This window comes from Rhinolophus ferrumequinum, chromosome 10 (assembly GCF_004115265.2).
Source record: "Rhinolophus ferrumequinum isolate MPI-CBG mRhiFer1 chromosome 10, mRhiFer1_v1.p, whole genome shotgun sequence".
In the NCBI taxonomy this organism is placed as follows: Eukaryota; Metazoa; Chordata; class Mammalia; order Chiroptera; family Rhinolophidae; genus Rhinolophus; species Rhinolophus ferrumequinum.
The window spans coordinates 51,444,940-51,702,709 of NC_046293.1; the positions used below are offsets into that span (position 1 = coordinate 51,444,940).

At 41.7% G+C, this 257,770-nt stretch overlaps 10 protein-coding genes and 3 pseudogenes across 36 annotated transcripts; 7 read left to right on the top strand and 6 right to left on the bottom strand.

The window, feature by feature from the left end:
- Window positions 1-563: 563 nt before the first annotated feature.
- TMPRSS12 (transmembrane serine protease 12) lies at window positions 564-18,120 on the top strand. Its single transcript, XM_033117672.1, has 5 exons — window positions 564-681; window positions 1,467-1,662; window positions 7,157-7,425; window positions 15,546-15,688; window positions 17,869-18,120. The coding sequence occupies exons 1-5, from the start codon at window positions 564-566 to the stop codon at window positions 18,118-18,120; spliced, it is 978 nt and encodes a 325-aa protein (XP_032973563.1).
- LOC117029409 (transmembrane protein 126A-like) lies at window positions 12,522-13,093 on the top strand (annotated as a pseudogene).
- A 9,204-nt stretch (window positions 18,121-27,324) lies between the features above and the next one.
- LOC117028243 (HIG1 domain family member 1C) lies at window positions 27,325-71,651 on the top strand. Of its 4 annotated transcripts, none has more exons than XM_033116592.1 (4): window positions 27,325-28,125; window positions 55,954-56,083; window positions 60,867-61,001; window positions 67,427-71,651. In XM_033116592.1, exons 1-4 carry the CDS (start codon window positions 27,628-27,630, stop codon window positions 67,489-67,491), a joined length of 828 nt encoding a protein of 275 aa, XP_032972483.1. In that variant the 5' UTR covers window positions 27,325-27,627; the 3' UTR covers window positions 67,492-71,651. The 4 variants fall into 4 exon arrangements, with proteins under 4 accessions (XP_032972483.1, XP_032972485.1, XP_032972484.1 ...); XM_033116595.1 differs by lacking the exon at window positions 27,325-28,125 and adding an exon at window positions 54,882-55,240; XM_033116594.1 differs by lacking the exon at window positions 60,867-61,001 and having other exon boundaries at window positions 27,340-28,125.
- On the top strand, window positions 43,187-43,452 carry LOC117028244 (40S ribosomal protein S27-like). Its single transcript, XM_033116596.1, has one exon. The coding sequence runs from the start codon at window positions 43,198-43,200 to the stop codon at window positions 43,450-43,452; it is 255 nt and encodes an 84-aa protein (XP_032972487.1). The 5' UTR covers window positions 43,187-43,197.
- A 39-nt stretch (window positions 71,652-71,690) lies between the features above and the next one.
- On the bottom strand, window positions 71,691-101,706 carry SLC11A2 (solute carrier family 11 member 2). Of its 5 annotated transcripts, none has more exons than XM_033116587.1 (17): window positions 101,469-101,706; window positions 90,282-90,335; window positions 88,722-88,870; window positions 88,044-88,169; window positions 87,485-87,604; window positions 85,964-86,070; window positions 85,350-85,420; window positions 85,174-85,241; window positions 83,798-83,953; window positions 82,972-83,130; window positions 82,108-82,194; window positions 81,270-81,389; window positions 80,968-81,117; window positions 80,346-80,419; window positions 79,404-79,557; window positions 77,713-77,766; window positions 71,691-72,140 (listed from the first exon to the last, which is right to left on the bottom strand). In XM_033116587.1, exons 1-17 carry the CDS (start codon window positions 101,512-101,514, stop codon window positions 72,063-72,065), a joined length of 1,773 nt encoding a protein of 590 aa, XP_032972478.1. In that variant the 5' UTR covers window positions 101,515-101,706; the 3' UTR covers window positions 71,691-72,062. The 5 variants fall into 5 exon arrangements, with proteins under 5 accessions (XP_032972478.1, XP_032972480.1, XP_032972481.1 ...); XM_033116589.1 differs by lacking the exon at window positions 101,469-101,706 and adding an exon at window positions 100,141-100,309; XM_033116590.1 differs by lacking the exon at window positions 101,469-101,706 and adding an exon at window positions 99,550-99,962.
- Window positions 101,707-119,832: 18,126 nt separating this feature from the next.
- On the top strand, window positions 119,833-128,036 carry LETMD1 (LETM1 domain containing 1). 8 transcript variants are annotated; one of them, XM_033116139.1, is made up of 10 exons: window positions 119,861-120,052; window positions 120,180-120,181; window positions 120,558-120,728; window positions 122,285-122,400; window positions 123,021-123,103; window positions 124,913-125,099; window positions 125,224-125,325; window positions 125,425-125,577; window positions 126,002-126,098; window positions 127,036-128,036. In XM_033116139.1, the coding sequence occupies exons 1-10, from the start codon at window positions 119,931-119,933 to the stop codon at window positions 127,104-127,106; spliced, it is 1,104 nt and encodes a 367-aa protein (XP_032972030.1). In that variant the 5' UTR covers window positions 119,861-119,930; the 3' UTR covers window positions 127,107-128,036. The 8 variants fall into 8 exon arrangements, with proteins under 8 accessions (XP_032972026.1, XP_032972031.1, XP_032972028.1 ...); XM_033116140.1 differs by lacking the exon at window positions 126,002-126,098 and having other exon boundaries at window positions 119,855-120,052; XM_033116133.1 differs by lacking the exon at window positions 120,180-120,181.
- A 153-nt stretch (window positions 128,037-128,189) lies between these two features.
- CSRNP2 (cysteine and serine rich nuclear protein 2) lies at window positions 128,190-143,955 on the bottom strand. Of its 3 annotated transcripts, none has more exons than XM_033116132.1 (5): window positions 143,592-143,955; window positions 138,816-139,051; window positions 137,459-137,718; window positions 134,176-134,472; window positions 128,190-132,119 (listed from the first exon to the last, which is right to left on the bottom strand). In XM_033116132.1, the coding sequence occupies exons 2-5, from the start codon at window positions 138,964-138,966 to the stop codon at window positions 131,196-131,198; spliced, it is 1,632 nt and encodes a 543-aa protein (XP_032972023.1). In that variant the 5' UTR covers window positions 138,967-139,051; window positions 143,592-143,955; the 3' UTR covers window positions 128,190-131,195. The 3 variants fall into 3 exon arrangements, with proteins under 3 accessions (XP_032972023.1, XP_032972022.1, XP_032972021.1); XM_033116131.1 differs by lacking the exon at window positions 143,592-143,955 and adding an exon at window positions 139,146-143,472; XM_033116130.1 differs by having other exon boundaries at window positions 130,519-132,119; window positions 143,700-143,851.
- A 3,342-nt stretch (window positions 143,956-147,297) lies between these two features.
- On the bottom strand, window positions 147,298-188,341 carry TFCP2 (transcription factor CP2). 5 transcript variants are annotated; one of them, XM_033118140.1, is made up of 16 exons: window positions 188,269-188,341; window positions 187,536-187,717; window positions 168,132-168,283; window positions 166,318-166,394; window positions 165,334-165,439; window positions 162,342-162,448; window positions 161,192-161,344; window positions 160,309-160,419; window positions 159,897-159,985; window positions 158,218-158,266; window positions 157,712-157,805; window positions 156,416-156,506; window positions 154,391-154,515; window positions 153,824-153,966; window positions 152,268-152,319; window positions 147,301-151,867 (listed from the first exon to the last, which is right to left on the bottom strand). In XM_033118140.1, exons 2-16 carry the CDS (start codon window positions 187,655-187,657, stop codon window positions 151,830-151,832), a joined length of 1,509 nt encoding a protein of 502 aa, XP_032974031.1. In that variant the 5' UTR covers window positions 187,658-187,717; window positions 188,269-188,341; the 3' UTR covers window positions 147,301-151,829. The 5 variants fall into 5 exon arrangements, with proteins under 5 accessions (XP_032974034.1, XP_032974031.1, XP_032974032.1 ...); XM_033118141.1 differs by lacking the exon at window positions 188,269-188,341 and adding an exon at window positions 188,056-188,244; XM_033118142.1 differs by lacking the exon at window positions 188,269-188,341 and adding an exon at window positions 187,910-188,047.
- Window positions 188,342-192,520: 4,179 nt separating this feature from the next.
- LOC117028807 (glutathione S-transferase P-like) lies at window positions 192,521-193,586 on the bottom strand (annotated as a pseudogene).
- A 2,867-nt stretch (window positions 193,587-196,453) lies between these two features.
- POU6F1 (POU class 6 homeobox 1) lies at window positions 196,454-220,503 on the bottom strand. Of its 5 annotated transcripts, none has more exons than XM_033117486.1 (11): window positions 220,057-220,503; window positions 212,463-212,556; window positions 210,807-211,002; window positions 207,504-207,625; window positions 206,377-206,602; window positions 205,595-205,848; window positions 204,788-204,916; window positions 203,915-204,118; window positions 201,520-201,661; window positions 200,810-200,978; window positions 196,454-199,719 (listed from the first exon to the last, which is right to left on the bottom strand). In XM_033117486.1, exons 2-11 carry the CDS (start codon window positions 212,508-212,510, stop codon window positions 199,374-199,376), a joined length of 1,836 nt encoding a protein of 611 aa, XP_032973377.1. In that variant the 5' UTR covers window positions 212,511-212,556; window positions 220,057-220,503; the 3' UTR covers window positions 196,454-199,373. The 5 variants fall into 5 exon arrangements, with proteins under 5 accessions (XP_032973377.1, XP_032973376.1, XP_032973375.1 ...); XM_033117485.1 differs by having other exon boundaries at window positions 200,810-200,984; window positions 205,595-205,845; window positions 220,057-220,331; XM_033117484.1 differs by having other exon boundaries at window positions 200,810-200,984; window positions 220,057-220,330.
- Window positions 213,940-214,668, top strand: LOC117028644 (swi5-dependent recombination DNA repair protein 1 homolog; annotated as a pseudogene).
- A 12,641-nt stretch (window positions 220,504-233,144) lies between the features above and the next one.
- Window positions 233,145-237,432, top strand: DAZAP2 (DAZ associated protein 2). Of its 2 annotated transcripts, none has more exons than XM_033117417.1 (4): window positions 233,145-233,296; window positions 234,331-234,449; window positions 234,840-235,085; window positions 235,987-237,432. In XM_033117417.1, the coding sequence occupies exons 1-4, from the start codon at window positions 233,284-233,286 to the stop codon at window positions 236,113-236,115; spliced, it is 507 nt and encodes a 168-aa protein (XP_032973308.1). In that variant the 5' UTR covers window positions 233,145-233,283; the 3' UTR covers window positions 236,116-237,432. The 2 variants fall into 2 exon arrangements, with proteins under 2 accessions (XP_032973308.1, XP_032973309.1); XM_033117418.1 differs by having other exon boundaries at window positions 234,840-235,008.
- Window positions 237,433-238,382: 950 nt separating this feature from the next.
- SMAGP (small cell adhesion glycoprotein) lies at window positions 238,383-254,247 on the bottom strand. Of its 2 annotated transcripts, XM_033117419.1 has the most exons (5): window positions 253,984-254,245; window positions 253,772-253,908; window positions 252,955-253,026; window positions 239,849-239,926; window positions 238,383-239,135 (listed from the first exon to the last, which is right to left on the bottom strand). In XM_033117419.1, exons 3-5 carry the CDS (start codon window positions 252,986-252,988, stop codon window positions 238,957-238,959), a joined length of 291 nt encoding a protein of 96 aa, XP_032973310.1. In that variant the 5' UTR covers window positions 252,989-253,026; window positions 253,772-253,908; window positions 253,984-254,245; the 3' UTR covers window positions 238,383-238,956. The 2 variants fall into 2 exon arrangements, with proteins under 2 accessions (XP_032973310.1, XP_032973311.1); XM_033117420.1 differs by lacking the exon at window positions 253,772-253,908 and having other exon boundaries at window positions 253,979-254,247.
- Between the last annotated feature and the right edge of the window lie 3,523 nt (window positions 254,248-257,770).

The following is a 257,770-nucleotide window of genomic DNA, read 5'->3' on the forward strand; positions in this document are numbered from 1 at the left end:
ACTGAAGGCAAGTACTACACATTTAACAATGAGATCAATCTGTATTACAGAAATTGGGTTCTCCCAGTGGCTATACTATCTCGACTGCCCAACCTCTCTACATTTGATTTGCCCTCAGTTTGGCCTCTCCCTTCCCAGCTTACCGCCTTACTTCTGGAAGCTTTCCCGGCCCTGAAAGTCTGAGCTAGTAGCACCCGACTGGTTCCAGCACCTCCCCTGCCGCCCCAACAGCCCTACTGTACCGTACGGGCGCGCGGATCAGGCCTAGGAAGGTCTCGCCTACTGACGAACCCCCAGATCCCGGCTGAGGGCAGGACACCCCACGAACCCCTGTCCAGTAGGTGGCCGCCGACTAGAACAGCTCTGGGGAGCCAGACTCACTGGGGCAACTCCGCCAGCCTCGCGGGCCGCTGGCCCCCTCCCGCACCTCGCCCACTTTGCGTGCCCGGTCCTCCCCGCCCACACTACGCGCCTCTGCCACCTCACACACCTCGTGGCCCAGCCACGCGCCCTCGCGGCGGGGAGAACTGCCCGCCGCCATCTTGCCCAACTGGAGTTCCAAAATGGGGCGCGGGCTCCTGAGCGCTGCGCTGTTGTTTGTAGGGAGCTTGGTCTTCTACTCAGAACACTACTCGGTCTCAGAAAGGAGCAGGCGCGGCCCCTCTGAGGGACAGGCCAGTGGTCCGGGGTGGCCTGAGGCCACGCATGGGAGGCTCAGGCAGCAGGAGGGGCTCCAGGCCCAGAAACAGGAAGGGTGGGCCGCAGAGGGCAGTATCTGTTCATTCCTTGCTTTGGACCGTCTTCCTGCCTTTTCCCTACTTCTGTAGTGTTTGATCTTGAGTCTCTCCTTTTCCATTGTTCCAATTGCCTATAACTCACAGACCTAAGCAGTCCAATTATAATGATGAGAGAAATAGCAGTAGTAGTAGTAGTAATACATACGCCATACATTTGTGTAGGGTGTCTATATGTACTCCTCAAAACATCCTGGGATCTGTCATTCCTATTTTACAGATTAATAATTCATTGGAATTCAGAGTTGAAAGGGCGAGTAGGTGACCTTCTCATACTACAGTTGAGAAAAATTAACCCAACAAGTTAAATGTTAAGTATTAGAACTTGTAGCTCTTGATTCACCAGTTCCAGGCTCTTTAATTGCCATTTCACACAGGGAAGAATATGATACCTGGCCAGCGAAACATCACATTTTCATACTTTTGGGAAATAGAGTTATAAAATTAATGAACCGTGTTTATTTAATGTCTTTCTATTTGTACGTAATCAGTTAGGGCATGTTTATCTTAATCCTTTTTCCCCTCGAAATATGGGCATGCTTTAGGTATCTAGCTTGCATTATTAGTTTTTAAAATAGGAATTTAAAAGATTATATTAATGTGTTAAGATTAGGAATTAATATATACATTATTAGATGTGCACTTCAAGTAGTACATCATTTTTATTTTTAGATTGTGGAATAGCACCGCTTGCAGATGTGTTCAAAGGGTCTCGCGTTATAGGGGGCAAGGATGCTCAAGTTGGTACATGGCCTTGGATAGTTAGCCTGCAGATCCAATACGGCAGAATTCTTGCTCATATATGTGGAGGAAGCTTAGTGAAAGAAAGTTGGGTCCTTACAGCTGCCCACTGCACTAAGGATTCTAGGTATGTATTCAGAACACATCTCCTATTATATTCTCTTAGGGGATATTTTAAAGTGGTGGAGGACCATCAGAATGCAGTCATGTTCAGTTAAGCTGTATGTTTGCAAGTACCCACAATGCCATATATGTACTACACTGAAGAGCTGTTGACATTAATCCTTTAAATTAGAAGTCAACATTTGTTGTAAAGACAGTAAGTATTTTAGGCTTCGCAGGCCATACAGTCTGTGTCACAACTATTCAACTCTGCCACTGAAGAACCAAAGTGACCAGTGACCAATTGCCTATAACTGAAAATTCACAGACCTACGCAGTCCAATTATAATGATGAGAGAAATAGCAGTAGTAGTAGTAGTAATACATACGCCATACATTTGTGTAGGGTGTCTATATGTACTCCTCAAAACATCCTGGGATCTATCATTCCTATTTTACAGAATGGATTAATACACAATTAAATGAATGTGCTTTATTTATGAACACTGAAATTTGAACAAAATATTATGTTGTTATTTTGGTTTTCTTCCCAGCCGTTTACAGGTGTAAAAAACATTCTTTGTTCATTAGGTGTATAAAAATACTCTTATTTTTATACAGGCCAGATTTGACTTGTGGGATGGAGTTTGTCGGACCTTGTTTTATTATATTTTTTTAATCGCTATAAGAGTTTATTTAAGCCAAATTGAATCATATGCTCTTGTCAGACCTTGCTTCAGATAATGAAACTCTTCTTTTAGCGTTTAAAATTAATATATTGTAACCATGTATTTGTCTTTTTCACCATTAGATCATGAGTTATTTGAAGGCAAGGACTACATGTTTTATTTTGTATTCCTGGTACTAATATAGGACTTGGCGTACTTTATAGAGGACATAATAAATGTTTATTCACTCTATGGATGATGTCAATCTTGGAGAAATGGGATTTACCACAGTTAGAATAGAACTTTATGACCCTCCTAACCATTTACTATGAAGCTCTAAGACAAATCCTTTGGGAAACCATAGTATCTGTTATACAGTCTCCCTTTAGTCTTTCATTTTTAAGAGAACAGCTGTCTTGGAGAAGAATGAAAAGTCTTTAAGAGGAACTAACAACTTTGAAATTCAATTAAGGGCACCTGACCTGTTTGGTAGGTTTTAATATGTATGTTATATTTTTTAAACATGGATTTCAGTTCCATAAAATTGGTTTTTTAATGAATAGAGGTTGTTTTTTTTTAATGGGAAGATACTAAGGTATAAACCAAGGGTATAGAAACAGATGTAGGAAAAAAGCTTCAGAGTTAGGAATCAATTCTGTTCTTTCAGGTGTGGGTATGTTAACAATTGTTTTCTAACATGCTATCATTAAAACTGCTTTTCTACAGCTTTCAAATGTTAAACCATGGAAGGGAAGGCCTGCTTGGCATGGTGTGAAAATTATTGGGAAATCTCTTCTTGCCTACTAAGTCCTAACACTGTGCCTTTACTGGTCTGTTCCTTTGGCTTGATGGAGAACAAAGAGTTCAGACTGGGGAGACCGTATCCTAGTATCCCTGACACTTTGTGCTGCAGTGGCTTTAAGTACATTTCCAAAACCTACTACTGTGTTTCTCCAAAAATAAGACCTAGCCAGACAATCAGCTCTAATGCGTCTTTTGGAGCAAAAATTAATATAAGACCCGGTCTTATTTTACTATAAGACCAGGTATTTGCTCCAAAAGACGCATTAGAGCAGATTGTATGGCTAGGTCTTATTTTCGGGGAAACACGGAAGATGTATGACCATGATCAAATGATGCAGCTTTGTTATACTGTCAGAGAATCTTAGAGTTCAAAGAGGCATTTTAAATGTCTAGTTCAATCGTCTGTCCTGTATACGAATCCTTCTAACAATATTGAAGTAAAGGGTTCTCTAGTCTGAAATAATTACTGCTTCAATGTATTGAGCCAGGCATTTTTTTCATGCATAATTTCCACTAATCTTTACAACTCTTTGCTGCAGGGAGACCCTGAGACTTGAGCATTCTTAAGTACCTTGCTCATGATTCCATGGCTGAAAAACAACAAAATCAGGAATCAAATACAGCTTTGTCAGAATGAAAGCCCACACACATAACCATAGCTATACCATATGGCTGTCTACTTGAAACACCTCTCGTGGTGATGAACTGCTACCTTGAGAGACTCTTGTTTCAATTTCAGACAGCTTTACTTCTTAGAAAGCTTTTCCTTACGTAGAACTAAGTGTCTTGGTTTTTATTCTCCCTTCTGAAGCCGTATATATTAAACCTAATTCCTCTTCCAAGCATTTGAAGATAAAGTTCATATTCCACTTAACAGTTCCCAAGACTAAATCTTATTGATTTTACCCCTTTACTGAACAGATATTTACTGAATATATGTTATATACTAGGGACCGGGCTAGGTGCTAAGGAAGTAGACATTACTGAGGCATAGTCTCTATTTTTCCTCCTCAAAGGACTAACTCTGCCACGTTCTATTCCTGTCCCCCTCTCATTTCCTAAACCTTGCCAGTTTAGGAAATTATTCTGTATTCCTTCTTATAACAACCACTTAAAATCAAAGACCTGCTGTGAGATTAGGTACTGTTCAAGGATGTTATATATAATTGTGTATTTAAAAAGCCCTCCCAGTAACCCTCAGAGATAGCTATCATTATCTCCACTTTACTCTTACATTTAGGTCATTCTCTAGTTTGAGTTAATTTTTGCTTATGGTATAAGGTAAGGATCCAGGTTCATTCTTTTGCACGTAGATGTCCAGTTTTCCCCGCACAATTTGTTGAAAAGCCTGTCCATTCCCCATTGACTTGCCTTGACACTCTTGTTGTAAATCAATTGAGGGGCAGCTGGTTGGCTCAGTTGGTTAGAGAGCAGTGCTCGTAACACCAAGGTCGCAGGTTGGATTCCCACATGGGCCAGTGAGCTGCGCCCTCCACAACTAGATTGAAGACAACGACTTGACTTGGAGCTGATGGGTCCTGGAAAAACACACTGTTCCCCAATATTCCCCAATAAAAAATTTTTAAAAAGAAAATCAATTGACCACATATGCAAAGATGTATTTCTGCTCTCTATTCTTTTCCATTGGTGTATACAGCTGTCCTTATGCTAGTACCACACTTTAGATTACTGTAGCTTTGCAGTAAGTTTTGAAATCAGGAATGTGTGTCCTCCAACTTAATTCTTTTTCAAGATTATTTTGGCTATTTGGGGGCTCCTTGATATTTCATATGAATTTTAGGATGGGTTTTTCTACTTCTGCAAAAAACATCATTGGGATTTTATAGGGATTGCATTGAATCAATAACTTGCTTAGGGGGTAGTATTGTCATTTTAGCAAAAGTAAGTCTTCCAGTCCATGAATGTGAGGTATCTTTCCATTTATTTATGTTGTCTTTAATTTCTTTCAGCAATGTTTTGTAGTTTGGGGTGTATACAACCTGTTTTTTAAACTGATGGTCTGAATATACATTGAAATAAATAAGTAATATAAATTGAGTAAATTTGGAAAAGAAAAGAAACATCATTATTTCAAAGTAGCTTAAAGCAGTGATTTTTTTTTTTAAATCAAAGTAGAACTAGGACTTTAAAATTTTTTTACAAACTTTTTAGAGTTTGCCTAGTCCACTTTTAAGAGAGCTGAATATCTCCTATTTCCTTGGGATAAATTATAGGAAATAGAACTGCAGAGTCAACTACAATGCAACTTTTTTTTTTAAATAAATTTTTTTATTGGAAAACAGTGTGTTTCTCCAGGGCCCACCAGCTCCCAAGACTAAATCTTACTGATGATTTTACCCCTTTATTCAACAGACATTTACTGAATATATGTTACATACTAGGGACTGGTCGTTGTCCTTCAATCTAGTTGTGGAGGGCGCAGCTCAGCTCCATGTTCAGTCGCCGTTTTTAATCTTTAGTTGCAGGGGGCGCAGCCCACCATCCCATGTGGGAATTGAACCGGCAACCTTGTTGTTGAGAGCTCAAGTGCTAACCAATGTGCCATCCGGCCGACCCCTCTGGAAGCTCAGCAGCAGCCCGTTGTCTTCAATCTAGTTGTGGAGGGCGCAGCTCACTGACCCATGTGGGAATCAAACCAGCAACCCTGTTTTCAGAGCTCCTGCTCTAAACAACTGAGCCATCCAGCCGCCCACAATGCAACTTTTATAGGCTACTGATACATGCTGCCAAAGTACCCGTCTATTTTCCACAATGAATAAGAGTACGTTTGTTCCTCTGACTCTTGTCTGTAATGCGCATTATCATCAAACATGCACACTCGTGTGCCCGCACATGCACACACACACAATCTCATACATAAACTTTGCCAATTTGAAGGGTGAAAAGGAATTTTAGTAGTTGTACCGCGTTTCCCCAAAAATAAGACCTATCCGGACCTTCAGCTCTAATGCATCTTTTGGAGCAAAAATTAACATAAGACCCGGTATTATATTGTTATATTATATTATTATATTATATTAAAGACCGGGTCCTATATTATAGTAAAATAAGACTGGGTCTTATATTAATTTTTGCTCCAAAAGACGTATTAGAGCTTACAGTCTGGCTAGGTCTTATTTTCGGGGAAACACGGTAAACAACTGTTTAAAAACTGAAAGTTCTTTCTTCCCAATCAAATTACAGATGTAACAACTATTGTATGCTTGGGTTTTGGCCTACAGAAGATTTTTTTTGTTTCTTTGGTTTGGTTTTTCTGCTTGTTTTTTGTTTTTTTAAGACTGTCAAGAGCCATTAGTTGCTTCTTGTTTTTATATTTAGTGTCATGCTTTATAAAGTCCTATCTTATGTCATTGTTATATATTCATCGATATTTTCTTTCTGGTTTAATTTTTATAATTCTCATGCTAATTTAATACCCAAATATTTCAATCTAAAATTTCAAAAATGTACACAAATAGAGCATAGTTTAGTGAACTCCCATATACCTATCACCCAACTTCAAGTTATTAACTCATGCCTGATCCTGTTTCATCTTTATCCTTACCAACTCCCCACTCCAATTATTTTGAAGCAAATCTCAGACATACCACTTTATGTATCTTTAAAAGATAGGAAGTTTTATTTAAAAGATTTGTGTGTTTGAAATGTAATCCATTTTGAATTCATTTTAGTATTTTTTGGGGATTTAGTTTTATTTCACTTTTCAGACTAGTTATTTAGTTAGTTGTCCCAATATCATGTATTGAATAATTCATGCTCTGTCCACTAGTAAGAAGTGCTACCTTGATCATATAAATTCTCAGGGACTTGAATCTGTGTTTGGACTTTCTGTCCCACATATTTTTTTCTCCTTTTCTACATCATGGTATTTAGGTTTTTATTTGATGTGATTTTATGTCACATGAATGTAGGATTAAATTTTTTTGTTATTAATCTAACATAAGAAAAATAAAACTAGTGGGAGATTAAGAATATTTACTTAGTTAAATGAACATGTTTATAATAAGAACATTAACTTTTTTTCAGAGATCCTTTAATGTGGAGAGCTGTGCTTGGAACTAATAATATATATGAGCGTCATCCATACACCAAGATTATAAAAGTTAAAGCAATCATCATACATCCAGACTTCGATGTGGAATCTTATGTAAATGATGTTGCGCTTTTTCATTTAAAAAAAGCAGTGAGGTATAATGACTATATTCAGCCTATTTGTCTACCTTTTGATGTTTTCCAAAATCTGGACGGAAACACAAAGTGTTTTATAGGTGGCTGGGGAAGAACAAAAGAAGAAGGTAATTATAGTCTGAATTTTATTGATACAAATTCTTCTGATTATTAGAGACGGTGAATCCTTTCATATATTTCTTTATCTCTTTATAGCTTGAGTTTCAACAATAGGTCTTCATTTACCAGTGAAAAAGAAATGTCTCTTTTTCTTGTATTGTTTCTTGCTTGTGGGAGAGAACAAATTATCTTCCACAGCAGAAATAGAGGTTTTCTCTGGTTATACATGCCAAGATGCTTGAACCTTTAAACATTCTCAGAGAAAATGATGGTTCTGAGTGTTTCTTGTAGTTTCTAAGACTCATCAGTGATAGAGCCAGCTCTGTGACAGCATTGCTTGTATTAAATAGTAAGCTTCTCTATGTAAAGAATCGACTTAGCGTTCTTTCTATTTAATGCCTTGTTTAGTATCAAACAGGTTAATTGCCATGTTTTTTTTTTTTTTTAAGTACACGAAGGGGTACAGATTGATGATTGGCTGAACTCATGGTAGGAAGTGAAAAAAAAAAAAGAAGTGGAAGTCACTCTCTGCCTTTGGCAATAACAACAGCCCCCATTCGGGAGCGTTTTCCATGCTTCAGGCCCTGTTCTAAATACATTATTTTATGTTATCCTCCCAATATTCCTAGTAGGGGGTTAATGCTATTATTACCATTTAAAAGATCAGGAATTGTGAATATTAGAATTTGAGAAGCTGGGTCTCAAATCTAGGTCTTTTTTATTCTAAACCCTGAATATTTAAGTACAGCAGTAAGTATAAACTGCTCTTGATGGAATGAAACTCTAGTTAGCAACATATGAGATCAAGTGCAGAGACTCTTTTTTTTTTCTATCCCCCACAAAACCTAGCCATTTAAATATTTGTGGATAAGTTAGACAGGATAAAGATAAATGTATGAAAGATGTGTGAATTATTTTTCTTTTTTTTCCCTGTGAATAATTTCTAAGGAAGACAAGGAAAGCAACATGGTGCCATTTAGGGAAAAGAGCATGGGCTTTAGACTCACGGACCTAACTCTGAATCTTAGCCCTGCCATGTTCCCCGAAAATAAGACCTAGCTGTACCATTACCTCTAATGCGTCTTTTGGAGCAACAATTAATATAAGAGCCTGTCTTGTACTATAGTAAAATAAGACCAAGTCTTGTATCAATTTTTGCTCCAAAAACGCATTAGAGCTGATGATCCAGCTAAGTCTTATTTTCGGGGAAACACGGTACTAGCTAAATGACCATTGGCAACTATTGAATCTGTAACAATTAGAACAATGAAAGGAGCAGCTACCATTTATTCAGGATTAGGTACTTAATAAAATGCTAAGCATTGTAATCCACTTCTCATTTAACACCCCCAACAATACTACAAGAAATACGATAATATGCATGAATAAACCGAGGTTTAAAGAGGTAAATGTAATAAGTTGCGCAAAGTTACACAGCTAAATGAGGAGTCAAAATTCAAGCCCAGGTCAGCCTGCCTCAAATTTCATGAGTTTCCACTATTTTAGGTAATATCTCACAATGTCATACATTTTCATGATCTGTAAGACGAGAGTAACACCTATCAGAAAGGTGTTTCAAGGATTACGTTGGCTTTCCATCAGTGTGGTTGATTACATGCACACACCAACCTTTCCACTGAAAACTGTTACAAAGGGAAAATACGTAAGTCAGTCAAGGACTGAGTATGAAGAAAGAAACTTAGATAACTGGAGCACCAAAGTTGGCTTTCATCTTCAGAGTCTTTGCCAAATTAGTAACATTGATTATGAGATTTCTGTGGTTTCATGGGACTTGAGAGGTTTGAAGAACAAAGCCTGTGCAAGTGGATGTGGAGAAACTCCCATAAAGCTGAAGCCCCAGGGCTATACTGTCAGAATGAGTCAGACTCATGGTTTAGCATACAGTTTATATATACATAGTTCATTTCAAATATGATAGAGGTAAGTTGAAAGCAAAAGGATGGAGAAAGATATACCAAGGAAACATTAATCAAAAGAAAGCTGCAATGAACTTCCAGTCAAGATGGCAGAATAAGTAAATGCTGTGCTCACCTTCTCCCACGACCACATCAAAATTAGAACTAAATTATAAAACAACTACCTTTGAGAACCATCTGAAGATTATCAGCTCAATAGAACTCCTATAATAAACGATATAAAGAAGGAGACGCATCAAGACTGATACGAGGGGCGGAGACAAGGAACGGGCAGGTCCCACACCCACATGTGGCGGTTAAGAATCAGGAGGGATATCTCAGCAGCAGAGGTTCCCTCTGAGAAGCACCCCACACTAGGTGCCCAGCCCAGACCACCAGTGCCAGGAAGAGGAGTCCCCACAACAGCTGGCTGTGAAAATCAGCAGGGACTCAGTCCGGGAGAGATGATGGCTGCTGGAGACCCAGGCATCCTCTTAAAGGGCCGGTGCACGGACTTATTCACTGACAGACAGACTCACTCTGAGCTCCAGCACTGAGGCAGCAGCTGGAAAAGTGTCAGGGACATACAGGGAAGAAGTCAATTGTCTGGCTTTAAGGTGTGGGCTGGCGGGGCAACTCTCACCAGGACAGAAGCACTGGCAGCAGCCATTGTTCCTTTTTTGAGCCCTTCCCCGACCTAGCCTGCAGTTACAGGCGACACAGTTCAGGCACAGGCCCGAACCTCTTTCAGTGGCTGTTCTTCACAAGCATCTGGCTTCAGCCTGAGTGGTAGATTTCCCTAAAAACTCTGAAAAGTCCACAACCCCCCAACAAGCAGTTTGGGCTGGCCTCAGTGTGTCCTGCACCTTTTGCTAAGTGGCCCCAAGCCCAGCACTAGTGACCTTGGTCCACAGCATAACTAGCTGGACTTGGTCCACAGCATAACCACTCCCAGGTGCCTCCAAGCCCAGCATAGGCAGCTACCAACCAAAGTTCACTTTGTAGCTCCTACCAGGTGGCCCCGGGCGAGGCATAGGGAGTGGCTGACCTGGGCCTGCACTGGAGCCCCTCTCAAGACGCCCCAGAACCAACACACCTGGTTGCTAGCTTCAGACTACAACTAGCACCACCGAATTCGCTCCACAAACAACACACCCAAAGGATGGATTTGGCAGGCACCGGAGCCCTGCTCTGTGGGGTCAGACCCTGCACAATAGCCTGTCCACCGTAGTCATGGCCAGTCCACACAGCCAGTCTGCCTAAGGGTAAATACTACCCACTGACATGCTACCAGCGATCAAGGCTCAACTAAAACAGGAGAGCATGCATACCTCTGGAGCCCCAGCCCCAGTGACCACAGAGACTGCACCACTGGACCGTATAGGACACCTACTACATAAGGCTACCTGCCAAGACTGGGAGACATAGCAGATCTACCTAATACATAGAAACAAACAGAGGGAGGCAGCCAAAATGAGAAGACAAAGCAACATATCCCAAATGAAAGAACAGGACAAAACTCCAGAAAAAAAAACAAAATGGAGACAAGCAATCTATCAGATACAGAGTTCAAAACATTGGTTATAAGGATGATCCAGCAATCACATGCCTGAGCATTTAGCACAGAGAAATGAAAACATATGTCCACACAAAAACCTGTTCATAAATGGTCACAAATTCTTTTATTTGTAATATCCCCAAACTGGAAAAAACCTAATTGTCCTTCAATAGGTGTATGATTAAACAAAAGGTAGTATATCCTTCACATGGAATACTATGTTAAGCAGTTAAAAGGAGTTAAGTATTGATACATGCAAGTACTATAATGGTTCACAAGGGAATTATGCTGAGTGAAAATATGAAAGTAAAGATGAGAAGGCTAAAATAAGAAAGTCAAATACACACCTAATAAGAATGCTAGAGAGAACAAATGAAGAGAATAGAGGTGAGGCAATAGTCAATGGATTTGGGTTGAAATTTTTCTATAACTGATGAAAGACATGAATTCAGATGTAGTAAGAACAATATGAGCCAAAACAAAATGCAGTCCCTTTTTTATACATTGTAATGAGGTTGTAGAACAAAGAACAAAGAGAAAACCTGAATACAGCTAGAGACAAAAGGTAAGCCAACAACAAACCTTATAAAATAATTATAAACTGGCTTTCAGAAAATTTCTCAATAGCCATAATGACAGTCAAAATACAATGAAATATCGTGATCAAAGTACTGAGAGAAAATAACTATAAACCTACAACTCCGTATCCAACAAAACTGTCATTCAAGAATAAGAGTGAACAAAAGCTGAATTCACTGCCAATGATCTTTCACCAAAGGAAATAAGAAATATACCAGAAAGAAATGAAATGATGTCAAAATGGTGGTATGAGATACAAGAAGTGAGCAAAGAAATAGGTAAATATAAATAAACATTGTGTGCATACAACAGTGGTTTTCAACTGGGGGCAATTTTGCCCCCAGGGGACATTTGGTAACGTCTGAAGACCATCTGGTTACCATTGGATGGGGGGTAAGTATGCTATTGGCATCTTACTGGGTAGAAGCCAGGGACGGGGCTCATCATCCTTCAGTGCACAGGACAGTTCTCCCACCTCCACAATGAAGAACTACCTGACCCAAAATGTCAATAGTGCCAAGATTAAGAAACCTTGGAACACAATAAAAATAACGTGCAATTTATAGAATTTTTTAAAAAGACATTTAAATACTGGGGGGAAGCATGTATTTCAGAATGGGTGATGAGATTTAAAGTGGTCCCAGGTCCTGTATTATTTGAGGAGAAATGTTAAGATACTGGTTAACATTAACTTTAAGCATGAATGGTCAAATTTCGATTAACAGAAAGAGAGGATATAACTTGTAAACCAATAGAAAGAAATAAATGGAGTGAGAAAATATAGACAAAATCTGAATAAAAATAATCAAGAAAGGAGAAATAAGACGCATAGGAAAAGTTAGAAAAATAGAAAGTACAAAACAAGACAGTAGAAATGAACCCACATACACTCATAATCACAATAAATGTTAATGGACACAATCACTAGTTAAAAGACAGATAATTGGGTGTCAGCCAAAGATGGCAAGTTGTGCAAAGTTGCAGTGAGGCTTAGCGGCTGAGGAAGACCAGAGGAAGCGCCGGCTGCTGGGAGGAGAGCTTAAGGCTCAAGATGGAAAATCATGAATTGGATGATACCGTCAAGAAAAACCAAATTTTTGATATCATAACCCGAAAAATGAACCAACTTCCAGAAGCAGAAAGGGACCTACTGAACATGGATCGACACATGTTGGTCTTCATGCTGCTCTCTGTGGCTAGTAACAAAACAGTCTTTTTCCAGCTCGTATAGCTGCAGGATTACCAATGGCAGTGATCCCATTTTTGACAGCGAATGTATCTTACATGGGTTTTGTAAGTTTCAATGTTGAATACAGGTGATTTGAATTGTGAAACCTGTACCATAAACACGGGGTGGATTAGTTGGTCTTGTTTTTGGTGGTCTGTACCCTGCTTTCTTGCTATCCCTGTGAATGCCGGTCCAGCAGCCAGGCATGCCTCAGCCCTGCTACCAGAGAAAAGAAACATCTTAATCCTTGGATCAGAGTTTCTAAGCCCGTCTTTAGGAAGACGTTATTTCCCATTTTGTTCCAGACTGGGTTTGCAGCCTACCTTGGTTCTAGACAATATAAACTATCTTTAAAGGCTCTTCAGTTGCCTGAACCCACCCTAGAAATGCAGTGATTGTTAAGCAAATCTGCACACAAAAATAAAACTGTAAAAAGAAAAAAGAAAAGAGAGAGAATTGGATCAAGAAGCAGGAAATCCAGCTTAGTTTAGCAGCAGATACCTAAAATATAAGGATATGGAAGGACTGAAGTAAAAAAAAGAATAGGAAAGAAATACATCAAGTAAATTATAATGAAAAGAAAGCTGGTATCACTATGCAAACAGCAGACAAAATAGATGTTAAGATAAAAGAATTATTGAGGATGAAGAAGGTAGAACCTTCTTTTAGAAAAGTTTCAACTCACCAGGAAGATAGAACAATTCTAAACTTGTGAGCCTAATAAATAGGACCAAGACAATAGTAAGGTAAAACAGGTAGAATTGTATCGCGAACATTTTAACTCCCCTATGATAGTAGGAAATTTTAATACAATTCTTTTGATTATTGGCCTACCAAGCATATGGAAAATTAGTAAAGATTTAGAATGTTTGAACATAAATAGCAAGCTTGATTTAATAGCCAAATCAGAGAATTCTGTACCCAAAAACCAGAGAATTTCATCTTTTCAAGTACAGATGGAATTTTTATAAAAATTGACCACTTACTAGGCCATAAAGCAAATCTCAAAATTCAAAGAACAGGTAGTGTATACACTTTTATATACTCTGAGTACAATTAATTTAGAAACAAGAAGAAGGATGGGAATTGTGGCTGTAGTGGCATGAGGAGGCTGGCAAATCCTCTTCCCCTAAATAAGTCTAAACTACACAATTGTCAGAAGCAACCATTTCAGAGCCCTGGAAATCAACCAAAGTACACAACAAGTTGATAACTATTCCCTATAAACAGCTGGAAATTTGGATAAAAAGAATTTGCACTTTTCTTGCTTGTGGCTGCTTCCAACTCTCCTCTCAGATCAGTCAGTGCAATAGTTTTACCAGGGCTGTGAAGGATAAGGATCTTGCTGCCAGCGGAGGACAACTGGATTGGGAGCAGCGGTTGAAAATCTAGGCCAAGACCATTGTCAATAAAAATAGTGGACTCAGCAAGAGAGGACAAGAGACAAATGGGGAAAATCCACAGCTCTGCCAGCCTGGGACTATGCTCCTAGATGCAGCCAGCAGCGGAACAGTCTGGCATTTGACAGGAAGATCCTAAACATGAGAGCTATAGAATGGCTGGATAAACTCTCCAAACATCCTTGGCTTACTGAGAAACTGAACGTGTGTGGGGAAAATCTGAGAGAGCTCAGCATAGAGTGGAAGCCGAGGTAGAGCTAAAAACTGACTGAACTTGCACTTCCCAACCCACACAGATCCATCAGCAAAGGATGAAAGCCCAAATCACTGACTGACCACTAAACTATGCAGACACATGGGCAAGCCCTATGAAGCCAGGCTAAAAGGTAAAAATCAAAGTTAAAAAAGTGAGCAGAGACAACAGTCAGGCAAAGTGAGGAGATGGATTCCACAACTAAAGTCCAGGCAAATTATTTTTAAAATGACAACAACATTGTTGAGGATAAAATCAGAAGCCAGAGTTGTTGCAATACACAAAGTTTGGACAATTAAGTTTGTGAACTCATCCTAGAAAAAGTGCTACATACCTCATTGCTGAATATCACTAAGGTCACCTTCGAAGTACTCCCCTTGGGAAGCTATGCACTGACACCAGCGCCTAGTCCACCCTTCAAAGCAATTTTGGAACTCTTCTTCTGGAACGGCCATCAGAGGTGTCGTCGTATTATCCTTGATGTCCTGAATGTCATCAAAATGTCTTTCCTTTATCTTCAGGTAAAGAAAGAAGTCATGAGGGGCCAGATCAGGTGAGTAGGGAGGGTGTTCCAATAAAGTTATTTGTTTACTGGCTAAAAACTCCCTCACAGACAGTGCTGTGTGAGCTGGTGCATTGTTGTGATGCAAGAGCCATGAATTGTTGGCAAAAAGTTCAAGTCGTCTAACTTTTTCATGCAACCTTTTCAGCACTTCCAAATAGTAAACTTGGTTAACTGTTTGTCCAGTTGTTAACAAATGCATAATGAATAATCTCTCTGATACCAAAAAAGATTAGCAACATCATTGCAACAAATTCGCAAACTTAATTGTCAGACCTCATATTATTTAAAGCATCTAATTTCAACAATATACTCAGGGAAAAAACTAGTCAATAGAAACTGACTCTGACTAGGCTCAGATGTTGAATTTAGCAGACAAAAACTTCAAAGAAACTCTTTAAATACGCTCAATAAGTTAAAAGAAACTATTGCTCAAAGAATTAAAAGAAAATGTGATAACAATGACAAAATAAGGAATGTCTATGGAGAAATACAAGGTATGACAGTTTTACATTAATTGTTGAATCCGTCACTTTTGAAAGAAAATTTATTCAACATGAACATTGTACATCACTGTCAATGTTCTAAATTATACCTAAATAACTTTGTGGTATTTTTTTTTTTGTTAATAGGTAATCTTACAAATATGTTACAGGAAGCAGAAGTACATTATATTTCTCGAAAAATTTGTAATTCTGAAACAAGTTATGGGAATATAATTCCTCAAACTTCATTTTGTGCAGGTGATGAAGATGGAATTTTTGATACTTGCAGGGTAAGACCAAATAATTTTCCTTAGAAATATTTTCTAAAGCCAGAGGGAACTTAAACAAACCCTTGGATCACTTCTGATGAAGTCTTCATTACCAAGTCGAAAAGCACGAAACTCATTTTTTCTTTTTAACTATGCCAACAATCCAAATTCTCTTGCTTTCCTGTTTCCTTGGTTTCTACAATCATGGTCAACCTTAGGCAAAATTTGCACTGAGTCTTTCTTCTTTTTTATTCGTCACCACTTCTGAGATACAATTTATGTATATACAACTCACCCGTTTAAAGTGTGCAGCTCAGTGGGTTTTTAGTATATTTATACAGTCATGCAACTATCACTGTAATCTAATTTTAGAACACTTTTGTCACCCCAAAACCTCCATCCGTTATGAGTCACTCCCCATTCTCCTCCCACCCGCCTCCAGCCTTCGGCAACCACTAATCGCTATAGATCTGCCTATTTTGGAAATTTCATATGAATGGTACCATTCAATATGTGTGTGGTCTTTTGTACTGGCTTCTTTCACTTAGCATAGTGTATTTAAGGCTCATCTATATTGTGTCATGTATTAATACTTTATTAATTTTATTGCCAAATAATATACCATTGTATGCACAGGCCACATTTTATTTATCCATTGATTAGTTGATGAACATTGAATTATTTCCACATTTTGGCTATTAAAATGTTACTATAAACGTGTGTATGTTTTTATGTGTAGGTATGTATTTATTTCTCTTGAAAATTTCACCTAGGGGTGAAATTGATAAGTCAACGTTTAACATTTTGAAGAACTGCCAAACTGTATTCCAAAGTGGCTGCACTGTTTTACATTCTCACCAGTGATATATGAGGGTTCCACTTTCTCCACATCCTTGTCTGCACTTGTTATTGTCTGTCTTTTTTATTACGGCCATCCTTGTGAGTGTGAAGTGGTACCTCATTGTAGTTTTACTTTGCATTACCCTAATGACTAATAATGTTGAGTATTTTTGCATACGTTTATTAGCCATTTATGTATCTTTTTGGAGAAATGTCTATTCAGACCCTTTGCCCATTTTTAAATTAAGGTATTTATCTTTTTATTATTGAGTCATAAGCATTCTTTCTATATTCTGGATACAAGTCCTTTACCATGTATATGGTTAGCAAATATTTTCTCCCATTCTGTGGATGTCTTTTCACCTTCCTAATGAAGCACAAAAGTTGACTGTTTTATAGAGTCCAATTTATCTACTTTTTGTTTTAAATCTTTCTTTATTCCTCTTTTATTTACTACTTCTAAATCCATATGCACTTCACTTCCAAGCAATACCCATGCTCTGACCTTTTCCTACTCATTCTGATTTCTGCAATCCAGCGTTTATCTTTCCTGTGTCCTTTTCCTTAAAAATCTTGCTGAGTAAAATAGTAAAGAATCCAATCTAATTGAATTGCATTCATAATAAAAATATATATATATATATTCAATACCTTCCTTATAGAGAATTTGAGAACATCTTAGAAGCATAGTCTTTAACCTTTAGGCACTGTCACAGTTAGCTCAGTATCCTTGTGGTTTTGAGTGATTAACAATCCTTAGTAATAGTGTTTCAGTTGCTACATTGACAGTCTTGTATAAACTATGAGGGAAATTTGTAATACTATCTAGAGGCTTAGCCGTTTATTCTTGATATCCCATGTCAACCCTTAAAAAGATTTCCATTTCTTACAAGATGTCAGTTTACTCCTCTCGTCTAGCTAGGAAACCACACACACACCTAAAAGATTCATTCACACATCTTCAAGTTATACCTTCCACAAACAGCATTAAGCAGTAGAAGTATTCTAAGAGACAGCATTTACAATATTTTGCACACATCTTACATTATATTTCTCCTGAATAATTGAACTAAAAAACTCCAAACAATTGGATTTATAGTATTCTGGTTCAAAACTAGGCCGATGGTAAGTTTATCCACCAGCTATGTTACCTCTAAATACCAGCCCAGACTGAATATACCCGAATTCCTGTTTGAGTCAGAATATAAAACTGAAAATCTATTGATCTTAAATAATTTAGAGGTATATTGAAAATGTATATTTATATAAATGTATGTTTAATGTGATTAATTTATTCCAGCTTTACTGTTATATAAAGACTACTAGAAATAACTAACACTATTTTGGGACTTTTTTAATAGGGTGATAGTGGTGGACCATTAATGTGCTACTTACCAGAACATGAACGATTTTTTGTAATGGGAATTACCAGTTACGGATATGGCTGTGGTCGGAAAAATTTTCCTGGTGTCTATAGTGGGCCATCCTTCTACAAAAAGTGGCTGACACATCACCTCTACCACAAAAGCAATAAAGGCATATTTAATATATATATTCTACTTGGACAGGTCCTCGTAGCTTTGGGTTCTGTTATATTACTAACAACTCCATAAAGAAATTCTAAAGAATCTTTATTTTTCATCATGTCCCTTTCCATGTTCTATATAATGAAAATCATTTATTCTTTGGGCAAGTCATTGCCTACTTTAGAGTTCTTATGTGGACATTTTTTTGAAAAAAAGATTGTGACATAGTAGATATGTGATTGTAAATTTGGCACTGAATCACATGCGTCCTTGATGTATGTTGATTGTTTTACTTTATAATCATAATTTTTCATTTGGAATACTTTCCTAGAGTTTGTATAAAATATTCAGTTTAAATATATACTTTATGTATGTAAATGCCAAATAATAAAGAGTTTATAACTAAAATGGAAGTGTTCTTTTGGTAATCAAAACTCTTTCCTATTAAGTTAGATTTTATTTTATTGGGACACATTTGTATGCTATATATATCTTTTTGAATTATCATCTTGTTTCTGGTTCTCAAAGGATATTTGGAAAAATAAGTATTTTCCTATTATTTACATTCGAATTAAAACTATTTAATATGAATACTTCCTTTCCTATACCAAGAGAGAACTGTGGTGCAGACACCCCAAAATAATTTACTTTTTATTTAGAAATGTATAAAATGACTTTTCTTTGCAGCATTATAATCTACTTCCTAAACCTTATTTTCTTGAAGCCCATGCTAAAAGTTTGCATTCCTTGGGCCCTCTGAGTTAACTGTGAGGAGAGCTGACTGAAAAGCAATCTGGGTAAAAAAGGGAAGCCAACCTGGGATAAACTTCATGATGACTAATCTATAAAATGAATTATCAAAACAAAAGGAAAAGTTCACTGAATTAGTATCTACTGCTAATCAACTGACCTCTCCCTTGAACTTTGGAGAACTCATGTAGTAAAGGAGAAATAGTTATTTTCTCATCCTTTTCTATCTACCACCAGCTAAAACCAAGTGTTTTGTTGTTTTGTTTTGTTTTGCTTTGCTTTAACCTAATTTTGGGATTTAATTGAAAGTAAGCATGAGTTTTCCACCTATTCATTCCATTAGGGATCATTACTGGTTTAACACTCAAGGGGTAGAAGACTGATTTTTATGGACTTGTGAGCAACATTGAGAGGACTTTTGTTCTTCCTTGAAAGAGGTCTAGATAATCCATTGACAAGGTCTTATCCAGAATTCGTTGGTAATGTACGTGTAGCAATCAACGTGATGCATTAAGTCTACTGCCTAAGGGTCATTCAGATTCACTTGACAGCCCCAACTATTAATACAGGTGCTCCTCAACTTAAGATGGGGTTACCTCCTGATAAACCCGTTGTAAGCCGAGGAGTATTTGTCATTGCTTTCCTCGTCTTCTCACCAGAAGCAGATGGGCATTTTGTAGATGTTATGGGATTCAAAAATACAATATCCAAAAACACTCTGGCACCACAGGATACAACACAGAACCTCGTGACCGCGTGACGACTGGGAGCTGTGATCGCTGTTGCTGCCCAGCCTCACGAGAAAAGTGTTGTACCACACATCACTAGCCCACGAAAAGATCAATATTCAAAGTACAGTTTCTACTGAATGCATGCTGCTTTCACACCATTGTAAAGTCCGAAAACCGTAAGTTGAATCATCACAAGTTGGGGACCATCTCTACTAAGAAACTCTTCTACAATGTACTGACAGAATTCAAGGGTACGCTCTTTCTTTCTACTTCAAAGGTATGTCCTAATTGCTCTTTAGGTCTGAATTTCTAATCAGGCAGGAGCTACTACCAGCCCCTTCTTATCTTTTTGCTCGGTTTAGTTCACTTACTTCAGTCATATAACATTTCTCTCCACCACAAGAGACTTAAGAGTATGGACATTATAATCTAAGACAGACTATATTTCAAATTTCATTCTGTTACTTAGTAGCTACAAGAATTTGAACAATTATCAACACTTACTTACAGCATTGCTGTAATTGTTAAATAATTTGATTATATGAAGTTCTTAATATATTGAAGGTGCTCGGTAACTGGTCACTGCTATTATTACCCCATCCATGTCATATGACCCTTTTCATTATATAAATCACTACGCTATTGGACAAATATCTCATTATTTTCATCTGAAAAACTTACTGGAACAAAAGACTCTTTTTTACTTATAAAGTCAAATTTAAAACTACACTATTTAAAAAATAAATTTATTTTTCTAATTCCCAAAGTATTGCAGCCTCATTTTTAAAAATTGAGAAAGTACAGAAAATAAGTAGAAAGAAACTCATCCACAGCCCTGAAGCAGGGCCCAGTTGGCACCCCCATAGTAGAGGCCTCTCCGTGTCCCCATCCTCACCTTTCCTTGACCTACTTATAGCTTACCAATAGATTATCCCGCTACGGCTTAAACTCAGAATGCCCCTGTCCCACCCAGTTCCCTGTTTTAGAAAATTACCCTCGAAACTCATGATTAATACCCTTAGGCTTACTGATCACAACCTACCAGGCGACTCCTCCCATCACTGTTACTGGGTTGCTGACTCCACCACAGAATCACTTGGCCACAGGGAAGCTCCATGCAGACCTCCAGAACCGTCCAGTAACCCCTGTAGAAATGCCCAGATTTTCCCTTAAAAACCCCAAATTGGTCTGAGAATGTTAAGGCAGTTTCTGGAGGTGTTAACCCACTGTCTTCTCCGACCACCGGTGCTCTGATAATAAACGCTTATTCTATGACCCAACTCCATTGTCTGTCTATTGGCTGAGCGGTGCAGGCAGCACAAACCCTGGACTCGTCTGGCCTCGGGTTTCAACCTTACTGTGCAAAGAAAGCTACCATGAATCCTGATAGTTCACTTATTATAATGAGTATTTTTACAAACTCTTGTGAAGCATTATTTTACCCCAGCTATTTTGAAAAATGTCAGTCCTATAAAAAGTCGAAATACAGTACTGTGATTGCCCACCTTTATTCTCCAAATAGTAACACCTTGCCCTGTTTGCACGCTTTCCTTCTCTCTCTACACACACACAAACATCCCTACTGTTTTTATTTTTGGTTGAACAATTTGCAAGTAAGTTGCTAATGTCATGTTACTTCATCCCCAATACTTCAGCATCTATCTCCTAAGAATGAAAACATAATCACAACACCATTATCACACCAAAGAAATTTAACATTGATTTAATAATAATATCTAATATAGGTTCTATATTCAAATGTTTTTGATAGCCCCCCCCGCAACACACTTACTCCAGAATCTAATCTGGATTCTGCACGTTGCATCTGTTTTTCATGTCTCTGCAATGTCCTTTAATTTATTATAAAACAGTCTCCTTGTCCCTATTTTTTTTCATGAGTGATAGAGAATCCAAGTCAGTTGTCTTACAGAATTCTCTACATTCTGAATCTATCAGAATTCTTCATGATTAGTCAGATTAAAGGTTTCTGACAATGATACAACATAGATAACAAACATACTTGCTACTGCATTCCATGAAAGGTGCATACAAAGTCAGTTTGTCCCATCATATGTAATGCTGTTTGATCACTTTGACAAAGTGATATCTATCATATTTCTCTATTGTAAAGATACCTTTTTTCCTTCATAATTAACTAAAAACTTGAGACCATCTGAATATTCTGTTCCTCAACAAATTTACACCCAATGGTTTTAACATCCATTAATCATCCTTGCTGAAGTCAATTATTACACTAACGGTTTCAAAATGCTGGTTTCCTAATTTTTCATTTTTTCTACATTTAGTAGATGGTATTTTTCTGCAAAAAAAAAAAAAAAAAAAAGAGCTTTCTTCCTGACTCTTCTTTTTTCCCCAGCATCACGATGGATTCACAGGCTCCTTTTTAAAATTAGTGTGTAATCCAAATGCCATCATTATTATTCTTGGTGCTCAAATTGTCCCAAATTTGACCAGTGGAAGTCCATTCAAGGTGGCTTCTATGTTCTTTTGACATTCTCCATTATCCTTCAAGTATACCTTTCTAGCACAACAAGGTGTTCCAAGCTAAACTCTTCCTGACCCATATCTAAAATCACTCATCTCTCCAAGGAGTCCTGATTTATTCTAGTAGGGAATGGTTTTAGGAACTAAGTATAAGGTATAGTCATTGCTACTAAGTTGTCATTAAATCTAGGTTGCTTAAATAAACAGGACTAAGAAATGTATTTTTTAAAGCATGATTTTGGGACAGGTTAGTTAGCTCTTGTTAGGTAGATAGGGAGGTCCCTGGTGAAATAAGCAAAAGACAACCATATCTAGAAATTCCAGATTCTGAAGTAGCCCTGAGGTTAATAAGTTATCTCATAAATTCCTTTTGGCCGTAAAAACGGAGCAGATCTGATAAACAGGAATGGGTTATTTCCTTAATCCCTTCAGGATGGGCAAACAGGACAAACCTGATAAATGAATTCCATTAGAAGGCACCACCCCCTTCCCCAAGCAGGCAGGGGAGGTATAAAAGAACTTTGGTTTATTCACGAAAGCCCCTCCCGCTTGGGAGCTGTAACCCTTTACTTTTAATAAACTATCCTCTTTTGCAATTCTCTGCCTCTTCTTGGGCCATGTTTCCATTCTTCGGTTTCACAAGACAGGATCCCGGCACTCACTCACAGAAATTCCCCACATCGTTTGGAGACTCACAGAAAAATCTCCTACATCAGTTATATGATAAGTGTATGTTTAACTTTAGTAGAAGTAGCCTATTTTCCAATGTTATTGTACCATTTTATATGCCACTGGTAACTTGAAAGTTCCAGTTGTTCTGTATTCACATTAACATTTGGTATTGTCCCTGTTTTAAATTTTAGCCATTCAGTTCATGGCTGTAGCATCTATTTATAGCTTTAATTTGCATTTACCTGATGACGATAATGCTGAGGATTATTGTAGGATTATTATTATTATTGAGGATTATTATTATAGTCTTTAATTTCCCTCAGCAATGTTTTATATTTTATTGTATAGGTCTTACTCATTTTTGTTAAATTTACCTCCAAATGTTTTATGATTTCGATTCTATTTAAATGGCATTTATTTAAATGGCATTTATTTAAATTTCTATCTCCAATTGTTCCAATCAATGCCATTGGTTTTATCTGTTGACCTTGTAGCCCATAACCTTGCTAATAAATTAATATCATCTTTTCTGTAGATTCCTTAGGATTTTCTCCATACATAATCTGCAAATAATGACTCCTTTGCTTTTTTTCTACATGCCTTTTATTTGTTTTTCTTGTCTTATTGTACTGTTTAGAACTTTCAGTACAATGCTGAATAGAAGAGGTGAGAATGGGGAGGTTAGCCCTATCTCCTCTTAGAACCACATACAACTATCCAGCAGCAGCAGAAGGAGGAGGAGGAGGAAAAAGAAGCAGAAAAGTTTTTCTTAAGCTATGGAGAAATTGGAACCCTTGTGCACCATTGGTGAGAATGTAAAATGGTGCAGCTGCTATAGAACACAGTATGGGTGGTTCCCAAAATATTAAAAATAGAATTACCATATGATTCAACAATTCTACTTCTGGGTATATAACCAAAAGAATTGAAAGCAGCTTCTGGAAGAGATATTTGCACATGCATATTCATGGCAGCATTATTCACAATAGCCAAAAGGTAAAATCAATCCAAGTGTCCATTGACAGATGAATGTATAAACAAAATGTGGCATATACATAATGTACAATGGGATGTTAGTCAGCCTTAAAAGGGAAGCATATTGTAACACATGCTACAGCATGGGTGAACCTTGAGGAAATTATGCTGAGTGAAATAAGCCAGTCACAAAAGGATAAATACTGTATGATTCCCATTATATGAAGTACCTAGAGTAGTCAAATTCATAGACACAGAAAGAATGGTGCTTGCCTGGTGCTGAAGAAAGGGGAGAATGAAGAGTTATTGTTTAATGGGTATAGAGTTTCAGTTTTGCAAAATGAAAAGAATCCTTTGAATGGACGGTAGCAATGGTAGCACAATGTGAATGTACTTAATGCCACTGAATTGTGTACTTAAAAATGGTTCAGATGGTAAATTATATGTTAGGTGTATTTTACCACAATTTAAAATATAAAAAAATTAAGGTAGTTATTATTAGACTAGGTAAAAAAGCAAGAACCAACTGCATGATGTCTACAAGATGTGCTTTAAATATAAAGATAAAAATAGGTTGAAATTTAAAAGTTGGAAAGAATAACTATAAAGTATAAGGAGTTTTTAAATGCATATCAGACAAAATAAACTTCAGGACAAAAAGAAATTAAAAACAAAGAGGGACACTTTGTAATGTTAAAAAGACAAATATATCAGGCAGCTGTAACTATTATAAATATATATATATTTGTGCCTAATAATGGAGCCTTAAAATTCATTTCTCTAAAGAGGACATTCAGATTGTTGCGGAAAAATGACAAGGACTGAGAGACTCAAGTGGCACGCAGAGATCAGGGAGAACACAGCTTTATTACGCTAGTGGGCTCAACGGGATTGTTCCCAAACACTGAGCACTTACTGGGGTCGGGCGCTTTGTTTTATAGGATTAGCCCTCCGGGTTAGGGGGAAATCTAGCCGGGGTGCCGGGGAGGTCCATCCCTAGCAGCTGTGATCGCTCAACATTGTTTTGACAGGGAGGCCTCTAACTATGGTGCCCACGGGAGACAGCTCCGATAAGGGGATGGAGCTCTTAGTGGGGGCCTACAGGAAAAAAACCGTCCCGACAAGATGGCCAACAGACAGATGAAAAGATGTTCAACATCACTAATCATCAGAGAAATGCAAATTAAAACCACAGTGAGCTATCACCTCATCCTTGTCAGAATAGCTATCAATATATCAACAAACAAGTGTTGGCGAGGATATGGAGAAAAGGGAACCCTTGTGTGCTGTTGGTGGGATTGCAAATTGGTGCAGCCACTATGGATAACAGTATAAAGATTCCTCAAAAAATTAAAAATTAAGCTGCCATATCACCAACAATTCCACTTCTGGGTATTTACCCAAAGAAAACAAAAACACTAATTTGAAAAGATATATGCACCCCTATTTTCATTGCAGCATTACTTACAATAGCCAAGATATGGAAGCTGCCTAAGAGTCCATCCACAGATGAGTGGATAAAGAAGATACGGTGTGTGTGTATGTACTGGTGGTGCCAAAAAATGTACACACGTGACTTGTATTCATCTTTTGTTATCAGTATATATCGAGTATTAGAATTTTAATAGTTTTTTCCTTTCTTAAAATGTGTATACATTTTTTTGGCACCCTCTGTATATACACATATATATACACACACACACATATATATATATGTATATGTATACACACACAATGGAATGTTGCTCAGCAATAAAAAGTAAAACTTGCCATTTTAAGACAACATGGATGGACCTTGAGGGCATTATTCTAAGTGAAATAAGTCAGTCAGAGAAAAACAAAAACCATATGATCTCACTGTTATGTGGAATCTAAAGAAAAAAAGGAACTCATAGATAGAGAACAGGTTGGTAGTGGCCAGAGGTAATGAAGGTGGGGTAGGCAAAATGGGTGACACTGTTAAGAGAATAAAAAGACAGACAAATCACCGACTAGGAAAAAAAATTGCAAATCACATATTTGATAAATGTCTTAGAATACACAAAGAATTCTTGATACTAAATAAGAAAACAACCCAGTTTCAAAATGGGCAAAAGACATGAACAGACACTTTACCAAATAAGATACACAGATGGGAAATAAGCCCATTAAAAGCCCACATCATTAATCATCAGGGAATAAGCCCATTAAAAGCTCAACATCATTAATCACCAGGGAAACACAAATTAAAACTACAATGAGGGACCACTATGCACGTTCAGAACGGCTAACATTAAAAAGTCAGCCATGCCAACTGTTGGTGAGGAGGTTGGGCAAATAAACCTCTTATACACTGCTAGTGGGAGTATAAAATAATACAACTGCTTTGGAGAACAGTTTGGCAGTTTCTTAAAAAGTTAAACACCTACATTCTACTCATAGGAATTTATCCAGCAGAAATGAAAGCATATGTCAATACAAAGACTTGTATACTAACTTTCACAGTAGCTTAATTTGTAACAGCCCAAAACTAGAAACATCTCAAATATCCATCGGTAGATAAATGGATAAACAAACTGTTATACATCCATACAGTGGAATACACTCAGCAATAAAATCAATAGATACCACTTGGATGACTCTCAAAATAAATAAGCAGAGTGAAAGAAGCCAGACAAAGAGTACATATTGTATGATTCCATTTACATAAAATTTTAGGAAATGCAAACAAATCTCTAGAGACGAAAAAACAGCTCAGTGGTTGCCTTGGGATGAGGAGGGCAGTGGGGAGGGTTCACAAAAGGACAAGAGGAAACTTGGGGGTGATGATGAATATGTTCTTATCTTCATTGAAGTGATGGTTTCAAGGGTGTGTATATATGTCAAAATTTATTAAACTGTACACTTTAGGTACAGTTTATTGTATGTCAGTTCCAACTCAAAAAAAGCTGTTAAATTGGAAGAGATATAATATTTATCAAATATGTGTAGGGCATAACAAATAAGGAAACAACAGAACATCCATCACCCAGTTTAAAAAAGTAAATGTAATTTGTGGGGGATGTAAATGTCTATTACATTGTTTCGTACACCTGACACTAATAAAAAAATAAAAAGTAAAACTTCTTTATATAACCATTATTTTTGAAATTTTCCTTGACCACCTTAAAGCTCAGGCTTTCTTGTTAAAAACAGATGGATGTTTGAAACTATTTTCTGAATACTTGAGGCTCCCAAAGGTGAATATTCTATTTTTATCTAAATTAGCTGAATAATGTAGTAGTAGTTGTGCACAATTTGAAGTTGAAACTTGCCCTTTAAAAACGGGCAGCCCAAAACAGTGACTTAAAAATAATTCTGCTGAGTAATGAAAGTTGAGCGTCTCAGCCCAGAATGCAAAAGTGGGGGGGGGGGGTATTAATTGTGGCAAAGTAGGCACGTCCTTTCACTTTCCTTTTTAAAAAGTGGGGGGGGCGGGGGAGTGGGGGGACGAAAGGGGAATGGGAGGAATGGACATTGTAATAAAGGGGACTTGGCAGCTCCTAGTCCAGTATAGTTTAAAGCAGGCTCCACCCACAGATTGATTTCTTTGTGGAGGTCATTGGAGGACCCCATACAGTGTAAGTGCTTGTAAAACTGCAGCTGGAAACTAGCAGTAGTCTCCAAACCCAGAGTCAGAGGAGCAGAAATAGATTTAGAATAAAGGGATTGTAATCACCTTTCCTTCTAAGAAAAAGCTGGGAACCTTCTAATTTTGTTTCATGAAAACTAAACTATGAGTCAATGTTTGCCAGAAGTCTGTTAATGGGGTGAAAGGGCCTTCTTGCCCAGGACAGAGCTCAGTGGCAGCTTTCTACTCCAGTACACCCAGTTCTCTGAAGCTGATTGGCCCTGGAGTGTGGCCAGAAGCCTGCCTCCTGCATCATTTAAAGGAAGGAGTCCGGTCTCCAGACTGATCTGGTTTTTTTTTGTTTTCTGGGTAATGGCGCTTACCATTTTTATCCTCCGGCTTGTGGTGTACATCCTGGCATTTCCCATGTACCTGCTGAACTTTCTGGGCTTGTGGGGATGGATATGTAAAAAATGTTTCCCCTACTTCTTGGTGAGATTCAGTGAGACGTACAATAAACAGATGGCAAGCCAGAAGCGGGAGCTCTTCAGCAACCTGCAGGAGTTCCAGGGCCCCTCCGGAAAGCTCTCCCTGCTGGAGGTGGGCTGTGGCACCGGGACCAACTTCAAGTTCTATCCTCCTGGATGCAGGGTGACCTGTATTGACCCCAACCCCAACTTTGAGAGGTTCTTGATCAAGAGCCTTGCGGAGAACCGACACCTGCAGTTTGAGGGCTTCTTGGTGGCTGCCGGGGAGAATATGTGCCCAGTGGCCAGTGGCTCCATGGATGTGGTGGTCTGCACGCTAGTGCTGTGCTCCGTGGAGAGCCAGGAGCGGATCCTGCGGGAGGTGTGCAGAGTGCTGAGGCCGGTGAGTGATGTGCGTGAGGAGGACTGGTTAGTATGTTGCAACTCCTATGACCAAGGGCAGTCCTCGCACTTTCAGGTGGATCAAACACTCTAACGTAAAAAGTAAAACTACTAGAGAAGACACTGTTGAATTTTTTAAAATCTCAGAGTGGGAAAGAAGCTAGAAAGGGAAAAGTTGATAAATCTGAATTCATAAAATCTAAAAACTGCAGAGAAAAAAAGTACTATAAACGAAGTTCAAGTACAAGAACAAACTTGGAAAAAGTATTTTCCAGGGATAATAGACAAAGGGTTAACTTCCTTCATATTAAAAGACATTACAAGTAAAAAAAAATCTTATTGATTTTTTAAATCAATAAGAAAAACAGAAATACAGGCAAAGAGCAGGAACAGAAATGTAAATAAAAATAGCCAATTACCTGATAAAAATGATCAGCCTTACAATTAAACAACAAATTAAAGCAAGATACCATTTTTACCTATTAGACTTTTAAAGTCAATATGGTTTTGGGGTGGGTTTAGGAGACTGGATACCCTCAGACACACTGGAGGACGTGCCCTCTTTGGAGGGCAATTTCATAATATTACAATTTAAGGTGCACGTATTCTTTCATCCAGTATGAATTTATCTGATAGCTATACTGCACAAATGTGCAAAAAGGGCCGGCCTGGTGGCTCAGGCAGTTGGAGCTCTGTGCTCCTAACGCCGAAGGCTACAGGTTCGATTCCCACATGGGCCAGTGCCAGATGGCTCAGTTGGTTGGAGTGCATCCTCTCAACCACAAGGTTGCCGGTTTGACTCCCCCAAGGGATGGTGGGCTGTGCTGCCTGCAACTAACAACGGCAACTGGACCTGGAGCTGAGCTGCGCCCTCCACAACTAAGATTGAAAGGACAACTTGATTTGGAAAAAGTCCTGGAAGTACACAAAGTACACACTGTTCCCCAATAAAGTCCTGTTCCCCTTCCCCAAATAAAAACAAACAAACAAAAACAACAAATGTGCAAAAAGTCATCCATATGCAAAGATACTCATTACAGTATTTGTAATGACACAAACTGGAAAAGTCCATCAATAGGAGGCCATTCAAGTAAATTGTTACAGAGTATAAAGGAATTCATATGGATTTCTGTTAATGGGAATAACAGACAAACTATTAGCAGTGGTTGCCTCTTGGGAATGGAACTGGATGTGGGGGAAGAATTACTTTTCATTTTATACCTTTCTGCATAGTTTGAAATTCTTAATACCTATATGTAATTTTCACATACTATCTTTATTATTTAAAAAAAACTAGTTTAAAATAGTTTTGTTCTAAATATAGTTGAACATAAATAAAGTATGGGTGCATTAACATTTGAATTTACTATTCAAGGAGAAAAGGATGTTCTGTAAATGCCCAGTTTTATTTTCTAATAGAGGAAGTTCCTCAGAAAGAAAAGGGCATGGAGTTAGGGTTTAGAGGCAATGATATAATTTTATCGTTGGCTCCAGGGTAGGTCGACATTAAAGTAATAAATGAAAAAGGTCTGGTTCTTATGCCCAAATTCTGGCTTCTTGTGTCCTAAGCCTGGGCACTAACTAAGCATGGTTAGTAGATGTTTTTGCTTACAGTGTTATTAATCTCTTTTTACACTGTTCTGTATTTTCTAAATATTCTAAAATAAACATATTGCTAAGGCAGTGTTGCCAGCCTCTGGAGCCTAACCACTGAGTTCAAGATCTGATTCTGACATTTACAAGCTGTGTAACCTTAGGCAAGTTGCTTATTTCTATGTGCTTATTTTCATAGTTCCCTCATCGGTAAAAATAGGAATGATAATAATACCAAATCAAAGTATTGTGAGGATTAAGTGAGCTACCATGTGATAGGCGTTAAGGATATAGGATGTGGCATGCAGTAACTGCTTTAAGTTTTAGCTATTAGCTATTACTATGTGTTATTTTTATGATCAGAAAATAAAAGTGTTCATGATGGCTTTAGATTGGCAGCTCTGAATAAAAATTTGACAGAAGATGAAACTATGGACCAAAACGATGTTTTAGTTAGTTTTAACTTATCCATGTCTTCTCATGAAGTTGGCCTCTGGGGCCACTAAACTCTGAAGCTTCAATCACCTTATAAATATGTTTTCCCAAAACTAAAATCCTTGAAATGTGGGGTTTTTGTGTTGTTGTTTTTTTTTCTCTTTCTCAGGGAGGAGCTTTTTATTTCATGGAGCATGTCTCAGCTGAGCCTTCAACCTGGAATTACTTCTGGCAGCAGGTCCTGGAACCTATTTGGTACCTTCTGTTTGATGGGTGCAACCTGACCAGGGAGAGCTGGAAGCCGCTAGAGCGGGCCAACTTCTCTCAGCTGAAACTGAAGCACATGCATGCTCCGCTGTCCTGGGCGCTCGTGCGTCCGCACATCTACGGATACGCCGTGAAATAGCGCGCGTGGGAAGTAGAGCTGAGTGAATGGCTCAGATAATTCAAGGCTTCAGCTTACACTTAAAATACTAATTGGGAGAAGAGAAACCCTTTTTTAGGTAAAGTGCAATTTCACCCCTAATAATGTACATTATACCCTACTTAACCATTTTCTGCTGTCTCCCAGAGAATCAAAAACAAAACAAAACAGCTTTGAACTCTCCTTTAAAAGGAAATGGTGAGCTTTCATAATTGAAGTCTACCATTATTCCCAAACCTTAGTTTATTCAGTAACTTCAAAATGTTTCTGTCTTACTTAAATTGCTACCTAACAGATTTGAATTTCACCCCCTCATTGAGGGCTTGGTGGAATAAGCAGTTAAATCACTCAAAAGAAGACTTTGAAAAGGGAGAAGTGAAAAGATCTTAGTAATTCACAGACTGAATAAAGAAATACAACTGGCTGAAAATCCAAATTGCACAGATTTTTTTAAAAAAGAAAACTGAATCTGTTTGTTGTTCTTAGTGTCACTGGGCTGGCATTCAAAAGTAATATACTGGGATGCCACATCTGGTTCTGTCACCTGTCATGTCTTTTATTCCAGTATTCCACCAAAGTTTTTTTTCTGGGTCAGTCCAAAAGCAGCCCCAATATGTTATGTATATGAATTTTTTTTTTCTTCAAAGTTTGTTTTTCTGCGTTCCAGTCTTCATAAGATGAAGATTGCACTTGACAATTTAGTATATCCATGAAACTATCTGGGGCAGTTAAGGTTCTTGGGTTCATTTTCCCTGTTATCAGCATATACTTTGCTGAATGTAGTAAGTTGTAGGCAAGGAGAAGACCCGCTGTGATTAGGAAAACCTTATATAATTCGGTGCATTTTGTATGAGCCTTCAGAAACAAGGCAACCCAGTTTATACGATGGAAAGACATTTTATTATTTTTCTAAAGGAACTCTTTGGAGACCCTTGAATAATATTTCTATATAGAAAATGACTGCTAACACTATTTATATGTCACCAATTTGAGCTTCACATTCTTAATTCTGGTGACATTAATAGTTACCTTTCCACTTCAGCAACTTGGGGATTGGGTTTAGTATGTTCATTCAACAGAGAAAATTCTGAAACCAGTGTGTAATTTTTCACTGAAAAGGTGAATCCAAATAAAATGAATAAAAATGACCAGCAGAAAGATTCCTACCCTGGAAAATTACTTTGACACAAGCCCAAATACAATCTATGTTCATAATTTCTAAAGAAAGTGGAGTTTGAAAATATCCTACTTTATTAAAAGTAATCTTTTCATATCCTTCACATTTTCATTGTATTGCACCGGCGACAACTATATCCTGGCTCCTTTTTGGACAAAACTCTTATAATTAATATTACTTTTTATAATTGATATATAATTGATATTATTGTTTTTGAAACATTAAAATTCTATCTATTCATCCATCAAAAAAAAAAAAAAAGAACAAGGCAACCTGTGAATCTGTAAAGAAGGGGACAAGTATTTTCTTGGATTATTCTGATCAAATTTACATTCCTGTCCCAAGATGATTTCTTTTTTCCTTTTAACCATGTAAACATCTATAAATCATCACAAATGTTTTGAAAACAATTGTTGGGTTGATTAGTCAGAGGGTTTAAGAATAGGATTTTTCATAGTTTTTTCATAGATTTTTAATAGTTTGCATGTATTTTAATAAATTTAGTATATTTTCTGAGATGATTTTGTAAAGGGACTATTTTAAATATTAAATCAATCACATTCACACACATGCTAGAAACAAATAAATGATTTATATATTTACTGGCTTGGTTTCATTTTCTTTAATGTCTCAGAGGGCTTTCCTTCACCGTGGAAAGTTAAGGTTTTAGGGTGGTGCAAAAGTAATTGCATTTTTTGCAATTTTTTAACCTTTTAAACCGCAATTACTTTTGCACTAACTTAATTGAACACACAGATTGTTCTTTCTACAGCCAGGTAACTATAAACACAGGTAGCAGATTTTAGGAAAAGCAATTTTGGAAGCATCAGCATGGGTTTTGAAAAGTTCAAGTCCAAAGACTGCATTTGTGAAATTCATAGAACAGAAGGAAAGAAAGCTATTCTAACTCTCCTGAACTTGAGAATAGTTATTGTCACCCTGAGGTTAGGACACTTATCTAAGGCCTCGTGAGCTATGGAACATGAATCTCCTTCCTCTACAGTCTCCCCATTGGCACATTCTACCAATTCCCTCTTATCTGAGTGGTGTGGGAAATATTCTCCTCACTTTCTATAGACAACACTGAGGTGTAGAGAAATAAACGAAGTTCTTACATTCCAGAAGTTAAGGAGTAAATTTTACAAGCCCTAATTCCCCAAACCACAAAATCTGGTTTGACCATAATTGCCAAATTACCTTCTCACCGCTTTCCTCCTCAGGCCCAGAAAACATTTATGATCAGTCCAAGAAGCCGAGAAAGTGACTCATGCCCATGCAAAATGTAAAGAGAAAACAGGCAAAAACATGTCCAATGTCTTTTGGGTCCTGTGTTGGTTAAGATTCCTTTGATTGTAAGTGACAGAACTCCTAATGCAAAAAAGACCTAAGCAGGAAAAGGACTTTACTGACTCAAATTATTGAAAAGCATAGGGACAGAAAGCCTCAGGCAGAACTTGAGCAGGACAGGAGCCAGACAGTGCCTAGGGCTACGTCTGCCTTCCTCTCTGCCTTGTCAGGTGGTGAAGCTGTGGAAGTGGGGGCAGATTTCATGCTCCCGGGGCCCAACACAAGTTGGAAAGATCAAGTTCACTTTTGCCAAAACTCCAACCACAGTTCTGAATTGCGTCTCAATTGGCTTTGATTGACGTGGCTGGATCACAAGCTCATCCCTGAAGCAATCATGTTTAGACAGGATGGATTATGCTGATTGGCTCATAGATGACCGTGTCCCCTCCCTGGGCCCAGCGCACACAGACCAGTTCGCTGATACAGATGTAGATCAGCCATATGAAAACAGGAATGTGCGAATGATGCCAGGAAGTCATACCACAAATGCCCAGTGTAAGTTCATCAGTGTTTTTGATCAGACCTCTGTCTGCTTTGCTGTGGTAGATTACACAGAACCTTGCTTAGAACACGGGCTTTTCCGTAGGATTAACTACATGCAATGAGGGAAATAAAAAACAAAAGGCCACTGGCTTTGGCATCAAAGTGACCAGAGGTCCAAGTTCTCTGTCATTCATTGACTGTGTGACCCTGGGCAAGTGACTTCTCTAGTCTCGCTCGCCTGTTAACAGGGATACCTACCTGAAGGGTTATTGTGAGGAGTTGAAGGGACGCACTTGGTGTTTAATAAATGTTGAACTTCATTCAACAAATATTTATGTTTTTATTTTTTACTGGGGAACAGTGTGCTTCTCCAGGGCCCATCAGCTCTAAGTCTCAACAAATATTAGAGTCCTGAATAAGCTAGAGCTGGTCCCTGGTCTCACGGAGTTACCATCATGATAAATGCTATCTATGAGGGACAAGCGGGCGCCAGGAGAATGGAATCTGACCTAGCCAGAAGGAAGAGGATCAGGGACTTCCTTGAGGAAATGACATCTGAGCTGAATTCCAGAAAGGGAATTTAGAGTATTTCAGCCTAATGGAACAGCTTGTGCCACAGACAAATGAAAGGAGGAAATACAGCATGTTCAAGGAACTGAAAGAAAGCAGGCAGGACTGGGCACCAAAGCCTGAAGGGAGGCTGCTATTGAGACAAGAGAGTTAGCATGTCCCTAGGTAGACAGGGAGGTCCCTGGTGGAATAAACAAAGACAGCATATCCTAAAACTCCAGGTTTTGAAATCACTCCTTTACTCCAGGCCATAAGTAACAAGGCCTTGAGGTTAATCATAAAATTCCTTTTGGCCTGACAAACAGAGCAGATTTGATAGATAAGAGTGGGTTAGTTTGCTAATTCCTTTAGGAAGGGCAAGCAGAACAAACCTGGTAGACGAATTTCATTAGAAGGCGCCAGTTCCCTTCTTCAAACAGCTCTCCTTCCCCAAACAGCTCTCCTTCCCCAAGCAGGCAAGGGAAGGCATAAAAGTAAGAGCTTTTGCCTCAGTCACAAGGCCACCCCCATTCAGGACCCCCTCCTGCTCGGGAGCTCTGACTCTTTGCTTTCAATAAACTATCCTCTTTTTAAAACTCTTTGCCTCTCCTGGGTCCGTGTTTCCATTCTTCGGTCTCATGAGACACAATCCCGGCCTACAGCCAGGAACTGCGGGCAGATCCAACGTCACCTACATCATTTGGGGACTGACAGGAAAATATTCCTCCATTACTATCTCCATCAGCTTCTTCCTAGCTTTGTTAAGACTCTAGGCCCACGAGCCCAACACTTTTTTTTTTTAATTTTTACTGGGGAACATTGGGGAACAGTGTGTTGTTCCAGGACCCATCAGCTCCATGTCAAGTTGTTGTTTTCTATCTAATTGTGGAGGGTGCAGCTCATTGGTCCCTGTGGGGATCGAACCGGCGACCTTGGTGTTATGAGCACTGTGCTCTAACCACTGAGCAAACCAGTCCTCCCACACTTATTATAATGACTAATTAAAAAAAACATTAAAATTTCTTGTATTTGTATTATAAAACATTCTGTTTCAAGTGTTCTATTTCTTCTGAATTCCTACATATTTCACACTTGAATAGAAACAAGCAAGCATTGCATAATAGTTCCTTTTGTACTGTCGAGCCTTTGGTCTTTCCCTTTGGTATTGCCTTGGAAAACACAGAACTAATAAACATAACTGAAATTCAATTCTTGCTTATCTGTTAAGACAACTGAGAGTATTAATGAATCACGGTGGCAGACAATGTCAACAAAAGCAAAAAAGAAAACTGTTCAGTAAGTGTCACTTTATCTTAATATTTAAAACCAAAAACATTCAGGCCACATTAAAGAAAAAGCAGAATTCCCTAAGCCATGGACCCACCAGAGAATCGGGGCAGAGGTCATGTTGACTGAGGACACAAGAAGTGAATGTGGATTAAGGGAGGGACAGCAGTCTGTGACAGGGAGTCCACTGTTTTCCCTTAGTGCTGGCATTTTGGAATAAACCTGCTTTTTTTTCCGAAAAAGAAAGAAGGAAAAGAAAGGGAGAAAGAGAGAGGGAGGGAGGGAGGGAGAAAGAGAAAGAGGACTCGCTAATATTCTCGATTTATAGTTAAAAACACAGCAATTTTTTTTAATATCTTGCACATCAAGCAAGGTATTATTTTGTTTCTAAAGGAAACTATTTGGGAACCTATAGAGAATTACACGGAAACAAGGAAAATTACCGTTAAGACGGGATTGTAATGGTGGCTGAATCTTCTATTTTAAGATTTGGATTTCTGGTCTTTTTGAAAGCTTTCTCTTTCTTCGCTCCTTACTGATTCTGCTTCCTACACGTTTACTCTGCAGACCAGTTGCAATGTTTCTATTTACTTTGGCCCAGTGCTGGCCCTGTGACTTGGGAGAGGTTTTGCGTTTGTTTGGGATCCACTCCTGACTCCAACTTAACTCTGCATAACAAGTGCAAAGGTTTCGATAACCAGTTTAACTGTACCGTCCCCCACCCCAACGGACAAAGCTCAGTAGAAAATTCCACTACAGGCCGAAGAGATTTACATCCTGGTTAGAAAATACACAGTTAGGCCAAGAGCAGAAACCGCCTTAGGCCCAGAGAAACCACCCGAATGCGCTGAATAGAAACCATTGTATCTTGGACGCCATCGGGCCCTGCTCCCTGCTCGCTTGTGATGCATTGAAGAGGAACAGCCTCTTTACCTCCCCCTGTAAAACTCCATACCCCTCTTACTCAGGGAGGTTATGGTCTTTTCTAACCTGATCTCCCGCAGCTCAAACCTGCCAAATAAATTCAAATAGACTACTTTTGGTCTCCCCGCGACTCAGTCCTCTGGAAGTACCTAACAATTTTGTGGCCTGTACGGGCAGCCGCCTTCGTCTACCCTTCTGTGGACGACTTAGGTAAGCCTTCCCTCTTTCACCCTCCAACTCGGTCAGATTTGCAGTCCAAGACTGAGCGCTAGGCCTGACCATGTCCCGGGCCAGGCCCCTGGGTCAGCCATCGTTGGGCAGGACACCTGGCCTGCTCTGCACCCTTCCCCGCTGCTGAACCTGAGGAAACCGACAGCCGGACGCCCTGCCGCTTTCGCTTGTTCTCCAGGTGATTACGAGGGTCTAGACTTTACCTCCTTTCTTCCCTCTGTTCCCCTCCTTCATTACTACCGGCTCCCGCTCCTCCTCTTACCCCAGGGACTCCCATCTGGTGATTTTTTTTTGGAACCACAGTAACAGCGGAGTTTACCCCGATTTAAAGGCTAAACGCCTTATTTCCTTTTCAACTGTGGCCTGGCCACAATACAAGCTTGATAATGACGAATCCTGGCCGCCCACCAGAACTCTTGACCTTGATACTCTGCAGGATTTTGACAACCTCCTCTGCCGGCAGGGTAAATGGAGCGAGGTCCCCCACCTCCTGGCTTTCTACGAGCTGCGTGGGGACTTGTCCCATTTCCCACCTAAGGGCGGACCATGCCTCTTGGGTTTAGCTTTAGCCTTTTCTGTTCCCCCTGCTCCGGAGTCCTCACCCCCTAATTCGGATCCGGATCCTTTTGACCCCCCCTGATTTTTCTTGTCCTCCTCGACCTCCGTTAGTTCAAAACACCCCACCCTATCAACCCGCTGCCTCCGAGTCTCCAGCGGCTACTTCTTCCTCTTCAACATCTGATACTCCCTCTTCCTCCTCTGCTGCCCCGCTGGCTCCCGACCTTTCTTCCCCTTCTCACGCCTGATCTGGACAGCCTCATGTGCCCCCAGCCACCCAGATGCCTCTCAGGGAAGTGGCAGGAGCTGAAGGTCCTGTTAGGGTCCATGTCCCTTTCTTATTGACGGACCTGAGTCAGATCGAATCTAAACTAGGCTCCTTTTCTTCTGATCCCACTTGCTTTACTGAAGAATTTGAATACCTCACCCTTAGCTATGACCTTACTTGGCGGGACATCTATATTATTCTCTCCGCGTGTACTAACACTGATGAAAAGGATCGTATCATTCAAAAAGGTAGGAAAATAGCAGACTCTATGCATCGCCAACATAATAACACCCATCCCCCTGGGGAGACGGCTGTTCCTACCCAGGATCCTAACTGGAATTACGAGACTCACCCCCCGCCCAATCCCGACCGCCTAAAGAGAGACCACCTGGTTAATTGTCTCCTTCAGGGCATGAAGGCAGCCATTCAGAAAGCTGTCAATTATGAAAAAGTTAGGGAACTCTACCAGGACCACCATGAGAACCCAGCAGTTTTTCTCTCCCGCCTTTCAGAGGCCCTGCAAACCTACACTAACATTAACCCTGAGTCCCAGATGGCAGAGCCGTCTTAGCCACGCATTCCATCTCCCAGTCGGCCCCTGATAGCCGCAGGAAGCCTCAGAAACTGGAGAAGCGTCCTCACACAAGCAGATATTTTAGAACTGGCCTTTAAGGTCTTCAATAATCTAGACGAGGAGAGTAGACAGGCCCATACCCAGGCCTTACAGATGGTTGCCGCAGCAGTTTCCCAGGCTGTTAGGCTGGGCCGGCTCCAAAGGAAAGAATCGGGACCCCAATCCTGTGCGCAGCCTAATCAACCAGGTGCCTGCTTTAAATGTGGCCTCCTTGGGACACTGGAGACGCTCTTGCCCTAACCCAAGGCCTCCTACTAAGCCTTGCCCCCTATGTGGCCGTGGTGGCCACTGGAAATCTGATTGTCCTCTAGCCCCTCAAGGCTCAGGAATATCCACTTCCTGGCCCCAGCCAAACATCACGCCTGCCACGGTACCAGCAGATCAGAATAATCTTTCCCTCTTGGGCATCCTCGGCACCCATGAAGATTGAAGGAGTCTAGTCCCGTCACAGGCCTCCACCTCCACCATATGCATGGCGGAACCGCAGGTAACTCCTAGTTGCTGGTAAGGCCATCTCTTTCCTTCTGGACACGGGGGCCACTTACTCGGCACTCCCTGAATCTCCAGGCAAGCTCTCTCCCTCTCTAGTCTCCATTGCGGGTTTCGATGGGATACCTTCTCACCCCATGGCTACCCACCCCTTATATGTTCCCTAGAGGGACATCCTTTTACTCGTTCCTTCCTAGTCCTCCCCCTGTATCCCACTGCTATTTTAGGGAGGGACATCCTCTCCAAATTTCATTCCACTGTTACTCTATATACCCGTTCTTTGGCTATCATTTTTCTTGGTTTACTAGTAGAATCACCCCCAGAACCCACCCTTCCTTCCCCTTCTAACCCACCTGACATTGATCCCTCACTATGGGATACCTCTCAACACATTACTGCCACTCACCACCCACCTCTTACCCAGAGATCCCATCCCACTCACTTTCCCGCTAAAGCTCAATATCCTATTCCTGATAAGGCCTCCTTGGACTCAAACCTCTCATCTCTAAGTTCCTCCAGGCGAAGATTCTCCATCTCACTTCTTCCCCTTACAATACTCCTGTTCTCCCAGTCAAGAAGCTGGATGGGACATACTGCTTCGTTCAAGACCTTCGAATTATCAACGAGGCGGTTATTCCCCTCCATCCTGTAGTTCCCAATCCATATGCCCTTTTATCCCTCATACCTCCTGACACTCAATATTTTACTGTCCTTGCCTTAAGGATGCTTTCTTTTCTATTCCTTTACATCCGATTCCCAGGGCCTGTTTGCCTTTACCTGGACTGACCCTGATACCAACTTTTCTCAACAATTAACCTGGACAGTCCTTCCTCAGGGCTGTAGGGATAGCCCCCATCTTTTTAGCCAGGACTTAGCTCAAGACCTAACCTCCCTTTCCCTTCCTGGCTCTACGATTCTCCAGTATGGTGATGATCTCCTCCTTTGTAGCCTTACATACTATCTCTACTTTCCATACACACCTGCTCTTTAATTACCTAGATTCCCTCAGTTATCGTGCCTCCTGCCATAAGGCCCAACTCTCCACCCAGACTGTCACCTACCTAGGGTTCTGCCTTTCCCCAGGTCGCCAGGAAACCATTACACAACGCAAAAACCTTATTCGCTCTTTCCCCTTCCCCTCCACTAAACAGGATCTTCTCTTTCCTTGGCTTGGTCGGATACTTTCGCATCCAGATCCCCAACTTTGGCCTCATTGCCAAACCCCTGATGGCCATCTCCGGCCACCTCCAAACTCCCCTATCTCCTTCAGAGATCACCTCTGCTTTCTCTCAACTCCAGATAGCTCTCATTTCCGGCCCCGCCCTTGCTTTACCTGACCTAACTAAGCCTTTCTTCCTATACACTCATGAATCTCGGGGGCTCGCTCTAGGCCTCTGGGGTCAGAAATCGGGCCCCAATCTCAAAGCTGTCACTTACCTATCCAAACAACTAGGCCCCCCTGCCTCCGTGCCCTCGCTGCCTCTGCCTCCTCACTTTAGAGGCTTCCAAATGTACTCCAAACCTATCAATGTTTTCTCGCCCCATTCAGTCCTTAATCTTCTTAATAAGGCCCCTTCCTTTCTTGGCTCTTCTTGCCTCACCCATTATCAACTTCTTCTCATCTCTCCCCACATTACTACTCTTCTCCAGCTCCCTGCCCTCAATCCCTCCACACTTCTTCCTCCTTCCACGTCTGTGTCTCATTCCTGCATTGAGGAATTCATATCTTCCCGACTTCTTCATCCTGACCTTTCTGACAACCCCCTTCCTGATCCCGACTACACCTAGTTTGTTGACGGGTCCAGTTACATTTGTAACAGAGAACACTATTCAGGCTATGCTGTTACCTCTGCCCATGAAATCATACACTCTTCCGCTCTCTCTTCCAATACTTCTGCTCAGAAGGCCAAACTTACTGCCCTTAACCCGTGCCCTAACCCTAGCCAAAGGATGCTCTGTCAACATTTATACCAACTCTACATATGCCTTTCATATTATCCATTCCCTTGCTGCAATCTGGGCAGAACACGGCTTCCCTACCTCCCAAGTTTCCCTGCAGCCCATGGCCCCTTAATCCTCAAGCTTTTTGAGGCTCTCCAACTCCTACTCGTGTTTCCGTTATACACTGCAGGGGCCACCAAAGGGTCTCTGGCCTTGTTGCCATTGGTAACAATCAGGCCGACAGAAGGCACGCCAGGCCGCCCTCCTCAGCTCTCGAGAGCCTGTTACCCATCTCCTTGCCATCCCTGAACTTCAGCCCACCTAGAGTCCCAATGAAATTACTTCCCTTACCAGTCAGGGAGCATTTGGGAGAGCCCCTGACTTAACCTCTGCTGGCAAACTAATCCTGCCCAATCGCCAGGCTTTAAACATCTTTATGGCTTTCCACAACTCTCTTCACATTGGACATAGACCCCTACTCACTTTCTTACGTCCCTTTATCACTCACCTGCATCTTTCTTCCCTTTTAGCCCACTCACTCAGGCTTGCTCCATTTGCCGCCTCTTCAACCCCCAGGGGGCCACTCGGCCTCCCCCATCCTTCCCCGCCCATCAGGCCGCAGCCACATGTCTGGCCAAGATTGGCAAATTGATTTCACTCATCTGCTCGTATTCACCGACACTGCTGTCTCCTCACCTTCCTGGTACTTTCCCCCGATGGCTAGAAGCTTTCCCCACATCTGAAAACCACTCCATGGTCACCCATACTCTTCTCCACCACATTATTCCCCGTTTCGGTCTCTCTTCAACCATCCAGAATGACAGTGGTTCTAGTTTTAGTTCCCAGATCATCCAACAAGTTGCCACCTCTTTTGGTATTCAGTGGTGATTGCACATCCCGTGTCATCCCCAATCTTCTGGAAAGGCAGAAAGGGCTCACCTTACCCTCAAAACTCAGCTAACCAAGCTGTCCTTAGAGCTCCATCGGGACTGGATTTCCCTCCTCCCTATTGCGCTTTCCCACCTCCACGCTGCCCCCCGCGCTCCAACTTTCCTCAGCCCGTTTGAACTCACGTATGGTTGCCCTTTCCTCCTTGGCAACATACCCCCTTCTTCTTCACCTGTCCTGGGTGATTACCTCCCTACCCTTTCTCTCACCCGGCACCTTCTCCACTACCATGCTGATACCTTCCTCCCCAAACCTCTGGCTGGAACTGAAATTCCAGCAACTCCTCTAGAACAGAGAGATCGGGTCCTCTGGGAGGCTCTCCCAGACAAAGTCCACCCCCTCCATCCCAGATGGGAAGCAGCCTATCAGGTCATCCTAACAACCCCCACAGAAGGTAACTGTTAGGGATACCTTCTTGGGTTTATCCAGGCTCAAAAGTGTCCCAGAGCCAGCAACCCTGGACTTAGATCAACAGAAACAATGGAAGCTGGACCAACCAGAGTGACCCCAGCCAAATACCTGGCCAGATATTTATACCTGCACTTGGACGGGGAATACAAATGTGACAACACGTAAGCAACAGACCACATGAATGACAAGACTTCACAGGTACCGGCTGGGCAAGTCTATGATATCATCTGAGAGGATCTCAGAACTAGTCTGGGAACTGGCCTTTGGCAAACTGACGGGGGGGATTTTTTTGTGCTATACATCAACTGAGATTAAGAACTACTTGGAACTCCCTCCATAATCCCCAAATCCTTTTATCCTGGCCTGTCAAAATGCACCATTGCCCTCCCTTATCCTCCCCAGCTTTACTCCCCCTTTGTCTCCCCCTTTTCTACTGTCTCCCCTCCCCCAGACACACTGGGAAGACAATGTTTTAATAATTGCCTCTCGCACTTTTCCCGCAGGGGAAAATTTAACTAGACGCTGGATCTGTGCCATACCAAGCCCGAAACACCTTGTAGATACAATATTCATATCAAGGTTTATCCCATTACTAACCACTCTCTGATCCAAGCACTAAACTCCTCCCAGAATGAGAGGCTCCCCTTCTCCTGGAGAGTTCCATGGGAGCGTAACCCTCCCGTCTGCTTCTGACTAACTCCTTTACACATAGGACTTTTAACTTCTCCAAAACCTCTCTCACCTGCCCCTGGGGCCACCCACAGGATGCCGAGGTGTCCACCTCCAATGCGTGATAAATCCCCCACTCTGGTTCAAGCCGTTGTTTCTCAGTCTAGTTGTGTAGGACACAGCTCCCTGGCCCATGCTGGTGTTATGAGCCTTGGGCTCCCCCGGGCTGGTCATTCGGTGGCTGCTCACAGCAGCTCTCACCCAGCTCCAGGGAGCGCCCTTGTCCACCATCTTAGCTGTAGAGGGCACAGCTCGCTGGCCCATGTGGGAATCGAACCGGCAACCTCGGCATTAGGAGCATGGAGCTCCAACCACCTGAGCCACCGGGCTGGCCCAATAAATATATCTTGTATTATATTACAAAAGCCTATGCTTTTGAAGGTTGCACAGTATGTTCCTGGATTTGCTAGTGAAGTGCTAGTTGCTTGCTTTTGTTTGTCAGTAAAAATTAAGGTTCTGAAGGTTATGGCTTTTCTAACCTGAGCTCCCGCCACTCAAACATGCTAAATAAATTCTAATAGAACAATTTTGGTCTCCCACAACTCATTCCTCCGGACGTGCCTAACAATCACCATTCACGGTTTACCATTTGTAAAAGTAAAAATCTCGGAGATCTGTTGAGGCTGGTCTTGCCATAAGATCAACATGCCTTTGCCTAGAGCTTTACTACATCCATCCTTGGAAGAGGAAAGGAAGAGACATAAAAAGAAACGGCTGGTTCAAAGTCCAAATTCTTATTTTATGGATGTGAAATGTCCAGGTTGCTACAAGATTACCACGGTTTTCAGCCATGCTGAGACAGTGGTTCTTTGTGTATGTTGTTCACCAGTGCTGTGCCAGCCGACAGGAGGCAAGGCCAGACTCACAAAAGGGTGTTCTTTTAGAAGAAAGCAACACTAATGATGCACGCAACTTCCTGAATTTCTTATATCACAGAAAGCCTTATGGTTCAGTAATTCTAGTTAATCTAATAAGACAATGTAATTACATTTAATTTTGTAAGTATACAACAGTGATCTCTCCTATTTTGGTGTCAGTTTTTCAATAAAGTTTTAGTCATGGGCAAAAAAAAAAAAAAAGTGAAAATCTCTCATGTTGCATAGTCCTAACTCACATTGCGTCCTTTTCAGTCTTTAAAATGTATCTGACCCTGATGTCAACCTTCTCCTTGGAATGACTCTTTTATTCCATAACTCTAATAGCTAATAATAAAAATTTCTGTTTTACTATGTGCCTTCTTTATGCCAGGCACCAACTTTTTACACAATTATTTTATATAGTACTCATAATTCTACAAGGCAGGTATAATTATCTACATCTGACAAAGGACAAAGCCGACCAGTGGATGTTCCGTGACTTACTCAAGGTCACACAGTGGGCTTCGCATGTAGTTTACCTGCCTTGGAAGCCCAGGCCTACCCCAACACCAAACTGCTTCTCCAGGTCTTCAGCATCAAAGTTCCTGTAATTCTGTCTCCACCTTTCTCCACCATTTCACTGTGAATGACTCATTCGTTCTGTGTTTAAACCCTTCAGCCTTTCTAATACTTCCAGACTGTGAACCGTCACCTATGTGAAAAAGATTCCTAAACCTCACACGTTGGCCATTCCTGTGATATTTAAAATTTAACATGTCAAAAACAGAATTCACTGAGTCCTTCCCTAACTAAGCAACACTTTCCAACTTCCTCCATATCTATGATTATTTTCCAAGCACCATATAAAGTGATGCCCTTCTAGAGAGCATTCACTGGCTGTTTCAAGAAGCTTCCTCTTTGAGAAATCTCTTAGCACTCACTAAGGCCTACTGGTGTGATTTCACACCACCAATCTCTTCTTCCTTTCTTCTACATGCCAAACATTGCAGGTGCTCAGTGTTTACTGATTAATTCATCATCAAGCCCTGCCTCTGCTTCTATATAGCTCTCAGTTGGAGACTTCTGCTGCATTTGCACGGCCACCATCTTAGTCTGAGAACTAACACCTGGATGATCACATCTATAGATTAAATGGGGGTGGCTGCAATGACAAGCCATTTATGTGGAAACTTGTCAGTGACTGCATGGCTCAAGGATATGACAGCAAAGTAGCTCTAAAGTGAGGGAGAGATAGTACATCTGAATATATGTAAGGAATAGAATATATGAAGGTCTGCCTGGGAACATTTGGGGATGTAAACTCTCACAGTGGCTGGGGTACGTGCTTGGCCTTGGAAGGATTGGCTACCCTCCCAAGGACCAAGAAAATATTTACAGGATGTGGAGCCTGGCCTTCGCCTTGGCACAGGTGGGCCGAGCTCCGATACATCTAATCTCGTACCAAGGACTGGCCCCGGCTCCTAGCCAGATCCGAGACCAGTTCCTCGTGTTGCTAACACGTATGCTTATTGGCTCCTTGCCGCTGTTGTTAGTGAAGTCCTCAAAACCCCAGAAAGCCGAGGCAGGCACAGCAGTAGGCGTTGTTCCCTGGCTGCCTCGGCTGCTGCAAGATATTCCGCCCGTGCTGATGACTTTACTTGACTGGGATTTTGCCCACGCTGATGAAGGGCCGGTGCTGTTTCTACGAGTCTAATTGACTGGGCCCTGGTGGTATGATGAATTGCCTCCTTGCTTGTTAGTGATATGATGATATATCCCCTAATCTCTGTCTTGTCTTACTTACTTCCACTTTGTAATAAAACTCTTTAACCCCTTCATCCCGGCTTGTGGTGGTGTGTCTTGCCTATCAGGCCTTAAAAATAAGTCTGTGCACAGCAATCAATAATACTTATCGATACAATATAATAATAGAAAACCACTCCTTTTGCAACTTAGTCTTCTTTGTTCTTTCACTCAGTTCACCCCCACTAGCATAACATGCAAAAATAGAAGCTCAGCAAACAACTCTCCTGGGGTACAAAGAAGTGGCTTCCTAGGCAGGCACCAGTATCTGATCCAAATCATAACTCTCGTGCCAGAAAATGCTTCACACTGGCCTCCCTCACCCCTGTCTTCGTGCTCATAATTTCCCGAACTATTTAATCTGGTCATTCCCCCAATTCAAAATCATGAAGGCATCTACTAAGCATAATATTGAATTGAAGTCACTCAACTCTGCATTTAGGGCCATCTGTCAACTGATTCATCAACACTTTTCCCAGCTTTGTGGTCCTGTGGGAAAAGCATGGGGTTTGCAGTCAGAATATTTGAATCCAAATGTCGTCGTTGCATCTCACTGATATTTTATTCACTTAGTGTACCAGGATAACACCACCGCCGTCTCCGAGCATCCTGCGAGGATGCAATGAGATAAATGCAAAAGGTGCTTTGCAACCTGTGTACTTGTTTGTCATAAGCAGTGGAGCTTCTTCCCACAGCCCCTCACTCTGGTCAGCGCTCCATCTCCGTAAGCGTGTGTGAGAACAGAATGAAGTTTACTTTTCTATCAGAAAAGATATTTTACATCTATAAATGTGGTCCTGGAATTCCAATCAAATGGTTGTTATACACTGTAGTGTTTTCTGGAGATTCAGTATATTTTTTAAAGAAATCTCCCATGAAAAAATTAGTCGGCGAAGCTCTCATTTTTGCGGGTAGGCCGGGTGGCTCAGTTGGTTAGAGCGCGAGCTCTTAACAAGTTGCTGGTTTAATTCCCGCATGGGATGGTGGGCTGCGCCCCCTGCAACTAAAGATTGAAAATGGCGACTGGACTTGGAGCTGAGCTGCGCCCTCCACAACTAGACTGAAGGACAACGACTTGACTTGGAGCTGATGGGCTCTGGAAAAACACTGTTCCCCAATATTTCCCAATTGAAAAAAAAAAAAAAGCTCTAATTTTTGCACCTAACAATAAAAAGTTTGGCCCTGACATGAGATGCACCTGCTTCAGCTGCTGCAAATGACTTCTAAATGGAGTGCTGTGGGTGTAGACATACTTTTCTGAGTCCCTCAAATCCACACTATGCTGTACACCTGAAACTAATATAAAATAACATTGAATGTCAACTCTAACATAAAAATTTAAAAGGGGAAAAGATCAGTAATGTGACAGTGTGGTACAATGTCAGATGTTGTTGGACTTAGTATGGTGATCACTTCTTTAGCATAGGGAATATAATCAATAATGCAACATAAGACACGGGACTGTAATAGTGGCATAATATATTCTATTTTGAGATTTGGACCTCTGATATTATTCAATTTAACAAGCGTATTTTAGCTTGGCACTTTTTGAAAGTTTGCTTTCTTTTCTTTGCCTTCCTCCCCTCATGCCAAACCTTAATGACTCTACTTGACATTCACTATGCAGACCAGTTTCAATGGTTCTGTTTACTTCAGCCCAGGGCTGGCCCTATGACCTGGAAGAGGTTTTGCATTTGTAGGGGATCCAGTCGGGCTCCAACTTAAATTTATATCCATATGCAAAGGTTGCATAACCAGTTTAACCATACCTGCCCCCATCCCGGTGAACAAAGCGATGAACAAAGCGGAACTCAACAGAAGATTCATTACAGGACGAAGCAATTTACATCCTGGTTAGAAAATACTATAAAACTTCAGATGAAACAAAGACTCGAGGCAGTACTTTCCAGCAGACTTCCCAGCTAAGCCTCCTTGCACTTTAATTAATCTTCCTTCTGTATTTCTGCCTCTCTCATGAATTCTTTCACAACCCACAAGTGAGCAGCCACAACAGTAATAACTGCATAGTGCTAGATGGTACTTTTGAATAATTATGATGTACACCTGTACCTAATATATGTTAGATATAGTTTTTTTAACTTTTTTCTTTAATTTTTAATGGGGAGTATTGGGGAATAGTGTGTTTTTCCAGGACCCATCAGCTCCAAGTCAAGTAGTTTCAATCTAGTTGTGGAGGGCGCAGCTCACAGTGGCCTATGTGGGGATCAGACCGGCAACCTTTCTGTTAAGAGCACTGCGCTCGGTTTAACCAACTGAGCTAACCGGCTGCCCCCTAATAAAAATCTTTAACAAAATAAAAATAAATCCTTCAAATCTTGGCTCCCTTTTTAGCTGTCAAGTTAAGCAGGTAGTATTAAGACTGTAATAGAAGCAGCACTCGGGTCATATTTATCTCACCTCTCAGGTTATGGGAACTGATTATTAACTCTGATGCCAGAGGAAGAGTTTTTTCAATGTTATTGTCCAGCAAAGCTTAGGAACAAAGAAATCTAAAAACCTTTTTTAAAAAAGCAAAGGCTGCAATGTTAAAATATATGAGGTTTGACAATTAAGTTCGCGAACTTGTTGCAACGATGTTGCTAACTTTTTTGATATCAGAGGGATTATTCATTATGAATTTGTACCAACTGGACAAATAGTTCACCAAGTTTACTATTTGGAAGTGCTGAAAAGGCTGCGTGAAAAAGTTAGACGACCTGAACTTTTCACCAAAAATTCATGGCTCTTGCATCACGACAATGCACCAGTTCACACGGCACTGCCTGTGAGGGAGTTTTTAGCCAGTAAACAAATAACTGTATTGGAACACCCTCCCTACTCACCTGATCTGGCTCCCAATGACTTCTTTTTATACCCAAAGATAAAGGAAATACTGAAAGGAAAACATTTTGATGACATATTATATTATTATAGTATACCCGGTCTTATGTTAAAATAAGACCAGGTCTTATATTAATTTTTGTTCCAAAAGACGCATTAGAGCTGATGGTCTGGCTAGGTCTTATTTTCGGGAAAACACAGTATGCCTTCCTTTTTCCTCCATTACTTCTGTACACATGCCTCCTTACTTGCATTAACTGGCCCCAATAGAGCCCCATTCCCTCCAATTCCCTCTATGCTGCTCCCAGAGCCTAAATGAAAAACCACTTACTGCCTGAAATCCTCTGATAGCTTCTCATGGCTTTCAGATTAAAGTTCAAAATCTTTAGCTTAAAATACAAGGCTCTGGTCGTCTGGCCCCGGTGGCCTGGCAGCTGGATCCTCTTCAAGCCACTCCCATTCCGGCTTCTCTACATTGTGCTGTTTGGGTCGTTGGCCTTTGTGCCTTTCCACAAGCTGTGCTCTCTGCCTGAAATACTCCTCTCTCTTCACCTAAAATTTACTAGTTCTCTAAAACATCCCATTCTTCCAAAAAGAACTTTAATTCTTCAGTTTGATTTGTAGGTCCTTTATCTATGCTCGTACAGGCCCATGCCTCTTCCTCCTCCTTTCTCAATGTACACTCATTGTTGCTTTATTCATTTGTCTCCCCCTACTTGACTCAAAGCTTCTTAAGGACAGGGTACGTGTCCTAACTCATCTTTGTATCTGCAGCACTCAACCTTTGTTAAGTTACTAGCCATTTGCTTCCTCTGTCACCACCCTCAAGAGAAAGTGCAAAACCCATGAGACTTTCAGTGCTGCTCAGAAATCTTGTCATTTACCCTCAGCTGCCACAAAGGCCAAACCTTTATCAAACTCATTTCCATTCTCTTCTCAGCAGGTGACATCACTACTCGTTCCACATGGGAGAAAGAAAAAAACTTGACTGAGAGCCATTCCCTGGGAACAGAAATTGAAGAACCTCACAGGTCCCCGCTCCTGACCTAAGGCTGTGGTCCCCTCCCAGGGTCTGTGAGATGAGCCCTCTCTCAGGTCTTGCTCCTGCCGAGTCACATTCCTTTTGCACCTTCACTCTCCCCGTCTAACAATTCCTTCCCCCGTGTTTAAACACCCTCCTCCAGTAAAAATCCACTACACCCTCCCCCAGTAAAAACAAAACAACACCCAATAATCTTAGCTTTGCTTTCCCCTAAAATTACTACCTTCTTTCCCTCTCGCCATTGAGCTGCTTCTTAAATATGAACGCTTCAGCCTGTGGAGGAGCTGTGTAATGTCTACTTCTGGTCTTTCTTCTTGAGATCTTCTTCCACCTCCACGCCTTTTGGGCATCTTTTTCTCGTGAGTCTTCCTTTTATTTTTTTTAATTTTTATATTTTTTTAATATTTTGGGGACTGGATAGGGTTCCTAACATTTTTTTTATATCATTTATTTTTTTAAATTTTTATTGGAGAACAGTGTGTTTTTCCAGGACCCATCAGCTCCATGTCAAGTCGTTTTCAATCTAGTTGTGGAGGGTGCAGCTCGCTGGCCCATGTGGGAATCGAACCGGTGACCTTGGTGTTATGAGCACTGCGCTCTAACCACCTGAGCCAACAGGCCGTCCCCTCTCATGAGTTTTCTCAACTCTCTCTAGCTACTCCATCTCAGCCTCCTTTGCTGCCTTCTACTGCCACAGGATTCCATCCTTAGTCCTCTTCATTCCTACAGACTTCCCTTAGTGGGATTTCAACAGAGTTATTATCCCCAATTTTACCTCTCTGCCCTCTTATATCCTTTGGGGCAGACTGGCTGTATGGGAGAATGTTGGGCACGTCAGCCATATTAGTTTCCTAGTACTACTCTAACAAATTACCACAAATTTAGTGGCATAAAACAACACAAATGTCGTATCTTACAGTTCTGGAGGACAGAAGTCCAACATGGGTTTCACTGGGCTATAACCAAGGTGTCAGCAAGGCTGTTTCCTCTGCAGGCCCTCGGGACAATCTGTTTCCTTGCTTTTTCCACCTTCTGGAGGACACCTTGATTCCTTATCACATGATCCCTTCATCCATCTTCAAATCTCTCTCTGAATCTGACCTGACTCTCTTGCCTCCCCCCCTTTCACTTATGAGGACCCTTGGGATGGCACTGGCTCCATCCAGATAATCCAAGACAATCTCCCATCTCAAGGCCAGCTGGTCAGCAACCTTCAATCTATCTGCAAACTTAATTTCCCTTTGCCGTGTAATGTAACACATTCGACAGGTTTGGGGGATTGGGATGTGGACATCTCTGGGAGTGGGAGAGGAGGCCTTATTTTGCCCACTACATCAGCTAGACTGGAAAAGGAACAAAAGGCTAAAGGAAACATGTAGATGATGATGGGACCATCAGTGAGGCACCAAACTGGTCTAACATAGAGGTAAGATGAGAACAGTGTGGAATGGCAGAATAGCTGCGGAAAGAATTGAATGAGGGATACAAAGGGACAAAATGCTGTCTCTTACATTCTAGGTTTCAAAAGGAAAAGTAGGCTGCATTTTATAGGATAATTCACATGTGTCTCTAACAAATCTCCCCATGTCAAAATTATAATTTCTATTTCTGGAGCCTTGCCATATGATCCCTTGACTCAGAATCCTTTGATGAGTCTGAGGCTATTTTTCCAACCCTCCCCAAAATCATCACAACTTTAAAATTACGAAACCTAACACAAAATGTTTTTAAAATATGCAATAAACATATGAAAATATGTTCAATTTCACTCACAATGCAAGAAATGCTGATTAAAACTGTGAGATACTATTCCTCACATATCAGGTCAGCATAGACTTCAAAATCCCAACAACACATTTGGTGGGCAGGCTTGCAGAAACAGACACTTCTATAGGAATGCAAACTCTTGCAGAATTTGGCAGTATCTAGCAAAACTGTGCCTGCATTTACCTTTTGACCAACAATCCCAATTCTAGGAATTTACCCTGAAGATACACTTCCAACAATATGAAAATATGCACAAAGTTACTCACTGTAGCCTTGTTTGCTGTTTCCAGCTCAAGGCTCATACAAACGAGGACTTGAATAAACTAGTAATTTTGCACAGTGAAGCACTATGCAGCTATAAAGCTGAATGAGGAAGCAAGCGCTCTATGAAGAGATATGATCTAATATCAAAGACATTAAGTAAACAAAAGCTATGTTAGCTAAAACTATAGTGCAGTACCTTCTCTGTAAAAAAGAAGGCTAAATAAGAAAATACATATCTATCTGTTTATTTTTGCAAAAAGACACTTAGGAAGAATAAACCAGGAACTAGTGGGATTGGTTATCAATACTGAGTGGGTGGGAGGACAGTAGAAGTAAAGGGAGAGAGAAGGGACACATTACCCTCTGAATAGTTTTGATTTTTGGAACCATGTTTATGTTTTATACAAAATATGGAAAAGAATGTCTTACATAAAATTAAGAATGGGGGGGACCCTAAAATAGAAAAATAAAAAACACCTGTTTGCCAAATGAATACTAACCACATTGACGCAGGGGGAAAAAAATCAATCCAAGTAGTAGCTTTTTTCCAAACAGCTTTATTGAGATATAACTCACATGTCATACAATTTACCTAAAATATACAATTCAGTAGTTGGCAATACATTCAGAGTTGTGCAACCATCATCACAATCTATTTTTAATGCATTTTTCATCAACCCCCCACCCTTCTTAAGAGAGTCCGTAACCGGTAGGAGTCACTTCCTATCTTTCCCCACTGCCTTGCAGAACTAGGGGAACCACTCATCTACTTTCAACCACTCATCCACTCAACCACTCATCTACTTTCTGTCTCTATAAATTTGCCTATTCTGGACATTTCCTATAAATGGAATCACACAATTTGTGGTCTTTCGTGACGGGTTTCTTTCACTCAGCATATTTTCAACATTCATCTATTATGCAGCATATATCGGTACTTCATTTCTTTTTATGGTCAAATAATATTCCATTGTATGGACATATCACATTTTATATATCACAATATGCTGTTTGTTTCCATTTATTGGCTATTGTGAATAATGATGCTGCAAACATTTGTGTGGACATGTTTTTGTGTGGACATGTTTTCACTCCAAATGATCTGAAGACACTATTTCGATTGTATTCCTTCTGACAAAAAAAAACTATAAAAATATTTAATAGACTTATTTTTCACAGAGATATTGGTTAGAAATTCTGAAATTACTTTTGTATATTCTACAGTTAAGCAAACATAGTCATGCACCGCTTAACAAAGGGGATACGTTCTGAGAAATGCCTCATTAGGTGATTTCATCATTGTACAAACATCGGAGTACTCTTACACAAACCTAGATGTTACAGCCTACTACACACCTAGGCTCTATGGTACAGCTTATTGCTCCTGGGCTACAAGCCTGTACAGTGTCTTACTGGACAAAACAACATGAGATTAAATCAAGCACAAGAGAAAACTATACAATGAAGAGACGCAAGGTAAGTACAAGATGTATGAAGCTGGCTACCTATGTAAGGCAGCATATTGTTTTACAGCAAACTTTTGTTTTAGAAGTAGAAAAGAGTACACTCTAAAATAATAAAAAGTATAGTATAGTACAGTAAATACATAAACCAGTAGCATAGTTGTTTATTTATCATTATCAAGTATTATATAAAGAGCTATGCTTTTATATGACTGGCAGCTCAATAGGTTTTTTTACACCAGCGTCACCACAAACACGTGATTAATCCATTGCACTAGGTTAGGACAGCTATGACATCATTAGGCAATAGGAATATTTCAGCTCCATTATAATCTTATGGGACCACCGTCATATACGAGTATGACATTCTGTCATTGGCCAAAACGTCATTATGCAGCACATGACTAAATAAATATATTAAGCATAGTGGGAGTCAGGCCTCTCTCAGAGAAAGGAATCACAAATATGAAAAGGGGAAGACTAGAATGAACCCTGTGGAGTTGGACTGAAATTGGAGATACTACTATGAACTGATGGTTCTAACATAGATAGATATTTAGAAATAGAAATACAGGCATAGATATAAATCCTAACTCTGTTTGCTGAGAGGGCCTAGAAGTAATGATACTCCAGTAACAATAAGCATCTCCAGTGCCCTGAATTTGGTTTCTAAATACAATTCTCCAATAAAATGAAATCAGGACTCCTGGAAGAAATGGCTGATTTCAGGGCTGCCGGAAAAAGAGAACAAGCTCAGCCTAGAACAGCACATTATGCCAGGATATAAAGAACTGTTCGAAAATGATGGAGTCATGTCAACAGGACGTAAGAGCCAGCTCACAGGGTCCAAATCTGGGACAATCCGACCATCAAAATAAATAATTATAGTAATGGATTATAAGCTACTGAATAAAATATAAATTCATGAGTCCAAACTGATGCAAATGAATAGTTAAATAGGAAAGAAAACAATTCCTTATAGTAGAATGCCAACTGAAAAATATGAAAGAAATGATGGGTTTAGAAAATTACCATTTGGCAAACACAACAGTAATTGATTCAGGCAACAATCATCATGGATGCTGAAGTTAATGGATAAAAGTCCAATAAATAACAGGATATTTGTATAACATTAAAGTTACACCTCACAAAATACTAACTATAAAGGTAAAAATAGTAACTTCACTTAAAATTTACAGACATCACCTTAATCCAACCAATGGACCAAAGCAGTGTGTGCGAGACCCGACACACCTACTCAGAAGAGGCACACCTCTTCCCAATTTTGTGTTCACTGATGATATGACAGTAGCTTGAAACTGACCATGGAGGGAGTGTTTGCACCATGGAACTCAGCAAGTGATACAAATCAAAGCTTTCTTCCCCCTGGAGACCAGTTTAGACATTTATCAGCATAATACTGGGTCTACCCAGTTTCTACCACCAGACAAGCTGAGTCTATGTACCTCCTGATATTACACAGAAAGAAGGACACAACATCACTGATGGTATTCTGCCCAAAATGCATAACCTCAATCTAACATTGAGAAAGCATCAGAAAAAAACCAAATTGAGAGACACTCTACAAAATAACTGGAAGGAAGGAAGGAAGGAATCATCTCTAGAGAAAAATGATAAAGCAAATGTGGCTAAATGTTCACAAAGGAGAATCTGAGTACCAGACATCGTTCTTTGTGCCATTCAAGAAATTTTTCTGTAAGGCTGAAATTATTTGAAAATGAACAGTTATAAGGAAAAAACCACATATGCTACCTAGTCTTCCGCCCTCATCCTGCAGTCTTTGCAGCTGAAATTGGACGGAGGCAGTAGGCCAGGACTTCGAAGCCTCAGGGTGCTCAAAGGCGCCCAGTCACAACAGAAGCGAAGTAGCAACCACCAAACCACTGTCATGCGGGGTCTCTGGTCCCACTCCCCACATAAGAACGCAGGATATGGTGAAGCCAAAAAGGAACACCCACAGAGCCATACATAGGGGAGTCATTCCACGATAGTCTCACTGGAGGCTGGATCCACACGACCAGCAACCTGCTGTCCACTTCTCTGCCTGCCAACCAACCAACCAACCAACGCAGCCGCGGCAGTTATATCAGCGGCCAACTGGCCAACCGGCTACAGCTGACAGCCATCTACTACCCAAGTCAGCACCCTTCCATGTGAGGCCGAGAGCCCGGAAACTGCTCTCTGGGACTCTGTCCCCACAGCGGGGAAATATTGGGGAACAGTGTGTTTTTCCAGGGCCCATTAGCTCCAAGTCAAGTCATTGTCCTTCAATCTAGTTGTGGAGGGCGCAGCTCACTGGCCCATGTGGGAATCGAACCAGCAACCCTGTTGTTCAGAGCTCCTGCTCTAAACAACTGAGCCATCTGGCCGCCCCCCTTTAATGTTGCCTTTAAAAGACTAATGTTTGTGGTCCAGGTGCTGCTGTTTCCAGCAGGGGCTGTGGAAACCTTGGCCAATACCAGCCGGCCACTCCTCCTGGAGGAGGGGTGTTTCCGGGCTCTTCCATTATCTATCAATTAGCTGGAAATTGAGTGTAAATGTGTCTCAGCTTTACAAAGCCTGTTCTGATCTGCTGCTGCCTGCTCAAGGAACACCAGGAGACAGACATCAGGTGGTGGGGTACGCCAAAGGTACTGTGCTTCTGCCGCTTACCGGGTAACGTTTTCTGATGAAAGCTGATACGTAGGATGAAGCCATTGTATTTGAAATTTGAGGTGAAAATAGTGAGTTGCACGGATAACAGACTGAGGTGCTGCTTAACATGTTGATTGTGATTATAGCTGCTCCTGCAAGTTTCCTCATTCATCCTGCGTAGACAAGGAAGATTATTTCCATTGTCTCGTATAGCACCTGGCGCATGGTAGGTGCTTGGTAAAGATCAATGACTTTATAACGCCCTGCACATTCTGCAGAAATGGAGTGATCATTCTCCCCTTACTTGTAAACCTGGATGTATTTTTGCCTATGTTGGCAGAGCCATTGTTCTTTAAAATGATATTCTGTAAAAGAAACTCTGTGTTCTTACTGTTTGTGGAAGAAATTCTGAAGTTCCCAATGATCTCAAATGCTAAGCAGTGAAGAGACTGAAAAACACAATTATGATCTGTGTTTTCACTCTGTATTCATGGACTCTGATTATCATTACCTCTCTTTATGTTATTTTTCTTTTACCTCCCCTCACCCCTCCAAAAAAAAAATGAATGAAAAGATCCCATAAAGAAAAGGGTGAAGGAAAGATGACTGTTTATTTCAATTGAGCAGACACAGGTAAATGAAGACAGAAGAACACAAAATTAAGGGTACATGGGGAGAGGGTAAATGGATTCTTTTTAACGATTCACAGAAACCACATTATCCCCTACTGTTACCAGTGGAAAAAATGTCTTCAGATAATCAGTGGTCAGCAGATGAGGACGAAGGCCAACTATCCCGACTGATCAGGAAATCTAGAGACTCCCCCTTTGTTCCCGTAGGTGAGTACACGCCTTGACCGGATACAGGAAAACTGCTTGTAATAATAACACATTAACGTTTTCTTTACCCACTATCTTTGAGAGTTGAAACGTTTTATGTAATTTTTTTTCAGATCATTGAAGCTCACCCCCTCGAAGCATGAGTAACACTTTCAGAACAGTTTCTAGTATGTGGTAAATCCCCAATAACTGTTAGCTATTCTTATTACGAAGCATGAGATTTTATGCTATTTCACCAATCTTCATTCGAGATCTACCTAAGATTACTGGTTCCCAGCCCACGTAAATGGAATTGATGGAATGGACTTAACTTTTCTGTGATGACTCAGGACCAGCAGCAGCAGCCTGGAGGTCTATTAGGGACCATGGAGACGTAGTTGTCTCTTTGTCCTCAGTAACTCCAACCATTAAGTTCTTGTGTCTGAGATTTATAGATTTTTCTGTCTTCCATTATTGTCGGGTACCATCAACCACTTCTGCTTCTGATGTTCTCTAGCCCTAGAAGCTAGATACCCACGCTTAAAAAGACTGATTCAATTCAGAGTAAGAAGCTCTGAGTGACAGGGGCCTGCCTGTACCCTTGAGAGCATGAACTTTGTGGCATTCATGTTCAGTGGCCCTTTTCCTGGCTTCCTGATGTGTTCCAGATGTTGAGGTTGATGGTTAAATAATCTCTAGATTAAAGAAGTGGTATTATAATTAGACCTGGAGTTCTATAATTAGACCTTAGTCTCTTTTTTTCCCAACACATATTTTCAACAAATGCTACATGTATGTGGGCTTTTTAAAAAACCCACAAAATCTGAGCACCAATATTAAGTTTTTAAAATCTAAGCTTTCTCTTTCTTCTCTGTTGGATGCTTCAGCTGCCCCAAGCATTATTGTTGTAGATTACAGCCATGCCTCTTTCCCTGTATTAATTTTGTCTGGAAACTTTTAAAATAACTTATGTAAATCAGACTTATATAAGTTTGTGATTAATTTTATAAAAACCTTCTAAATAAGTATAACTCATGTTTCCACTAAGGGTCACTGCAAATCTAGCAACTTCTAAGTGTCATTATTCACATATCAACAAGAATCAAAATTTTACTTTATAGTAATAGTCTGTTTGGAAGTTTCATTTAATTTGATTAAGACTTATAATGGCACCCACAAGAAATGAAAACATATAATTTTAGAGTTATTTATTCACCTTCCTTAGCATTTTTAACTAGAAAACAATTCAAGAACTCAATGCCGCTTGAAAAGATCACAATAATGAACACAGATTAATCACTGTGCCTGTTGTAAATTACATTGTTTTTCCAGAGACATTTAGGGTGATTAAAGTAGAAAGATAAAAGTGTTTCCAGCTAAATTCAATTATATACAAACTACAGAGACACTGTATGGAAAACAGTATAAAGGTTCTGACTTTAATCTCTAAAAAAAGCAAAACCAATTTAAGTAAGAACAGAACCTTGATTTGATAAGGGAAGAGAGCCGAGTTTTTGCTAGAAAAATAATGATAAATTTTGAGTATATATTATTGAACAGTTTGTTAGGCTATTGTTGTTATAATAATATCTGTATTTCTTGCTATAGAATGGAGTGTCCTGTGCAGATAATTTACAAGACATTTTTATTTGTTATCTTTAACAACTTCCATCATTATAATCTATTTATTTTAAAATCGTCTTATGATCACTGTTAAGGTCTGTGTATATATTATATGTTTTTAAACTGTGTTGGTAGATTGTTTTTTCTTCTTTCATTTAACATTTCTTATGTACATTTCTGTGTATTAGTCCTTCCTATAATTTTAATATTTTTATAGCTATGGCAGTTTTTCCTCTATTTGGGCCATTTGGGTTGTTTTTAGTTTTTGTGTCAACTTCATCACTTTTCTTTTGCTTATTTCCTTGGAGTATGTAGAATTTCCAGGTCAAGAAGCACAGTCAGTTTAATATCACTTATAGATTTCTGGAGTTCTTTCCATAAAGATTTAGCTAAACTTACAAAGCTTTCAGCATTGTACCTGTTTCTCAAATGTGCCTACCATCATCATTTGTTGTTTTTGCTGTTTTTATATATTTGTCAGTTTTATTTTCATTTCATTTATTGCTAATCAGCCTATAAACCATATATATGTATGTTATTATTTACTGATTCTTATTTCCACTTAGTACATGGAGCCTAAAAGAATAAATAGAACCTCACTCACCTATAGAGACATACATGTGCCACATGGTTAATCAAACTTGCTACCCTATATAAATATCAATTGCATTTATATATACTAACAAACACATGGAAACTGAAATTAAAAACATAATACCATTTACAATTACTCCAAAGAAAAGTAAATGCTTAGGTATAAGCTTAAGAAAATATGGACAGAATCTGTATGTTGAAAATTATAAAATGTTAATTAAAGAAATCAAAGACCTAAATAAATGTACAGATTGTGTGTTCACAGATTGGAAGACTCAGTATATAGTAAAGATGTCAATTCTCCCCAAATTGATCTATAGGTTTAGGGTAATTCTTATCAAAATCTCTACAAGGATTTTTGTAGACACAGAAAAGCTTATTCTAAAATTTATACGGAAAGGCACAACTCCTAGAATGTTAAAAAGGTTTTTTAAAAAAAGCAGGGGATAAAGTGGAAGAATCACCCTACCTGATATTAAGGCTTAATGTACAGCTACAGTAATTGAGACAGTGTAGGGAGGGAAAGAAGCATAGATCAATAGGATAAAGGAGAGAACCCAAAATACAGACCTATACTTTTATTATGCAAACGTTTTCTTTATTCCTATGTCAAAATATAGCATTTGTCCTTGTCATTTTAAGTCTACCCCACCCCTTTTTTTAATAATTTATTTTTCAATTGCAGTTGACATACAACATTATATTAGTTTCAGGTGTACAACATAGTGGTTAGACATTTATATGATTTAGGAAGTGATCACCCCAATAAATCTAGTACCCATCTGACACCATAGGTAATTATTACATGATTGACTATATTCCCTCTGCTGTACTTTACATCCCTGTGACTATTTTGTAACCGCCAATTTGTCCTTCTTAATCCCTTCCCCTTTTTTACCCATCCCCCTAACCCCCCTCACATCTGGCAACCATCAAAATGTTCTCTGCATCTCTGAGTTTGTTTTGTTTGTTCATTTATTTTGTATTTTATTTGTCTTTGTCTGACCTACTCCACTTAGCACAATACCCTCTAGGTTCATCAATGCTGTTGCAGATGGCAAGATTTCATTCTCTTTTATGGCTGAGTAATTTTCCATTGTATTATGTACTACCTTCTCTTTATCCATTCATCCACTGACGGACACCCAGGTTGCTTCCATATCTTGGCTATAGTAAATAATATTGCAGTGAACATATGGATAAATATGTCTTTTTCAAATTAGTGTTTTGGGTTTCTTTAGACAAATACCCAGAAGTGGGATTACTGGGTCCTTCTTTTTCTCATTATAGCCTTTGTTTTAAAGTCTATTTTGTCTGATGTAAATATTGCTACCCCAGCTTTTTTTTGTTTCCATTTTTATGAAATATATTTTTCCATCCCTTTACTTTTAGTCTGTGTGTCTTTTAATCTCAGGTGAGTCTCTTGTAGGCAGTGTATGAAAATAAGGCAGGGTCTTATTTTCTTATCCATCCAGCCACCCTATCTTTTGATTGGAGAACTTAATCCACTTACATTTAAAGTAATTGTTGATAGATATGTAGTTATTGCTACTTTATTATTCTTATTTTTGATCTTTGTTTTCTTCTCCTTCTCCAAGAAGTCCTTTTAACATTTCTTGTAATAATTGAGGTGATGAACTCCTTCAGCTTTTTCTTGTCTGGGATACCTTATTATTTTTTAGATGTTATAAATATGCTATTCTATTTTCTTCTCATTTTTGTTGTTGATTTTTTTCCCCACATTTAATTCTAACCCATCCAGAAGTTTTTTGTAGGATCTGATGTGAGATACAAATCCAAGTTAGTTCTCTAATAACCAATAAATTGTACTAATGATATTTATTTAATAATTATTCCTTTATTTGTTATTTGGTTATTTTGATTTGTCACGGATTGAGTTCTCACAGTATTTTAAATTTCTTTACAGAACCTTTCCTATTCAGTTGATCAGTTTTCTGTTTCAGAGCCAATGGCATAGACTTTTGATTGTCACAGCAGTATATTCACCCTTAACATCTGTAGGGAATAAAGAAATATTTGTATGGGCTTCTGGAGTCTTCTAGAATCACAGTTCTTCCCGGAGTCACATACCTCTTGTGCAAATATTTATACCTTTTCATCTCTCATTAAAGTTTAGTATCTCATGTTTTACAGAAGATTCAAGTTTTTATCACTTTACTAGATTTAATCCTTATTTGATAACCAATAGAGAGGAGTAAAGGCAAACACTCAAAAGCTATAGATGCTGGGCTGTTTGGTTCGTTCACTCAGTAAGTGACTTGCCCCAAATAAAAGCCTTGAAGCATGCACATTCGAAATTAGAAATGACTAGACAAATTACACTGTATGGTTCAGGTTTTTCTTTTTGGGAGTAGACAAAACTGCAAATATTGAATCCATGAATAGTATGGGTCCATTTTTAAGTCTCGTGGATCAAATCTGGCATGGTTCTTTTTAAAGTATGCGTTAGTATCTTGCCTGCTTATCTTCAAAGTACTGATGCTTTGGACAGTCTTTTATTCAATTGTCTAAGCTCATGGAAATTCTAGCCTGCTTCTTATGTAACCGCTCCTTTTTTGATTCACAGGGATAGCAGGCTTTATGACTGTGGTGTCTTACGGTCTTTACAAGTTAAAGTACAGAAAAGACCAGAAAATATCCATTCATCTTATTCATATGAGAGTTGCTGCCCAAGGATTTGTTGTGGGAGCTGTGACTCTAGGTAACCTACTTAATTTGTATCTTGTGTTCAGCTGTCTTTGAGAGTATTTGTATTTACTTTATCCATTCATATTAGAAGATGAATATCGGGTCAAGACGATACAATGGAGGAGGAATGGTAAGAAAAACAATGATCTTTAGGTTGCTGCCCAATTACAGGCTTACTTTCTTAATATTTTCAGCACTGAAAAAAACCCCAACAGATAAAAGGTACAAGCTTCCAGTTATAAAATAAGTTATGGCATGTAATGTATAGCATGGTGATATAGTTAATAATACTGTATTGCATATTTGAAAATTGCTAAGAGAATAGATCTTAAAAGTTCTCATCACAAGACAAAGAAATTCTGTAACTATGTATGGTGACAGATGTTAACTAGACTTATTGTGGTGATCATGTCACAATATATATAAATATCCAATTATTATGTTGTACACCTGAAAGTAATATGATGTTATTTGTCAATTACACCTCAATTTAAAAAAAAAAAAAAAAGTAGAGAACTAGGTTATGCGTTCTGTTATCCTCAATAATAAAAGGAGGAGTGAATAGTCCGTACCCTACATAACTCAGCTAAAAGCAGTAGCTATAGACCCCAGCCTTTATTGCTTAGCTAAGAGCAATATAGCTCCCAGCCTATTTGAACAGCCAATATCACTGTTAAAGTAGTTTAACTGGGAAGAAAACATTTTTAGAGCTCACACGTCTAATAGCCTTGTTCTCCTTTTATTCCAAGTTTTAGCAACAGGCAAATTTTTATTTTTATTAGTCTATAAAGTAAGCACTCTTTACATGTGACATGCGAGTCTAGAAAAAAATACAAGAAACTTTACTACAAAGTTACAGCCCTCACTTTCATCATTCAGCAACCATTTATTGAGCATTTGCTACTTGCAAGGCACTGAGCTGGTCTAGACATATAGACATAAGACTTAGTCCCTACCCTCAAAGAGTTTAGTCTCCTTAGGAGAGAGACCCAGCACAGAAGACAATAGAAAGTCATAGGTACTATGACAGAGATAGCACAGGTTGCTGTGTAAGGCCAGCACCAAGGAGGGGCATTTAACTAGGGCTGAGAGTCCAGGGGAGGCTTCTCTAAAGATGGAAACTGTGGGCAGCCGGTTGGCTCAGTTGGTTAGAGCACAGTGCTCATAACACCAAGGTCACTGGTTCAATTCCCATGTGGGCTAGTGAGCTGTGCCCTCCACAACTAGATTGAAAACAACAACTTGACTTGGAGCTGAGCTGCGCCCTCCACAACTAGATTGAAGGACAATGACTTGACTTGGAGCTGATGGGTCCTGGAAAAAAACACTGTCCCCCAATATTCCCAAATTAAAAAAAAGAGATATAAACTGTACTATGAGCCAAGTATGTGGAGGAATTAAGTAGGCAGAGAAGAAGATCAGCATTCTAGGCACAGGAAATAACAAAGGCACAGAAGCATGGCATATTAGTGGAACTCTACAGTTTGGTATAGTAGGTGAATCAGTTTGCTGAGAGAAGCAGAACTACTATCGCTTTTCCCCAGAAATAAAACCTAGTCGGACAATCAATTAGCCAATGCCAAGATCTTGGTGGCTTAGACTATTCTGATTACTGCTTTGACTGCTGCTCAGGACAGTAATCATGCTTTCCTTGTCCTTGTCAAGTAAATGCTGCTGCATGACATCTACCATCACAGGACTTCATCATCCCCACTGAATTCAGGGAGCCCAGCAGTTCCCATTGTCATTTCTGGCTTACAGAAAATAGTCACCATAAAACTCTGCAGGGACACCAGGGCTCCCTTCACAATGTATTTATCAGCCTTGGTGAAGGGAGTAGATATTTAGGGGGTGAGTGAGCAGGATAAATCTACTCTAACATTCCAATCTCCCTAAGCCTTTGGATACCTTCCTCTACGGCAAGGTTTCTCAATCTCAGCACCATTGACATTTTAGACTGGATTATTCTTTGTTGTGGGGCTGTCCTTGCATTACAGGATGTTTCGCAGCATCCCTGGCCTCTGCCCACTAGATGCCAACAGCCCCCACCCCTGCTGCCCCCAGTGTGACAGAAGTATACCAAGGAAGTTCTGGCGTTTCAACTCCATTTAGTGGAGATTTTCTTTTGGTCCAAGTTTCAGTCATTCTCAGACACGGATGGAAGGACCGTTGCTACTGGCAAAGGAGGCTCAGTAAAAATAGGGGTTCAAGGACCCAGTGTCACTGAAATCTGCTCATACGTCCCCAACACTGTTGTCAGTGCCCCACTCCTTCCAAAGCAATGCCCTTGTTTTAACATAAGAGACTTGGTGAGGTTGGGAGTTTGTGTTGTGATTAGCCACTCAGATTAGTTCCTGTGTGTGTTTTTCAAACACAGCTGCCTCAGGACTACAAGAGTTAAGAGTTTGTTTTTGGAAAATCGTAAGCTTTCAGGTCCCTCAGAGGACCTGGAGCTAGGAATTAAAAGCCCTGAGCCTCTCATTTTGTTTTCCCAAGTTCTCCTGCACACTTAGAAATAACCCAGCTTATGATGCTCCTTATTTCCACTACATATTCTATGGAAGTAAATACTTGATCACCCAAAGCCTGGCTTTCTATAGGCACCCGATTAAAGGAATCTACAGGCGGTAATTTAAACAAATGTTTTGCTATTGCATGCCATGAAATGCTAGTGACATCGTCACCACTGGGGGGAAATAGCCATTTTTAAAAATCTAATTAGACCCGAAAACCAATTCCAGATAATCCAGAACCAATTCAAAGGGCCTATCCTCATGGTTATGTTCCTCTAGAAGCTGCCAATACCAAACGCTGTATCAGTCAGGGTTCAATCAGAGAAGCCAAACTACTCGAGATGATATATACAAAGGGACTTATTATAGAAATAGGATCTTAAGCAATTTTGGGAGCTGGTTAAACTGTCCATGTTAGGCCTGTTGCTTATGTTTCTCATGCTGGGGCCTGAAGTTAGCAAGGAAGCAGTTGGGAAGGAGAAATAAACCGGAATCTGCAAGGATGCATAGAAACCCACAAAGACAGACAGGAATTTGAGTCAGTCTCTTACTGACTCCAACTTTGATTATGCTGTGACCTGTAGAAGCCGCACCCTCTATCGTGTAGCTAATCCACACCTGGCCTAGGAGCTAGAGAAGATAAGGGAGGAGATGCAGAAGGAGCCAGAGGATCTGTGACCCTGAATGCTGCTGCCCAGCAACAGCAAGATGTGCCCACAGATAAACCACCACATGGACAGCTGGAGTAGGGCCGTGTGCCCTGCACCAAGCCTTCCACATGTAAAAAGGATATGGCAGCTGCTGCTTCCACATTCACCTTCGAGTTTCAAGCAAAGGGTCTCATGAGCCAAACTAACCCAGAACTATGCAGGGAAGGGAATGCTGGAAAACAGCTAAAGCGTAGCTAAACTGATATAAAACAAATCTCCAAATGATTTTCATGGTTGTGATCTGAGGAGTAACAAGTGGGCCAGTGAAGGGTTTAAAAGGAAGTAACATAGAAAGGCAGTTTAGAAAGATGCCTGCTTTATAGAAAGATCAGAAATAGGCAATGTGGAACTGTTTAGGGAAGTTGAACAGATTGTCACACTAAAACAACGAGGAAGAAAAACCTATCAGAAAACTCGGAACAGTGGTTACCTATGGAAAAGAAGGGGATGTGGTCAGAAAGGAAACCGGGAGCCTTCTAGGACGCCTGCAATATTCTATTTCTTGAACCATTATTACAGGTGTTCACTCTACAACTACTTGTTAATCTGGTCATTTAAGTTTTATGTACTATTTTCCAGGCATATTATATTTCATCATGAAAAAAAACGTTAAGAGGAAAAGGAAAATGATTAGAGATGATTTGCAAAGGAGGGGAGCAAAAAAGACAGAAAAGTTAGATGATGAACTGGATCTGAATTAAGGCAGTGGAAATGAGAGGAGATGGATTCTAGAAATAATGAGGACTCGGCAACTAAGTGATTGGGAAAAGGAAGGAGGAATCAAGGCTGATTCCTAGGTTTGTGGTTTGGGCAACCAGATGGAAAGGTCCGCCTTTCTCTAATATAAAGAAAAACAGGTTTGGTAGGAGGAGAGCATATTGCACAAACAATAAGAGCTAACACTGAAGGAGTACTTATGACGTGCAAGCCACTCTAAGTGCTGTTATGTATCATCATCTCATTTCATCCTCATACCTATTTTGACACCAACTATGTACTCCCATACAATCCAACACTCATGCTAACCACCAGAAGCTCACGTCAGATGCCACAGGTTTAAGAACACAGTTCCCAGAAAGACTGCCCTCACTTCAGACCCCAACCTTTGGGAGTCCCCAGGCCACCTGCACTTCTGACCAACTGGCTACAAACTCAAGGGTTCCCCAGACTCCCTCAGGTTTACTTCATGCGAACAACTTACACAACTCAGGAAAGCGGTATACTTACAATTACAGTTTTATTACAAAGGATACAAGGATACAAATCAGGACCAGCCAAATAAAAGAGACACATAGGGTAAGGCCTGCGAGGGTCGCAAGCTCAAAGCTTCTATGCCCTCTCCCTATGGAATCAGGGATGTCACCCTCCCAGCATATCAACGTGTTTACCCACCAAGAAACTCCACTGAGCTTCAGTGTCCAGAGCATTTATTGGGGCTTCGTTTTGTAGCCACGGTTGATTGAATCACTGACCACGTGACTGAATTCAATCTCCAGACCTACTCCCCTACCGGGAGGTCTAAGAACCCTCTGGCCACCTGGTTGGTCTTTCTGGCTGACTAGCCACATCTTGAAGCTACCTAAGAGCCCACCTAATGAGTCATCTGATTAGCATAAATTCAGGTATGATCCAAAGGGCTCCTGAAGAAAGACACTCCAATTACTTGGGAAATTCCAAGCATTTTAGATCTATACCAGGAACTCTGCACAAAGACCAAAGTCTTTATTAAACAACAATACTCTGTGAGGTAGGTACTGTTATTATCTCATTTTACAGATAAGGAGACTGAGGCTCAGAGAGGCTAAGTTAGTTGTTTGCAGTCACACAGGCAATCCACTCTAGAGCCTGAACTCTTACATTATACTGACTGAGATGCCTATGGCAGATGTCTCCAAATTAGAGTACATCTCCTAGGAGATGTATAGGAGATCCATGGGAATGTGAAAAGAAAAATTTTTATCGTAACTACAAAAAAGCTTTACTAATATATAGACTGACCATGGTACATTTATACTGTTTATAAATAAATGCACATCTTGAGGGGCGTGCTCAATATATTTACTTGTGCACCATTTAAAAGTTTGGAGACCACCGCCCTATGGGATGTGGAAATATTACATATGGTACAATGAACATATATGGGTCTCACACTCAGAAGAGAGACCTAACTTAGAGATCTAACTTGCTTATCAGTGAAGCAACATGTGTGAATGAGGTGAGAAAAGAGTTGAGATCAGAACTCCAGAGAAGACCAACATTTAAGAGGTAGGCGAGAAGAATTATCTGTATCTAAGAAGTACAAGGAAATGAGTCCTGTAATTCTCTCTGAATCTGAGAATGTTATTTCCACAAATACCACAATTGTTCAAGTTTAAATCTTTTTTTGTCTTGAATTTTATGCATCTGTGATAGTTACCACATTATTTCTTTAGAAAATTTTGCAGACACCTGCCTCCCTTTGCTACCACGTTGAGGTGAGAACTTGCTTTATCCGCCATGCACTCTTTGAAGATATTAACAAGCAGTGTCAGAAAGGGAGGGAAACTGAAGTAAATGAAGGATTTAGTTTAGACAATCTACTAGATAGCTGATGCCTTGATAACTGAGATGGATGGGAGGCGGGATGAGTTGTAGTTTAATTCTGACTCCTTTGGGTGCAAACATTTACTGACATCCCTGGAATTCACTGAAGCAGCCCCTCTGTTCCTCAGGCTACTTCCGCCTTTCTCCATGGCCCTAGGAGACCTCACCTTGGGGAAGAAATACATCTGTTTGCTAAACTCATAGCGATTTCACCCACTAGATTGTAAATCCCTAGAAGCAGGGACTGGATCCATTAGTTTCTGTTTTCCTCAGGATACTACTGAGTACAAGTAGACACTGAACAGATAGATGTTTCCTAAATTGAGGTGCCTATTATTTTTATCTTAATCTCTAGCTATTTTCCTTTTTCACCAATGTTTCAAAATTCAAACTTTAGGGTGGCATAATAACATCATAAGCTCAGATTTACACTGATCTTAAACGGCTCTTAGTTTTTAAATTTTTTTTTTCTGAAACCATTTGTATGGTCCAAGTCAAAAATTAATAAGATGGAAGGTATTTTGTTTGTTTTTAAATTGTGGGCTAGTTTTGGGGAAAGGAAATGCAAGTAGAAGAAATTCAGTGTTTGTTTCCCATGGATACTCTATTGATATAGATCTTTTTGTTTCTAGGTGTTCTCTATTCTATGTATAAGGATTACATCAGACCTCGATTCTTCAATGTGTCCAAAAAATGAAGCTACATACAAAAAAGACAAGAAGCCTTCTGAAAACTATTATGAAGAACCAGTTTTCAATATATAGCAAATTATACTGCAGAAGTCTTAGACAGAATTCTCATAGCCTTGTATAGTAAGTTTTGATGTTTTAAGAAGTTGATTTCCAAACCAACAATCATAGTCAACTCAAAAATATCTTTGTTGATGTCTTTCAGAACTTATGACATGATTTTTTTTAACTTTTAACATTTTTATTTTGTAGTTAGTAGCAGAAAATAATCTATATTATGTCAAATCAATCTGAAAATTAGGAATTAGTTATATAGTGGCTACAGAAAAATTTTCTTTATCCATATTAAATACGACAGTCTATTTGTTGCTTGATTCCCTTCAAATAGGGCAAGGTAATTAAGGCTTTCATAAACTCCTTTTTAGAATGGGTAATAATTACAGTAGGAGAATGGTCATGTTATTTAAATTTGGTTCACCACTGTGCACCTTATTCTTATATAGAAACTTGACTATTTTACCACAAACATAAATGTTTAACGTTTAAATATCTGTGTATTCATTTGTACATTTCTTGTAAGTACAAAGGTAAATTGCTAAAAATAAAAAAAAAATCCCTTTTCTCCCAGATGGCAATATTGTGGGGGTGAGAAGATTTAGTCCAGATGTGCTATTGCTAATCTAGTATGCCACTGTAGAAAACACAAGAAACCAAAGTAGACATAAAATGTTAAGTGTGCCTGTGGCTTCAAATTCCTCTGTACCTGCCCTAGGGTTCTAAAAAAAAGTAGACTTTGTTGAAGTCATAAATGTCCTGACTCAGATGTGCTCCCTTAGCATCCAAGCCTTGGAAAGAAAAAAAAAGATTCACTAAAATAAAACTGAAAATGCACTGTACGATGATCCCTGGTACTTATTTCCCTTTCCTTAATGTTTACTGTAGTGAAGGGTTATTCTGAAAGCAAGGTGAAGTCTAGTATTTGAGGAAGGGAAAAGAGGTCGGAATATCTGAAAATATGTCTGCATTCTAGATCTTAACCCACTGTTCTGTGTATTATATATACTTTTCTCCACTGACGCAGAATTATTTTAAAAGTTGTCATTTGTACCTATAATGAGGTTCTTCTGGTGCCACCAACAAGTACACATAGTTTGGTCAACTCTCTCCTCTTTGGAAAACAGGCAAGGAAAGAATCCAACTACTTCATCCCACTAAAGTATACATTCCAGCAGCTGGACCTAATATGCCCTATGAAGATCAGGAAAATCGACAACAGCTGGCACAGAATGTCACCTGACAGACACTTTGAAAAAGAGATATCATCCTTCACGTTGATTATACAACGAAAATATTTCTAATCAGGCTACTGGAAAGACTACACTCTCTCATTATATACTCAGCATTAAAAATAGATTAACTGAAGTGTTTAATTAGAAATGGCTTTTCTCACAAAACCCAATAGTTTCCAGAATTTTCTAACCTTACTCTGAGAGAACTCAAGTAATGTATTTATTGCTTGAAAAAAGCAATGCAAAGTATTTATTAAGAGTAGCTACACATGAGAACTCACAAATTGTATTTAAATTAAAATGTAAAGTCAGATGGTTGCTGGACTTATGCTGATCACTTCTTTAGGTATATAAATGTTGAATAACTATGATGTATACCTGAAAGTAATATAATATTGTATGCTAGCTATGTTTTAATAAAAATCTTAAAAATATAAAATGTAAAATCATATATAGGTTAAAAAAGCAGGATGTTCATTCACTCACATTAGCTTGGATAAAGAGGGAGGGTTATTGCAGGAAGACCCTACGAATAGGTGATGTACAGTACCTGAACTGGCACGATACTTGTGGGGCAAAGCTTTGGTGGCTTAATTTCATAATGTTTAAAATTAAGAAGGCATTGGCTACTGCAACCCCTAATGCTTCATTTGCTAGTTAAACTATTTCTTGTGCCTGGATGTGCTCTGACTGCCTTTTACATTAGGTGATACACAATTACGTAGCAGCAGCTGCTCAGTAACAATTATTTAATTGTATTTTTCTGACATTCTGGGTATACAATGTCAGAGCATCCTTTTACAAATTGACCCATAGTGTTAAACTCCAGAAACTGAGTGTACACATCCAGGTTACTCTTAAAATTGAATATATTAATATCTATATAGGCACATGATATAAAAATCCAGATCTTTAAATCATAAATTAGAGAATGAGCAAATGTTCTTAACTTACCAAAAAAGTTTAGCCAAGACTCACTCTTTAGACATCGAACTCTTCTACTGGTTTTGGTATAAATTAGTTTGCTTTATTATCGAATTTTCTGATTATAGGAGTTGTATGACCTGAGGGGTATACTTAAAAATTTTTGTAAACTTTCGTCTGTTCCTAATAACATACAGTTAAAAATGGAGAAGAGCTATAGAAATCCCCTAAATATATAATCTCTATTTAACCAACCACTTCATCTTTTATGAGTAGCAAAACAATTTTTTTTTTTCTTTTCCCAAACATTCTCTGGGAATGAATGAAATTGCCCAGGGAGGAAGGAAAATCCAACAAATTGATTCATCTAGAGTTGCTATCTGTGTATAAAGAAACCGAAACACTGAAATTCATTTTCAAAGTCTTTTTCAAGTGAAAGCTGCTAGTTTATGTTACTTCAGTTTCATTTTTAAAATCAGAAGGACTCTAACCTAGGTTACAAGGCTGCTGGTCTTATCAGAAGTTTCAAGGGCCCCTGACGTAGTAATGAGGGAATTTTAAAGTACAGTCTTAGAAAAATCCCTGCCTCTTATCCGGCCAAGTCATTATAAGTGAAGATAGAAAATGTCTGGATTTTTTTTTTTAAGTCTTATTGAAAGGTACTAAGTTTTAAAATAAGGCAGAGAGGTCAGATATCTAACTTTCATGTGAAAAGACGGAAATATGCTCAAAGTCACAAAAGGCTGCAGGATTTACAAACTCTATGCTTTTGGGGCTGGAATGAAATGAGTGAAGGAGTATATGCCCCCCCTAGAGCATATCCTATTAAAAGTGGAGAGCTGCCATTCAGTTCCAGTCAACTGCATTTCCATGCAGGAATGTGAAGCCAGTGTTGAAAATCTTCTGCCTTTTCAATCAGATAATTATGCAAAAACTTTCTGTTAAATATTAAATTTTTATTATAAAAATTTTAAGGAAAAACAATCCTGGTTTGGAAGAGGGGGTTAAAAAAAAAAAATCTGTAACCCATAAATAGGCAGGCAGTTTGTGTCACGTAATCTTCCATGTCCCAGTGTAATTTAATCTCATACTACTACTTGGTATAAATACCTTAAAACATTTTTAATCTCCTTAGCATTCCCTAGGAGATTCAAAATTAGAAATATAAGCTACTCCTGGAAATAAGCTTTGGACCTAGAAATGGTAATGGACTATTAGCAGGGAAAGTGGGAAGAAAAGACATGGTAGGACTATACAAATATTAGGGAAAAAAACTAATACCTCCATTGTGTTCTGTTGGAACTTACAAAGTTCAGTGTTAGAAGTTTCTTCTTTTTATACCTAAAACTTGAATGCTAGAATGGGCTGAGTTACAAGGCATCATGGAAAACTGATCTTTGGTTAAAGTATGGTTTCTGGATCTTGTCACTAGGTATTAAGCTCTTTGGAACATACCGTCGTTATCTCTGAAAAAATTTCAGGAAAAGCGACAATAAAGACAGTAATAATTATAAAGCACACCGGTATCCAGGATTAAATATGACTGCCAAATATAATAAATGTTTTCTTTAGAAATGATGTGCTAGTATCAGTAGTTACTAAGGGTCTAATTGCTTAAAATCGAAGTGAAATTTAATTGGCCATAGTCAAGCACCACTTTAAAAGGCAAGTCAATTTGACCAGTTCATTCTGAAAAAGAGCATTACTCCCTTTCTTTTCTCACTTGCGGTCCAGACAAACAAATATGATTTATCTGAATAATGTTTTAAAAAAACACAAAAGATCAATTTTTATAACCTTAAAACTCTACCCAAACTGATATGTTCAGGTTTACATAAATATATACACATACCATGTTTCCCTGAAAATAAGACCTACCTGGACACTCAGCTCTAATGCATCTTTTGGAGCAAAAATTAATGTAAGACCCAGTCTTATTTTACTTATTTTATTTATTTTACCCTTATTTTGCATGAAGGGTGCACATATATAAGACAGGGTCTTATATTAATTTTTGCTCCGAAAGACGCATTAGAGCTGATTGTCCAGCTAGGCCTTATTTTCAGGGAAACAGGGTACATATTTTTAAAAATTCCAGAAGTTAAGACACAAGCCCATAGGGGTGTGTGGCCATCATAGGCCAATCAATTAACTCTGGCTGTTGTAGGACTATTGTGAGTTGGGTGGGTCTTTGACCTACATTTAAAGCTGTCAGCTTTTAACACCCTTCCCATGAGGAAATCTTTGCCTTTTGTTCAAAACATTTGAACAAAACTCACCTCTGAATTAACAGAGCTATGTGAACAGGACATTGGCACAAAAGGACTAAAACAAAGTGGTTCTTATACAGTCCGTCAGGCTGTCAGTCATCTAGACACAAGTGAATCAGCATCCATGGAGTTCAGAAGGTAGAGTTCAGGCTGAGCTGTCAATCCCAGATGATACTAAGGACAAAAAGATAGAAAAGGGTTAGATTGATTTGCAAGTATTTAAATATTGAAATTGACATTTAAGTACCTATAAATAGCATATTAATATAGGCCTTCTTTCAGTACTGCTACATTGATTTTGAGATCCGCAAAGAAATGGCTTACAGATACATGGTTTATGGTATATAAAATAATAGCTAGGAGCTGGAATAGTTAAGGATTTAGATAGAGCCAGATGCCTTCAGCCCAATCAGCACTTTGACATTCTTGTGACACACTTTGCCTCAGGGAAGGTGCGTCTGATCAGGATATTAAGGGCAAATGCACTGAGTCACTGAGTGCTTTTGTATGTGGTATGTTAGAAATCACATTTCAGATGGTCTAAATCCTGAGCCTGTTACTCTTTGGCACCTGAGCCATTTTTCGTTAAAAACAAACAAACAAACAAAACTGGCATGTCCCCAGAGGGAGATGACCTATGGGTCCCCAATGTTTGTCCGACTAAATCAGAATCACTTCAGCTGCTTTGAAAACACATTGCAAACCCTACTGCTGGAGATCTGAATCCAGATGGTTTGTGTTGGGACCTATGAAGCTGTATTTAACTTTTTCTCTCCTCTGCATACTCTGTGGAACAATCACTGAGTCTCATTTTAGCCCTACTGTTATTACTTAGGGCTTTAGAAATGTTCCTCCTCATTGGCACAACAACCTGTGAGTGAATGCAGAATGCAGACTATAAATCCACAGGAAAAAAATATTTCTATTGTATAGTGGAAAAGGCACTGGAGTTGGATTCAAGCTCCGTCTCTGCCATTTCCTGTGACCTTGAGCAAGTCATGTGTCCTTTTGAGCCTTATCCTACTTATTTGTAAATGGGAATAAATGCTATCTTTGCAAATTCCAAGTACAGTAATGTACTATCTCATGTTAGTGTTCAATAAATATATTACAAATTGCCCTCAATACTTCTCAGGCTTATGACTGTAAAGATGAGTTCAAATGGAGCCCAAGATAAGACTATTCTCAACTAATGGGCTAGGAAATTACTGAGTCACACTGGCCTTAGTGCAGAAAAACAGCTCTTCAAAGACTTCAGCTTCCTTATCCACTTTAGGGTTTTACATATCAGGTTTAGTAATCAAGGGCAACTGTCAGATACACTGACAATTCAGTGTAGCCTTTTCTCTAGTGAGCTAAGGTGATGGACTTCCTCATTATGTCGTAACAAGCGTTGCATTATTAGTCCCAGATTCCCAGAGTATGTCACCTACGGAACTCCTTCATTGGAGAAGTTTGTCATATTACTGAGACATTGAGAAATGAGGCTAAATGGTACAGGAATAGGCTAGAGGTAATGCAAATGAGTAAACTTAACTAGTTCCAAATTATTGCTGGGATAGGATCACAGAGGGCCCTCCCCATTTTCTACGCCTGCCAGAAAGCATTGTTTGTTTTTAATTTGGCACAGGCCATACAAAACTAGTCAACCAGTTGGCAACTTCTGAGCTAAAACATAGTCTACCACTAATCAGAGTATCAAATGCTTTGATGTGCTGATGTGTCTGGTGCTGCTAAACACCAAAGCTTGGTCTTAAATTTGCACGAAGGGTGCACTATAGATTATATAGGATGGCTTGATAACAATAATGTAGGCCCTGGAGTTAAGCTATTCGAGTTCAAATGCCAACTGCTAACAATGTAAAATTCAGCGAAACTATTTTTTTGGCTTGTCAGTTGTCTTAACTATAAAGGTTGATCTTCTTGTTATAAGAATTAAGTGAAATCATGAGTGCTCAGACCAGGACTACCCATAATAGTGTTAGCCATTTTATAGCTAAGGTGTCAAGAGAAGCTGACACATTTCGATTCGTTGGTCCTAACCAATGATGGGAGCAGAAAGCGTACCAGAGGGCAGAGCTAAAGGGAATGTTTCAAATCGGGGCCTTCAAATTGTTATGCATTCTATTTTAGTTTTAAAACTAAGCCCAAATTAAGAAGGGAGAGCTGTATGAGGAAGGACAACATGGAGAACAAAATTGCCAGATTACTTCCATGGTGTTACCTAAGTATTCAGCTTCTGTAAGACAGGGAAAACTTGCAATGAAGTTCTAGTGACAAATTAAGTTCTGACTTCCTAGGACAAATTAAGTGCTGACTTCAATTTTCCTGTCATGTGTCTAGTGACAGAGCTAGTTCACTGTGACTGAATTTTATTTTTATTAAATGGTGCCAATACTTTCATTTATATCAGGTCTGCCAAAATGCTCATTCATTTTCAAGCTAAACAATTTTGGTTTTTCTTTCCAAATACTCCTACTTTTTATTGGAAGTATATACAGAATATACGAGGTATAATCAATATGGTGAATGTTTAAATTTTAAAAAATTATTATAGTAAAAGACACACTGCCATTAATCCCCCTCAAAAAACTCCCCCTCACTTCAAACACATTTATCCCATTGTTCTTGCCACTTTCTGAAGTAGTTCTGGAAGTCCTCTTTCGTGGGTGTCTTTAGTTGAGCTGTCATGGCTGCCTCGATGTCCTGAATCCATTCAAAACATTTACCTTTCATGGTCATTTTGACTTTGGGGACAAGTCAGAAGTCACATGATGACAGATCTGGTGAATAAGGTGGATGAGGACACACTATAATGTTTTTATTTGACAGAAATTGCCATATATCAGAAGTGATGTGTGACACGGAGTGTTGTCCTGATGAAGGATGAAGTACGACACTCATGAAACAGGACTTCCAGAACTGCTTCAGAAAGTGGCAAGAACGATGGGATAAATGTACTCGAAGCGAGGGGTAGTATTTTAGGGGTATTAATGGCAATGTGTCTTTGACAGTAATACTTATTTTTTTTAATTTAAACATTCACCATATTTTGTGATCACACCTCATAAAAGCCTATTTCAATGGTGAAACAAGACTACAGATAGAAAAATGTTCAGTTTAGAGCAGAGAAAGGCAGAATTACAATTTTTATCAAGTTTAAATATGGCCATGATGTGACTTTGAGGAATAACAAAACTATATGACTAAGTGGGTAAACAGAAATTAATGTTTGGAGTCTGCAATTCATCAAGTCTTCTAAGAACTAAACCTATTTATCTTGCTATCGGGGATACTAACAGTGTGGGCTTAATATGTCATTCCAGGTGGTAGTTCTGTTTCGGTATTTCAAAGATGTTGAGACCCCCATTAATAAAGTATTTTCAAGGTAAAAAAAATACCCAGGAAACCAAATTGGAAAAAGAAAAATGTTTTTAATTACAAACCAAGTTCACATATTGTTAAATGGTCACCAAAAGCTCAGTTGTAACCACTCCTAAAACCACTAGCAGGACCTCAAGGAGCCAAACTGCAGCTCTTCCCATCCTTGTTAATTCCTCGTATGCTGTAGCAGCACAATTATTTCATGTCATATTTATGGAGAACAAGGACCAATTTACATCAAGTACAACTGTATATCCTTAGACATTCCACACAAGGATACTGCCAAAACACACTGCACATGCGGGCACTGGAAAACTTAAACGTTCTAAACATTGTTGACAAGTACAGACTGAGTACAGACTGAAGTCCACTATCTGAGAGGATCAAATGGAAAACCGTATGGGAGTTTTTAACACTGTGAAAAACTACACACATAGTGTTAGAAAATGCCTTTAATTGGGAAGAAATTTTCCATCATTGCAAGACATAAATATAACTTCTAAAAGGAGACTAGCAGTTTTCACTTGGACTTCTAAATATCTGTGACTCTGAGATTTGACTGGGTCCACTCAGACTCCGGGCAAAGGTAAATGTTACTATATTGTCTTTACAAAGAGTTTTTTGGTCAACCTGGCCTTTACCTACCGTAGCCAGACCTACTGCAGCTTTAGATGTCAGTCCCCATATCTTCGCGGGGAATGATGGTAGGGGAAAGGGGTGCATATGAGGAAGACCAGTTAGGGAAATTTGTCTTTCATGATGCTGTGCTCTATTACTTGAGGGGCTGAGATAAAGGTATTGTCAGTGAAACAGTAGTTTACCCCTAATGCTTTACAGAAGACGATCTATCCAGTCTGCACTTTTAACTGCGTGCAAAATGTCAGCCGTAATGCCTTTAGGTGCTCAGACGAACAGAGAACACCAATCCACTAGGACTCAGAAGGAAAGCCCCCAAAATGAGAAGTCCTTCAGTGCTACTGCCATTACTGTTCTCACCAAGTCAACAGCTATAAAAGACTTGATTATTTATCTCCACCAGATAAATGTGATTTGATTTGAGATAACCACATAGTCTCAGGTTCCACGTGTAAAAATGTCGCCAGTGGCTGAAGAGCAGCAGCTTCACGCTGAAGGGACCCATTTCCTCTGACTCCAGAGCTCCACCATCTGGTCTCCAAGTTTTTCCCTCTGAGGGAATGGCTGGAGAGAGGCAGCCCAGTGCAACCTTGCTGAGAGACAACTTTGCAAGCATAGTGGCACCTACTGGCTTGCTGAGAGAGCTTTGTATGGGTTAGGTCCACAGCTCCTGAGACTGCCTTGCAAGTCGTCTTGGGCATACTTCAGAAAAACATGATGCTTCTGGTAGGAGGTGGCTTTTAGGAATACAACAGATGGCTCTTCTTCTCTTTCAAGTCTTTTCCCTTCACCCAAAGTCCCATGAGAACATCAGTTTATAAATGCTACCAGCTTTTCTATCACCACCCTCCTGGAGGGAGATTTTACAGCTCTATGTGCTTGACAGCAAATATGAGGAAAGCTCTGTGTATTAACGTGAAAGTAACAAAAATCAGGACTCCCAAGAAAATCCTGGTAAGCTTTCAATCTCTGAGGAAAATCTTCTAAGTGATTTTTGAGGTGATTAGTAATCACCACCCACAGGTTGAGTTTTGCTCTTTGTCCTTATCCATTTATCACCTTCTTTATGCTTTCTCACCCCTCTTAACATTCACTAAGAAATTTAAAGTCAAAATAACTTTAAAAACCTGATAGAGGTAGATGTCTCATAATTTTATATTTAATCTGGTTGAGATTTTTTTAATAATTAAAATAATTGAAAGGGTATGTTTAAGTATTTCAGCCTTTGAAAATCCATGCTCTTTTAATAAACAAATGTGCAAACCCATTCTGTCCTTTTATTATGAAAAATTTATTGCATTTTCCCACTATTTCTTTATTTTCTTTTAACATCTAGCCTGGTTAAGAACCATGCACAGAGATTTCTCTCTCAAACGGCTAAAACAAGCTGGCCCTTGGGCAGCTCCTGAAGAGTGTAGTGTTTGTTGGAATGATAGCAGCAAACTGTCAGCTTTTCAAAGATCCTACCTAATCCAGTTCCCAGGTTAGGAGGTCAGGAAGAAAAAAAAATTCCGTCTTTCAAACAGATATAAAACAAAGTATTCCCCACCCAACAGCTGAGTCCTACATGCAGTCTGTGCAACGGCACATACTTTTGGCTATGTTCACACAGTAAACCATAGAAACACACTGGCTCTCATGGCTACCTGGACCAAACAGACTGATCCAATGTTCACTTAGCATAGTCACTGGTGGTTTCTTCGGTCAGGACTTTAGAGATGCTTACCGTGCGCCCACAATCCAGGAAGGACATGCCCAATGCAATCAAACATTGCCAGAGCTGAAAGACAAAACGTAGTCATCATTCAGCAACCTCTATGAAGAGCCCTCTTGCTCACCGTGACTGCTCACACTGCACTGCTCAGCTGCAAACCTCTTTTCCTTGAACGTCCAGCTTTGCCTATCTTCTGTCACGATCACAAGGTTGCACAAGTCATTCTCCCAGCCCACAACCCCTTCAAAACATCCCGGAATCTGCCTTCCTCGGTGAAGTTTTTCCATACTAGCTTCAATACTAAGTTCCCTCTGCTCCTACCGTTTTGTGTTTGTAGCATATTTCTCGTACCGGACTGGGAGTTATCTGAAGACTTTTCTTCAGTCCTCCCCCATTCCTCACGATGAGTGGAATGACTGACAGACTAATACAACTGAACAGTCTCCTGAGCTGCTCTAGAAGAACATGTTTTGGAGCTAAACAGCAGTAACCCACTGTAGCATCAGCCCTCGGCCTTAAAAATGGGTCTTCAGCAATCTCAATCGTCTCAGGCTGACTGAGGACAACTTGGCAGCTTCATAACCAATTTACATGAAGGAAAAATTCCCTTAACGTGTACAGTGAATTTTTAAAACAATTCCTGTCAAGGACATATTCAGTTACTTGGGTTTCCTTGGAGTAACTCCCTAGATAATAGAGCCAGCAACGATTTTAGTATGCCCAATGTTTACTGCCGAGGAAAAGAAAAGGGATGTTTCAATCAGGACACAGTTTTTCAATATTCACTAATGTGATTTTTTCAGTCAAGTACCTAAATGGTGGCACACAATGGCATGGGGACCAGGTAAGTATTATAAAGATCCGCAGTGGGTTTCCAGCCTCCATCCTTAACCATTCTTAGTAGCGACATGGTATAAATTCTGTCCCTAATCCTTAAATAAACCCTTGTGTTTTTCAGAGAAACCTGCATAGAACAGGGAGGTAGATCTGTTACTGTCGCTATAGCCATTTTTTATTAATATAAGTAATGTTACAGAAGATCTGGAAAATAGAGAAAAGAATATATCCATAATCCCACCATGCTAAGATAACTACTATTACCATTTTTACATAATTTATTCTAGACTTTCGACAAATTCTTGATTACCTGGGTATACATAATTCTGCATTCCTTTTTTTTGTAGTTAATGGTTTTGTAACTATCATTTTTAAACAACTCCAGCATGATGCAGTGCGAGAACATCACTTTTTACTTATTTCCTTTATTAGACAGCTATGAAGTGGCAGAGCTGAGCAGCGCTATGAACCCACATGTCCCAACCCAAAGCTCCAAAATCACACGGCACAGCCCCCTGCTCCAGCCCCATCCTGTACCACTCTTTACTTTCCATCCTGATGCTCTTCTTTCAGTTCCTACACTCTCTTGTAAGGAATTAAGAATGGAAACTAGACATAAGTGACAGAAACAGAAAAATGACAGCCCTTAGGAACCACATGTTATGGTTAAAAATATTTTAACCAAAAAAAAAAAAAAAGTATATACAGTTTAACCATAGGTGATTTTACAATTTCATGTAAATTACCTCAGTAACCTGGAGAGAGTGTTGTGTGCTCTTGTGGTCACTTTCATTTCTGCATGTTAGGCAGCCCCACCTCTGCCATCCCTGATACCTAGGCCCCTGCCCCCTCCCTAATGGACTTACCAAGTAGAACACAAAGCTCAGATAAGCCACACTGACCACAGCAGCCACCACATACAATATCATGTGCCCTAGTTCCTGGACATAAACCACGACAAAGTACATGTTGATGGAGCAGACGATAAGGACCAAGATCCCGCCTGCGATCTTCCAGCCTCTGTAAAAGAATCAGCATAGTCACTGGGGAACAGCCCACCTGCCCACAAACAGGAAATGACACTGCATCTTACGGGGTTGGCAGGACAGCAGTAAGAAGCATTTCAACATGAACTGAAAAATGGTTCTTAATATGCCCCTGATTTGGTTCAATGAGCCAAAGTTAGACACTGATAGGGAGAATGAGGGGAAAAATACTACCAAATAACGCTTATTTAAGTCTCTAGAAATGCACCAAGTCATGAGAATCCCTAGAGATGAACCAAGTCATTTCAAAACTCCCCACATTCTTTAAAGATGTACATAAAATGTACTACCGTGCTTCCCCGAAAATAACACTGGGTCTTGTATTAATTTTTGTTCCAAAACACCCATTAGGGCTTATGTTCAGGGGATGTCATCCTGAAAAATCATGCTAGGGCTTATTTTCCGGTGAGATCTTATTTTCGGGGAAACACGGTAGTGTGTGCCTTTATCATTCAGATCATTTAACATGGAATTAAAGTGCTTTAAACTTCAGTGGCTAAAGGTGAAGGGTTAAAGCCCTAAAAGCTGAAGTTTCTTCCCCACAAAAGAAAAATGTGCTTGCCCTCCTTTACTACATTCAGCCTCCATTTTCTAAGCCAAAGATTGAGGGGGCAGCTCTAGCAACCCCCTCTCATACCCCTATGACTGACTTTCTGACTGGCCTATTTGATGAAGGTATCCTCCCCCCACGCGCGCGTGCGCGCGCACACACACACACACACACACACACAAATCTTTGGGGAACTGAGAGGAATAACTCACATTCCATTGGCAAAATCACTCATTACTGGCCGCAAGCTCGTAAATGTGAGGATGGGTATGAGCGCAAAGGGAAGCTGGAAAAGAAAGAACTAAGATCAGATGGGGCAATGGGGGTGGGGTATCCTTGTATCACCCCCGAGAGCAGCACTGTCAGTGAAAGGGAAACACAGACCCTACCTCACCTACTCCGTGAAAAATTATTCCTATCATCCCAAATGCTCAGGCATTATGTTGAAATCTACAGAGCTGTCATTAACCTAGCATCAATTATGATCATTAAATGTCTACAAATATTTGTATCTGCCTTCTGTCTTCTTAACCTCCATAGGACCTAGAGTAGTGTCCTATATGTTATTCAGTATTTGCTTGGATTAATGAACAAAAATTTTGTGTTCTACATGTAATTATAGTTTATAATTCCCATTCAATAGGCTTTTAAAAAAAGTCACTTCTGAAAGCCTTTTAGATGCCAGGGATTTCATATACATTTACTGCAGACCAAGACCACACCCTTTTCTTCCTCTAAATTTCCCCAGCACCCAGCACTAGGCTTAGTCCCTAAGGGTAATACATAAGACTACCTGACCAAATGGGACGTGAGCTTTCCCAGCTCCCTCCTCACCTGTAAGCTCTGCAGAACATTGAGGAAGTCATTCATCCCCGTTAGATGCTCCACATCTTGGAAGACGGCAACAAGCAGGGTGGGGATGATGGCGATAGAGCGGGTCAGAATCACTCGGGCGAAGCGTGACCACCTCAGGTTCAGAAATCCCTGGAAGAAAACACGGAAGCAGGATGAATGTCTGGAACAGGAAACAGAAGGGTTTGGAGAGGTTCAGGAAAACCTTAGAAGCATGGGATTAAGAAGTAACAAAAGGGCGACTTCCTTCTCCTCTAGTCTGTACCACTCCAAACAGCACATACCTCCATGACGAACTGGCCGGAGTAGGTTCCTGTCATGGTGGAGCTCTGTCCTGCAGCCAGGATCCCCACTGCCCAGATGTAGAGTGTGGCAGGCCCAAAATAACACCCCAGAACAACACCCTGGGAGAGGCAAGGGAGAAAGATACGCTGCGTTGGGGAACTGCTCAGACAGCATCCCAAACAGCATTGCTCTCTCTTCTCTGCTATGCACCCATGCTACGCGGGCCACGTCCCAGAAGCTGGAGTCAGGTCCTAACCTCATTCTAAAAGCTTTTAACCTAAATTTTGCTGCACGGTCTTTTATTCCTCAGCCTAGTCCTTTCTCTTCTCTAAGCTCCTAAAGCCTTCACCCTCAATCTATAACTTAAGTATATATATATAAAAAAAAGTGTACACGGTATTTCCCAAATTATACTACTTAACACACTATTCTGGAAGATAATAGGAGTGAAAAGAAAGGTTAAATAAATTTGGAGAATACTACATACCTACCTATTTTGCTCTTGGAGGTTCACAATGTAACCAGCATAAAAGGAACGGAGGCCCCAGTTAAGAACACTTTTACTAGGGACACTCTTTAATCACCTCAATTAACATCCTAGAGAACAATATACTTTCAACAAAAGTTTGGGAACTGCTGATACCATTCTTTATTTTTAAAGCTGATCCTCTGTTCCTTCCTACGTAGTCTGAAATGCTGTCTAGCCTCTGGACCTCTGAAATAAGTGACACTCTAAAGAAGATATGCTTAGCTCTGAAGTGAACCCACACAAAAGAGCAGATACTATGTCAAGAACATTGAGTCAGGGGCAAAGAACACAAATCTGAATAGGTTTACCCCTTTGTAGATGTCCACAGCCAGTGTTGAGTTGTCATCAGGAAAAAGGCCAGCATGGGGACTGCTGCTATTTCTACAGACTTCAATCTGGAACACAAAGCAGTTTAGGAGCAACTCTTATTTCCAAGGCAAGGACCAGATAAGAAGAGCTTCCTACAGATCACGCACAAGTCATCTGAGACATGGCCTGGAGGTAAGACACTGGATACAGGTTGTGACAGGAACAGACTGGCAGCAATGATCACTCGTACTCTTCCTTCATAGTCTTTTTACACCCCCAGGACATTGAAAATATTTATTGAGTTAGAGTGTGCACTGTTGGATCATTTTGAATAATGACAGGAAGAGATGGCCCTTAAAAAGGCTTCAAAAATGAGAGGACACCCAGAATAGAGTCCTCAGTCAAAGCAGAGCCAGGAGTCTGAGATCCTATGATGGTGATCAGAACTAGACAGGCAATCAGGAATTGAGAAGACAGAGAATTCAAAATGACCTAAAAGTCTCTCCTAGCAATAGTTTCTGTTCTGTTTGTCGACTCCTCCCAGTCTGTCCTTATCACCAAACGGCAGAACTGGCAAACAGGCTGGCAGGTGATAAACAGGAAACAAAAGGGCCCCAAAGTGTAAAGCTACTAACAAAAGAGCATGAGGTCATCTTTAGCCTAAGGCAACCTCCCTTGTCAGCCACAAGCTGGGGAAAAAAGGGTCTAGGCTTGGTCAGCCGCCAGCCAGACTGCACCCTGACTAGTACAGTCATTTAGGGGGCAGCACTGAGATCTATTTCCCCTGAGCTCCAGGTCACTGTCACATCCAGCCTTCACTTTACCCTCACATTCACCACCACTCGTGACGCTGGCTTACTTACCACCTGCTGGTTGGTTTTCCCAAAAAATGCTTCGGCAAAGACAGAGACTACAAAGACATTGATGATGAAGGAAACGAAGAGAGCAATGCAGGATTCAATGAAAAAGTACTTATTTGCTTCTCGAACTTCCTGCTTCTTGGCTCGGTTTACCTGTCTGGACTGGGGAGACAAAAGCAGCAGTCATTTTTTTGACTATTTGGAACAAGTTTCCTCGTAATATTTCAGAGGTTTGGAGACAGTTGGAAGATTTAGAGGGCAATCGACTGACCAGATGAAATGTGAGGGAACTCGCTTTCATCCTCATTCATTAAGTGAGTAAGGACTTCATGACTCTTTGATGACATTGCACATTCCCCAAATAGGAAATAGTGACTAAGCGACTACTGAAGTCTCAGGTATTGTGGCTGGAAAAACCGCTGGCCTCCAAAACAAGCTGATTTCAGTCCAAAGGGGCAGACAGCCTTAATGACAAAGGTCTCTGAAATCTCCCAGCAAACTGTCCTTAGACTGGCTGGTAAAGGTTGCTTGGGCTCTTCGCTCCCGATCTCCTCAAGGCCCCCCGGGGTCTTGAGATTAAAACACAAAAGACTTGACGCACTTTCAGACCTTTTACCAAGAACTTTAGTCCCAGTTTCTCTGTGGGGTCAGTTATCTCTGGTCATAAAACAGAGTCCAAGTGTGTAGAGTTTATAAACGTCCAACCATGCAAAAGTACCTTGCTCCTTCAGGGCTCTAACAGTTATAAACTAAGTATGTGTCCCTTGCAACTACAAGAGAAGATCCCAGGAGCTATCCAAGAGGCCACTGAGATAAGGGCCTTGCTCACCTTGACTAAGGCAGAATGCAGGTACATGTTGTGTGGCATGATGACAGCTCCCACGATGCCCACGGCCTGCTGGATCTGTGGGGTGCCACAGCCTGAACAGGATGGCAGGAACATACCCTTGAGTACCTCGCTCTGGCTGGGTCTCACTGTAACATACTGCATACCAACATAACAACGATTAGCCTTTCCTGGAATCTGAGACCGAGAGAGTAACATAGTACTCAGAAACACTCATCCTTTATTCCCTTCCTTATGACTCCTTCAACAACTACCTAGGATAAAGAGGAACACAGAACCATCAAAAACCAAGCAGCATAAGGGGCTTGCTGCTGCCAGAGGTCAGAGAACTCAGGACTGGGTATCTGGATATTTTATATCATGTTTTAGATACACAAAATAGATGTGTAGAAAGTTCTAAAGAAATGGCTGCTAAGGGCCTTATTGGTATTAGCTTCAGAATAACTCCTATGAGACGGACCCAAGAATATAGAGTCAATTCTTAACTACCCACACTTATGCTTCTGTTCACCTAAGTTCATCTAAAAATCATTGTTTGGCACTAGCATAAGCTGACTCATTCATAGACACTTTTCATACATAGCTTTTCCAGGTTCAGCATTTCCCTTGGAAGCCTTAGAGCAAGCTGTACAATCTACTCATAGATTAGATATGTTTTTAAAAGTCTAGCCAGGCCAATAAACAGAAATCAGTTTATAACAACTGGACCTGGAAAGGTGCTATTATTGCATATAATGGTACTGATTTCTAGGAATGTCTGGGCTGAGGCACAAACCAGGAAACATCCACTATATTCCCCATAGTTCATTAACTACTGCAATACAGAGAAAGTTCAAGCTGCAGTCGGTATAAACCAGAATGAGCAAAAACAGAACCCCTCTAAGTTAATAGCCAAGAATCACCTGACAAACCCCCCAACCCTCTCCAAAGCTGTTCTGTTGTCAGGATGGCCAATTTGGAACCAGGGAGTCTAGTCCGGAAAGTTCTAGGAAGTCTAGTCATGTTTGACATGAGACCCTGTAGGCCTTCCTGGAGATCAGTCTTTGCTATAATCTTCCTTCAAAATTGGCCCAGGCTTAATTGGCTTTTTCTTAACACATGCAATACAATTAAATCATCCCAGCATTATATTGTCTTTCATAATAAAAGACCCAAAAAAATTGTCTTAAAAGCTCCTGATACCCAAGGGTAGCAGGGGAGTGGCAGAAGAGGGAAAAGGGGTCAAATACATGGTGATGAATTATAGAAAAGTACTCTTGAAACCTGTGTAACTTTACTAACCAATGTCAATCCAATAAATTTAATGAATAAAAGAAATAAATTTTTTTAAAAGCTCATTAACAACCTGTAACACTTGCCTCATATCCAAATGTGAGGGCCATAACAGTGATGAGAAAGCCAAAAAATGCCTCTAGCTTCCGCAAGCCTAAAGGGGAAAATGCAGCAGTGAGCTCACAGAAGGCAGACTTTCCCGTCAGCCACATGATGGAAAGGTACTTTCTTTGACTGACCCCTCCATTCTCACTCTACTTACCATATTTGTCCAAAAAGAGAAATACAAAGGTGTCTGCAATGGTGATAAGAACTCCAGCCCACAGAGGAACCCTAGGTCAGAGATAAGAAATGGAGATTAAAGGAAAGAAAGGAAACCTTGAGAAGCACTTTCTTCCCAATAGCTCCCTATATATACAACATCTGGAGAAGGACTTGGGGGACAGGGGACAGTGGCAGAAAGCCAGGCCTTGGGCAGTTTAGGATAACACACCAACCGGATTACAGTCATTCAAACTTCTATTGTCTACTATGTCAGACCTTTAGGACACAAAGCTGAAAAGTATGGGTCTTACCCCTCAAGGGGCTCACTGTCTAGTGAGATAAACTGACATACAAGTAATTGTAATATACAATAACACACAAATAAAATACATACTGTATAACAGAGATATGTATAACCCAACATTAGAACATGGAAGATACAGAGCCTACATCTGCCAGGAGAGAAGAAGGTGGTTCCAGAAAGGTTCCACAGAAAATATAATCAACTTGTGTTGAATCTTGAAAACTGAAAATGAGTTAGGTTTTTGTTTTTACATTTGCTTTTAAATCTAGCGAAACACTGATTACTTTCTAGAGGAAAAACCCCCTCACCTTCCTACAGACAGGAGATTGATAGCAATGGCTGAGCCAATAACTTCCTGCATATCTGAGCCAATGATAGCCAACTCCACCATCAGCCAGAGGATAATTCGTGGGACCTAAACACCAAAGAAAGAGATGGTTTTAATTAATCGTCTCTGAGAACTTCCCCCATAGTTTGGAATTCACATGTTGGAATTGACTCATAAACAGGCCTTTACAAGCCTTCGTCTAGAATGAAGTACCAGAACTTGCTTCCACTTGACCCATCATTGCACTGTGGCTTCTAGCCGAAAAAACCCAGGGTGCTTCTATGCGACAGAGCCTATGAGCCAAGTTCACAGCTGATCCTAGTTTTTTCTCTTTCCCTTCCATTCAAGAGAGGAATGGAATTTCTACTCATTAATTTCCACTTAATTCCCAGCCTAAAAACAATCCTAAGTCTTAGGGGAAAATGAGGATGCTAATTTGGTCAAAAATACTGTCCAGGAAAGAAAATGACTGCAGAAGAAAATGTCTATCCTGACTATAGCTGAAGAGATAAACCACACGTGAAAAAACTGAGGTCATCCTTAATAATAGAGAAGCAAGTGAAAAAGGACAGATCTCAAAGGGACTCAGGGCAAAGTGGTTGGAATTGGGTGGTGTATTATGACAGGACACTAATCTGGTCACATAATACAGGTGAAAGACAAATTTAGTTAATGCTGGTTCACTGAGGCCAGAAAAAAAAACACCTCCAACTACCCACTACCCAAAACTCTGTCACAAAAAAAACAACATACATAAAGAGAAGCTAAAAGAAATGATAAATTACCAAGGCTTTTTTTGAAAAGCATTAAAAAAAAAAAAAAGGTAAGGATACTTTCTCACAGCCAGGAAGGAGATTAAACATTTAGGACAAACCAGAGGTAGCTCAGCAATATCTTATCTAAAGATGAAGCTAGCTTAAAGCTGTCTTCCAGGAAGCCTCCATTCCTGTCTTAGTTGGCAGTAAGAAAGGCCCAAAATGTTCAGAAGGAAGCTGTAGAGGACAGGGCAAGTTGAAAAAGGATTATTAGCAAATCTAGAGATCCTGCCACATATAGTTTGTAGTAAAAGGAAAAGGGAGGAAAAAAAACTTTTTTCAAATTGGTGGCAAAGTCAAACAAAAAAGGAACTACGTATAATGCAAAGTGATGGAGTAACACGGATGTATGAATGAAAGTGCTTAGAGAGCACCCTGCACCTATTCACGGGCTGGGCAATACTAGATGCCAGAAGGCAGAGTGAGTGGTAAACATTTATTCAAACAGCATTTTGCGACGGAAACTTTCTGGGGAAAAGTGAATCTCAACTTTAATTTTGAAGAAGCGCAGAAACATGGCTTGGCAGCAAGACGGGGCTAGAGAATTTCCTCTGGGACCCCCAGTCCTCAGGACCACCGACCCCAAGTCCTCCACTGTTCCAGTGTACAGCAGCAGGCCCAGCACACATTACCAGGCACAAGGATTCCTCTGATTTGAGTGACAAACAGGACAGACCATTGCTCACCTTGGGATACTGACGGTGGCATACTTCAGCAAGATGCAGCCCAGTGACCACTCCCAGTCTAGCTGCAAGGCGCTGGAGCAAGAGCCCCACGATGGTGGCCAACAGAAGAACCCAGAGCAGCTAGAGAAGAACAAAATCCCATCATTAACACTCATTAGACAACTGATTTTTTTTGTTTTTGTTTGGTTGCTTGGCAGTGTGGATGGGAAACACTACATTCAGGAAAGAGCCCGTGTCAGGAATCAAATGACCTGAGTTCTGTATCAGGTTCTGCACATAACCTGGTAGGACTCTTTTACCCCTCTGAGCCTTAGTTTATCATATCTGCAGTTTCTCCTTTGTTCAAGGAAACTGTGTGGATGAAATAAAATAAAAACCCAACTATGTAGATAAAATAAAATAAAAAACCAGATGGGAAAGTACTTTTCACCTAAGTGTCAATGCCAATGACATATCTGCACATAGGCCAAGAGGCTGATCACCAACAGGCCGAGAAGAAAAGGATATTGAGGGTGTGTTGTGTATATTTAAACGGGATGGGGTAGGATGAGACCTTTACCTTAAACCCAGCCACTGCTCCAGATTGCAAATCAGATTCGATGTTTCCTGGATCCAGGTAGGCAATGCTCATAAGAAAGCCTGGTCCCGTGAAAGCCCAGAGTTTCCGAAAGCTAAAACAAGAGTACTATACAAGAGGAAAAGAGACCAAACTGATTATCACCTCCAAACTACTGATCTAATTGATCTACTATTTTATCACATAGAAAGCAATAATATCAGCTTCAGCAGAACAAAGGATTTAAGATGTTGGACATTGGGTGTGTCCCAGTTTTACTTCCATCTTACCCCCTTCATGTCAATAAGGTGGCCACTTCTTTGTCCAAATAAGAGCCCTTCCCTAACCTGCTCTTTTCCATCAGCCTCTCATTCTAAAACTGGAGTAACAGTATCAGCAGCACTTGTGCCCAATCGCTACACAAATGGGAAAAAAAAACATTGTAAAAAAAGGAACATAAAATTCCCACTTTCTTGATTGAAAATTGCTTACTAGTACAACTTGACAACTGTGCCGAAGGCCCATTTTCCTTAACAGCTTCTCTTTTTCTGATTACACAAATTCAGTCTTCAGAAACTGCTTGACAAAAGATCTGAGGCTGCTGATTGTGAGTTGCCCAGCAGACTTTTCACTCACACGTTTTCCCTACATCATGCTTTCCTCTGAGAACCTGTCACTAACCTCCTCTTCCGGAATGGCGATCTTCTCATCAAAGTAGGTGGTGAAGGGCTCGTCTGAGTGGCCGGAGGACTGTGGAAGGGAGGTGTGACTGTAGGCGGGGTTGATGGCACCAAGACCGGCAAAGTCCCCATGGCCTTCAGAAGAATCATCTGAATGAACAGATTTGAGAAGAAATGTTTTTTAAATAAACAAAATACACTAACAATTCATCCTTAGTAAGACTGAAATGAAATCTTTTTAATACCTTAATTGCACAAGACCAACCTGACTATATCTCAATTTAATTATTTCTAATATTTCACTTTTGTTTACGTTTTTAATAAATTAGTTTTTGAATAGGCAATACATTCATGTGGTTGAAAACTCAAGAAATGCACAAAAGAGGGTAAAAAAGCTCCTTCTCACCCTCTTCCCCAGTAACTCAGCTCTAGAGCAATTTTAACACTAATCTCATAATGGTTTTCCTACTTTCATATTTCTATTCCCACCTGGCAATTATCAGAACCATTTCATTTTCTTCTAAAAACACTGATGTCTAGAGCTCAAAATATAACATAGTTATCAACTAGCCCCATTGATAACCTAAAATTCTAACTTTTAGAAAAAAGAAACTAGGTCTAGTGGGACACAAAACACCCACACCACACCACCCAGTATTTGGTAGGACTGACTCAAAGATTCATTCCTGGACCTTATACTTCCGTCAGGCTTCTCAAAAAATGTGGAAGTTGCAAAATCCTGCCCCAGTCCAGGCTAAAGTCTGAAGCCGCAGGGCAACCACCAAACCGGAACCCTTTGCCTTCTAACTAAGGCCTGCGGTGAAGAGCTCGTGACAGGAGAGCTTGTCTCAGAAGGATTGTATCAGTGTTTCCCTGAGTCTGGCATTCTGCAGTTAGTCTTCAATACGGGGGACAGAAGAAAAGGGCTAATCTACCAAAAAGATACAAAACCCAGCTTGCTGCAGCCCTTAAATGTGTTTCCAAGAAATTCTTACAGCCTCCAATTACAAAAACAAAAGCTTTCTTTCTACAGGGAGCTGACACACTTTGCCTCAAGTGGTCCTAAACTGATGAGAAATTTTATAAAAAAGGAATGGAAATTCTAAAGGGGAAATTTCGAGTTAGGAAAGATTAGTCAAAGTAATCAAAAAGCTCTAATCAAATACACAGTCTAAGGTACTCATTCAGTATTTTACTGCTCTATACATATCTGAAATGCCATCGCAGCCAAAGCACCCTAGAGGTTTTTATGACAGGTCAGTGAATAACACTGCCCTTGCAAGCATTACTTGTAGCTATTCTTGGCTCATCTCAGAACTGGAAACAAGATATCAGGCAGGTCCCTGCAGTTATAAATCCATTTTCATTTATGGCCTAAGTCACCAGATGGAGACTTCTGAATGGAGCAGTTCTCCATGATGACATTGTTGGCTGGGGGAGAGGAGACGGGGACAATTTTTGTTGACATCGACAACAAGAAGGAAAATGGGGTGAATTTCTGTTACTGACTTAAGCCTAATTCCAAATAAAAATTAGACAATCACACAAAACTGTAAATTACCATCTGGCATCTTCTGTTCAGGACCCAACACCATGGTGTTCTTTGAACAAGATTCTGGAAAATAGAAAAGGAAAAGAGAGGAATTAGCCAGAACAAACTTACAAGTTCAGAAGCAGCATTTTGTGCTCTGTATGACCAAACCCTTACTATATAAAAAGAATAATTCTTCTACTGAATTAGATAACCTTGAAAAGAATTAGTTTTCATAATATGATTAAGAGATATTTAATAAAAAATGTAAGTTTTAGTCACGTTTTTGCTGGCAAGACTTTAAAACAAAATTGAAGCAAAAGGTATCTCAGGGAAGTAGGCAAACGCTTTTTAATAAGCATCCAGAGAGGCTGGTAGGCAATCACCCACTCTCCGCCTCTAACTCCAGGTAACCCAAATATTTAAAACCAGACTGATTTCTCCCCAGTTTTATGAGTTTTTAAGGACAGAGACCTATAACTGTCTTTGACTTAACTAACAATTTAAGCTTGAGGAATAGAGTGAAGGAATAAAAAGAGTCACTGTGGTCAAGCTGCTAAATTATTAACTTCAAGTAGGCTGAATAATTGAAAACAATTATTCTTGTTTTAACTGACTCTGGGAACTTAAGCTTTTGAACTTTCCAGTCCTGTGTCAATACCTGGATGCGTATTAGTGTTTGTACATTTAATGCCTGGGCATACATTTAACCTCCAGTTACCCACTGGAATCACCCCAGAAAGAAAATGTTCCATTGTCTAAAACACTGGCCATCTTGGACCAACTGGGAGCTAAGAATCCAGGATTGATACTTCTCAAGAATATACTTTGAACTATAAATCTCTCAGACTTTTCTTTCTCTTTGGGAACACTCTGGGTATCACCTAATAGTGCGCTTCTGCGTTGCAAACCCAAAGACCCTTGAATAAATCTGTCCTTTATTTCTAGTCAAAGCCTCCTGACTCTACGAGCTTGGTCAATAAGCTCATGCAAGCTCCAATTTTCTGAAAATGGGAGGGAGTGGGGAAACACCTCACCAGCATACTGGTAGTGGAGCGCCACCGTTTTCTCCTATTTCCCTGAGGAGAGACTTCAGTTGTAATGTTTCAGGTCTCTTTCCCCAACCCTTCAACTCTTCATTGGAAGAAACTAACGACCATAGCCTTCCCCTCCTGGGCTGTCCCGGAGAGCTGAGGCACCAGGAAGACCGACTAGTCACGGTCTGCAGGATGCCAGCACTTCTCTTGGTCCTGCAATAAGCAACCTGCGGGGGCTGGGGGTGAGGGGTGTCTTGGATGTCCAGCATTCTGTTAGGTTAAGTTTAACTGACCACAAATCTATGGTGTATTCTCCAGCCAACCACACCAGTAACGCTGATTTTTAAAAATTTTCATCTACTGATTAAGGAATCTACTTCTCAGTCAATCCCAAATTTAGAAGTGAAAAGATGAGGTAATATTTATTGTTACCACCCCCACTTAAATTCCAATAATAACTACCTATTGAAAAAGTTATGAAGCCTCCCCTTAGCTATCTTTTACTGTTTAAATAGGCTTTTCGTACTCTTGTCCCTTTGTTGCTCCTATCTGAACAGTCCTCTACTTTCTTTAGAAAGGGTATCTACCAACATATTCTGTACCTATCTTATAGAATGATAGAATTCAGACCTAAAGGGGGTTTTAAGCATCTATCTATAATCTTCTGGGATATAACACATACCACCACTTGCTAATTTGGAAAACAATTTTTCATCTCTAGTCATCAATATCAAGTATTTTGTTCTAACGAACAACTAGCCATGTTTCTCCTATCAGGTTTTGAGCCTCCACATGGCTAAACACCAGCCAACAGATCCCAATAATACTAACTAAAATCCAACCCCTTTCAGCCAGTTACAATAGCACCTCACCTAAATGGGATTTACACATCTGACCATGCACAGTAGCAGTGGCCCCTTGGATTCCAATCACAGCACAGCCCCTTGGCACCACACAGAGCCTTTTTACTTTTATTTTACATATAATTCTAAGAAGCCAGGTTATCAGGTTATCCTAACCCACAATAAATTAGAAACCACAAATCAGATCTTGGACTATGGCTCTTACAGGAAAAGGTATTGGGCCACTTGATATGAAGCAAAGAGCCCTTCCTTATATTTCGATCAGCTCTAAGAACATTACTATTATTAAGAATATTATTATTTTATTAATCACATAATTAACATTATAATTAAGAATAACTCAAGTTTCTTAAGTGTGGCCTACTCAAGAACTGATTAAATCAGATCATTTTTATAGTGCTGAATGACATCCTATTTAAGGAGAAACAAAAGTGTTTAACAAATTTGTGAAAGACTCCTATCCAGAATAGGCTTCTTACGTTGTATTTAAAAAGAAAACAATTGAGACAGTAGTGTGTTTTTCCCCACGCCTATAGTATGCAAAGGTGATATGATATTTCAATAATAACTTTGGACAGAAATATGTATTTTATGATAAAATTTTAAATAATTATTAGTATTCTAATTGATTATTCCCATACTAATTACATACAGAGCCAATAACATATGAGTCTGATCTTCTCACTGAAATCTCAGGTATGTGTTATTCCCAGGGAGAAAATGGATTCTTGATTCCAACTTTCTTATCAAAACTCTTATCAACAAACTACAAGCTACATCATTTGCAATATATACAGAACATAACTAGGGAACAGAGAGGGTTGGTTATGGTTGGCACGCTGCAAGTATTTAAGTCTCTGTGAAAACTTAAAACCCATATGGAAGTATTAAGTTAATATTAAGAGTTTTTCTCTCTAGGACCGTACCACCAGGCCATTTCAAACATTTAATTACATTTAGGAAAAGATCAATTGAGATACAAGCAACCAGAATCAACTCAGCAATACTTGGACAATTATGATTAATACTGCTTTGCTATTCTAGCTCGCCCCCAACCATAAAGTATCGCCTTCTCTTATGGCCAGTAAGTTTCCTTCTATCAAACAGCAACCAACAACAGAAAAAATGGCACTCGTGATTAAATGTAATATAACTATTTTATCCCATTCCTTATCAAAAGTTGTTAAGACTATTTTACAGGATAACAAAGCTAATAAAATTATACTTTCTGTCTAAGATGTCAAAAGTCTACATATCCTTTGACCCAGCAATTCCACTTCTAAGAATGCATCCTAAAGAAACACTCAAATAAGGAAGTATGTGCAAGGATTTTCCAGGACGGTCAGATGGCTTAGTTGATTAGAGCGTGAGCTCTGAGCAAGAGTTGCCGGTTCGATTTCTGCATGGGATGGGGGGCTGCGCCCTCTGCAACTAAGATTGAAAACGGCGACTGGACTTGGAGCTGAGCTGCGCTCTCCACAACTAAGACTGACAGACGACGACTTGACTTGGAACTGATGGGTCCTGGGAAAAACACACTGTTACCCAATAAAGTCCTGGAAATACACACTGTTCTGCAATAAAGTCCCGGAAATACACACTGTTCCCCTTCCCCAATAAAATATTTAAAAAAAAAAAAGGATATTTAACAAAGCATTGTTTGTAGTATCAAAAAAACAGATAATATAATAATAGGGGACTGTAATTAAATGATGTACATCCATAGGATGGACTACCACACAGCTATTATAAATAAGGTAGATCTATAGGTATTGATAGAAAACCATCCCCAAGATATGTCGTCAAGCAAAAAACCCAATTTATAGAACAGTGTGCTATCATTTATGTAGCAAAAAACAAAACAAAACAAAACCAAAAAACCACGCATGTACAGACCATCTCCACAGGACAACACACCAAAAACGGGTAATGCTACCCCCAAAGCAAAGAAGTGGGGGAGCACAAATGACGTCAGGTAAAAGGAAGACCTCTCACTGAATATGCATCCTATACCTTTTCGTACTCAAAAAAATTTTTTTGCCATGTGCATGTATTATTGATTTTTTTAAAACGTAAAGGCGATACAGATCTGTATCCCTGGGCACACTTCAGGGATGCCCAGCTGAACTCACTCTGATAGGTTGTGTAATGGATAATCAGAGATTTCCAGTTATCCACTTGGCAGGCATATATTGCTTTAAGCTTAACTTACTACCTGGGTTTAGTGCCCAAATAGTCATGCATTGAAATTATGACTTGGGAGTTTCACCTGAATGCAAAGAATTAAAAGCCACCTCCTCAAGAAAGCATTTCCTGATTTCCCAATTTGGGTCAAATGGGGCTCCTCCATGTTCTCCCCAAGGCACCTGGGGCTTACCATTGTCATTACTTGTATCACTTTATCTTGAAATCATTTATTCCCTGATAATATTCTAGAAACTTTTCTATCAGTTTGAAATTACATCAAAATAGTTACGCCCCAAAACACATACTAGATATAATAAATACTGAACATCTACTTATCAACAGTTCTGTGTGTTTCTTAGCATTTCCAAGAACTCTGGAAGAAAATTTGAATAGGCCAAACCTGTTTTTAAAACTGCTCCAAGAAATGAGTATTAAAATACATATAACTTAGACTTTTTTCCCCTATGGTTAAAAAAAAGCTTGAATTAGAAATATTTTTTTTCTTGCAAGATTCCCCTGTACAGAGCAAAGGCATTCAAAACAATTTCACTGATTTTAGAACCGTGTTCAATGTTGCAAAGGTCTCCCTAAAATTGTGAGGTTTAGAGAGGAATGTTTTTGAACAGTCCTCTATTTCTTCCCTCCTTTTTCCCTCCCTTCCTCTATATAAAGTCAAAGACAGCATTAAGTAGGAAAAGAACTTTCACAGAGGCAAACAGAAAAGTGTCTGCATGGAAGCAATTGATGAGATAAACGAACAGGAATGTTTAAAGTGAACTCCCTCCTGATGCTTCCCTCAGACAATGTTCAGTGCTAGCAACACGCTGGTGACAAAGTGGAAACTGCCAGATGCACAAATCAAGGCTTTAACGAGTTGTGATGTTTTTAAAAATTGCATTTGTCCTGGAAAAAACGTTAAGATTTCCAGATCCTTCTAAATCCCCTCTTCCCTAAAGGTCTACTTTAAGGCTAAAGTACCTGATATTCCTACTAAACCATTATTATTATTCTAACACCTATGTTAGAATAATAATAATGAAGGTGAGCTCCTACCCCTGGATGACTGGAAGTCAACAAAACCCTGAAATATTCAAGTGGTTCAAACAGAGCTCAGCGTTTTCTGAACCCTATGTATTTTAATAAGGTAAATTACTAGCCACTTTTTTAAAAAATGAGAAATTACTACTTCCTCTATTTTTCCATTCCAGGTTAATGAAGATGCACCATATTCTGAGTCTTCCCATCAAGGACATCCATCTAATTATAATTAGCTCCAAAACTCTGTGTGTCCCCATTGAGGGTGAGGGGAAACAGCTTAGAAAAGCTATGTGGATTTCTAAATTATTCTTCAGGATGTGAAGTTTGGAATTATTTTCTAATTTGGGTAAGTGTGTCCTATTTTTCTCTTATGAAAATGAATTTGACGTAAAATGATAAAATGAAAAAAAGACAGGTTGAAGACAGATTATAATCTACTTCCTCACAGACAGAACAAAGAGAAAAGCCCCGCTGGTGTTAAAGAAAAAGGCTTAGAAACTCTATTCCTCTCTACCTAAGTGGGTAATATCAGAACGTCTTCAACCGAAAGCCACCCAAGCACGCCCAGTTCATAAAGCACAAACAGTGCTGCTATTGTACAAAGGGTTTAACATGAACCGAGTCCTCTATGTGTGTCAGTCTCGTCCCCCCCCCACAATGGCCACTGAAATACCAGCTTCGATTGTCCCTCATTTTTCTGACTTTGTGTGCCATAGGAATAATCTTGCTTAGTCTACCAGAGAACAATTTCAACTCAACTTGAAGTATGCTGTTTCTCACCTGAGTTGGACTTTTGAGAATCTGTTTTAGAGTTGAAAGAACAACCTGACATTGAGAACATCTTAATGATAAAGAAAGACGAGAAAATTAAGCAGCAAAAAGAGGAGAGAGGGAGTTAAGACATGGGGAGAAAGAGCACAGTTGATAATGAAACCAGCTGCCTGGGTGTGAAAGACGATAAGTTAGGAGAAATGTGGGCAGACTGTCAAAAAAAGTACTGATCTTTTAGACAAAAGTATCACTCATCAACCAGACTTCAGAATTAGAAGGGCCTGATGCTCGCACTAAATAGAACTCTTCACTTTCTCTGCTCAGTGCTCAGGCTTAACCAGCTTTCAAACCTCCTTTACTGCTCACCTGTCAGGGTCACTAAAGTCCTTCTAGAGAATTCGTTTGGTCTTTGTTCCTCTCAACTCTCTCAGGAGGAGCTTCTTCTGATTTTCCTAAACAGAAGTTTATAGCAGTGTGTCTTCCTTTGGGGAACCTCATGGCCTGACACATCTATCCTGGAACACAACTCCAACCTCTGCCCACCATTTCAAAGACCCCTTTATACTAAAGTAAGAAAGTCTATTACATCAGTATATACCTACTTCTGGCCTCAGGAAAAAAGTTTTGCCTTCATACTTAGCTTAAGCAGTTTTTTCCTCTGGCAAATGTAAAAAATGATTATTAGATTACTTTCACCTCATTTATTCCAAGGACAGATATTGGCCCCCGCCTAATGTAGACTGGCCTTACTTTTAAGTACATATTTTCCTCGGCATTTCTTAAAGCAAAGAAAAATTATGTGTAAAGAGACAACACATACAAGATTCTCCAGCTTCATACATGCCTCCTTCCGCTCTTTGGAAACTTAAAATTTTAACTTGTAATCTTCTCCTTTCATCACCTAGGAGTTTTAACACACTTGATTATCAGCAATAAATGGAACCAAAACAAAAAGAACACGTACATGATGACCTACTATCGTGTTCCCCAAAACTAAGACCTAGCCGGACAATCAGCTCTAATGCATTTTTTGGAGCAAAAATTAATATTATATAATATAATAAATACCAGGTCTTATATTAATTTTTGCTCCAAAAGACGCATTAGAGCTGATTGTCTGGTTAGGTCTTATTTCCGGGGAAACACGGTAGCAATAAGCACAAAGGCTGTGAACTCTAATTTCCCACTTTAAATCTTTACTGGAAACTTTGGTCCTTACACTAAAAAAATGTAAGTTACTCTGACCTTAAATTAAAAGCAGAAATTAGACAAATATACTATTATCCTTCCTGGCCAACTCTTTTATATTCCACCCTGATTTTATTAAAATATAGCCATATATATATGTTGTTTTATCCATGATATTCCTGATAATACCTGGAGGGCTCTTCAGGGTCAATTAATGTTAACTGTTCAATATATGTGTTAAATTATCAAAAGAATAAATGGCATCTGGCTGAGACAAGGATCTCGGTCTTCTAACTCCTTCTATTCTGCACATTCAAATGCTGCCTGACTTTTCCAAAATATTTTATTCAAACCAGACTCAGATGATAAGGATGACAGTCATATCAGGGCAAAAGGCTTCTCCTTCTGTCTCAACCACCCAACTCTTTAAAAATGTCACTACTTTTCCTCCTTATTCAACGACAAATAGAGGGGTTTCACAAAGACACTGTCTTCCACTCTCACCAAGCCAACATGCAACCCTCCGTAAGACTATCTTATTCCAAAGCTAAATAACTAAACTTATACCATCTGTACTTCAGTCAAATTGGGCCAGCATACTGCTAGAACAAGCAATATTCTCTTTTGTAAATTAAAAGTTTCTCACTTTGTGATTAGTTCCCAATAAAACTACATGTATAAACAGCAGCTTCCTTGAAAGAGAATTGGAAGACTAGACAGTCTTCCATTAGAGCCTTCCAGATAGCACCAAGAGAACTTGAGAGGGCTTTTTAAGCTCAGAGAAAGGGCATACATCTGTCAACAGACATTTGTATTTATGTACATCACGAGGAAGCAGGAAATAAAGATGTCTTTGATTCCACAGCACCCACCCAAGCTCTGAGCATGAAAAGTCAAACAGAAAAGCTATTACTTTGTGAATACCATTCTCTAACCTCTAACCTTCACTTCAGAGTCAAAAACTGAACCAAGGCTGCTTAGCAGCTCTGTAGAGTAATCCAAAGAACACCGTGGATTTCCTAACAGTAGAATAAGATTAGAGCCATACCAAGCTTCCCTATTCATTAACAAGAAGTGCTGCCAGGCTGCCTAGAAATTCCCCTTCCCCGTCCCAACTTGGCCATTCCGGAAACATGAGAAGTATGCTGCAATCATGGCCTTTTTGGTATTGGGTCCAAAATAAACTGTGCCCAGATCCCAAGACTGTAATTGCATAACTATTATCCAATGAAAAAGTAAACAGCCAAAGAAGTTCTCAGGTTTCATTTACCCAACACAGCTATCACAAACAGACCTAGCATAGTGATAGTTTCCAACCTCATTTAATGAGAAACATCCAGCAGAAAACCTCTAGTCATGCCTAATTTATACTATTCACTCAAATCAATATTAATGACGGGTGGTAAACAATGAACCTAAGGGTTCATTGGCAATAAGCTCACAGGATTCTGACCATAGGGTAAGGAATAAGGTCAGAATTGTTTAGTTGTTTTTGTTCTGTTTTAAGGAGGGCGCAGCTCATAGTGGCCCAGGTGGGGATCGAACTGGCAACCTTGGTGCTACCAGCACCACGAGCTAACCCGCCACCCCACGGTTTGTAATTTTTAAGGGGGAAGTAATAACAAAATTCCCACATGTCAAGTACAGTTCTAAGCACTTTGTGCGTATTAACTCATTTAATGCTCACCAACAACTCTATAAAATTGATATTATTATCAATCTCCATTTTAAGTATGTGGAAACGAACAAAGGGGCTAAGCAACTGCTCAAAGGTTTACAACCAAACCGGTCAGGCCTCAGATTCCACGGGAGTCAAGGTAAACAGTGTCCCCTGGTTTCACCAATACTCACTAAAATTATGGCCAGCAAAAGTTTCTGGAAGCCTATTTCCCCTTGCCTCTCCTTGCATATAATTTTTGCTTTTGCTTTCCACTTTAAAGAGATGTCACATTCCTTTAACTTCATAACACTCCTTTGAAAGCAGTGGGCAACATAAGAATACCTTCATTTTACACACAGGAAACTCAAGCCCAGGTTTCTTAACTTCTCCCCTAATGGTGCTCTTTGAAACAGTCTGATAATATGAGGTAGGGAATTTGGGAAAACCAAAAGTGGAAAGGAATCCAAACGCAAAATAACAAACATAAGCGACAGCTTTAAAAGTAGGTACATATGAAACCGAACAGTTGGAGAGCCTCCATCCCGCTTACATACCATTTGCAGCAGTGGTCCCTACAAAAGTGCCTGGATCCTGGAAGCTGCACAAACAGGCCTAAAACCAGTCTACACAAAAGTACGCAGCGCCTGCCCAGACCCTTCACACAAAGACGCTCCGTATTTGTCAGCTGCACAAAAATGAACTTTTTGCTGATGTGGGAAGCCCAGGAAGCGGAGAAGGCGGCCTCAAGGACCTTGCCCTGTGCCCGTCGGCCAGTTCAGCGCAGAAGCGGGTCAGCGCACCCTGGATCACGGGTAGCGGCGCGGCGCCAGGTCCGGCCAAGAATTCAGCCATTGCTCTTAGGCCTGACCGGGAAGCGGCGAGGCCCCGCAAACTCTGGTGTTCGCACCCCGCCCACTCCTCCCTACCCCCGGCGCCTTCTTCTTTGAATAATGCGGCTCCATCAGCACACCGCGCCAGCGCCCCAGGCCCTCCCTGCCCGCACCACCCTCGCAACCCCGCACGGCGCCCCGCGTGCCCCTCACTGGCCCGATCGCCCTCTCCCAGGCCGTCCTTCGACCCGCCCAGCGCCATCCCCGCCCGCGGGGACGAATCCGAGCGCCCCTGTGACCCCTGACCTCGCCTACCTTTAGCCTCACCAGCGCCGCAACCACCTGACAAGCGGCCCCCGCGCCGCCGGCTCCATATCCCGGGATCCAGCGCCAATCCACCCAACCCCTACACGCCCCGCCATTGGCCGACAGGACAGCAGCTGCACATTCCTATTGGCTGGATTCTTCGTATTCCCCGTAGCGGCCCGCGCGCGTGGCAACCCGACTGAGAGTTCCGAAGCTCCGCCCACCCCAAGGTCGTGATGTGGGCGGGGCCACGGCGGCCCGGGCGGGGCTGCATCCCACGAAGCCGGTGCTTGCGCTGGTCCAACCCACAGCGTGTGGATTTGAGGGTTCCCACACCTCCTGCCTCCTGCGGGGCTCCCACGCCGCAGATAGGTAAGCTTCCAGCCATAGTTCGTAGCGGCCCCACGTTAGGGCAATCAAGCCGCTTTCTTTTGGAGACGTGGTTCTGTCATGTACAGCTCCACCCTATGAAGTAGAGCCTCCTGGCAGGACCATTTCCTTTCGCCCTCGGATATATCTGTGCCCCACCAAAAGCACCCCACACATGGGAGGAACCTCGAAACATCAGCTAGTACAGCCAGTTCGACCGCATCAGATGCTGTACTCCCAAACCTTGGTGATGAATTGCTTTCCTCCATCCTACTCAGGTGCCTCAGTTCTTCCCCTAAGCTTTATCTTCACCTACTCAAGAGGAATCCCAGCCTCAACCTCACACCCCAGAATCTTTCTCTGAAAATGACTATCAGATTGTCAGATGAAGTAGTTCTTTAGAGGGGAGAAAACAAATGGTCTGACAAACCACCCTAATATCCTACAATGTCACTTAGAGCGACTACAAACATTCTTAGACGGCTCCCCTCCGCTTACATGAAAGATAACCAAGCTTATCTAACCAAGTTGTAGGCCTAGAGAGGAAAAGCATAAACCCCTGCAACTTCTGTCCTGGTAAAAACTGCTAGGAGAAAATTCTACTAGTTGGTAAGAGTCCAAGACAGAGAAAAGGAGAGTGAATTGCAAAAAGAAAAATCCAAGTAAAGTACAAAGTAAAAACAAACTCAGGGACCAAAAAAACAGTCGAGCATCGTCAGTTATCTGGTACAGGCTGGTTTGCATACAGAATTTCTCCTGGAGAGAAAAGAAAATGCACAAATTAGTTCTCAGAATCTCTCTATAACACATCTGGGGAGTTCCAGAAAGTCCCTCCAGACGAGAACCTTTCCTTTGAGAACCTCTGCTGCAATTAGAAAATAAAATAGCTGGAGCCATTCTTGTCACTCTTCCAGGTCTGCTCAGCTGGGCAGCTTCCCTGGGCTGTTGCATACTTGCCGGTTACTTACTTAGCTCACACTGTGGTGCTGCCTCCATCTTACGCTGCTTCTTCATTGTGCAGAGAACGAGTTTGACTTCTCCCAGTGCTGGCTCCTGCCTCTCTGTAGGCAGACAAGTGCGCCTCCCTTGGTTAAATAGGAGCACTTTAGGCTGCTCTGAGCAACAGAACTCTGATAAAGATGTGGCAGAGAATTTCAAGAAGCAAACCACACCCTTCAAAGACTAATCAAATTTCACCTTTGACCTGCCATGAAAGGGAAGCATCATATACCTGCCACTCTTGGATATTAATGAACAATTAATTGAGTCGGAAAACTAGGAACCTAAGATTTCATCTTTTCCATTCGGCAGGAGCTGGAGACGGGCCTGTGAGTGCCAGTGTATGAAGGAGGTGGAGCAAAAGGAATTGCTTTCCTTCAGGACGTCACTCCTCTTGTAGTGAAGCTGGTTCGGGCACTTGTACCAGGCCTGTTTTAGGACTCTGCTCCCCTAAGATGTAAGCTGAAACCAATTAACCCCAAGCCTGGCAGTCCACAGGTATTTTCCACATAAGTACGTGAGCACTGATGCAATTATGAGGAGTCACAGAGTGTAGGTGAAAATGCCACCCGGCCTATCCCTTGGGATCTTAAGGACCTGCTGCCATTAACCTAGTCAATCAGTGATCCACAGGCGACAACAAAGCCACACAAACCCAGGGCTCGGAGCCCAATGAAAAAAAAAACAATACAAAACGAAACAAAAAACCGTCTGAGACAAAAAAAAAGTCTTGGGCAAGCCCAGAATTTCTCAGTCTGAGAGCAGAGGAACTGAAAGAATGAGGAAAATTTGCCTCAGGCAAATAAATAGCTTAATAGGCCAGCTGGAAGCTGGAAGGGAGAGGCCTCGAGTGTGTGAGGAGAATGGGGTGGGATATTAGAAGGAAGGAGTTGCTGCCTTCAGAAAGTTTTCTGGTAGCTTTAAAGAAAATCTGCTCAGGACCATAAGAATATATGCAAATAGATTTGATAGAAACAAATATCTTAGAATGGAAAAGCAAAGCAATGATTAATTTGTATTAGGCAAGCTAGGCTTCCAGCAAGTGGCTCTGTTTCCTACACAAAACTACCATAGAGTTGGTAGAAGGAGCTAAGGATTTTCTCCCAGCAACCCAAATTGAGACCTCTTTACTCCAGGGGTCCCTCAAGCTCTATGAGTCCTATCGTTACAAGTTCCCTAAGGCAAAACTGGGTTGGCCCCCTTCATGGGGTAAGAAGTACATATGAAATCTTCCAACTAAAGTGTTGGAGGAAAAAGCTTTATTTTAGTTTAGGAGTTCCAAAACTTGGAATGGATTTTACAATGAGACTCCAGCGTAGCCCCACTGTTTCCTTTACTCAGCAGTTTCTCCCAACATTCACTCTCTACTTTTGCCTGTTAAGTCCGCAATTCTCATGTAGTAACAGACAATATGAATTGAATTCTTATTATATGTTGAAGAGGAGCAGAGTTTGCCCCGAAATATGCCTTTTTGGGATATTGATAATTTTAGGCTGGTTAATTTAACTTAGTTTGTTTAATTTTAGAGTTTATTAAACATTCAAATATGAACACTAGGCATTAATAGTGGTAGGGTTTCAGGTCACGTTTATCTTTGTTACAGTGTTATATATAGTTCAAATTATTTATAAAGTAATATATAATCAGAATGAAAAACATGACAATGTCATTTGACCTTTATATATCCAAAGGTACTTTGTTCTAGTTATGTACTAGTAGGTAGCAAATAAAAATTGACTTATTCACAACCTTGCCTGAAAAGAAAAATAAATTTGATCTGTTTGCTCCTGTGTGATGAATAAACACAAATAAAATATGTTATTTTTTGCTTTAAAGGATAATTGATATAATGGCATATTGGTGTGGATGCTCAGGTGTTGCTTCTAATTACAAGTATTCATAATTCATGTTATGTTTTTTGAATGTGTTGATTTGACATAAAACAATTTGTGTTCATAAGGCCAAAATTCTAGACTGGTTAATTTTAAGAAACAGCAGACTTGGGAGCTCTGAAAACCTAGTAGAAGTTACCCTTTGTAAAAGGACATTTACATTTGTGGATGGCCAATGATGAGCTCTTAGCTAATGAGAAACGAGAAAGTAATTTCCCGAGTGGATCATAAAGGGTAGAAAAATAAATGAGTGTTAAGGAAGTACAGTGAACTGGAGAAGGGTAGGATTTGTGGACGGAAAAGGGGCCACATATTAAACCTGACAAGCTTAGGAGACTGAAAATAACCACACAAAATGGCATGAGTATGAAAAATTTCATAACTAAGTGGGCCATGGCGAGAAGTCACATCTTTAGCTTCCTTCATAAAGTTAATCTGTGCCTTTAAGTGGGCCTGTTGTCTTTTTGCACCTAAGATAACATCTTTGGAATGTCAGTAATCCTTTTTCTGGACCAGAGCTGGAAACTGCAAAATTCCTCATTATTATGCTTGTCTCCTGATGCCATCTCTATGTGCTGTAAAAAGGGAACTGTTAACTATCCTGCACCCACCTATGAAAAAGAAGTACCTGTCTCTCCAACTTACTTTTATCCAATCCCAGAGATTTCCCCCCCACCCCCGCTTGCTTTCTCCCACCCCCTTAATCTATCGCCAGTGGATTTCATATAACCTTCCTCCTTTGATTTTATGTATAAAATAAGCTGGAAACCACCATTTCGCAGAGTATTTTCTCAATCCATTGAGATTTTGCTTCCCAGCAGTTGTTGTCAGTTTGGTTCAAATAAACTCTTATAAACTTTCTCTTAAACTGGATGTTTTTCCGTAGACAGATTTAAATCCGCATAACAATCTTACCTTTGTTTGCTCTTTTCCTGGTAATCTCCTGTAACTGACTCGCCACCCCCAGCATCTTCTGTCTTTAGCTGAAAGTGGTATCTAAGGTGATGGCTCCCCCCATCTGGGGGAGTTACTCAGTGTTCCTGGGTCTCTACCATGTCTACAAGAGGTACATATGTTATTAAACTTTAATTTGTCTTTCTCCTACTAATCTGTCGCATGTTAATTTGATTATTAGTTCAGCCAGAAAAACCTTGAAGAGTAAAGGATAATTTGCCCTTCCCGATAGTATTTAACGTAGTGCAAACATGAATTAATCCTCACAATAAATTTGTGAGGCAGGGACTATAATCTTCCTTTTGCAAATTAGAAACCTGAGTCTTAGGGAGGTTAAATAACGAAACTAAGGACACACTGCTAGTTAGTGGTAGAGCCAGGCTTCCGTGGGGAAGGAAAAATCTTTCATCTACCGCTCAAGGTTCTTTTGGATGGTCTAATAAACATGAGACAGATTAGCAAGAGAAAATAACCAAATTTAATACATACATATGTATGGGAACCCCGCATACTGGAGAGAGTCAGAGATCCCACATGCATAAGAGGTTTAGAGACTGAAAGGGAAATTGAGGTATATATGACCTTCTGAGCTAGGGATGAGGTCATGCGCCTTGGGGCTTCAGGTCATTGCAGGGAGACCACGTGTTCAATTATTGTTAGTTTGCCCTGCCATATCGGTAGGTCAAAATCATTTCTGGTTTTAACTCTTATCATGGGCCAGGTTCCTAATTTAAATTGTAGGTTGTTAAGGGGTGAGTGGGTAGAGTAGAAGCATCTCTTGAGCCTGCAGGGTCTCGGTTGCCTTTAGCTCAAAATAATCTGTGTACCACTAACGCACACCTGAGGTGGCTTGGTCTGAACCCCTATACTTTGAACACAAATCTGTTAGACCCAAGAACCAGCATTCAACCTACCACATCATACTACCTACATCTTCTACACCTAAAACAATTCCCTTCCATTCAAATCGAGCTAAAAATTTCTCCCTTCATAAAATCCTATTAATGCAAATTCACTGAACGTTCCTCATTATCACAATAACCAACTCATTTCTGTATAGATGTTAATATATATCTGCATCATGTGTGCCCTTTATTTAAATAGGAGACTTCTCCTACCATGTTTACCTTCCACCACTCTCAAAGTATTCTTTTTTTACTATTTATTTATTTTTCCCCCCTTCTTCCGCCTCCCATCCCCACTGCGGTTCACGCCGTTGTTTCTCAGTCTAGTTGTGTAGGACACAGCTCCCTGGCCCATGCTGGTGTTAGGAGCCTTGCGCTCCCCCGCACCGGCTGAGGCAGTCGGTTGCCCGTCTTGGGCCACTCTGACCTCCTCAGCATTAGGAACATAGCGCTCCAAACCACCTGAGCGACCAGGCCGGCCCCTCCAAGTATTCTTTTTCATGCTTCTGTTTTCCCTGAAACAACTGCTTGGCGCTAACTCCTACCACCCCTCCCCTACCTGGGCAACTCCTCTGTGATGCAGTCCCTGACTCCTCCAGGCAGCATTTGCCCTACATTCTGTTACCCAACCACTTCTTACTCTCCTCCAGCACTAACTCGTTCTGTGTATATTTGAGAATCTACTAGGCACAGGCTGGGTGGTAGAGATAGACAAATAAGATAAGCACAGCCCCTTACAGAGTTGTCGTTTTTTCTGCCTTCTTCTCCCACTAAATTGTTAGCTTCTCTATGGAGGAGATTATCTTATCTTCAAACACTTGGTGCTAACAAAGACCAGGTATACAGGAGGTGTTCCATAAGTATTATCCCATTTTGTAATATGTTATGGCTGTCAGGCTACACAGAATAATAATTAGGACATGTCTGTTTATATTTATGTATCTATTTCCAAAATTGAGTCTTATCTATCCTAAAAACATTCCTCCTTTGACTCTGCTAGCCTTATAAGCTATTCCTATGATAAAGGCTGCAATGCACAGGCAGGATCCCCTTTGGGATGAAGGACTAATCACCCCAGCCGTCTGCGGTGGGAAGGCTGCTTGCTGGCCGATGGCCTCAGCTGTCATGTCATGCCCCTTTCTCAGGCAGTCCACATTGAAGGACTGATCTACATGGGCGTGGAAAGATTCATCCCTCTCGCCCCTACCAGGGGACAGCTTGAAGGTTGGCTGAGCCTTTGTCCTGCATCTCAGTTTAACTCCTGCGCAAACTTGCTTCTTTCCCTTCCCTTAGTGTTGATCCCAAGGTCACTTCCTGATAAACCTACTGTTTCCATCTCAGAGTCCACTTCCCTTTTTACTTATTTCCATAACCCGAAATCAGTGTTTCTGAAAAAGTGTTCTGCACTCACTCTACTTCCTTTAATACTCACTTATTTTTCTACCCTTTGTGATCCACCCTGGAAATCTCGTTAGTTAAATTATCATCATTGGCTGTCTACAGCGAGAACCCGCTAACGCTTTGCCTTTCTCCACATTCGAAATGTTTATTGTACCACTCCTCTTCCAACGGTCTTTCTTTGGCTTCCATCACACTGTGCTCTCTGGGCAGTTCTCCCAGTTCAATTGCTGTCTCTATTTGCTTCAGTTGCTACTTTTCTTCTTCCTACTCCTTAAATGTAGACATTCTCTAGGTTCAATCCTTAGTCCTCTTCTAATTACATACAATCTCCCTGCAATTTCAATGTAATAATACTGGGGACCCACCCAGCAGTAGAGACATTCATGGGACAGGTTGGAGTAACAGAAAGAACAACCTCTTAAGGGTAAAACAGACCTGGATTCCAGGTCTAGCCAGCTGGGAAACCATGGGTAACCTATTAAATCTTTGTGTTTCATTTTTTTATCTGAAGTAGGTATGATAGCAACCTCATAAGGATGCTCCCTACGTTTGTTCCCCAAATGCACCAATGTTCTCTCTTGCCTCTCTGAATGTTCACATGTTGTGCCTATGCCGGAACATTCTTTCTCTGCCCAGTCTTCACCTAGCTAACTCCTATTCATCACTGATGTCTCACTTTAGATGTTCCTTCCTCCAAAAAGCTTTCTGTGATTCCAATATCTGAATGAGGTATATATTCTATATCGTCCTGTGACATCCTATCCTATATTCTTGCCTTTTCCTTAGCACTATCCCATTCAATTGCTTTTGCTGTTTATTTGTATCCCTCCTTGAGGGCCAGGACTTTGTCCTGTTCACCCCCGTATCCTCAAGAAGGACTGAGGCTGGCAACATCCCTTCACAGCCATTGCACCTTCTTGACGATGACTCTCAAAGTCCACCCTCTGGAGCCTCTTTCCCTGAGCTCAAACTGCCTCTTGGACTTGCTCCCTGAGTGTCCAGCTAGGAAGTCAACATTACCACATCCCAAACTATCCTCCTCTCTACTCAAACCAGCATATTTTTTTTAATTTTTTTTTTTTACAATTTCCCTGTGTCCCCCGTTTCTGGAACTTAAAAACTGAAACTCATCATGGATTCCTCATCCTCCCTCACATCAAATAATGCCAATTACTAAGCCTACCTGCACAAGGTCCCCTTTTTTCTATTTCAACTGCCATCTTCCTGCTTAGGCCTCCACCACTCTAACAACCTCAACCTCCCCCTGATCAACCTGATCATTTATTTCTCTAGAAACTTCCACTGGCTCCCGATTGCCTGTAAAGGAGAAGAGGAAGGAAGCTCACTTAACTGAATGCCTACTTCATGCCGTGTGGAGGCTGCTTTACATTGTCACTTTTTTTTTTTTAACATTATCACATTTAAATACAGAGTAGACTCTTCATCTGACATTCAAAGTTCCCCACACCACGGTTCTAGCTTTCTCCCACCTCTCCACCATGTAAACCCTTCATTCTGGTTGAATTTCGTATTTTCTCTTTCCTGAACACACCCTGTGCTTTGGCTCCTGCTGTAACCTCCACCCACACTTCTAGTGTTGAAATCCTGTCCATTTTTAAGACCTAATTCAAATGCCATCTGCTCCTTAAAGCCTTTCCTAATTCTCACAGGATATAACCTCTCTGCTCCCGAATCTTAGTGCTTCTTTTGGGCTCAGATTTTTCCTTTCATTAATTATTTTATTCTCTCATTTCTGTCACTAGATTGTGGGCTTCATAAAGATAGCTAGCTATACATTACCGTGTTTCCCTGAACATAAGACCTAGTCAGACCATCAGCTCTAATGCGTCTTTTGGAGCAAAAGTAATATAAGAACCGGTCCTATATTATATTATATTATACATAAGACCCGGTCCTATATTATATTAAGACTGGGTCTTATATTAATTTTTGCTCCAAAAGATGCATTAGAGCTGATGGTCTGGCTAGATCTTATTTTTGGGGAAACAGGGTATTTTTATATCATTCACTGCACCTAGCAATATACTTAGCACATCATTAGCACTCAATAAACATTTCTGATGTTGAACTGTAGCTTGGATTTGACTTTACATTTATGTGACCTGTAACAGTGCTTTTCAAACTGGGTCTCAACGCATTATTGGATTATAAAATCAATTTAGTGGGTCACAATCAGAATTTAAAAAATGGAATAGGAAATATCAGGGCATCTTACAAGTACTAAGGCAGGTATTATTTTGTGAAACTTTATTTTAATAGTGTGTGTGTGTGTTCTGGGTTGATGTAAAATAAATTTCCTACTATAGCAGTCAAATGGGAAAAACACCACTGTAACACGTATTCGTTATTTCAGTCAGCTGATTACAAGCCCCTTGATGAGAGAAAGTAGATTTGGCAAAACTGGAACCTTCAAAGCAGTGAGCGCCAGACCTCTACTCTGAGCCCCTCATTCTAGGCAGCTGCCCTGGGAATTAAAAGAGAGACTCAAGGCAAACAGCAAGGTCCTATCTTTAAATGAGCTTCTCTTCTATTAAGAGAGAAAAAAAGTAAATACATTCATGAAGAAACTCTACAAATACTTAAGAAAGCAGCTGAAGAGCCACAAAGGCCTTGGATTTAGAATCAGAAGATTTACATTAGAGTTTTTCCTTTGCTATTTATTAGCTGTGTGATGTTGGATAAATTGCTTGATTTCTCTGAGCTTGTTTAACCAACTAAAAGAATAGCATATACCCTACCTCACATAATTGTGTTAAAATTAAGTGATACAGGCAAGGTTATTTCATAAATTATAAAAATGTTGAAAGTTTTAGGTAAAAACCTGCATGTGTCACTCTGTCAACAAGTGAAAATTGAAGTAGTACAAATTACACAGCTAAATGTGCATCAGGCATGATTTTTGTTTTGTTCTTTTTGATTGCCAGTGATAGAAACCCAATTCAGACTGATTATGCTCAAAGGGAAGCCAATCACTTACATACTGGGGAGCCCAGTGGTACAGGCAGCTTTGGGCAGGGCTGGATCTGGGGACTCAGGTAATATCACCAAGTGGCTGTCCACCTGTCTTTCTTTCTAACCATCTCTCCCTCTGGGCTCTGCTTCAGTCCCAGGGTGGTTTTATCCTCAGACAATTTCTTCCTGCGTGGTGGAATGGTGGCCACCATTCGCTCTGGGCTGACGTGATCCCCACAGCTGGCAGCAGGTAGAGTATCTCTTTCCCTGTAGTTCTAGCAAAAGTCTTAGGGAGGGCTCTGACTGTTACCTAGCTTGGGTCATGAGCTAAGTCCCAAACCAAAAACAGTGGTCATGGGTGCTGACCCTTGGAGCTAGGGGATTCGGTCAGCCCTACCTGAGTCACCTGGACTGAAAAAGAGGTTAGTGAGGAGTCTTCTCAAGGGTTGGGGTCATAGATTCAGAATAACCCTGGTTTCTAAAGCTGAATAGGATTAGTTTAGAAAGACATCTTGATCTCTTCTATTTAACTTCATCATGCAACATTAGAGTAAGGACACACAAACACATGTTTATTCCATTTCATTTCATTCATTTAATAAATATAGCATTGAGGATCTACTATGTGCCAGGTACTGTTCTCGGCACTGGGATATAGCAGTGATCAAAGCCATATAAAGTTCCTGCTTTCCTACATTCTGTGGGAGAGACAAATAATAAACAAGTCAATAAGTATGTCAGGAAGTGACAATTCTATTAAAAATATAAATTTAAAAAGCAAGGTAAGAGATACAAATAAATAGACATAATACCATGTTAGTGGGTAGGAAGAATTAATATAGTTAAAATGTCAATACTACCTAAGGCAATATATAGATTCAATGCAATTCCTATCAAACAACCAATGACATTTTCTCAGAAAAGAACATATAATCCTAATTATTTATATAGAACTATAAAAGACCCCAAATAGCCACAGCAATCTTGAGAAATAAGAAAGTGGGAGGTGTCACACTACCCGTCATCAAATCATACTACAAGGCTATAGTAATCAAAACAGTATAGTACTGGCATAAAAACAGACACATAGATCAATGGAACAAAATAGAGAGCCAGAAATAAATCCATTTATATATGGTCATTTAATCTATGACATGGAAGCAAGAATTTACAGTGGGGTAAAGACAGTCTATTTAATAAATGGTGCTGGGAAAACTGGACTGACACATGCAAAAAAATGAAATTGGACCACCTCCTTACGCCATATATGAGAACAAATTCAAAATGGATTAAAGATTTAAATGTAAGACCCGAAACCGTAAAATTTCTAGAAGAAAACACAGGGAGTAAATTTGCAGACATTAGTTTGAGTAATATTGTTACTGATATATCCCCTTGGGCAAGGGAAGTAAAAAGAAAAAATAAACATGGGATTACATCAAACTTAAAAGTTTTTTCACAGTAAAGGAAACCATCAATAAAACAAAAAGGCAGCCTACTGAATGTGAGAAGATAATTGTCAATGACACATCCGATAAGGGGTTAGTATCCAAAATTTATAAAACACTCATTCAGCTCAACACCAAAAACACAACCCAATTAAAAAATGGGCAGAGGACATGAGACATTTCTCTAAGGAGGACATTCAGATGGCCAACAGGCCTATGAAAAAATGCTCAATCTTACTCATCGTTAGAGAAATGCAAATAAAAACCACAGTGAGATACCACTTCACCCCAGTCAAAGTGGCTATCATCGATAAATCAACCAACAACAAGTGCTGGTGCGGATGTGGAGAAAAGGGAACCCTCATGGACTGTTGGTGGGATTGCAGGTTGGTGCAGCCACTATGGAAATTAGTATGGCGGTATCTCAAAAAACTGGAAATGGAACTACCTTATGATCCAGTAGTTCTACTCTTAGGTATCTGGAGAAATCCAAGACACTAATTCGAAAAAATACATGCACCCCTCTGATTATTGCAGCGCTATTTACAATAGCCAAAACTTGGAAACTTACCAAAATGACCATCTGTAGACGACTGGATTAAGAAACTGTGGTACATTTATACAATGGAGTATTACTCGGCCATAAAGAAGAATGAAATCTTAAAATTTGCAACAATATGGACGGACCTAGAGAACATTATGCTAAGTGAAATAAATCAGTCAGAGAAAGACAAATACCATATGATCTCACTTACATGTGGAATCTAAAGATCTGAATAAATGAGCAAAGGAATCAGATAGTCTCAGAGATATAGAGGAAAAACTGATGGTTGCTAGAGGGGAGAGGGGTGGGGATGAGGACGAAGGGGAAGGGATTAGCATAAATTGGTAACTAAAATATTGCCACAGGGATATGAAAGACAGTTTGGGAAATATAATTAATAATGTTGTAAAGATTTTGTGGGGTGTCAGATGGGCACATGTCTTATTAGGGAGGCCACTTCATGGGCAATGTAGATGCCTGACCACTGCACTGTACACCTGAAGCTGAAGTTGAATAATACTGTATGTCAACTATAAATTTATATATATATATATGGTAATGGAATATGGAGTACAGCATAGGGAATAGAGTCAATGGAATTGTAATAGACATATACGATATCAGAGGAGCAATAGATTGGGGGAGGGGTGAAATGTCTAACTATTGCATTGTTTTGTACACCTGAAACTAAAAAAAAAAAAAGGCAAAGTAAGGAGTAGCAAGAGCCAGGGATGAGAGATAAAGACTATTTCAGAGGGGATCATTAGGGAAGACCTCTCTTGGTGACTCTGAAGCATAAATCTGACCGAAGTGAGAGAGCAAGTCACGTGAATAGTATCTGGGAAGAACTTACAGGCAGAGGGAAAAGCAAGTGCAAAGACTCTGAGACAGGCCCAATAACATATATATTTGCATGTGTATGTGAACATTTTAATCCTTTATTTTCCTACATTAATACATGATAATGATATTATGACAGTAATAGCAAATTGCAAAATCCTTGAAGTCTTTCTAATATTGATTCAGCTAGGTAAGAGATTTCTGAATCTTGCTGAATATGCAAATGTGCCTAGAAGCTCAGTAAAAGGTGCTGGTTGAATCATGAGCCACGCACCAACCACAGTGAATATCAAGACTTATGGTAGAGATCCTGGGTGACCCTGCCAAAGCTGGGTGGGGAAACTTTTTCTCCAGGAGTTCCCTTACCTCTGTCCTTTTGCTCTAATTGCTGTGGACGTGCCAGGCAGCACAAAGCGGCTCCTTAGGGTGTTCCTGCTGATGCTGGGTAAAGGTCCCCTTGTGCAGAGCCAAAGACTAACATAAATTAAAAACTCCTCTGATCTTAAGCCTTAGCAAGGGTTATGTTGCCTGGAAGAGGAAAGCTTGGGGTGTGGCATGTATATTGAGGGTGGAAAGGAGCGGGGAAAATCAGAAGGCAGGAGACCCGCCCTCTCTAATTGATCCGTGCCATTTCCCTGAACTTGGAACCCCTATAACCAACCCCTGTTAGGCCCTGCTCTGCACCCAGTGATGTCCTTGTCTTTGAATTGCACTGACTTCTAATGTGTTTTATGTTAATTCTTTACCGTCCACAGTAGCTAGATTGGTCTACCATTTTTTAAATTGTCATATGGATATGTGCTTTGCTTATCTGTTTATATTAATTTTCATAGAATGTTAACTCTTACATCATGTTTGTGAATAATACATTCTAAATTTAGTTCAGCGTCTACCTTGATTGCTCATTGCAGGCAGGCACTGATAAAAGCTTTTTGATGATGATTATGACTACATTAGGAATCAAATGATTAATTAGAAATCAAAAGCTATTTCTTGTCATTTGGAATACTGCTGCTTTGAAAATGCAAACCTCTCTTATAGGCCTTCTCTCACAAATTGGTTTCAGCTGGACTCATCTGAACCTTTCAGTTTGATGGTGAGGATGGGTTCTAGTCTTAGATTCACTAACAACTTCTGTGTAACTCTACTATATGCCTCAATCTTCACAATCTTCTAGAAGTTTCACAATCTTCTAGTGCAAGACAGAAAAAGCTCACAGGGCTCACAGGTAGGGCAGAGAGGTAAAATAGGAAAGTAGATGTGGAAGGGCTTTAAAAGGAAGACATAAGGATGCTGTCCGAACTCTACACCTCCTTCTTTTCAGGGCCAGCCCTCTGAGACACTCTTTTTCTCCCCCATCGATAACTCTTCTTCCTCAGGTTCTGAGTGTGAAGGATGAGGAGGATGAAGCACCACCCTTGCATATCATCTTCTGCAGAGATTCCTCTTAATGACCCCCTTTACCTCATCTTTGCCACTTGTTTCTTCTTTACAGGCTTTCAAAGACCTACTTTTCTAAGCCTGGGCCTTATTTATATTCCCATTCTGTTATTTCTAAGAAAAAGATCCAGCAGGAGGAGGTCAGATGCCTAGAATGCTCAAGATAATCAGTAGAGGGAGAAATGTGCTGAAGACTCAAATGGTAAGTCCAGAAATTTAGAAGACAGAAAAGGAAGAGGCAAAAATAAACTCCAGGTGAATCAAAGACCTAAATTTATAAAACAAAACAAAAACTTCAAAATTATCTGAAAAAATATTATAGAATATCTTTATGATCTTAAGAATTTCTTAAATCAAATTATGCAAAAGCAGAAGTCATAATGAACAATTTTGATAAAATTGACTATAACAAATATTAAAAACCCCTACATAAAGGACATCGTAAACAAGGTTAAAATACAGTGACAGACAGGTAAACAGGGAGTAGATACCTGCAAACATGCGTATCAGAAAAAAAATGGGTATCTAGCATCTGTAAAGGACTCCTACAGAGCAATAATACTAAGATAAACAACCCAATAGAAAATGGACAAAAGATATAACCAGAAGAAATTCAAATAACCAATAGTACATATAAAAATCGACTCTCTTTAGTAATGAGAAAAATACAAAGTAAACTGACAATGAGATTCATTTTCACATCTATTGGATTAGTTATAAAGTCTGACCATTTTAAGTGTGGGGGATGTCGACACAAGATACCTCCAAACCTGAGTTTATTTGAGCCAAACTAACCACCATTACCAGGAAGCAAAATCTCAAGTGCTCCAGAGAATGACAGTTGGCGGTTTCTTATGTGCATTTGGAATTGAGGGACCTTAAGGAAGGTGAAAGAAAGCCAGGTATAGGATAGTTAACAAGATTTTGTGCTCCCTTGAAGGTGTTTATGTTTGGGAGGGCTCTTGAACAGAGGATTACTTCTGGCATTTCAAAGGTGTGTTTACCCTAGATGCACAAGAACAATGGATAAGGCTTAAAACCTTTTAATGAAATGGTAGAGCCTGGGGCATGACTACGCTCAACGACCTGCCCAGTTAGGAATGTGTGAGCAGATCACCCTGCCAGGTTACTGTCAGTTAGATTTATTACAGCGCCCCTTTTCTTCCACAGTGAGGATGTGCTAGGACTTTAATATCCTGTAAAATTGACACAATTGCTTTGGAGAGCAACCTGATGATATTCACTCAAGTTGAAAAAAGCACATATCCTTTGATCCAGAAAGTCTACTGCCTTAGAGCAGTGTTTTTCAGTCCATTAGTGGGTCATGTCCAGTATTTTACAAACATGAAATTGAATGAAAAAATATATGAACTGGGTTTTGAAATAAAATGTATTTCTTACTATGAGTTATGGTTAAAAAAACAATCTGAATACACTGCTTGTTTCATAAGAGAAACTCATAAATAAGAACAAGGAGACATCTTCGAGGATGTAGTGTTTGTAATAATGAAACATTGAAAGCAATGTAAATGTCTATCGGTAGCAAATTGATAAACAAATTGGAGTGTATTCATGTGATGGAATACCACAAAGCAGGTAAAATTAGCGAACTTGGTCTACATCATCACATGGATGAATTGTGCAAACAAATTTGAGGGAAACAAAACACAAAAGTGCCACATGAAAGCAAACATTAATTTTTAAAATATTAAAGAATACCATACAGGGTGGCCAGTTTGCTCAGTGGTTAGAGCACAGTGCTCATAACACTAAGGTCACCGGTTCAATTCCCACATGGGCCAGTGAGCTGTACCCCCCCATACACAAATTAGATTGAAAACAACGGCTTGACATGGAGCTGATGGGTCCTGGAAAAACGCACTGTTCCCCAATATTCCCCAATTTAAAAAAAAACATACACTATTTGTTTATTTACATAAATAGTTTTATATATATTCAAAGTATTAAAAGTGGACAGATATAAAGAAAGGGGTTACCCAAAGGAAAAAAAGGGAATGGAACTTGGGAGAAAATAGGTATGACATTATTTATTGATTTGGGGTGGTAGATAGGTGAATGTTATAGTATTCTTTGTTCTTGTCATTTTAAAACATTTTTAACACATAAGGAAAAAGAAATGCAATTAAGAAGTTGTGTGGCCGGCCCAGTGGCTCAGGCGGTTGGAGCTCCATGCTCCTAATTCTGAAGGCTGCCGGTTCGACTCCCACATGGGCCAGTGGGCTCTCTACCACAAGGTTGCCAGTTCAATTCCTCGAGTCCCGCAAGGGATGGTGGGCTGTGCCCCCTGCAACTAGCAACGGCAACTGGACCTGGAGCTGAGCTGCGCCCTCCACAACTAAGACTGAAAGGACAACAACTTGACTTGGAAAAAAGTCCTGGAAGTACACACTGTTCCCCAATAAAAGTCCTGTACCCCTTCCCCAATAAAAAATAAAAAATAAAATAAAATAAAGAAGTTGTAATCTTGCTCAGAATTCTAAAAGAGTATCATAATACAAACCATTGGTTACTAAAATCTTTCATCCTGTATTTTTTTTTCAGTGGCTTGGGAAGAATAACCTGCCCCAAACCAGTCTGTCAAACTCAATGAATTAAAATGTATCTAACGGTGGCAAATCACTGCAGTTATTATCTCTACTAGCAAGAGATTTATCTTTCTCTGAAGAGTCTAGTCTTTTTTTTTTCTCTCCCTCCTTCCCTTCCTCCCTCCTTGAGTCTAGTCTTTCATCTTTGCACATGCTGTTCCTTTTTCCCAGAAGCCCTTCCTTGCAGTACTTGTCTGCCAGTCAGTCTCCAATTTATCCTCCGTGATCTAGTTCAAACCTGATTTCTCTTCATCTGGATGTACCACCACCAGAATTTATCAATTTACTACTCCTTCCATTAACTCTCACTGTACTTTGGACATTTTTCTGTTACAACACCTATCACACGATAGCACAATTATTTTTGAATGTCAATCTTTTCTACTAAACCTCTGAGTTTTTTGAGGGAAAGGCCTGACCCTTATTTGCCTTTATTTTCCTGGAACCCAGCAGAATGGCTACAGAGCAGGCCCTCAAATGTTTGCCAAATGAACAGTAAATGCTGATGACAAGCTAAATTTTGGGGAGCTCAAATCTGGTTCCCATTTATTGCACAAATCTGGGACCACTTAAAGATAGCCATCATTTTGGGGAAGTCTGGTGGTTCCTCACTATTTCTTGTCCAGGTCCTTATAAAATAACCTTATTGATGTCCTTAAGCTCCAGTCTCTTTCTACTGGAATCCATCCTAACTCCAGACTGATTTTTACAAAACACCAACTTTATCTTGTCATTCCCTTGGGCAAAATGCATTATTTCTCACTACCTTTGAAATCAAATCCAAATCTCTAATCTTCACACCTGAAGCCCCCAAGCAAATCTAATCTCCACATGAGACCCCCAAGATTCCCGCCTCACTTTAGTATTCCAAACAATCTCTCAATCATTTTATAATGTAAACTATACTAGGCAGGGATGGAATCTTTCTCTGTCTAACCTCTGATTTATCCCAAGCAACGAGAACAAAGCCTGGTCTGGGGGAGAGGTCCAATAATTGTGGAATTAGTGAATAAAAGAACACAAAATATAAAGCAACTTCCTTTCTGAGAAATTATTTTGAGAGGAAAAATATTATATTCAACTATATAAAATATTTATTCACTTAATACGTAATAGGTACCTCTTGTGCCTGGGGCCGTGCTAGGGATTAGAAATACAGTGAACTTAGAATCAAATGGGGAAGAGTCATTAAAGGTATAATGCCACAGTTAATGAATGATCATTTTAAGTACTAAGAAGGGTAAGTACAGCTAGCTGCAAGATGAGTGACAGAGGAACCTAATGAAGTTAAGGGAGGATTAAATGACTTGCTACACATAAAACACTAAAAACAATGATGGCACATAGTACCTGTTCAATAAATGTTAGTTATTATTACCATTTCAGCTAGAACCTGAAAGACAAGCTAGGAGGAAGGGAAAGAGGGAAGAAGCTCCAAGCAAAGAGCAATATGTGCAAAAGTCTAGGGACAGAAAGTTGCTTGGCCTATAAGTAGAACTGAAAGGCCAATATTTCTTAGCACAGAAAACTAAGGGGAAAGAGACACCATGAGATATGAGATGAGTCTGGGAAGGTAGGCCAAGTAAGGGAGTCTGAACTTGATCCTAGGAGTCAGAGAAAAGTTGAAAGCTTTTATAAAGGGGAGTGACAAGCTTAGAGTTGCAATTTTAAAAGCTTTCACAGCATGGAGAACTGGTTGGAGAAAGGCCAAAACAGATGACAGGGAATCCAGTAAGGAAGCTGCTCCAGTAGTTTCGATCAGAGGCTTGTAGCTTAGACGAGGGTAAAGGCACAGAAAAGAGAAGGAAACTGGATGATTGAAGAAATAGAAGGCAGAACCAACAAGACTTTGTTTCTATCAGGGCAAGGGGCACTAAACAATTAATAAATATTGAGTTCCTGTGTTCCTGCCATATTGTTTTACTGCATGAAATGTCTCTCCTCTATTTTATCCTTCCAGGCACAGTTCCTTCTCATCTCCTCCGCAAAACTCTGAATGACCTTGTCCTTTCTTTCCCAATGTTCTAGAATTTTAGAACTGAACATTCTTGAGAAATACACAGTAGTTGAAATTGCCTTAGAAATTGCCTGAAGACAGAGCTCATTTTTTAGTTAACTTTGTATCCCACCCACCCCATCTACCTAACACTCATGGAGAGCCACCCACTTACAGAACTTTTCCTGACTACATGAGTGGTACAATTATAAACAGCCTATGCTAATATAAAACGCTGTGACCCATAAAGTGTTACAGAGATGGGAGAGCTTTCACAACCATTTTCTTCTTGGAGCTTCACAAAACTCATAAAATCGGTACTAGTATAAAGGAAATAAAGCTCAAGAGCTAAAGTGACACGTCCAAAATCACACATACATTAAAGGAAGCGGCAGTGCTAAGATCTCCTAGCTCCAAATGAGGTGCTCTCTCTACTACCCTCCGTGGAAGGTAAATATTCATGTGTCCTCAAGAACACTTAACTCTTGGAGTAAGCTAAATGCCACTTCTGGGAATCCTTCCCAATTTGCTAATTAATTTGTTCACAACGTTTTTGGGGCACCTACTACGTCCCAGGCATGGCACCTAGCGTTGGGAGTAGGGTACTGCAGTGAACAAGGCAAGACGCCTGCCCTCAGTCTAGCTCATGGAACCGGCCAGACAAGAAAATAAATGTATAAACGATGTAAGTTTTAAGTGCTCTAAAAAAAATACCCAGGGTGATAGGAGAAAATGGGTGTCCTTCGGTCAGAGAAAGTCTCTCAGAAAACTGACAGTAGAGACCCGAGCTTGGTCTTGAGGAGGCGCTGAACGAAAGAGATTTTCCCACAAACCTAGTTTGGGAAACGCCGACAAAAGTAAAAAGCGGACTTAGTTCGCACAGGGGCAGCTCCTAAGCCGCCAACTTTCGCCGCCCGACGGTGACCGGCAATGGACAGTTGCCGGGCTAGTCAGGCCGTCACCACTAGAGGGCGCCGCGGGTCTTCCCAGTCCCCAGCCGCGGGAGGAGGAGGAGCCGCGGCCCCAGGCGCTGCCAAATGTGCGTCTGGCACCTACCGCGTTAAGGACCCGAAGCCCCGGGTACGGACAGAGGGCAAGGGGGCCTCTAGGGAATCGCGAGGGGTCACTAGGCCCTCGAAAAGAGGACGTCCTCAATATCACAAACCGTACCACTGGCACAAGCCCTCCCTCCCTCGGGGACAGCTCGCTTCCGGCACTTTTACACCAGGAAGTACTGACTGCGTCCAATCCTAGTCCTTCTTCCGCACTTAGTCTTTAGCGCTCGTTCCGCGCGGGGTTAGCGCGGGGCAGGCTGTCTATGGTTACCAATCAGCTCTCAGGGAAGGCGCATGCGTCGTCGAAAGAACGCGACTACGGGGAATGTTGACCTGAAAAGGATCCCTTCTCATTTCCCCCCTCCCTCGCTGAGAAGATGGCGCTCTCCAGGGTGTGCTGGGCTCGGACTGCTCTGTGGGGCTCGGCGGCCACCCCTGGACCTTATGTCACCCGAAGGCTGCAGCTTGTTCGTTCTGGACTCGACTGGGGGGGCCCTCGGTGAGGGACCTGGAGAGAGAAAAGCATTTTTGACGTTCAGGCCCTTCCAGTGTTCCATCCTTGTTTGCGTGCTGTCTCTTGTCAGGGTTCCACGCTTTGGCCTTGGGATTTTTATTTTTCTGCTCAGAAGTCGCACCCCGATCCCCGCTAGTGACCTGGCTTCCTCTGAGTGCTCCATATAGTCTGAATTCCCCTCGTGTCCTGAGTTCATCTTTCAGCCTCCTTTTTCGTCTCAGGTTTTACCTCTACTTACCTCGATCCCACCTGTAGCTTTATTCGGACGCTCTAGCCTCAGGCTCCAGAGTCCATACCGCTCCTCGTCATCCCTGCCTGCCTGGCCTCTCATCTGTCTGATTTGTTTTTCTCTGATGCTTATCTCTTCTTGATCCCAAGATCTTCCTTGGATTTCCAAGGTTTCAGATCTTAGCCTACATTCTCTGAAGCCTGTCTGTTTACAGTAGGGACACCAGATGTGAAGGGCCTTCTAGGACTGATTCCCAGATAGTCTCTGATCTTCCTTGTAGGTCTTCAAAGCTTCACCTTTCTCCAAAGGCAGATGTGAAGAGCTTAATCTCTTACGTGGTGACCAAGACAAAAGTGATTAATGGGAAATATCATCGTTTTTTGGGTCGTAATTTCCCCCGCTTCTATATCCTGTACACAACCTTCATGAAAGGTAAAAACAAAACTGAAATTGAAATCACTAGAATCAGCTCTTGGGCAATGTCAGAGAGTTAGAATAAGTAAGATAATTTGTAGCTTTTGCTATGGGAGTGTGAGCTGGGATGTCATGTTTCATAAATGTTTCTTATCTTATAATTTAGCATTTCTTGAGGATATTCCTAGAAAGGTATGAGAAACAACTTCTCATAACACCCAGTGTGAATATAGGTATTTTTGCAATTTTCTGAACCATACACCTGACTATGGTAGAAATTCTTGGTGGTGCACAGACCTGCCCTGTGATTTATCAGTTGCCTTAGCCCATAAGAAAATGTTTAATGCTTGACACAAATCCTAGGTAGCATGTTGTAGAAATAGTACTACAATACTTGGTTTCTGATTGTTTCAAGTTAAATCAGAGCTCTGCTAGTTAGTAGGGAATGATATAGTGTATGGTATAGTGTCAGGTGTCCACTCTGGAGCCAGACTGCCTTGGTTTAAATTCCAACTTGTCATTGGCTGTGTGATTAGACTATTTAACCTCTCTGTCCCTTGGTTTTCTTATCTAAATTGGGGATAATGATGGAACCTACCTGTTCACGACATGGTTGTGAAGATTAAATAAATCAGTACATTTAAAGTATGTAAGGCCTGATTGGTAGTGAGTGCTCAGTAAATGTAGCCATAACTATTATTATACTCTATATTTTTATCATAACACCAATTACAGTAAACTACCACATTGTCAGCTTTGAATATTATCGTAATTATTACTAGCTTCATGGACTTGCAAAATTGCTTATTCTTATTTGTAAAGTGGATATAAGAATGCCAGCTTTGTCTACTCCCAGGTTTATAACTAGGATCAAATGAGAAAAGGGTTTGCAAGCATTTTGGTTGGTTTTTAAGCCTTTTATTATGGAAAAATGTAAAGCTATACAAAACTAGAGAAAATCATATAATGAACTTCCGTGTACTCAACCTCACTTCAGCATTTAACTCATGGCCTTCAATCTCATTTCATTTATATAAATGCCTTCTGTATTATTTTGAAGACAACATAGACATATCATTTCATTCATAATTAGCAAAGCATTTTTAGAAGCTAAAGTTCTAGATAAATGTAAGAATTATCATAGAATGAAGAGGAAAATGCAATCATAGAAATATGTTGAATTACCGTAATTATAAAAGTGTTCTAGAAAGGAGGTAAGTTGCTATCTGGTTGGAGAATACATAGAGTTAATTGAACAAGACTTCCTGAGGTTAGGGATCTTTGTATTTTTATTTTAAAAAGGGAATGAGTAATGGACCAGAAGAGGGAGACTACTTCACAGTAGATCACAGAAGGCCCACTTGGCTAGAAGAGAAGTGATGTGCTGGGGAAAAAAAAAGATGAGAAAAGAGATACAGGTTGGCCTCACAAGGGTTTCAGATGACCTAGTTTGAAGCTTTGAGTGGTGTCGGGAGGGACAAGTATGTGTGTTGTGGGTGAACATGGAGTAGGAAGCTGTGGTAAGATTCAAACTGGGGTAACATCACACTCTGTCCTCTACTTTAATGAGGCAGGATTGCAGATGTTATGGGCTGATGCCAAAAAGGCTAGAAGAATAAAGGCAAATATGTGGAATCACAATATAAAGTTTCATCAACTTTCATACCGGGAGATGGAGCATTTGAGACAGGTATGGGCCGGGGGCAGATATCCAGAAGTTCATGGTGAGGTGATTAATGTTAACCAGAATCTCAACTTTTTTTCTTTCCTATCCTGTTCACCACCAATCAAGCTTTTGCCCTTTGCCATGAGATCAAAGAGTTAAACTAACTGAGAACATCAGATTATTGACCAGAATTGGGTTCTTTCAGAGTTGTAGCCCTCCATAACAGAATTCCATAGAGTTTGTGGCACGCTTTCTGAATAAAATTTGTAAACACTAAAATCTAATTTGTTTCTGAATATAAGAAAACCTGCAAGTATCTAAAAGGCAGCAGGAAAGCAGTATTTGGTGGTGACTTGACAGATAGTTTTGAAACAGTAAGAATCTAGGACCCACTCTACAGATCAGGAAGAGTTCACCGAGGGATTTAGTATAATGTCAGGCCCTGTACTAGACATTATATGGTTTACAAAAGTGAACAAATCAGGGCTTCAGGCCTCAAGGAACTTACCAACTAGAGGTAGATAGAAATAACCTTGATCTTTTGCTGGGCTGTAATAGAAGTTTACTGTACAGTGGGGTGGAGGGATTGTCCATTGTATTAAGAACTTGAATTACAACTACATCTGTGTTTTTTTCCTGCTTAGTTCCGTCGAGACATCACCAAGTGTTTTTTCCTAGGTATTGTTTCCATTCCACCCTTTGCCAACTACCTGGTCTTCTTGCTAATGTGAGTATAGACTTCTGTCTCCCCAGCATATTGAAGATATATAGATGGTTTTTTTCAATTACAGATTATTTTAAGGAGAATTTTGTATTTAAGAAGCTAGGCAGATGTTACCAAATCTCTTCCAATTTTTTCATTAGCCCAAGGTTCAAAAAAGCCACTCAGTAACACCTGAGTTACTGGGACAACTGTAGGTATAGGTGACCTAGACTCTCCCTATCTCTGAGCTGCCCCTTCATGATGTGAAATGAGATAATGACCTTTTCCATCATCCCTGGAGGCAGCAATCACTCCCTGAGAAGCATAGCAATTTGGGACAAATATTTTTCTTCAGGAGAGAAACGCATTTTATTTTCCGATAACGTAAATCTTTATTACTTTACTTTATATCCAAAATGACACTTTTAAACTATGACCTTGTGTGTTCCAGTTATCTGTTGCTGTATAACAAGCAACCTCAAAGCTTAATAGCTTAAAACAAGCATCATTTTCATGATTTGTGGGTCAGGAATTTGGGCAGGCCACAGTGCGTGACGGATGCTTCTCCTCCATGTGGTGTTGACAGAGGTCCTTCGGTGATACTGTGTTTCCCCAAAAATAAGACCTAGCTGGACAATCAGCTCTAATGCGTCTTTTGGAGCAAAAATAAATACAAATAAATACAATACCCGGTATTATAATATATCATATCATATCATATCGTATCATAGATCCAAGTCTTATTTTAATTTTGTTCCAAAAGACGCATTAGAGTTGATTGTCCAGTTAGGTCTTATTTTTGGGGAAACACGGTAGTTAGCTGGTAAATGGACTAGTCTGGATGGTTTGAGGTCACTCTTATGTCTGGTGCCTTAGCAGGGATGGCTGCAAGATTGGGACTGTCAACCAGAGTGCCCACATGTGGCCTCTTTAATATGGTGGCCTCAGGCTAGTGGGACTTGTCACATGGCAGCTCAGGGCTCCAAGAGTGAGTGTGTGAGCAAGTAAGAATCTGCATGACCTTTTGGAGGTCACAAAGACTCACTTTGGCTCTTTCCTATTGATTGAGTTAATCACCCAGATTTTCTTTTCTTTTTTTTAAAGTTTTTATTGGGGAGCAATGTGTTTTCCCAGGACCCATCAGCTCTAAGTCAAGTCATTGTGTTGTTTTTTTCAATCTAGTTGTGGAGGGTGCAGCTCAGCCCCAAGTCAAGTTGTTATTTTCAGTCTAGTTGTGGAGGGCGCAGCTCACTGGCCCATGTGGGAATCGAAGCTGTGACCTGTGTGTTATGAGCACTGCACCAACTGAGCCAACCGGCCGCCTCCTCTACCCCCTACCCCCAATTTTAAAAAGGTACATAGACCTCACTTCTCAATAAAGAGGAGTGCCAGAGAATTTGGAGCCATGTTTTCAAACCACCACACATGTAAAAAAATGAATTAAAAGCAAATTTGCCTTTTCCATTTTTTATACACGTGAGGACTGTGCTAATGTTTGAGGTTGTCAACATCATATACAGTGTGAGCTCTGTAACTCTGTCCAAAATATGTTCTTAACGTGCTTTAGTTCCATAGGAGTCATTTTATCCAATTGCTGAGTGTGAGGCTCTTCCACAACTGCTTTCTGTCTCATACCTCAGCAATGTTGCTTGAAACTGTGCTTCAGTGTATCTTTAAACCTTGGTCTGAGATTCATTTGCAAAAACAGAACAGTGAGGTAGGGAAACAGTGTCTCCAACTGTTACTAGTATTCATGTTTGCCAAATGATTTCTTCGCTCACTTTGAAAGATGCCAGTTTCAGCAAGTGACTTTGTGATTCCTTTTCCTCTCAGGTACCTGTTTCCTAGGCAACTACTGATCAAACATTTCTGGACCCCAAAGCAACAAACTGATTTCTTAGATATCTATCATGCCCTCCGGAAGCAGTCCCACCCAGAAATCCTTTGTTACTTAGAAAAAATTATCCCTCTCATTTCTGATGTAGGACTCCAGTGGCATATGACAGAGCTGTGCACCAAGGTATTCCTACAAATTAACCCTTCCTACAAACTAGGAATCTTGTTAGATCCAATTTACACTAAAACTAGGTAAGAGGGCTCGTCAGGACCTTGCTAACCTCTACCAATCTCTTAACCTCTCCCAGATACAGCGTGGTACCCACCCAGCAATACATGACATCCTGGCTCTGAGAGAGTGTTTCTCGAACCATCCTCTGGGCATGAACCAACTCCCTGCTTTTCAAATGGTGAGCTCTTTGAGGCTTTCCCTTTTGCATAGCCTTACCTTGCTTCTGGTCTCGGCTTTCGGTAATACTGTGTTGACTTTCTGTTTTGTTGTGTCACAGAAAGCCTTGAGTCGAGCTATGCTTCTCACACCTTACCTGCCTTCTCTCTTGTTGAGACACCGTTTAAAGGCTCATACCACCGTAATTCACCAGCTGGACAAGGCTTTAACAAGGCTAGGGATTGCCCAGCTGACTGCTCAGGAAGTGAAATCGGTAAGAGCTTGATTGCAATATCAACCCTCAATCCTTGGTGGGCTTTTGAGTTCATGGAGCTGGGAGCTTACAGAGAGCTCCTTGTCTTGCTTGTTATAGCAAAACCCAAGTTCTTTATTCTCTCACCTCATTTCTAGGTCTTTGTTCCTTAGTGAACCTTAGTAGTGGGGAAGAATTGTTCACAGTAATTTTGATTTATGTTTCTTATAGCCCTTCAAAAATCAAGGACATTACGCTTTGGACGTATGTTCTAGATTATATAGACCTTTTTGCTTGTCGTCATGTACATCATAGCGCAAATGGCCATGATGGAAGATTTCTTGGGATGCGGTTGTAACTTACTTAAACTTATCTGTGGTTTTATACTTCTTTGGCCTATTGGCTGTGTAATCATTAAGGACCATTTCTCTTCTGTGTGTTACAGGCTTGTTATCTTCGTGGCCTGAATTCAACCCATATTGCTGAAGAGAGGTGTCGAACTTGGCTGGGAGAATGGCTGCAGATTTCCTGCAGCCTGAAAGGTAAGACAAATCTCTATGGTCATGCCACAAAAAGCCAAGTCATTTTTGTATTTTATTCTAAGATTATTTTGGAGTTAATTATCAAGTACTGTGAGACCCTTGTCTAACATATATGTCTAAGTGAAAGGGCACAGAGTCGCGTGCCTAAGAGGCTAAGCAGGTCATGAGGTAGACTGCAACACAAGAGGGAGTAGTGGGGACCGCGGGGGCACAAGAGTGCGTGCGTGCGTGCTTGTCCGAAGCAGTTTCTTCACCTCAGCACTAGTGGTGCTCTGTTGAGAGGGCTGCCCTGTGCCTGACAGTGTGTTTAGTGATGTCCCTGGCCTCTGCCCACTAGGTACCAGTCGTAACCCCCATCCCAGTATTGACAGCCAAGAATGTTTCCAAGCATCGCCCAATATCCAGGTGGGAGGGGAGCGCAAAACTGTCCCAGTTGAGGAGGACTGGATAAAAGGCATTCAAATGCCAAACAAAAACATTCAATTGGCTCAATAAAAAGTCTCTAAGGGTGGGTATTAGGTCCGTGGGTCTCCTGTTTGGAACCTTTGACCAGACTTTGATGTTTCCTAAGTCTGTGAATATCAGGGTAGGCCCACTAGTCTCCTGGGAGCTGAGAAATGTCCCCAGAGCACCAGCTCCTACCAGAGGAATCTCGAGGGTGACAGTGGTGTTTAGTACCATTACTGTCTGAATTTTCTACTGCTGTCCCACAAGAGCCAAGAACTGAGGATGAGTAGGTAGGACTATATGGTGGAAGGAAAGGACATTATATACATGCAGGGGCTGGAACAGAGCAGGGCAACTGAGAACAATAATCTTTTAAAGTCACACCTCCCTGCCCTTGGTTTCCCACCTCTGGTTTCAAGTCCTGGACACCAAGGCAGTTAGAAGGCAAACCGTTCCCTGGCCAAACCGTTAACATTGATGGTCTTTTCAGAAGCTGAGCTGTCCCTCTTGCTACACAACGTGGTCCTGCTTTCCACCAACTACATTGGGACAAGGCGCTGAGTGAACATGGAGTGGATGGCATTGTCCTGAAGTCACACAGTGCAGCAGAATGGGACCAAACAGCACTTGTCAGCAGCCTGTGTGCACTGTTAGATGTGAGAGCAGAGGAGCAGGAGCCACAGGCTTCAGTGTGGTACCCGTGTGGAAGCTGCAACTGAAACAAACCCCCTTACCACAGGTGGCCCGTGGGACGTGTCATCCTTGGAATTAACTGGAGTTGCCAGAAGCCGGTGTTCTGGGCTCGTACCGTGATCCGTTAGGTTCAGATCCCAGCAAATGAGCTTTTGCCCCAGGTAGGAATCTTCATTTGGCCTAGGACTTACCCACTGCTGTACTTTTTCAGCTGTGTTTTTGTTAAAGGCAGTTTCTGGCCGGTCAGGGGAGCAGCACTACTTAAATTGGAGCATTTACATGCATGTACATCTGTGCTCCCCTCAACCCTTCCTGATGACCAAAATGGGGAATTTTTTTGGGTCCCCGTCACTGGGCTAACCACTCCATTTCCTTTTCAAATCCTTTGACTCCTTTTTTTTTATTTTTTAGTGAATGACTTATGGGAACATTCTAATGGAAAAGATAAAAGGAAATACACAAGTGCTTGTTGGCCCCTTCCCCACGGTTTTACAGCCTTCACACCCCTTGTCTTAATTTCTGGGCTGTGCTACAACCCCTGTGAGTCTTAAACTCTTTGCTACCTCCACCGTGGGGCAGCCATCCAACTGTAACTAACAATGGCTGCCTTCTCTGGGCCACGGATCAAACCTGTCAGGCACTCATTACTGCCCCGCCGGGGTAACCAGGAGAGCCCTGCATCACGATAGTAAGTTGGGCTTAGCTTCTATGTATGTACATCCGTGACCTGTAGTTAACTTACTGTGTAAATGCATGAAGCACTGTTTTTAAACCCAAGTAAAGACCGCCTGAAATCAATCGCTGGAAATTACTTACACATCCTCTAATCGTTTTGCTAAGGCTCCTTCACAAGACTGACATAACCTAACTAATGGGGACAGCATTGGTGGGAGTACAACTTTCTGATGGAATGCAAGTTATGAATTGATTTGAAGTTGATCCTCTTGATGGATTTTAAATGGTAACTAGGAATGGAGAATTTCATACATAATGTTTGTGTGTATACATGTGTATATACACACAGAGGGTGCCAAAACAATGTATACACATTTTAAGAAAGGAAAAAAACTGTATTAAAATTCTAATACTCTCTACCAATAACAAAAGATGAATACAAGTCATGTGTATACATTTTTTTAGGACCCCTGGATGTGTGTGTGTGTGTATATAGTATGGAATTAGAAAATGGGCCCCAAGAGAAGGGACTGCAGACAGGGAAAAGCTCCATCGAGGCAGGATCAAGGCCTGCATCAGCTGAAAGGGGCATAAGGGCATATGATGCAAGTCAAGCTCTTGATGCTCCAGAGAAGGTTCTCTTTTTCCACCATGAAACATTTCTATTGTTAACATTAATCCCTTAACTGACCTAGTTTTATATACAATGTTGGAGAAGCATCCTTTTTCAAACAAGTAACTGAATTGTGGCCTGCCAAGATAAAGAATAACACATAATTCTTTTGAATATTTCTTTAATATTACATTTAAATATTCTCTTTAAATACAGCATTATCACAATGTAAAGGCCCTAAAAGGCAAAAAAAAAAAAAAAGTTTTCAGAGGACCAGACAAGCTTTGGATTCACATTGAAAATACCACCTGTGTACAGTATATGAGAAAGGAAATTGGAAAAGAATAAGAGTTGCAGTAAGAAGTCATTTATTTTATCTACGACTGGACTGAACCATATTGAAACTATCTGCTTCTGGAATCAGAGGCCTAGCTTTTCTAGCAACCATGAGCTATAATTCTGCCCAACTCAGGTAGCACCAGAAATGAAACGGACTAGGTTGTAGAAAAGGCCCTTTACTTGACAAGACAGTTAATGCTAAATGTTAGTATTTAGCATTTAAAAGCTTGGGATCAGTGTGAGTCAGAATTGTAGTTGATGAAGGAATGGACTTAGATTAATATGCTAGTTTCTTCAGAAAAATCATTATCTTGGGGGTTGGCAATGAGTTTAATAATTAGATTCAAATTCTTGGTTTGATCCCAAAGGCTAATGTGTTTCTTACTGAGCGGCTGGAATCCACTTCTAGATTAGGAATCCTTCCAAAGGAGGCAATGTAGAGAGCTCACCCTCCCCTTCCAACATAGACTTTCAGATTCTTCTCCACAGAGTCAAATTCCCAATTAAGCTTCAATCTAAGATGGGGGAGTGCAGCTCAGTTTGGGATAGCATCCAGATCTCAGGTACTTAAGACTCTCAACTCTGTTTTGTGAGGCTAGAGGACAGAGAATAAAGACCTATGTACTTAATTAAGGATTCCTCCAAATGTAAAAACCAGCAAAACAGGAATGAACAGGAGAGGCAGAATGGGTTAAAAGATGTATCTGTTAAGTACACAGACTTTCAGGCTCAGTTTAGAGATTTTATAGGTGAAATGCTGCTGTGACATACATGAAGTTTGCTTTAAGACACCAGGGCCTTAGTATCTTCATGCGCAAGGTAAGTAGGAACAGTTGTGACCCCACCAAAAGTTTTTCACTTTGTTCTTTCCTGGTTCATAAATCATACCAGAAGCGAAGCATGGCATAAAGGATGCTAGAGAAGAGTATTTTGTTCCCTACTGCCTCCATTTGAAAACAGAGGCAAAGATAACTTTGCTAATAAAAAGAATTCAGTGGTGTTCAGTGGAGCACATCCAGGAACATAAGCTGGACATAAAAGGAACAGGAACCATATCCTCCTGATGGAGGTAAGAACTACTTTTGGGTCCCACTCTATAGACCTCAAAGGCTACCATCAGAACTGGAATTCTCTGGAACCTGGAATTTGTATGTAGCATTTAAGAATTGGTTTGGCTTCCAATTTTTATCAACATGGAGGAGTCCAATAAGTATGTGCAATTCTTGGGGGTGAACTGGAATAGTATAAGAACTTTCTAACCCTGTATATCCAAGAAGGACCACAAGAGTAGACATAGGAAAAACAAAAACAACAAAAACTAGTTGGTGACCTTAGACTGCCACATCCTATATTCCTTTTAAAGCTCAAATCTCCCAAAATGGGAAAAAACCTGGGTGAAAGCAAGCATGGCACAAATTAAATCATCTTTCCAGACAGCAGCCTGTTCCTACTGCCTCCTTTGGACACAGTTAACGCTCCATATATGCCTCCCATGGGCCAGGTGCGCCCAGCCGAGAGCTGCCTGACAGAGCTAGATAGACCCACACAGAAGACTCAGGCTCTTTATACCGCATCCCCAGCCAATCTAGCTCTTCTTTAAAGGAAAAAGGACGGAAGGGAAGGAAAAAAAAAAGACAAATAGACAAATTAAACTCTAGTACCTAAGAACATGAGAAAGAAACAATTCAAGTTATAGACCAGGAATCCCCACTGTGGGGAACAGGTCAGAGAACACCAAACATGTCAAATATTAACTTATTTTCCAAATAGGGGTCCGGAAAAGCAGGTTAAATGTTTATAAGTCCTGGAGGTTTTGTACAGAAGCAGAGACCTTTCTACCCACTCCTCTAGATTTAACGAGGTGACATTTCCAACTGTATTATTATGACACACCAAAATGGGGTATCAGAGTAACCCAGGAAAAGGAGCTTACACCTCACCTGGAGTCGAAGAGAGGAGAAGGGGCTTTCCCATGCTGTTCAAATTGTGTGTTCTGGTCCCTACATAAAAAATAGCTGCGTGAATCACCTGGTTCCTCCTGTGAGATCCTAGTTCTCTGTTCCGATGGCCCAGAAAGCTCAGTACTCGGCTCTACGCAGCCTCTGCCCAAGACTGTCCCCAGATCAACCTGGGGCTGGTCTCCTTGGTTCTGTTTATCCTTTAAAAATACTTGTACAGACAATCCTTTCCCACCCGTTCCCCAGAGACCCCAATAAAATAACATGGGAGCAGCAGCTGCTTCTAGAGTTCTGTTTTGAAATGGTGTTAGATAAAATAAGGGAATAAATAGAGAATGGGTAAGAGGCAGCGTCTCCGTCTCCGTGTCCGTGTCACACTGCCAAAGGGAGTTCTAGGGAAGAATCTTCAGAGCGCCGGTCCTCGCTCTGCTGGGAGGTCTTCTCCACCGCACAGCCCTCGTCACTGTCCGTGCGGAAGGGGAGGTTTGAGGGGGACCAAGAGGGGCGGAAGTCTTCATTCTCCAGCTCCTCAGGGTTACAATCTTCGGGCACTAGCGCTTCTAGCGTGGATGTTTTCCCCACCTCTGGTTTACAGAGGGCGGCTGGGTCTGTGGGGCTACAAGCCACCAGTGAGGTAACAGGGAGAGAGAAGACATTCAGATCCTTCTCCTTGGGGAAAGAGGATGAGACTTCTCCTGTACTGGGCTCTCCTTTCACCCCCAGGACTGGCCTCTGCTCCACCTGATAATAGACCAGGGGCCCACTGTTCAAGTAAGATGGGTTGTTCACTGCTGAAGCAGTTGGGTGGTCCGAGTTCTCGGCAAAACACAGAACAGAGGAGCCTGGAGTCAGCTGAGCCTGGATGAGAATGGGGGCTGTCAGGCCTGGGCACAGCTCTTCGGGAACAGCTAGGGGCTCCTCCAGGATGCACACGCCCAGGCTCTCGATGCTGGAGTCCAGGCTGGCACTGGAGCCGCTGGAGTCTTCCTCCGCCTTGAGCCGCTCCAGCTCCTCGGCGCTCTGTAGGTGCATCACTGCTGTCTCATTCTCAGCAATGAACTCCTGGAAGTCCTGGGTCTCAGAGCTCTGCGCTCCTGTCAGGCTGCAGCTGGCAGTGGGGGAGGGCTCCTCGTCTGGGGCTGGCAGGCGGCTCACCTGCCGCTTGCTCTCCAGCTCCAGCTTCATGATGGTGTGGAGGTAATGAGTCCGGACCCGGATTGGATTGAATTCAATGCGCCCCGCCATGTTTCCACAGCCATCCCGGGAGCAGCCACATGGAAAGGACATGCGATCCACCTGAGGACAGGACAAGGAAGTTGAGGCAAGATGAGACCAACAGATCTAACAGTGGGGCTAGGTGACATTAGCTGGTAAAAACAGGTAGTTGGCATTTGAGATCTTGCAAGAGAAACAACCAATTCAAAGCAAAACATGCTAAGTGAAATAAATCAGAGAAAGACAAATAGCATATGATTTTACTTATATGTGGGATCTAAAAACCAAAATAATTGAACACATAAAACAGAAACAAACTCACAGATACAGAGAACAAACTGATGGTTACCAGAGGGGAAGGGGGTTAGAGGGCTGGGTGAAAAAGGGGAAGGGATTAAGAAGTTCAAACTGGCAGTTAACAAAATAGTCACAGGGATGTCAAGTACAGTGTAGGGAATACAGTCAATACTATTGTAAATGTTTGTGGTGTCGGGAGCACTAGACTCACCGGAGGATCACCCTGTAAGTTATATAAATGTCTAACCACTATGCTGTGCACCTGAAACTCAAAAAATATCGAATGTCAACTGGAATTGAAAAGTAAAAAAAGGTAATAAAAATAAATTTTAAAAAATTAAAATGAAACAAACAAAAAATATAATATGCAGTGTGAGCTGACAGAGCACTAGGTGTTCTGATAATTATATCAGGTGTTCTGATAATTGTTATCAGGTGTTCTGATAATTGTATCAGAACACTTGCGTGTGTTTTCATTCCGGTGTAGCCTTACTTGTCTCTCTAGGGCTTTTTTTACTCTTCTAAACAAAAGGAGACAACGATCATATCAAAGGGCCAGTTAAAAAGATAAGAGAGATGCCGCTCTGAAAGCCAACAGTTCTCAGAGTAGAAGAAATTGATGTGCCTCAGAGACTTTCCCAGAACTTACCTGGTTTATTGAGAAAACAAAAGGCTGGGGCCTAAGCCTCCTGCCTCCTGCGATGGCAGGCATGGGAAAGGGAGAAGACAACCTAGCTCATCCAGAGCCATCCATTCTGAGGAACTAAGCAAAAATGGCTTAGTTTGCTAAGATGCTATAATGAGGGCTCAGACAAAATCACAGCCAGCTTTTCACTATCTGCTTCCCTTTTCACCAGGTTCACCACCTGAAGCAGTTACCAAGATAATTCACCTAGACCAGGGATATCTGGAAAGATGTTTTCTACCTCATCTCCCTTTTGTATCCCCAAAAGGGGACAAAAAAGCAGCCCATACACCAAAAAAACAATTAAAAATATGAGTAAGCAAGTAAAGATATACAAATATACAATGTCTTCTATGATGTCAACTTAACTCTCCATTTCAGTTCTTAGGAACAGTCCAATTATCAGGACCGTTCTCAGGTCTGTGTATAACAGACTGATTCGTTATGGGACGTCAGTGTGGAAAGCAGGATTTGGGCAGATCCACTACAGCTATTTGATACCTACCTAAGAAAGAAAAGTTTGGTTAGGGTAAGTTCAACTGGATTCAGCATGCAATTCTCAGTATACGAGTTCCAGACAAACTTCATTCTTTGGGATGATACAGCTGTTTTCAATTGAAATGTGTCTTCCAAACTGTCCCTTATCAGAGGGCCAGCGAGGGGATGAGGCTTTCTATGGTTTAGGACACTATGAATTTAAGCTCTGAACTAAGGCCAAGTGTGATCCTGAATGACAGGATCCAGGAACTATTTTGATTTTTACAAAACTGGAGTAGAGGTACTGTGAATATGTGTTTGTAAGATAAAACCTAAAGGCCTACCTTACTTTTCTGCCTCCTTTTCTCTCAAGGAATCAGTCAATATTTAGGGGACAGAAGCTAAATGTTACACCACTAACCTGTTCCTCCATTTGCTGACAGCTGCTTTTCATCACCCCAAGGTGTAAAACCCAGACAAGATCACCAGTATCTCCACAGCCTACGAATCCTGTCATGCTGGTTTTCTTAGTTGGTGGAGGAGGATTGTGAACTGGGGAGTGTTCCCAGTTATGGGGAACCCACCCCTGGATGGGAAGCCTCCCATGTTCACGGGCGCCCACGCCCCACCTCCCTGACTCTGGTGCAGATGTACCACCTCAGGTCAATTTAGACTGACCTGGCATTTAATCCCAGCTTGACTACAGGCACACGCTTCTGGGTCACAATACAGCCGACAGTCACAACCACACTCTTCCCGTGACAGGCGGATGGCTCGAAGTTCTTGCTTCTCCTCGGCATCAATGCGGTGGACCCCAGAAGCCCTCAGCAGGGCCCGTCGCCGTTTCGTGGGCAGAGGTTGCAGGAAGAAGTAATCATCCACCTCCACGTTTTCTACATCAATATCTTCATCAGAAACGTCATCCAGCGTCAGGCCGTCGGCCTCCACTGATTCCACTGTCCCATTCTTGGTCAGCTGCCAAGAGACAGGCAGGAAAGGTTAGTCTCCAGAGTATTATCAGCACGAGCCTCTGACAGGGAGCATGAGTAGCGAGGCCCAACTGAACTTCCTGCGATGATAGAGACAGCCATGCTGTCTTATATAGCAGCCCAGCACATGGCTGCAGGCCGCTGGAAATGTAGCTCGCGCAACTGAATTATTTTACTTAATTTTAATTAATTATAAATAGCCACATGTGACTACCATATTGGATAATGTATGTCAACAGAATAAACCTGGAGCAGGAAGACAGGAAGCCTTATGCAGTTGTGCCACCACCACCACGTCAAGACAAGGGACATCACCTTTCTGGATCCAAGTTTCTCAAAACCTCTGCCTCGTCTTCCTTCCTAGAACATAATCTATTCCCACAAATATACTCTCCACTCCCAGACGTAGGTCACTTAATTTCAGCTAACTGCCTTCTAACACAGGGAGACGATCTATCAGTGGCTGGATGTTCCTTGGGTGTATAGATCACCTTGCAAAACACCTTTCGATTTGCACCCCAAAGGACTCAAAACCACATTTTGGGAAGAAGGTATATTAAAGTGTAGCACGAGGCTACCAGGTCTTTGTCAATTAACTTGAAGCCCCACAGTGAGAACACTTATCTGCACACACAGAAGACCTTCATTTTACTGGGAGGAGAAAAAATGAGCAAATTATTAACAGCCATCAAAGAAAGCCCTTGCTTCCAACCCATGGCCTAAGGAAATATATTCTTTCTCCTTTAGAATCCATTTTTATTTGATTTCAAAGAAAATCAATGTGAGGTAGGGTGGCATATATAATACTGGATGTGCGATCTACAGGCAGAAATCTGGGCTCTCTGGGCTAAGAGGGATAGAGAGCCAGGAAAGGGAATGTTAGTAGGACAGGTTGAAGACAATCCGTGGTTGAATGCGTTTTGAAAACTCACTAGAGAGTTCAGGTAAAGAAAATGAGGCCTCAGAATCCTCAGGGCTCTGGAAGCTGCTAGCAGGATGAAAGCCCTGGCACTGGAGGCTTTGGCTTATTTCATCAGACAGTCAGAGTAGTGCTGGTAGAAGAACAACTCCTCGGAGAGATGTGATGCAACAGACCTGCGTAATAAGCTACACACCTGTTTTGTCTGTCTGGGGGGAGGTGGTAGGAAAAGGAGAGAAATAACATGGCACTTCTGGGGATTCCCTTGTCTAGCATTTCTGTACCAGGCAGGCCAACTACCTTAAGGGGCCTTTCCACAGACCTTAGGATTGCTCCTGTCTATTTCACCAGGGTTGGCCTCCTTTTAATCACCCTCCCTCCTGCTATCAAAGGAAAGAGATTAGAGATGTTATAGAAGGAATCCCAGGTAGATATGAGACTTTAATATTATGATAGAGATAGATATCAGTGAAAAAAAGTCTTCTAATCATCAAACGGTATTGGGACAACTGGATAGTCTTTTGAAAAAAAATAAGGTTAGAGTCCCGATTCATATTATTCATAATAATGAATTCCATATGGATAAAAGGCAAACAAAGGAGTAAAAGTATTAGAAAAATTATTGCTAACTAAAGCTGCAGAGTACCAGCAGCTTTTTTTCCCTTTCTTTTAGTGGCAGTCCAAAAGGAAAACAAGTATTAGACGGCATATGGAAGATGCAGAATATGTATTTCTGACACCAACTGCCTCCCCTATAGAGTGCTCAAGATAGGAAAATTTTCTAAGAAAAGAGTAAACTGGACCTGGGGAGGTCCAAGTAAAGGTTTTCTTTTGACATGGAAAGATGTATTAGATGCCACCACTGCTGGAGCTCCCTGAATCCGCCAGTAAGTAGGAATCCTGTACCTCACACTTGAGTTTGCCTGGCTTTGTCTCTAGACCTCCTACAAGAGAGGCCACAAAACAGGATGGTATCCTCATTTGACAGGTCATTTCTTTACCAGATTTAGTAGAAAGGTTTCTTCTTAGGAAAAGGGAAGAAAGCCTTCACTGCAAATGATGAGAACAGTGTATATTTGTCCAGCTGTTCCTATAGCAGCAGGAAGGTAATGGGGTCAGTGGTGGAATTCCTCAGACAGAAGAAAGGGAAGCTTGAATGTCAGTCTCGTTAAAAAAACAGGTGTAAGTCTTTAGGAGTGGGCTGAGGAAAGTAGACATAAAGCTCTCAAAGGGAGAAAGGAATGAGATCCAGTTAACCTATATCCTCTGCCACCAGTTCTCCAACCCTATCACATTCTGGTATCTCATTAGGATTTCACCCACAACACTGGAAATAATGTAGCCACCTGTTCTAAGGCCCACAAGAAACCTGGCCAGGCCTAAAGCAGTGGTCTCCAAATTTGGAACTAGAAGCTCTTGGGGAAATTTTGCAGTCTGGTGGAAACTGTGGCTGTAGAGTGCCAAGCAGTGCTGAGAAAGCAAACGGGTAGCTATAAAGAGCCATCTGAGATGGGTTTCTCCCCGCCCTGCTCTCCTCCTCCACTTGCAGAGGTGGTGTGGCATCAGATGGCAGGCACAATACTATACAAATCAAAATAACCATTTGGTATGCTGTTGTTTACACCTAAAAGACTATCACCTAGAGGTGATGGAGTTACAGAAACAGCAGGATCCTTTCAGACAATGTAAAAATCTCTAAAACCTGTTCTGTGTAAAAGACAATCATCTGACAAGAAACTGAAACACTGTACCTCCTCAGGTTCTAAGGGTGGCAAACTTGAATGTCTTCAGGTATTCACATTTTAAACTTTTAAAAAACTAGTTAAGGGGTTAAGAGTAAGGAATTCTAGAGAAGCCATGAGACACAAAAAGAAAGGTGTCTCAGAGATTTGATTCCAAATCTCAGACTTCTCGTTAGAAAAATCTGGAAATCTATATGCCAAAGGCAACAGTCAAATAAAAAAAAACATAATAATAAAAAGTCAATAGACCTAGATGTTTTCCCACTTTATTTTGGCACATGGGAAGTACCAGCCCCCAGCCCCCTAGGCACCTTCATCTTCTTGGCATGGAGTTTCTCCTCCTTCAGGTGCTCACGAAGAATCTCCCGATGGTTCACCTCCTGCTCTTGAGCAAACTCACAGAGTGTGTAGCTGCGTACAGAGTTATGGCGCTGGGCCATGCCCAGAGAGCTACCACCCTGGCTGGGCACACTGGTGAAACCCTGGCGCCGGGCAAAGTAGTATACAGTCACCTGGTCAAAGCGAACATTCTTCCTCCGCAGCTGCTTCTGCCGCTTCAGGATGGATGTAGCTGAGAAGGGAGCACAGAACAGTTTTATTAACCCAGAGATGACTTGTTTGGGGACCTCATTCTTTCTCATCCATCTAGGCTCTCAACTCTTCTCCAAAGGTGCTCCCTGTATACCTAGAGACATTTCTAATTTTCAAATCATAAATGCATAGTTGGAAGGGACCTTGAATAGCAGCTGGTCCACACACTGCCTCTAGACTGATTTCATACAAACAGACCACAAAATCTATTTTCAGACATCAGTTGGGAAGAGGTAATCTTTTTAGGATATAACAATCTATATAGCTTTACTGTCCAACACAGCAGCTACTAGCCACACGTGGCAATTTAAATTTAAGTTAATTAAAATGAAATAAAACTTAAAACTCAGCTCAATTACACTAATCTCATTTCAAGTGCTCAATAGCCACATATGGCTAATGGCTAATAGTGGACAATGCAGATATAGAAATTTTCGATCATAGAAAATTTTATTAGACAGTGTTATATAGCAGGATAGCCAATTTCTTCTGTAAAGGGCCAGGTAATAAGTATTTTAGGATTTGCAGACTGTGAGGGCTCTGTTCCAATTACTCAATTCTGCCACTGTAGCATGAAAGCAATCATAGGCAATGGGTGAGGCTGTGTTCCAATAAAACTTTATTTACAAAAACAGGCAGTGAGCCCAATTTGGCCCACAGGCAACCCCTGATCTATAGTATTAGAAGTTCTTGCCAAGAAACTAATTGAGCCAGAAGAATTAAGAAATCTGGAGTTGCCCCAGTTGTCCAGGCAATAAGCATTTATGTCTTTCTAGAGCTACCATTTCACGGAACTCTATGGGACTCTGGTGGGAAAGGGTAGAATCCTGGACTCCTCCTCCTCCAATTTAATTCATCTCATTGTGGGGACCCACAAACCAAGCAAAAGTAAAATCAGCTAGAATAAATCAAAACTTAAGTCTGTGATATTAAAACAATGAGGTTCTCCAAAGAGCAAGGTTGAGCTAAGAGTGGGCAAGATTATTAAGGGCATGTTCCCAGACTGGACAATAAAGAGCTGCAGTGGACTCGGACACTTGGGGACGTGGCTACACAGGGCTGGTGTGGCTCACTCACGTGTGAAGCTGGCAGTTGTAGGCGCATTGAGGCTGTCGCAGCTGTCGGCACTGTCACTGCTCGAGATCTCATCATCGGAATTGGAAACCGATGAGCCCGCATCCACATCATCAAACTTCCTCTTGAGACCCGAGCCCGTGAATGCATCCATTGGTTTCAAAGGGGTTCCTTGGGGAGCCCACCACGTTGGCCCCAAAGCCCCTGCTCACCACCAGCTAGCCAGGTGCATTAGGATTCTGGCCAGGGGAAAAGAGGAATAAACATTCCTGTCCTAAGACAGACCCCTCCCAAGTCTATCAACATAGCTCTCCAACTGAAGACAGAAAGCACCTGAGCTAGCGCTGACGTCTCGTCTCTTGAGATGAGGTCATTTCTCTACCGATTCCAGCCAACATTCTCCTACTTTTGTCTCCCCTCAGCCCCATCCAGTCTGTCACTCTTCGAATAATGAGATGAATAACAGCAGCACCTTTCCCAGCGGAGAGAAGGCCCTTGGTTCCAAACCAGCTGGGCTCTAGGATTCATTAGCCGGGACGGATAACAGTAGCTGCTCCTCTGATCACACAGGAGAGCTCGTCAAGGGGCCAGTAGCAGGGACTGGGGATCAAAGGCGGAATTAGGCTGTGCCTAAATCTAGACTAGATCCAATTATTTTTCCTAGTGAAGATATAGCCTGGCATTTCCCAAAGTGTGTAAATGAAATAAACGAATTCCATGGACATTACTAGCTTTTACAGGGAAATAGGACCTCTGTGTTAAAATAGTTTAGAAAACTGCTTATGGGAGGAACTCTTAGAGGCTTTTAATATGCTAATGAGCATGGGGAAGGGTAGGAGAAAACAGTTGCAGTGTTTCACACACCTGATTATGGAACCCTTTGTTTTCCAGAGTATTTTAGGAGGCAAACAATCCTTGGAACACACTGGGAAATACTGCTCTAGGCTCTCAATTTCAAAGTACATAGGCAGCCAGGGAAATGCTTTACCCAGATCTTCACAAGTGTAAAGTGTCTCACCAGGCTCCTAAAAAGGTCAAATTTGGTTCTAAAGAATGGACTGAAGATTAGAATCTGCACTGGCTTCAAAACCCAGAATCTTTCCCAATCTCATACTGCTCCATAAAATAGGGCTCTGCTGGTCTACCATCATCCTCTGTGCAAGGAAACTTCACTTTCCCACCATTGCCCTCCATAAAGAAACCAGCAGGGGGAAAAAAAGTAGCAAAAGAAGTGACAATTTACTGTTTACATCAATATGGCAGGTAGTCTTCAACACTGTCACACAATCAGGGAGTCTGGGATACAAATCTTTCTCCTTCTCCGTCTCTGGACTTAAGTTCCCAAGGATATGAATCTGCTCGACAGAAATACTGTCAGAGCCACAGCTACACGTGATGATACGAAGCCTCCCTGCTTTGCCTCAGTAATGCCAGAATCTCCCCAGACTATGATCTCACTAGTTGCTAATTATGCAGCAGGAATAACAACAGTGCCCAGAAAGACGGCACTGCATTACTGCAGAGCGGTCACCCAGAATACTGTGGTGTCGAGATGCCGGCTACAGAGCTGTTTTCCTGGACTGTCTCTTGGAAGCAATCTGCCTGCTCTCGGGTAAGCTCTACCTAGCCAACCAGACCTATAAGTACTTTAGAGGTGATATTTCCACATCTATCCATCCAGATCTCATCAAAATCCTGCCTTTAAGTCACAAGATGTAACTATGAAACCTCAGCCATATACGTCTCAGACAAGGGAATTACTGAAATAAATTTGGCCAGGGAGGAAAAAATTAATCAAGTACTTGGTAAGAATTGTAATTAAATTAAAAAATGAGCCCAAAGTATCAATTCTGTTCTTCAGGTTACTGATCTTGCCATCAGAGGTCACATTCCTAGGACATGGTAAGAATGGAGAGAGCCAAGGACTTTTTATGGGTTAAGATTTCAGATGGGTTTAAAGGTATCTATTAACTAACAGTTTTTATTCCATTCTGTTATGGGGACAGGGAGGGGGCACTTTGCAACTGAGTACTTATGTGGGTGGGATAAGAAGAGAGAATAATGTTGACCACTAAATTTAATTTTCCTCCCCACTTAAATTCTTTATCAACCACATGAAAACAGACTGAGCCGAAAATCTGCTTTCTCAGAAAGGGCTTAAGTCCAGCTTCAGTTTTAATTGAAATCCAGCTGGTGTTGCTACTAGGAAAGTTGCCTTTTCCTCAGCCTAGAAGCCCTCAGAGATTTATGACTGGAAGCGAATGTGCACTTCTGGTTCTTTCCTGGGTCTCCCTCTGCTTCCGGTAGTGTGGGTTCCCTTGAATATTTCTCTTTAAGCCCTACATGGGATTGGGTCTGGTCCAAAACCATCTTTATTATCAAACTTCTCCACTGTCTTCACCCAGTTGCCCTCAGGATTATCACTTCTCTTAGGTTAATTTTTGTGCACGCTGGTGCAGCCAGGATTGCTCCATTCTCCTTCGCCCTTTGACCTATGTCTTCCCTCCTTTCACTTCTGGAATAGTGTTTTCTGGGCAATGATAGGAAGTAGGTAAGGAAGAAAAAGAAAAAAAGATGTGAAACTTAGGAGAAAACTATTTTCCTTAAAACACCTGAGAATAATCTATGGCTGTATGTGTAAATAATGTCCACACTGACTTAGCTCTTTTCACTCTGCCCAGGATTTGTTGGCATCACTTTCTATGACATGAACCCGTTAAAAAAAAAATCCATCGATTTTGTCCAGACAACCAATGTAAGTTCAAATTTCAACCCAGCTCTGGTGTGAACCTGACTTGTTACATAAAGATGTTCACTGGGCACCAAGAACAGCCCTTCCAGCCCTTCCACAGTGGCCTGACGAGATCTTCTTTTGCAACAGCCACAACTAGAATAGGTTCCACACTTTCCAATGTATCACATCAACCTCCTTTCAAACCACAGTTAGAAACCAGTCATTCCTACCTCTCTCAACTCTTCATTCATTGGCAAAGGATCAATGTGTGTGTTTAAGAGAAACACTTGTACTCCCAGTACTTAAACCCATGCAGAAATAATCAGGTGAGACTGGCAATGCAGGTCATAACTGACAGTTAACTGTCAAAGGGAGCATCTCAAACAACAAATGCTTGTGAAGAAAATAATGCAAACCTCTATGAAAGCTTTTAAATGCCAGTAAAATGAAAGTTCAGCTGCCACTTTCTGGATACAGGCCTATGGTCTTTTCTCAAGTGTCTCTACTGACCATTTCCCAAAGGTATGTGAAATAATTCAGATCCACAGTTTGTAAAGAGAGTAGGCTAGCATCAAATAAAATAGACCTACAGCATATGTGTATTTTAGTACTAGATCTAAGCCTTTTCAGACCTGTGAGGATTCCATTAACAATCTCTCCAAACCAACATGAGACTAGCAAAAGAGGGACCCCACCCACACACAAAATTTTGTGGATGCAGAATATATTTGCAAAGTTTAGGTAATAAAAGCCCTCTCTCTTAAATGAGTCCGAAATAATAAGACAACGTACATCTCACAGGAGAAAGCGACTCCACTTAACGGGAACCCAATCTTCTCCTAAAGGTCAAAGGACCAAAATCTCTAGTAAGTGTCTCAGGGATACCATCTGTAGCTGGGTTAGAGGAAGGAAGGCTTGCTGCTAAGCGTGACCTTTCTTGTTTCTCCTTTTACACTATATTGTGGTAGATTCTCAATTATGAATTTTGTGGATCTATGTGTCCCTGTGATTACCAGGATCATGAACCTTTAAAGCACTCAAGCAAAAACATCCTGTTTAAACTAGGTATTACCAGGAAGTCCCCCTCCAACCTTCGTTCCCTGGTTTTTAGCCCTTCACTGGCACAAGGTTAGAATTTGGCTTTCCCTGTCTACACTACCGGCATATGGAGGACACGAGATCTTTGTGGGAGAACTGGAACATGATGCTGCAGGGACCATTAACTCTCAAGGATATCCAGTCATTTATAACGCTGGCACCCACCAACGTCCTCCTGGCTTTGGAGATCAGCAAGATGTTAAGTCGGTAAAGAAAAGGAAAATCGGAATCAACTCTGGATTTACCTTGAACTGAAAACCGTAGGACAAGGGGACACTGTGTCTCCTGGGGATAACTTCTAACATTTCATTTGGAAGAACGATGTGTGTGTCACAATGCCACTCTAAACCCCTTTAAAAAGATGAATCAAGACCAGGGCACTAAAAGGGATGGATGGCAGTCAGCTGCGTGTTTGGGCCTGTGAGAAAGATCAAGCTAGCAACCAGGGCAAGTGATGCTTTCGTTTTCAGACACAACACCAGAAAAATGGGGGACATCAGGAACCTGAGCAGAAAGGACATGTCAAGCCACCAGTTCCCCTTAATGGACACCCCCGTTGAATCCTTCAGCTCCCGGCCCATTTCTGATTCCTGCAAACCTTCCCGCTCAGTCCAATCGTCTGCAGCCCCCACCCAGCCTTCCCATCCCTTCCTGCCTGCTACTCACAAATTCCCAACCACTCCTCCCACATTTTCCTCTATTCCTCCTCCCCTTCCTTCACTTCCCTCCATCCTACAGCATCTCCACTCTATTCCGAACTCAACCCTCATCCGCAATCCTGCCGGCTTCCAAGGCGCCCATCAGTCTCCCCCGAGCTGCCCCCGCAGTCCGGGCCCGCGTCCCCCGAGCCGCTCGCTCCCACGCCTCTCCCTACTCTTTCCCTTCCCAGCGGCGCCCTAGCTCCCCGCCCCCCGACCGCTCCCGACCAAGCCTCCCTCATTTCTGACCCCTCCATCCGCGCGGCTCTGAGTTGACCACTCCTCCACAGCCCCCGAGGGCCGATCCCGAGAAAGGACGAGGCGGCACCCTCCGCCCCGCACCCCCAGGCCCATTACCGGCCCCGCCGCTGCTGCCTCCTCCCGTGATGGTCTCTGCCGCCCCCGCTGCTGCCGCCGCCGCCCTAGCCCGGTGGGAAGGAGGGAGGAGAGCGCGAGTCCCGGGACCGCGGCGACGGTCGGGGAGTTCCCAGGGCGGCAGGACGCGGAGGGAGGGTGGGTGGGCAGGTCGGCCGGCAGGCGGCGGAGGGCAGACGGCTCCGGCAACTCAGGCGCTCCCGGCAGCATCCGCCCAGAACCGCCCCGGCTCCGGCTAACAATAGGCTCCGGCCGCAGCGCTCTGGCTCTTATAGGCGCCTGCACGTCCAGACCGACCGCCGGGGCAGGCTGGGAAATGGAGTCTACGTGCCGGCCCCACGCCCACCAGCATGACGGGAGTTGGAGGCGGCGATCGGCGCAAAACCGAAACTCGCCAAGCAAACAGGTTCAGGAGGCTGTCTTTGCTGCAGGGGACCCTGGGAAAGCGAGTTTAGCGCCGCTGCAGCCTTTTGAAGAAGAGGAGAGACCCTCAGTCACAGATCTTCAGTGACTAAACGAATTCTCCTCTAAAGCTACCCTTTTTCTTTCGCCAGGACCACACTCCCATGCCTAAAGAACATAATCCCCCTATCCTCACTCATGGGATCTTAAAGAGCATGACGTGCTGCAGCCTACCCAAGGTATAGGCAATACAAGCAATGTATTGAGTTATCTCAATATGTATTGACGGGTTAAGTGTTTTCTTTCAAAGACAATTTTACATCATCTCTGATATTCACAACTTTGCAACCCATTTTTATGATGGGAAAAACGAAGTCTCAGAAGTCATATGTCTGTCATTCGCCAAACACACCCAGCCTTGGTTCCCTATCTCTGAAAACAGTGCATGTTTCTTCCTTGACCTATAAGGCCTTACAAGATATAGGTGCATCCTGTCGCCTTACCACTCCCAATCCTAGGTCATCCTGTTTCCTCCCCTCCCTTACTCTGCTGTAACACTGGCCTCCTTGCAGTTTCTTCAACAGGACAATCACACTCTCATCTCAGGGCCTTTTGCCTAGAATACTTTCACCAGCTAGCTATCATACTTACTCCCTCACTTACCATTTGCTCAAATGTCCCCTTATCAGAGATATTCACTAATCAGATTTCTAAAATGGTGCTTCTCTTTAGTCTCTATCCCCTTGCCTTATATTTCTTCTTAGCATTTACCACCTGACATATTTTTCAGTCTTCTCTCACTTGACTAAATTCCATGAGAGCAAGGAATTTGTTTACTGTATCGTCAGCACCCAGTACAAAGCCTGGTATTTGACATTTATAAGTTCTGTAGATATTTACTGGATATTATTGGATTGATGGATGGCAGGAATTTAAACTCAGGTTAGGCTGGTTCCAAAGCCTAGTGCACTTTTCATTGCAACCAAGAACTATGGAGCCAGGTCTACTGGCTACCAAGCCATCTTGGTTTTAGAATTGAGAGATTGGGCAGCTTGGAAAAAAAGCCAAGAATTACAGTTCTCTCCTCTAGGTGACATCAGAAACTCTAAGAGGCTAGGAAACAACACTGTAAAATGAAAAAGCAGCAGATCACAAAAAAAGCAGTCTTTAGGGTACCATATACTGATCATCTCTCTATCTGCTGAAATCTAGGTGTGATGTAACATGTGATCAAGAGCATGGATCCGGGGGGCGGTCGGATGGCTCAGTTGCTTAGAGCACGAGCCCTGAACAACAGGGTTGCTGGTTCGATTCCCACATGGGATGGTGGGCTGCGCCCTCTGCAACTAAACATTGAAAACTGGACTTGGAGCTGAGCTGCGCCGTCCACAACTAGATTGAAGGACAACGACTTGGAGCTGATGGGCCCTGGAGAAACACACTGTTCTCCAATAATCCCCAATAAAAATAAAAATAAAAAAACGAACAGCCACAATATAAAGTCTTTGCACAGTTAAACAAAATAGACTCCATTTAAAAAAAGAAAAAAAAGATCATGGGTCCAGGAGCCAGAAGGCTTCAATATAAACTCCAACTGCTCCACTCGCTGTGGTGCAACCCTTGACAAGGTATGTAACTTTCCTGTGCCTTAGTTTCCTTATCTGCAAAATGGAGACAACACTATGTATCCACTATGTATCGCATAATGGAGACAACACTATGTATCCACTATGTATCGCATAGGGTTTTGTGAAGATTAAACAGTTAATGTAGTACAAAATGTTTACAACAGTGCTATGTAAATGTTCATGATTCTATTTTTCCTTGACACACAGAAGACAAAAAGGAAGAGAAGGCCCTAGACCACTCTGTAGAATCAGTGAGCTGAGTAACAAAAACCAACCTAAAAGTCATGGGGGTAGGCTAAAAGAGTCTTATATGCCTACACATCCAGTTTGAGTAGTCATGGAAATTTATCAGGGTACCTACCATCAGTCTCCGTGCACAAGCTTTGTTGGTTAATGATACCAAACTAGATGACAGCCAAAGAAAGTTAGAACATTCTTTAAGATATCAGAATCCAATTTGGCAATAAGCTCTAGATCAGTTGAACTATCATCTGGACCTCTAACAAACATCACAACTACTTACCATAGTCACTTATTCACCATATTTCATTGTCTTGATAGAATCACTAGGTAAGTTACCTCAGTGGTACCAGTTGGCTCATAATAACTGCAATTCTGCCTCCAGACTAAGCAGGGCCTATGGAGGTCAAATGACCAGGAAGCTCAAGTATAGCAGAATAGAAACTACAAAGAAAAGTAAAGAGAAATGCTAATATTAATATGTAAATAATAACATTGGACATTCAATTCTCAATGTTGCTGCTTTGTTCCAGACCATGCTGCTACATATTTATGGACCAACTCAAATGCAATCACTGAGGGGTGGTTTGTTTTAGGGACAAAAACGTCAAAGCAGAATTAAAAAGAAAAGACATACAACCAAGAACAGTAGCTGCAGATAAAAACCAAAGGTCAGATTTCCTGTCCTGGGCAGTGTTTATACATCTGTCTTAGTTACGTTTACATGTAAAGGCAATCTTTACATGTAGTCAATAGTATTCAAAATCTACTGAGCAACTGAGTAAGTGTATTATGTACAAAATAAATCTTTTATACTCATTATCCTTTTCAATCTCTCCAACAACCCTGTGAATTAAGTATTATCTCCTTTTTAAGATGAGAAAGTTGAAGTTTAAGAGAATATTTTGTTCAAGGTCACATCCAGGAAAAACAAGACCTGGGATTTGAACAGATGGTTATCTGAGACCAAAGTATATACCGTATGGACTTCTCTTTACCACCAAAAGATAAACAAGAATACATTCTCCAGAGGGTGGGGTGGGGATTGAAAATGAATAGATCAGAGGATACTTTGTGCTAAGCTTCACAGATAGACTAAGATAAAAATCTAAGGCTTTGTATTAATTTTTAGGATAGGAAACTTGTAGATTTAACCCCGAAGTTGTATGTTACTTTCTAATATACACTTAATTATAATCCAGATCTAGAGACAGGCACCTCTTTGTGACTAATTCCATCCCTATTAACCAAAAGAAATCAGTATGTGCAAATCTAAGGAAAAAGGCCACAGCAATCTAAAAACAATGTAAAAGCTGTGTTTTATCAAAGATTTCAAAAAGGACATACAGATTGATCTACATATACGTATAACACACACTGAGAGGCTCAGTCCTGACACACACTCTGCCTATTAAAAAGGGAAAGAAACAACCAGGTTTGAGGGGATGGACGGCAGTGGTGAGTTTAGAGAGGGCAAGCTTAATAAGCCTAAAGGAGGTGAGTGAAAGTCTAACGCAAAGTTATAAAGATGTTCAGAGAAAGATACTATCTATATAAGTTACAAAGGTGTCTAGAGAAAGATACTATCTAAATCCTTAAATGAAAAATCAGACATTAGAATTCAGAAAGAAAACAGGATTTTGCAGTGACTGAGGAATGTGCATCTCATTTTATGCAAATATGAAAACACAGATTCACATAATAAACTAGTTCCTAAAAGATTCCATACAGTACAAAATAGTACAATAATGCACTAGTATTTTTAAATAGCAAGTTCCCTTATAATTGACATTAATCCAACTGAAAACTTAATTCATATGTAACTTTCAAATCTCTGAATTTGAGAATACAAATGTTAGACTTAGTTGCAATTTCCAAGATAACTTGTTCAAGAGGCCTATACTCATAAGGAACAACACAGAGATCTGGAAGTGAAAAGACGCAAGAACAAGGAGGAAGTAGAAATAGATGGAAGTTGAAAGTCAAAGGTAAAATACAAGATCATTAAAAAGTAAAAATAAAAAGGGGGGGGAATAAAATATTAATTATACAAAAAAAGGTGCTGATGGCATTAATCTCACACCACATAGGGCATCGTTTCCAGCTCATTCCATTTTGCAGTGGTAATAAATTCTTCCTCATTTAAGCCTTGGAGCTCATATAATGAAACCAAAACTTAATCACAAATTAAAAATAAGTGTTCTAGAAGAAAAGCGTTAGCCCACAACTAAGAAAACAGAGCATTTTTAGGAGCAGCAGCAGAACGATGCAGGATTACACTATGAGTTAGTATATAAATTATGCAGCTAGGTGGGGCATTTGTGCCGTTCCTGTTGAGATTGGAGTTCTTCTAACAAACCAGTAGAGGCAATAACAGATCAAATTCCTAGAGAGGAACCATCCATGGCCAAGGAAGCCAACTAACAATTCAGAAAAATGATTCAATGGCTCAACTTTAGCTCTCTAGTCATAAGGTATCTGGCATTGTTAGGTACTGGCCAGTTTTGAAAAAGCTACAGTGAAGAGGGAAGAGGCTCAGTCCTGACTTCAAAGATTTGCACCCCAAACTTGTGTTACTTTCAAAACTGAATGCAGAAGTTTCATTCAATCATTCAAGACAGCCCAAATTTCTGCAGCAACCCTATGCAAAAGGTTTTCTCAGAATACTTGGGGATACAAATGGTTTTCTTCAGAATACTCCTTCATAAGGCATAAATTAGAAATGGCTATAGTTCCATACGCCAACCCTCCCTCCCCATGCTCCTCCAAATCAGTGGGGAGCTCATGATATATCCTCACAATACACCCAGAGCCTGACAGTGCCTGACTTCCAGGAATTAGAACATCTGCCCCCTCATGTGGACCTTTCTCAGATCTTTCAGTCTCTAGTGGCCTTGTATTCGTTGTACTGTAATCTCTTTCCAGACAAGATCACCATTCCCATTTCCCCTCCCTTTAAACGGCCTCTTAAAGAAATCATTTATGTGGGCATACATTCTTATTGGGCCATAATATTGGACAATCTTATTACTTAATAGCCATATTTCATGTAGCAACTACTGCTCAATCCTCAGAGTTCTGCAATGAACTCCTTTTTATTTCCCAATCACTCCCTTTTAACTATCCAGTCTTTATACAGCAGATTGTTCTAGATGGACCCTATTATACTTCAAGGGAACAGTACAAATAATGCTAAGTCAAACAGGCTGCTACTCTACTTCTCAGGAGGGCCTAAAATCTAACCATTCTCCTTCTCACATACCCTCACTCTAACAGAAACAGTAAACCATCTACTTTGTTGTAAATATCAAATGTCACATTGCTAAAAAGGTAAAATCTAGCAGATTTTACTTCTAGGAATATATCTTAGAGATACGTGCAAAAAATTATGAAGATACAGGTTCAAATGAAGACCTAAATGGCATCACAGGGAATGACCGTTTTTAAAAAATGATGTAGAACTATCAATTCTAATATAGATAGTCGATATGTTAAACACAAAAAGCAAATTGTAGATCATTAGTGTTACATGAGCCCACTGAGTGTGTGTGTGTGTGTGTGTGTGTGTGTGTGTGTCAGAGAGTGAACAAGCGAGAGAGACAGATAGACAGACAGACAGATATGGGGGGAGAAACCCTTTTTGCAATGATTACCTCTGTAGAGTTGGACTAGGAGGTAAGTAGATATAGTAATACCCTTCTTTATTGTTTGAATTTGTCACTTCGTATATTACTTTCATAATGAAAAACCTAGTTTTAAACTTTTGTGTAATTGAAAGGATCAGTAGTGAACAGATCCAATTTTTAAAGCAAGCTGAATAATCACAATGTTCTATCACTATACCCGTTCTTACCAATTATATAGCAGTGGCAATGTAAGTATTTTTTAGAGCTAAAAAAAGCCTAAGAGATTTTCTGATTAATTTAAAGATCTGTGATTACAAACTTGTATAAATTCATTTCTATAAATTTGAAGACTACTCTAAAAAAAAATCCTTAACTCCAAATCAAAATTACTAAGTGTAAATATATTAATAGAATTCTATGTATCATTTGCAATAAACAAGAATCACAGATTCAGATTTAGAAGGGACCTTAAAAGTCATGTAGTCCAACCCTCCCTGCCTAACATTCAGACAGAAAAGGGAAAAAAACAAAATTAATAGGAGCCTGCTGAGGAGAGAGCTGGACTTCCCCGAAGATGAGAACCAGTCCTAGGAATATAACTAGAAATGTCCCCCTAAAACGGGGACACCTGGTAATCATTGACTGAAAACATATTTTGGCCTAATATTCAAGTTGCCCAGGTTAGTTTTAAACAAGTTATTTGACTTAATTTTCAGTTTCAAAGTCTTCACTTTGTTTCCAACCAAAAGAAATCAGACCATGTTGCAGGTTGATTTTAATGAACAAAAATCTCTGTATAAAAACATTTAAACTTTATCAAATGCTTTAAAAACACACACACAGAGATCTAAATCCAATACATGATCTTTGAACATACCTTTTTTCACCTCAACATAACGTGTAAAGGGATTTCTGGGTAAAACTTTACATGTGAAAAAAGAAGACCCATAGTCTTACACATATACGTACATACACGTACGTACACACACACACACACACACACACACACTCATTCTTTAAGGAAGAACAAAAATATATAGTAAGAATGTGAACGGAATTGGAATGAATTTCTTGTAAAGCTTAAATAAAAGAACACTCCATGAGTAAAAGAACTTTCTATATACCATGAGCAGATGCAGAGAGGGGAAAGAGAAAGCAGGGGTTAGCCTATCTCATTAATAAATAGTTTGAGAAGGTCATTCGAGAACAGTGACCATTGGAAATTACAGAAAATCCCTAGTTTTCACCTCCTCAAACTCTGTGATCTGGTAACTGATGATGCTTACAAAGCATCTGTTTTGTGGGCCTTGATTTGTTCATCATTATTTAGGTGTGGTTTGTCCTTTTCAGTGGTTGATTCCTCAGTTCTCATTCAATGTTATGTCCTACTCACCAGAGGAGTCACAGTAAGAGAAGATGGCAAGAACAGGGCTCTTAAGGGTGGCAGTAATGGATGGCGATTAATAAGAGCCAGCCTGCCTGGGTTGGATTTCAGCATCACTACCTGCTAGCTGCTTGTTACTTAGCAAGCTACTTTACTACCGGTCTCCATTTCCTCTTCAATTAGGGATCATTATCACCTACTTCATACAAGATCATAAAGAGGATTTAAACAAGATAATCCATTTAAAGAATTTATCGCCCTGCCTGGAACAAATAAATGCTCCATAAATGTTAGCTAAAATTACTATTAGAGAATTACAGGGGAACCAAAAGAAAAATTATATTCTATCTCTGTATTTCTCTCTTTGATGAGGTTTTCAGAGGCCAATTGTAGTGAAAAGCCAATATGTTTGATGCCAAAGAGATTGAGGATCTAGTTTTATGAATATAGATGTTCACTTTTATATTAGAAAAAAATTACACGGCTCCATATCATAAAATTTAACATCTTTCCATTAAACATCACACAATTCTCATCATTATTATGCCCTACATAACACCCCAAATGATGTGGAGTTTCTACTGATATTCAACAACAACAGGGTCCAGAAATTTTAACTAAGAGATAGCTGCAGAAATGCATGTTGGGCAGTAATCTGTGGGTGCCACAAGAGCTTGGGCCAAGACAGATGGCTGGGAGTCTGCCTCCGTGGCCTTGTCTCCCCTGGGTAGGGTTCCTGCAGACCTTCAAATCTCCATTTGCGACCCCTTCAAGTGGGGAGTTTCCAAGAAGTGATGGAAGCAGCAGCCACTGACAATGGAATGCCTCACACCTACTTCAGTATAATATGATAGCTATCACTGGTTTCTGCTGTAAAAAAAAAAGAGAGAGAGCGAGAATAATCTTTAGTCACCTCTGAAACACAGTAACGGGAAAAAATATGTTAAAGTTCTTTCTAGAAAGAAAAAAAAACAAAGCAGAGCAAACGGCAGCATACTTATTATCACAGAATACTCATAATAAATATGCATTATAAAAACAACATGCCTCAATTTCCTCATTTGTCCACGGAAGGTGGAATAGAATGGCAGTCATCAGTTACACTTTGTCTATTCTGGTAACGGCAAGAAGCCAATTCATACAAAGGAACCTCTAATAAAGTCACTTTCTCCCCCTCAAATATAGTGGTTGAAACTTTCTCTCCTCAAAGAAGTATGAGAAAAGCTCTTAAATTCCTCAGAGAAAGGTACTTGTCTTAGTATTTTATTACCTTTCATTGTGTCCAGAATAAAACAGGCTTCTTCCTGAAAGTTCTGTATCATCTGGAAAAAAGCAAGAAAATTTGCTGATTATTAAAATCTTTGGTTTGTTGTATTTCTTTTCCATATGTGGCTTTTTATTACATTAGATTTACGTGAAAAGGAATCCTTTGTTTTCTCCCGTTTCCTTTTTATTTAAAGGCTAAGTATGTAAAACTGTGATCTTAAAATTGGAGTATGCATTTTCCTGTGTTAACCCCAAGACTTTCCAAGGGGTACAGACAACGACAGGCCCATATGGGAGAAGTGACTTCTAATTTTCCAACTTCCGTGTCTACTCTTTCCTAAAATTGCCTGAGAACCAGTTTCAGATTTCCTTTCCCACTTCCTCTTCTCAAACTCCCTTTTCCCATTTTATAAAATAAAGGCGTAAGTCTCACCCTCCTCGAATCCTACCAAGATGCATTGCCCTGGGGCATAAAAGCCTCTAGGATGCTCAAGTGTAACTGCAAATGTGAATTCCAATGACTGGGTAACAAACTCTTTGTGGAGGTCACATGTTTTCTAAGTCTTTCACTAGAATTGAAGAGCGTCCTAATCACAAACTGTCAAATGATTGATGATTCAAAATAATTTTTGACAACATCACCATATAAATTTTGGCACATAACTCAGAAGTTAAAAAAAAAAAAAATCCAGCAATGGTGTTACAGCAAAACTGCATCCATTCCTGTCTATCAATGAATGAATGTGAATCAGGTTCCACAGCACTTATTATCTAGGAGAAAAAACAGGATGGAACTGATGCTGAAATCTATTTCATTCTAGCAATCAACAGGCAATATTGATGAATTAATTGTGTTTGGGGGGAGGGAATGGAACAATCCCATCCATCTCATTAAAGAAGTACTTCTAATAAATTTTTTTCTTAATGTTTACTAATTACTTATCAAAACATATAATACATTTATGCTGTTTTAATCAACTGTATAATTACGGTGATAATTCTATTCCGAAGAAATTATTTTTCAATTTTTACTGAAACAAAATTTTGCTGAAACAAATTTTTGTTTCAGAGAAATATGGCAAGATAAGCAATAAAAGATGTTCAAGCATAAAAATAGAGATTATGGTAAGATAAAATTCAATAGGGAAGTGAACGGAAATATGAATTCAAGGAAACTAAGAAATTATATAAAAATCCTGTTAAAAAGGTATATTCATGTTTTTTTAAAACGTGGTGGTATACAATCACTCTTGTATTTAGTTTACACAGAATACAGTTAGAATAGTGATACAACCATTTCATTTTTACGTGACATATAATATGCCCAGAAATGACATCTTTTGCAACTATTTAAACTCCAAACAAAGTTTAAGTCAACCTAAAACTGTGCCAGGAGATCCACGTTTTTTAAAAATTCTTTTAGGAGGTAAGCAAGCATAACTGTTTGAAAACCTTTGGTCTAGAAAGCAGAGCACTGTGCCCCGCAGACCTGCTCTTGCCCCAGTCCCATGCCCGACAAATTAACTGGCATCTGGTGGTTCTGCTGTCCTGAGAATCTACCTCATCGCTAATGAGCACATGGATGCCCGTCGGCCCCTGCTTGTAGATCTGGCTGATCTGGCAAGGGGAAATGCTGAAAAGCTGAGCAATTTTCTCTGTCAGTTCAACAGCTGTCAGTTCTTCCAGATAAATGGCATGGTACACTGCAAAAGGGAGAGAGCAACAGCAGTCAGTACAAAGTTCACCTGCACTTAAAAGTAATCTCTAGGAATCCCCACTTTTCTGAAGGACCCAAGAGTCAAATCCGAGTTCGAATTCTGACTCCAACACTTGCCAGTGTGTGACCTGGGGCAAGTGACTTCACATCCCCCCTAAGCCTCACGTTCCTCATCGAAATGTTGGAGATAACAATAAAACCTACTGCAAAGGAGATAATAGGTGTAAAAATTAAAACATGTGAAAGTACTGAGAATAGTGCCTGGCATGTATTAGGAACACAATAAACGTTAGGTATTACTATTCCAGCAAATGCTAACAAATGCCGTTCAGTAAGTTCCCACCACACTGCTCATAAGTCACCTCTTCACCTTTCTTCGTATCTGTACGGGCCTGTCCAGCATGACCTACCGAAGAAAGTACCATTGGAGTCTCCATCCTCATGCTTCTGCTGCTGCTGCTGCTGCTGCTGCTGCTGCTCCCGCAACTGCAAGGATTCCTGACAAACATAAATGGTTAGCCTTGGGCGCACCATCCTACGGAGAGAAAAACAGCTGTTAGTCATACGTGTTTCATGGTAAGCACGCTTTAAGGGAGAACTTGTGTATTTACATTAATACTATAGAGCAGGGGGTGAAAACTGGCAGCCCATGGGCCAATGCAGCTCAATTGCTCTGTTTTATTAGCTCCGCATTGGGGCGGGGGGGGGGGGGGGGGGGGGGGGGTGTGTGTGTGTGTGTGTGTGTGTGTGTGTGTGTGTGTGTGTGTCATAAGGCATCATATAAACCTCTGAATTTTTGGCTTTTCTTGAAAAATCAGATCTGGCAATCCAAAGCCTCATTTGTTTTCCACAAGAAAACAAATCAGCTGCTCACCTTGCATGGTGCACGCATTCTTCAGTTCACCCCAGACTTGACTGTCATTCATTTACATGTGGCCTCTGTAGTCATTAATGTTTGTAACCTTTGATGTAAAGTTTACAAATACAGATGTTCCTTGATTTCGGTGGGGTTACACCCCGATAAAGTTGAACACATCATAAATTAAAAATGCATTTCCTACACCTAACCCACCGAACATCACAGCTTAGCCTCGCCTACTTTGAACACGCTCAGAACACTCACATCGGCCCACAGGTGGGCAAAATCAGCTCAGGAGAGAGTACTGCACTGCTTATCGCTAGAGCCCCAGGAAAATACCAACATTTAAAATTCAAAGTACGGTTTCTACCGTATGCATATCACTTTCATATGCTCATAAAGTCGAAAAATCTTAAGTCATCAAAAGTCAGAAACCATCTATATTCAAAATGTGTGAACCACTGTTTTATGGGTCAGGTTCAAGATATACCTTTTATTTAAAAGTGCCAATATAGTAACCTGGAGAATCTTATTTCCCTCATTATCTTCTCCTAAATAGCCTAGGCCTTCTTTCTGTTCTTATTTCTTAGATAACCATGTTCAATTACCCCTTGATCTGATCATCTTATTCCTTCCCATTTCTAAATGCTCTTTAGATAACATTTAAAAAGAAAAGATTCACTCTTTTCCTTCAAGTCATCGACACCTGAATTTCACCTCTTTCCTTAAAATTTTCCAAGATTACAGCTAACCTGAGTTAATATCCCTTGTGATGTACACAAACAAAAATACTTCACAATCTATTTCATTCTTTAGTCATTGATTTGGTTCTAAGGCATTGACTGACCTGTTTCTTTTTTCCATCAGTATTACTAGTACCTATTGGAAATTGGAAATCACGAATTGGGACTACAAATTACTCTGTATTACAGGTAACATTTGTAAGCAGCCACTTACACAATTCCTACCCAGACTTAAGAATGATCTCTTTTCTAGCTAAAGGTGACGTCAGGGCCTTTATACCTGTTGTCCCTTCCCTCATAAGACCCCAGAGCTTCCATCCTTCTAATAGCTCAGTTTAAATATTCCCTCCTCAGAGAGATCTTTCCAGACCAAATTCTGGGTACTCTACAGGCCACAACATTGTTTTTGTTTGTTTTCCTTCAAAGCATTTATCTCTAGCCGAAATACTTACTATTTATATCTTTATCTCTCCCCACTAGAAAGTAAACTCCATGATAATGGGTTCCCTGTTTTGCTCACTAAATGTATCCGCAGAACCTAATGGCTCCTAATAGGGACAATGAATATTTTTAAATGAAAAAAATACCTGGGGAAAAAAAAAAAAAGAAAAAAGAAAAAAACTACCTGAAAATGAAAAATGGGGTATCATGAGGAATTCCTTCAATTGAGTGTGGGAGAGGATATTTTTCATCTGTTTATTTGGAACATAGCTGGTATGCAAAAAGAACGCTGTGACGAGATGTATGTAGCTATGCAGAACACTGTAAAGAGTCCCTGAATCCAAATCCATTTGAAATCCAATCTCACTGATATTTTAACACTAATTACATACCGTCCTTTTAATGCATTAAAAAGTCTGATTCCATCTGCAGGGCCACAGATTTGGATCACATCGTCTCTAGTTAGTTTCAATAAATCTGCCCCTGAAATAAATATAAGAAAATGGTGATGGAGAAAAAGATTCTGTGTTAATGACTGTTAAAATGGGCTCTGCTGCAAGGACATCTCATTCCTAACTAGTATGTTACAATCCATAACCTTTTGCATGGTATATAAGGCCCTCCATGACCTGGCCCCTACTTCCTCTCCCACCTCAATTCACACCCAATTATCTTCTCTACTTAACCCTATGCTTTCATTATACTTATGATGTCTAAGGAGCAAGTTGTTCTCCTCCTGCCTGAAATACCCTTCCACTGTCTGCCCAACAGACTCCTCCTCGTCCCTCATCCATCATGCGTTCCCTAATCCCAGGCCCTCCCCCAAACGCCTTACTTTCTACCTACTTAATCACAACTACTTGTTCATCTTTTTTCCTAGGGCTTTTTTTTTAAACTTTTATTTATTTTAAATGTGTTTTTCCAGGACCCATCAGTTCCAAGTCAAGTAGTTGTTTCAATCTAGTTGTGGAGGGTGCCGTTCACAGTGGCCCATGTGGGGATCGAACCTGCAACCTTGTTGTTAAGAGCATCTTGCTCTAACCAACTGAGCTAACAGGCCGCCCTGTCTAGGGTTATTTCTTTCTTTTTTTTTTTTAAGGAGGGCGCAGCTCACAGTGGCCCATGCAGGGATAGAATTGGCAACCTTGGTGTTATTAACACCACGCTCTAATCAAATGAGCTAACCCAGTCACCCTATTGATTTGGTTTTTTTGATACTGGATGATAAATAATCAGGAAGTAGGCCTTACCCTTTTGTGTATTCCTACCATACCTGGTACACCAAAGGTGTTAAATAAAAGTGAAATGTGCAAGTAAAATACAATATAGTGAAATAAAGGGGAAAATTTCGGACTACCTGCAAATGCTCCTTGATAAAAGACTGTATGGAATATACATTTTTAAAGTGTTATAAAGAATATGTTAAAATTAAAGTGTATTTAAGAGGTCTTTCTTTTTAAGTATTTCACAGCACAACTGTAGCTGGTGAGGAAGTCTAAAGGATTCTATGAAATTCATTTAGTTAGAAAAATACACTAAGATATTCTCTCTCTCTCTCTCTCTCTCTCTCTCTCTCTCTCTCTCTCTCTCTCCCCACACACACACACAACCTCACATGGATACGAGGAGGCCCTAGAATATAAAAGAATGTCCCATGCTGGGGTAAGAAAAAAACAAGCAAATTTAACCTGAGAAGTTTGTAAAAAGCCTTGTGAATGTAGAAAAACGGTTTCGATGCAACCACTGCTGAGCTTCCTGAGGTGTGGTTGTTGGCAAGAGGTTCTGAAAGAGAGAAAGCATTTTGTTGGTAACTAAACAGATTCAACTTAAAACAGGTAAATGTTAACAACATTAGGTAACACATAGCCAAACACACCCACACTCAGACAGGCCTAGTTTGCTTGGAAGTTGTTCAGACATCAGTCTTCCTTCTCTAACCATGCGAGGTACCCATGGAATGCCATCCTTAGCTTCCCCACCAGACTGTGAGTTCCTTAAATAAATACAAGGGTCCTGCGTTACTTGTTTCATATCTCCGGTCCCTAGCATAGTAACTGGTCACAGTCAAAATTCAATAAATGTTTGTTTAATGATTAAATGAATGCTCCTTAAAAGTTGGGTATTTCTACTGAATTGCACAGTCATCAAAGTATTATTAGACATGTAAATAACTGACATTTAACTTTAGACTTACATCTGTTACTGGAGGGGGCGGCTCTGGCTGGTGGTTTGGTGAACCATTTCTAAAGAAACATTTATAATGAAAGGATGAGTCCATGACACATACTAGGGTTCATCATCTCATTCTTCATCCTCATAAAAAGCCCTAAGCTAGAAATTTAAAGGAATCTCTGCTTTCTCATAAAACATTCTTACTCTTGGACCCAATACTTCTACTGTCTGTTAATTTAATGTAAAGGCTTTTTTTTTTGGGGGGGGGGTGAGTGAAACTGTCATTTACAACATTTTTTATTATTGGAGAAATTGAAAAAAAAAAATCAAGATTCCAATAAGTTGGGACTGATTAAATAAATTGTGGCATAAAGACTATATAACATAAATTTATTAGAATGTAAACAAAATATCAGAATATAAAAGTAATATATTATTATTGCATTAAATATATAAATGTACAAACATATACAGGAAAAAATTAGAATAAAATTTATGTAATGCAATGGGATCACACACTTTTTATAATATAAACACAATTATTTTTAAAGCAACTTCAAAAATCAGTGCTATCTAATTTGTAACCCAAGGGTTATCTCCACACCTTTGGTCTTTCTCTGTACTTCCGTTTGCTTTATAGATTCTCCCTCTTCCCTAATGCTCATTTCTTTTATGGGAGAAAACTTGAGCCTAATAATGAAGTACATGAGTAAGACAAGAAGGGGAGTGGGAATAAACTCTTAAATCCTATATAATATTTAAAATTGCCTAAGTAGTCTAAATAATCCATTTGGGTGGTAATAGAGTTTTTGTTCAAAAAAGATCTTTTTCTTCTTTTCTTTTGGCCTTAGCTGCAAAATTCAAATTCAGTATTCAAATTGAGTGATTAACTTATCTCAGGGCCCTAGTTATCTATTCTTTCTACAATTTCTACCTATTTTTATTGTTAATTGTTACATTTGGAATATTTAAGGCTACCTTAATTAAATACTTTCAGAAGTAGGTTGAATATAAAGCCTAACTTAATTCAAAAATAAGCATTACAACCAAACAATATACTCACACATTTCATAGCCTATTTGAAATTTCAATATGGCCTATGTAGAATATGTGCTAAATGCTAGGATTATAAGACTCTTTTTTAACTGGAATAGGTGTCTGTACCAACTTTCAATTATCTCTGATGGTAAAAGACAATAAGGCAGGATTAAATATAGCCCAAAGATAGTATCAAAACTTTATTTTAGCTATCATTTTCAACCTTATTCTCCCAATTAGCAAAGATTCGTGACAACTAGATTTTAGGATCCTTCTTAAGAAGTAGCAAAACAGGTATAAGTGTTTGTACAACTGTGTTTCAATTCCCAATGACCATGCTCTGGTCAAAGCATGATCAGGAAGTGAAACAACCACAAGCAAGCAGTAATAGGGAGAAGTGAAAGGCCCAGAAAATCAGTCCCCAAATCACTAAAAACTGACCATAAATGTGATTTTCTAATGGAAGGAAAAAAGAAAAGAAAGGGTTATATAAAACTCTTTCAGTCTGTTTTGAAGGTGTTCTAAACCTCAGTTACTACAAAATCCATCAAAGACTCAGCAAACAGAAGTACGTATTGATTTGAAAAGATCTTGTTTATAGAAAGACAATGAAAAAATACACATGTAGGACAAACACAAGCCCATTTCATTTCGCAGACTTACCCTTCCCCAAGAGAAAAACTGCTGTGGGAACTGTTGAAGCCAGGTGATGGAGAATTATTGACATAAGTGATTTCGGGCCATGGAGAACACTAAAAAGAAAGGACAACTTAGGTTCCTAAAAAGTACATTTGACCTTAGTGTTCCACCAAAACACCGTGATTTGAATAGCACATCTTGTTTAATAAAAATAAATCTTCATTCCTCAGAAGTCCCCATAACTAAGAAGACAAGTAAGTTCTGACCAGGAGGGAAGTGATTTATTTATAATTGAGATATAGACATACAACATTGTATTAGTTTTAGGTAAATTACAACATAATGATTTGATGTATGTGTATACTACAAAATGATTGGATTTTTCTTAAGTGTAAAAAGTACTGACTGAAATTGTCACCAAAAGAAATCCCTTTACCTCTGTGAGTATAGTTGTCTCATAGGACGGTTGATATTTCTCCTTTTCATGAGGTGTTCGTTTTTCCATTTTCTCCCTATCTGTTTTTTGCTTTCTGTCTGCACCTTTGGGCTGAAATGAGAAATACTTTGTAAAGACAAGATGCGTCATTGCATCTAAGTCTGAAAATAGGAAATTTAAATGTTTGATGGAGTTGAAAAAGAGTAAGAGCTCTCTAGCTACGGACATGGAAAGATCTCTAAAGCACACAGTTAATTGAAAGCAGCAAGCCTCACAAAACAGTTCATACAGTATAATCCCATTTATGTTTGAAAGAAAATATATGTATACCTATGTACATGTGTATATTAAAACACAGAAGGGCCTATGTGGAGGATACATACTAAATTCTAATAGTGGTTACCTCTGGGGAGAAATTGGGGAGTCAGGGTAAGAGTGGCAAAGGGGGACTTCAGTGTCATTCTCGGAATACTTCCGTATTAATGAATCTTTTGCAATGAGAATCTGTTTATCCATGTGACAAAAATAAATAAAGACCAAAATAAGGAAAGAAGATCAAGTAAGAATACAACCAAAACTGTCAACTGTTCATAATTTTTGTGAGCTTTTGTAAGAGCTTGTAACTTCAATACGCTTTAAGAATAGTGAAAGAAAATTCATGTTTTTGCTTCCAGCTCTCTTTTCCAAGTTCCGCTTCTCCCACACCCATCCCTATTTAAATTTCTTTCCCAGGCATCTCAGTAACTATTTCGATGATTCTAGCTTAAACTGAGTTTTCATCCTTTTTGAAAAAAGACAAGTTGGCTTTCTGACTTGGTGACTAACGTTACCACTGAAAGGTGAGGAGGAGCGCTCCGAGGACCAGCATCATGCCCGGGAATACCTTGAAGACTTTGATCTGGCAGCTGGCTGAGTGTAAGTGCTCAGTATATTCCCCGTTCTCGTTCTCCTTGAAGGTATCGATTTGTACTCGGAATGGCACTCCCTTTTCTCCACCGTGTTTCCTCATGGTGAACTCTGTGCTAATGCAATGCACCTGAAGAGAATACAACGTCTAGATTTCAGTACCGCTAGCTAGCCAAACCAGTCAACAACATTTGTTGAGCAACTAACAGCAAAACTTTTGAAAAGCATTATGAACACCTACAAAAAAACTCTGGACTCTCTTTTCGATCTTGAAGAATTCATACTCTGATGGAGGAAATGAGGAAAACTTAAATGATTTACAAATGCAGACCAAAGCTACTGTAAATTCATTAACTGCTTCAGAGAATATAGAGTTAACATGAAAGAGAAATGATTTCTATTAGTAAAAGTTTCCTGGACTTTTAGGTAGATTTAGAAAGCAGAGACATAGTGCATGCTGGGAAAATAGTAACTATCAAAGCTCACAGGCAATAGAGGAAAAAAGGTTTGCTTGGCTACTGAATAAAATGTAAGACTTTCCTGAATCGAATGGTGGAATCGACCCAATACTAGCTTGGCTAAGTTATTAACTTCTCTAAGCCTCAAGGATTACTCCTACTCCACAGGATTATGGTTGAAAGTCTTAAATAAAATCATGTAAGTGTTTATTTAACACAGTGACTATCTCATGGGACGTACACAATAAACTATTAGCTATCATTATGACAAATAAAAATATTCAAGGAATCTACCCAAAGGACACAATCAGATACGTGAATCAAATTTTAAGTATAAAGATGTTCAAATTAACTTTATAGATAATAGTGAAAAATTCAGACAATCGCAGTGCTAAATAACTGTTAGGAAAGTTGTGTTACATCCAGAATAAAATATTATGCAGCCATTAGCAAGCATTTCGGTGGGGGAAACAAATAAATAAACTGGGGAAATTAGAAGAAGAAATTCAGAAACTCCTCATTGCTTTCAGGCAAATGTTGAAGAGTCTGCACTGGATAGTTAGGCTGGAACCCCGTAAAGATTTCCAATTCAACACGTTTTATCTTTTAAGAAACAAACAGAAGTAAGAGACGCTCTTCGTAACTAGAATCCCATCTGCAATGCCTTACCTGAATAAACACAGATGTCCTCTTTGCAGGGTCCCACAGGAACTCCACTGTATTTAGTTGGTTTGGATTAGCCCTAGGATCGATTATACCCACAGACATTGGGATATCTGAGAAACAAATGGTAATCATTGAACAATTCTGAGTACTACTGGGTTTAAATAAGAAAACACTGATTCTTACACAGGTATTATGGTCCCTAGCTGTCAGTATTTTTATATAAACCTCTTTTTGCCGGTGAAAAGGCTTTGAATGGAGCTAAAACTGACCTAAGTACTTTGATTCTGAGTATCTTTTTTCCACTTTAACAACTTTTAAAAGACAATTTAAAAGCAGTTTGCTTTTAATTTGCCAAAATTCTATTTAAAGATAGATTCAGTCTACACACTAGCTCTAGTGTCATGAAAATTTTAATTTATAATCTGCTTCATTTATAATTTTAAGATTGGTGTTATTACTAGAAGTACACTAGGAGCATTGCTGCAGAAAGATAAAGCAGAGTGTCTGAATAAAGGCAGAAAGCATTGTAGCACCGATAGAAGTGGGAAAAATTTAACATAAAGATTGATTTGGACTTATGAAGTCATCAAATAATTCTGTAATAGTGACAGATCTCATACTCAAGAAGTAAGCAAAAATGAATGGGCGGGAGAACTTTGCTTTCCATCCCATATAGCATACATGCCAATATCATTCCCTGTTTTAGTATCAATGATTCAAACAAGAAAGCGTCAAGTGGGTCCCACTCCAGTGTTAGCTGTGTAGAATTCATTCTAACCAGTTTATCCAATGGATAGATATCAGGGCATCTGTATGAGAACCAGTATTTTCTCAGGTAAACCTAGCAGTACTTAGATTTGTTTAACTATGTTTACCAATAGGAGATAATAACCAATAAGAGACAAAGACACAGATGTTGGGATTAAAAGTACGTTGATGAAAAGACTGTATGTGTGTTTGTAAAGATCCTACTCTTACATCCCATGATATAAAAAAAAATATTCTACTCTGTTTAGCAAAGTCGGAAAACCTGAACTGCAAACCAAGAGACATAGATTTTAATCCCAGGTCTCTTCCTTCAGGTAAAACAAATCACTAACCTAGCTCTCAGGGATTAATAAAATAAAGGAATTTGCAGAATTTAGGGGAAAAACCTGGCCCCTTTTACATACTACTCCAAACAAAATATCAGATCCTGAATAACCACAACAATCTTGACAAATAATAAAGTTGGAGGTCTCATACTTCCTGATTTCAAAACTTATTACAAAGTTAGTTATCAAAACACTGTGGTATGGCATAAAGATGGACAAAGGGAACAGAAAGCCCAGAACCTACACACAAATGGTAAAATTATTTTAGACATGGGTACCAAAACTATTCAATGGTAAAGGATAGTCCTTTCAACACATGGTGTTGGGAAAATTAGATATCCACATGCAAGGAATGAATTTGGACCCTTACTTTACACCATATACAAAAATTAACTAAATACTTAAGACCTAAAACTATAAAATTCTTAGAAAATATGCCAGAAAAGCCTAATGACAGTGGATTTTGCAATGATTTCTTAGATGTGAAAACAAAGCACAGGAAATTTAAGAAACAGATATACTGGACTACATCAAAATTTAAAACTTTTGTGCATCAAAGGACAATATACTATCAACACAATGAAAATACAACCCACACAGAGGGGAGAAAACATTGCAAATCATATATCTGATAAGGGGTTAACAACCAGAATATATAAAAAACGTCTACAACGCAACAACAACAACAAAACAACCGGATTCAAAAATGGGCAGAGCACTTGAACACACATTTCTCCAAAGATATACAGTCAATATGAAGGGATGCCTGACATTGCTAATCATTAGAGAAATGGAAATCAAAACCACAGTGGGATACCACTTCATACCCATTAGGATGGCTATTATGAGAGAGAGAGAGAGAGAGAGAGAGAGAGAGAGAAGAAGGAAGGAAGGAAGGAAGGAAGCAAGGAAGGAAGGAAAGTGTTGGCAAGGAGACAGAGTAATTAGAGCCCTGTGCAATTCTGATGAGAACGTAAAATGTGCAGCTGCTGTATAAAACAGTATGGTGGTTCCTCAAAAAATTAAAAACAGAATTGTCATATAATCCGGCAATTCCACTTCTGGTTATGTACCCAAAAAAATTAAAAGCAGAGACTGAAATAAGTATTTGTATACCCACAGTCATACTAGCATTATTCACAATAGCCAAAAGGTGGAATCAACCCAATTGTCTACTGAGGGATGAATGTATAAATAACACGTGGCATCTATACACATGGAATATTATTCAGCCATAAAAAGAAAGGAAATTCAGGGCGGCCGGATGGCTCAGTTGGTTAGAGCACAGGATCTCAACAACAAGGTTGCCAGTTCAATCCCTGCATGGGATGGTGGGCTGCGCCCCCTGCAACTAAGACTGAAAATGGCAACTGGAATTGGAGCTGAGCTGCGCTGTCCATAACTAGACTGAAGGACAATGACTTGGAGCTGATGGACCCTGGAGAAACACACTGTCCCCTAATATTCCCCAATAAAATTTATTAAAAAAAAAAAAAAAGAAAGGAAATTCTGACACTACATGGATGAAACTTGAGGATTATGCTAAGAGAAATAAGCCAATTACAAAAAGGCAAATACTGGATAATTTCACTTATTAAAAATGGTTAAAATGGCATACTTTATGTTACGTGTATTTTACTACAACTAAATTTAAAAAATAAAACACAAAATCACCCTGAAGTAATGGATGCAACTGTTATGAAACTGAACGGTCTACACTTCCAAATTTAATTTTGGTATCATCATACAGTAATTTTTCAGGCTTACTCAATAACCATGTCCAAGTTCATGCTAACTGAGCCCCTGAAGCATTCTGAATCACAGTAAACATCAAGTACAGAAAACCAGTTCTCAGACCATAGTTATAGGCATTTCCTGAGCAACAGATTCTCTTAACTCACCTATGTCAAGAATTCTATCTCCAGGTCGGTTCCACCTCCAGCCCTCCAGCTGCTGGTGTTCAGTGTATTGTAGTCGCCTGTCGTGGAACACTACACGGAATATACTCTAAAAGGAAGCAACAAAATCAAATGAAAATACGGTCCCTTAAAAATCCCACAAAGAAAAATTTGCAGGAGTCACCCGCAGTTTCTAGACACAACCTAAAATTATTTTTAAGACCTGTTTCACTCTAAAACTCATACCATACCAAACTATTTCACGTTTAAGTTTACAATTGCTCACGTATAATCTTTATAGTTAACTGGTACCATATTTAAAACTTGGCTTAAACATCTGATGGTAATTAGGTATAAAGCACCCCTATGGGAAGCATTTCTGCGTGCCTCTACTGTCACCATGTAATATTCGGCTTGGCTCTTCAGATGCATATGAAAAACTCATCAAGTCCCCTGCTTGCTAACCCACCCATACACACTGTAAACACTGAGGGGAGCTAGGGGCAGTTTGCGTCAATTTTCCTTTTGTTACTCTTACTTTGTGGAGGTGCCTATTAATATCCTTCTTACCACCTTTTATAGCTGCTGAGTAAACTCCTCTGTCCCAAAAGTCAGCCTAGACTAAGGGAACCACTATTTGTCAATAGTAGCTTCTGTTTTCCTTGCTACCAGACCAAGTATCCAAGGAGACACAGGAGCTTCTCTAAAGATCTCAAGGAGGGTACTTGATTCCACTCGAAAAGAACTTCACGGAGCCAGGAGACTACCCTGAGCTGGAGTGGTAAGCCTTCTGTTTCTGTAGCTCTGAAAAATCCATGTGAATAGGGGGGTTCCCTCTGACCCCAAAGAATTAACACCACAGTTCACCACTCTGCTAGGAAATTGTAGCAGGGAAGAGACAGCACCAAGCCCTTATGGAAGCCAAACAATATGACAAAGGGTCAGTAAAAGGATGTACAGAGGAATCATTTACTCATTTTCTTTTACCTTCACCAACTTGCCATTAATTTCTGGAAGTTCTCCAAGTTTCCTATTATCTAGCATTCGGATTTCATAAGACTGTCCTAGAAGACAAAATAACTACGTATTACATTCATCATAAATTAACTTTGCAAAATTCAGAAAGAATAAAATTCCACTGGGAGGAGAGTTTCGCGTGGTTCGTTGTGGTGGCAGTGAGTTGAATTTTAGGAGAGCAGTGTTCTCTGATGACAGTAAGTATGCGGCCACCTCACTTTGTCGGATAAGCTGAGGGGCATGAGGGCTGAGGGGTGTGAGTCCCAGGGGTTGGAGGAAAGAACTGTCAGGCTCCAGTCCAGACTCTCCAGATGGTGGATCTGGGCTGCGAGACGGGGCGGGTGTGTGGTGGACCTAGGGCACACGGGAGGGAGCTGGTGCCTGTGTGCTGTAAAGACAAACGAGAACTCCCTCAGTCCCATGACACCGCAGGGTGTGGCGTGCTTCCCTCTCCCCTAATGGTTTACCTGCAGGCAGACTAAGGGACCCAGGGGTGGACCCACGTGTTTAGAATCAGCTCGGTGTTGGGGCATCTAGAAAATAGTCCAGGCACAGATGTGGTACACTGATGCCCTTTAAATACCACGAGGAGTATCCCTCTTTTGGACAGAATTGTGACTTGGAATTACTGAATGATTCAAGATTCCTCTTTCTCCACACTCCCCTACCCTCCCCCAAAATGGCATTTTAGCAACCTTTCTGGAGCTTTGCATGAAAAGCGATGTTAGATTTGTGCAGGATGTTAGATTTTGTGCTGGTCCCCTTGCTCAGGAGTTCAATGTAGCTGGAAGCCAAACTACTCCCTGAGTTCAAAACCTGCTTCTTCCATTGTGTGACCTTTGCAAGTTTCTTAACCTTTGCCTCAGTCGCCTCATCTATAAAACGGGAATAATATTTAGTAATCCATCTCATAGAGTTGTTGATAGGATTAAATGCCTTAATACATATAAAGCTCATAAAACAATGCCTGGCACTTAATGTATGTTAGCTGTCATCATCATTACTGCTATATTGCCAGCAGAACTCGAGGTGACACATTGTAGAAAAAGGTTTTCAAATCACTTAAGGCTAGAGTAAAACTTTGTAAAAACCCCGTTCATCTCAGAAGAGTAGAGATAGAATCTTATGCAAGTTTCTAGCCCCCACAATATCTTGCTTAGGGGTGTATGGCAGATAGTTGTTAAATGCAGGAGCTTTCTTAGAGGCAGGAAAAAGTAAAATAAAATTCAGTTGGTTGACTAGACAATAGTACAACGTTATCAGTATTAGTAACAACTATAATCCTTTACTATATGCTCGGCATAGTGCTAAGTGTTTTCATACATTATATCATGTAATGTATGATATTATACATTATATAATGATATTATACGTTATATCATACATTGTATCATGTATCATGTAATTGATACAGCTCTCTAAGGTATTACCAATCCCATTTTTACAGATAAGGAAATTGCAACGTAAAGAGTTTAAGCAACTTGTGCAAGGCCATACAACTGGTAAACGAGAGTGCTGGGTAGGTAATACTTCTCAGACAGTAACCAATGGGGAACGTGGATTAGAAAAAAGAGGGAGATGGGAACTAAAAATGGGCAGGTAGACAAAAGAAGCCAGTAACATGTATCAAATATGACATTAAAACTCAAATCTCTGACGTAAGTAAGCCTTTAACTTTGACAGGTCACACTAGAAAGAAGTATTTTTTACATAAAGTGTACCTAATTAAATACCATGAATCCAGCAGGTCTGTAACAATACTAACTAATAAGGACGCATCTAACCTTGATTGAGATATGTCAGGGTTTCATCATGGAGTTTCACTGCTGGAGAAGTGGCAGCGCAAAGCACATACTGAAAAGGTAGGATTTTATTCTCATTATCAGGAGGCAAACTTGACTCTTCTTGCTTAAAAATGGGTAATGCGAGGACATCACTAAAAGAAAAAAAAAGACTTTTGTCAACATATGACAATGATATGAAAGTACCTTTATTGTAAAAGGCGAAAGATTTATACGATCTGAAGAGAAACCAGAGTATAAAGCACCTTTATTGTTGAGACAATTTAACTGCCATTTGCTTTGGAACGTTACTCACTTTGGTGGTTTCTTTCCAACCATTCCGTTGCGATCACTTGCTGTGACAGCCCCCTGACCACAACAATGTGAGCAATGACAGGTATTCACTGCTAAGACCACCTAAATGTCAGAAGAGAGCAGTTCTAGGAAACACAGACCGGTGTTCCTAAAAGGGCTCTGAAGATCGTACGTAGCCTCCCAAACATCTCCCTTTCGGACACTCTATAATGTGTCTGTTCTCAGTAAGGCACCAACTGCAGCGTGTGCAGAGCAGGCCTCCCTCGTCCACGGTTCTGACATGGTTTCAGTCACCCACAATCTAAAAATATTACATGTAAAATTCCAGAAATAAACAACTCGCAAGTTTTAAGTTGCACACCATTCTGGGTGGTGAAATCTCGAGCTGTCCTGCTCTGTCCCATCCAGGACCTGAACCATCCCTTTGTCCAGCATCTCCATGCTGTATATGCTACCCACCCATTAGTCACTTAGCAGCCATCTCAATTATCAGACATTTTGAATGAGTGACAGTGAGAGAGGGGGGGAAGGGAGCACTCCAGGGCATTCATATAACTTTCATTACAGTGTAATAACAAAAGATGTCAAATCTTTGGGAGACTTTGTTGCCATACCATTCTTAAGTACATCACATCTGATGATTCCTTGAAAGATTAGTGAAGATTACCAGGAATCAAGGCAAATAGGATTTTGCACATAGCAACAGCTCAACCTTTAGGAATGTAGGGTGTTCTTTTCCTTCACAAATGTCAGTGCCTAGCAAGGCTAATATATAGCAACAGTTCCTAGTCGTCTCAATGTAAGGTGGCATTACACCTAACCAATCATGACTATGCAAAAGACTGTCATTTCAGGCTGGAATTCAAAAATTGATTCTATAAAGTTACCCCTAAAATTTACGCAAAATAGTACAGCCAAATCAAGTACACAAAACTATATTTTCTCATCAGAGATTTTAAGATCTAAAAACCTCATATATATCTGAATTACTCATGTTCTTGGGACACTGCATTTTATTACTCTGCTGTGGGAATAAAAATACCATTCAGTTTCACATTCCTAGAGGTGGAGGTTAAAGGTCACTGGTAACTACAGTTCCAGGCCTCTGCTTTTACCAAAACAATAACAAATTCAGCAAGAAACAATTTTGGAACTACAGAAGTCTGCTCCTTCTCCGAGGTAAGCTGAGCGCAGATTAGGAAAACCCACTTTGGTGGATTCTAAGGAGTTGCTACCAATCTATAATTTGGCATTTTATAGTCTCTGATTGCTTCATGCATTTAATTCATTCCAATAAAACATAAGCTATTGAAGGAATAACTTCTCTTGTATGTGCTTAGTAAATATGTGTTGGTATGATTTACATTTTTGTTTATTTGTTTGCATTCTCCCAAATACTCAGCCTTAATACCTTGCGGTCATTTTGGAATTCACAACATCTCACAGTATCGCTGATCAAATATAAGGATACAGAAACCTTACCTGTTAAAACAATAAGTGGAGCATATGTTAAAAATATGCATCGCTAAGTGGAAATCCACACCTGAGAGTGGAGGCACAGCAGAAAGCATTTGAGTGGAAGTAACAGAGGAACAGAAGCAGTATCAGGAGTGATCTTTCCTGTATGTAACTGAGATTCCCTGAAGAGCTGCTTCGTGGTCCTGTCCTGAGGTATAAATTACCCTTTTGAGATAAGGCAGCCTCTGAATGGTCTACTAATTTACAACTATAGTTTAACCTTCTCCCTCAGGCCTACCAGCTGTTGAATGCCCTCTTCTAGAAAGAGCTTAGAGCATAGAAAGAGAGAGGTTTGATGAGCTCTATCTTGAGTAAAAGAGGCAATTAAACAGGTGTCCATAGCATCAAAGGAAATTAGAAACTAGCTAACTTGGGACAGAAGGATGTCATGAACTTCTAACTTCCCTACATACAACCCTAATTTAGACTCCAGCATGATGACAATAAAACATTTGAAAAACATGCCGATATCCCTATGTTGGTTACAGCATAAAAGAGGAAGCACTGAAAAGATTACACCCTACTCTGATGTCAGCATCAAAAGAAAAAATATCCAGTAAATAAATGGTCAATAACTGATTTGCTTGGATTTGTGGACCTGCGAGGACACCTGGTAAGGAGAGAGAGCCCTGTGAGTTTTGAAATGAAGCCAGTGAGATGTCCTGAGTACCGAGTAATGGTGAAATTATCTTACTTTCTTGGTAGGGGCCCTCTGTCACAAAGTGATAAAAGATTCCTGCACCTTGAACATCTAGTGAAAAATCTCATTCAACTGAAAAACAGCATAAATAATAAAAAATTCGCCTTGCTAATTATGCTATCACCCAGAAGGCAGAAGAAATGAGCAGAATTATATTCTGAACCTAATTTGACCAGGAAGAAGAAACTGATCAGAAAGGAGGAAGTGGTGGGAGCCTCAAAAGAAAGCAACCAAGCCCGAAAGGCAGGAAGACGGACAAAGAACACAGAGAGGTGTGATTCCCAGACTCTCACACAATCTCTTTACGCAGAAAAGGCCATAATCAGAAATAAGAAAATACAAGAAAGAAAACAAAATCTCACCAATAAAGGCAAATGTACAATAATCACAGTGAATCAACCACTTAAAAAATATAAAGGTTAAAAGACAATAGTAGCAAATGTAATGGCTCTGTGCGATGTCAGGGGGATGGTGGATGGGGGGAGGGGGTTCACACAGTGTGAGGGATATAAATGATAAACGTCTAAGTATTACTTTGCCTTGTGCACCTGAAACTAATAAAAAAAAAAGACAATAGTAGCAAAATTAACTGTAACTACAATAAATGATCAATGGACACACCAAACAAAACATGTAAAATATGACATCAAAACAAAGAGTGGCGGGGGAGTAAAAAAAAAAATAGTTTACGAGTATTTAGGCAGGACTTCAGAAGTCACTAAGAGCCATGATCAAACTAACTTGTTTTCCTTTTTTACATGATTTGACCAGTGATGATGTAAGCATAACTATTTCTAGATTTCAGTAACGCACAAAATAAAGTCTCTCTTGACATCCTTGTTCAAGGTGAAATATATGAATTTTACAATAGTGAAGTGGCTTTACAGATAACTAGACATCTGTACCTAGAGAGCAGATAAGTTTAGAAGGTTTAGTGGTATGCCACAGGACCCCAGAGAAACTCATCGTCCACAACATTTTTTTATAAATAAACAATTTGGATGAGGGCACTGAAGAGGATGATGATGAAATATGCAAATAACAGGAATCTGGGATGGGAAAGCAAATATCCTATAGGATAGAATCAACTTTTAAAGTAATTCTAACTGGCTGGAACAGGAAGCTAAATCTAACAGGATAAGACCTAATAAGGATAAATGTAAAGTCATGCAATTAAGAACTAAAACAACAAAATGGCTCACTGTATGTGAGAAAGACTACGGCTTTAAAAAAATCTATTTTAAAAAAATCTATTTCAATGAGATAAACTGCGATGTGTCTGCCAAAACCGCTGCTATAAGGTTTCATTAAAAACAAAGCAAAGGAAATGACATTCTTGTCTATGCAAATCACACTTACACTTGAATTTTGTGCTTAGTTTTCTGAATGTGGAACTTTAGAAAGAGCACTTTAAAAATCTAAGGAAAGAGATGAGAATCAGTGAGGCGACCCAATGTCATGTCATTTGAAGAGTAAGTGAAGGATATGAGGCTGTTTGTCTGAAGCAAAGGCTTGTTAGGTCTACTCTACAGATTCAACGACCAGTTCGGGGTTGAAAGAGTTGGCCTCTTCAAAATATCCTCCAAATCGATTCTATGATATTATTATAAAAGGACCTAAATGTTTTGAGTCTGTTAAGATTGTAGAAGCTGCACTGGGATAGGCCTAGGGATCTGATGTATTATTAGAAAATACTATTTGGTATATAGTACCCTCCAGTAGACAGGAAGTATCACTAGTTCACCGCTATTATAGTCCAAAGTATGTACTATAGCATCTGCTATAGAAAGCAGCAGCCAAATGATAGCTATAAAAGCCTATATACTGCGGTTAGACCAATTGGCTTATAAACCTCTCTATATATACTTTTTAAATTTCATTTCTACCTTTGTGTATTTGCCACGACAAATATAAGACAAATCATAATAAAGGCACAGAAAACATCTAGGCATGCTAAACCTTCTATATACCAAGTCCAAAAGACTCATCAGTGTAGCATTTTCTAACACAGACAATTCCTAAAATGATATTCTTTTTTTCACTTTAAATCAGAATTTTTTTTTTTACTATGTATTGAAAATAACATTTTAATAGTATACTGTAGTCCTCCCTTTACAGTGAATTTGGCACCTTGAAAAGATGTTACACATTTTTTTCTGTGTCTTTGCCATTTGGAACTGCTATTTTTATTATCCTGGTGAAAAAAGTTCTGCAGAAAACCATGGAAACAGACATAGGGAACCTGTGGCGGCGATATTATAAATTTCTAAGGAAACAACTGCAGTATTAATATGAAATTCAAAATAAAAATGATATTCTTGATTAAAGCCAAGACATAAAAATGTTTTTAATTTTTAGAGAAAGTACATCTTATCCACTTGGGCAAGGTGATTCTAATGAACTGAGTTCTCAGAATACACTCTTCTAAACTGTGTATGAACTACCGTGCTTCCCCGAAAATAAGACCAGCTCTTATACTAATTTTTGCTCCCAAAGACGCATTAGGGCTTATGTTCAGGAGATGTCACCCTGAAAAATCATGCGAGGGCTTATTGTCCAGTTAAGTCTTATTTTCGGGGAAACAATGGTAGATACCGTGTTTCCCCAAAAATAAGATGTAGCTGGACCATCAGCTCTAACGCATCTTTTGGAGCAAAAATTAATATAAGACCCGGTCTTATTTTAACATATATAATATCAGACCAGGTCTTATATTAATTTTTGCTACAAAAGACACATTAGAGCTGATGGTCCAGCTACATCTTATTTTCAGGGAAACACGGTAGTAGTAAGTGGAATACAACTTTAGTGTGGTATTGATAACTCCCTTTTTAAAACGAACACTTCAATCATTCATTCAAATACTCACTGAGTACTTATGAGTGCCAGACACTCTTATACTAAGTACTAAAAACCACATACTAATTTTTTAAAATAAAATAATTTCATTTTCCATCTTTCCTTTTTTTTCTTTCCCTTGGTCTTCCAAGTTTCAGCAGTAGTCAATAAATCGTACATCTTTGTAGTTCTTACTAATTTTTTAACACAAACTTTATGACATCCTCTACTCCCCATTCTATATTAACTTCTCCCTAACCAATTTGTAATTTACTGAGTTCTTTTTCATTTATGCCTAACTTGTAGCTAAACAGTTGCTAAAAAGTTCCTATCTAACTGTAATAGGACAAATGCTGAAACAGAGCTTGAGAAGAAATGAAATCAAATCTAGAGAATCCAAATGTAGTCTTACATTTTCTATACCAGAAACACTGCATGCGATTCCATACCCAGGCTGCTAAACGTCTCTCTGGTAGCTCATCTCCAGGGAGGGCCCCTGACGGTCAGCATCTCCTGCACTCACCCCTGTATGCGGCCCTCCTTCCACCTCGCATCTGGTGAACGTGGGCTGGTAAACTGCTTTGCCAAAGACAGTGTGGAGGAAGTAGCAATATGCCACTTCTGGCCTAGGGACTAAGCTTTAAGGATTGTCAGCTTTCACTTTTGTGTGTTGGGGAACCCTGACCTGCCAGGCAAGAAGTCTGGCTACCCTTATGGAGAGAATACATGGATTGGCAACATGGAGAGGGAGAGTCCCTGAGGCTACATGGAAAGAAAGAGAGACAGAGACAGACAGACAGACAGATAGATATCAATCCAGCCACCCCAGTGTCCGAGAGCCCAACACTGGCACGTGAGTGAGCCATCTTGAATATTCCAGCCAGGTGTCCAGGTGGCTGCGGCCTCAGCTGACACCACATCAGGCAGATCTGCACAATCAATGCATGGGCTCCTGAGAAGTGAAGAGCTGTCGTTGTTTGAAGCCACTACATGTTAGGGGTGGTTTATTAAATAAAAGATAAAGAAATAGGCCCCTGTTCCAATGTTTCTAAATAATTCTTTATAACAAAACTTAAAAGTAGTGATGAATATGTAAAGGAAGATATTAAATCATCCTTACTTAGAATAGCTCTACCAAAAAAGAGAGAAACCAACCTCACACACAGAAAAAAATAAAAGGATGCATTCCAAAAGCCACTGTGTGGTATTTAAGGATAAACAACAGAGCTCGTATAACCATCTCAGAATACAGTATGACAATTATGCTATACTTACACTACCTTTTAAAACAGCAAGTCGATGCCATAAAAACATTGCCAATAAAACATACATATTTTCACTCTTCTGGTAAAGACACAGTAGGAAAGAATTTGAACAATATGGCCAGATCCAAAGAATAAGCAACCAGGTATAAGACAAACAAAAAAGTATGTGACAGGAATCGGATGGCTCAGTTGGTTAGAACGAGAGCTCTCGACAACAAGGTTGCTGGTTCAATTCCCACATGGGATGGTGGGCTGCGCACCTAAGGTGGGCTGCAACTAAGATTGAAAACGGCGACTGGACTTGGAGGTGAGCTGCGTTCTCCACAACCAGATTGAAGGACAACGACTTGGAGCTGATGGGCCCTGGAGAAACACACTGTTCCCCAATGTTCCCCAATAAAATTAAAAAAAAAAAAAGTCTGTGAGAGAAGGAGAGAAAATAAATGTGCATGATGATCAGTCTGGCCCATTAAGGGAATAAGACAACCAACCACTTCTTTTCCTCCACCTTCTCACATTCTCTAGTCCTGTGGCTTTCAAACTTCTTTGAATCCCACTAACATTAAGTCATTTTTATATTAAGGCCCAGTACACACATACATATGTTTGTGTGTCTACAGAACTGAAACAAGTTTCAAAAACAATACTTAAACTAACAATAAAAGACAAGTCTTCCACATCAGACTGTAATTCAGCTACTAGAGAACAGGGATATTATCGACTTCAATAGATAATTAAATACTCAGAGACTCGCACAGAGCGTATATACAGCCGGTAGTCAATAGAAAAGGGACGCTTCCTCCAACTCATCCTTATTGGGTCCCTTTTGGCTCTCTCATTTTTAAACTCATATAGTGCATCACTCTCCATTGCAAAGCAGCAAACAATGCTGCTAAATCTAACAGCCAACATATTCGTACTGAAGACGGCCTTAAATGTTGCAATCCACATCCTGCTTTTTAAGACAGAAAATATTTGGAAATAAAATAGTTTAAGCCACCGTCTGCCATACTTGTAGACTGCATTACTAAATTAAAGGAGTCAGGTCTGTATGGAAGGCACGTAAATACCAGTAGTTCTCAACAGTGGCTGCATGTTAAGAATCACCTGGGGAGCTTTAAAAAATCCCTTCCAGGCCATATTCCATGCCAATTAAATCAGAACGGGGAGGGAAAGGTTGGTGAGCTTAACTACTTAGCGTTGTGTTTTAATAAGCCAAGGTAATGGGTTTGCTTTCGCTATGTCATCTGTGGTGACCCCCTTTCTATACCAAGACCTGATTTTACAGAGGTGAGCCATCTTGACACAACACCAACGGTAAGGGAGTTGGTTCAGCAGTTATAGATAAGACCCCTTTACAGAGCACGGCATCACTGCCATCTGAATTTTTATCTCTGTACAGCAACAAATCATACAACATTATTCTAAAAAACAATTGTTTTCCTACATTCCTGTTCACTGTCCTTAAGTATTACTAACACTCAAGGAAGCCTGAGTGAATTATTTAAAAATATATAGCAAAAATGATGTGATTCAAAGAGGCCTAGTATGTTTCTAGTAGGTGTTTTATACAACTCGGCTCTGAATAGCTTAACTCTACCCCCCTCCAACTTCAAACCTGGATAAAAACACTGTATCTAGATTTTATGCTGATGGTGCTCCTGGTAGAGACACTGGTCATCTGACAGTCTTTCTTTAGGAATACTGTTTTTGGAACTTTTTTCCAGATCTCAATATGGGCTTAATGTTCTTTAAGCACTTTAAGAAGTGTTTCTGGGTATAAACCATGCTTCAGCACAGTTGTGAGAGTCCAGAAGTTTGAATAGTTGTCATTAGGTACGTCTCCAAGTTTATCAAAAAAATGAAGCTATTAATAATTTCTTTCCCCCTCAAGTCCTTGAATCTCCCTCATTTCTACTCAGCTGAATTACTTGCCAATTCACGTATTTACTTCTATAAGCAATGTGATTACTTTCCTCAAGCTTAGAAAGTCACTAAAAACTTCTCATTTTAAATTTGTCTCCAAGCCTTACTTATTCGTATTTTGGAAGCGGAAAAGTATTTGACCAACGTCAGATACTTGCAGAGAGTTTGTGAGATATTAAAAGTTTAATCAAAGAAATCTGAAGCAGCACAGCCCTGCCTCAGGATATTGGCCGGATATAGGCCGGCTTTTCAGTTTTTTTCCTTCATTACAGGATTAGCTCTCACCAGCCTGCAAATCTAATTAAAACACTGCTAATGGAAAACATCACCTGTGGCATCATTAGTACCAGGCTCTTTTATGAAACTTCTGAAATCACTGACCTTTCCGATTTATGGCAAGGTGATGAATGGCAACCTGCAATGATATTCACGGGTTACATATTATAGTCCAGGCACTCGGACAATTTCGATATAGAAAGCAGAACTCCCACTTCAGTATTCAAAGATCTGGTATCTACCATCATAGTATGACCTAACTGGGAAAACAACAAGTTCTGTTTTTGTTTTCCTGTGACTAAGGGAAACCACACTTAGTCCTGCCCATACTGTGCAGAGCCTCAAAGCTGCTTTTCAGGTCCAAAATGTCTGCCAGTGCATTCTTTCTTTTTTCTCTTTTATTTTATTTATTTATTTATTTTTTTTGCAGGTAAGCTGCTTTCCGTCTTCACTGGCAAGAAGTATCTCTCACCAACTTTGGGGTTCTTCTGCCTGGCCCATTGCATCCCCACTACCAAACGTAGCTTGAAAGCCATACAGTCTCCATAGTCCCAATTCCTCCCTGCGGTAAAAGACAGTCACGGGCATTTTTCTGTTTTTTTTTAAGGCTTCAACTTTTGGGAAAATCCTAAAAGTACCAGAACACTAGTCCTAAGAAATGGTAAAAAGGCTTTAGCTAAATCTTTCCCCTGTAGTATGCTCACAGTGGGAGGGCTTATAAAAATTCTGCTCCTTCAGAACACACCTTTGATGAAAGCCCTTTCTTGCAAAATGGCCAACAAAGTCCACGGAGATGTCCCCAACTAGGCCTGACAATGCAATCAAAGCAGAACTATTATTTACTCCCTTTCTTTTATAGGTAGACAGATAGATAATTAATTTACATTTCTAGAATGTGCAGAGCAGAAGATACCCAGTTCACTGAGCTTCAACCCTTCTCAGGAATGATAACTAGTTTTTTATCAATACCCTCTAACTGGCAGCCAGAATAACCTTTTTTGTTTGTTTTGTTTTCTTATTTATTTTTTGTTATTAGTTTCAGATGTACAAAACAACATAGTGACTAGAAATGCACACACCTCATGAAGATAACCCCACCAAGTCTACTACCCATCTGACACTGTACATAGTTATTATAATACTATTCACTATATTCCCTATGCTGTACTTTACATTCCGTGACTATATATACTTTTAATTATAGTTGGTTGACATTCAATTTTATTTATATCAGGTGTACAGCGTAGTGTCAGGCATTTATATAATTTATGAAGTGATCCCTCCAATAAGTCTAGTAACCACTTGGCACTATATATAGTTTCCACAATATGGTTAACTATATTTCCCTTACTGTATTTCACATCTCCATGACTATTTTGTTACTATCAATCTGTACTTCCTAATCCCTTCACTTTTCTCACCCAGCCCCCCAAAACCCCTCCCCTCTAGCAACCATCAGTTTGTTCTCTGTATCTCCAGAGTAACCTTTAAAAATGTAAATTTAAAATGTCACTACTCTGTTTGCAATGCTTCAGGGGCTTCCCAATGAAATCAAGATAAAGAGCTAGCTCCACCGGGCTCCCAAGACCCTTCCAAACTGGACCAGGTTTAGCTTTTCAGTCTTATTATACTTCCTATTTCTCTCTTCCCTTTTTAAAAGTTCCAGAAGACAAACTGGAGTTCCTTTTCCTTGCTCTCCTCTCCTCCACTCCAAATCAACTGCTACCACTGATTTTTTTTTTTTACAGATAAATTCGTACTTAATCCACACAATCCTGCTGTGGGATAGGAGGGATTGTCTCCCCCTCTTCATCTGCCAGTTGAAGAAATTGAGCTTCAAGGAGTTTGAGCTGTTAAATAATTTACCCAAGGTTACACAGCTAGTAAACAGCAGATATACATCCAAGTTTAGTCTTCCATTCATCCAATAAACACTTATGAGCACTTATGTGCCTGGCACAATTTTAGGCATTGGAGAAACAGTAAACGAATCAATTTTATCCAAGTTTTATCCTTCTTTATTATCACTCAATGCCTGGCCGAAAGCAGCACCTGTTCAAAACAGTCGTAAGGGGGGAAAGTAATCAAAAGTTCCCATTGAAGGCTTCAAACTTATTTCTAAAGATGGTGCATACCAACATTTGCATGTGTCTATTTGTGCAATTCACACTAATAGAATGATAGTATCCATTAACTGATTTCACTAAAAGGACTCAAAGCTTTTGCAATGGTTGATTCCCATCCCCAGAACCTAAATTTCCAGATTTCTGCCTGGCTGATTCTTTTTCATCATTCAGGTCTCTGCTAAATTTTCCTATCTACAGAGACATTCACGGTCACTCCACCTAAAGCAGATCCTACATATATTCATCATGAACTTCTTTCTGAAATCTCCTTGTCTGTCTGTCTATCTACTCCTCCCCTGAGAATGCAAACTCCAACAGTGCAAGGACCTCATTTGTCACCCTCATACCAACAAGGCTTAGCCATAGTAGGTATTCAATAAACATTATTTAAATAAATGATTAAAATAATAATATGCCCATTAGAAAATCTGAAGCTTTATAATTAGGCTACTCAGCAAATGTGAGTGGGTTATACTTGTGGATGAATAGTCAAAAAAATGCGGCTATAATTTATTATCAAATCTGTATTGAGCACCTGGCTATTACAACCCCTGTGAAGAACTCCCGAGTGTTTCTGTGTTACTTGCAATTGCCTCTTCACATACAATTTAACTAATTAAACCTCTCATACAACATTTTTAAACATCTTTCAAACCTACATACCATTGAAACCATCTTATCTTTTGGTCTCGACACAACGAAGGCAAACTTCTTCCTCCTAGGAAAGCTGATCCTTACCCAGACTTGGAATCCATCTATTTATCACCTTGTCTCAATGCAGGTACTAACAATCTCCTCTATTGGATTCTACCCATTACCACATAATCAATCATGTTTGAGTATCTCCCATCTTTTTTTTTTAAATCTTTCCACAACGCCCCCTTCAACTACTGCTGCATTTCTCTGTACCTTCTCTAGAAGTCTCTATATAAACAGAGTCTACGTTTCCTCATCTCTGATTCATGCCTCAAACCATGAGAGGCTTTCACGCCACCACTCCATGAAAAGTACTTGTCATGGTCACCAATGTCTTCCATGTAGGCAAACTCAATGGTCACTTCTCAGGGATCATCTTACTTCCACTCTCAGCCGCAATCAACAAGCTGAAACTCCTGCATTTGCCACTCTCGCCTCTGGCCTCCGGAATATCCTTTCCTGCTCTTCTTACCTTACCAGCAGCATCTTCTCAAGTCCCTTGTGGCAACCCCTCTTCCTCTATAAAACGTCAGGACTTGACTTTGGCTCTTCTCTTTCTACACTCCCAGATGATCTCATTAATTCCCATACATTTAAATATCACCTTATTCTGATGACTCCCCAACATACTACTCATTTAAATATCACCTTATTCTGATGACTCCCCAATACCTACTAGATCCAGCCTTCTGCTTTGAACTCCAGATTTGCATATTTAAATACCTATCTAACATTGTCTCTTTGATGTCTCAGGGATATCACATGGACCAGGCATGTCCAAAGGGAAACTCTCCACCCTCCTCTAAATCAGCCCAGCCTAGCTCCCCGCCCCCACCTCTTGTATTGGATGGCAACACGATCCATTAAAATGCTCAATCTAGAACCCTTAGCAACATCCTACATTGATACTTTTCCCTTATCCTCCTGTCCATTAACAAGTCCTATGAATTTTTATCTCCACAATATATCTTGAGTTCATCTTTTTTTCAGTAAAGCGCTGGAATTAAAGGGGCAAGTTCTGGAGTTAGACTACTAGAATACAAATCATCATAGCAATAATAATAGCTAGCATTTATTGAGCATTTGCAGTTTGCCTGACACTCCTAATTATTTTACATATGTTACCTCATTTAAACTTCATAATAACCTCATGAGGTACTATTGGAAAAATTGGATATCTATATGAAAAAAAAAGGAATTGGATGCTTACCAACAAAAATCAATTTTTAAAAAAAATCCATTCTCAGTGGATAAAGACTTAAGTATAAAAAAACAAAACTGTATAACTTTTAGAAGACAATATAGGAGAATAACTCTATGGCTTTAGAGTAGGGAAGAAGTTTTAGACAAGACATAAATATCATATACCATGAAGAAAAAAATAATAAAATACACTAAATTAAGAATTTTGGAACTAAAGACACAAAGGGAATTGATGAGCCAACAAACTGAGAGATGATACCAGCTACACATATAACTGACAAAAGATGAGTATCCAAATATATTTAAATTCCCATAAATTAATATGGAAAAAAACACACTTGGATACTTACTTCTCAGGATAAACATGAATGGCTAATAAACATGTGAAGGTGCTCAGACTCATAAGAAATCAGGATAATGAAAATTAAAACCACAATAAAATCCACGCCCAACAGATTGACAAAAATTAAAACACTGACTAAATAAAGTATTGGCTAGGATGCAGAACAACCACTTAAACTCCAAAAACACTTAAACTTCAACAACACTTAAACTCCAAGTATATCAGGAAAAACAATAAGCATTATCTTATATGAAGATGAACAAACTACATAATCTAGCAATTCCATTATTCCTATATTCCTTCTGCCTGGAATATCTTCTTTCTCCATCTCTGCATAGCCCAAATCTTACTCTTCTTTCAGATACCACCTTCAGGACGTAGAAGTAGCATTTCTACGTTCTGAACTCCTATAGCACTTTTATAAGTGTTTTTGGCATATCAGTTTCTAGCCTATATCATATCTATTTATAGAATCTTATCTATCTTCTCTACCAAATGGTAAGCAAGTAAATGACAAGAACCTGTTTTTCTTTTAATTGCTGTAGCACTAGACGTAGCATTTGCATATGTGAGAGTATGGTAGACTCAAAGCTACAGAACCAAGCTGTACAAAACCTAGCATGTAGTAGACTCTCAAATATTTGTTAAACGAATGAATAAAAATCTGCTTAGTGACAATGAATCAACCAAGACTTGCTATGCATATAACACATGAACTAGCAGTGAAAGGAAAAATCAGAACACCAATCCGTGTATCCAAAGGACCAAATTAATTTTTCTCCCAGATTCTAGCCTGATGACACCTAGTGAGTGCGTCAACTACCAACTACAAACAACTGCAAACAAAGCAGATAAAGAATGAGGGCAGGATAGGAGGAGGCAGAAAACAGAAAGCGACCAAAGCAAAGTAGGAGAAAGAATGGCAACATTGTTGGACTGGAGGTCATCTTCCATAATTATAAGACGGCAAGAAAACTATAAGAAAGTAAAGAAAAAAAAAATCTATGGATCTTCAGTAAAGAGACAACAAATGATAGGACACCTTAAAAAGATGAAGAAAGCTAACCAGCAACAGATTATGCGGTAGACACTTTATTCCTTAAATTTATTATGCAGTATTTTAGACACATAAAAAGGTAAAAAAAAAAAAAAAAAAAGTATAACGAATGTGTACCTGTGTGCACTCCACTCAAGAGATAGAGCACTAAAAGTTGAAGCCCCCTGTATCCTTTCTCAAATTATATCACCCTCTATCTCCCGGAGACAACAGCATCCTAAATTTGGAGTTACACATTCTTACACATTTCTTTTTATTTTTACAGCAGTGCCATCTTTTAAAACGTAGTGGATAGACTTTGCAGCAAAGAGAAGAAGCTGGTCTAAATACACTGTCCATCATAAGAGACTCAGAATGAAAGGGAAATTAAAGGACAGTCAGTAACAACTGACCAACTCCAAGACAAAGAAAAAGTTGAAGATTTGTAAGATGGACAGGCAATAGTTAAAGGGGAAAAAAGGAAAGGAAAACAGTAGAAAAAGAACAATAGATACAGACAAGATGGTCAGAGAGGCACTCCATGTGGAGCAATGCCAGAACTGAGGCTTTTATTCAAAGTGAAATGCAAAATCATTGGAAGTTTTCAGGAGAAAAGTAACATGATCTAATCCACATTTTAAATAAAGTGATCATATAATTTATCATTCAAACAGGGACCCTTTGGTGAGTAAAGGAGGACGCTAGTAATAGTTACCTCAGGTAACTAACATCAACAAGACCTTAATTTTAAAAGGTTGCTGCTTCGAGCCTGCTTGAAGGAGTTCTTCTGGCCACATGTGGAATAATATGATCAAAATATACAGTGACAGTAAGAGATGATAACCTATTGCATAAAGTAAGAATCTGTGAAGATACATTGATTAAAATAAGAAGGGAGGCTCTTGAAAGCCACTTAATAAATATAGAAGGAAAGACATAATTAGAAAATCAACGTTTAGCAACCATCATAAAGACAATCGATTAGGGCAAGAATCATCAATAAACGCTAAAATTGGTCGGTGAAAGTCTGGAAATAGGATACGTACGTAGTCTCAGAGTATCTCCCCACAAAACACTTACTAATTACAAAAGGCAAAATAGTAAATTTACAATGGAGAAAATTGGCGTACACCACCTTAACGAAATGGTCAACGTTAACATTGCCAGTAATGGGACCAATGAACAGCCTGTGCATCCTAACAGGACTCACAGAGAACTCAGCACCACTTCTTAGGTATCACTACCCAAAGTGCATAACCTGAATCTAATCAGGAGGCAACAACAGACAAACCCAAACGGAGGGACACTCTACAAAATAACTGGCCTGTCCTCATCCAATTGTCAAGGTCGTAAAAATACAAAGAAAGACTTAGGAACGCTTCAAGATTAAAGGAGACAAAAGAGATATGACAACTGAAACAATACATGATCTTGGATATTCTTCTGCTATGAAGTCCATTAGGACACTTGGCAAAATCTGAGTAAGACACAGAAAAGGCACTGGACAAAATACAGCAACACCCTTTCATGACAAAACCACTCAGCAAAACCTTGAAGACATTATGCTAAGTGAAATCAGGCGGTCACAAAAGGACAAACGTATATGATTCCACGTATATGAGATGCCTAGAGCAGTAAAATTCACAGAGATAGAAAGAATGGTGGTTGCCAAGGGCTGGGGGAATAAGTGATTCATGGGTACAGTTTCAGTTTGGGATGATGAAAAAGTTCTGAATATGAACTGCGCTGCTGGCTGCACAACAGTATGAATGTACTTAATGCCCCTGAACTGTACACTTGAAAAATAGCTAAAGTGGGAAATTTTTTGTTATATTTTAGCACAATACATCTATTCCTCCTTCCCTCCCTCTTGGCAAACCAGGACTAGAAGGAAACTTCCTTAACATTAAAAAGGAATTTATGAGAAGTCCACATCTCAAAGGTGACAGACTGAAAGCATCCGTCTAAGATCAGGAACAAGACCAGGATGCACCACTGCTATTCCACACTGTCCTGGAAGTCCCAGCCAGAACAATTAGGCAAGAAAAAGAAATAAAAAGCATACAAATTGGAAAAGAAGAAGCAAAACTATCTCTACTTGCAGATGACATGATTATACATAGAGAAAATCCCATAGGATCCACAAAAAACTACTAGAGCTAATAAATGAATTCAGCAAAACTGCAGGATTGCAGATGAACACAAAAAAGCCATTGTTTCTATGCATCCCAAACGTCCATCAGTGGATGAATGGATAAACAAATTGTGGTATATACAAACACTGGCATATGACTCAGACATAAGAAAAAGAATGAAGTACTGAAGTATTAATACATGCTGCAATGTGGACGAACCCTGAAAACTTATGCTGAGTAAAAGAAGCTAGACACAAAAAGTCACACGTTATATGATTCCATTATATGAAATATTTAGAATAGGTAAATCCATAGAGACATAATGCATACTAGTGGTTACAAGGGAGAGAAGGGAAATGGGGAGCAACTGTTTCATAGGTACAGGGTTTTGTTTTGGGGTGCTGAAAAATGTTTTGGAACTCGATAGAGGTGGTGGTCGTACAACATTGTGAACACCCCGAATGCCACTGAACTGTTCACTTTAAAACGGTTAATTTCATATAATGTGAATTCCACCTCAAATTAAAAAAAAAAACAAACGGTAAAGAATTTTTAAAAACACAAAATTTAATCTTTACTTTTTTAACAGTTCTATTGAAATACAATTCATTATATCACATAATTCACCCATTTAAAGTATACAATTCAATTGTCTTTAGTGCAGTCACAGAGTTGTGCTACCATCACAAGTTTAGAACATTTTTATCACACACCTACCGCCCCCCCAAAAATGGTACCCATCAGCAGTTTCTCTCCATTCCCTCCTCTCCCATAGCTCTGGTTAACCACTAATCTACTTTCTGTCTCTAGAGATTTGCCTATTCTGTATATTTCATAGAGATGGAATCATGTTGAGTGGTCTTTTGTGACTGGCTTCTCTCATTCAGCATGTTTCCAGGGAATCTCCTGTATTTTAACTATAAAGTATCTGCCATGTATTAAAATGTAAGAAAAAATGTGAGAACATTAAAGAACCACTTATGAAAAGAACATACTAAATACAATGGCAGATCAATAATCAAAAACAGAAATCTAGTTAAGATGAATCTCTATAAAACAAACCATTAAAATAAGCAAAATAGAATAAAATAAATATATTACAAAAAAATTTTTACAAAACAAATTGCTTGTCAAAGAAAACGTTTTCCCTAAGGAAGGTGTTGGAAAACCAATCACAAGGTCTAATTAAAAGGAGAAACAGGAAGAACAAAAAACCATTCCTTGCCTTTGTCTATCAAAACCTCTCTAGTCAGTGTTTCTCAAAATGTGGTCCCTGGGCTACCTGCATCAAAATCATCTAAGAACTTGTTTTAAAACATCGAATTTCTGGTCTGTGCCCAATCACCAAAGATGGAACCCTGGAAACTACTTTTAATAAGTATTCCAGATGACTCTTATGAATACTAAAGTTTGAGAACTAGTATCTTATTAACACAAATTAATGCAAATGAGTAAAAGTATGCAAGATCTAAGAGAACAGTGACAAGAGCAAAACGCATGAAAAAAGGTGAAAAAAATAAAATTTTGGCACATTGTGCTCCTAAGAAAACATTACATTTGATGTTTGAAAATGATGTTTTGAAAACTCCTCTGGATTTGATGATGGCAAAAAATTCTAAATGTGTAAATATGCAAGCCATTCTTACTAATATCTGTGAAACCACTCAGACACAGAAAGCACTCACCAGTATTAAGGTCGCACAGTAGAGTGCATAGTAGATAAACAAATGTTTGTTGACAATGTTAACTACTTTTATAACAAGTGCAGTTATGTTTAATTATCTCTATCCTAAACTCTGATAACCTAGGCAAAAACTGAGCATTTTGCTGTGGTAATCTTTACATGAACAATAGCATAAATTGTCAAATATTATGTCAGATTATGGCATGCAAGCTCAGGGTCCAGACATGTACTTTCAGACCAAGTTAATCTCTATTTTTTATGGTCAGACTCATGTAAACAAGAACAGGGAAAACTAGAGTTAAATTTCTCAAGACTAAAAGCACTGTGTGATAGAACTCAAATTTCCCTGAAAATCACTAAAATATGCATACACGGAGAGCCTTTATTATTCTAACTGTAAGCAAAGATTCCTGAAGATGCAGTATTAAGTTCTAACTCATAATTTTATTTCACGAGGAAAGTCTACTTTGGTTTAACAGGGGTAAAGAAAGGATGTTTACATTATGTAATTCTCAAAGGATCTTACTATCAGAATACAAAATTTGTCCACTTTCTCCATGAAAAGCATCTTTCCAAATTAAAGTGTTATGTTCTACAGTCTCTTTTGACTCCCTTATTTAGCTTACCCAAATATTTAGATGCAGATGTTTCAACATTTCCAGACATGATTCTTACACATCTTATAAACGAAACAAACTATACTGGGGGAATGAAGTAGCTAATGCATGCAAATACACTACATGGGAAAGTTATGTTGCTTTCAAAGAATATTTTTATTTACTATCACCATTTGCCTTGAAGGTCTAGAAGCATCTAAAAGCTCTCTTTGACAGTTTTTCATTTTACAGGCCTTGTGCAGGCTATGATACAGATGTGCGGACTTCTTCACCAAGGTCTCACATTTCCTTCCAACAAGCACTCAACCAATATTCATCATAACCACCAGCTCCCAACTCCTCAGCTCCCTAGACATCCCTCCCATGTTCCATGTGGCCTCTTTTTCACGTTAAGTCCAGTCCAGCCTATCCACACACACACCATCAGTCTCCAAGGCTCCCACATTGGCACAACAGCCTCTCAACATTAATCTGGTTGCTAATCAAGGGCCATTCTTCCTTCTTCCTCTGACTGCGGACATGACACTGCCTAAAATCTCTTGCTCCATGTCTTCCACAATACTCACTACTTAGAGCGACGAAAAGAAACAAGTCCCTTTTCCCTAACCGCCGACAGCTTCTTTAACTCGAAACACTCCCGCCAACTCCCCCCGGCCCCCATCCCTATTCTCTGTCCTTTCTTTGCCTTTGTTATTCAGAAGGTGCAGGGTCTGGGAAAATCTCACTCACCTCATGCTATAGGCACCAGCACCCAGTTCCTGGCCGATCCCCGAGAGACTAGCATCAAAGTCCTGCACCAGCCCGGATTCAATCACTTCATCCGCCAGAGGCAGCTTCAGAGCCCAGGCCATCCTGGCTCCTTCCTTGCCCCAGGAGACACCGTTTCTTGCACAAAGGTGAGTAGTGTGATTCTACCCAACGGGGGCAAGAATGCAGAAAACTCCAAACCAAGATCTCCCACTCAGTACCCCCCAGCCGCCCCCCAAGCCCGACCCGCAATGTCCGCACACCTAAACTCCCGTACCCTTGGCTCCTTGTTCTGGGCTGTCCAGACTTCCAAAATCCCTCCCACCCAGCTCCCTGGAGCCGTGCGACGGTCCTACCGCTTAATTATTCCAGACTGCCCAGACGCAGCCCTGGACTCCCACTCCCTAGGCTCTCCCCGTTTGGTCGTGGTGGTCACTCGCTGCTTCCCAGAGGAGCAGCAGCCACCCGCTGCCTACCCAGCGCTCCCACGCCGCTTCCGCACCTTAACCTCCCGCCCCCTTCTGCTGGGAGCCCCCTCCTTCCCGGGGACCCAGTCTCCCCGTCCCCTCCAGGCCTCGCTTCCGGTCAGCCCCAAGATCACTTCCGGTCACCCCCACGGCTCTGAGAACTACATCCAGGTTCCTGCCCGGCCGAATCCCTGTCCCCTGCAGCCCCGCAAGCCTCGAAACATGGAAGGAGAAAGTCCAGCACGGACTTGAAACCCAGACTCGCCACGCTCCTCCGCCGCCCGCCGCCCCAGCGCCAACCAATCATGGCGCCCCCTTGCTTTGCCGGTCCGGCGAACGTGACGTGACCCTGTCGCTCACCAATGAAAAAGAGACTTCGTCGGCCTCGGCAGTGATGATAGGTTAGTTAACCCATGGCTCCCCGCCCCGAAGATGGGCTGGGCGATCTGGGAGAGGACCTGGTGTGCGTCAGGTATCTCAGTTTAAACGTCCCTCCCTGTGGCTACCCTCGGTCCGGCACCCGCTAGATACTAAGTCCGCACCCTAAGGCGTGGGTGGAGCCTTTGCTGTGGTTTTCCCAACCCACACCCACCCCTGGCGGACCCGACCGTTTCCGAGATGCTCCCTAAGTGCGCTCTTTTGCTCCTGGAATACTCTCCTTAAATTCACCTCGCTGGAGGTCACGACTCTGCTTAAGTCCCACTTCCTTCTATCGTCATCCTATCTTCTTCATTCTTCTTAATGCATTGGAACAACAAGACATAAGAAAGGTGAAAATGTGGTTTTTAAAAGGTGGTGATCTGAGGATCAGCATTTGGGCTCGCGTCTTCACTTACTAGTTTGGTGACTTCAGAATAATTGCTTAATATCAGTGAAATTAAGCTTCCTCATTTGAAATGTAGGGATAACCATACTTGTTCCACCTTCCTACTGTGAGGACTAAATAATAATGTCCATTGTTTATGGAGCGTCATCTATATACAAGGAACTTAATTACATTATCAATAATCCCCAAGACAATCATGTAACTAGAACTATAATTCTAAAGGTAAGTATTTTACCAGCAAGCAGAGAGGGGAGGCTAAGCATTTAAATTGGCCAGAGCTAAATTGATGTGCCAACTTCAGAGCCTGACATTTTTCACAAGACATTGCCTATATGTGAAAGTATTGGTTCATTGTTGTAGTCCATTGTTGAATTTTTTACAGTCTGCCTTGAATTGAAATATTGTATATATCTGCCTTTTCCACTAGACCATGATCTATAGAAAATAAGTCTTTCTCAGGCTTGTGTTCTAAATATCTCCTAGATACTTCCTGCATTCAGTAGGACTTTTTAAAATGTAAAAATACTTACTGAATTAAAAAAAGAAAGAGGTTGACATGAAGTTGACAGTATGTCCCCTGTTTCAGCCACAGGCTTCTCTTTTTGAGGGCTCTAGGCTTACCCATTTTCTTACCTTAATAAGCCCTGGCATCCAAGTCTTAGTTCATTCCTGTGACACGCAGTATCTCTTCAAGCCATATTTTCTTACCTTGAGGCAGTTTTATCTCAAAACATGCCTATGGGTTAAACAAAAAAAAATGGGTCCTGGGCTCAGAAACCAAAAGAGAGATGTCATAATCAAAATTCTTTGTATTCAAGCATTGTATCCTGGGTATTTAAAACATCTATTAGGTAGAAAACCATGCCTTGACGGACCAACAGGTCGATGACTAGATGCATAATCTTGGGCAAGTAACTTTACATCTCTGAGCCTCAGTATTTTAATCCATAAATTACTGAAAGAAGGTATTAACCTTCTTCCAAAATTATTGTGAGGATTAAATAAAGTGCTAAGATGCCACATAAATAATAATTATTCAATAAATGTTAATTCCAGTCTCCCACTAGCCCATTTCTGCTTCTCTTAAGATTGGGTGGGTATTATTATCCTATTTAAAAAAATTAACTTACATTGTATGGTATCTTATGGTTTTAGTAGTACTTTAACATATATTGTCTTATTTAATCCTCATAGAAGTTTTTGTTTCTTTTTTTAATGTGAAGAACCTGAGACTGAGAGAGGGCAGAGTGATCAAGCTCTATATATAACTTCTTTAGAAATTTTCCTGAATATTACTCTGTGATTCAGCAACTTCACACTACCCTAGAGAACTCATACATATCAGGAGACTTGTATGAGAATGTTAATGGCAGCATTATTTATAGCAGCAAAACAAATGTCCACCAAGAAGAAAAAGGATAAACTAGAGTGTAGGAGAACATTACACAGCACTGAAAATGAATACAGCTACTCTCAAACACATGAATAAATCAATCTTAGAATTGTGGTGGGAAATGCAGAAGTCTGTGCAATGTGACATCACTTTACAAAGATCAAACCCCAGAAAAATTAAGCAATATATAATTTAGGGAAATATACATACATTCCTTTAAAAAGGAATGAAAGGATAAACACAACTCTAAATGGTCACATTAAGGAAAGGCAGGGGAATGGGCTAGGGAAGGAACTCAAAAGTAGCTTCAACAGTGGTTAATAGTCTATTTAAGGTGAATGGTAGGTCCGTGGGTGATTGTTTCATCATTATGCTTCATAACTTACAAAAAATATTTTCTTGAATTTGTAACAAATATTACATAAATTAGCAACTGAGCCAGGAACTACAATCCAGGTCCCTGATTCTCTTAGCTGGGCTTTGTCTACAGTGATACCTCTCTGCTGGTGGTACAAGTTCCTAGGAATTGCACAGATACAGAGCAAATAGTAGCTAATAAGGACAGTCTCATGTTTACTGAGCCCTTCCTAAGTGCCAAGCCCTGATTAGGTGTTTTATGTATATAAAACATTTCATCCTCACATCACTCCTGTAAGGAAGATACCATTACTAGATTAATTTCTAGATAAGGAAACTGAGGCTTAGAAAAATTAATTGGCTTCTAGGGTCACTCAGCTTGAAAGTGGTAAAGTCTGACTGACTGACCTCGTAGTCTGGGCATCTAACCATCATGCCACCCTGTCCCTGGGGATGGTTATAACCTTAAAAAGATCTGCTTCCTTCCTGTTCTTTTCAGAGATGAATTTGAAGCTTGTGGAAGTGAGAATATTGAATTTTCAGAAAATTGTGCCCATGAGGCATATTGGAGGAAGGATGTTTTCTCATATACAGAAAAATAGCTCAAAGGGAATGGATTTAAAATAAAACAAGGAGTATTCAGATTAGATGTTTGGAAGAGATAACTGTGCCATATCCAGGAATCTCAATGGAACTTTGTTCTCTGGAAAATATTTAGAAAAAGAAAAACATGTATTTCTTGGAAATGTTTGAGCCTATGTTTAAATTCTGAACCAAAACAGAGACTTTGCAAAGGTTTTCCTTATCTTAATTCTGATTAATTCTAAAATAAACAGGTGAAATGAAAGGTGATTCCTGAGCCTTGGCCTGTCCCAATTGGAATGCAGATCAGCCTTGAGATTTATGTCCTTGAGCCTAGTTCCCTGAGGGAAGAAGATCCTTGGAATTCTATTACTGGGAGGAGTGGACTTTTTCCTCCTCCCCTTTCCTCAAAATAACTAAGAGTGAAATTAGAGTGGCAGGGCTGGAAACCCAGGGATGCCAGGGGCAGTCCTAGGGGCTCTGCCTCCAAGAAAAGATCACCAGTGTTTTCCTGGGAACCCAGCAACACTTACCAAGAAACCAAATTTTTGCAGTTATAAATCCATCCCACAACAAAAATCATGGCTCTTGTTAGACATAATAAATATCACTAATTAACCAGAGAACTTGTGGCACAGAGTTCCAAATTCAGTATTCTAGACCATTGGGTAAAGTTAAGGCTCATTGTGAAGGGTTCTTGTCCCTAGAATAGGTCCTGAAATTAGACTGGTTTAGATGGAACATAGCAAGGTTTACCCTGGTGGGTGGAAACATGGAAATCCTACCAAAGAGATCGGGAAAGATAGCAATCCCCAGGTCCCACCCAGTAAATAAGAGGTAAGGTTAAGCATACAGGCTTTAGAGACAGCCCACCTGTGTTCAAGACCTGATTCAGCTGCTCACAAGCAAAGCAACCTTTAGTAGATTCCCTGTCTTTTCTATACCTCAATTCCTCATCGGTAAAATGGGTATAATAATGGTTCTTACTTTATAAAATATTATGGTGAGGATTAACTGAAATAATGCATGTTGAGTGCTTAGAAGAGAGCCTAACACAGTCAGTGATCAGTGAGGGTTAACTGTTATGATTGACAAGAAGGGGACCCTAGCACCTATCCTACCTACCTCTTAAGACAAAACAATTCTCTCAGAGGCTTGAGGGCTCGAGCTTCCTGGACCAGTACCCTTCCATCCCCTACGCTTCCCTTCTCATTCATTTACTCAAGTCAGTCATTGTTGCTGGGATCAATCACTGGGCTTTTTCCTCTAGGTACAGAAAGAAATAATTACCCAAGCAGACATTTTTGAGGGGCTGACCATTTAGCTTTCACTCTACATTTTCCTACATCCCACAGAGACAGCCCATGAGGCCCAGTCTGGCTTCTTTGAAGGACCCTGCAGTTGAGAGACAAGGAAATGAAAAAAATTTCACACCCACGCAGTTCCAAGGAAGCTCAGGTTCCCTTCAACTCTCTCATCTTGAGTCCAGAAACCAGCCCACATCGTCTCTAGTTCATAAAATGCCAGTTCTCCCTTCACAGCTGTCCACAGCACATGGAATATCTGAGATATTGTGATTTATAAGAAATACATATATTAAAGAGAAAACCCACAGGCCCAAAATGGCATAATTTGTGCTAAAAGCCCATGATAGCAATTCTAGATTTAATAACTGATCTCATTGCAGTTTTAACCTCTCCTAGAAATGCAATCATGTTTTTTGTTGTCTTTCTTGGAAATTGTATTGGTCCTGGGGACAGGAGGCAGGCAGCCCCTGCCTCCCGCTGAGGGTGCCCCAGGCTCTCATGTTTCCTGTTACCATTGAGGGGGCCGTTCACAGTGCTCAGGGAGGCCAGGAAGACCTTGAGCTTGGGCGGAGCACTGAGGTGAGCACTAGGCCTAGAGCTGGGGAAGGAGTCCAGGCCGCCGGGGCCAGGACCTGGTGATTCAGTGGCAAGTCCAGCAGGTTGTCATCTGCGAAGGAGACCTGGTCGCCTATGATGAAGGCCTGGTTCTGGGACAGCAGGGTCTCAAAAGGCGCCTGGGCACATCCTTCACATAGTCCTTGCTGCCGGCCTCGTAGTCGGTGGAGATGAGGGTGCCGTGTTTGCAGTGCACGTTCACGCCATCATTCACCATGTCGACCAGGGCTGCCTCCCGCTGCTCCTTCCCGTACAGCCCGAGGGAGCACAGGATGGCACAGGTGGCAAGGATGGCATTGGACGGGTAGAGGGTGAAGTCTCTATCCTGGAACTTGGGGAGCTGCCCGTACAGACAGGAGGCCTTGGGAGGGCCCTGTAGCCAGGTCTCCTTGGTCACCACTTCTCCTTCCAGCTTTGGCGCTGGTCAGCCAGCCTGGCCTCACAGCACCCTCGAACACGGAAGTAGACAATGGTATAGGGTGGCATGGTTGCTGTGTAGACAAAAGTGGCCTAGAAATGTGATCTTAATTAACCTTAACCAACCTGGAATTTTCATCAAGCACCAATATGATAATGTCATGTAGGTCCTCTCCATCCCCCTGAGAAGAGACAAGACAATAAAAACCCTCCCCATTTTCTTTCCCTAAAGAAAAGATGTCCTGGTGCAAAAATAATGAATCCTTTCTTTTCTTTCCCCATAGCTCCCTTGCCCCACCCTTCTTCCTATAAACTCCCTCCATGTTGTACAACCCTTGGAAGCGCCCTTCTGGTTGCTGGATGGAGGCTGCCTGATTCCTGAATCTCTGAATAAAGCCAATCAGATCTTCAAATTTACTCTCTTGAATTTTTGTTTTTTAACATATGTATTTGGATGACCAAAATATATTTTTCATACACACTTGGTCTTCTTCCACAGTTCCTGGCTCACAGCTCCCCAGACCCATGGAATTTCCTAATCTGTTAAGAGCCCTGGGAGTCTCTTTAGTTATACCATTTGGTCTCTGGTCCTCAGTTCTTGAAAACCTTCAGAGCCATAAAGGTGAAATGGGTATTTTATTGTCATAATAAGGCTCTTTCCACCCCAACTGGGTTTATGTGAATAAAATCGACTTTTGGGAAGCACCTAAGGGTGGGGGCTGGTTGCCAGGGGAACCAACCTTGAATAGAGAGTTGGAGCTTTTAGTCCCACCCGCTGGTTTCCAGGGCAGGGAGAGGGGCTAGAGGTTGAATCAATCACCAATGGCCAATGAGTTAATCAATCATGCCAATGGAATGAAGTCTCCATAAAAACCCAAAAGGAAGGGGTTGGAGGGGTTCTGGGTTGGGGAACCAGAACACTTCCTAGTGCCTCTGTGCTGGGCCCCAAGCTCCACAAGGACAGAAGCCCCTTTGTTCAGGACCTCGTCCTGTGTATGTCTAATCTGGCTGTTGATTTGTATCCTTAATATCCTTTGTAATCTACTGAGTAAATAGTTTTCCTGAGTTCCGTGAGCCATTCTAGCAAATTTATCAAGCCCAAGAAGGGGGTTGTGGGAACCTCTGATTTATATCCAGTCCATCAGCAGCACAGGAACAATCTGAACTTGCAGTTAGTATCCCGGAGCCTCCAATATGCAGTCGGTTGGTCAGAAGCACAGGAAATAACCTGGACTCCTGAATGGTGTCTGAAGTGGAGGACGGTCTGGTGGGACTGAGACCTTTATCAGTGGAATCGATGCTATCTCCAGGTAGGTAGTGTCAGGACTGGGTTGAATTCTTGGCCACCCTGCTGGTGTCTGAGAATGGCTTGTTGGCTTAGGGAAGCCCCCACTCCCACCCCCACCCCCACCACACACACACATACACACATGGGAATTGGGTCCAGGAACCCAAAAGAACATCCTACACCTGGAAACAGAAACTACAGTTTCTCCACAAACCCACCTCTCTTCCTGTAAAACCTTCCTGGGCCGACTGCCACAAACCACACTCAGTTGGTCTGAGCCACTGACTTCCGGTGGGAGCCGACTCTCCTGTCAGGCCCAGGTGCTACCCAGATTCCACTCATTCCCACGTGGCAGTCTGCATCTTGCCGAGCTAAGCAGAATCCTCTATCCCTGCTTTCTCCCAGGAGCCTGAAATCAGGGTCTCAGCTCTTTTTATTTCCTTGAAGGAGAGGATAAGAAATACATTCAGTTATCTAGCTGACATTTACCAAACACCTCGTGTGTGCCCCTGGCCTGGGTACTGAGGAATCACAGCCTCGCGTGGGCAGCTAGTGTTAGGGTTACCTATGCAGAGGTAAGTGTTGGCTTCCATTTAATTTTTTGCCCCATGATTTCAGAGTGCTGTAAAGCTCCTCTGATCTTGAAGCCTTACGACAGAATCTTAGACATCTATTGTCCTTTGGGTAGAGGTAGGATGATCTGGTACTCAGCACAGTGCCTGGCTCAGAATGCTGGTCGGGTGGAGTCAAAGGTTATGCCTTGTTCTCACCAGTTCAGATTATGTAGCCTGGATGTCATCAATACCAGGTAGGTGGAAGGGGGAAGAGGGAGGGCTGCAGGGGAGCTTGGCATGAATCTATTCCCAGGAGGCAGACAAGCAAAGAGAGAGACTCTTATTACAGCCATGCTCTCTTAGCTCTAAGCTCAAGTATCAGGCCTGTCCCTAACATCTGCAGGCCTGGAGAAGAGCACAAAGACCCACTTACCATATATCTAAATTTTATGCAGTATAAAGCAAGCGCATTATGAATGATCTAGCCGCCGGTAATGAGAAGTGTGTCTCCATAACGACCTGCAAGACCAGGTTTGAATTTAAACTTTCAAGATTCTTGTAAGCTCTGTGCTAGAATATTCCCCAGACCCGGCCCCTGGCCTATAGCCTGCCTTCTCTCCCCCCTTGCAGTCCCATCTTACACTGCAGAGGGCTTTGTGTATATGTATAGACACTCCAGCCAGCATATCCACGTTCCGTCCACCCAGCTCTCTGAGAAACAGCTGCCCATCGGTCACCTCCTGGGCCTAGGAGCGTGGACGCCAACAGTACATCTGGGGACTCAGAGAAGAGGGGCAAGAAAGCGAGGCTTGGCAAGATATTCTGGGATTCTCGGTATTAGGAGAGTGGTCTAGAACGAGAAAGGGCACAGCCGCCTGACCCTGCACCCCATGGAGAGGGTCATGGCTGGAGGGCTGGGGGCAGGGCCTCCTGAGCTGGGAGTCTGGGGCACTGACATTCGGCCTCTTGCCATGGGATTTTCCAGGCTACAAGCTCTGACAGCAAAGGCAGCCCACTGACACTTCCCTGGCCTCTCACACGAGTTCCCGTACAGTCCCACCCTGAGAGGCAAAGGAGAAACGAGTGGACCAGTACAAAAGAAAAATACTGTTTATTCCACACAACTACATCAAGTGCTTTTCCCCTCCCCACCCCTCACTCCAACGCTCAGCAGGTTTTGCCCTGTGTCCAGAGGACAGTCAGAACCTCAGTGTCGGAGCCTGGCCTATGACACAGGAAGGGAATCTGGGCCTAGGAAGGTGCTTGGATTTCCAAGGGCACAAAAATGTCTTCCGTTCTAAATTCAAGTGTGTTCCTCAATCCATTTGGCCGAATTCTTTCCCTGGACTCCACCTCGATAAAAGACCATGTGTAGTGCAGGGTCAAAGGCCCCAGCTAATTCGCCAGGCCATAGAAAGTTTTGGTCTTTCTTTCATTTAAAACAAACAAAACCACACATAAACTGCGAAACCAGTTCTGCCCTTTCTCCTGCCTTTCCACGGCAAAGGAGCCAAGGAGCCCTGGCGTTAAATCCAGAAAGGTGCTTTCAAACCAAAATTTATATCAACTCTCTTGAGAGCCTGATGCTACCAAAAACAAAACAGAAAACCCACCCTCAGGGCCACAGCTGCTTCCCAGGAGTAGAGGCTGGTGAGGCAGGCTGGTGAGCTCTGCTTTGGGCACACATCAGGGACCCACCCCCTGCCTGGGGAATTTGGCCGGCAAGTATTCTGCCCTTGGTTTCATTCCACTGAAAGATTTACCCATCTGTCCTGCAGAGGAGAAAATGGTTTAGTTCTAGCCCAGCCTTGAGAAGACAGATTTAGACGAGGGAGGAGCTGAGAAAGCATGGCCAGGCCTAATTTAGACCAGCAGTGCATTATCTTTTTCCTGCCCTGACACAGGGCAGATGGTGTCCTGCATATCCACTGCCATGGACACACCCTGGATTATTTGCTACACCCAGAGTACCAGCCGCGACCCAACTGTCTCCCCAAAACAAAAAAGAAAGCATATCTGAATGCAAGTGTTGGAGGGTGAAAACCTGAATCTCTCTAATTTATTGAAGTGTAAATCACCGAATCCGTAATAAACTCTGGTACTTCATTACTGAAAATTTGTTTACGATGCCTCTCCCTAGCGAGCATATCACCTCATTGAGACAGGCTGATAACCCTGCACTTGAGTGTGGAGCCTCCCGCATGGAGACATTCTCTCCCAGGGGCAGGCAAGATGCCCACCTGCTTCCTCACTCCCACCACACTCTGGCAGGTTTGGTCACAGTGCAGTGGGGCGAGGAGAGTATGTGTGTGTGGCAGTCTGACACACAGCTGTCCTCTAACTGGCAGGGCTACCCAGAGGGTGGGCACGCTGGCACTGGAGGGTCTGGGAGGGACCCGTCGTAGGCAGGAAAAGAAACAGCATGCCAGAGGAAGCACAGCTAGGAGGTGGCTGCACCGGGGGCCAGCGGAGGCAGATGTGCCCTCGCCTGGCCGTCACCTCCTCAGAGTACATCACGTGAGGCGCAGAGGAGGGCAGCTGCTAGGGACCTGGCTCTGGAAGGGCAAGAGTATTAAAGAGAGGAGGCGGCTGACTGCTGTGACTTGTGGCCCTTTAGGGATGCTCTACACAGCAAGGCTGGGCTCACCTAAGCAAACCTCTCAGAGCTCTCCTGCCTTCGTGGAGTCACACGCTGAGTTCCCGGGGTTGTCCAGCCACAGCGAGGCTGGGAAACTCACTTAGCAGCTTGGATGAGATGCCAACCTCCAATGTGCCATAGTTACCCTCTCTAGAGGCCAAAATCATCCTGCTCTAGGAGTATTCTTGGATCAGCGGAGCACTGGCTGGGACGGGGGGATGCTTACACAAACACAGGGTCTGAGACTCTGGACAAAAGAAGATTTTTCCTCCAGTATCCAAGGCTCAAAGTTACAGCAAAAATTAGAGTTAAGTCATCGTCTGCAAGAGACCTTCCTGGGCTGCCATCAGCTCTTTTGGGATGGTGGCCTTTTCCCCAGGGCCTTGCTGTCTGGTTGATTGTTTAATTTGCCCCTTCTGAGAAAGCCCCAGTCCAGGGTGGGGGGAGAGTGTGATGACGAGACTCAAGAGTCCTTTCCTCGTTTTTCTCCAAAGTGCCTGCTTACTTGGGCAGTGGGATTTTCCAGGCTGCCAGTTCTCTTAACCCACACTGTTTTGGGAGAAAACAGTCATGGACAGAGATTAAACTGAAATCTTGGAGGATGGCCTTATCTACTAAGTTCCCAACCTGCCATAGACCCAAGGTCAACTCCAGGACAGCTAGAGTTCACTGTTGCTTCCTTCCAACATGGATTACAAAAGAAAAGTTTCTGCTTTAGTGCAATTTTCCCCCAAAGGAACCAGGGAGAGGTGGCAGAGGAGGTGACATGTTCTGGCCCCAGGCCTGTGGAACCTTCTGACCTTGAGGTCAAGGCAGACACTGAGCCTGGCCTTCTTAGCAGCACATCACACTTCTCAGAATTGTGTCTCTTGGGCCCTTTCAGGGGACAGTGTGCCTGTAGGCAAAATGGGGTGAGGCTGTGGTTCTACCGGACAAGCTGCCATAGCTGCCACACTCACACAGAGGAGCCAAAGGGAGTAGAAGGTGGAGAGAGAATGCCATTGCAAACAAGAGGTAATGGCCAGTCCTTAGGGGCTGCTGCAGCCCTGCCCCAAAGATGGGGAGTTTCTGGTTCCCAACCAGAATTCACCCTTCAAAAACCATGTTAGCAAAGTGCTTCTTTAAGTGACACCACAAATCCCCTCCCTTGGCGTGAGCTGCCCCGAGCCTGGCACTCTCAGTGGGCCCCTCTGCCCTCCCCATCATGTGCGATACGTGGGGGAGAGGAGGGAGGCAGCTGGCGCACAGCAGAGCCTCAAGACCCAGGACAAGCACAGCTGCAGGTGGCAGAACGACAGGTGCTGTCACGGCCTCGGTTGCAGACAGGTGTCAAGGGACAAGTACAAAGTGCTGGAACACAGGCTGGGGGCCGAGCCCTAAGGGATCTGGAAGACGTTCAGCTTGCTGGTGTTCTTGAGCGTCTGGCGCCGATTGCAGAACCAGACCCGCACAACCTCCCGGTCGTAGTTGAGCTCCTTAGCAATCTCGGTGATTTCCTGGCCGGTGGGCAGTGGGTTCTTCTCGAAGTAGGCATTGAGAGCCTCTATGGCCTGGGGGGTGAAGGAGGTGCGGCGTTTGCGTTTCTTAGAGGGCTCACCTCCCACAAACTCCATCAGGTTCTGCTGGCCTTCCTGGTTCCGGAGTTCGGCTTCATTCAGCCACTTCTCCAGCACCGGCTTCAGCTTCTGGGCACTCTTGGGTGTGATGTCCAGCTTCTCGAACCTGTAGGTGACCCAACCCAGGAAGGGACAGTGAGGGTGTCTTACTGCCCACACCCAAGTGTGAGGGCTCTCCTCAAGGGGCTGCCCCTCAGGCTGGTCCCCATAGCACCCCCACCTAGATCCCCTGGCTTGGTCGAGCCCAGCCTCCTCCGACTGTCTTGTATCCCAGGTCATAACAGAGGGGCTATCTCCATGGCCTCAGTTCAGTAGTGCAATAACTACAACCGCTTTATGAGCAACCATTCCAGAACTTTCACACCCAACTGAGTGAGGAGGTCCTTTAAGAGTCATCTTGAGAGGCCTCCAGAGATGACAAATGGATGTCATGAGGGCTGTCCTCCTCCAACTGCACTCTTTTTTAAATTTTTTTATTGGGGAACAGTCATCACTGGCCCATGTGGGAATCAAACCGGCAACCCTATTGTTCAGAGCTCGTGCCCTAACCAGCCATCTGGCCGCCCTCCAACTGCACTCTTATAGCAGCATCACTGTCAGACTGCTCTTTCTGGCTGAGCCCAGATGTGACTACAGAATTCCCAACGTGGCACTGAGCCTCCTAGGCACTGTAGTCTATCTAAGGAATTGGAAGGCAGGTGACACCTTTCGGCCATCCCTGAGCAATGCACTCATTCTTGTTTGAAACCCTCTGCCACCCCTCCCATGATACTGGCACCAGAACCAGTCTGTACGCTGCACACAGGAAAACCAGCTACGTCACTTTAGCGTCACGCGTTACAAGATGGTGAGATGGGAGCATGACAGGCATGATGGTGGAGTATAGTTGACAGCAAAGCCAGAACTGAAGTTCCCACTTCATCATAAGCTGTGCTCCTTTCCCTTTAAAATTCCTGAATGGATTAGGGTCTTGAGTTCCCCCCAAGAGACCATAGAAATGCTCGGGATTGGAGGATAAACATCAGAGGGTCCTCAGAAGGACTGGATCAGTCTTTGGCTACTCCAGGTATTCCTATCTACCCTTCAAAGAAGGCAGGAGCAAGGGCGCATAAAGGGGTCGGATACCCAGGTCCCTGTGAATGCCTAGTGGCCCAGGTGCCTGAGCAGGCCCTGACCTCCCAGGCCGTCTTACTTACCGGCAGATGGCTGACTGGCTGTAGGCCGGGCCTTCTGTTGCGGTCAGAGCCTGACCCACCTGGGTCTGGGTGAGACCCAGGGATAGCCGCCGGATCTTAAAGTTCTTGGCAAACTCCCGGATCTCTTCTAAGTTGATCCCGTCCTCATCCAGACTTGGGGTATGTGGCTCTAGGCCAGAGGGAGGGACCAGGGTGAGTGGAGGACAGACAATCATCACTGCTTATCTAGCCCATTGGCCTGGCCTGGTGCAGAGGGATGAGGACATTTAGCAAACAGCCTCCACACCCTTAATTCCCTCATTAATCCCCAAGACAAGCAAGACAGGGGGGAAAGGGGTCTGGCCCAACCTACCTGGAGGTATGGATCTGTTTTCAAGTTCTTCCAGCTCTAACTGCTTACTCACCCCACCCTCCCTTCTTCTGGCCCCCAAGCACACCTGCTGCCCATCCATACTCCTTAATTATCACGTAAGAGACTACAGGAGAGACAGCCAATGGCGTGGCTTCTCAGAGAAGCAGCCTCCACTATCTTCATGCCTAGAGTCCAGCTCAACAGGAATGGGAATAAGAAAGCCCGTCCCTGGCATCGGGCGCCTGCCCTTCCCCTTTGGACTCTAGGAAGTTTATTAAGGAGAGCAGCATCTAAAGAGGTTTGGTGTCTGAATAAATGTCTCTCCCCCTCTCCACAACTTCCTCCAGGAGCCACTTACTGGACACCAACTGGCTGACAGTGGGCGTCTCCGAGCAGGTAATTGGGATGGGAGCAGAGGCAGATGGCTTGGCTGCTGGGGCTGGGCTGGTGATGACCACAGCAGGCTGGGGCACGACTGGCGTGGGCTGGATGGGCTGCACCTATGAGAAGAGAGCCAACAAGCCCCAATTGCCCACCTGTTCAGCTCAAGGGGTTAGAGTCCCTGTATGGACCAGAGGCTGGGCAAAAATGGACATGAAATCGCCACTCATCCAACACACTACCTGTGTTCCATCAAAAAGCAAGACTAGAAACTACTTTTTAGCACCCACCCAATGATAATGACCTCCAAAATAAGCACAGCAACATGTCCCACCAAGCTGGAGCCTCAGAGCCACTTGTGTGTGACACAGGCAGGTCAGAGGCTCAGAAAGTTTCAGTACACTTTGTCAAAGCCCCAACAAGTGTCCACCCTTGATATAACTGCTCTCAAATCTCTGCCCTCAAAGGAGAAACCTAAACTTGATTCTAGAGCCTCCCAGGCCCCAAATGTCCATTAATAGGGACCTGGCAAATGACATCTGGGACCTTCCTACAGGGAGATAGTGGGCAGCCATTAAAAAAAGAGAGAGAGAGAAATCTCTTAACTACCAACTTAGAAAGAGCTCTGAGTCATGATGCTAAGTGGAAAAATAATCAGGTGAAACGCAGTTTTTGTAAACTAATTCCTTTAAAAAAATACATACAAAGTTCCAGGAAAAAAAAAATATTGAGCCATATAAAGCAAGCTGTCAACAAAAGTCATCTCTGGATATGGAAGTAGAAGGGATTTTTACTTTTTTACATTACACATAATCTTGGAATTTTTAAGAAAAATCATGTATCATTTATAATCAGAAGAAACTATAAATATATGAAATTAGTATCTTTGTTTTGTTTTGTGTTTTAAAGAGCTTCCTGCAAAGTTATAATTTCTCTCGGATGGGTCCTGTTCCCCGGATTCTATATCCTGGCAGCTCTCAAGTCCACTCCCTTTCCCTTCCCAGGGACGTAGCCTTCGTTCAGAGCTCCTTGTCTCTTGCTAGAACTGTTTAAACTGCCTCCCAACGGGTCACAAGGACTCAAGTCTCACCACAGTCCAGGTTTTGGCTCAACCTGGATAACAGGGATTTTTTTTTTTTTTTTTTTTTAAGGAGGGCACAGCTTACAGTGGCCCATGTGGGGCTCAAACTGGCAACCTTGGTGTCATTAGCACCATGCTCTAACCAACTGAGCTAACCAGCCACCCCCAACAGAAAATTTTTTCAAGGCACATCCACTCAGCCATTTCTCTGCTAAAAACCCTCCCACAACCCCTTGCTAATAATAGTGGTAACAACAAAAACACCATTTCTCCAGTGCTTTCTGTGTACCAGTGTTAATGGCCTATGTGTCATCTATCCTTTAACACTCATAACCTTCTGCAGTTGGTCTTTCTGTAATCTCCATTTTACGCACGAGGCTAAGAGGTTGTTCACCAAGCTGGGAAGCAGGATAGCACATTTGGGAGCCATGGGGCTCAACACCAACTGGGAACTTGTTAGGAAGGGGGATTCTTGGGCCCCCCTCCAGACCTACCTAATAAGAATCTCTGGCGTGGGGCTTGGGCATCTGCATTCTAACACGCCCTCCAGGTGGTTCTGACCCATGCTCAGGTTTGAGAACCCCTGCTCTGGAACACCATACTTCGTGCAATTTCCTAAAGGTTCAATATTCTCTCATCCAACTCATCCTTTCAGATTAGTTCAACGTCCCTTCTCTACGAAGCCTTCTCTATGCAGTCTGTCAAGAGCTCCCTTCTCTGGGCTCCCTCATCATAGTGCTTGCCAGGCTCCCCTGTAATTGCTCCAATGCTGGGCTACCTAAGGCTAGGAAGGGTGTCTTATTCATCTCTGTATCCTCAGCACCTGGAATACAGTAGGCACTCAAAAACTGCTCCTAGAATGAACAAATAGATGAATAATCAAAGCCACAGTGCAGAGTGGAGGAGGGGAGGGATGAAGGGGGAAGAGAGAAGGGATGCAGAACTAACCTCTCCTGACTTTTCCGGCAGTTTGTGCACCCTGGAGCTGATCAAGGCGCGGTCTACTTTGACCACCTCCTCCCTGGCCTTCTCAGAGTGGCACTGGCCTCTGAGGGCGATAGACATGTTTTTGGTGTGTGTGTGGCTGGGGGGGTGAGGACGATGCTGTTTCCATGGGCAGAACATGTGTGACTCACATGGGCTTTCTACCCTGGGACCTCCCCTCACTTTGGGGAGGTGCCCTGCGTTCCCAGGGGCTTCAGAAAATAATCTTGTCCTGCCCGCAGTCTGAGAGAGGCAGCCCATGCCAGACAGCACTGCCGGCCCCCACCCCCCACCCCAGCCCTGGTACCTCACTCTTAGCAGGGGACTCAGGCGTGCTTGGCTTCCGGACAGCCACTGGTGGAGGCAGGGGGCTGCTGGCTAGGGTCGCGATCACCTGGCCCTGGGCGTTCAGCAGCAGCTGGGGGGTCACAGCCTGGACCTGCAGGCTTTGGGCTGGTGCTGGGGCTGCCACGCTAGCCGAGTTCACTACCCACGGAAGTGTTCCAATAACCTGGGAGGAAACAAGGCACGCACCCCTAAGTGTGAGGGCAGTGTGCAGCTCCACCCCCGACCCAATCCCCACACTTGCAGAGAAACGGCCTTATCTAACGATGAATCACTTAACCCCTCTAAGCCTCAGTTTCTTCCTCAATAAAGTGAAGAATCCTCACTTTAGGGGCTGCTTCCTTTATGCTATCTCCAGAGCCGTGCGTGAGCACCAATAGGTCTGCACGTGGAGTCACACAGACCTGGCTGTAACCTCTGCCCTCCCCGTTCAGCTGTGTGACTTAATGTCTCTGAACCTCGGCCTTCTCCACTATCAAATGGGAACAGAAGTCTCCACCTAATAGATCTGTACTCAACACGAAGTGAGATAACGTGTGAGGGAGCACCTAGCACAGAGCCTGGCCACAAAGTGGGTGCCCCATCAATGAAGTGGGTGCTCGCCCCAACCAGAGTGGGTGCCTCTAGGGCAGGGTGGTGGCTATGCCCCTGCCTGGCCTCAGCACCAGCAGGAAGCTGCCACATGGGTGATATGAAGACGGCCTGACACCCTGTTTGAGTTTCTGTGACCCTCAGCCCAAGTCCCGGAGCCCCAGCTAGCTTTTCCACAGCGCTCAGCCTCCAGCCCTGACTTTTCCACAGCGCTCAGCCTTCAGCTCTAACTTTGACCACTTGCCTGTCCCTGAGCGTTGGTGAGGATCTGACTGCCGACCCCCGGCATGCTGGGAATGGCGTTGGCAATGAGCGGAGTTGTAGTGAGGGAGCCCAGGATCTGGGTCTGTCCCCCGAGGGAAGCAGCACTGATCTGTGGGTGGAGGAAGAGCCTTGCTCAGAGGCTGAGGAGAAGAAAGAGCCCGAGGCAGAGGGAAGGGGGCTCAGGGCGTTGGGGTGGGGAGGTGGGGATGCAGGGCAGATCTAGGGCAGATCTGAATGTGGGTGGCAGGCCCATGTCCACCAGCTGAATAGTATCCAGGGCTAAGGGAGGCAGGGGGTCAGCTGGGAAGGGTGGGGACACAGCTGTGGAAGAGTAACTGGTGAATCGTTCAGGCCAGGCCTGGAAGGGTAGAAGGGCCAGACTGGAATGGCTGATGTGATTCTAGTCACATCTGACAGCTCCCCTGCCACGCCAGGAGCCACCCTGGACAGACATTGGCACGGGGCTGTGAGCCTCTAGCTCTACCTTAGTAACAGCTCACAAGTTTGCAATCCCCAGACATCATCCCACCCGCCAAGGCTGGTCCAGTGGTTCAAGTTCTGGAGACTTTGCCCAACCCTCTTGGCAGAGGTTGTCTGCTCTTGTTGGGGAAGGGCAGGCTGGCAGCTGCAAAGAGAAGGCTTCAGAGGGAGCCCATCTCTGCTGATGTGTTGGAAAAGAGCCGTATTCAGGGGGCTGATCCTCTATCTCCTTCCTCCCCTGGCAGTTCCACCCTTGGCCCAAGATTGGGTCCATCCCTGGTCAGCCCTGGTGAGGGCAGCAGCTTACGATTCCCGGGCTAAATGCGAAGCCTGCAGGCTGGACGGTGATCTGTGGGGGGGTGTCCACTGGCTTGGGGGTGGGGGCAGTAGCGGTGGCAGCAGTGGGCTGCGGTAGAATGGCAGGTGTGGTCTGTAGCAGCGGTGGGGTCTGGAACAGCGTCTGGGGCTGAGCTGGTGGCCGGGGCTGGGCGGGCGAGGAGGCCTGTGCCGGTGGGGTGGCTTGTACAGGTGCCGGAAGAGCGGTGTTCAGCACGGCAGCTGCTATGGAGCAAGGCAGAGACAGAGGTGCTCAAATGCCTAGCAGCAGCCCAGAGCAGCTCCAATCCCAAGGGATCTGGCACAAGAATGAGAGGGGGGTGGGACACTGGGGCAGGGGGAACAGGCCGCTGTGATTCCCTTGATCCTTGCAGGGGGCAGCACATGCCAACATCTCTCATCCCCCCTCCCTTGGGTCTGGAGATGTGTAGGTTCAAAACCAGACGTTGCGTCTTCTTGCAGTCCTTCTCAGGAGGCTGGTCATGGGGTGCATTCTGGCGTGGGGGGAGAGGGGCAGTCTCAGACAGTTGGCTGAAGTAAGAGGCCTGCTGGGCCAGCATGGTGTCATGGCCTAGAGTCCCAAGGTGGTGCAGTATCTCTGTGGCTGGGTGCCTGGGACACCGGATCCAGACTCCAGGGCTCTCGCCCTGGGCGAGCTGCGGGTTCTGAGTCCAACATGGCAAGCCCGTGTGCAGGGATGGTAGTGTAAAGTGGTGGGGGGCCTGGTGCAGTCCTGGGGAGAGCTGCCGTTACCTTGGAGACCGGCTAAAGGTGGTTTGAAAATTCCCCCCGTAGGAGAAGCAGAGGTCAGTCCTGGGAGGGCAGCCACGGTTGCTGTAGGAATTGTCCACACGGCCAGCCCCTGCTGACCAGCCACTTGACCTGCAATACTGATGGGGATAAGAAGAGGTTGAGTAACTGCCCCTGCTGGAACCATAACTCCTGTCAGAACTGTGGCTAAGTTTTCCTGAGTCAAGACCTGCAAAAGCAAACAAGATTTCAAAAAAGAAAAGAAAAAATAAAAAATCAACATTGACAGCGCAAACACTGGGTCTCTCAGACCCAGTTGAGCACAAACAAAGCATTCTGAGGGCAGTGGGGAAAAGGCCACATGAAGGGGGGGAAGAGATAAGCCCTAGCCGGAGGCCCAACCCTGGGGGATCGTGTGCCTGGACTGGACGATCCTGCCTTCAGAGAAGCCGCCCAAAGCGAGGACAGGGCCTGGCCCTGCTCACAGAACAGTGAAGGGTGCAGAGGCCTCTTCTACTACAGTTTGCTGCCTCGCAGGCCTTCCTCAGCCCCTGCCCACAGGACCAGCACTTGGTGGCCAAAAAGCACGGGGCAGAGGCTGGTGGAACCAAGTGGTCAAGGAGCTTCCCTCTGGAAGCTCTGAGGGAGGCTACCCTTGAGGGATGCCTTGGAGACCTGTGCATGTAGCATAAGGTCACAGGGAGCTCGGCACGTCTGGAGGATCCTGGAGGCAGCTTCTCACTGTGCTCGGGCTGCCCCTCTGCCTCTAAATGAGGACTCTGAACAATGCATTAACTCTTCCAGGCATCCACTGGAGGGGCTGACAGGTATTCACTCATTTAGTCATTAGAGAAACAGAAAGGCCTGTGATATGAAAGAGTTAATGTAATCTCTACCATCTTTGCTGCACCCAAGGAGGTTACCGGGCAAGCAAAGACAAGCAAAGAAGTACTTTTCCCAGTGGGCCTGATCTGAGACGGGGGAGGCCGGGGGTGCCTAGCAGGGGATTCCCTCCCCCAAGCCACAGCCCCTTCCCCGTCCTGCCTTGTGAAGTTCCCAGAACCCATGGCCACCCCATTTTGGTGGTCCCATGCCTTGCTCTCTGTCCAGCTCCCCAGGGTGGCTCTTACCTGGGGGGCAGCTTGTACAGCCAGTGGTGTTAGGGTCTGCGATGTCTGAGGCTGGCTTGGGACTTGGTTGAAGGTGGCGAGAGCAGGGGCAGGGCTTGAAGGGATTCCCGGGAGTGACTTCACTTCACATGGCATTGAGAGAAGGAAGGACAAAGAGTGAGCCTGATGTGAGTGGAGGAGTCACCGGACTAGAATGTCTTGTCTGCAGTGACAACTCTCAGCCCCACACTGTATTTCTGCATAACCCAAGACCAATCAATGGCTTTCCCTGACCCAAGAGGCAGCTTCCCAGATGCTACTGGTAGTGAGAATAAGAGGCTGGAGAGCCCTGAGCCAGACTTAGAAGGTAGGACCCCTCTTCTCACATTTAGATTTTTAAAATGTAGGAATGTAGGCCTGTGCACAGTTGGCTATCAGTCTCTGATTTCCTGGCTCTATAGGACACTGTGACCTATCACATAATCAGCAAAGGGGCCTGAAGTGAACATATGTCAGGGAGGGAAGGAGATAGAATCAGCAGGGACAGCTTCCCTTGGTTCATCCAGCAACTGGACCATTGCTCACCCCCACCTTCAGGCGACTTTCTGGATTCAGGTGCTGCTTGGGGAAGGGGCAAGGATTCTGCAGGGGCAATTCCTTGAAATGACAGTCCTCAAAAATTGGACATGTCTTTGCCACACTCAGGGTTACGACGGCTCTCCAGGCCAAGCAGCTCTTCTCTGCTAGTCTTGGGGATGTGAAGTCTGGATAAGCAGCTTCAATGAACTTCTAAAGGAACTTCCTGGGAACCAGGGCTTTTCACCCAGGTTGTAGCTTCCTCTTGTTGCCTTGATTTAATCAAGTTCTGGGGACCCCCACCAGGAAGCCACACGCCAGTGAGGAGAGGCCTTATTATTCAATATATGGTGAGGCATTAAGAGGAGTCTATTGGGTGATGGGTATTAGATCAGTGGCCTCTTAATATTGGCTGGGCATAGATTCCAGGCTCTCATCAAAGCTTACTGAATCAGAACATTTGGGAGTAAAAGCCAGTAACCTTTCCTCTCTCTATTTTCTTTTTAAAAATTTTTAAAATTGCATTTTTGAATTTTTCACTTATAGTCGACATACACTATTATATTTATTTCAGGGTACAATATACTGATTAGATATTTATATAACTTACAAAATGATCACTGATAAATCTAGTACCCATCTGACATCATACATGGTTATTACAATATTATTGACTATATTCCCTATGCTGTACCTTACATTCTGTGATTGTTTTTATAACTCGCAATTTGTCCTGCTTACTACTGTTTGTTTTTTTTTTTTAAGCCCCCTTGTGATACAGCACACAGCCACTCTGAATAAGATAACCTTCTAACCCTGCATTCCCAGCCCATGTTTTAATCCAACCTAACTCAGGACTACACTATTTACAGTGCATAACAAAAACATTCAGACTGTTCAAGGAATTAAAGAGACAAGCAAGCAACAACAAAAGACTTATAAAATACTAAGAGAAAACAAAATGACAGATTTATCTCCACCACAGAGGGGAGATATATTTCCAACTGTTGAAAAAAAACAGAGAAGATTAGGATAATCTGAACCTCGGAAATTTTTAAAAAACGTTTTGCTTGACAAAATGTAATGAACTATATAAAAAGGAAAATGGAAAATGGGAATGTATGATAAAAGCTTGCCATCTAAAGAAATGAAACATTCATTTTATTAGAATACATTTCCAAAGTAGGACCAAGGGGTCCAAGAGTGCATACATTTAGGGCTTTTGTCACTTCTTGCTAGATTGCTCTTCAGAAAGATTTAAACCAATTCATAGAACCATGTATCTATTTCTCCACAGCCCCACCCAATTTAGCTTTTATCACTATTTGTTTTTCTGGCTTAACAGGCATGTGGTACCTTATGACAAGTTACTTTTTTTTTTTCTCATTGACAGCAAGTTTTGTATTTTTCCATGTGCTGACTTCTTCCTATGTAAACAACTGATTTCTCTTCAAAAGGATTTGAGTGGATTATATCTCAAAAGAAAAAAAATTTTTCAAAGGACCCGTACAAAGACATTCAAAGCAGCATTGGTTATGACAATGAAAAACCAGGCAATCGACAATCGTCCAAACCAGAACAGATATGTGAATCTAGGTTGATAAAAGAAAAGCGTATCCGAAATAACATGGCGGTTAGTGTCACCCTACATAGTCTACCCTCAGCTATAAAAATATGTGTATGTGACGGGACTGGGCAGTCATTCAGCGTGCCGTAAATCAATAGATTTTTTTTTTCATCCTGAAAAAGTTTCCTATTACTTAGTTTTGTTTTAAGAGGAAATGCTTCTTAATATTGCATGTCTAGAAATGTCCCATCAAGGCCACAATCTAAGCTGGCAGCTTCTTAGGAGGTACCATCAAAATACCTCCCTTATCTGCTTGACAATGATTAAGATTCCTTTCCAGAGAGGACTTTTGTGAAAGACTTAAATATAGCAACCTCTAGAAGAAGATGCAATCTACCATAAACATGCTAAATGTAAATAATTGATTTGGGATCTATTTCCAAAGGCAGGTTTGGAGAAGGAGCAGAACTAAGGAATGAGATATAGAATATAGATAAAAGGGTAAAAAGGGAAGTGGAGGCACTGTGGATAAACCTGGGAAACCTCCCAAATTTTCTGAAAAGGGGTTCCATCCCCACAATGGAAAGCAGTGCAAAGGGCACTGGCCTGTGGGAGCAGGTAATGCCCATGCTGGCCTGAACATGGAGCAGCACGTTTCAAGGCTAGGGGGAAATGGTCATGTCTCTTGTCATACCTTTTTCAAAGGGGGAAGAAATAACCCAGGTTACTAGGGTCCCAAATGAATCTGCACACTGATTTCCAGGTAGAACAAGGGATGGGAGGTCGTGTCGTGTCCTTATTCAGGAGATGCTCATTCCCAGAAGCCTGTCTGTTCTTATTTGTGGTCTTCTTGGCCCACCCCCACCAGCCTAGATCTTCAATCTAGGGAAGGGAAGATAAGCAGAAGGCACGGGGAGATGGATAAATCCCGGTGTTCTGGGGGAACTGGCAAGGGAGGCCCCAGGCTTCCTACAAAAAGAGATGTCTGTTCTGCAAGGTGTTAATGAAGAAAGTCAATGAAAGGGTGCCCTGTGGCCAGAGAGCAGTGCCTGGTACCAGCTCCAGCCTCTAGAACAGCCATACTGCAGGGTGATTAGGGGAGACGGTGTGGCTGGCTCCCCGGGGAACCACAGGAAGGGTCTTGGGTAAAGCAATGCCTGGTTGGGGTAATGACCTCATACCAGTTGCCTCTGCAGTGGTGTCTGGGTTTTCTGGCCCAGCTTCACCAGCATGTTCACTGGCTTCTGCAGGGCCTCCAATCTGGGAGCCCTTGGTGGCCGCACTCTCCAGTCCTTTGCCTTCTTCCTCAGCAGGGATCTGGGCATCCACGCCGACTTCCAGCACACGGATGGTCTCATGGCCTGACATCACGATGACCTGCAAACAGCACAGCGAACAGTCCTGGGGGTGGGGCTGATATTCAAGCCCCTTGGGGACCAAAGCTCTGGGTATGACTAGGGGAGCGAGGAAAGGGCACCTCAGGATGCAGACTTCCTGTCCCAAGGACTGCGTGCTCTGTGAGAATTCCAGCACCTGGGGCAGGCTGCAGCTCCCTAATTCTAGAGAAGGAGCTGCTAGGAGAAAGTAGGCCCGGGTGACGGGGGAAGGGCCTGACATAAGCTGGAGAAAGTCCCACAGAACGAAACTACTTGGGGATATTTCTATTTGCTCCCTTTCTTGGACTCAGTTCAGGGAGTGGTAAATGGCTTATCCCACAACCTTGTAAGGACGTCCTCTTGGCTGCTACGATATTGGTGTATGGCTGTACAGGCCCCTAACACAGATAGTATCCACAGCTTAAGTTCAGCCGACAAGCCAATCCCACTTTATGTCCCTTGAAACCTTACAGAAGTTCCCTCAAAGATAATGTGTGGAAAACAAATGCTCTACAATGTTGAGTAATATTTTTAAATCATGATTTCTTGATTTCCAAAACTCTGGGGTAAAGGCCAAGATTTCCTTGCAAGCTGACTTCCTGAAACAAGGGTCAGGAATCCTGAAGACATAGCCTCTCGCCCCACCCCCTGGACTGGAGCTTGCGTCCTGTGAGCCTGTGGCTCCAGTTGAGCCATCTGCTGTGACCTTGCTCTGACCTTGAAGGGAGCCTCCATGCCCCAGCTATGCAGGCAGACCCTGGGCCTCCTCAAGACACTTGAGCTTCTTCCGATGCTCAAACAGCCAGCATGCAGCTCTACCTCTGGCACTGAAATGCTTCCAACTGGGCCATTCAAGAATCAGGGACACTCTGTACACTAAAGAGGTCTGCGTCCAGCATCCCCTACGCTTGGCCTGTGCCTGAAGCCACACCCACAACACACTCCTTAAGCCTGAGAGTTGGATCCAGCCAGTGACTCTGCTAGAAAAAGCAATAATGTGACCCATCAAAGGAGCTGGAGTGAACTAAAACCCCACAAGCAGTTGCTTTTCTGACTCAAATTTGACCTATGGAGGGACTTCATTCCAATTACATTTTAGGAGATGTTAATCTTTTTTTCCCTCATTTAAAAAATTACTTAAGTAATAAATGGTTGTTGCAGAAAAATTAGAAAATATATATAAGCAAGAAGAAAAAATTAAGAGCAAATTACCTGATGTTCAAATCTTTCCATATGTAAGTTTATATATATTTGTATGTTATAATTTCACTTTTTAGTCATAGCTTAAATCCCCAAACTAAACCCCTGAGAAATCCTAGCTGGCAATTACATCTGGACAGGGGAAGTGACCATGAACTTTGGTAAGAAACAGATAATGAGGGGCTCTGTGGGGTCTTCCTACTTGCCCACCCCTTGATCCCTCAGCCTCCATCTCCCAGCTCTTCCTGCCTCAGAAGATACCTGCTCATTGACAGTCAGAGAAGACTCTGGGCCAGCTCCTGGATCCATGGTCACTTGTCAGGGTGGGGTGGGGGCCGCCCACACCTAGCACATCCTGTGGGGTGAGATGGGACGGGAAAAACAAAAGCTGATGTGACACAGTAATACAATTTCCATGCCATCTCAAAAAGTCAGAAGTAGAATGGTAGGAAGAGAGAGAAGCTAAGTTCTCCCAAGCACAATTTGTACAAGTAAACGAAACAGGATTCTAAGGACTTGACAGTGTTTCGCTTCCTACAGCATCTTAGGAGAACTTAACTCAGGAAGAACCAGGGTGACAAGATGAAAGAGAGGGCCAGGCATCTGTCCCTGGGAGTTTCCCAGTCCACGGGCACAAAGAAGACTCAGCAGAACCCAAGGTGACTTCTGACCCAGACACTCAGGACCTCAGACAGGGACAAGGAGCCCACTGGGTACCTGAGTGCTTCTCAGGGGAGGAATCTGAGCAGACTTCCCGGAAGACATCTTAAAGACAGGAATACATTTTAAAAATGGTCTCAAACTTTAATGTGCATGATCATCACCTGGAGAACTTATTAAAAAAGACAGAGCTCCAGCTGTCCCCGGGGTGCACATGTCCAGAGTCTGATTCAGCAGATGGGTCCTACAAGAATCAGCTCTTAGGAGATTCTATGGCAGTGGCTTTTCACACTAGAGGCAGGACAATGTCCCAGATGGTAGAACAGCCTGCCAAATGCAGTAAGGAGTGGGAGAAGCCCTTGTAAGAACAGGTTGTCTAGCTGGAGACACAAACCATACACTTATAAGAAATAAAGGTAATGACGGGACAAATAGGTTCGGACACTTACACAGAAAAGAAGGCAATTATTTATTTTGAGTGCCCACTGTGCTTAGCATTTTATGTAACACTAATTCATGTCTTACTCATGCCAGCTGGGGAATGGGGGCGTTATTATCACCACAATGGATGAGGAAACTAAGCTCAGAGAAGTGTTCTAGATTCTTCATCTTTCCTTTCCTCCTCCTCTTCCATGCCTGGGTCATTTGTTCGCGCTCCCCCCCACCACCCTTTTTTTTTTGTATTTTTATTAAATGAGAGAAAATCCATGTAACATAAAATACACCATTTTAAGCATTTAAAATATACACTCCAGTGGAATTTAGTACGTTCATAATGTTGTGCAACCACCACCACTGTTTAGTTCAGAGCATTTTCATTATCCCTAAAGGAAACCCCATACCTGTTCCTGGCCACCGCCAGCCCTTGGCAACCACCATATGCTTTTTCTCTATGGATTTGTCTATTCTCAGTATTTCATATAAATGGAATCCTACAATATGCAGCCTTTTATGTCTGGTTTCTTTTACTTAGCAGAATGTTTTCAAGGTTCATCCATGTTGTAGCATGTACCAGCACTTCATTCCTTTTTATAGCTGGTTCATATTCCATTGTATGGGCTTTCTGTATCCTCTAGGGATGTCTCAGGGACAGGGAAACGAAGATTTGATTTTCAAGATGGAAAGTCCATCAGACTCAACTGTGACTTTACCCAGCATTCCACAGGCCTGTGCCAATCTCCCACCTCCCCAAACAAGTGGTTCAAGAACACAACCTATTCGTACAACAGCAGAGAACAATTAAGGAAAATAAGAACTTCATTGAATCTCTGTTACAGAGTGGTGAAACGTCTTAGAAAATGAAGGAAATGATCAGAACTTTTCAGAGAAACCAGCATCTTCTTCATCAGGAGAAAATTGGAATTTCAAGAAAATTTTAAACACATAGACAGTGAATTTGAAAAAAATACGAGTTGAAAATTACCTTCAAGAATATGAATACAAGCGAATCTAAATCGCTTGATACTGGGTCATGGAGTAGTCTCCAAAATGATTTTGTGAGTCAGAGTCTTTCCAAACAAGAATTAAATGAAGAAAAGGCAAAAACTGGTGAAGCAGGTTCAAGAGAACAAAGACCTTTTTGGGAGGCTAACACTACAGTGGCCAAAATGTATAGATCAAAGAATGACCAATCTCAGTAACAGTTGTTACTAAAGAAGTGGAGAATCTGTAGCCAGCTGTTGCTTTATGAATTGCAGTCTGCCATGTCTGAGGAGAACAAGAAACTCAGTTTTACTCAGACCACAATGGGTTAGATGATAAATTGCTACACTAAAACAGAAATGAGGAAGAATTTATAGATGTTTAATTCATTATTTTTCTCTTGAATATCTTTGAGAATCACAATGTAATCAAAAACATACTTATACATTTTAAAGAGAAGATAAGAAACCACTACGACCTAGAGAAAGGTGTCCTGTGAACACCAAATTCGGGCACTCTGTTTTATAAATATAAACCAAGTTCTAAAATGAAAATTTAGTATTTGAATACATTTGCCAAAGAAAACATTTAAAGAAATATAAAAATTTTCAAATAATGATTTAAAAAAATAATAATTTGGACAATTCTGGTTAAAGCTGAGAGGGGAGCCAGAGCCCACCAGAGCCTCCTCCTTTGCCTTCTTTGAGTTGAGTTTGGAAAACACCGGCAGCAACCCTGGCAAGGCACCTTGCTTGGCTAACAGAAGGCTCACTTATCCCTGGGTTTCCCGTGCTAATGAATGAACTAAGGGCGCTGAGGCATTTTGCCCACAACCTGAAAATCCAGAGGTCCAGGACCATCCAGGACTTTCAGGAGAGGGGACTGAGATGAGTTAGAGAACCTGGTTTCATTTATCACTCTCCTTTGGAAACTGCTTTAGGCTTAGGGCAACATTCCAAGACACCTAGGAGGAGCACTGGGAAATCGCAAACAAAAACAGAACCCCCTAGAATATCCTGAGATCCTACTATGAAAAATCCTGAAATGCTTCATCCTTCATTTCTTCAACAAATATTTCAGTGGCTACTATGTGCTGGGTGTTGGGGATACAATGAAGGGAAAAACACATTCCCTAGCTTTGTCAAGGAGTCTAGAGTCTAATATGGGACTCAAGGAAATAAAAAGATAACTACAATACAGTGATGATGTGTCATGGTGGATGAATAGAGAGTGGTAGAGGATCACAGAAGAGATACCCAATGAAGCGTGTGTGTGGTCTTTTCTCCCTGGTTTCAGAGTGGCATGTGTTTTAGACATGAAATTGTATGTACAAAGAATCTTGTGCCATGTAGAGGAAAATGGAACGTACGAGGGATTCAGACTTTTAATTCAGACTCATTTCTGTGGTTTTAATCACTCCCTTAACACTTAATGTGGTTTAGGTTTTCGAGGTGTAAAATACCTTTTCATTATACAGTCATTTTTTGGGGTGGAGGGTACTCAGCGTGAAGTTAGTTGACTCCAAGGAATGGCTGGTTGAGCTGAAATTAGTTTTACCGGTATTCAATTGAAAGAAAGTCTCATTTGTTATGGGAAATTACCTTTCAAATTTTTGACATTCTAATTCTCTCAGACCAGGCTGTTTGTAGACATCAGCATCTCCAGCTCTATGTCACTTTTATATTTAAATTGTGTGCCCACTTACCTCCTGCAGAGCTGCCGTTCAAATAGGCCACAAGGACCGGAAGCAGGAGATTGGTATAAAGTGGTAGCTGGGGCTGAGCTGAATGGGGCAGACAGTCCCTAGATGGTCTCCCCATCTGACAACCACCAAATCTAGACCTCCAGCTGGGACCTCACCTGGGAACTTCAGACTCATACATCCCACAGCCTGTGGGTTGCTCATATGATCTCATACTCAACATGTTCGAAACCAAACTCGTGATTTCCATCCCAAGTCTGCTCTACCTGCATGCAGCTTTCCCCATCTCAGCAGATGACAGCTTTATCCTTCCACGGGTGCTCAGGCCAAAAACCTTGCCATCATCCTTGCCTTCTCTCTTATATCTCACATTTACTCCTTCAGCAAATCCTGTTGGCTCTCCCTTCCAATATGCCCAGATTCCCCCCACTTCTTTTCATTACTACCCTGGTCCACACAGCGTAAGTACTTGGTGTGAAGGAATACCACATCCCCTCCTGCACTCAAGTATTACCTGCCCCGTTCTTAAATTGCCAGACTCTGGGCAGCCTGCCACCTCTTTCAAGATGGATTTTCTGCATATCCTCCCACCCTTCTCCATTTCTGGCCCCAGGACACAGATTTCCCTTCCTACCTGCTGAAGAATAATAATCACTGACAGTTTATTGGGACTCAGGCCCTTTACACATAGTATTACAGTGAGCAGCCTCTTGAACTTTCTTTCACAATCTCAGCTTTGATATTTACTAGCTGTGGGACTCAGGATGTATGATGAAACCTCTGTGCTTCAGTTTCCTCATCTGTAAAAATGAGAGTAATAGCACCTACTTCACAGGGCTATTGTGAGGACTGAATAAACTAATGCATGTAAAACATTTATAATGATGCCTCGCACATACGTGCTTAGAAAATGGTAGCTGTTATAAAAATATACATATATTATCTCGTTCCAATTTGGTGTATCATTTAAAAACCTAGGTTCATCTCTCAGCTTCACCATTTCTTAGCTGTGGGACCTTGGGCAAGGACCTAACCTCTCTATGCCTCAGTTGCCATATTTGAACTGGGTATAGTGTTGTAGTAAATTGTATATGGGTTCAATAAGTGTGGACTATTCGTATTCAGTTCTGACACCAGCCCCTTGAGACCCTGGAACAAACAGATATGAGTACTAAAGCTTGATCAATTGTGTGACTGTCCACAGGTGGGCAGGTTACTTCTCTGTTTTCTCAGGGATAAATAATAAAAGAGCTTACCTTAGAATTACTGTACAGAACACTAGAGACAATTAGCTATCATTATCCCCATTTTTATAGATGAGAAAGTTGAGGGTCCAAGAGAGGTAAGGGTACAGTCTTTGGAGGAAATCTAGATTCAAATCCCAGATCGGCCATGAAATAGCTGTGTGATCTTGGGCAACTGATTCAACTTATCTGAAGTGTAATTTCCTTATTTTTAAAATGGTGATTAAACGGGCAAGCCTTCTGTGGTTGTTATAACGATGATATGAGACTGCGTAAGTAAAATGCTTAGCATGGTGCTTGTATTACGATCCCCATTTTTTTATCTACAGGGAAATGGAGATTGAGAGAGGTCAGGTGACTTGCTCAAGGGCACAGTCGAGTCAGTGGCTGATTTAAATTTCAAGGTGTGTCCACCTGCCCCAGACCCCTAGCCTCCTGACACCACACCAAGGCTCCTTCAGGAAATGGGATGAAGGCTGATGGGGCCTGTTCTGGCCCCCAAGGATCAGGACACACTGGGAAATGGCTGCTCTCAGTTCTGCTCCAGACCCTGCCCCTCAGACCTGAATCCATGAGCAGAAATGACGGCTTGCCAAGCTATTGACAGACCAGCTAGGCACACGCATGGGCCAGAGAAAGGGAATGTGAAAAAGATAAGAAAGCAGCGAACAACTTAATTTGCCTTTCCAACCTACCATTTGTAAATTGGACACGTATAGTCAAACAGTAAAGACTAGCTTAATAAGGACAAATTTCCACTTAGTTTCTCCTCCTGCCCCCTTTGACTTGTGCCCACACTTGATTCATCCCCGGCAGGGTGAAGAGAGAGACCAAATGAAATGTGAAAAATGAAAAGTAGGTGTGTTCCCCCACTAGACTGTAAACTCCAAAAAGGCATGTCCGCTTATCATCATAACAAAGGGTTAATGAATAGGAGCTGAAAACATAAATGAAATCAGATCACTTAGCTTCCTCATATTTCCTCCCTTCTCCTTCAAAACACATACCCTATTTCAACTTATTTTTTTTTTTGCCCCCATTCCCAGTACTAAGGCAGCTTAAAAATGATTCAAAGATGTAGTGCTGAGCTCTGCAGAACCCTGATCACACTTACCCCTTCCTAATGTGCCTGTCCAGCTCCCCGTTCCCAAGCCTTCCCTCCCTTGGCCAGTTTCTCCCAGGTCTCATTCTCTCTCCTGGCCTCACTGACGCTCATTTTGACACAGAAAGAGCTTAGGCCTTAAAGGCAGAAGACCCAGATTGAGTGCAAACACTATGTAATTGTTACTGTTGTTGCTATTATTTTTATTTGAAGTAAAGCATGCATATAAAAATGTTTTTAATTGTAAAATGTTATAAAAAATGTGAAAGATCACTATTATGTCTTTATAATGAATAAATCTTGGGGAAGGGGATATGATCTTATCCCATGTTCCTTCATAATGCAGAGAACCCTTGGAGAAGCAAATTCTTCTGACTCACTCTTTCTTAATTGCCAGGTAGTACCTCCAAGAGAATAATAGCTCATCGTCCCCCCACCACACACACACACACACACACACACACACACACACCACATCACATCACATGATATTATCTTGTTTGTTTTCGTGTTTATCATCTGCCCGTCCGGCCAGACTAGAATGAAAACTCCACAACAGGAGAACTTCTATCTGCATTGCTCAGAGTGTGGCACATAGTGGGTATTTTTGTTGGACCAGTGAACAAATGAATGAAATTCTACCGCAGATATGCGCAGAAGTAGAAAGTCACAGAACTACCACCCTGAACACTGGGACTTCAATCAAAATGGAGTATGTGGAATTAGCCCTCAGAAGGCCCTGCTTGTCCATGTTGGCTGCCTTAGACTTCCAAGATAAGGGAGCAAGGATAAATGTCTGTGACCAGCCCTCTACTAGTGGAACAGGGACTCAGAAAGAGCAGAGGAGGCTAAAATCTCTGCAAAGAGCTGTTTTCATTTGCCCAGAAGGCCTCCTAACCGCCTTAGATTTCCCCCGGCCCCGCAGCAGGAGCTATTTTGTGCAGGTTTTAGGCTTCCAATCACAGCTGAGTGCCGCATCTTAACGCTCAAGTGGAGGCTGCAGGGCACCCTGGGGCTCCCTTGGCCTTGCCAGCTGAGAATGCTCAGGGAGCACATATCGGACCCATTATTATGACGATATATTAATAATAATGTTATTGCATATTTATGAAGTGCTCATGCTGTGCTCGAGGGTGACTCCCACCACCCCACCACCCTTCCAGCGACGCCCGCGTCCCTAACCCTGGGTCCCACCAGTCCTCCCGGTGTACTGTGGTCAAAGTGAATGTGACAGGTCGCCCTGGCCGCCTCAGCTGACCCTAACCGCCGGGAACACAGGCGTCCGCGTTCTCCCGTAGGGCGAGAATTCGCTCCTGGTCGCTACGGGGTCAGTGTAAAGAACGTCCCCTGTAGTTGGTATCCCACCTGGGCTCCGGGGGCAGAAACGGGGAGGGGCCAGGTGCAAGCTCTCTACGGGGTCCACCTGGCGGCCGCCCCCTTCCCTTCCCCGGTCCCGGCCGGCCCGCGGGCGGGCGGGCGGGCGAGGGCGCGGCCCCAGGTTCCCTGGCCCCAGGCAGGCGGCCGCGCGCTGTCCCACTCCCAGAGCTCCCCGCCGCCCGGCCCAGCATCCTGGCGACCCGGCCCCGCGGCATATTTTCTCTTTATCATAAATATATAAATTATGCTAATTACGGGCATTGCATATTAACCAAACCCGAAACCTCCCCTGCCCGGCCCCCTCCCCCTCCGTGCAAACCCCTCCCCGCCCGGGACCCCGCTACTTACCGGAGCCTGAGCCCCAGCCGCCTTCGCCCCGGGTGCCCGGCGGCCACCGATTAGAGATTCATCTCACAGTCCGGGCCGGGGGACCGGGGGCCGGGGCCGGGGTGCCCGCCGCCCGCAGACAAAGAAGCCAGTGCGGCTTGGCTGGGCTCGGCTCGGCTCGGCCCGGGAACCGGTCGGGACCCGCCGCCGCCCCCGGGCCCCCAGCCCGGGCTGGGCAGAACCGAAGGGACTTCGTGGGCTGCGCTGGGCGGTGGGGGGACGGCCGGGAGCGGGAAGGGGAAGCTGGCGGGGGGGGGACGGTCAGGTATATATATATTTCTTCTTTCCTCCTTTTACGGCCCCCCCTTTTTTCTCCCCCCCTTTTTCCCTCCTTCTGCTACTTGGATTTTTTTAGCTGCTGCGTCATGAGCATAATTTATGCAAAGAGCTTTGCCGCATGCTGCACCGCGCTCGCCAGCCGCCGGGGGCGGGCGGGAAGGAACGGGATCGGGAGCCGGGAACCAGGGATGGGGGCGGGGAGGGGATCCTCAGCCACTACCCACGCTGGGAGGCCCCGGAGACTCGCTGCCAGGAAAGGAGTGGAGGGTCGGTGGGGCGGGTCACGCAGCCCCCTTCGAGGTGTCGCTTGCGGTCGTTTCATTTTGTAAGGTGCGGGAGTGGGAGCAGGAGCATGGAGTCCGGTCTGGGGACCCTAAGCCACATTCCGTTCAGCCTAGGGTTGGGGCGGTAACGGCGGTGACTCCCGGCTGCCGCCCTTCCCACTCTAGGTTAGTCATCTGCCCTTCTAAACATTGAAAGTCAAATTCTTGCACATTCCCAAACCCCAGGCCAGGACCCCATTGCGAGATACGTAGGAATACAAACTCAGACACTGCTCAGCCAGCCTCGAATCTCTGGAGCATATGTGCCCTATCTCCATTTCAAGCAGGGGACTCAGGCCCCGAATGCTTCCCTCCATCCCAGTAGCGGTTGTGGGCTGTGTTTTCTAAAGACAGCTTGCCTGCGTTCTTGTCCAAGTAGACAAAGAAATGCAAAAAATAGACAAAGTTCTGTGGAATGGAGAAAAAACAACGTCTGGTTTGGTGGCGGTGATGGTGGGGAGGGTTTGGTTTTATCTAGAGGCTCTGGAAGGTAGGGATGGGGGAAGGGATAAGAACAGGCAGAGTTTGGGGCCGAGGGAAAGCCGGCTGGAGAAGCAGTTGACAAATGGAAGAGTAAGGAGTTCGGAGAACAAAGGGGAAGAAAAGGAATGAGGGGAGAATTGGGGAGGAGAATCTGGAGAAGGTGGATCCCCACATTGGTCTCCCTAGGCTGTTCCACCCCCTAACCCCCATTTGGTGGTCTTATGATGTGGGCATAAGTGAGAGGGAGTGTGTGAAGAATGGAAGTGGACTCCTCAGCCCTCCCTAGGCTGTTTCTTGGTAGAAGGACGCTGCAGGGATGTGGAAGAGAGGGGAGCAGCCCCAGGTGCCTCCAGACCATCACTACACACTTTCCCAGAAAGTTACCTGCTGCTTGCTCACACCCAGAGGCCCTGCTCCCAGAACCTTCCTTCTAGAGGCCCAGCGTCATTATCATTTGTTTGGCCAGCAGAGCTCGGTTCTATCAGCTTGATGTTTCCATCTGGGGGTGAGGAGATACCACTGGTGGCAGATTTACGAGTAACACATGGGTTAGGAGTCAGAATATTTAGGTTTTAGTCCCCGGTTTTCCACTGGCAGACCAAGCAAGTAATTTAACTTCTTCATTACTCACAAAACGAGTGAGTAATAATCACTCCTTCACAGGGTTGAAACATCTTAGTTTAATTGTAAGCCTGTATGTGAAAAAACTTTGAAAACTGTGAGCTCTGTACAATTGTAAGGTATCATTACCTGTACAATAGTTGGCATCCATTTTAATGGCGCTCTGAAACTCTAAGGTAGGTCATGGTTTTACCGCCGTTGAGGGGTTGTTTGGTCTATAGTCCTTCTGGTCCTTCCCCTCAGACTATAAATCCCTTAACAGCACAGGTGTGACTTCACTCATTTTTGTATTTCCTACCACTCTTTATGTGAAGAGGCACAAAATTGCTACTGAATGTCGTCACAGAAAGGCAGACACTCTTAGGCTATGTGACTTGGTTTGCTGCTGCACACGGGTAGCTCGAATGCCTTGAATGATGTGGATTAGCAGCGATTGTGTGAAGAAGGAAATGGACACGATCTAAGGAGTTCAAGGAGACATACATCAAAATGTGAACTGTGGTTTTCTTTGAGAAAAGGGAACCTTTAAGTTATATTTTATACCCTTCTGCATTGCTTGAATATTACTTTTTGTTTTAATTTTTTTTATTGGGGTGTAAAATGCACCAATCCTAAAGGTACACCTGGATGAATTTTTACATGTATATACCAGGGGTGCCAAAAAAATGTATACACATGACTTGTATTCATCTTTTGTTATCGGTATGTATTAAGCATTACAGTTTTAATACATTTTTTTCCTTTCTTAAAATGTGTATACGCTTTTTGGACACCCTCTGTATATGTACTCACCACCCACAACAAGATACAAAGCATGTCCAACACTCGAGAAGTTTCCCTTCCGCTCCTTGAGAGCCGACAAACTTCCCAGTTACCACTATTCTGATTTTTATCACCAGAAATTAGTTTTGCTGGTTCTTGAACTTCATATAAGTGGAATCAGACAGTATGTACTCTTTTGTATCTCGCTTCTGTCACTCAACATCTGTTTTTCAGATTCATCCATGCTGTGGGATCTAGCAGCATTATTTGTTCTTTTTATTGTTGTATGTATTCCAATGCATAATAATATTACAATTTATCCATTCTATTACTGATGGTCATTTGGGTTGTTCCTGTTTTCGTCTTTTATGATAAAGCTGCTATGAACGTTCTTGCACAAGTCTTTTGGTGAATATATGCACTTATTTCTCCTGGGTATATACTGAGGAATGGAATTGCTAGGTTTGAGGTATAGGTTTAACTTTTGTAGATACTGCTAAATAGTTTTCCAAAATGTTTGAGTCAATTTATATTCTTACTAGTAATGCACGAGAGTTCTAGTTGTTCCACAGCCTCACCAATACTTGTGGTATAGTCTTTTTCTGGCAATATTGCAGTATCATCTTTTTGGAAGAAGTATATGTATATTTTATAATCAGAAAAAAGTCAACAATATAAATATTTCCATGGGTAGGTAGGGAGAAGATGTCATCAGTGGCTTCCCTCTGCTTCTCATGCCAAATAAAAGTCTTCCACAGTATCCTCAGCCCAGCACATTTTCTTTTTCTCCTTCACTCCCACTTTCCATGCCTTTTGAGCCTACATTTATTCACTAAATATTTATTATCTACCATGTGCCAGACCCTGGGCTGGCTGCTAAGAGTTCAGTGGAGAACAAAACAGACTGCTCTCTTGGAATTTTTAGTTTACTGGGGAAAAAGACATTAAACAAGAAATAAACACATAAATATATCATTACACATGATGATTAAGAAAACAAGAAGGTGATAGGAGAGATTGACACTAGGAGCAGGGAAGACCTGAAGAAGTCAGACGTAAATAGGGCAAAGTTTAAAAGGTGGAATAAGCAGGATGCAGAAGGAATAGCAGAGGCAGAGGCAATGAGGCAAGAAGGAACCTGGTGTTCAAGAAACTGAAAGAGGCTGGAGCAATGTCATTGGAACAGAGCAAGTCACAGGGAGATGTGCAGAAAATGAGGTTGGAAAGATAGACAGGGCCCAGAACGGGAAGGCCTGGCCATATATTCCTCTAATCTATTTAATTGGGCCCCTTCTTGCTTTGCAAATTCTATCAAGATTTACCTCCTCCAAGAAGCCTTCTTGAATAATACCACATTGTTCTAATTAATATTATTTTAATTACCTCATTGTTCCAATGACTTCATTACATAATTTATCATCTACAGGTCATTCCTTCTGTTTCCTGGGAATACTATATTGGTTTACCCCACAGATGTATGACAGGACCTTCTGTTTCCTCTTTGGTTGATCTCCAAGCACCCAGTTTATCAGGGATGCTCTGTTGACAGTCAGTCTCCCTGGGCACATATTTTATTCCTAGAAAACTCTTGGAATCTAAGTAGATCATCTCTGGGGTCCTATCTTCACTGGCTGGAGAACTGACTCAATTCCGAGTCTTCTAAACTTGTCATGGAGCAATCAATTGCCCCGGGATCCGTGCATGTTTTTCTAAACACCTTCCCTGTGTCTCCATAACTCTAATCACCAGATTAAAGGCATCATTGCTGTTGCCGAGGGACTGAGTGAGGCTTATGCAGGTGGGAGTGAGTTGAAGGATGAAACAGCAGGGAGTCAGGTTGGTCAGCAGGAAAAAACCTCCCTGCTATGAGGAGAGGAAATACAGCAATGCATTTCCAAGTGCTTCTCGGCCAGTTCTTTCCCCCTATGTGTTACCTGCTTGTTCTCCCAGAAAGCTTTTGGGATTGTTTTTAAAATCTCTGGTGTCTTAAATTTTATGGTGTTATAGCTTATTGTAGTTGGCCAGTTTTCATAAAACAAGGAAGCTGTTGTCCTTCTTGACTGGTCATATTAAAGTCCTCAGGAGGAGAATGGACCGTGACGGAGAAGGTCTCCGAGTGCTGGTAACAATCCAGGGGTATTTTACGATGAGAAGCCAGTTTTTGAAAACTTGCATGTGACAAGGAGTGTGGCTGTACATGCTCCATTTTTTACAGACCTCCCACCCTGACGTGCATATATTTTATTGTGTTTAATTTAATTTTAGCAATGATGTAAAACTGTATTGCTGGCTGCTGTCACTCTGACATATCACCCTACCAGCTCAAAGGGTAAATATGTTTTTGTGGGTTTTTTTTATAATTTTTGTACAGTAACAAGGTGAGGAACATTTCAGCTCATAAATTATTTACCAAACCTCACAGGCATAATAGGCAGTGTGCATATTCATCAGGCTATCATCCATTATTCATAAGAAGTTCACTTCAACTGTTCGAAGAAAATGAGGTTGTTGACTGAAATGCTGAAGAAATGTGGGCTTTTGTCCTCCCTCCTCCTTTTTCCCTTCTGGGTAAGTCTGGAAGTTTCCATCAAACAATTATATTTTAGAGGAAAAATAAAATCTATTCCTGACACGCAGATGTGTAGATAAGAGGGAAAGAAAGCATGGAGAAGGAAATAAACTGGCAGAATCAACCACCATCCATTTAACTTGGCTAAAGGCCTCTGACTCCTGCTTCCACAGAGATTGTGCCCAGGAAGTGGCTAAAAAGGTTTCCGTTCCTTGCAACAAAAGGGCAGCTTCAGCAAATATGATAGAGTTACTACTTATGTTAAGATACAGGTTGCATTCTATTTATCATTTATCTTCTTATTTGGCCTTCACAGCAAGTCTGTGAGGTAGGAGTAATTTTCAAGGTGAGAAAACGGAGGGTCAGACAGGTTAAGTGACTTGTCTAAGGCCAAATAGCTGTAAAGAGCAGACCAGGACTAGACCCTAAATTTCCTTCCACATTCCATGTTCTTTATATTCTGTCTTCCCAAGTCCTCTGGATGATCAACCCCACTGTTCCCAAGAGAGAAGCATTTCACAATGCTTTCCATGAACCATTGATTTTATTGTTTTCCCTTTTTTTTTTTAATATCTTTATTATTTCTGTGACTACAGAAGCAATATAGGCTTGAAAAGCATCAAATAATACAAAGTTTTATAGAACAGAGAATAACAGATGTCCCTGGTGTGTGGACAGGCTGTTCACTGCCAACCTCCATTGCCACAGAAACAAGGAGGAGGCATTACCATCCAATCAGATCCCCAGATCTGGGTTCAGATGTGGCCTTGGTCACTTACTAGCTGTGTAACCTTGGGCAAGTTAGCCTCTCGAAGCCACCGTTTCCCATTTGTAAAATGGGATAACACTCCAAGGGTTTTGTAAGTGCTGAATAAGATAATGTATGTGAAACTCAAGTGTCAGAGTTTTCCTCATTGTAAGGATTCCCTCTCTCTAGTATATTCCGGGAAATGGAATGGGAAGCAAAGTTGGTCTCAGGCCTGTCCCTCAGTCTTCTGCTTGACCCTCTGTCCATTGTGTCCTGGGTCACTTATTTGGCTGCTGGCCACAGCCTAGAACTCCTGGTGTGGTTCTTCTTCTGGATGAAATGCAACTATATTCCCAGAGGGGCACAGCTGCGAATTCTCCCTAACAAGGTTGTTCTTGACTGAAGAATTGGGGGAAAACTAAAGAGAATTCCAATGAATAAGGGAAAGCATTAAAACTTTGGTTTTAACTTTCCTTATAATCCAAGTGAAAAACAGCTAAGAACTTGAATCTTTATTAAGGTGTCAGATCCTTTTGTGGATGGAGCCCAGACCCTAACCTGGCTCCCTGTCCTCAGGTCTGCTTCCTTCCCTAGGAAGTCCTCCTTCAAACCTCCACTCCTTTCTGGGAAGCCCCAGGCCCTTCCTTCCTCTGGTTCCTCAGCTATGCCCGGAAGTACATTGGCCGAAATCGGACATCCTCAGTCTGGAAGAGGTTCGTGTGTGAGGTAGGGTGGGGAGGTGGAGGGAAGAAGAGGGAACAGGCACCAAGCGCACGTGTCCCAGGGCACACAGTCCATCCAGCAGAATCGTCTAGGGGAGTCTGGCACTTCAAGTCCAGACCCCTTTCAGCCTCCTGGAAAGACTGAGATGCCCTTTGGAAAGTAAGTGATCTTTGGAAAAAACACACACACACCTAGAAGAATAAAATGAAATCTCAACCCCCAAACCAGCAAATGTTGGTGTGTGAGTATCATCCCATTACCTTGCATTTTTAATAAGTACTAAATGATTCCGATGCAGTGATGCAGGTGGTTTGGGATTGCACATTGAGAAAAAATGATTAAAACCCCCAAAGAAGAGCCACTGCACTAGGATCTAATAGGCTGCCCAGGTACAGTAGTCCTTTGCGTCATTCTGCAGAGCTGTGTTAGTGCCTGCCCTACAAAGGCTTGTCAGAAATAAGAGAGGAGGGTCCATTTCTGAGTCATAGATCTTATAATCCTTGTTCCCTTAGTTACACAAAGACCAGCCAAAGCTTTACCTCTAACCTCCCTCTTTGGGCTGGGAAATAGGAAGTGGTTTTATTTTGCCAGTCAGATAAGTGAAGAGCACAACACGTAGTAGATGCTCAATAAAAGTACATAAAAAAGCTCCAGTCAGTCTAATTGACTGGGACCAGGGGCCACAGCAGGAAGAGGCACCGTTGTTCTCCGAGCCCTCAGAGCACAGCTTATCCATCTCTGCTGTAGCCCTTACCGAGTTCTGCTGTGATGTTCCTTTCAGCATCCGTCTTGCCCGAGCACATTAAAAGAGTTTGTTAGTCATCATCCTTGGCTTTTCCCTCTTCTTTATCCCTACATTATTATTTTTAAATACCTCTATTGAGGTATAACTGACATACAATAAACTGCACGTTTAAAATGTCCAATTTGGTAAGTTTTGACATAAGTACACACCCATGAAACCATCACTATCAAGATAATGAACATGCCCATCATCCCAAAGTTTCCAGAATCCCTCTCTCCCTCCCTCATTCACATGGTTCAAAATTTTTTTTTTTTTTTAAAGATTTTATTGGGGAAGGGGAACAGGACTTTATTGGGGAACAGTGTGTACTTCCAGGACTTTTTTCCAAGTCAAGTTGTTGTCCTTTCAGTCTTAGCTGTGGAGGGCGCAGCTCAGCTCCAGGTCCAGTTGCCATTGCTAGTTGCAGGGGGCACAGCCCACCATCCCTTGTGGGACTCGAGGAATTGAACTGGCAACCTTGTGGTTGAGAGCCCACTGGCCCATGTGGGAATCAAACCGGCAGCCTTCGGAAGGAATTAGGAGCACGGAGCTCCAACGACCTGAGTCACCGGGCTGGCCCCACATGGTTCAAAATTTTTTAAAAAATTTAACGGTATATGGTGAAGTTTCTACTCTACCTCTGTCTCCCCACCCAACCTAGTAACCATTTTTATAGGCACCTTGTTATTTTTCCAGAATATCTTTACTCAAATACTAATGAATATTCTTGGTTTTCCTGCTCTTTTACATAAAAAGTATCATGCTGAGCATACTATTCTGACCTTTCCTTTTTTTTACCCTTAAAAAATATTTTGGAGCTTTCTCATTCTTTGTTACAGCCACACAGTGTTTAATTGTATAGATGTACAACTTGTATTATTATTTTACCAGTTCCCTATTGATGGACATATGGATTGTTTCTAATCTTTTTTTATGACAAACAATACTGCAGTGAACAGCCTTGCACACAGAGTTTCTCATTAGTGCAAATGTATCTGTAGGAATCATTCCTAGAAGCGGAAATGGTGATTTGTATTTTTGATAGATATTGCCAAAGTAACCCTATAGGAGTTGACCAATTTATATTCCCACCATCAATAAATTGGAGTGCCTGCTTATCCACAGCCCTGCAAATAAAGTTAGCAATGCTTGGATTTTTGCCAATCTGCTAATGGTATCTGTGTGGTTTTAATTTGCCTTCTTCTTATTAAGAGTGAAGCTGAACATGTTTTTATATGTTTAGAAGCCATTTGTATTTTCTTTTCTGTGAGCTGCCTATAAATGTCATTTGCTACTTTTTCTAATGGTTGGTCATATACTTACTGATTTCTAGTTTTTGTTTTTTTTATTAGTTTTAGGTGTACAAAACAATGTAATAGACATTGACACTCCACATAAAGTGATAAACCCCCTCCCCCATTTCTAGGAGTTCTTTATATGCAGGGAGATTAGTCTTTTGTGATATGAATTGCAAATATATTTTTCCAATTGTCATTTGTCTTGATTTTATGTAGTTTTTATCCCTGACATTAATCCTGTTAATTAATTCTGAACATTAATCCCAGTTTCAGTCCAGTTGTTTCTGCCTCCTAAATATTTTTGGGATTTCCAGCCCCCTACCCCCTCTTGCCTTCTTTTTATGCCACCTCCCTAGGCCAATCTGCCATCACCACTTACCTAAATCACTACATTGGTATTCTAAATGGACTCACAGACGCACTTCCATTCCTGCCCCTTCTTTAATCTATTTTACGTACCGTAGCCAGAAAGATTTTTCTAAAATAAACACATGATCATGTCACTCTTCTGCTTAAAACTCTTTGGTGGCTAACCAGTGCCCATAGGATAGAATCCAATATCTTAAGATCGGATCCTCCGTGGGCTCTAATGTCCCCTGCACGGTCTGTCTCCTGTTTCTCTTCAGCTTCATCTCCTCCCAGGTCTCACCTCCATGTCCATGCTCCCGCCACACCAAACTGTTTTCATGTCCTCCCTCTCCGTAAGCTCTCTCACCTCTAGGCCTTTGCAGAAGCTGTTCTCTCTTTGAGGAACCCTCCACTTACTTACCTTCCACTTATCTTTCGGATTTCATCTCAGACATCACTGCCAGTAGGAAGCCTTCCCTGACTGCAGTAAAGTACTTCACCTATGTGTTCTCCCAACACCCCATACTGTCCTAGTATCAGCACTAATCAGTCTAGTCTGATTATCTGTTTATTTTTCTGTCTCTCCCATTAGGTAGACTAGGCTCCAGAGGGTGGGGACTAAGCCTGCTTCTTCACTATTGTTTCCCTAATGCCTATCACAGAGCCTGGCACATAATAGGTGCTCCATAAATAGTTGTTAAATTAACTCAAGAAAGGATGTTTGATAAATGATTAAATAAATGAACATCTTCATCTCACTAGGGGACCTAGGAGAATGAAGAAAACAGAGGCTCTTGACTCGTGTCCAAGAAAGGAGCCTGTTGCTCCTTAATCCCACCTAGCAGAGAAGGCAGTGGCTTCCAACCCTTTCCTTTCTGTTGGTAATGATATTTGGCTCTGTCCTGGCTTTTCCTATGCCCAGGTCCCAGGCGGATAAGGAAAATATCTAACATTCTGCACTGACCAATCTGAGGGCAACTTCCCTCAGCTGGACCTAGGTCCTGGAGGCTTCCTGGGTGTCAAAAGTTAACCTTTTAGTTACCGGACCAAGGAGAGGTCCTGGGTGGAGGGGTCCAGTGAAGAACTAGAGTAGACGGTGGGTACTTGGGGGGAGGGCTTTGGGCAATGGCTGTTTACCATCCGGTAGAAGTATCTGCATTTTTAACATGTGGTAGGGCCTGACTAGAATTTACAACTTGATTATCAATTCTGCCCACTTCCCCTCTGTCTTCTCAGGCTTCCCTTTGCTCTTTTCCTTCCCTAAAACAGAGTCTAGATTTAGAGCTGGAGGTGACACAAAGATTGTGGGATTTTGGGGGCAGATGATAAAACTGAGACCCTTGGGAGGCAACAGATGAAAAACAATGCTTGTAAAGTCAAGCAAACCTGATTTGGAATACTGGCTGCGCAGCTCTGTAACTTAGTTCAGCTATTTAACCTGTCCAGAACACAGTTCCCTTGTCGGCCCCTTTCCTCAGAGGCTGCTATGGACATTAAATGGGTAATAGCTGTAAGGTCACTGGCACAGTGCTGGACTCATACAGATGTAGTAGGGGATAAGTGGGAGCTGAATAGATGAGAACCAGAATCAGCTGGTGACAGAGTGAGGACCAGAACTTTGTGTCTTTTTTTATTTTAAGATTTTATTGGGGAAAGGGAACAGGACTTTACTGGGGAATAGTGTGTACTTCCAGGACTTTTTTCCAAGTCAAGTTGTTGTCCTTTCAGTCTTAGTTTTGGAGGGCACAGCTCAGCTCCAGGTCCAGTTGCCGTTGCTAGTTGCAGGGGGCGCAGCCCACCACCCCTTGCGGGACTCGAGGAATTGAACCGGCAACCTTGTGGTTCAGAGCCCACTGGCCCATGCGGGAATCGAACCGGCATCCTTCAGAGTTCGGAGCACGGAGCTCTAACCGCCTGGGCCACAGGGCCAGCCCCCCAGAACTAGTGTTTTGATTTAGGGTCCACCTCCTACACTCTCATTGCCATGGGCTGCTATCATTAACACAGTTCTGGGGTTCCTGAGGGCTCAGAAAGAAAAATAAGGGAAGTTTCATTTTTTAGTTTCATTCACTTATTTTCTGAGGCCCTGAATACAGGGTAAGGGTAGGGATAGAGTCCTAAACACTCCAGTTTCAGGTTTTGTGGTAAAATCAGTTTAAGATCTGAGTTGGAAAAGTTAGAGTACAGGGAAAAATATTTGCCTGATCTGACCTCCAAGGATTTATTCCTTTATTCACCAAGTACTGATTGCAAAGGCCCTAGGGATAATAGTCCACTGAAAAACAGTGTTTTTCAAACTGTGGGTCCTGACTTGTTAGTGGGATATGAAATCACAACCAGAACTGAAAAATAGCAATAGGAGGGAATAGAAATACCACAATGTATTTATACACAGAAGGATAAGTCCTAGGTCATAAAATTTTGTTTCAGTTATATATGTTTTTGTTTCAGTTATGTATGTTTACAAATATGTGTGTGCTGGGTTATGATTTGGATTTTGGTCAAAAAATGACTGTGGATTTTGGTCAAAAAAGTTTTACAAGCTCCTGCACTAGAAAGTAAGCTTCAGGAAAGCAAGGCCTTTATTTTAGAACAGTGCCTGGTATTGGTAAGTGCTCTACAAATAGATGTTGAATGACTGAATATCTAACACTGTACCTGCCTTCAAGAAGAACAGAGTTAGAAATATAGGAAAAAGTAAATATCAGAGACTTTATAATACTAATATCAGTCTGAATCAAATTAATGTGAATATATTGAAAAGGGTAAAAATCTAAAAGAAGTCCCAAAACAAAGTCTTAGAAATAGGACTTTCAGAATATTTTAGTCATGATAAGCAGTGTGAAGTGATAAGAAACAAAAAAATACATAAACCAGAACAAAACAAAACCAGACTTGAGAACCTGGGGACACAAGACCTGATTCTGTAACCTGTTCACTACGTGACTTAGGGCAAGTCCCTTTAATCATTTCTCCCATTTGGAAAGCAGGAATGCTCCAACGAGCCTTGCCTGCCACACAGGCCTGTTGTGAAGACCCAAGAAATCATGGAGTTTAAGGGTGCTCTGCAAACTGTAATACAATTCTGGAGACAGAAGCAAGGGATTACTGAGTTGAAGTGAGTAGAGGAGGTCTTTTCGGTGGTTGAATTAATTAATCAGCAAATATTTATCAGGCTTCTAATGTTTATTGAGGGCTTTCCTTTCCAAAGTTTTTCCTTTTCAGATGCTTTTCTAATACTATTCTTATTACAATATAGAATGTAAACTCCATGAGAAAATAATGTTGGGCTGTTAGGGTTAGGTTCATTTCTGTACTTGCACACAGCAAGCGCTCAGCAGATACTTTAAAATGAAGGATGGAAGGAAAAACTTAACTGCTGCACTGGAGGATGGCATCTTTACCCTTAAAAACAGTTGAGAGGCGAAGCCATAAACAAAGAAAATAAACACAAGGCACATGGCACAGGTCACCTATAACAGGTGCTATAGGAAGGACAGGGCCACAGGCACTCCTTGGGTATTCTGAATATGCCAGTTCTAGTGCCAGCTGTTGTGGAGGGCACAGCATAGGGTGCCCTTCCTTTTGGTGAGAAAGGCAGTTACACATAAGCAAATATCGACAGCCTGTCGGTGGAACAGATAGGCAGCGAAGATTCGAGGGACGGTCCAATTCAGAAAAAGACAGATGTGAGCTGGACCCACAAAATAAATCTTTACGGAGCTGAGGCTTAAGTTGGCCTTGGTAGGAAAGATACGCGTGATATAGATCAAGATTTGGGGAGCGCATTTCAGGCAGTTAGAGAAGTTTGTAGAAATCTATGCTCCTCGTGGAAAGGATGTCAAGGTGAGGTGACCTTGAGCTGATGCGTGTAGGTGGAAAAAGTTTCCTGGAAATAGTTTAATGCTTCTACCTCCGACCGCCCAAGAAATAGAAAAGCTACTGTTACGAGACAATACCTGTGCACGTTCTTATTTGGTTTTCCTCCAGCCGACCGACGGGGTGGGGGGAGAGGTTGGAGGCCAGGACCGAGTGGGCGGGGCCAACGCGAGTGGGCGGGATCACGCGGGTCCTCTCTGTAGCTACTGGAGGCCGGGCACAGGGGCTGGGTTTCCGGCGGCGGCGGGACTCGGGCGTCGGGTGACGCTAGGAGGACGAGTCCTCACGTGACACGGAAGTGACTACGAACAGGAAGAGGACGAAAAAAATAACCGTCCGCGACGCCAAGCCGAACCGGACCCGCAGCCACCATGAACAGCAAAGGCAAGGACAGGGGACGGTTGAAGCCGTCGGGGGGAGTAGTGCTGGCTCGGAGCGAGCGGGCCTGGAGTCTGGGGTCACCCAACGCCAAGCTTGGGGCGAGCCGCTCCGCGCTCCTCGGCCGGCTGCAGTCCCGGGGGCTGCGCCAGACGCCTTCGTCATCCCCGAACTACGGCTGCTGGCTACCTCCCGGCCCTTTCCCCCTTAAACCCTGTGGCGCAGTTTGGAGCCGCGGACTCGGGGGTGGGGGAGGGAGGCTTGTCACGATGGGCATCTCCAGGAGCAAATGGGGAGCTAGAGCAGGGATTTGGGTAGGCCAATGGAGAGCCGGCGGAGGCGGGGCGCCGCGCTCCGGAACCACAGGCAAGCCCACGGGCTTAACTAGTGAGGTGCGGGCGCTGGTGGGCGGGCCAGGGCCTGAAGGGTCGCTTTCCCCTTCCCTTCGCTGGCGGCCAGGACTTCTCCCGGATCCTGTGATGGTACCAGTGTGCCTGGCAAAACACGATCCTCATCTCCTCAAGTCAGAATTTTCCTCTTCACCCTCTGTCCGGTCTCAAGGTTGACTTCCACCCTTCACTCTTTCTTTTAATTTGCAGTTGACCTTGAGTAGGCATCTACTCAAGGTAAATGATCATAGCCACCGTTACTCACGAAGTCTTGGCTATTCCAGCCAGGCTTGTGGAGACTACCCAGGGCAGAGGCAGGATGTACCCTTGAAACGTGCAAGCACGGGTGCTTCCCGTGTTTCAGACCTGTCCTGCATCCTGGAAGGAACTTGGGCCCAGCTGGACTGTCCCTTTACACCAGTATACTAGTGGAAAGAGTGCCTTTCCTGTCCAGTTAGAATCTAGCATCTTCAGTGATAAAGGATGCAAAGAGAATGCTGCTTTTCTTGGCTCCAGGAATCAGGCCCTCCAGGGCAGTCTGTTTACAAATGCCCTCCTGCTTGCTCCCACTAGGTTAGCTACCCAATATGCCGTCCCCATTTTAGTGGCTCTGTGTGGTAGGCAACATGCATTGTTTTCCTTATCTTCCAGGTCAATATCCAACGCAGCCAACCTACCCTGTGCAACCTCCTGGGAATCCCGTGTACCCTCAGACTTTGCATCTCCCTCAGGCTCCGCCCTATACTGATGCTCCACCTGCCTACTCAGAGGTGCTTCCACTTTACTAGACTTGAACTGGTTGAGCGTACTTTTGGATATCACATTTCAGGCCTTAGCTAAGTCTGCCTCCACATATTTACTCCTCACAAACGAGAGTCCCCACACGAATAGTCTGAAGTTCAATTTCTGTTGGGTTCAGAATGCATTATCTGAATATTTTATGTTATTTGGCACAGGTTGAGGTTAAGATGAGTTTGCTTTCGTTGAGCCTAACATCAGCTATAGCAGGAGAAGAGTGAGGAAAGGTGACTTGTATGACTCATAGATTGTAATCTGCACAAAGAGGATTAAGGATTGACTCATGAAAGAGGAAACAGGAATGAAATCTGAAATAGGAGTGCCATCAAGTAACATTTTGCCGTCTCTTCTGCCTCTTATAGCTCTATCGTCCGAGCTTCGTGCACCCCGGGGCTGCCACCGTCCCCACCATGTCAGCTGCATTTCCTGGCGCCTCCCTGTATCTGCCCATGGCCCAATCTGTGGCTGTGGGACCTTTAGGTTCCACAGTCCCCATGGCTTATTATCCAGTTGGCCCCATCTATCCCCCTGGTTCCACAGTGCTGGTGGAAGGAGGGTATGATGCAGGCGCCAGATTTGGAGCTGGGGCGACTGCTGGCAACATTCCTGTGAGTATGACCTTAGCAGAAAAAGCTCAGCCCTTGTGTATTTTAACTTTCTGAAATGACTACATAGCCATCCTTTCACCATCCCTGGATAATAGTTGCTGGTATTAGTGCAACCAGTGATATCCACGAGTCAGGCAGAAAGCCATTGATAGAGCAGAACTGTGGCAGGTTAGTAGCATCTGGTACTGGGTCTGAGTTCAGCAGAGTCCTGCCTGCTGCTTTTTCAGTTCATTTTGGTACAGTGAACTGGCCTAGTGACATTCCTTATTCATTTTGTAGCATGGACTTAGTATTTGCCATCAGCATGGCATTGTATTAAGAACTATGATGACTAAAAAAAGTAGAATGCATAACCCCTGTTAAGTAGCATTTAGAAAGATAGTAGGGATTTTAGTTATGCCACCTGCTTAGTTCCCCTGTGCATGGGAATTAGAGCCCAAACGGTCCTTGCTAGGCCCTGAGGCCTGTCTGCTCGCCAAATGTTAGAGATGAGGCGGGAATGGTGTTATTAGGTGGAGCTTTTTGATTATCTCGTGGTCACTTGAAAACAATTGAGGGACCCTGGGGTATAGAGCCATGGACCTGGCACCCCATCCCCGTTTTTGGAATATGGATAGGAAGTCACTGAAAATGCCCATGGGTCTGGACTCCCCATGTTTAGAAGATATCCATAGGCTTTATCTTGGAGCTGGAACCCTTTGAATAAGTGGTAGGCTCCCTTTCCTGTTTGTATCTTTGGGTTCACAGACCTGCTCTAGAGCCCAGATTGTTGGCAGAACCAGCTCCTTGAGATGCCATTGGTCGGCACGTCGCCGTCTTCCTAATAGGTCCTGTTACACCTGTGTCTACTTCCCTTGTATCATCTGCCTTGTGCCTACTCAATCTTGTCTTTTCCTTTCAGCCACCACCCCCTGGATGCCCTCCCAATGCTGCTCAGCTTGCAGTCATGCAGGGAGCCAATGTCCTCGTAACTCAGCGGAAGGGAAACTACTTCATGGGCGGCACAGATGGTGGCTACACCATCTGGTGAAGAACCAAGGCCACCTCTGTGCCGAGAAAGACATCACATACCTTCAGCACTTCTCACAATGTAACTGCTTTAGTCATATTAACCTGAAGTTGCAGTTTAGACACATGTTGTTGAGGTGTCTTTCTGGTGCCCAAACTTTCAGGCACTTTTCAAACTTAATAAGGAACCATGTAATGGTAGCAGTACCTCCCTAAAGCATTTTGAGGTAAGGGAGGTATCCATTCATAAAATGAATGTGGGTAAAGCAGCCCTAAGGATCTTCCTTTAATTCCTCTGGAGTAATACTGTACCATACTGGTCTTTGCTTTTAGTAATAAAACATCAAATTAGGTTTGGAGGGAACTTTGATCTTCCTAAGAATTAAAGTTGCCAAATTATTCTGATTGGTCTTTAATCTCCTTTAAGTCTTTGATTTATATTACTTGTTATAAATGAAACGCATTAGTGGCCTGCCTTTTCCTTTCCATCCTTGGTCCCACATCTCACCCTCAACCCTAGTCTTCCATTCCCTCCCGCCAATCTCCATTGAATCAATGGTGCAGGACAGAAAGCCAGTCAGACTAATTTCCTTCTCTCCTTGCACTTCTCCCCACTTGTCATCTTTTAACTAGTCTTTCACAAGGATCCTCTGAACCCCCTCTGGGCCCCAATCAGACCCATTACTTCTGCTTTTGCATCTCAGGCAAAAGTGGAGGGTGCCTTTTGGACCCTCCTCCTAGGTTGTCTTTTCATACATGAATCAAACCCAAATTTGCTTTGGTGCCAGAAAAACTCAGCTTGTATGAACAAAGGATAGCAAAGCAAACTGTACTATAAACAATAGTTTGTTTAGAATGGGGGAGGGGAGGGCAAGGAGGAGGATGCATTTCAGAAGCCTGATGACTTCAGAGCCAAATTAAGGGGAATTTTCAGATAAAAAAAATTGGTTACCTTTTACTGTCCGAGCGTCTCATGCAGCCCCTCATGGTTCCCCAGAATTCCTAAGCTGGGTTAATGGGGTGATAATTGTGAATGCCTCACTACAAAATGACTTGAGCCCAGTGAAATCTCATTAGGGTTAAGAATATTTCAGGGATCCTTAATATTTTGATTTTTGTTTTCAGCAATTGGATTTTATTTTATAATTTCAGTTCATCTAAATTTTATGTTCTGTACATGTGATGTTTGACTGTACCATTGACTGTTATGGAAGTTCAGCGTTGTATGTCTCTCTCTACACTGTGGTGCACTTAACTTGTGGATTTTTTTATACTAAAAATGTAGAATAAAGACTATTTTGAAGATTTGAATAAAGTGATGAAGTTGCATTACACCTCACTTCAAGGATTCTTTACTCGGCTTGTTTTTAGATTTCTTCTGTTTATATCTTACATCCCACCTAGAATTCGGGTAGGTGCTCCTGCCATTCTGTTTTGTTTTTAAATGAAGTCTTTGAAATAAATGCAGGAGGACAAGGCTAAGCTTGAACCATTTTCAAGAGTTTCATTCTAGATGTTTAACTTCATTTTACTTCCTAAGTTCTTTCAGATTCTTAAAAGTCTATTATGCCAGAGGAATTCAGAACATAAACTGAGAAATAAAGAAATGATTGATTCTCCTATCTTGCCCTAAAGTTTGACTTGAGGGAAGATGTTTTAGTATAACAATTTGTGTAAGTGTAGGGTGATCTTCAATTTCTCCAAAGTTCTGTGTGGAGAAATACGGAAAACTGGAGTCCAGGTTGCCAAGATTGATTCCTCAGCTCTTGGGTCTTACCTTGAATAGACTTGAGCTTGGACAATGGAGGCAATACATTTAAGACCTCAAAGGACAGGACAGCTAGCTTAATTCCCAAATAAACAATATTTGGGGAGTTAATGATCTCCACCAAAACAATTGTGCCATTTAAACATACCTCATTTTGAGACTTAAGATCCAAGAAGCTTCTCTGGGCTTGATTCAAAGGACACTGGTGGGAAAGTGGTAGGTAGACTCTTCCTGGTTCCTCCGTGTATACAGAGAATGGATTCTGGGAAAGTGGTCCTTGCCAAGATGGAGGATAAACCAATCCATCTCCCAGGGTATGTTTCTAATGATACTCCTCTGGGACAAGCTTCCCAGGACCACCTTGGTTTCAAACCTGAGATTGTTCAGGGAACTTCCAAAACTTCCCTGGGGTTCTTTTGGCTTGGGAGAGAACATACGCAAAGGAGTTAAGCAAAAGAAAACATCAAAAAAGTTTAAGCAGGGATAAGTCAATAAAGGTAGTTATTTCTTGCACACGAGAATCTGATTTCTGGATCAATGAAAAATTTTAATTCTGATAAAAATAGCATTAAGTATGAGGTTCTTGGGGAATACGGAAAGGAAGGGCTCAGATTAAGGGATGTTGCTCGTTCATCAGGAGGTAAGGTCTCTAGTCTCCCACCACTCCTGGCCTGGCCTTTTACTGTGGTATCCAGCCTCTGGGAAGAACTTCTATGGATACTGTCTCCGCTGCAGTTATCATTAGGTGACCAGGTAGGGGACAGGAGCAGCCAGGGACCCTAACTCGTCTTCCCTTTGACCTGTGAAAAAACTGAAGATGACGGCACATACTCCGATGTCGCCTGGTGTAGCTCCACGTCATCGGTCAGTCACACACTGGTGTGTTACAAAGGCCTGGCTACAGATACCATGAGCAGCTTTCTCCGTGTCCCTGGTCCCAGGGGTCAGTGATGCTGAATTTGGGCCTGTGTCCTGAAAGGAGCTCAGGTTTGCCCCCATCAATCAATGTTTCTCATGGTTTCAGATAAAACTTTCATCTAATAAATAGTGTGTTAGCACTGGAGCCTGGATAAGCTCCTGGGGGCCCGGGAATCACTAGATGAAATATTCGTCCTTCTCCCTGCCCTTGGCTGAGTCACTCTCCATCTGAAGGATGGTGCTGGGCTCTCCTTCTGCAGATTCATAGGTGACGTAGCTGCCTTTGTTCTTGTACAGGTAAAAGAAGATCAAGATCACGACTGACAGCAGGGTGAGGAAGACCACGGTGATGACAACTTGGAAAGGAGAGGGAAAACGTAGGGATGTTTCAGGATTGAGGACGTCTCAGTCATTCCTGGGGTCTCCTGAATTAGACAATTCCCTCCCTTTTCATAAGGATCCTCCTGTGCTAGCAACTAGTGTCCAGTTCCAAATCCATATTCTCCCAGCAAGCCCAACTTCCATGGGACATGGTATCTACTCTCTTGGTGCTCAAGCTAAGGACACAAGGCTTTTGATTTCTGGCAAAACTGGATCCCCTCTCCACCAGTTCCTGATGATTGTGACAGAAACAGGAAGGAGGCAAACAGGAAATAGCTTACTCCAACAGGAAGGGCTTTTTCAATCCATAGCCGCCCATAGGGGGTTCTCTGCTCCTTCCCATCCTCCTGCTCACCCATTCGACAAACCACACGTGTCCTCATCCCTACCCACGTACTGGAGTGTAGTGCCCATATGCACCTATATCTATTTGTGCCCAACTCCCAACCTATCATTTATTAGCAGTGCCTCTAACAGAAGCTTCGAAGAGTCTTTCAGCGCCTTGTGAGTTTGTGTAAGGTAACTTACATGCCAAAATGAGCCCTTTCATGGATTTGGTCTCTAATTTGTGGTGCTTTCCTGTTTAAGGAAAATCCTAGTTTATCACACTGAGTTCCTGGCTGTCTGTGGAGCAAGATGGCCCCTGAACACAGAAGGACCCTTGGTTTTGGCTCAGAGCCTTTGTTACCTGCAATGAGTGCTGTGCTGGCTTCAGCTTCTGGGGACAGGGGCACAGTGGCCTGCAGAATTGGGGTGGTCATCAGTCCTGGTAAATTTAGAAAAGTAGAAAAAGAAGTGGGGTGAATTCTTTTTTCTAAAGCATACGTTTATCCTTCAAATTTCACCACTCCACCTTCTCCCCTATTCAAAAATGTATCATTCAACTCCTATAGTAAATCCATATAGAAAACCTGGAGAATAGAGGAGAAAATAAACCACCACCAAAGACTGAACATTTTGATGGATTTCTCTCTGCCTAATATAGTAGTTAAGAGTATGGGCTCTAGAGCCTGACTGACAAAGTTCATATTTGAGCTCTGTCCTTTACTAGCTGTGGGAAAATTACGAATTTTGCTGTGTATAATGTGCACTTTTTTGCCCAAATTTTTGAGGGAAACATAAGGATTCCCATTATATATGGGTAGTACTAATTTTGTATCCATATAAATGTTTTTAATTCTTTTATTTATCCTTATGGGTTAAAAGCGTAACTCTAGAAATCAATGACGATATCCATATGCAAAATAATACCCTGGAATACAGTCATCGGTTTTGTTGAACTTACCACGAACTTGCAGCAATGAAGAGTTCTCAGCCTTCTATGATGCATAAATATCGTAAATGTGTTACCAGTACATAAAATTTCTTGTACCTTGCATCTATTCTTGTGTTTTGTATTTATTTATTACATAAAATTTTTTGTACCATAATATGTTAAAAAATAAATGCTAAAATTCCTTTATGATACAAAAAACAAGTACCTAAATGTAAACAAATAAAAATTTGAGTTAAAAATTTTAATTTGGCCCCGAAAGTTTGGGCCAAAAACATGGGGGTGCAATATACACGGGCGTGCATTATACATGGCAAAATACGGCATCTAACCTCTCTGTGATCAGCTTCCTCATCTTCAAAATGGAAGTAATAGTACCTACTTTACAGGGTTGTTATGACATGTAGTAAGTAACTCAATAAGGGTAAGCTATTATTAGAAATGCATATTTTTGCATAAATGAAATCAAATGATGAGTGTATATACATGTACAGATATTTATATTATATGGCGCCTGCGTTTCTTCAGTGTTCTTACAAATTCTTTGTAAACATAATTTTTAAATAATATAAGGCTCCTCCCTTATTAAAACCTTTTCTATACTTCCAGAGTAGGCCCTGCAATTTGAAAGGTTCTGAAACAAAGCCTCTTCTACCCTAAACTGTATCCCACACCACCTCCTGCTATTGGTCGATCTCTCCTTCAGAGCCTGACCGTCCCACCCCTAAAGTCATTACCCTGGGTGGGTGGGAACACCACAAGACGAGTGGTCCCCGAAGGCCCTTGGAAATGTTTACATGGGAAGTCAGGAAGCCCTTCAGTTCTCCCAAAGGTTAGCATTTTGGTACAAAAGTTTGAAAAGGTAACAATTAAGTCAAGGTTACTCCAGGACAGAGATACCCTGGGAGAAAGCAGGCTGGCCCATCCTGGAATCACCCACAGGAGGCATCTCAATATTTATTCAAGAGATAATAATAGCAGCACTCATTAACTGCCTACTCTTTGCCAGGTACTGTGCTAGGCACGCTGGGATGTAATGGGGAGCCAAACAGACACGGCCTGCCTTCACGGAGCTCACCTTCCACCACACCAGAGTTCAGTTACGATAACTGAAAACTGTGACGCAGGAAACCCATTCGGGTGCTTAGGAGAGCATGTGGCAGAGGGGCCTGATCTAGTTTTCCAGCAGGAACACCCCGCCCAGCAAGTAAGATTTGTGCCGAGCGCTGAAGCAGGGGTAGGAGTTTACAGGGTAAAAGGAACGGGAGGTGGACGTTCTATGCAGAGAAGAGGCTGAGTCAAAGCTCTGAGACTAGACGACTCTAGGGCCCGACATGAGCAGGATTCTTATCCAGTCCTGACACCTTCAGGTTTCCAGCCAGGGCGAGTGAAATGAAGTCACCAGCGGTGGTCTGGTGAGCCTGGGAGCAGTCCTAAGAGGGCCAATGGTGGCGAAGGGTTTTTTCACATGGGCCAAGGGGAGGTCTGATGAACCATCCCAGTCCTGCAACAGAGAAAGGAGAGGTAGCTGCCTCGAGCGCCTCCCCTCCCAAGGCCAGACCAAACCTTTCTCCACTATTCTCCGCTTTAGGATTGGAACACTCTCAGCTACTTTGTGGCCTTGGGCAAATGGTTACAACTAGGATCATTCATGGATTCTCATATGTTACAGATGGGGACCATAGAAACCAACTCTGCGGGGGCCATTGTAAAGATTACATGACAAAACATAAGCATCATATAGTAACTACTGAAAATATTAACGTGACTTTGTTTATGGGCTGAGTGATTAAAAGGGAAAACTGTTCTGTGTTTGGCTCCTACACTAGCATTTAACTAGGTGACCCTGAGGAAGTAACTAAACCTCTCTGAGCTTCAGTTTCTTGATTTGTAAAGTGGGAGTGTGGCGGGCAGCATCGATGATGGCTGCCAGTAATCCCAGCCTCCTGGAATTTACAGCCTTGTGTAAGCCCCTCTCTCTGTGTGCTGGATGGACCGAGAGACCTGCTTCTAACAAACAATACAACAAAAGTGATGGGGTGTCATTTCTGAGATTATACTGTGACTTCCATCAAAGAAAAGCCCTGGAAAAAAAAGAAAGCCCTGAAATGTATCGACCTGATCATTGTCTCAGACTAATGCCATTCACCACGCACACTTTCCTCCCCCAACTCTCCCAGGGCTGCTCGCACTTCATCTTCCCACCATTGACCCAGAGTTCCTGTAGAGTCGCTCCGAGTTTGGCCTTCTTTAAACATTTGAGAACTTAAGATAAACAAAGCTCCGAGAACACTAATGCATGTATAGAGGCTTAAATATAAAGACGAGTAAGATTCAGTTCAATCATTCAACAACAATTTATTTTGCACCTCCTATGTGCCAGAAGCACTGTCACAGATGCTAGGAAGCCAGTGATGAGGGCGACCGGGGACCCGACCATGGAGCTGAATTTTAGTGAGAGTTTGGAGAACAGATACAGATGAGTCCCTGGAAAGAGAATCTGGGAGGGAAGATGATTCCTGGTTGAGAAATTCTGCAAATGATCCCAATTTTAACAGCGGACATTTACCAAGTCCTTGCTTTGTGCTAGGTGCCTTATAGACATAATTATTAATTCATAGAAAACCAATCACTTCAAAGTAGGTATTTTTATTTGCTAATGTGGGCCTTGAGGCCCCAGGGGAGGGGACTTAAATGACCTGCCTCACATGACACATGAAGGAACAGGATGGAGCCAAGATCTGAATCCAGGACTACCTGCTCCAAAGCCCAAGCAAGGTATTTATGCTAAACCTTCCTACCACCGGCCTTTTTTTCCCTAATCGGGAAAAAGAGGAAGAAGTAATGAACAATAACTATGAGGCAGCTTTCCAAAAAGTTCAAGGGTTTAAAAGATATGCATGAAGGTGGAAGAAAAACCAGATAACTACAAACACAGACTATTGTGCTTCAAAGAATGCTCCTTAATGGGACTGTGATCATAGGCGAGTGGTAAATAGGGAACAACGTCAGTGTAATGAGGAAGTCACGTTGGTTCATAAGCAGCTTTCCCAGCTTTCATGTTTGATGCGATCAAGTCAAGCTTTCTACAACTAAAACGAACGTTTCAGTAGTATTGAAAGACCTGAAGAAACATAAAATTCAATAGAAGTGCCTTCCTTGGATGAAGTCATTGGTTGGTTTCCACTTACATGAAGCCATCTGGTGAAGCAATAAGAACAAATGAGGGAGGTACAAAGAAATTTACTTCTATGTGAAAACCGTGGATTAATGACAAAGGCCGACCCCACATCAGATTTTTATTTTTGATGAACATGGTCTCTTTTGGAAGCAAAGGCTCTCTGGAACCTACTTTAAAAGGTGGTGGTAGCACACACCCAAGGACAGAGGGGGCAAAGGATAAGAAGTTCAAATGCTGGTGGACATTTAACTGCTAATATTTTAATTGAGACTGTTGTATTTTTAGGGTTCTCATTACAAAGTTTCATAACTATTGAGTGGTCTGCCCCAATCCTGTTTTTCCTGTAAGTCTGTTTTCAGTATTGTAATTTCAGAATGTGGGTCTTTAAAAAATGCACATAAAGTTTTATAGCAGAAATGCCTATATTAGAGGCTGTCAGAGACTTAGAAGAATAGTGTCAGGAAGCTCCACATAGTCAAGTTGGCAAACAAATTTAAAAAGCTAAGGGAGCTAAGGGTAAAGCTTGCTGTTTGAGCCTGAAGATAGCAGGTTGGAGGAACAGAGAAAGCAGAATTCCCCCAGCCCTTTTTGCCTCTATCTCCTATCAGGGAGAATGATTTTTGCACAAAGGAGCAGAAGGAGCTTGGTGACACGGGGAAGTGAGCTCAAGAGAAGGGATGCAATCCAGAAAGTACCACCCGCCTAATCTAAAAGGGATCCAGATAAATGACAGCCAAGGGCAGTGAAAGAACGTGTAATAGGATCACTATTGGTGATGTAGGAACTTTTGAGAAAAAATGAGGGGCCAGGAGCCTGAAAAGCTATAGAAAGAAGGTGATTCTGTAAGCAGCTGGTGATCTTGACGTGGTTTCCCAGCAAAATTCTAGAATAAATTGTTAGGGCCTCCTTTGGGGGCCTTGATCTGGCAATAGCAAGCATTAGGAGCGAAGCGGCTTAGACAAGCTACACAGCCTTCTTAGACTGAATGTCCAGGACCGTAGGCAGAGAAATTAAAAAGTTAATTCAATAAGTATTTAGTGAGTGTGTACTCTGTGCCAGGCTCTGTCTTAGACTCTGGGCATAGATAAGTGAACACAACAAACAATAACTATCCCATGCTGGGGCGGCCAGTTGGCTCAGTTGGTTAGAGCGCAGTGCTCATAATACCAAGGTCGCCAGTTTGATCCCCACATGGACCAGTGAGCTGCGCCCTCCACACTAGATTGAAAACAACGACTTGACTTGGAGCTGAGGTGCGCCCTCCACAACTAGATTGAAAACAACAATTTCAGTTAGACTTAATGGGTCCTGGAAAAACACACTGTTCCCCAATCCTCCCCAATAACAATTAAAAAAAAAAAAAATAGCCCATGCTTCACAATTCCTTAAAAAATTAAACAGAATTACCATATGATCTAGCAATTCCACTTTTGGGTATATATCCAAAAGAAATGAAAGCAGGAACTCAAACATATTTGTACATCAGTCAGAGTTCACAGCAGCATTGCTTACATAAAACTAAAAAGTGAAACAACTCAAATATCCATAAAAAGATGAATGGATAAACACAGTGTGGCATATACATACAACGGAATGTTATTCAGTCTTAAAAGGGAAGGAAATTCTGTCACATGCTACAACATGGATGAACCTTTAAGACATTATGATAAGTGAAATCAGCCAGTCACAAAAAGATGAATCCAATTATATGACATATCTAGAGTAGTCAAATTCATATAGACAGAAAGTAGAACAGTGGTTATCAGGAGGCAGAAAGAGGGGAGAATGGGGAATTATTTAACGGGCACAGAGTTTTAGTTTGGGAAGATGAAAAAGTTCTGGAGATTGATGGGCAATGGTTGCATAACAATGTGAATGTACTTAATGCCACAGAGCTATATACTTAAAAACTGTATACTTTATGCGATGCATAATTTTACCAGAATTGAAAAACATTTTTTTCATACAATTTACATTCTGAGGGAAGATGGGCCATACACAAAATAAATAAGTAAAAAATATAGTGTATTATACATTGATTAGTGTTATGTAAAAAAAATCAAGCAGGAAGGGGGACGGGGGAGTTGGGCTGTGGACAGGGGTGGTTGGGAGTGTCCCTGATGAGGTGGTCTGAGTAAAGACCTATAGAAGGGGAGGCAGCCGTGCAGAAACCTGGGAGAGGAACAGTCCAGGCAGGGCAGATGGGTAACAGCAAGTTCAAGGTAGGGCTAGCCATAATATTGAAAACTGTAAAGGTGAGCAGAGAAATGGGTGGTAGCCAGAGTGGGGAAGGAGTTCAAGTTTTTTGTTTGTTTTTGCTTTTTTTAGGATGGGAGAAATGACAGTATGTTTATGTATGGATAGGAATGCCTCAGATGAGAGGGAACGATTGATGATGCATGAGAGAGAAGAGTAGCTGGAACCATGGCCTTGAAAGGATGCGATCTAGTGCACACACAGAGGAGTTGGCCGCAGACAGAGCAGGGATCATTCATTATTAAAGTGTTTAATGTATACACAGCACAGAGGCAGGTAGTAGGAGATGGAGGCGGGAGTGGGAGCCTTTAGCAGGTCTCTTCAGAGACCTTTATTATTGTTATTATTTGATCATTTCTATCTTGTCAGTTCTACCATGCTTTTTCCTTTTTTTTTTTTTTAATTGGGGAATATTGGGGAACAGTGTGTTTTTCCAGGGCCCATCAGCTCCAAGACGTTGTCCTTCAATCTAATTGTGGAGGGCGCAGCTCAGCTCCAAGTCCAGTCACCGTTTTTTTCAATCTTTAGTTGCAGGGGGCGCAGCCCACCAGTGAATTGAACTGGCAACCTTGTTGTTGAGAGCTCGCACTCTAACCAACTGAGCCATCTGGCGGCCCCTCCGGAAGCTCAGCGGCAGCTCGTTGTCTTCAATCTAGTTGTGGAGGGCGCAGCTCATTGGCCCATGTGGGAATTGAACCCGCAATCCTGTTGTTCAGAGCTCCTGCTCTAAGCAACTGAGCCACCCAGCCACCCAGAGAGAGAACTTTAATTTGCTCCAGAAAACAGAATGCAAGGTCATTAATTGAGACTGAGGATGGGGCGGGGGTTAAAGAAGAGTTGCAGGTGCTGCATGAGTAGAGAGCAGCTCGTCACAGAGCATAGGATAAGACTTTATAATATCCTTGTGAAGTGATTCAGATTGGCTATAAGGACTGCTGGGGTAGTAATTGTCAAAGAATGGAGTGAGTGATACCAATGTAAGCAGAAGTTTTCCCATTGGGATTTGACCTTAGTTCTTTCTGAATTGATATTATTATGTCAAATCATTCCAGAGCTCACTTAAGGCCTTTAAGTAATTCAAAAGAAAAGTATTAAATCATAAGACAGGAAGAAGAAAGTCCAATAATACAATTTGTTCCTTGTGATAATGACTCTGGCTTTTTGGTTTGTTTTTAAATATAATGAATATTAAATTATTTGCAAGTTTGTTAGTTTGTTTTAGTGTTCCACTGTATTGGTGCCTTCCACATGGGCTTAGTGTCCTTGGGTAAATGTAGACCCCTGCAGCCTCAGGGAAGGATTGACATATCTGTGAGAGACTCCAAGCTAGAGGGGCAAATAGGAAGCTGATAAACAGAGATTTCAAATGACTTGAGAAATGGGCTAAATGGAACAAGATGATTACTTACCAGATTCCTTGCTCTTATGTCTAGGAAACCAATTACTCACAGGAAAAATGGGGACTGGGGGAAGAATGGGAAGCATGGCCTAGTGGCAGCATATATCAAAGATTACCGTGGGGTCACTCTAAAGCAACTGACACTGGAAGGATATACCCCAAAATAGTAGCAAGAGTGATAGCTGGTTGTGGAATTTGGAATGCTTTTTATTTTTCTCTACTACATGTTTTATCTTGCAAATTTCTTATGATAATAATTACTTTTCTAATCATAAGAATTTAAAATTTGATGCTCCATTAGGCACCATTAATATAAATATGGTCTCCAATAATAGAGGCAACAGTGTAGTCCTCCTTTGTGCCACTCCTAGACTGCTGAGTTGCGTCTGGGTGTCACAATTTTGAGGTGAGCAGCCAACATAGTGCATGGTTTGGAAACCATATCAGATAAGGAAAGCTTGCAAGAGAAAGCGCAGACAGAAAACTTAGGGGGAGTCTAGAGCTTGAATGCTATCTTCAGATACTCCAACAGACGATCTGTACCAAAATGGCAGAAACTAATGGGAGACAGATGTCTCCTGCACAGAAGGAAGAGCAAAACTGGACAAAAGCTTCAGGTAATGCAGAGAGAATTCTAGCACAGAATGGGTAGTTGAAATAGCTGACCCTCAGGACCTTTCTCAGCCTTCATTTTAAAATTTTTATAAATTGAAAGTGTTTTGTCAGCATTCACTTCAAAATCACATTTTCGAACTGGTGAAATCTCAATGAAGTCTGCAGCTGAGTTAATTAACAATATTGGACCAATGTTCATTTCTTGATTTTTCACAAAGGTACCATGGCCATGTAGGATACTGACATTAGAGGAAACTGGCTGAAGGGGATATGGGAACTCTCTGTACTATTTTTGCAACTTTTCTATAAATCTAAAATTATTCCAAAATAAAATGTTTATTTAAAAAAATAATGAAATGTTTGAACTCCATACAAAAGAGCTTTTCTCAGACTAAAGGTCACAGAGTGTCCTGAAAGCTGATGATCAAATATCAGAACTGTAATCTGTATTTATGATTTATGGTTTATAAAACATACATTATCTTCTGCTCACCCCAAGAATGTGATGCAAGCAGGGTTGGTGTTATCATTACGTACAAGCCAGGAAACTGAGGCAGCTCAGCAATCCCAGGGTCACTCAGCGGTTGGCTGAGCTGGGTTTCAAATCTATCTCTTCATCCCAGGGTTCTTTCCACCACATACCACCAGCTCTCCAAGTTCTGGAAATGTCCTGCTCTGCCCCCGTGAAACTTTTTGTTTACGTGTCCACTGGGTTTGGTTCTTGGAGTTTTATTGCAGATGGAAAGGGTGTTCACTGGAGCAGTATTTGCAGGAGTGATACATATCTGAATGTCCATCGGCAGAAGAGTGATTACATAAATTACAGGCCATTCATTCCAGAAACTCTATACAGTTGTTAAGAAGAATGTGGTACATCTGCAATTACTGGGACAGGACATATGGTTAGATGAAAAAAGCAAATTGCTGGGGCAGTATGTGTAGTATGATTATGTGTTTGTAAAAAAAGTAAATTAAAATTATAAATATATTTAAATATAAACTTTTCCTTAAGGGTTTTTCCTGAGGGGCACGGAATAGCTTTTTAATGAAAAACAAACAAATAATAACAACATCAAAGTAAACCAAATTCAGGAAGCCTGGAATAAAAGGGGAGGAATGGCTTACACTTTTTCCCCCGTTACCTCTGGTTTCTACCCCACTTCTCTTCTGTCTCCCAGTCCAACAAAGGAATAATAATGATACTTTCTTCCTTCCCTTCTCAGGTTTGGAAAGAATATAGGACAGGTTTTTCTTTCAGGTGGGAGGCCTGGGACACAGGACCACAATAAAGTTTGAGGCTCCACCCAAGTCCTAGCCAACAGCGAATGAATTTCAAGGTCTATTTTGCTCTCATCTTTTTTTTTTGTTGTTAACCTAGATACCAGTTGGTTTCTTTGTGGCCCTTGTTTCCCTAAATCTCTTATCACGGAGGCATCAGATCCTTTGCCACCTGAGTCTGCCAACCTACTTATTTGCTCTAGACCGGCCCAACACAGGGCGGCTCGCCCAATTCTCCTTCCCATGGGAACCTGCCCTGGAATTCTGCTCCCTTTCTCCTTCCTTCTCTTTCATGTGCCCCGGCCAGTGGGGTGGAGTGAGACTTTGAGAGCAGTATACCATGACGGAAAGAACACAGGCTCTGGAGTAAACCAGACTTGGCACAAAATCCTGCCTCTGCCAGTATTAGCCACATGACCTTGGGAGAATTTAACTTCTGACAATTTCTTAACTTCCCCAAACCTCAGTTTTTGCTTCTGTAAAATGAGAATAAAATCTGTTCTCAGGGTTGTGGTGAAGAATAAGCGAGATGAAAAATGCTGAGTGTGTAATCCAGAATGAGGAAAACCTAGGAGGCAGCTAGTGTGATTAGGTGGCAAGGGATAGGCTTTACTTGTGGGCTGGCAGAGCTCACAATGCTGGGTTCCACTCCACCCTGCTTCCCACGGGGTGATTTATGCACTAGGAACAGCAGGCCCGATGCCGAGGGTCCACAGTACTTCCAGGGGCCCATGAAAGTAGTTTTTAATGATTTTAATTTCTTTTAAAATCACAAGAAAAAAATCAAATGTTTGAGTTAGGGAAATTGTAATACTGTTATATCAATGATTAATTACAAATACAAGTGTTAATGATTTTATTATATTAATATTATATTTTTCCTTATACCAACACGGTTGTAAAATACAATTTTTAATACATATCATTTTTAATGGAGGAACGGGCCTACAAAAGCACAAGTGCCAAGGGCCCATGAAAGTCATAATGCAATCTTCACTTTCAACACTCCAAAAAATCCATACTCCTTTAGGAGACCTTTATAGATTGACTGGGGAGAAGGGGGTGAGAGGGCAGAGGTGGGAGGTGGGGAAGAGACGTGAAAGACTCTCAATGATCCCATCCTTCAAAGTACAAGCCCACACCCTATTTGTGATTTCTCCCTTCCTGTCTCTGAATTTATGTTTGCTTGGACCCAGTGGATAGGGGACTGTATAATAGGTCCTAAAATACCTCTCTATTCATTGGGTCAAGCATGTAAATATACAACTTAACAACGACAACAACAACCACCACCACCAAATAAGCTAATTAAAAAATAGGCAAGGACTTTAAGCATTTTCCAAAGAAAATGGCTTTTAAGCACATGAAAAGATGCTCAACATCACTAAGCATTAGGGAACTGCAAATTGAAACCACAATGAGATACCACTTCACACCCATTAGAATAGCTACTATAAAAAAACCAACAACACAGAAAATAAGGAGACTGCGGAGAAACTGGAACGCTTGTGCACTGCTGGTGGGAATGTAAAATGGTGCAGTCTCTGTAGAAAACAGTATGGTAGCTCCTCAAAAAATTAAACATAGAATTACCACATGATCCAGCAATTCCACTTCTGGGCATATATGGAAAAGAATGAAAAGCAGGGACTCGAAGAGGTTATTTGTATGCCCATGTTTATACGTAGAAGCATTATTCACAGTAGCCAAAAGGTGGAAACAACCCAGGTATCTATCAATCGATGATTGGATAAACACAATGACACAGTAACATACACTATATAAAAATTATATCTATTATATATACACAAAATTATATATATATATATATATACATACATACATATATATATATATATATATATATATATATATTTCAGCCTTAAAAAGGAAAGAATTCTGACACATGCTACCACATGGATGAACCCTGGAAATGTTATGCTAAGTGAAATAAGCCAGATATAAAAGGACAAATATTGTATGATTCCACTTATATCAGACACCTAGTGAAATTTATACAGATAGAAAGTATAATGGCGGTTGTCAAGGACTGAGGGGAAACAGGGAGTTACTGTTTAATGAACAGAGTTTCAGTTTAGGAAGAGAAAAAGTTCTGGAGACGGACGGTAGTGATGGTTACACAGCAATGTGAATGTTAATAAATACTTAATACCACTAAACTGTACACTAAAAAATGGTTAAAATGGAAACATTTATATATATTTCACCACAAATTTAAAAAAAATGTAAATAGTTCACCTTTTGCCCAAGTCCTAATTCCTCAGCTAGCTGCCCAAACATCACCTGTGTTCCCTATAGGCAGGTTTATTCTGGAGGTCCTCTGCCCTCTCCTCCAGGACCTCCCCGCCCCCCCGCCCCCCTAGGGTAAACCCAGTCTCTGTAATTTCACACATGGCACTGCCTTTATCTAGAATAGCCGCTGCACCTGCTTTGCCTGTACACACCTCATCCATCTTTCAAGGGTAAGGGCCCCACTCATGAAGCCTTTGCTGACCAATCTAAACTGCTACACATCTCTCCCTTTTATTATCTCTCACCAGACAAAAAACGGTTTGAACTGTGTGCATCACTAGTTACAGAGGACACTGTTTTAGATTTCCTTGGGGTTGCCACTCACCTGTTTCCACATCAGTAAAACAGAGAATGACAAATGAATCTGTGTATATGAAAACAAAGGTGTAGAGAACAACCAAGGTTTTGTTCATCCCTTACCCTCACTAGCACATAATGAAAACAATGAATACCTGATGTTTATCTAGCTCAGCTTGGTTATAAAATGAAGGGAATCCATCTCAACGTGATGAAAGATGGATCCCTGCCTGAGCATGTTATGGGTTTTTGATGCTGGAGTGTATCTTCAGGGGTGTGGAATTAGAAAGCAGTCAGGAATTCCTTTCCAGGAAAAGGTGGGTTTCTAACAAGCACCCAGTAATAATAATAACCAATGTTATTGAGTACTTACTAGGTATGAAAAACTATGCTATTATATAGGTTATCTCATTTAACCCTCACAAAAACCTCATAAGATAGGTACTATTTCCCCCATTTTATAAATGAAGAAACTGGAGCTTAGAGGTTAGATAACTTGCTCAAGGTCACAAAACTTTAAGTGGCAGTGCCAGGAACTGGTACACATCCATGAGACTTTAGATTTACACTGCACTATGTGACAACATAGATGAACCTAGAGGTCATTATGCTAAGTGAAATAAGTCAGACTGAGAAAGACAAATACTTAAATGTGGAATCTAAAGAACAAAATAAACAAACAAACAAAACAGACTTATAGATACAGAGAACAAATTGATGGTTGCCAGAGGAGAGGAAAGTTGGGGAGCTGGGTGAAAAAGGTGGAGGGATTAAGAAATGCAAATTGGTAGTTAAAAAAAAGTACAGCATAGAGAATATCGTCAATAATGTTACAACTACGTATAGTGCTAGGTGGGTACTAATCAGGGGGATCACTGTATAAATTATATAACTGTCTAACCACTATGTTGTACACCTGAAACTAATATAAAATAATATTGAATGTCAACTGTAACTGAAAAAGATAATAAAAAAATAAAAAAATAAACTGCACTAAAGTGTACATTCTAGTTGCCTTAGGCTTCCTCCCAGTACGTTTTTTTGGGGGGGGGTGAGGAGGGAGGCAGGCAGAGTTAGGTGGGAGGGTCTTCCTGAGGCCTCAGGCAATTCCAGGACTGAGCTGGGGGGGTGGGGATGTTGACTAAGTCTGTGCCATTCCTACAGGAAAAGACCTTCACCTACCTCCTGGAGAAGGCGTGGCTGGGAGGCTAGACATTGCGGCAAGTGGATGGGCACCCTGAGGAAGGAGCAGATCTGTAGGAAGAGGGACAAAGACAGGAATGAGGTGGGTGGGCCCCTGTCTGGGGCTGGAGACAACTGGAAATCCCAGGAAAGCCTTTGGTGCAAGATTTTCCTGAGTCCCTTCCGCATTTCCTCTTTTCCCTGTGAAGCTAGTATGAACCCTTCTCTTTTGGTTTCCCTGAGTATCTCCTCAGGCTGCAGGTACTGAGGGAGGATCTGTGAGACCTCTTGTACGTGGGGTGCATTACCTTTGTACGTTTTACCCAGAGATCCTTTCACTGGGTCACCACATTTAATTAAGAGATTTCTCAAGGCCAGAGAAAGTTAGGCAAAGGTATGCAAATGAGCAGCGGCCCCAGTTTCCTCAAACCGCGGCCACAGGTACCCAGTTCTTTCCCAGTTGGGAGTTTGGGCGGAGCCATCCGCTAAGTGGAGGGCTGGGGAACGCTTGGGCTGGGGTGTACCCTGGGAGTGGGGAGAGCCAGACAAAGGAAACTAGAGGTGAGGGTCCTCAGTTGCTTTTTGTCCTGAGACAACCCGTGGGCAGGGCTCGGCCCGCTCCACGCAGCCCTCCTTTCATTGTCCACTGCGCCGTCCGCGCAGTCTACCCAACCCCACGCGCCGGCCACTAGGGCCGAACTCCACTTGGCCCAGCCCACGCCTCAGGGGCCCTGGGGACCCTCGGCACCTCTGCGGACATCGGGGTTCGCCCCGCGGCCCCGCCCCCTGGCCCCCGGCCCCAGCCCTCCTGCTTTACCGGCACCAGGCGGGCTCGCTGCGCTCCGAGGGTGGCCGGTCCCGGGCACCCGGTTCCCAGCAGCCACGACGGGAGGCTCCAGCCGAGGGCCGAGCTCCGGCGGCTCTCGGTTTCAGTTCCTGCCGCGGCCGACGTGACTGCAGTGAGTGTGAGCGCCCGTCTCGCCTCGCCCTCCGCCCTCCCAGGTCCCCTCCTCCGCGCGCTCACCTTACCAGTCGGACGGGCTGCCGGGGAAGGGCCGGCGCCTCCCCGCGCGTCCTTTTGAACTCGACGGGGGCGGGAACCGCATAGGCTCGTGCAGACCCACGGAGGGACCCGCCGCAGGAAGCCGCGGAGAGCCGCGCGGTCTGCTGCCGAGGCCGGCCACGAGTGGGGGTGGGGGGCCGGCCGACTGGGTGGGACAGGAAAAGAGCGAAACCGCCCTCTGCAGGTTCCCTCTGCCCGCCGGGCCGCCTCTGCTCCCCCGGGAGGAAAGGCTGCTTTTCCTTCTCCGATTGTCACTTTACTCTCCATCCGGAGCCTCTTCCTCCCTCGCCCTGAGGTTCCGGAGGGCATGGGATCTGACCCTGGGCTAAATGGCATCCGTCCGCTTGCCTCGCCGTCCACGTTATTTGAATTTTCAACAAGTGTGGAAAGTTATATTTACTGGCGTTTGCATAGCATTTACGTAAGTAGGTCTGTGTCCAGAAACTTGGAGCATAAGGTAACTTATTCGGCACCGCAGGTCGGGAAACGGAGGTGTGAAGTGGGGAGAGGAGCGGCGCCCCATCCGGATCTTCCTTGTCCCACATTCCTCTGAGGTAGTGGAGCCGCGTGGACTTTGGATTCAAACAGTCCCAGCTCCGCAGCTTGTTAGCTGTGTGGGCCAGTTAACATCTGTAAAATGTGTTCCCTCATCCCTGAAATGGGCGACTGGAAGTGCTAATGCCTGTAAGGCCGTTTCATACCCACGGTGCTAGCACATGGTAAGCACCTCGATTTAACTATTCATCAATGCCATATTTTAGCCACGTCTTGAATCACGTCTTCGCAGGAGGAAATGTTCCCAAATTAATGACGAACTCTGACTAAGGTTGTGATAGTATACACACAGACTCTGGAATCCGTTGTGCTGTGTGATCGTGGGCAACTTCTGTTTCATTTCTCTTTCTGGGGCAATAGTTGTCTCACAGAGTTACTGTGGGGATGGAATGAGTTAATTCTTCTACAGCATTAGAACGTTACTTGGCACATAGTAAGTGCTCAGTAAACACTAGCTCAATAAATGCAAACTAGCAGCGGTCCCACTGGGTCCCAGTTTCATCAACAGACACCTGCAGCCTGGTAACCCTAAGGCTTCCTTAGGGTTAGAACTCTTGTGGTTATTCTGCCTTCCATCCCAGTGATAATGGACTTCCGTGCTTATTTTATTATTTTTTAAACTTTCATTTATTTTAAGTGTTTTTTTCCAGGGCTCATCAGCTCCAAGTCAAGTAGAAGTTTTAACCTAGTTGTGGAGGGCACAGCTCACAGTGGCCCATGTGGGGATCAAACCAGCAACCTTGTTGTTGAGAGCAGGGCACTCTAACCACCTCAGCTAACCGGCTTCCCCGCGCTTATTTCTTATTCCTGTGAAGAGTTCTCTTGGTTTGGGAAATCAGTACTTATATAGATCAACAGAGAGACAGAGACTGTGAATGTTCATTTGGGGAACAAAGACTGGAATAGACTCCAGAGAGTAGAGGCATAGTGTGAGGAAAAAAAGCAAAGACATAAAATAAGCAAGAGTAGTTGCTTTCATTCCTAAAGATGTTACGTATTTGGTTGGTAAAAGCCAGAGGAAAAAACAGAGTAAGTTGATGAAATTAATTTTATGTATTTTAAAGGCATAGCAGTGATCAGTGAAGAAGAAAGCCACGTTCCGAAAAACCACCACTCCAACCAAGAAAGACAAAGAAAGTAACTCATAGACAAGACATATATAAGTTAATAAAAAGGTCAGCCTGGTCAGTCCTCAGACAAAAGAATATTCAAGAGAAAAGGAAATTCAAATACTAAGGGTTTAATTCCACAGGGGGACAATTGTTCGCATTTATTGACAAGTTGACCATGGATTCCAGGAAAGGTTGAGATTTTTCTTGTATCTGGGTTAGTCTCCCATAGCATATTCCATCATGTATTGAAAATGTTAGAACCACAGACTCTGAGAGGCTGTGTTACTTTCACAATTTAATGGTTAATAATCTCTCACAAGCATCTTTTTATTTCTCTTTAAAATGTAAGCTTAAAAGGTTTGCTGGTACATGACTTTATCCCTGTAGGCACATACCATTCATTTTAAAAGTGTAAACATGCAGGAAAATAGGATCCAATATGCACATGCTCAGCACCAGTTTAGCATAAAATAGCAATTATTTTAAGCAGTGTGTGTACTCTTTTTGGTTTATCCTAGACATCCTGGATGTTTCTAGTGTACTCTGGGTTTCTTATCTAGTCTGTTAATATTGTCCTTCAAATTCCTGGCAGGCAGGTACTGGGTGATGTTCTCACAATTAATCCTACAGATAGCAGATGAAGAAACCACGTGGTGGTGACCTACCTGTGTTCTCCAAGGATTAAATGCTAAACGTCAGAAACTGAAGCAGCCATGCATTTGTCAGCAGACCTCCAGGGGCCTCAGGACAAGGGATACGAGATATTCATCTCCGCCCAATTTTACTGGCTTGATTTAGCCCCTTCTGGTGCTGCTGCCAAGATGGCAGTCGTGAAGTCCTAGCCTTTCTTCTGGACAACTTTACTATTTTGTAAATCGGGACAAACAATTTGGTTCCTCGCTGGGACTGCCTACCCTAGATAAGCAAATGAAGTGTCAATCTCACAATTTAGTAAAATTTTCCACTTCAATTGTGCCTCTGCTGTAGCAGTTATCTTGGGTACTTGTCTTCCCCACTGTTCCATAAGCCCTGGAAGCCCTCTCTGGCACGCTCCCCAAAGAGGATCAGTTTCCTAGGAGATGAGGGTCAGTGAAAGTGGCAGAGAAAAGGCTTGAACTAGGTTTTGCCAGATGATTTGTGTGGGGCCTTCCAAGCAGATCACGGAGGGCCTTGGAAAGCTAGGGGCCTATATTCCCAGTATTTTCCCCTCCCTTTCAATACCCTTGGAGTATCATTCTCAGCAGTGATTCCAAGGGACTGGGATGCCTTCCCGAAGAGGTCTTAATATACAGGCAGTAGGCCTTTTAGAGGTGGGCATGCGACCTCCTCTCCATCACAGCAGTAGAGAGCCTCTGGAGGTTTTTAAATAAAAGATTAAGAGGATTAGATCTTAGAAAAATGACTTCTAAATACAAACACGTATTTCCAGTTCCCTAATGGACATATCTACTGGAAAAGTCCTGCAAGCTCTCAAACTCCTTGAGTCCAATATTTGGAATAGGATACCCAGTAAACTGCACATAAAGTGTATACTTTGATCAGTTTTGACACATGTATACACCCATGAAACTAGCACCACAACCAAAATTAAGAACATTTCTATCACCTCAAAAGTTTCCTTGTACCTACCCTCTTACTACCACCCCCACCACTGGTCTTCCTGTCATTGGAGACACTAACATGCCTCCCCCCAAACTGGGCGAGATTCTTTCTCCAGGGAATCTGGATCTGGAAAGGACATGATGGCAGAAGGTGGCTCAAGTTGAGTCTTTCAATGACAGCTGCCTAGAGGGACAAGCCACACATTCCTGTTACAGACACCTGCAGCCTGGTTGTTCTTTCAGTTCCGTGAGCTGCCTAACATCCTTTATTGCTTAATTTGTTGCTTGCAACCAGAGGACCTACATACAATGCACTTCCTCCTATAGTCACCATTTCTGGGAATGGCACCATCAAATTCTAGTCTCGCAAGCCTAACCCAGGATAGTTTCTTAAAACTTGGGTCTTCATCATGTGTCCTCTTCTAATCCATTGTTAAATCCTGCCCATTGTCTCCCTGCTCAGTATTCTCTCTCTATAAAGTTCT

Coding starts and splice junctions, on each gene's coding strand:
- SMAGP (XM_033117420.1), bottom strand. CDS start 252,988: ATGTCTAGCCTCCCAGCCACGCCTTCTCCAGGAG. Junction 239,927..252,954: donor AGCCACGCCTTCTCCAGGAG/GTAGGTGAAGGT, acceptor TAAATTTACCAG/GACTGATGACCACCCCAATT. Junction 239,136..239,848: donor CAGCACAGCACTCATTGCAG/GTAACAAAGGCT, acceptor CTCCTTTCCAAG/TTGTCATCACCGTGGTCTTC.
- DAZAP2 (XM_033117418.1), top strand. Junction 234,450..234,839: donor CTCCACCTGCCTACTCAGAG/GTGCTTCCACTT, acceptor TGCCTCTTATAG/CTCTATCGTCCGAGCTTCGT. Junction 235,009..235,986: donor TGGCCCCATCTATCCCCCTG/GTTCCACAGTGC, acceptor TTTTCCTTTCAG/CCACCACCCCCTGGATGCCC.
- POU6F1 (XM_033117484.1), bottom strand. CDS start 212,510: ATGGATCCAGGAGCTGGCCCAGAGTCTTCTCTGACTGTCAATGAGCAG. Junction 207,626..210,806: donor CACCACTGCAGAGGCAACTG/GTATGAGGTCAT, acceptor TGCCATGTGAAG/TGAAGTCACTCCCGGGAATC. Junction 204,119..204,787: donor TCACCAACGCTCAGGGACAG/GCAAGTGGTCAA, acceptor GTTTCCTCCCAG/GTTATTGGAACACTTCCGTG.
- LETMD1 (XM_033116139.1), top strand. CDS start 119,931: ATGGCGCTCTCCAGGGTGTGCTGGGCTCGGACTGCTCTGTGGGGCTCG. Junction 123,104..124,912: donor TACCTGGTCTTCTTGCTAAT/GTGAGTATAGAC, acceptor TTTTCCTCTCAG/GTACCTGTTTCCTAGGCAAC. Junction 125,578..126,001: donor CTGCTCAGGAAGTGAAATCG/GTAAGAGCTTGA, acceptor TGTGTGTTACAG/GCTTGTTATCTTCGTGGCCT.
- SLC11A2 (XM_033116587.1), bottom strand. CDS start 101,514: ATGAAGAAGCAGCGTAAGATGGAGGCAGCACCACAGTGTGAGCTAA. Junction 79,558..80,345: donor AGTGATTTTGCCAATGGAAT/GTGAGTTATTCC, acceptor ATTCTTTTACAG/AGGCTGGAAGATCGCAGGCG. Junction 77,767..79,403: donor TGAGCTTTGTGTTCTACTTG/GTAAGTCCATTA, acceptor TTTGTCTTTCAG/CTCTGGCAATGTTTGATTGC.
- LOC117028244 (XM_033116596.1), top strand. CDS start 43,198: ATGCCTTTGCCTAGAGCTTTACTACATCCATCCTTGGAAGAGGAAAGG.
- CSRNP2 (XM_033116132.1), bottom strand. CDS start 138,966: ATGGATGCATTCACGGGCTCGGGTCTCAAGAGGAAGTTTGATGATGTG. Junction 134,473..137,458: donor TCCATGCCAAGAAGATGAAG/GTGCCTAGGGGG, acceptor GTCTCTTGGCAG/CTGACCAAGAATGGGACAGT. Junction 132,120..134,175: donor AAGCTGGGATTAAATGCCAG/GTCAGTCTAAAT, acceptor TCCTGTCCTCAG/GTGGATCGCATGTCCTTTCC.
- TMPRSS12 (XM_033117672.1), top strand. CDS start 564: ATGGGGCGCGGGCTCCTGAGCGCTGCGCTGTTGTTTGTAGGGAGCTTG. Junction 682..1,466: donor CTCTGAGGGACAGGCCAGTG/GTCCGGGGTGGC, acceptor TTTTATTTTTAG/ATTGTGGAATAGCACCGCTT. Junction 7,426..15,545: donor GGGAAGAACAAAAGAAGAAG/GTAATTATAGTC, acceptor TTTTGTTAATAG/GTAATCTTACAAATATGTTA.
- LOC117028243 (XM_033116592.1), top strand. CDS start 27,628: ATGGCGCTTACCATTTTTATCCTCCGGCTTGTGGTGTACATCCTGGCA. Junction 28,126..55,953: donor TGTGCAGAGTGCTGAGGCCG/GTGAGTGATGTG, acceptor AACGATTCACAG/AAACCACATTATCCCCTACT. Junction 56,084..60,866: donor CTCCCCCTTTGTTCCCGTAG/GTGAGTACACGC, acceptor TTTGATTCACAG/GGATAGCAGGCTTTATGACT.
- TFCP2 (XM_033118140.1), bottom strand. CDS start 187,657: ATGGCCTGGGCTCTGAAGCTGCCTCTGGCGGATGAAGTGATTGAATCC. Junction 160,420..161,191: donor GCCAGATCAAAGTCTTCAAG/GTATTCCCGGGC, acceptor TTCTCATTTCAG/CCCAAAGGTGCAGACAGAAA. Junction 158,267..159,896: donor AGTTTTTCTCTTGGGGAAGG/GTAAGTCTGCGA, acceptor ATGTTTCTTTAG/AAATGGTTCACCAAACCACC.